Raw genomic sequence first — 288,358 nt, 5'->3', positions numbered from 1 at the left:
GTAATAAGTTTTCTCCTTTGCCTACTTGGTTTGCGTCCTAGAGTTTTTGTGCAAGACTGGGTAATATGTTGCTATTCAACTTTACTTGATGATGCCAGAAATCAAGTGTCATCAAAGAGATCTTTCTTATCAAGACTTTCCCAGTCCAGACTATGACTACAGAGTCAGACCTCAATTCCACTTGTAGGTTCCTCTTCCAGAATCATTGTCATTTTGTAATATTTTCTTCTAAACCCTAACAGTGACCTCTTGCCGGGTTTCTGTTTGTGACTAAAATGCTCAGGGGTCACTCCAGGTGAACTGGGCTAACTGGGCTGCGCAAGATAACCACACAAGAGACACAAATACCTTTTTCTTTGGGATCCATACGGCTCCTCCTCTGACCTTAAGGGTCCTCAGGAAGAGTGAGCACGCGCTAACCCCTGACCCCTTTTATTGAGGAGAAGCTATTCAAATGAGGCAAGGGGTCAGGTTTCAGGGGGCTGAGGCCAGCTTCATGATGTCTGCTATCAGCAGGCTGACTGACATCTAGGTAGGCAACACCCAAGGGCACAGTAAGAGAAGGGGACACACACAAGACACTTCCATGGAAGGAACATTCTACCCTAATCAGGGCAAGGGGTTATATTACAAAGGAACAGGTGAGCATAGCTCCACCCATGGGAATGTAGGAAGCCACGCCCAGGCAGGAAGACACAGTCACTCAAACCCTAGAAGAGCAGGGCAGTCTAGCAGCATGGGTGCCTGACACCACATCGCCCAGCAGGGGAGTCAACTCAGTCACGCCAGGTTGGTCTCCCACAACCTCTGTTCTCCAAAGTATTTTTAGCAGGGCATTTCTGACAGAACCGAAACACTCTTGTGGTTCTAGAAAGAGAGATGGATGTTGTAACATTGTAACAGAAACACTAAGATCCATTTTTTTCATCTATTATTTCAACATTTATTTTATTTTTTGTGGTACCAGGGATTGAACCATAGGTACTCTACCACTGAGCCATATCCCCAGCCCTTTTTATTTTTTTCTATTTTGAGACCAGGTTTCACTAAGTTGCTGAAGCTGGCCTTGAACTTGTAATATTCTAGATTCCGCCTCCTGAGTCACTGGGATTACTGGTGTGAGCTACTGTGCATGACTTTAACATTTATTGAATACCTAATGTATATTAGTCTGTCAAATGCTGGGGCCAGGCATGGTGGCACATGCCTGTAATCCCAGTGGATTGGGATGCTGAGGCAGGAGGATTGTGGATTCAAAGCCAGTCTCAGCAACACAAGGCACTAAGCAACTCAGTGAGACCCTGTCTCTAAATAAAATACAAAAATAGCTGGGGATGTGGCTCAGTGGTTGAGTGCCCCTGAGTTCAATCCCTGGTACCAAAAAAAAAAAAAAAACCATCCTGAGTACCTACTATATGTCAAGCACTGAGCTAGGGGTTGGAATTAAGCAGTTAGCAAAAACAGATACTATTCATATGAAAATCACAGACTACCTCATAACTTTGATTTGGCTGACATATTTTTTTCTCATTATTTCTTTTTATGTCTTCTTTAAAGTGGGGCCACCTCCATGCACTAGGATCCTATGTAAGATCTCCGTGTTGTTTAGTCTGGTTTTCAGTTCTCACCTCCTAACAATCCATCCCCCATTTTTTGGTCTTTCTTGGACTTTCAAAACCGAGGTGTTACTACCATATTTTCATTTCCAGTAGCACAGAAAAATCTGTCTTCTTTGGGATGCAGCTCTGAAATAGAGCACTCTATTTCAAAGCTGCATCTCCAGCCCCTTTGTAATTTTGAGACAAGGTCTGGCTAAATTGTTTAGGCTGGCCTCAGACTTGTGATCCTCCTGCTTCCAACTTCCAAGTAACTGGGATGACAGGTGTGCACCATTACCTATCTTTTTTGACTATTAGACACCAGCAAGGAAACACTGCTTTTCCCAAAGGAGTTAGATTTTTCCGTGCCACTGGAAATTAAAATATGATAATACTTCATAGATTCAAATACAGCATGCTTAGAGATGGGGCAGGCCTGTAATCTGAGCAACTCTGGAGGCTGAGGCAGGCGGATTGCAAGTTCAAAGCCAGCCTCAGCAATTTAGTGACACCCTAAGCAACTTAGTGAGAATGCATCCCAAAATAAAATAAGAAAAGGACTGGGGATGTGGTTCAGTGGTTAAGTGCCCCTGGGTTCAATCCCTAGTACCCCCCACAAAAAAGAGTATGCATTATTTTCAATCTGAAAGTTCAATGTTATTGTAAGCAGGCAAAGGGTTCTAGCAGGAGTAGAGGTCCATTGCTCCCCAAAGCTTTGAACTGCTGGCAGAACTGATTACAGTGTCTATCTTAGTCATTCAAAAGTTACAGTGAAGAATACCAAAGTATTATCTAAATCATCTGTGTAATACATCCAACATACCTATGGCCTAAACTTTCATTAAGAACATAACTGAAAAAAATTACTGAGCAGCTACTATGTACTGGACACTATTCCAGATTCCTATAACATTGAACAAAGTAGAAAAAGATCTCTAACCTTGTGGAGGAAGACAGAAAATAAATTGTTCAAATATTAAATCAACTAATGAAATAGTATTTTAGAATATGGTAAAAAGAAAAAAACAACTATGACTAAGTATTGTGCTACCTAGCAATAGTGTATTTATATCAAATCTGAATTTAAATCTCAACCCTGTAACTTAACGACTTAGCTTCCTTATATATAAAACCAGGAGAAAACTTGTGAGGATTGGAATAATGTAGGTAAAAACCTACCACTGTGACTGATTCATGGTAAATGCTCAATAATTGGTAACCATTTCTAAAATGAAGTCATACATGTTGCCTGTGCTCATAGGGACCTAAGGGGTGGGGCCAGAATTTGCAACCACATTTCCTTCTTATTTTATTCATTCATTCATTCATTTATCTATTTATATTATGGGTACCAGAGAGTAAACTCAGGGGCACTTAACCACTGAGCCACATTCCCAGCCCTTTTTATTTTATATCTTGAGACAGGGTCTTGCTAAGTTACTTAGGGCCTCACTAAATTGCTGAGGCTAGCCTTTGAACTTGTGATTCTCCTGCCTCAGCCTCCTGAGCAGCTGGGATTACAGACATGTGCCACCATGCCTGGCATTATTTCTTATTTTAAACTGCCGCAGTCTGGCTGGGCACAATTCAGGAGCCACTTGTCAAAAGAAACGAACTTTATTTTTAGAACCACACAGGCCAAACAAAACAGCTCCTCAGGAAAAACCTTCAGAGCCCAACTGCCACCACCAGGTTCCCACAAGCCTCTTCACCTCCCCTTTTCCTCCTGCTCTTGAGGCTGATAGGCTGGGTCGCGTGGGTGGAGCCAAAAAAAGTCCCCCAATGAGCAGCTCCTTAGTCTGAAAGGGCGGGGAAACAGCCCAATGAGCATCACCACAGAGGAGCCAATCAGCTAGAAGTTGCTGGGGCCCCTGTGAGCCAATCATCAGCTGGCAGTCTGAAAGTTTGCTGGGGCCCCTTTGGCTGTGGCTCTCAACATTAAACTTTTTTTTTAAACTTTATTTTATTTTTTTAGTTGTAGTTGGACACAATGCCTTTATTTTATTTACTTTTTATGTGGTGCTGAGGGTTGTCGAACCCAGTGCCTTGCACATGCTAGGTGAGGGTACTACCACTGAGCCGCAACCCCAGCCCCTCTTATTTTAAACTTTTAAATTTGGAGATAATTTCAAAATTACTGAAAAGTTGCAAGAATACAAATGATACAAAGAACATCATAAACTCTTTGCCCAGATTCACCTATAATTATCTTTATAGCTAATTTCTGCTTTTCTGTCTGTATACATATTCCTATTTTTCTGAACCATTGAGAGTTACATTATTTATGACCTCTAAATACTTTAGTGTACATTTTGTAAGAAGGGGGATATTCTTTTACATAACCACAATACAGTTGTCAACTTAGGAAATTTAATACTGAGACAGTAATTTTATTTAATCTACCTTCCAATTTTGTCTATTGACCCAATAATATCTTTTATAACATTATCCCCCTCCTCCCTTACAGAATCCAGTCCAGGATCCGGTAAGCATATAATTGTCATGTCACTTTAATCTTCTTTAATCTGATAACATTTCCACAGGCTTTGTCTTTTATGACATTGACAGTTTTGAAAACTACAGTTCCCACTTTACTTTCCTCTTGTTTTCCTTTCAATAAAATGTTCCTTTTGGGGGTTTCTTTTTATTATTATTATTAGAGCATTGTAGTTATACATAGTAGTTGGATTCTTATTTGGGGTTTCTTTGGTGTTTCCTGATGATTAGATCCAGGTGATGCATTCATTCTCAGTTGGAATACTACCTAGATGATGCTGAGTCTTTCTCAAGGTTTCAAACTGAAAATGAGTTATCTATTAGCCAGCCCCTCACTTGGTGATGTTAATTTTGATCATTTTCTCAAAATGATGTCCAGTTTCTTCTCTGTATTGTCATTCTTTTTGCTATGCAATTAACAAGCAGTCGTGGGTTAATACTTCAAGACCGTGCAAATATCCCACTCCTAATCAAAATCCAGTGATTCTTGTCTGAACCAATATTTACTATGCACGTGCAAAATGCTGGCTTTCCAAATCTGGTGCTTCCACATTTACCAATTGGGTTCTATTGTAAAGAAGATCACCCCTAATCCCATTTTGTTTATTTATTTATCTGCTTATTATTGGCAAGGACTCATGTTTTTTTTTGTTGTTGTTGTTTTGTTTTTTTTTTTTTTTTGGTGCTGGAGATTGAACCCAGGGGTACTTAACCACAGAGCCACATCCCCAGCCCTTTTTATTTGTATTTTATTTTTTAATTTGTTGGTACCAGGGATTGAACCCAGGGGTGCTTTACCACTGAGCCACATCCCCAGCCTTTTTTATTTTGAGACAGGGTCTTGCTAAATTGCTCAGAGCCTCACCAAGTTGCTGAGGCTGCCTTTGAACTTGCAATCATCCTGTCTCAGCCTCCTGAGCTGCTGGGATTACAGGTGTGCACCACTGCGCCTAACCCCTTTTTAATTTTTATTTAGAGACAGAGTTTTCCTAAATTACTGAGGCTGACTTTGAACTTGTCATTCTCCTGCCTCAGCTTCTGGTGACATCAGAGGCATGAGCCACTGTGCCTGGGCTTTTTTTTCCCCCTATATTCTCTAATTCATTGCTGTGTTTACATGTTTTGGTTTCGGTTTATTTCAAATTTGGCCTATCGTCCCTTCAAACTGATTCCTGTCCTTGTGACACACCCCATCAATTATTCTGTGGACTTCCTTAATTTCTGGCATAACAATACATTCTGGGTTTACTGTGTACCTACCTTGCCCATCCTTGGAATCAGTCATTTATTTCCTTCTTTTCTTTTTCTTTTTTTTTTTCTCTTTTTGGTTCTGGGGATTAAACTCAGGGGTGTTTTACTACTAAACTACATCCCTAGTCCTTTTAATTTTTTGTTTTGAGACAGGGTCTCACTAAATTGCTGATGCTGGTCTTGAACTTGCTGGGATTATGGGCTTTGTGCACCACTGTGCCCAGCTGCAATCAACCATTTCTCCAAGGAGCTCTGGTGAAGTAAGATTTTTTTTTTTAACATTTTTTTTAGTTGTAGATGAACACAATACCTTTAATTTATTTATTTGTATGTGGTGCTGAGGATCTAACCCAGGGCCTCACACATGCTAGGGAAGCGCTCTACTGCTGAGCTACAATACCAGCCCTGCAATAAAATCTTTTGAATCCAGCTCAAAGCTCTTCTTGTCACATCACAGCTGGGTCAGCCATGCAGAAACCAAAGCTATGTTTGCAGGATTTTAATGGAAAGCTGCATCTCTGGGAGTATAGGATATTTTCTGGGGAGTAATGGGAAACAAAGTTAGTTGGCAGGTAGAATTTTCTGTGGTAAGAAGATGGGAATCAATGTAGTTTTCCTGATCAGAATTATTGATAGGAAATTTTAGTAGAAAGAATGAGGAAGGGGTGGGCTTCAAGATGGACTTTGTAAAACTGGTTTTATTAGCTGGGACAGACAGACAAGGCAATTATATACTTGGTTTCTTGATATTGATTAAATAGAAAATTATGTAAAGCACCTCTGTCATAATTTCTTTGTATATTATAGGACCATCATAGCTAAGACAAATGATACCAACAGGAATCTCAAATTTCATTTTTGTCTTTGTAACATCAATTTCTTCTGCTGACTGTTTGCTTCTTGCCAGGGCTGACTGCAAAGAATTCAAGAAACTGATTTGGACCTCATCTCCTTTCCCTGGCTACCCTCTAGTGGAAGTGAACTGAAATTATACAAATAGTGAGGGGAAAAATAAACAAGTAGGTAACTTAGGAAGAGAGCTCTCCACAGTTAGAGCTGGAAGGACTTGAAATATCTTGGTGTCCAACCCCTTATTATGCAGATAGCGAAATTGAAGCGGGAGGTGGGGGGTGGGGAAGAGGGGGGTAGGGATTGAGCCATAACACTCTGTTTACCACTAATTCCTGAAAAATTTTCTATTGTTTTAAAAGGTCCATTTAAATGCAGAAGAGTTTATTTAAATTTACCCGCAGGGTGCTAACATTTGTCAGGCCCAACTGTTTTTCTTAGCTTAAGGTCTAATACAGGCCTCTGAATGAGGTTAAGGTGGCTGCTTAGTTGGTTTTATACGTGGCCTCTCAGGCCCCAGGGAACGAACACAGGAATATCTCTTCCTGCATGTTGGTTTCTAGCTAAATCCATCCCTAAACAATGCCTTCCCCCATATTTTTCCTTCCTCACTTGACAGATACCAGATTCTCTGTGATTGTGATACTGCCATGTTGTGACACCCACATGTTGAAGTTTGAACATTAGAGAAGCAAGCCGAGGCAAGCATATGAAGCAGGGTTTATTTAAAAAGGGGTAATATAGACTTCTCCTGCGAGGAAGAAGGGGGCCATAGCTGGTATCCTCAAAAGCGAGGTGTTCTGCCCTTTTTATATGTCCTAGGATTCCTTTGTTCTCCTGCCTTTCCCCCCTTATCTTTCTCCTTCCTTCCTATGTGAGTAGGCTCAGGAATGTTTGGTGGGATGGCCGAAAGGTGAGAAACAGGTGGGCTGAAGGGGGAAGGGCAGGATGGAGAAGCCCAGGACACATTAATTAACAACCTTATAGCCTCCAGTGGGGAAGGGCAAAGACAGGTTACTTTAGCCACAGGTTGGAGCAGGGGCAGGTTCTTGATAAGGGTGGAGGAAGGGCTCTGAAGAAATTAACATTTCAATCCCTCAGGGGACAGTCTCCAACTTGCTGGACTCACTCAAAATTGGCCTCCTTGATCTGACCTGACTCGACTTACCTATCTATATTGACTGCCTAATTCTGGCTTCATTTGTTCTTATGCTATGCTTGAGTCCACAGGCCAAAGGAGTGTTGTGTATCTTTCAAGAATGGTTTCAAGGCCAGGTTCAGTGGCCTGTAATTCCAGTGACTTGGAGCTTGAGGCAAGAGGATTGAAAGTTGGAGGATAACCTCATCAATTTAGCGAGGCCCTAAGCAACTGAAGGAAACCCTGTTACAAGTAAAAAATAAAAAGGGTTAGAAATGTGGCTCAGTGGTAAAGCGCCCTGGGTTCAATCCCAGGTACCCCCCCCACCAAAAAAATTATATATATATATATATTTGTAGGTAGTGGTTTGCTGGTGTTGGCTTGTGAGAGTTGATTATTAAAATTTGAAAGCCATTTGTTAAACACAAGTAATATTTAAATCTCCACAAAATAAATTATAATAAAGGTAATAAATACTCAAAACTCATCACTTTTAGGGGCTGGGGATATAGCTGAATTGGTAGAGTGCTTGCCTCACATGTATCAAGGCCCTGGGTTCAATCCCCAACACCACCAAAAAAAAAAAAAAAACACCTCATCACTTCCTAATTATTTTAACATGTTGTACAATGATATATAATCCTGAGATTACTTATGTGTATTGTATCTGTATGCTGGAAATACTATATTAACAGTGCGTTTTTGTGTAATCTGCTGATGTCATATTGTCAGCCTGAAATTGGCATGGTGACAGTATTTATACCACAGAAATTGGCAAAAGGTACAAACCAGAACTCTGGACTTTTTTTTTTTTGAGAGCCAACTATTAAACATTTTCCAGTACATTGCTGACTGGTTGTGGACCTGGGGCAATCCATGACTCTACTTGTCTGTCTCTTGGACTTTACCCAAATGAGTTATGAGTTAGTTACTTAAACTTGTAGTAGCTCAGGGATCCTTAAACTTGAGGGTGCTGAACAATTCCCAAGGAAGGTGTTGGAAACAGATTCCTGCCTCCGCCCGCCCCCCGCCGAGTTAGTGACTCATGGGAAGCAGGAATCTGCCATTTTAATAAGTTTCTAAGGAAGGTGAAGCAGACAGACCACAATTTGAGAAGTCCCTATCAGAGTGAAAGGAGAGGGCCTTATAAAATAAAATAAAATGTCCTGTTCTTGACACTAATGCATGTGAGTGAAATGCTTTCATTTAATTGTTTACATTTATAAGCTTAAAATAAAACCTTTTTCTATTGGAGACACATGAAAACTTGGCTGATTGAACCCAGCTTCTAATGGTTTAGTCCTTTGATTTAGCAAATGCCCATATCAAGGGAAAAAATTGAAGCAATCAAGATACACATCCTTTCTGATCTCTCTTCATTACTTGAGCCATTTTTATATTGTCCTATAGGCTGCAGCAGACTCAATTTATTTATATATTGTTTGCTACAGGGAATTGAACCCAGGGCTGCTCAACCACTGAGTTACATCCCTAGATCTTTTTTTTTTTTTTGAGTGATTCCAAAAAGAAAAGCTCCTAGGTATGGTGAAAATCTAAGGCATTTTTCTTTCTAGAGATTTTTTTTTTTTTTTTTGGTGGTGCTAGGGATTGAACCCAGGGCCTTGTACATGCGAGGCAAGCACCAAGTACTCTACTAACTGAACTATATCCCCAGCCCTTTCCTAGAGATTTTAAATTATGCTTTTAACCTTCCTACACAGCTAATGAATATGTACTGCAATATTTTAAATATTAAGTATCATTTAGCAGAGATAATATTTGTTGATCCAGTTGATAATTTGGAGAAAAAAATCAGGGAAAATAATTCTCAAGTTGGGGGGCTGCAGTTGTAGCTCAGTGGCAGAACACTTGCCTAGAATGTGCAAGGCACTGGGTTTGATCCTTGGCATCGCATAAAAATAAATAAATAAAATAAAGGTATTGTGTCCATCAAAAACTAATATATATATATATATATATATATATATATATATATATATATATATATATATATATATATATATATATATAAAGATGCTATTTTGGGGCATGGTCATTGTAATTGGAAAATTCTAGGGCTAGAACTTGGTCACTAATGTGCCATTCTGATTGTATGGAAGATCACAATTTGTACTGTCAGTTGGGATGTGAATAATGAACAAGAAAGTGAGCAAATCCTAGGCTACCCTGCCTCTGAAAGATTGCTGACATGTATATGGATGATTAGAGTCAAAAGAAATCTTAGTCCAAATGCCTTTTTTAATTAGGCTCTCAGAGAACTACTTGCCTTTCCTGAAGTTACCAGGTACTAGAATCAGGAATACAAAACAGGGCTTCTAATTTCTTCTTTTTGTGTGTGTGTGGGGGGGAGCTGGGGACTGTACCCAGGGCCTTAAGCATGCTAGGGAAGCTCTACCACTGAGCCACAACCCTAGGCCAGAGCTTCCAGTTTCTAAGCAGGTTTCATGTAATCCATGATACTGCTTTTTCTTTTTCTTTTTTTTTTTGTACCAGGGATTGAACTGAGGGGTGTTTAGCCACGGAGCCAAATCCCCAGGCCTTTTAGTTTTTCATTTTGAGACAAGGTCTTACTAAGTTGCTTAGGGACTTGCTAAGTCCTTGAGGCCATGTAACCAAAAGCTTGTCCCTGTCCCCAATGCCAATCAATGCCAATTTAATAATGAGGACTTGGTTTTGAGAAAAATGAAAAGAAAGGTTTATTGCTTTGCTAGCAAAGGAAAAACACAGGAGACTCCTATCCCAAAGGCTGACTCTCAGGAGGACAGGGGAGTTTTAAAGGAACTTCAAAGGTTACATTCCAGGAGTGCTCTGGTAGGGGGTTTCAGGGTGCTCTGGTGGTGTGTTAGGATTCTCTTGTTAATTTGGGAGATATTCACTTCCCTGACCCTCAGCAGGCATCTCCTGCCTGTAGTATTCACAGGCAGTTAACTAGGGGAATAAAAGATAACTCTGTCTCCCCAATCTTGTTAGGGGGGAGAGGGGAGAAGAGAAAAATAAATAAATAAACCTTAGAGCAATGGAAGCTATATTCAGAAGGTGAAGGGCCCACTGTTACTGACTGTTGGCCTTGAAGTTGTGATCTTCTTGCCTTAGCCTCCTGAGCTGCTGGTATTACAGGCATGCACCACCATTCTCAGCTGTTTATTCTTAATAGTTTGTGCTTTATACTTCCATTTTAAGGATGTATTCCTTAAGTCAATTACTAGAAATTCTGACAAGATATATACCTATATCTCCTATTGTTATTTATAGTAATTCTTAGAAACTTGAATGTTCAATAGATTGCTTAAATTATTTCCATATGATTGAACATTTATATACCATGAACACATATTAAAAATGCCCATGATATGTAGCATGACTGTTATTTCAATTATATTGCATAATTATGTAAGTTTTTAAAATATATATGCATAAAAATGAAGTTAAATGCTAAAATAACACTGGCTGTCTCTGAATTATGTATTATAGGTAATAATTTACTTTTCTGCTATAGAAATGTAATTGCTGGTACCTCATTGTTATACAGAATACATATATGATGTTGTGATGAGAAAAAGAAAAAAAAAGTGTGTCACATTAGATTGGATAGAGAGAAAGGATGAGAGAGGAGGGGAGGAATAGGGAGGATAGGAAGGGTAACAGAATAGACAATATGATTGATGTATGTACATTCCATGTATGTTTTATATGTCAAAATTCATTCTGCTGTAATATATGACTAAAAAAAATTAAAAATAAATCGTATGGTAAAAAAAAATAAAACTAAGAATTAATTATCTATGAAAAAAAAAGAGGGCTGGTGATGTGGCTCAAGTGGTAGTGCGCTCGCCTGGCAGGCGTGTGGCCCGGGTTTGATCCTCAGCACCACATACAAACAAAGACGTTGTGTCCGCCGAAAACTGAAAAATAAATATTAAAAATTAAAAAAAAAGAAATGCAATTGCTGGTGGAAATACAAAAAATGGCACAGTTGCCATGAAAAACAGTACTTCTTGAAAAGTTAAACATATGACTCAGCAATTCTACTCTTAGGTCTATACCCAAGAGAAATGTAAACAAAATGTCCACACCAAAATTGTGCACCACTGTTCCAAACATCATTATTCATAATAGCCAAAGACTGAAACAACTCAAATGTCCTTCAACTGATGAAGGTACAAACACAATGTACAGTGAATTATTATTTAGAAATAAAATAGAATGAAGTACTAACTCATGCTACAACCAGAATGTACCTTGAAAACATTATGCTAAGTCAAAGAAGCGAGGCACAAAGGGCCACATTTATGAAAGTGATTCCACTTCACATAAAAATGCCCATAATGGGCAAATCTCCATGGTGACAAAAAGTAGATTATTCTTGTAGGGGAAAAAAAGTAAAAAGCTACTACTAATGGATACAGGGTTTCTTGGAATGATGAAAATGTTGTCAACTTGGCAGTGATAGTTGCACGAATCTGAATATACCATTGAATCAGTACACTTTAAATGGGTGAATTTTGTGGTATTTTACACCTCAATAAAGATGTGTAAAAATATTCCAAAGTGGGCTGTGGCTGTGGCTCAGGGGTAGTGCACTTGCCTAGCATGTGTGAGGCACTGGGTTCGGTTCTCAGCACCACATATAAATAAATAAAACAAAGGTCTATCAACAACTGAAAAAAAATATTTAAAAGTGCATGTGAAGGAATGGACTTGGATTTTAGGCATTTATTTTAGTATCTGAATGTATCTAAACGTATATTATCAACTCGTCATAAACTCTTGACATTCTAAGCTGTCAATCTGCTCCATGTCTGACTTTTATCTGGTATAGATGTATTCCATGTACACTGTAAAAACTGGGCAGAAAAAAATCAGCCTCAGGCTAATTAATTTTAATTCCAATTTTCCTGTTGTTATTACACTTTTATCACTTTTTAAAATTTATTTTTGTATTGCGGATTGAACCCAGAGGCACTTCACTACCAAGCTACACCCCTAAGCTTATTTTTTTATTGAGACAGAGTTTTGCTAAATTGCTGAGGCTGACCTCAAACATGCAATCCTTCTGCCTCAGTCTCCTGAGTTGATGGAGTTACAGGTTTGCATCACTTAGCCAGGCAAGACCCCCATTTCTTAAAAAATATTTTGAATGAAATGGCTTATTGAGGTAGTGTAATGGATGGGACTGTGTTCTCCCCAAATTTACATGTTAAATCCTTAATCCCCAATACTTCTGAATGTGTCTGTGTCAGGAGATAGGACCTTTAAAGAGGTGATTAAACTAAAATGAAGTCATTAGGTAGACCTAATCCAATCTGATAGTGTCCTTATCAAAATGGGAGAATGGATTTACAGAGAGATACCAGGGACTCATGGCCACTAAAGGGTGGCGACATGCAAGCCAAGTAGCAAGTCTTCAGAAGAAACAGAATCTTGCCAACACTTTGTAGATTTCTAGCCAACAGAACTATTTACTAATTTCTCTTGTTTAAGCCATCCAGTCTCTGATATTTTAATGATAGCCTTGGTAAACTAATACAGCCTATTCACTGCAACCAAGTTAAGGATCTATCAGGATTGCTTTTACAAAGGTCCCCAGCATGAGTCACTGTGATCAATGTAATCAACATTTAGTATTCATTAAAATGGCTCTACCTTTTTATATATATTTTTTAATCAGAAGGGAGAGCAATCAGTTATTCATAACTAGATAATTGATTTCATAACTTCCAATAAATTACTAATTCCTCAAGATAGCATTACATTTTACATATTTTCAAAACAGTTTGCTTTTTGCTAACTCAGAATATAGCTTGTATATAAGGAGGAATGTTTGTAAGTTGAATTAGAGAACTTGGTTTCTACTTAACCTGACTTTCTATCTCTATCATCCATCTACCCACCCACATCCAATTTAGTGAATGGCATGGCACAGAAAGATAAGAAAGTGAGAGAAGACCCCTTTAATCACATAAATATATGTCTAGACAGTGTCTGTTTTCCCTGTTAGATTCTCAAGGACTTGACAGAGTAAGCAAGCACTTGATATTTGCTGAGGAACTAAAACTTCAGTGCAGCAACAGGGAGGAACTATAAAACTGCTTCAGGAAAATGTTAAGTCTCTGAAAGCAAGGCAGGAAGCTGTGTGCAAAAGGATTTAGGAAGTAATGTTTACTTACTAAATAGTATGGGCATGTACATGATCAAATCCCAATAAATTTTGTCAGAGGAATAGATCATTTAAATTCAACTAATATTAAAAAAGCAATGTAGGTGGGAAGGATGGTGGAATGAGACAGACATTATTACCCTATGTCCACGTATGATTGTACAACTGGTGTGACTCTGCACCATGTACAGACAGAGGAATGAGAAGTTGTGTTCCATTTGTGTACAATTCTGCTGTCATGTATAACTAATTAGAACAAATTTAAAAAAAGCAATGTGGTGGAGAAAAATGGTGCTGACCTATGGACCTGAAAGTTTTGAATGGAAATTATGACATCCAAGACCAAAAGAATGTACATGAATACTATACCTAGTTGGTAAAGTTGTTTCATACGGGGGTATTAAGTTAGTAACTCTGAAACCACTGAGTATGTTATGCTAGAATTGAACAAATAAATAAATGAGGGTAAATGAAGGAAGCCTGGTTTTTTCCTGTTGGAGAAAGAGGTTGCCAATAAGCAAGGGGAGAGTGCTAGAATGATCTCTCACCTAGTCCCATGCAGGCAGTGGAATTTGGGCTTCCTCTGCATGTAACAGACTGGCTGCAAAATAAAGCTAAGAAAGAGAAAACAGCGAAGAACTCACAGGACACAGGAAGTAATTTTAGAGAGTGGGGATGGGACAGCTCCTTGACCTTAGGGGTCAAGCTTCCACACTGGAAAGAGTGAGAGAGAGCCTGTGTTTGCTTTATTTATATGGGGGGGGGGACTTCAAAGGTTTTCCATGGAATGTTCTTTGCCAAATAAGGTAGGGGGTGGGCTGATTAGCTCCCAGTGGGTCATGCCCAACTCCAGAGCTGTCCCACTAGAAGAGTAAAGGCAGAGATCTCACGCCTTGGGCAGTCTATACATGGGAATGCCAGGATCATTCACAAGGGGTCGAGACCTAAGTCCCTCATGGCTCAGTACCAAGTAGAAGACCACTCAAGTACCTTCATGGGTGGCATCCCACAATGATCCATGTGTTAATGAATTAGAGTCAGAGAAATCAGGAAGAACTCAGAGAACATAAGAAAAACAATATTTCATTGATAATGTGCACATCTACCCCCCAGGCCTTGGTATCTAATCCTATTCTCTAGTAGAAGGAACCAGAGCTCCTTGGATAAATGGATGATTTTAGGGCTAAGGCAAGGGAAGATTCTAGGGCTGGGGCAAGATGAGCCTGGAACAGTGAGAAATGACAAAGTAGAGAAGTGCTAAAAAGGAAGAAAGAGGGCATGTTGAAAGGACATAGAAGCCAACATGAAGGATCTCCTAATGGCCAAGGCTGGAACAAAAGAATGCAGTTTTAGATTATACCTCAAAGCATCAAAACCCATACATCCATGCTGACACAAATACATGATTAAATGAATGAATGAAGGAGGAGAGACCTAGCTCCTGTATATAACAATTCCAAATAAGTTATATAGTTACTTGCTTCTTGAGGAGATGGGGCTTGGCTCCTTCCCACCCCTTCAGTTTGGGCTATGCTTATCACTTCTGCAGTAGTTTGATCTGGGATGTCTCCCAAAGGCCCATGTGTTAAAGGCTTGGTCCCCAGCCCATGGAGCTCTTACGAGGCAGTGGAACCTATAAGAGGTCAGGCCTAGTGAAAGGAAGTTAGGACACTGGAGGTGTGCCACTGAAGGAGATAGTGGGATACCAGCCCTTTTCTCTTTTTTTACCTGATGATGAGGTGAGTGGTTTCACTCCACCCAGATTCTATCATGATATGTTGCCTCATACAGGCCCCAAACAACAAAGCCAAACAATCATTGACTGAAACTTTCAAAGCTGTGAGTCAAAATAAACCTTTTTTCTTTATAAATTGGTTATCTCAATTATTTGTTATAGTAATGGAAAGCTGACCAACACAACTTCCAAAGAGTTGAGTATGGAATTGGAGAAAAAAAATAACTTTATTATAGAGAAACCTGAGTGCTGCCTCCACCAGGTGATAAGTTGTGTTGAGGTACCTCTGACACAATGAAAAGAACAATTCACCTCAGTGGTCTTCTTCCCAAAAGTCTATAATCCTAGATGAACCATGGGAAAGACCTCAGACAAACCCAAATTGAGGGATGTTCAACAAAATACTTGGCTAGTACTTCTCAAAAACTTTAAGGTCATCAAAAGTATGAAAAATTCTAAAAACTGTCAGGACTCAGAGGAACCTAAGGATACATTAAGACCAAATGTAATATATCCTGGATGGGATCTTGGAACAGAAAAAGGTCATTAGGTAAAAACTAATGAAATCCAAAGAAGCTGTGGAGTTTGGTTTATAGTAATGTATCAGAGTTGGTTGCTTAATTGTGAAAAATATATCGTAGTGACATAAAGATGTTAACAGCAGTGGAAAATCAATGTGGGGATATGGAAACTTTTTGCAACTTCTCTGAAAAAACCTAAATCTTTTTTTTTTTTTTTTTCTGTTGGTACCAGGGATTGAATCCAGGAGTGCTTAACCACGGAGTCACATCCCCAGCCCTTTTTAATTTTAATTTTTTTTTTAAATTTTGAGATAGGGTCTTGCTAAATTGCTTAGTGCTTCTCTAAATTGCCCAGGCTGGTCTCAAACTTGTAATCCTCCTGCTCAGCCTCCAGCATTGTTGGGATTACAGGCATGTACCACCATACCTGGTAAAGAATCATCAATTCTAATATGAAAAGTTTATTTAAATTAAAAAAGCAGGGGCTGGGGTTGTGGCTCAGTGGTAGAATCCATGCCTTGCACGTGTGAGGCCCTGGGTTCAATCCTCAGCACCATATAAAAATAAATAAAGGTATTGTGTCCATCTACAACTAAAAAAAAATTTAAAAAAAATTAAAGCATATCAGCAGCTGGGGTGTGGCTCAGCAGTAGAGTGCTTGCCTCCCATGTGTGAGGCACTGGGTTCAATCCTCAATACCATATAAAAGTAAATAAACAAAATAGAGATATTGTGTCCATGTATAACTTTAAAAAAGCATAATATGGCTAAATGCAGTGTGGTATCCTGGATTGGATCTCAGAACACAATAAGGATATAAGTGGGAAAACTGGTGCAATCTGAATAAAATCTAGTGTTTACTTAAAAATAATAATGTACCATAGATGAATATACTATGGTAAATAATATACTGACATTAGGGAAAACTGTGTAAGGAGTATATGAAAACTCTCTTCCTTCCTCTCTCCCTCCCTCTGTTTTTCCTTCCCATCCTGTGCTGGAGATTGAACCCAGGGCCTTATTCATTTTAGGCAAGTGCTTCTACTAGAATTTCATATTTTTGTTGCAAGTTTTCTATAAACTTAAAGTGATTCTAAATTAAAAAGAGAATAATGCAATGCAGGGTAGATAAATATACAAGCAAATTTGGTTTGCTTGGACCACCCTAGATAACCTGCAGAAGGGTACTGTGGGACTCTGTAGTGAATCTCCACCCTGATTTCCACACACATTCTAATGTTGGCCCTGTTGAATAAACCTGAATGCATTTCCGGTGCATGTATCTAGAGCAGAAAAGTGGCTGTGGCTGACAGGGGGAGCCTGGGTTCCCTAGGAAACTAGATGACCCAAATCTAGGGAACAAAACAAAACTAAAAAGGGCCAAGCTTTAGAACTGAAAGGAACATGAGAACAGTTGGGAGGATGGGATCTGTTAACCATGGATTTAACTGGACAGTTTTCTCAGGAAATGAGACAATGATTCTTAGTTGGGACAGGGGGAGGGGCAGAGACCAAGGAAAATACTGATATGATTGGCATTCCAACTTTTCTGCTTTACCTATGACTTACTACCTCTTTTATGCATATTATCCTTGCTGCTTGTAATAACAGACTAGTAAAGACTGGCCTAAGAATCAAATGGGTGCCATGAGTTACTAGGAAGGGTAGAATAGACAGGGAAAGGGAGAAAAAGGGACATATCTAGGGCCATATAGTTCCAAACCTCTTAACTTGTGTCTGTGGCCATCTTCTTTACCAGACTGTGAACTCTTCCGGCATGAGGATGTTGCCTTATTCTTCTGTAGGCACAGCAGTGTTCTGTACATTGTAGATGTTCAATACACATCAATTTAATGAATAAGTAAGGCAGGAAGCTAGAAACCAGTGCAATTAGGAATGTTTTTCTTTTGAAAACCTAAGAGGAAATGTTCAATCACAAACATATCTTCACCTTTAGTCCTCAGAGTACTTAAGACAATTAAAATATTTGGTATTGGGGACTGAACTCAGGGGTGCTCTACCACTGAGCTACAACCCCAGCCCATTTTTAAAAAATAATTTAGACAGGGTGTTGCTAAGTTGCCAAGACTGGCCTTGAATTTGTTATCCACCTGCCTCAGCCTCCCCAAGTTTCTGGGATAATTAAAAATATTTTGCTAATTCAATTTTTCACTCCAATTGGGAAATATGGTATGTGACTCTTAAAATTATACAACTCGAAATAGAATTTGAGGGATGGATATATTATGTTAAACACATTTCAAAGAATAAAAAGCCACTGCCCAGCTATATAATTTGGAAACCAGTAAAAAAATGGCATGCTAAATTATGTTGAGCCATTAATATTTTCATTCTAATTAAGGTATACAAGACAAGGGGTGGGGAGAAAGCTCAATATGAGTCTTCAAAGAGTTCTGAAAAAATATTAAACTTGTTCATCTAGTACAGTGGCTCTTGGCCTGCCACAGCAAGTCAATGATGAGGTTTTCCCTGAAGAGGCTATTAAGAAATAAGGGAATATAATCACTTTTTTTTCAAAAGCTAAGTAAGTTTATTTACTTTAGTAGATTATTGCCCTAAGGTTATAAAATTATGCTTGATCTACTTTAATATTTATTTTTTAGTTGTAGACACAATATCTTTATTTTATTTATTTTTATGTGGTGCTGAGGATCAAACCCAGGGCCTCACACATGCAAGGTGAGCACTCTACCGCTGAGCCACAATCCCAGCCCCGTACTTTTTTTTTTTTTTAACTATTAAAATGTTCTCCCTTTAAAAAAAAAAAAAAAAAAAACAAAAACATTTATTTTTAGTTGTAGGTGGACACAATATTTTTATTTCATTTTTACGTGGTGCTGAGGATTGAACCCAGTGTCTCACACCTACTAGGTGAGCATTCTACCAATGAGCCACAACCCCAGCTCCAAAATGTTCTCCCTTTTATGAAGAGGTGATAATAGACGTTGGCAGTTTTAAAAACATGTATCTTGCTGGGTGTGGTGGCACACACCTGTAATCTCAACTACTCAGGAGGTAGAGGCAGTAGGATCACAAGTTTGAGGCCAGTCTGAGCAACTTAGTGAGAGCCTGTCTAAAAAAAAATTATGAATGAATGACAGACTAGGGATGTAGCTCAGTGGTAGAGTGATTGCTTAGCATGTGTGAACCCCTGGGTTCAATCCCTAGCACCGCAAAAACAAAAGTGTACTGAAACAAAAAAAAGCCCTATATTAATGCCTACAGTGGGGTCTGTCCATGAAATCCCTGCATCTAGAAAGTGTTTACATATACTGTTTTTTTTTTTTTTTTTTTTTTTTTTTGTGGGATGAGGTCTGGGAGGGCACTCAGGGATTTTAAAGAGGCAATGAGAAATGCATGTTGAATATACCTACTGGCTAGTCACCAAACTTTACATAGACATGATTTATCAGCAAATCTTTAGGATTTAGGTATTCCTACATTATGTATAAGGAAACAAAGTAAACATAGGATAAATAACTTGCCCAAGGAATGTGTTAGTAGAGGGAAACTAATCCAAGTTTATCTCAGTCTGAAAACTGTGCTTTCCTATAATACCGCATTACTTATTATTATGGTTTGGATGTAAGGTATCCCCCAAAAGCTCGTATAGGAGACAGTGCAAAAAGGCTTAGAGGACAAATGATTGGGCTATAAGTCTTACCAATCAGTGAAATAATTCCCTGATGGGATTAACTGAGTGTTAGCTGAAGGTGAGTAGGATGTGGCTGGAGGAGGTGGGTCACTGGGAACATGGCTTTGGGGTACATTTTCTATCTGGTGAGTGAAGTCTCTGTTTCCTGATTATCATATGAGCTGCTTCCCCCCCCACCACCACATTCTTCCACCATGATGTTCTGCCTCATCCTGATCTTCAAGGAATGGAGCCAGCTGTCTGTCAACTGAGACCTTTGAAATCGTGAGCCCCAAACAAACTTTTCCTCCCCTAAAATGGTTCTTGTCAGGTCTTTTAGTCACGGTGGTGAAAAAGCTGACTGAAACATTTATTATAGTTTCTAACACTAATTTTAGGGACAGATAGTGTTCAATTGTTCTTTGTATACCTTTTAATGTTACCTTTTCAAACTCATTTTCTGACTTGTAACTTTGCAGTGTATATAGTGATAGCAAGTATCAGTATTATGCTTTAAGCTTGCATCCCAACTATTTTTGTTTTTTTGTTCAAGCAGTCACATAACACCTATTAGGTAATATTCATATGGCATCATCCGATTATTTGCAGTGGAAACAACCAGCACCATGGCAGGCTACAGTGTTCAGAGAGAAGTCAAGGAAAGTCAAGCTGCCTCAAAAAGTTGAAGACATTGAGTTCTGGATCAACCACACTGCCACCCAGACCTTGGGCATAAAGGAATTGTGATTAGTTAGAGAGTCAATGACAAAGCAATTCAATCTTACAGGTAAAGTATAGGAGAATCTGGGCACCAAAGTAGAGAGATGAATATAGGGGAGAAGGGAGAAGGAAAAGGGAAGAGGACGAAGGCAGCATAGGGGGAGAAAACAAGGCAAACAAAATACAGTTAGCCAGAAATCCCAGAACACTCCAAGACCATGCTAATTAACAAGGATGAGTGTGACTCCCCAGCTTCTCACTCACATACTGAAAACAAATGGAGTAAAGAACATATAAGCATAGAGATGAACTCTTACCAGTTCCTTTTAGAATCAGACTTAAACATTTTTTAAATTTGTTTTTTAGTATTGGGGATTGAACCCAGGGATACTTGACTATTGAGCCCCAGCCCTTTTTTATATTTTATTTCGAGACAGGGTCTCGCTGAGTTGTTTAGGGCCTTGCTAAATTGCTGAGGCTGGCTTTGAACTTGCGATCCTTCTGCTTCAGCCTCCTGAGCTGCTGGGATTACAAGTGTGTGCCACCACACCGGGCTAAACTTAAACATTTTTTAAAGGCATGAAGCTAATGCTTTATCATTTAGGGGTGTAAAATCTGGCCTTCTGTTTGCTAAAAATCAAAATGACTGAAACCAGAGTTTGTCTTGCATTCCTGTTTAGTGAAGTCATCTGAAAATAAGTCATGTTCAACAAGTGTTGGCGACCAACTTTTAATAATACATATTTAATTTTCAGAAACATATGCTAACCATCAACAACATGGTCAGGGTTCCACTGTCCCAGATGTTATTTCATTGGTACATTATATTGATATTTACAAAGGCTTTCAAATTCAACAACAACAAAAAAAAAAGCTTGAATTTTTAAAAACTACAATGCTTTAAAAAAAATGTAAACAGTTCAATTTTACATTATTGTAAAAAAGAAGACTCACTCCTTAATGCGGCTTATTTTTTTTTAAGTGAGCAAAGCCTGGTGCTCATGAATAAAGAATGAAAAGAATTCTTTACATAGAAACATTGTGCTCCAGTGTGGCAAAGAAAAAAATTATATATATATATATATATATATATATATATATATATATATACACACACACACATATATATATATATATATACATACATACATATGTGTGTGTGTATGTATATATATATATATATATATATATATATATATATATATACACACAAAGAAAATAATCTTAAGTCCACAATTTAGACCACAAAAAAAATCTTGTCCCCAAATTGAGAAATTTATAAAAACCATTTACCCATGGTTATTGACCTATTGAAGATCTATATAACATTTTCAAAACAATAACTCAGTCAAAAGAGACCACTTTTATTTTTTCTTTGGTACTGAGGATTGAACCAAAGGGTGCTTTACCACTGAGCCACATCCCCAGACCTTTTTATTTTTCATTTTGAGACAAGGTCTCACTAAGTTGCTAAGGCTGGCCTTGAACTTGGGATCCTCCTGCCTCAGCCTCCCGAGTTGCTGGGATTATAGACGTGCACCACTGCACCCAGGGAGACCACTTTTCTTTAAAATGAAATTTTGTGCAAAAGAAATTTAAGCTAGAAACAAGACTATACCCCAGTAAGAGGCTAAAAGAGCCACTGAAATAATTTAACTTTGTTAGATTTAGTGCATGTAACCAAAAGGCACACACATGTGATTAATATATTAATATCTTTCATGCAGAAACTTGTGCATGTTCATAATTATATAACAAAAACACAAACATAACAAAACATAAAGCCTAATGTCTGGCAATGTTAATCTAGCCACATTCTTTTCTAGTCTATCAGTCCAGGATTTCCTAGATCATTAACACTGCCTCTCAAAAAATATATTATATTTGAAAAACTTTCAATAAAAATTAAAAAAGGATGTTAGCCTGAAATACTATATATTTTTTCAGTTCTGATACATATAGAAACTTACTGATATGTTTATTTTAAATGTCAATTTAAATTAAGATACATTTTTCCTTTTGTTAATAAACACTTTGATTGCTCCAGTGAAGTCAGCAGAGAGAAGAACTTCTGTGTTGTCTGTCTTCGCAGTACCTTAAAAGCAGAGAAAAAAAAATTCAGTGAGTTTGAAAGGAAAATGCAGCCTGCTGTCACAATTACCATATGCCCATGACACTCCACTTTTTTGGGGGAAGATCTTTTCCCCACAGTCTTTTCTGGCTTGTTCCTGTAACCTGTTCATCCTGCTGTACCTTCCTCCTCTCTGAGGTTCACTTCCACTAACTTTGTGTTAGCTCTTCTTTCCCTGGCTTGAGGGTATTATTCTTCCTTGGGGCCTGGAGGCCCAGATTTACTCTCAGGAGCCTAAGCCTCTAAGTCGTTTAATGTTTCTGTTTCATGAGTATAGGTTAGAGTGTTATTCAGTAGCAGGACTGGAATGCTGGCTGAATGGTACTAGCTGGGCAAGTCTATTGTTAACAGCGTCTCTAATGACAGTGACAGTAAGGTTTACTGTACTGCAGACACATTAAAACTGCCATGAAATGAAGTAAACACCTTAGCTCTATGAATGCTGACATCACCGTTTGCCTTTACATTCCATATGAAGATCTAGATAGCTATGACGAATGGCAAAAATGCTTACCTCTAACAATTGCCAGTTGGGTCAAAACATTTAATAAATTCAGTGTTAACTAATTCTATTATAAATAGGTAAAGATTATAGATGTAAGAAGAACTGATTAATAAGGAAAAGAATAATCTAAACTTTAATTGGAAAGTAGTATACAGGATGAGTCAGACAAAATGGTTTCACTTAGATGTACTAAGAACATATTCTATGTCTTTGAGCATTCCTCATCACCCTTCTGGTATATCCAAACTCATGCTGTGTAGCAGTAGCAAAGGACTTAAGTATATGAGAAAGGCTACAGAAGAAAAAAATTCATCATACACAAATGCATTGAGACTATGTAATAATAAAGACGATACTGATAATATCTACTATATACCAGGCATTCTGCTAGACACTTTGCAATGTTATCTTTAATTCCTATCAAAAAACCCTGTAAAGCAGGTTATTGCCACCATTTTATATACTAGGATGACAGGCTCAAACTGTCAAATATGTCAGGAAGAAAGAGAGGACAATCAGATATTTTATGTTCTCCATACCCTGGGATTAAGAGTTTATTCCTGCCACGTGTGATGGTGTAAATTGGGAGGCTGAGGTAGAAGCTCACAATTTTGAGGCCAGCCTCAGCAACATAGTGAGAACCTGTCTCAAAACAAACAAACAAATATATATATATATATATATATATATATATATATATATATATATATATATATATGCATATGTGTGTGTGTGTGTGTATAATGGGTGGGAAACGTAGCTCAGTGGTTGATTGTTCCTGGCTTTATTTTCCAGTACTGGAATAGAAAAATCTTAGATTATACCAACATAGGTGCAAAGCAACAACAAGAAAAAAAAATCTGAGAATAATCCATAGCTAGGATTTCCTGTAGAATATGAAGGGGAAACATATATGAGTGTAGAAACGTATAATTGTGTGGGTACAAAAAGAAAAAGAAAAAATAAGACAGAGTCTCTTCTAGAGATTACAGTCTAGTAGAAAAGACACATAATAAAGAAGCTTTGTACTTACATATACTGTTTGCATTTCTTTGAGGAAAATGGTTGCCTATAAAAACTATGAACTTTCAAATTTTTCATTAACTCCTAGATGAATTAAAAAAGCAAAATTTGCAAAAAAATTTACTAAAATGTTCCAAAATGAATATCTGACAACCAGTGCCAGTTATCTCACACTGGAACAAACAATGACTATTATGTTGTAAACAAATATTCTTTATGCTCATTAAAATATCATCATAGTCAACACTAGGTTAGTGAGTCTCCTAAGTAGTGACAAGAAAAAAGTTTAGGGCAAATAAAATATAGGTACCTACCAGTTGATGTGGTATCTAAAACTTCAGCATCTTCACCTTTATCACTCCCTTCTGATTTTTCAGATTGCATATCCAAAGATAACATCAAACTTGGATTTGGAGCAAAGATGGCTGATGTAACAACTGCATTATGTGCTGGAAAATAATTCACTTTAGGATAACTGATAAATTTGATATTAAACATCAAGACAAAAAGGTAATATGAAAAATATCTTTTAAAACCAACATACAAGCTGGGTAAGATGATGCATGCCTGTAATCCCAGCTAGTTGGGAGGTTGAAGTAGGAGGATTGCCAGTTTGAGGCCAGTGTGGGCAACTGAGCAAGACTCTGACTCAAACTAAAAATTTTAAAAACGGCCAGAAACATAGCTCAGTGGTAAAGCACCCCTGGTTCAATCCCCAATGTGTGGGATAGGGCAAAGAAACTAACATACATATATGTTATATGCCAAACATCCTTAAAAGCTAATGAAAGAGCTGGGCCCAGTGGCACACACATCTACTCCTAGCTACTCAGGAAACTGAGGGAGGAGGATCACAAGTTAGAGGGCAGCCTGGCCAATTTAGCAAATCCCTATCTAGATGGGCTGGTGATGTTGCTCAGTGGTAGAGCACCCCTGGGTTTAATCCCAGTATTGTCAAAAGGTAATCAATCAAACAAACAAACAGAAGTAACTAAAAGCAATTTAAAACCTAGAAGTATTTTCTAAAACAAAACAAAACCAAAACCAAAAAATAGAACACATAAAAGTTCTAAGATTCTATGAATTCTTACATTTTAGACCAAGACAAATTCTTCCTTGGCATAGAAAAATCAAACAAACAAAGCCAAATAGGATGTAAAGCAGTTATAATTGATAAACTTCTTAAATAATGCTGATACAAATTTATTCTGATAAATCTCCACTTTATTCACTTATAAAGATACACATAAGTAGGCATTTGCTTACCTTTAATACCTTCCCAGAAGTCATTACGATCTCTCCTGACTGAAGTGAACTTGCTTAAGTCATGATAAGTACTCCAGATATAAACATATTTATCTTCTGAACCACTAACGAGGTAAGTAAAATCATGGCTAAATTTTGGGAATAAAGGTAAAAAAATAATAAAAAAGAAAAAATATTAAAGTTTCTTTCTACCAGTACTTCCTAATTTAAAATACCTAAGACACACTTGAAGGAGCTTATTGAAAACTAGACTCATTGTCTCATTCTGGAGGTTCTGAGTGGGTGGTCTAATGTGGGTGCTATATGGTGTGTGTGTGTAACGTGTGTACTTCCTGAAGATCGAATTAGGGCCTCACACACACTAGGCAAGTGCTTTATTACTGAGCTAACCCCTCTAGTCCTGGCATCTGTATTTTCATCAAAGCTCTGGTCACTTTGATGCCAGTTAACTCACACGGGAACAAACAATGACTTAAGGGATGAGAGAAGCAGAATACTTTACCAGTTAATTATTAGGGAATTCAAGAAGAAAAGTACAACTGATAGGAAAAGAGCTGAAAGAAAGATGGCTAGGAAGAAGAAAAGGCAAGCTGGCAATCCTATTTCAAAAGGAGAGCCTGCAGATCACAAATTAAGAGTTCAAATAATGAAGCCTGTGACCCACACCTGTAATCCCAGAGGCTCAGCAGGCTGAGGCAGGAGGATTTTGAGTTCAAAGCCAGCCTGAGCAACTTAGCAGGGCCCTAAGCAACTCAGTGAGACCCTGTCTCTAAATAAAATACAAAAAAGAGCTGGGATGTGGCTCAGTGGTTAAGTGGCCCTGGGATCAATCCCTTGTACAAAGAAAAAAAAAAGAGTTCAAATAATAATAAGTAAAGGTGTAAACATAGGGCACTTTGCTTTCTGAGCTCTTGTACCTAAAAGGAAAAAGACAACGGTGGGGGTGTTGGGGTAATCCTCCTATTAAAAGCTTACATAACAAATGAAAGCAAAAATTTTGAAGCTAAGAGTCTTCTAATCCTGGCTCTGCAACTGTGACTTTGACCAATCAACTTTTGGGGTTTTGGTTTCTTCATCTGTAGAATAGGGGCCATTCTAAGTCTTATCAACCATACATGTAGACAAAGTAAGTATTGCATGATGATATGAGATGCCAGGTACAAAGTTCAAAGAAACTAAAACCCTCACATAAAAATAAGGCATAGATCAATGAAAAAAATGGGAATAGGGAAAATGTTTTGATCTCTTTTGGGAATTTCTCAATGTCAATTTACCTGAAACTTGCTTTGATCTGGCTGCTGCTATTGACATAACCCTTATACTTCATGGATAGTGACAAATCTCTCAGATCATAGAGTCTGATTCTAGAGTCATTTGAGGTTACCAGTATCTAAAAATAAATAAAAGGAAAAGTTAAAAATATTAACTTTTAGTCTAAGTTAAGCTATTTTCATCAAAGCCAAAAAAGGGGCATTAAACACATATAAAACAAACAGACCTCAAAGCTAGAAACAGGAGTTTCCATCAGAAAGGGAATACATTTTTTGTCCAGATATTTAAAGTAACTTCAACTCTATGTGAAGTGTGAAGAAAGCTGGTTTTGAATAGTACAGTACCTTATTTTCTCCAGGTAAAGGCTCAATGCCAGTAATTTTCCTTCCAACCTTGTTGCGCCCTCTAGTAGATCGGACATGTATTTGTGTATGGTATTTCAGATGCTAAAAAGAAAGCATAAATTAAAAATATCAGAATTAGAACAAACTTCAAAGATCACTTGATCCAATTCTTAGACAGATATTTTTTTTATTTGTCCTACTTTACAAGTAAGGCAGGGGATTAATGACTTGCCCCAAACCACAAAAGCGTTTTATTAAGTATTCAATTACGTTACTCTCACAAAATAATCATTTACCTCTGTATCATAGAAAATACATCTCCCATCATATGTCCCGATTACTGCATATTTGCCATTCTGACAGAAATTTGCAGCTGTGATCAATTTTGTTTGACCATCTACTTCATTCCACAAAGCCACTTTTTTGTCGGGTATGTTCCAAAGACGAAGCTTTCCATCCAGTGACCCACTTAAAAAATACCTGTCATCCTAAAAAGGTGGCAAAAGAAAAGCTTTTTATTCTACCACATGAAGAAAAACTTGGCAAACCAAAACATTAAGTCTATTATAAATAACGTTTTAAAATGTAGATCTCATTGTAGAAGTATTCTTCTTCATCTTTTGTTTTGGATGTTAGGGATGGAACCCAGGGTCTCAAACATGCCAGGTAAGCTTTCTATCCTTGAGCCACACCTCCAGTCCCAAAGCACTATTCTTTAAGCTAGCATTAGTTTATGCATCAAAAATAATAAAAATTAGAAACCTCAGTATTCATTTTGGAGAAATAGCATTCTAATAATTTTATCCTATCCTTGAACTGCTTTTCTTAAAGTATGTATATTAATAGAAAATGTGTTTGAGTATGTATTGCATGGAAAAAATTCTGTGATTAAATAATTCAGAGAAATTCTGGATTGCAAAATGTTAAACAGTATTCTCAACTAATCCATGATTTGAATCTCTAAAAAGAGGGTAAAGCAGGTAGTGTTTTCCAATTTATCTCACCACACACTTTTTTGGGGGCAGATGGGGGAGTCCTGAAGGAACATCTAACAGGGCTAATACCTTCAAGGACCATGTTTTGGGAAACACTATCCTATACCATACTCTCCCTGAGATACACATAACACAGGGATAAAAGGGTAACATGGGTCAGTGGCTTACAGAACCAGTCTTTTTTGGGAACTCTAATACCTTGTCAGCAGAGAATCACTTCATGATTCAATCTCAGATCAGGAGTTCTTAGTCTGGGGAAATCTGACCCTACAGTAGATATCTATCACTGTCTGAAATCATTTTGGGTTGTCACAGCCGGCTGTGGGTTGGGATACTACCAACAACTAGTTGGCAGAGGCTAGGAATGCTGTTAAACATCTTACAACTCACAGGAGAGGCTTCTCTCCCCCTATAACAAAGAATGTCAGGCTGGGGTTGTGACTCAGCAGTAGAGTGCTTGCCTAGCACATGTGAGGCCCCGGGTTTGATCCTTAGCACCACATATAAATAAATAAAATAAAGGTATTGTGTCCACCTACAATTAAAAAATATTTACAAAAAGAATTTCAATAGTATCAAGGTCAAGAAATTCTGCAGTAAACTAAATCAGTCCTACCAACAAGCTGGTCTAATCTTGGGCAACATAAGAATTAAAGATTAAATAATTGGGGCACCAAAACAAGGAGGCAATTATCTTCTCTGCTTAAGATTATTGTTCTTACCTACTTATGATGCCTGTCAAGGACAATCAACAAATAATGGGCATTTTTATGACTATGGTTTAATCAGCCCTACTCATTGTATACTAGAAGAGATGAACAAGTAAAAATACTTCATCTTGGGGATTGGAGATGTAGCTCAGTGGTACAGCAATTGCCTAGCATGCATGAAGCCATGGGTTCAATCCCTAGTACTACAAAAACAAACCAAAAAACAAACAAAATAACTTCATCTTGGCATTCTTTTTTTTTTTGTGTGTGTGTGGTACTGGGGATTGAACTCAGGGCCTTATGCATGTGAGGCAGGCACTCTACCAACTGAGATATATCCCCAGCCCCAAAATTTTACTTATGTACGTGTGTGTGTGTGTGTCTCCAATTTGCTGTTTACAATTCTGCTACCTTCCTTCCAGTCATATTCCAAGTCATATTGTCTAAGAAAATGTCTACACCACTGCATTCTTCCCCATCCCCTCTCAAAACCCCTCCAGATCAGTAGACTTTTTTTGTTTCAAAAATAAAAATATACAGAAATTACTGACTGTCAGAGGCCTTAATAATAAAAAGCTACCCAGTACAATCACAATGTAAGGTATCTTTCTACCCTGATAGCTAAAAACAGAGACAAAGGTTAAATCTATCCTGCTGCATCTTTAGGGGACCAGGATAGCAATGTTATTCAGAAAGAAGCCTCTAACAACTTGATAGTCAAAACTGATAAGGTATTAACATAGATCAGACATTTTTAATTTTCATAAGTTTATGACCAAGTTCTTCTAAGGGTTCAAAATTATTACTACCTATGTCGTAAACCTGCCTAGAAAAGGCAGAAAGTATACTGAGGGGAAAAAAGAGTCTTTTCTCCTAATTTGGGTGAAAAGAGAAAGAAATGGGAATATGATTGAAATGTTACATTCAAAAGACAATGGTGGGGCTGGGGCTGTAGCTCAGTGGTAGAGCGCCTGCCTTGCATGTGTGAGGCACTGGGTTCGATCTTCAGCACCACATAAAAATAAAGATATTGTGTCCATGTACAACTAAAAAAAATTAAAAAAAAGAAAGATAATGCTTGCTGGGTATGACAGCACACACTTGTAATTCTAGTAATTGGAGAAACTAAGGCAGGAAGACCTCAAGTTCAAGGCCACCGTCAGGAACTTAGTGAGACCCTGTCTCAAAATAAAACATAAAAAGGGCTGGGGATGTGGCTTGGTGGTAAATTGCCCCTGGGTTCAATCCCCAGTACAAAAAAAAAAAAAGATTGTTAAACAAATTGGGATAGGGACATGACTGGTAATGTAACCATATGTCAACATAGGGGAGGGCAAGTTAACTCAGCATAGGGTGACTCCAATTATTATAGGTCTAGGCAGTAGAACTGATACCAGCATGTGATTTCCCTTGTGCTTACAGTTGCAAAAAACCTTAAAACCAATCTAGCTTTAAGCATTTGGTGTCTCTGTCCTTTAAGGGCATACAATAGACAATAATTCCATTAAAGCAGATTTTTCTCCTTTGGTTGAAATAATATGAAATACTTTCTTTAAAGGGGAAAGATATTTAAAAAATTTCTATATTGAAAATGAGTAAGAAGGGATATCAAGATTAACAACATATATCAGGTAAGGTGGCAAATGCCTGTGGTTCAAGCTACTTGGGAGGCTAAAGCAGGAGGATCATTGAGCCCAGGAGTTTGAGGTCAGCCTGGGCAACAAAGCAAGACACTGGGCTGGGGATGTGGCTCAAGCGGTAGCGCGCTCGCCTGGCATGCGTGCAGCCCGGGTTCGATCCTCAGCACCACATACAAACAAAGATGTCGTGTCCGCCAAAAACTAAAAAATAAATATTAAAATTCTCTCTTAAAAAAAAAGAAATCAATTAAAGATTAAAAAAAGAAATCAATTAAAAAAAAGAAATCAATTAAAGATTAAAATTATTTAAAAAACAAAGAACGACACTGTCAAAACAATAAATAACAACAACAATAAAGGATTAACAAAGTTTCCAGATATTAAATAGGAATTTTTTTTTGTGTGTGTGTCGTATGTGTGTATGTGTGCATTTTTTTTGGGGGGTACGAGGGATTGAATCAAGGGGTGCTCAACCACTGAGCCACATCCTCAGCCCTTTTTATGTTTTGAGACAGGGTCTTGCTAAATTGCTAAGGCTGGCTTTGAACTTGCAATCCTCCTGCCTCAGCCTCTTGAGCTTCTGGGATTATAGGTGTCTGTCAGCATGCCTGGCAGAATTTTGTATATCTTATAATGAATTTTGGTCTTTGCTTCTTTTAGTCTTTTCCACTTTCTCTTTTTCCTCTCTAATCCTCCTACAATTCCTCTGTATACACTTCCCTTTCTCATTTTATAAATTTGCTGATTTCTCCTTCCATCTGTAACAGCTCTCATCTTTAATGGGATACTTTATTTATACCCTACATATCTAATAACATATTTGTAATGCTTATTTACTATTACATTAAGAATAAAATATTCCCACTTCTGATACAGAGTAACAGAGTATTTATTTCCCTTCCCATTTTTAAAGCAAAATGGAAGACTAATTTAAACTGATTCAATCTATATAGCTATTAATATTTTTTTCTGTAGCCCAACTGCCCTCCAAAGAAACCAAATTCCCTCATCTTCCTTTTAGCATGACATAAAGTACACAAACAATTACTTACTCTTGGATGGAAAGCTATGGCAGTGACAAAATCAATATGTTGAAAACAGCAAAGGCATTCTCTTCTAGAAATGTGCCATAACCTGACTGTTTTATCCATTGAAGAAGACAGCAGAAAGTAGTTCTATGAAGAAAATGATATTGATTATGATCATATGAAAAAAAACCTACTTGTACAACAAAAGTGAACTTTCAGTTTTGTGTACCTCCATAGTGCTGCTATTGTATGCAGCACCAGAAAGAACAAAAGATTATCCAATTCACTGGAAAGATCTCATTTTTCTCAATCACTTAAATATCAGATTTCATGAATTCATATTGCCTTTTCTGAAATTTGTATGAATCTTACAATCTATGTCCAAAGAAATCTTCCAGGCACCAGCAGAAGACTAAGGTGTACCTTAGCTGGTATAGCCTGTACACACGGAAACTTACTTAACTATAAATACAAGGCATCTACTCACTTGGTTGTCATTTCAGTTCAGTTATTTTTCACATTGATAATATTGGTGAATTTTAACTCACATGGATCCTAATTGTCATTTAAAGTCTTCAAAAATTACTTTATAATGCAGCATGGAAATGAAAAGTTATTGTGCACCTGCCACACTCTAGGCAAGAAAAATAGAGAATACAAATTGTCAAATCTTTCATAATAGATCATAGAACTTTCAAAGCTTGAAGAGGTAGTATAAATGATGAGGCACTGTGATGGCTCCATCATGAAAGAACGAAACATCTATCTGTCAAAATGATCTAGCTGGTAGAAATTCATTAACTTCTAAACAATCTATTTAAGGGTAAGAAATTTAAGTGATACTGAATAAGGAAACTCAAATGAGACCCTATTATTCTCTGGTATGCTTAAAGGTTCTAAACAAATCAAAGCAATAATAATATTTTTGAATATGTATAATTCGTCTATATTATTCTTAGTACTATATAGCAAATCTGAGGTAGAAATCATCCTTTTAGACAAATGAGAACAGTAAGGCACAGAGAGGGTGAACAATTTGGCTAAGAGATATAGCTCATCAGTGGCATAGCTAGGATTTGTGCTCAGGTGATCTGGCTTAAGGTCCAGATTCTAACCACTACACTGTTTCACAGAGTGCTTAAGTAGAAGACATGTTATGGAAAGTACCATGATAACTTTGTCATTTGCTAATACTAATTACTAATCTTTACTCTTTTGACTATAAAACATTAATTGCAAAGATGGATTTGGATATGTAATTATACAGAGATATAAATAAATGTTATTTTTGACTATTTCAAAAAGTATACATTTATGTAGCAAAACCGTTTTTAGATAGATGGCATACTTTACAATTAAAAAACCAGAATTTGGGGGCAGGGCATGTAACTCAGGGATAAATCACTTGATTAGCATGCATGAGATTCTGGGTTCAATCCCTAGTACCACAAACAAACAGAATTTGGAAGACCTACAATATTCTTTGAAACATCTAATAACCATTATTTTTACTTTGCAGATCCACCCAGTTCCAGAAAAGTTTAAACAAGTATATGTAGTTTTCATTATTATTTTCTATTGACTAATAACAACTATATAAAACTAAACCGATGGCACACTGCTCATTAAAACTGGCTTTATTCAGGGCCAAGGGTATGTGGTTTAGTAGTAGAGCATGTGCTTTGCATGTGCTAGGCCCTGGGTTTAATCCCCAGCAAAAACCCAAAATAAAACATTCCAAATAAAAATTGTCTTCATTTAGTTCTTGCATTAAGCTGGAAGAGGTAATGTAACTAAAAGAGGTAGTATAAGCATATGAAATAGATATGAAGACATTTCTAAAATATTCTGTAAAGAAGACATGTTATGATTTGTTCTATATGTCAAGAAGTTTCTACTTAATAAATACTTATTGAATAAATAAAATTAAATAAATTTCTTAAACTAAGCATTGATCCTGGGAGTTAAAGAAATTAGAGGTAAATCAAGTTCTCCCCATAGAGTTTTGTGATCTTAGGTGCATCACAGAGCCCAGTCCCCTCACCTATAAAATGAAAGACTGTCCACCATGTGAGGGTTGTTATTCTAACAATTAATAAGGTAATTCTTATTACCTGGCATAAAATAAGTCTTCAACAAATAGAAAACCCATCATAAATACTGATTGTTAAAGACATTAAAGAGGAACAACAGTGAAAGAAGATCAGGCCTCTAACCTTGAGGGACTTAGAATCTTGTTGCAAACAAGACCCAGAAATGTACATAGGTAAGATTTAAGTAAAAAGAAAATTCATGGGGCTGGGGTTGTGGCTCAGAGGCAGAGCGCCAGCACTGCATATAAATAAATAAAATAAAGGCCTATTGGCAACTAAAAAAAATTTAAAAAAAGAAAGTTCATGAAAAAAAGCACAAGATAGGTGTTATAAAAATTCAGTGAAACAGATCAACATTTATCTTTGTTGTCAGGGAATGCTTTACAAAGGAGATGGGATTAAAGAAAGAATATATTTTGGGGCTGGGGCTGTAGCTCAGTGTCAGAGCATTTGCCTAGCACATGTGAGGCACTGTGTTTGATCCTTAATAAACAAAAATAAAGGCATGCTGTCCATCTACAACTACAAAAATTTTTTTTAAAAAGAATGAATACATTTTTGGTTAGTGGAGAAGAAAAAGAAAGGCACTACATGTGTGCAGTTAGAACAGAAGAAATTTTGTTTTTTTCCTCTGGGGTTGGGGAGTTAGGGATATGATAAACCCTTGGAGACCATTCATCCCCAACTTTTACAATTTATTATTTGATTTTAATTGACACATAAACATTGCACGATATGTATCCATTGTGAAATGGCTACATCAAGTTAATTAACATATACATTATCTGTATACTTATTTTTTTGTGGTGAGAACATGTAAAATCTATTCTCTTAGCATGTTTCAAGAATGTAACACATGAATATTCACTATAGTCACCATGTTGCACAATAGAGCTTTTGAACTTCTTCCTCCTAACTAAAATGGTTAAGTCCTCAAAGCCTGCATTTCTAAAGATGGAAAACTGCTTATGAGTTTTAAGAGTTATTAACTCTTAAAATATTTCAAAATATTAAAAGTAGATACAGCAGGGACATCAACAAACCCAAGCCAATTTTGGCCATAACAACAGACACAATAGAATTGACACATGTCCTTTTAATGATCAGCCCTGCTTTTTCCCTCTTCTCCTCACTGATGTTTAATCCTGGGATCCAGCTGCATCTTTGGTACCTGCTTACACACAGGAAACACCTGGAACATTTGATGATGATGATGATGATTGTGATGATAATGATTTTGCAGTACTAGGGACTGAGCCAGGGATATTGTACCACTGAGTCTCATCCCCAATCCTATTTATTTTTTATTTTGAGATAGTCTTTCTAAGTTGCCCATGCTGACCTCAAACTTATAATTCTCTTGCCTCAGCCTCCTCAGTCACTGGGACTGCAGGTATGCAACACTGCATCTGGTCTGAAATGATTATTAATTTTTCCACTATCCCAATAAGGTGATCAGAAACTGGTGTTTTCTCCCCATCTTTTCCTTGTCTTAGTGACCATTCTGATATGGGATGAAATCCCATTCAAATAACCTATCTGGACCAATGCTTCTCAAAATATTTGTGGTAAAGGACTGCTTTTGTTTTTAATTTCCAGTGAATCACAGGCCAGAACTACTAAAAATACAGAAAACAACTACTAGAAGAATAAAAAAAATAAAAGAAATATAAAACACAAACCAATTTTTATTATATAAGTGGGATTGAACTCAGGGGTGCCCAACCACTAAGCCACATCCCCAACCATTTTTAAAATTTTTTGAGACAGGGTCTTGCTAATTTGCTTAAGGCCTCATTAAATTGTTGAGACTGGCTTTGAACTTTTAATCCTCCTGAATCAGCCTTCTGAGCTGCTGGGATTACAGGTGTGCATCACTGCTCCTGGCTAAAAGCCCAATTTTTAAGATTAGATTCAACAATCATAAAATTACTCTTAAAAACTCCCATTAACATTTCTAAATGGCTTCATCTTGGTTTTTGTATTTATCTCTTCACAGAGTGGTATTCGTACTATCAAGGACCAGGAAGAGGGGCTGGGGTTGCGGCTCAGCAGTAGAGTGCTTGCCTCGCACATGCAAGACCCTGGTTTGGATCCTCAGCACCACATACAAAAATATACAAGTGAAATAAAGGTGTTGTGTCCATCTACAACTAAAAATAAATATTAAAAAAAAAGGACCAGAAAGAGTCGGGCGCATTATTACATGCCTATAATCCCAATGGCTTGGGAGGCTGAGGCAGAAGGATTTCAAGTTCAAAGCCAACCTCAGCAACTTAGCAAGATCCTTCCCTAAAATTATAAAAAGGGGGAGCTGGGGATATGGTTTAGTGGTTAAGTGGCACTGAATTAAATCCCTAGTAGCAAAAAAAAAAAAAAAAAAAAAAAAAAAGACTAGGAAGGGCCAGTTCATAAACTGGCACCAGTCCTTAAAAATGCATATTTTTCACTGGAAATAAGTAGATAGCGAGATAGATACTAAATCATATGTCTGCTGCCTCCAGGGGTTTGGAAAGAACAACAGGGAAGAAAGTGTATAAGAATTTTGATTTCTTACGTCTTGTGATGTACAGAACATTTTGTTATTTTTGTAATTTTGTTTCCATGTGGTGATTAGCTGTTATTACACAGGAATGGGTTAGAGTGGAATACTCCAAAGCCATGAGAGTTGAACCCTAACTCCTTTCTTTACTCCTTGGATATATGGCTTTAGGCATGCTAGTTAACAGGCACAAATTTCAGTTTTAAAAAAATTATTGATAAGGAAACATCAATGACATCATACAATTTGAGAGTACAAATAGAGAGCATATGTATTTACATTTTGCTTGTGTCCTCAATGCTTAAACTGCTACCTGACACCTTAATAAATAATATTAGTTGAGCCATTTGATTTGTATTTCCTAGGTCAATTAATTTTCCCCTATAACTCTTTGAGGAAACTACTTTTATTATGCTTATTTTGCAAATGAGGCATGCTGAGCCTCAAGTTCCTTAAGGAACTTGTCCAAGGTTATAAAACTATAAGGGTTAGACTAGGTAGGTTATAAACCCCAGGAGTCTAGCTCCAGAGTTCATATGCTTAATTAGATGGTAGATTGATAAACAGATATGTTTTGAGTGAGTGGAAAGTACTGACCTTTATATAGGCGTGTATGCATAGGTTTTAAGTAATGTTCTTTTTACTATTTCTTCTGTGAAGGAAAAAAGGGGAATGGTCAACAAGACATGGAGGATATCAAGAAAGTATAAGTTTCCATAACCAAGAAGAGTATTTAAAAAAAAGACTAATTGTATCAAATGATCAAGTTCCAGAGAAAGGCTAAGGAGAATGAATTTAAAGAAAAGGTACTAATTTTGATCAAAAGATAGCTATGATGGTTAATTCTTTAAAAATATTTTGTTGTAGATGGACACAATAGCTTCATTTTATTTATTTATTTTTAGGTGGTGGTGAGGAACGAACCCAGTGCCTCACAGTGATAGGCAAGTGCTCTGCCACTGAACTACACCCCCAGCCTCTATAATGGTTAATTTTAGGTGTCATTCTATGTAGGGTATAGTTCCCAGCTGTATAATCAAGCACCTCTCTAGTGGTTGTGAAGACATTCTGTAAACTTAGTTAACATGTACAATCAGTTCACTTTAAGGAAATAACCCTTGAGCATATGGGTGAGCCTCATCTAATCAGCTGAAGGCCCTGAGAAGAAAAACTGAGGTTTCCCAGAGGATAAAAAATTTTGCTTTAAGACTGCAGCATAAACTTCTGCTGTTTCCTTCACCCTACAGGGCTGTCCTATAAATTTCAAACTTGCCTTTCACCACATTGCATGAGCCAATTACACATATAGAGCACAATTCTTCATATCTCTGGTTGCATATAAAGGCATGAGACAATTTCTTTTCTTTTTTGGAGAGAGAGAGAGAGAGAGAGAGAGAGAGAGAGAGAGAGAGAGAGAGAGAGAGAGAGAGAGAGAGAATATTTTAATATTTAGTTTTCGGTGGACACAACATCTTTATTGTATGTGGTGCTGAGGATCGAACCCAGGCTGCATGCATGCCAGGCGAGCATGCTACTGTTTGAGCCACATCCCCAGCCCATGAGCCAATTTCTTAAAGAGTTATCATTAAAGGCTAGCAAGGTTGGGAGGGTAGGGGGATGAAGGAGGGTCAAGTAACAGGTACCAAAATACAAATACTGGTGTTCCATAGAACAGTACAGGGTGCCTATAATTTTCAACAATTTATTACATGCTTTATAAGGAACTACAGAAGAGTTCAGAAGCACCTGACATGAAAAAATGATAAATGTTTAAGGAGATTGAGGGGCTGGAGTTGTAGCTCAGTTGTAGAGCACTTGCCTAGCATGTGTGAGGCACTGGGTTTGATCCTCAGCACCACATTAAGTAAATAAATAAATAAATAAATAAATAAAATAAAGGTATTGTGTCCATCTACAAGTAAAAATATTAAAAATATTTAAGGAGATGGAAATGCTAAAATTACCCTCATTTGATCATTACATATTATTATACATATATTGAATTATCACATTGTATCCCACAAATACTTTTTAAAAAATTTAAAAGTTCTTTCCGTTAGTATCACATTTCAGAAAAAAAAATATGGTTTGCTTTAAAAAAAAAAGCAAGATGAAAGCAAAGATTCTAAATATTTGATTTGTACTTATTACAGATGAATATGATTACCAGATTAAAGATACCTCAGATTTCCGTCTTCTGACAACTCAGGGTAGGAAAGAAGTGCAAAGAGACAATTAGGACGTAGTTTAAAAATCAACTACCAGGTGTGACCTAAGCTTGTTTTGAGAGGTTAAGAGAGATGTGGGTTAAAGAACACATGATTAAAGAAGAGTACCCAGAACATCTAAACAGGTGTGGCAAGAACAAAGCTGGAGCTCAGAAAAAGCCTGACTTGCCAATATATACCACTGGAATCTTTGTGCCACATGAAGTTCTCCTGACATAGTTAAAATATATGGGCACCAATGGTATGCCTGATATTAGTTGGTTAACTCAGTTCATTTTCCTCAAGTCAAGGCTTTTAAATATTATTTTCTTCCCCAAATTTTTAACATATTGTAGATTCTGATTACTGACAAATTTTAATTTGAAGAAAGCATAAGAGATCATGTAAAAATTCTAAGTTTTCATACTTCAAATACCTTATATAAAATTTAAAACATCTCTTTTAAATTTTCACAAGACTTTTAAGATATTTTGTGGCAAAAGAGTCTCTTTATTTTGGAAATAATTTTCCTATAAGGAAAAATATCACAAACTGTCAAACAAAAATTAATAATTTCATGAATGTTAGCCAATTAACCCCAAAACAGTTTTGATTAGATATTATGAACTTCAACTTAGTAGTCAAAATCATATTCATTTTGCTGAGGAAACTTATTTTGCAAAGTTACTGCTTATAATAAAAGCAAAGGTAACTGTGCTATGGAACACCAGTATTTGTATTTTGGTACCTGTTATTTGACCCTCCCTCATCTCCCTACCCTCCCACCCTTCCTAGCCTTTAATGACAACTCTTTAAGAAATTGGCTCATGCCTTTATATACAACAAGAGATATGAAGAATTGTGCTCTATATGTATAATATGAATTGTAATGCATTCTGCTGTCATATATTAAAAAAGAAAGAAAGAAATTGGCTCAAAAGCTCTCTTCTTTTAAACTTAACTTGTAGATACAATTCCCACAAAGGATATATGAACATCCAAACACTTGACAGTGTGATAATGATACAAATAAAACTGTTTTTATCTTAAATTCAGTTATATAGAATTAATATACAATTCAAATAACAATTTCTTACTTTAGACCATGAAAGATCGAGGAGATCAGCAGTGTGTCCTTTGTATTTGCAGAATGGCCGTTGGCGAAAAGGTGCATTTTTGTCATCAGGGTCTTCTTCAGTTCCACTGCATACCTATTTAAATATAAAGAGAAACTTTAAAACAGAGGTGTAGAACTAGCAAAACCAAAGCTTCTTACTCTCCCCACCCCACCTATTTTGTCATCAGTTGGTAAGGTACCTAAAATAAAATCATAAGCCACCAAAATCAAACTCCATTTTATACTGATCTACTACTTATGGCCTCTTCTTTTCATCTCCTTGCCCTACCTAATAAACTAAGATTTTCCTTTAGATAGAAGATAGATCATTCTAGATATATCTATCTCTAGATATATCTATCTCTAGATCTATCTATCTATCTATCTATCTATCTAATCTCTATATATACCCTGCTATCACAATCTTCTCCCTCCCTAACAAAGTCCCTAATTTGTCCTTTTCTGAGAATCTGTTTCTTCAGGAAAGACAGGGGCCAGCACCAGGCAATGGGTCATGATTGGTTTAAGTTAATTAAGATGAGCTGTCCCAATGATGGCTGGTTTAGGCATGGGCACATGCTAGATGTTTTATCAATTCAACATAAGGAGAAGATTACAGTGATGGTAAGAATAAAGGGAGTCTTATCTAGAGGGATTTTCTCACTCTTAAAAAGGAGCATACTTAAGGGACCTTCCCCTTTCCTGTCTCTGAATATTGTTGTGTGCGTGCAACACCTAAGACTATAGTGGCCATCTTGGGACCATGTGGGAAAAAAGTCCAAAAGAACAAAACAACAGAGTAAAAAGCAGGAAGATGGTAGGATCCTGTGTCCCTGATGACACTAATGAGTTGCTGAATTAACCAACCCAGGAACAGCCTTACCTCTGGTCTTGCTTCCTCATTGTTTAAGCTCTTTTCTGTTGGTTTAAGTTATCTGAAGTCAAAAGCATCCTGACAGAGCCAGGTAGAAAATAATGCCATACATGTGTGCCATGCATTTAGTTATAACATGCTTTTTGTATTCATTATCTGAATGAGTCCTAGCAACTCCCTGAGGTAGATATTAATACAGTGAAGATGAAAAAATTAGGAAAGAAACTGAGATTCAAAGAGGTTAAAATAACATATTAAACATCACACAGCCAGCTGTGAACAGCAGAAGCAAAGCAGGAATATAAGTCATCTAATTTTAAGTCCAGATTTGTCCCTCAGCTGTTCTAGAGGATGTAACACGAGCAAAACCATGGAGTGCTAGTTAAGCCTTGCATATTTATAGAATTGTGGGCAGAATGAGGATAGAAAAAGTTCATTGAGATACAGTAAGGAATTAGGGTAGAAAGCTACTTTGAGACCACATCATAAAGGGTCTTGAATTTGTGGCTTCAAAGTTTGGACATTCTAAGACAACAGAGAGCCAACACAGGGTTTTGAAAAGGAATAAATAAAATGATTTGAGTGGTGCTTTAGAAAGAGAACTCTGGATAATGACAAAGACAGTTTGGAGAGAACCATTGGAGCAAGAAGAACAATCAAAAAGTTTAAGAATAATGAGGTTTGAACTAGGACAGGAGCCATGGGATAGACAAAAATTACGACTATTCTTTGTCTAGTTGTTTGCTTGTTTGTGATGCAGGGGTTCAAACCAGGGCTTCATGCATGCTAGGCAAGTGCTCTACCACTGAGCTATACACCCAGCCCCCTAGAGAACTTTACCATGTATCAAAAACATTTTCAGATCAACTATGGAAGTAGACCAGTAACACGGACTTTGGGACCTTTTACCAAGCTCTCCTAATCCTAGATAACTAAAACTTTACCTCTAATTTTGCTGCCAGATTAGTGACTGCTGTCAAGACATAAAACTAAATAGTCTTGCCCTATTACAAAGAGTCCACTTCTTGTTTAACTATCATTTACTTTTCATTAACTTCTTAGCATATTTTCCCTAGCAGTGATTCCAGGCCTTTCTTTCTTTCTCCTCAAATACCCATTTTCTTTTCCCTGCATTCTACCTTTTTTCAAGATATTTTAAAAAGATTTTTTATTATGAAATAGTACATGATCAGTATAGACAATTTACAAAATCTAGAAAGTAGAAAAGCTAAAACCAACATCACCCAAAATCTTCTTACATATTGACCATCTTCAATCTTTCATTTTTTAAAACTATAACTGAAATCATATTGTATACACAGTTTGATCTTTCTTTTTTTGTGCCACGAGAATTTTCTTCATTTCACACTTTGGAAACACTTACAGGCCATACAACATGAATGCACCATAATTTAATCATTCACCATTTTCTGGTCACCTAGACATTTCCAAGTCTTTTGCTAATACCAACAGCAATTCATGAATGTCCTGGAACATGAATGTTTATCCTAATTTGACTATTTCTTTATCCTTATACAAGAAGTAATACTGGGTCAAAAAGTTTAAAGTTGAGACTTTAAATAAAAGTTTGTCTGTCTTAATACAAGTAGATAAATTTATTAAGGAAATTTTAAGAAACAGACCAAATAAAAATGACCTAAAATCCTATTATCTAAAGATAATACTATTAAGAATTCAGTATATTTCCTTACATCTTATCGTTTTTAGTCAAAATCAGGGTAATACTGTATATAATTTTCCACTTTATTTTATTGTGAATATTTTTAATGTCATTACACAGACTTTGAAAACATTTAGGGGCTGCATAGTATTTTACTGTATGGATTATATTATAGTTTATTTTTCAATTGTGAGAAATTTAGCTTTTTCAAATGTTAGCTATTATGAGAACACCAAGATGAATATATTTTTACTTATATCTTCGGCCATATCAAATTATTTCCTCACGATAAATTACTAGAGGTAGAAATATAAAGTGAAATGTTGTAGGTTTTCTATATATGTGTAAACATATAATATTCAACAATGAAGGAGGGAGGGAGAGACTGAGATCATAAAAATTTTTGTAAAACTTTATTATAGACATATCCAATATATAAAAAATGTGAATGAATATAAAAAAGCTTATAATCATTATGCCAGTGAATGAATAAGCCCCAAATAATAATATAATCAATCACATACATCTGTCACCTGCTTTAACAATTATCAACATTTCAACAATCTTGTATCATCAATCCTTTTATTTTTATTCATTTTTGGTGGAATATTTAAATCAAGATCTAGACACTATTATTTTATCAGTAAATATATATATAAATCTCCAATTGATATGCCCTCTTTTAAATATAACTACCGTGTCATCATCACACCTAAAAAATACCATTTATATCATCTAGTACCTAATCCATATTTAAGCATAGGTTGAATATCCCTTATCAGAAATGCTTGGGACCAGAAGTGTTTTGAACATTTGCATATATATGAGATTATCTTGGGGATGGAAAACAAACCTGAACATAAAATCAATTTGTGTTTCACATATACCCTATTATTATATAGTCTGAAGGTAATTTTCACACCCTCCCCATATATAACATTTTTGGTGGTGCTGGTTATTGAACCCAGGACCTTGTGCATGCTTAACATGTACTCTACCACTAAGATACAACCCCCAGCCCTTCAATATTTTTAATAATTTTGTGCATGAAATACAGTTTAATGACATGGAATTTTCCATTTGTGGCATAATGTTCATGCTAAAAATGTTTTGGATTTTAGAATATTTCAGGTTTTAGATTTTTCAGATTAGGGATGCTCAACCTGTCTCTTGATTATCTAAATAAGTCATTTTAAAGTTGGACTATTCTGCCACATGGTAGTGTTGCTAAGTGGTCTAAAGTTGGACTGTTCAGAAAAATTATAAAGCTTTTGATATTTATTAGACTTACTACATACCACATACTGTTTTGATTATTTGGGGTACCAAAATGAATAAGACATTTCTTACTCTTATGGTCTACTCTCAGTATAAAAGCCAGATCTTTGTAAAACATGATCCTTGTAAAACATCAGATTATGTCATTCAATTTTAAAAAACCCTCCACTGGCTCTCACCTTTCTTAGAGGAAAAGCCAAGCCCTTTGAATGGCCTACATGTTCTAATCCCCACCACATTTTTAATCTCTGTGACTTAATGTGTTGCTTCTCTCCCTCTTGCTCACTGACTCCAGTTACCCAAATCATGCTACTGTTTATTGAATACACCAGAACTTCTGCTTTATAGCAGTCTTGCTTGTTGCCTCCTTTACCTGGAATGGTCTTGTTTTTCAGATAGCCACATGATCATTTCCTCACCTCTTTCAGGTTTTAGTCAAATGACAACCTCTGGGTGAAGCTTTGTTTGCCCACCTTATTTGCCCCTTGCCACCCTACTTTAGTGGCTTTATTTTTTCTCCATAAAACTTATTACCTTTTTATATCCATATGCAAAAAACTTAGACCCTTACTTTATGCCTTTCACAAAAATCAACTGAAAATGGATTAAACACTTAAATGTAAGGTCTAGAAAAAAAACAAGGAAAGAGCTTCTTGACATTGAGCTTGGCAATGATCTCTTGGATATGACACCAAAAGCACACAGAACAAAAGTAAAAATAGCAGAGCTACAGGAGTCTTCCCTTATTCTTAGTTTTGCTTTCAGCAGTTTCACTTAGCAGCAGTCCACTGTGGTTCAAAATATTTGTTTATTTTGACTCTTTCAAGAGAGAAATACCACATTTATATAAACTTTCTTACAACATATTATTGTAACTATTCTATTTAATTATTATTATTTTTGTTAATCTTACTGTGTCTTATTGATTGATTGTACTGGGGATTTAATCCAGGGATGCTTTACCACTGAGCATCCTTAAAATAAGGATGCTCTTTTTGTTTTTTTTATTTTAAGACAGGGTCTCACCAAGTTGCTGAGGCTGGCCTTGAACCTGCCATCCTCCTGTCTCTGCCTCCTGAGTTGCTGGGATTATAAGTATGCGTCAGTGTGCCTGGCCTGTGTATAATTTGTAAATTAAACTTTATCATAGGTTTGTACATACAAAAATGCTTGTAATATTCAGGATTTAAGGCACCGACTGGGGTCTTGGATGATATTCCCCATGGATAAGGGATGACTACTGCACATCAAACTAATGAGTTTTCTGCACAAAATGTTAACAACCATTCAAATGAAAAGACAACTATGGAGTGGGGGGATATTTATAAACCAAATATCTGATAAAGGTTAATATACAAAATATATAAGGAACTCCTACAAATGAAAGCAAAAAAAAAAAAAAGCCAAATCAAATAACCAAATTAAAACAGGGCATGTAGTGCATGCTGGTAATCCTAGCAACTCAGGAGGCTGAGGCAAGAGGCTCGCAAGTTGGAGGACAGCCTGTGCAATTCAGTGAGAACTGGTCTCAATATAAAAAAGAAACAAAAATATGTGCAAATTCAGTACTGTTATTTAGCAATAGAGCACCCATGGGTACAATCCCCAATACCACAAAATAAAAAGGAAAAAGAAAACAATTAAAAATGGGCAAAGGAACTGAACATTTTCCAAAGAAGGTACATAAATAGTCAATAGATAGATGAAAAGGCATTCAACATCACCAGTTATCAACTGTATAATGATATTTCTCCCAACATCTGTTAGAATTCTATTATAAAAAACATAGGTGTTGGCATGAATATGGAGACAAGGTAACTCTTATATACTATTATTGGGAATGTAAATTGGTGATACTATGGAGAGTAGTATGGAAGTTCATAAAAAAATTACAAACAGAACGAACAATTGAAGTAGTAATCCCACTTCCTGATATAAATACAAAGGAATTAAAGCCAGGATATCAAAGAGATATCTGAACTCTCATATTTACTGCAGTATTATTTACAATAGCCAGATCATACACATAACCAAAATGTCCATCAATGGATGAACAGATTAAAAACTGTTGCATATACATATGATAGATTATTATTCAGTCTTAAAAAAGAAAATGCTTCCATTTTCTTTATGCTAAGTAAAATAAGTTCAATACAGAAGGACAAATACTACATGACACAGAAGCAGAGAGTAGAATGGTGGTTGCCAAAGGCTGGGGGAGGAGGAAACAGGACCATATTAGTAAAAAAGTACAAAGTTTCAGTTATACAAACTGAATAAGTCCCAGAAATCTACTGTATAGCATAATGACTATGGTTAATACTGTATTGTATATTTAAAAATTTACTGAATGTTCATACATTGATGGTGGGACTACAAATTAGTAAAACTTATACTTTAGAAAGCAGTTCAGAGATTCCTCAAGAGACTAGGAAAGGAATCAACACATGACCCAGCTATCACATACTCAGTATATATCCAAAAGATCTTTATTTTATTTTTATGTGGTGCTGAGGATGGAACCCAGGGCCCAGCGGATGCCAGGCGAGCGCGCTACCGCTTGAGCCACATCCCCAGACCTATCCAAAAGATCTAAAATCAGCATAGTATAATGATATAACAACATCAATATTTATAACATCAATTCAGTATAACCAAGTTATGGAAACAGCCCAGGTGCCTAACAACTGATGAGTAGATAAAGAAAATGTGGCATTTATACACAATAGAGTTTTACTCATCCATAAGTAAGAATGAAATATGGCATTTGCTGCTAAAAGGATGGAAATGGAGAACAGGTACTAAATGAAGTAAGTCAGACACAGAAAGTCAAGGGTCAAATGTTTTCTCTGATATGTGGAAGCTAGAGTAAAATAAAGGAAAAAAAGGTGTGTGTGTGTGTGTGTGTGTGTGTGTGTGTGTGTGTGTTGGGGTGGGGGGAACAGAAATCCCATGAAAATAGAAGAGAGATCAGCACAATAAAGAAAGGAGGTAAACAGGGAGGGAGGAGGGACAGAAAAAGAAGAACTGTGGAATAAAATAGACCAAATTATGCTATGTACATATATGAATTTAAAAAATGACAAACAGAAGGAAGACCAGTAGAGGAAGAGGAACAGAGGGAAGGAGGAGGGGAGGGAAAGAGGAAGTACTGGGAACTGAAATGGAGCAAATTATACTCCATGCATATATGATGATTTCCAGATGAACCCTGCTATTATGTATAACTATAATGCACTAATAAAAACAAAAAATACTGAATGTAGACCTTTAGTAGTTTTAAGTGCTTTTATAATTTAAAAAAACAGTAAACGAGAGGGTAGGGGTAAACTTTTGGAGTCAATGTGTAAGTTTACGGCATACATTTCATGGTTGTTGTACACTTATCTCTGAACTCATCAAATTGTGTTATTAAATGTATATTGATTTTTTGAGTGTCAATCATACATGGATAAAGTGGTTTTAAAAATTGTCTTGTAATGTTACAAAATTTATTTTATCTTCTTTCAAAAGAATGTAGGCTTTATAACAACCGATAGATTTGCTTCCTTTGTTCAGTTAGATATCTCTGATTCCTAGAACAGTGGCTAATACATAGTAGGTACTCAATTAATATTTTTGGATTGATGAAATTAGTGAGTTACTCAGTATTTCCAAGCCTCCTCCTCTTTTTATTTTTTCCTGTATGTGGTAGTGGAGAATAAACCCAGACCTCTGCAAATGTTAGGCAAGAGCTTTACCACTGAGCTGCACCCCTAGCTTTTTTAAAACAAAATATTATTTTATATATACACGACATTAGAGTGTGTTTTGATGTATTATATATCCATGGAGTATAACTTTCCCATTCTTGTGGTTGTACATGATGTGGATGGAGTTACACTGGTCGTGTATTCATATATGAACCTAGGAAAATTATGTCCAATTCATTCTACTGTCTTTCCTATTACCCTTAGCTCTTTTAAGAGTTTTTTTTTTTTATCTGTAAAATAGAGTTCTTAATTAATGGTATTGGGGATATAGTCTTCTACTGAGTATTAGCCTTTTTATTTTATTTTTTTAATTTTGAGACAGGTCTTGCTAAGTTGTCAAGGCCTCTTGCCTCAGCCTCCTGAGTTACTGGGATTACAGGTGTGTGCCACGGTGCCTGGCTGTAAAATGAGAATTATAATAGTACCAAGGCATTGTTTTTTTTTTTTTTTTTTTGGTACCAGTGATTGAACCCAGGGGCACTTAACCACTGAGCCACATACCCAGCCCTTTTTTATATTTTATTTAGAGACAGGGACTCACTGAGTTGCTTAGGGCCTTGCTAAGTTGCTGAGGCTGGGTTTGAACTCATGATCCTCCTGCCTCTACCTCTCAAGACGCTGGGATTACAGGCATGTGCTACTGTGTGTGTCTCCAAGGCATTGTTTTATAAAATGTTGCAAACCTACATTTCACAGAAATTATCTCTCATTCTCTTACAGATAACTTCCTTCACTCAAGTTCCAGATTCCTACAATCTATTCCCTCAAATTTTAAATGGCAGTTAAATGCTATTAATAGTCATATAGATATTTTATTGTAAACACACTAAATATATATTTACCCAAGCAAATAATTAATTTCTAGGTAAAAATCATACTTAAAACTTGTAGTGTTAGGAATAAAATTTTATACAAAATATTCATATTTGTAATCTGGCTTAATTATGGATTCTTAGAAACCATGAGGTCAAAAGTCTAAGCTACACCCATAGCATAATACAGAGAACTAAGCATGCACCTCTTCCTTTCTTACATTTATTGAGCTACTTTACAAAATCAAGATAAATGGAATAATAGCCAGAATTCTAGGTTTGGTACTAAAGTAAATGGTTGAGTGATCTTGAATATATCACCGTCTGCTCAACTGTATAAAAGGTATATTTATATATATTCTATTTTATATGAATGATGAGAAAATGAAAGAGTGAGTTTATATTTCAAAAAAGATATCACATGGGAAAAAAAATCTCACATCAGGAAAATAAACTCCACTGCGCTCACTATGCTTCACTGCACCTGAAGCTAAGTCAAAAGATAATTACAAATACCAAACTCTAATGGCATATGAAATAGAGGCCTTTTTTAAACTCTCCCCAAACAGAATGCAAAAATGATCTTTTCCTTGAAACAGCAGATAAAGGTTACTCAACTATTCCAGAAAAAAAATCACAGTATTCCAGGAAGGACCACTAATTTTTATGTCAAAATACATGACAGTCCTCATTTTAAAAGGCCTTGTATTCAATAAAGATTTTAGTTACTCTGGTTTGTCGGGGGCAGGAGTAGAAGGAAGTAGTTAAGAATCTCTAGGTAGGATTGTTAAAATGAGCATAATACAAGGTGGTACACATAGCCCCTATTTTTAATAATTATCAGTGCTTGGAAACTTAAAGGTAAACTAAACTTTTAAGGGTAAACTACTTTCTCTGAAGCAAAGCAGTTAGAATTTCTACCACTGTATTAGTCAGTGAAGGCTTTATGGAGGAAATAGGCCACAAAAATTAGGCAAGGTTTGAATTGAAAGAATGGAGATTGAAGGCACCCAGATAGGGGCAACAATGGGAATAAAGGCATACAGGCAGAAATTCAACACTGATGGCAGTCCTATTACAGTGACCATGGAATCAGATTCCAAGGATATTAAAATCTGTGAAGTAAAGCTCTGTGGCTCAAATTAGCCACCAGCCTAGCCAGGGAGATAAGGAAGATGTATAAGCGATATCAATATAAAAGTATATTTGTACTATCAGAACACAGATAAGGAACAATTTTGCATGCTGGATTAGGTAAAATACTAAGAGAAAGTAACATATTTGAGCTGAATCTTGAAGGATGAATACAGGTTTGCACTGTTAAGAAAGGAGACAGAGAATAAAATCCAGGTGAAACAAACATGAAAAAGTGTTTAGGATACAGATTTATATCCAGCATGGTAAGTAGACTGCACAGGCACTGGGGGATTAGAAGTGAGTTCAAAGGTAAGATGAGGCACTATTAAGACAGACCTTATTCTGGAGGATAAATCATAAAATGGCATTCATTATTATTATTTTAAAAGTATCTAACATGAATCTGAGGGAGGGAGATTTTTTTTTTTAAATTTAAGTTTACATGGGCTGGTGTTGTGGCTCAGTGGTAGGCTCTTGCCTAGCACGTGTGAGTCCCTGGGTTCGATCCTCAGCACCACATAAAAACAAATAAAATAAAGGTTTGTGTCCAACTACAACTAAAAAATAAATATTTTTAAAAAATTTAAGTTTACATTAGTAGTTTGGTACCTTAAGTAATATTATTCACTATCTGGCAATCTTTAAATATCAAAATTTTTTATTTGTCAACTCTAATGGAAGAAACTGTTGTTTTCTTTTTTTTTGGATTCTACTCCTTTTATTTTCTATGTCTTCTCATGGATAGCAAGAAAGAGAAAGAGGAGGATTCGAGATGGTGGATTAGAAGAAGGCTGTATTCCTACTTGCTCTGTGGCTAGAGATTTAAGCAACTTCTCAGCAAGGTGGGTGAAAGAGGAAGTTCACTAAAATTCAATACTGGACAGTCAGAGTGTCTTAGAGACTCAGAAATTTGGACATATTAAACAAAGAAGAAAGAGTACATTAGAGCCAAGCCATTAAGAGAGCTGGTTCACCAGGGGAGAGGGATAATACAGAGAGAAACACAATGGACAGATTTGGTATGAAAAAAACCTAAGATCAGAAAAGCAGACTGAACTTAGATAATCCAGAGGTTGCACTGTGAACTAGTGTTTGAAAACTGCCCTATGTTTCCCAATTTCCCAACTGGCCATAGAGAGCTGAGGCTGAGCCATCTTGAGGCAGCCACAATGCAGCTACTGATGTGGAGCCAGGAGATCATAGCAAACACTGCCATGTTGTCTCAGCAAATGCATGCCGTGTGACTTAAGGTGTACATAGCAGAACGGGAAGGAAACATCACACAGAGAAAAAAGGCGGATTCAAGTCAGAAAAGCGAAGGGGAGCCCAATTTGCTTTTCCTTTGAGTCTGGTAGCTCACATGACCAGCTGAAGCAAGTCAGGAATCTGAACAAGCAAGTGTGAATGCTATGGGCAGCAGAGTGTGTGGAGGATTGACTCCACTGCATCATAAGTAGAATTCTTAGGAGGCTCCTGATATCCAGACTCCCAACAGAGACTGGCAACCACCAGGCCCTAGGGGTGTGTTGATCTAATTTCTACAAAGCAGGTACCACCCAACAAAGCCCATAAGCCCTGATTAGACCTAAGCCCCAGCCAAAGGAACTCGACTTGTAGAACTCTGCAGTAATCCCATCCTGAGATTGCATCCAACTGGTCTGTGCAGACAAAACTCCAACTGATAGTACTTCCTATTCCATACTACCTTATATTGGTGAGAAGGGAAGCTGAGACTTATTTCAACCAGCTTCAGTCTTAGGACACTCCAACTGGCAGCTTGAAGAACAACACAAAAAGAAGGGGTTCACTATCCCCAGCCCTTCCTTTCTCTCTCTTAGTACATAGCCTAAGAAGAAATGGAAAGAAAAGACAGTTGGGCTAGAGAGTGACCATCCATTTTTGTTGATTACCTTGACCACATCAGTAGAGATGATTCCTTCATTTTTCATTAAGAATATTTTTCTTTTCTTTATTTTTAAATTCTTGCTGTGTTAATTGGTTCATGAAGATATGTATATGTGTGTGTGTGTGTGTGTGTGTGTATATATATATATATATATATATATATATATATCCTTCCATACATATATACATATCTCTCTCTTTTCTTCAGAATAGCCAAATTCTCTCATTCTCTCTCTTCTTTGTTTTTCAGATTTTTTCTTCTCCTTTCTTATAATCATCATGTGATACATCTCTTTTCCATTCTTTGTTCACTTTTTAAAGTCATAAACATCTTTCTCCCTTCTTATAACCTTTTCCATTAATTAACTGTAATTTTGATGATATTATAGAACTAATTGGTTTATATAACTCCTTTACCCATTAATTACTTACTACTGCTATGGATGACATAGTTGACGCCTACTGTTTGTTTTACTGCAAGATCTAGTTTATGGTTACTTATTTTCTTTTTTGCTGTTGGTAACTGCTGACCCCATCATTTATGTGTTTTGTGGTAATTAACCTTATAGATGTCATAGTAGGAACCAGGTATTTATTTTATTTTTATTTTTGGGGGGTACTCGGGATTGAACTCAGGGGCACTTGACAATTGAGTCACATCCCCAGCCCTATTTTATTAGAGACTGGGTCTCACTGAGTTACTTAGTACCTCGCTAATTTGCTGAGGCTGGCTTTGAACTTGCGATCCTCCTGCCTCCACCTCCCAAGCCGCTGGGATTACAGGCGTGTGCCACTGTGACCGGCCTTTATTTTTTTAATTTATTTTTTAGTTGTCAATGGACCTTTATTTTTATTTATTTATATGCGGTGCTAAGAATTGAACCCAGTGCCTCACACATGCTAGGCAAAGGCTCTACCACTGAGTCACAACCCTAGCCCCAGGTATTTATTTTAATGCTGTGAATTGCTTGCATTGTTTTTTTTACTATTGTTTGTTTCTTCCTACTCTGTGAGGTTCTGGGGACCTATGGGGATACTACAAGTTCACGGAGTAGAGACTATTGCTGAACTAAATTCAACCACAAGAGAGTGCAACTTGTTCCACAAACAAATTAACAACACCCAAACTTCAGCTGTACTTTGATACAAAGAATAGAAGAGACAAAAACCCAGACTAACAACCAGGCCCCAAGTAGAAATGGCAAGAGGTGGGCCCTCAGGTCCCACTCATGGACATAAACTGTTATAGCAACAAAACAAACAAAACAAAACAAAAAACAGAATTAACACAAAGTATACCAGACCTATGAGGAGGTCTCAACCTAGATCACTCTAGGACACCCTTGGCAAGTGAAGACTGTACCCTAAAAAGAACCACATAAGAGTGGAAGAGAAATCCTTTCTAAGAGATGCATAAAATCCAACATAGGAATACAAGAAATATGGAAAAAAAAGGTAACACGACACGTAAATTTCATTATTCAACAGCAACTGACCCCAAAGATACTGAAGTGGATGAAATATCAGATAAAGAATTTGAAAGAATGATTATAAAGATGATCAAAGAATTCCCAGAGAACATAGTAAGACAACTGAATGAATTAAGGAAGTCAATACAGGATATGAATGAGAAATTCAATATGAAGATAGAGACATTAAAAAACAAAACAAATATTGTAAATGAAAGTCACAATAAATCAAATAAAATATTCAGTTGAAAGTATCTCTAATAGAGTAGGCCATGCTGAAGACAGGATCTCAGACATGGAAGACAAAATCACCAGCCTTGAACACTCAGCATTAAAGAAAATAAAATAAGTAACAATGATCAGAATATACAAGAACTCTGGGACAACATAAACAAACCAAATTTAAGAATCATTGGAACTGAGGAGAGTTGTGGGATACAGGCTAATGGAATGGATAACCTTTTTAGGGAAAACAACAGAAAATTTTCTAAACCTTGAGAATGAAATGGATATCCAGACAAGATAAAAAGAACCTCTCCACAAAAACATTATAATTAAAATGCCTCGAATACAGAACAAGGATAGAATTTTAAAGGCCTCAAGAGAAAAATGTCAGGTCACATTTAGAGGCAAGCCAATCAGAATAATTTCCAATTTCCCTGTGCAAACTCTAAAAGCCAGAAGAACTTATAATGATGTGTTCCATGTTCCGGAAAGAAGGAAAAAAAAAACAACAAACTGTCAGCCAAGATTGCTATATCCAGTAAAGCTATCCTTCAAAATTGAAAAGGAAATAAAAACCTTCCAAAATAAGTAGAAACTAAAAGAATTTACGACTACTAAACCATCATTACAGAACTTACTTAATGTAAAGACATAGGCTGGCAGAATGGATTAAAAAGCAAGACCCAACTACATGTTGTTTGCAAAAGATGCACCTTACAGGCAAATATAGCCACAGGCTGAAAATGAAAGGACAGAGATTGATATACTATGTGAATGGAGCCTGAAAATAAGCAGGAGTAAGTCTTGTATTTGAAACCAAAATTTGAACTTCTTTGTCAGAAGAGACAAAGAAGTTCACCTCATACTGGTAAAGAGAATAATCCAACAAGAAGATATAATAATAATAAATATTTATGCCTAACCATTAGTATAACCAATTCATATAAAGGAGACACCACTCAAATTGAAACCTCAGACACCAGTAAAACATTACTAGGTGATTTCAACACACCTCTCTCACCATTAGATAAGTCATCCAGACTCAGTAAAGACTATTTTGACCTGAAAATTATTATAAACCAAATGATCTTAACAAACGTCTATAGAATATTTCATTCAACAACAGCTGAATACATTTTCTTCCCAGTGGCTCATGGAATCTTCTCCAAAACAGACCATATTTTAGGCCACAGAGCAACTCTTAGCAAATAAAAAAAACATTTTTGATATAATCCCTTGCATCTTATGGAATGAAATTCAAAATCAACAAACAAAACACTAAAGAAACTATGTAAACACATGGAGATTAAAAGATACAATTCTGAAAGACGAATGGGTGATAGGAGAAATCAAGGGAGAAATTTAAAAATTCTTAGACTCAAATGAGAATAGTGATATAACATACCATAACCTTTCGGACATTAGGAAGGCAGTTCTAAGAAGGAAGTTTATAGGTATGAGTGCCTACATAAGTAGTCCAACCACTAAGGAAATCTGGATGGAGGTTCCTGAAAAGACTAGGCAACTACAATACAATTCACCTATACCATATCTTGGTATTTATCCTGAAGAATTAAAATCATCATACTATAGTGATATATGCATACTCGTTTATAGCAGCACAATTCACAATAGACAATCTATGGAATGAGTCTAGGTGTCCATGAACAGATGAATGGATAAAAAAATATGGCATATATACACAAATGAACTTTATAAAGAAAAATGAACTTATGTCACTTGGAGGAAAATGGATGGAACTAGACACCATTATGTTAAGCAAAATAAGCCAAATTCAGAACGTCAAGGGTCAAATGTTTTCTCTTATATGTGGAATATAGAGAGGAAGATGGAAAAAGAAAGGTGGGGGTAGATCTCATGAAAATCAAAGGGAGATCAGTAGAGGAAAGGAAACAGGGGGTGGGAGATAGGGAGGAAAAGGGGGAAGTGCTAGGGAGTGATATTTACCAAATTATATTGTTATATTATATGCATATATGAATATGTAACCACAAATTCTGTCATTATGTATAACTATAATGTACCAATTAAAAGTGTAGAAAAATAATAAAATAAAGCTGGTTTAAAATTGAAAAAAAAAGAGAGAGACAGAGGATATGAAAATATAAAATTTCTCAACTAAGAATTAAGGATACTTACTAATGGATAGGGTATGAATATATTTATATAAACAACAGATTTTTTAGAATATTCTCAAGAATGAGAAAATCTTGCTATAAATTCTATATAATACTTTAAGTGTCTTCAAACAACTGTAATTTCTGATTAACAAAAGGTACTTTATTGCAAACAAATCATAGATTTCATAATAGTAACCATAAAACAATGAACATACCCCTGTATCTGTATCAGATTTTGATGAATTTAGACTTTCCTGAGAAGGTGACGGGGACACACGTCCTAAAAACAGCATAATAATTGTAAAAAGGCATATATGTACACATATCCACCCAAACAAAAAATAATCATAAATAATAACACAGTAATGCCTAATAAATCATAGGAAAAATATACTTTTTATACAAGTATTACCCTACTATATATATAAGCACCAAAAGCAAATATATATATATATAAAATAAATAATATATATATATATATATATTTTTTTTTTTCTTTATGGTACAGGGAATTGAACCCGGGGGCACTTTACTACTGAGCTACATCTTCAGTCCTTTCTATTTTCAGAAAGTATAGGCTGCCTTGGAACTTGCAAGTTCCAAGTATTCATAGTGAATACATTCTTATTAATTATAACAAATAGCAGGAGGAACAAGAAAGGGGCAAGGAAGGGTCAAGACTGTAGCTATGTCTCTGTCTCAAGGGCCACTGAAATAGTCCTTTTGCTTTAGGAAGGGCAATTAAAGAAATGATAAACAACTAATACTAAAAAACCTCACTATATTGTAAAAACAGTTTAATTTCTTGCTAAACTCATCATTACCTTCAATTATATATATTACAATATAATGCAAATAAATTCACAAGAGTTTTCTAAAAAACATGAGTCCTAGCTTGCCAGTTTAAAAAATCTCTCTAGATTTCTATATTCCTTAAATTGATGCTTTGAATGTACTCTATATTCTCATCAATGGCTACCTCTATTCTCCTTTTCCTATTCTTAACTTCTTGTTTTCAGCCTTAGGTGACTGAGAGGGAGAGGTTTATGGAGAAAATGTATTATGCTGCTAAATAATAAGAAAAGAATCCCATAAATGAAAAGCCCCTATTTACATCAATTTTACATTTCCTGATAACTTACCGCAAGACAAACATTTTTACATAGGTGAGTAGCTATCTATCTATATATAAACATAGGTGTTTGTATACCTAATATTCTGAGGGTTTTCTTTTCCACTTCACATTTTTTCATATACTCCTTGATATATTGACAATTTGGGCCTAATTTTCATGGCTATTTCCTTAATCATTCTTTACATTCTTTAAGGTGTACATACTACTTTCATTCTTTTTACAGTTTAATGAGATCTTTTCTTCCTTAAACCTAGGATAAATTTGAAGGTTGCCATGGGGAATCAAATAGCTTTGTTCTCAATGGTTGATGCTTGACAAGGAATAAATCAAAAGCTTTGTGATAGTTCTTTTCATTTGGCTTTAGAGGCTTTTAGCTGCTGACTTCTGTCTTATTTTTAAGTAACCAAATGACAGACAGATAAGGAGGGCATTGTAGACTGCATATCCCTTATCAGATTCTGGAGTTCTTCAGATTGTGGAATATCTGCATATACTTTATCAGTTTAGCATCCCCAATCTAAAAATCTGAAACCTGAAATGCTCTAAAATTAAAAATTTGTTGAGCATGATGCCAGTGTTCAACAAGTGTAGAGAGCATTCTGGATTTTGGAGTTTGGGATTAGGGATGCTCAATATGCTTAATCTGTACTGTACCTAAAATGTAAAAATTCCAGATTTCTGTAGATTTTTAAATAAATGAAAGATACCTTCAGTATTGTATTTCATTCGCATATTGTTGAAATAATCAAAAGCATTTTTTAAAGCCCATATTCTCACTACATTGTCTTGTCCAGCTGAGGCAAGTAACCGGCCACAGTGAGAAAATTTCATGGTCCAAACAGCTCCCTGTGAAAACAAAAGAAGTTTCAGGTTGTTATTTTGAAAGTTTAGAGATGCAACTTTAAGTCAAAGTTTAAAATGATGCCAAATTATACATATCTTAGATAATGTTCATGGGCTGGGGCTGTGGTAGAGAGCTTGCCTAGCACGTGTGAAGCATTGGGTGCAATCCTCAACACCACATAAACAAACAAACAAATAAAAAGGTATTGTGTTCATCTACAACTAAAATTGGACACAATACCTTTATTTAATTAATTTACTTTTTATGTGATGCTGAGGATCGAACCCAGTGTCTCACATGTGCTAGGTGAGCACTCTACCGCTGAGCCACAACCCCAGCCCCAAGTAAAAATATTTTTTTATGAAAGATAATGCTCACATTAATAATGACCTTCACAGTCAAAAGTCCAATGGTGCTATAATACCACAAAGGGAGACCTTCAGAGAAAAGGTGGGATAAGATAGTTGTAGTTTCCCATAATTTACAAGTTCAGTACCCCAAACTCTATCCACATATTAATGAAAATAAGCATTCTGAGGTAGCCAGATATCTTAGAAAGTACAAGCCCTAGTTTGGGATCTTTGTCGCCTAGCTGAACATGAAGTGGGAAGAGAGAGCTCTCTCTTCCAAACAGCCTCCCTAACCAGGGCTGAGGAAAAATAAAGCTCACTTGGCCACGAATCTCATGGCATTGGGTACTTAAGAAGAAATATTGGAATAGTGTGGTCTCATCCTGATTTTTTTCCCTAGAAACAAGGTTCTGTAACATATGGGGGTGGGGTGGGCTAAAGAATATGAATCCTTAAATTGGAAGAGGCAAATACTATGACAACAATTCTATAATGCCCATCTAGATGTATCAAAAAGACTACCCAAGTTAGAAGCAAAAGCTCATTTACTGCAATAACATTCATTTCTATGAAGTTCAAGAGCAATAAACACTTGTCATTTGGAGTCTACTACAATGGGATTTTATTTAAAATGGCAAATAACAAGGAAGTCAAAATAGTACAAGAAAATTCATCAGGTTAGGTACTTTAATCAACTCCAACATTTTATGTGCAGATTATAAGCACCTAAATTTAAGTTCCAATCTGGCTGCCATCTGTTGTTTATGGTTGCTTCCTTCTAGTTAAGCCAACTTTTAGATTTAAATTCTAAATAGATTCCCTGATCAAGAACACAGCATCACTTATCCATCTCTGAGCTCTATCGCTGTGTTCTTTGTGTTCCTAGATTTTCAAAGATAACTGTAATGCTATTGGTGTACTTTGATCTTTGTTGATATACTTGAATTCTGATGGAATATAAACTTCTACTTTCTTCCTTGTTTTAACTGAGTGTCTCATTTTAAAATATATATTGGGCTTCTGAAATATTTATTAAAATTATTTAAAATATATTGGGAAATATCTTAAATTTTTCATAGAGACAGATCATACTCTAATTTAACTGCTTAAAAGTTTGATACCTTGGCATAGTTTTATTAAGGATAGAAGCTTAGAGTTTACATATTCAATACCTCTCAACCTGTAATTAAGAGATAGACTCTGTATCACTTATTCATTAAATTACACTAATATAAATGTACTTTTCTTGAGTCAGGCTAGCAAAAGTACATATGTGTGTGCATGCATATTAATAACTAGAGATCAATTTTATAAAGCCAAAGTATTTCTCTTAACAAAAACAGTATCAATCCTGAAAAATGAAAAGGTTGGTTACCATATGTTCTCCACTAAGATCTTGTACCACTTTGATCTGATCAAAATCATAAGGTCCTTTGAAACCATGTGCCGCTTTGAATTTAACTGGTCTTGTATATGGCATCCCTTCATCATCACTTGATGAAGGATCATCTTGATCAGTATGAAACACTGAAGAGAAAAGCAACAGAAGCCATTACTAGCTAATATACATATAGCTACTTTCATATCTACTGCTTATCAAGAAAATTCATTAAATAGAGAAAAAAATTTAGCTATTCCTACATAACATTGGTGAAGAACATGAAATCTTAGTTCCAGGTTATCTGGGTTCAAATCCAATTCTGTTTTATTGTCTATGTGAACTTTCTATGCCTCTCACTTCTTTCAACTATGAAATGGGAATAATGATGGTATTTATCTCATAGGGTTTTTTATGGTATTAAATGGATGAACACAAATGAAAGTGCTTAGAAACTGGCACAGAATAATTACAATATAAGTGTTTATTAAATTAAAAATGAAGTAATAATGGCAAAGGCACAGAAGTTAAGATCTGTGCAAATTTAGAAAATGTAATAAATTTTGAAAATATTTATAAAAACTAAATAACCTTACAAAATTAAGTTACAACTGATTACTGAATAATCAACCTTTCCAGGTTGTCATAATCACCAAATGTAGACATAATAATTATATAAATGCATTTACCTTTGCACTTATAAAAAATTAAGTGATATAGTAACTCATAATTTACTGAAACACAACTAAGATATTAGCAATAAAGGTTTAATACATTCAATAAAATAGTGTTCCTTATAAACTATAGGCTAAGATGAGATGATTACCAATTTAATGAACACTCAATTGAAATATCTTGTATTATTTACCTTCATCTCTTACACTTTTAACTTTATTTATAGCACGTTCACCATATTCCTCAGCAAGATGCTTTGCTCTCTTTACTGATTTTCCAAGGAACTTCTTTAGTTGAGTCCTTAACAAAAATATAAAATATATTTATTAACTCAACTAATTGTTAAAGGTTAACAATTCACAGATAAACACATTAACTGTGACTGATACATTACTTTGAAATGAATTTTTCACATAAATAGTAGGTGTTTGAGTTTTCATGTTCCTTGGAATAAACATATTCTAGTCAATATACTACCAAGGAAATATAGGCAGTTTTGCCTAATTTATAGTATCATATATTCAAGGGTATCAGCTTTCTATGGTGAATAATTGATTAGCAGGTGTTGGGTGGGGAAGGGAATATTTAAAATCCAGGTACTCATGCCCCACACACAGATAATGTGATCTGGAGTCTGGGGTGAAGCCATGAAGATGTAGAGAGAATCACTTTGAGAAGACTGCTTAGAAAGTAGTCCTTTTAAACATATTTTACCAATAAAAAGAAAGGGTAAAGAGGTATTTACTTATAAAATAGAATGCTTTAGTAGCCTAAGGTGGTCCTTTGCTCATTCTCTTTCAGTCTAGGTATGTGCATATAAAATTAGACTAAACTTTCCTGGTAGGTACTCTAAAACACAATGTTAACACAAGTATTTATTTTAAGCTTCTTCAAAGAGGATATAACTATTTCTTTTTCCATAGTCTAAGTTTCAAATTTCATGTATTAAGAAGCAAATCACACTACATAATATTTAAAGCAAAATAATTTACAAATCAAGGGTAATTTTTACTAATCCATGGAAATGTATGATATTAATGATACTATTTTTAAAAATAGCTAAATTTTTGAGGAAACTAAAGAGAAAAAAGGGGAAAAAAGGTGCCTTACAAAATCAGAAGGAAGGGCTGGGGATATATCTCAGTTGGTAGAGTGCTTGCCTTTCATGCACAAGGCCCTGGGTTTTAATAGCCAGCACCACAAACAAACAAAACAAAAAAACAAAATGAACAAAAAGTTGAGCATGGTGGTGCACGCCTGTAATCCCAGAGGCTCAGGAGGCTAAAACAGGAGGATTGGAAGTTCAGAGCCAGTCTTAGCAATGGTGAGGTGCTAAGCAACTCAGTGAGACTCTGTCTCTAAATAAAATACAAAATAGGGCTGGGGATGTGGCTCAGTGGTCGAGTGACCCTGAGTTCAATCCCTGGTACCCCAAACAAACAAACAAGCAAACAACAACAACAAACAGAAGGGAGATCAGTACATTAGAAAGGGCAGAACCAGGGGAAGGAAGGAGGGAAGGGAAAGGGGAAGAACTGGGAAATGAAATTGACCAACTTATGCTATATTCATATGCATATACCACAATGCATCCCAAGTTTATATATAACTATAATGTATCAATTAAAAATAAATGAGTAAGCCAGTTGTGGTGGTGCACACCTGTAATCCCAGGAGGTCAGGAGGAGGATCACAAATTCAAAGTTAGCCTCAGCAGTTTAGAGAGGCCCTAAGCAACTTAGTGAGAACCTGTCTCAAAATCAGTCAATCAATCAATAAATAAATAGGACTGGGTATGTGGCTCAGTGTTTGAGTGCCCTTGCATTCAATCCCTGGAACCAAAAAAAAGTAAATAGAAGGAAGTCCAAGAGAGTATAGGAAGGGGATAAGGGAGTGGGGGTGGGAGGAGTAGTACTAGAGATTAAAATAGAAAAAACTATGTAACATGCATTTACGAATATGTCAAAATGAACCCTATTATTATATACCACTATAATGTATTAAATTTAAAAAAAATAAAAAGAGTTGATAACTCATGCACAAATACACACACACACACACACACACACGATGTTCAATCTTATGAAAAACAAAGGAAGATGAGTAGAATAGAGGAAAGGGAGCAGGGGAGGCAGTAGGGAGGGGGGGAATACTGGGGAATGATATTGGTCAAACTATATTGTTATATTATGTACATGTACAATTATGCAACTACAAATTCAACCATTATATACAATTATAACTGCACCAATAAAAATGTGGGAAATGAAGTACAGAATATACAATTATGTATAGTACATAAGACTTAATAATGATAATAAATGCCTATATGTTACTGGTTTAAAAAAAAGATGTTTACTGTCACGGTTTTTAGAATAAGTAAGATACAGAAATACATTTTAATCAACAGGGGAATGAATATAAGTGCTGGTATGGAATATAATAAATGAATGAGGCAAACCTTAGTTCTTTCTTCTTTTTTTGGTACCAGGGATTGAACCCAGGGGTGCTTAATGACTCATTGAGCCACATCCCCAAACCATTTAATTTTTATTTTTTTAAATTTTGAGACATGGTCTCAGCAAGTTGCTGAGGCTGGCTTTGGACTTGTGATCCTCCTGCCTAAGCCTCCTGAGCTGCTGTGATTACAGGCATGTACCCCCTTGCCCAGTGCCCAAACCTCAGTTCATTAAATGTTCCAAGCTCCCAGTCACTTCAAAACCTCTGTACTTGTGGTTGTTTCAACCTAGAAGAGTCTTCTCCTGGATAATTCCTATTCACCTTTTAGGCCTCAGATCAAATAATTCTCTCTCAAAAAGACCTTCCTTGACTTTAGGACCAGTTTTCCTATTACATACTCCCATGGCATTCCCCCCAGCCTCAGTTTTCTAACCATTAGTACATACCTAGTTGGATTTATCTGTGTAATTTCATGTTTACATCTGTCTCTTCCATTTAACTTGAAATTTTATGAGAATGGAGACTGTCTTAACTGATGTATACCCAGCACTTAACTCCTAGGCCTGGCTCATAGAAAGACTGCATATGTTTATTACTGGTACCGATATAAAGAGATATTTATAATGTATTAGATTTAAAAAAAACAAGTTAACTATTAAGCACAATATAAATAGCAACATTGTGAGAAAAAAAATTCTGTGGAGAATACACTAATCTATTGCATTGATTATTTCTGGGGGTGAGATTATAAGAAACTTTCATTTTCTATTTTATGCATTTCTATTATTACTTTTGATAACCAGACAAAACAGAAGACAAACCACTTCTAAAACCAATATAAAGTCTCCACTACCTCTAACCCTAAAGTTATATTCTCTGGACGACAATAGGTTTACTACTTTAAAAGACAAGAAAACATTTTAACCATTTCAGATAAGAATATTTCTAAAACATAAAATTTCATGCATTCTTAAAATGGCATGTAATGTTCAATTAAGTTTTCTTTCTCTCTCTTTCTCTCTTTTTCTTGGTACCTGGAATTGAACCCAGGGGCACTTAAACACTGAGTTACATCCCCAAAATATTTTATTTTGAATCAGGGTCTCACTAAGTTGTTGAGACTGTCTTTGAACTCATGATCCTCCTGCTTCAGCCTCCAAGCCACTGGGATTACAGGTGTGTGCCACCTCTCCTGGCTCCTTCCTTGATGTGTAGTCCCACTGTTACCATTTTTACTGTTCTTTAATACACATAGAGCCTTTCCAACAGGTTGCAGTCTGGCCATACTATTGGTTTCCCTTTGGACTTCAAAGCCAATGAACATGGTCAAGGGAAGCCAGAACTCTGGGCCAATCTCTTCTGGCCATCAGCTGCCTCATCAGTTTTAACCAGTATTTAGTGCAAATATTAATAAATTTATGTGTGTCGTGGCATGAGGAAATGTTGAAAAGTACTGCTCTAAGGACAGTTGTGCTATGTATGAGTTCTTTTATAAATTTTCTTATCATGGCCTTACAATCAGATTACCTGATATTCTTATGTGTCAACTTACATGTTGTCACAGTTTTATTGCTTCTGTTTTGCTGTGAGCTCATTGAACACTAAATGAACAGATTTTAAAAAATGATTTATGAAACATAGTATAATTGCTTTGAATAAACCTGAGGAGCTTTTCTCTCAGAAAAACAAGCTTTAGTGCATGGACTACACAATATTTTCTTGGATGTTTATCTGTCTCCTGAAAATTCCTAATTCTTAGGTTCCTGATAGCTGCCATTGCTAGACAGCCAAGTATCAGATATCTGAGGTGACACTATATATCTACCTTTTAAGTACATCTTTTTAAAAAATTCTTAATGTTTTCTTTGTTATACACTAGAAAAAAATTAGACTTAGGTAGAGAATTAACTTTGGACTTTAAATCAAATTATTGCCAATTAAAGGACCTGTGTAGTCAAGCACAATCCATATGCCCACTACTGTGCGAGACATCTCAACACGATGGTATGAACACAATCTTTTTGCAATATATGGCTTAGTTGTTTAACATGTACTTGTTTTGCTTTTTAAATCAGAAAAGAGTTTAAGATAATATATGATAAAAGGGAAAAGTAAGTTATATGAATTCTAGGTATTACTGAAATTGAGAAAAAAGATATTTACTATGAACTGGAGCAGCAAGGAAAAATCTCACAAAGTTGGATTTAGAAAGATTAATAGGATTTAAAGAGATTAAGAGAATGGGGAAAGACAAATTCAAGGACAATCATGTTTTTCTTCTAATACTTCTGGTACTTACCACCAGAAAAATAATACAGGGATGATACAAAACTTATTGGTCATTTTATCTACGTCAGGTACTTTAAAACTGACCACTACAACCTTAAGGAACTCATCATAATCAATCAGCTGGGAGCAGGGAGTAGTGGTGGTAGGTGGACATACTAAGCTGGATAAAATGTAGATTTAAAAGAATATAGCAGTTCTCATATTTTTTTTCTAATAAATGCTTGAAATAAAGAAAAGGGTTATACTTTTAACTCACGTTTTCTGTTTTAACCTTCCACCATCAGTATCTGTTGGCTGAGATTGTAACTTTTCTTCATCATCTGACTGTGCTGCATCATTACTACAAGAAGGAGAAGTCATTGTAAAAGAAACCACTTCTCTTTCATTTCTCAAAAATCTCTTTATACTTACTATATAATCAGCTATCAGAATAAAAACTGAATGCCATTTAGTAACTTCTAAGAAACTTATTATAAATAAGTTTTTTTTAACTGGGCACTGCACAGAAGTGTTAAAAATAACTTGTGGATATATTCCTTCCAACTCTACAGGTACATCATATATTATATTTAATAAAAAGTTCTTGCTTTTCTAGAAATTGTTCCTAAGATCTACATATATTATATAGTAAAGTCAATCGCCTCACTCTAAAGATATTTCCCAGCCCTACCAAAACAATAAAATATTATAAAATTTATCATCCTTAAAGCAAGGTTTCAGAAGACCAAGTATTTATCCCATATAGCCTTTAAGCCTCAATGTTTTTGTATTGTCTCTAGTATAAGTTATCTTAAGAGAAACTAAAAACTATGCAATTTAAGATTTACACTATTTTCTCCAAGTAACTATATAGTCATAAAAAAAGAACAAAGTTAAGGAATATATATAATAATATATTTAAATAAAGAACACTGAATGAAACCAAATTAAGGCCTGTCATGGTTCAAGAATTCTTCACTACTCTGAATATTATAAATGATAAATAACAACATTAGGTCATACCTTACATATTCTTTTGTCCTTCTCATGATGTGTAGAGTGAGAGGATTAATACCTGTTGGCAGCTTCTCTTCAGCAAGACTTAAAGGTATTTCTTCTCCAGTATCTAGGTTCTTAATCATTACACTGGCTAAAATTTCCTGAGGTTAAAATAACACCAAGATGACCTACAATTTAATTATCTTTTTGAATCTATAAAGTCCTCAAAAATTTAAGAACTTTCTGGATACATTCAATACTATGCACAATAATTTTAAAACATTTTTATTAATATATAATTCACATACCACAAAATACACTCCTTTAAAGCATATAATTCAATGGCTTATAGAATATTCACAGAGTTAGTTGGATGTGGTGGCACATGCCTGTAATCCCAGCTACACAGGAGGCTAAGGCAGGAGGACTAAAAAGTTTGAGGCTGCCCAAGGCAACTTGGTGAGACCTTGTCTCAAAATAAAAAATGAAAAGGCTAAGGATGCAGTTCAGTGATAAGAGTGCTCCTGTGTTCAATCCCCAGCACAAAAAAGAAAAAAAAAACAATGTTCACAGAGTTGTGCTACCATTGCCACTAAGCTAGAATATTTTCATCACCCCAAAAGAAGTCATTAGCAGTCATACCTCATTTCCCTTTCTTTCCTGCCCTTGGAAATTACTGATCTAGATTTTGTCTCGTGGATTTACCCATTCCAGACATTTCATATAAATCCAATTATATGATATGTAGCCTTTTGTGGCTGGATTCTTTTATTTAGCAGGCTGTTTACAAGGTCCACCAATGTAGCATGTATCAGCATTTCATTCCTTTTAATTATTAAAAAACACACCATTGTATGGATATAATGTATTTCATTATCCACTCATTAGTGATGTACATTTGGGTTCTTTCTATTTTTTTTTTTCAATTATGAACAATGCTGCTATGTACATCTGTGTATATTTTTGTGTGGACATATTTTACTTTTGCTTAGGTATATGCATAGGAATGGAATTACTGGGTCATGGCAACATCATGTTTAACATTTTAAGGAACTGCTAAACTATTTTCCAAAGTATCATAATTTAAAAAAAATGTGTTGTTCTAAAAAATATTTTGCTTCAAGACTGTTGAATAAATTGGGCAATAGATGTATACAAAGTTTTAATGGTAAAAACCATTCAAATGATAAAAACCACTTTATGTTTGTATAAAAACATGTATCTATAAACTTGCTTTTTATAAAATATAGATCCTACTTTGAACATGTTTATTCTACTATTTAACTGCTTAAAAGATCAAGTTTCAGTCAGGGAATGCAAGATACAGCACACCAAAAAAAATTAAGATAATCTTCAATTTTCATTGTTTTTCAATATAACTTTATGGACTAACAGTCATTTATTCTTTTTTTAAAATGTATTTTAGTTGTAGTTGGACATATCCCTTCATTTTATTTATTTATTTTTTACTTGTACTGTGGATTGAACCCAGTGCCTCGCATATGCTAGGTGAACACTCTAACGTTGAGCCACAACCCCAGCCCCAGTCATTTATTCTATATTTTAAAATAACTAGAAGAGTCCAAAGGTTTTCAATGCAGAAATGATAAATGTCTGAAAGGATGAAAATGCTAACCACTCTGGTACATGTACACATTATAAACATGTATTAAATCATACTGTATCTCATAAATATGTACAAATGTTAAATGTCAATAAAAAAAGTCTAACTGTGGTGACCTATAATAACATGAAGTACATTCATACTGGTGGGCAACTATCAGGATCATCCATTTACAGAATGTTCTTATTTTCTTGTTATGATTTTTATATTTTATATTCTTAATGGGGAAAAAAAGACAACCGAATTCTACCTCATCAGTAAGCTCTCTCCCAGAGTTGGATCTAGGTCTCTGAGGGCCCATCACTTCACCTGCTATTGTCTGCCCATCAGGTGCTTTTCCATTTTCCTGAAATTATAATTTTATAAACAGAAAGTAGACTGAGTCAGTATCTATAAATTCAATTATTCATTATTATACATAGTTCTAAAGAATTCTATAATCCAGTCATTGGAGTCTACTGAAACTTTAAATGGTATACTCCATTTCAGTCCTTTATTGTTCCCTGAATGATGAAAAACATTAGATACCAAAACTATTGCTGCCCATGATATAAAAATATATTTATTTGTTAATTTACTTGTCTTAAAATGAGTAAATGTTCTATTTGAATCTGACCCAAAAGCAGCTCTCTACTAAAATTGCTACTAATCAGGCTATATGTGGATAACTTCAAGGCAGGAGTTAGAAAACTTTTTTCTGTCAAGATAAGATAGTAAATATTTTAAGACTTTTCGTTCACATACAGTTTCTCTAACAACTCTTTAAAAATGTAAAGACCATTTTTGGCTTAAAAGAAAAAAAAACTGTAATGATCATGTTTAGCCTACAAAACAATCTGCTGCTGACCTCTGCTTTAAGGTTTTAACAAGACTACAGTGTTAGACCTCTCAGTCTGCTACCCTGCCCCGCCTCCACTAAAACACAGGTAACCTTGAGTCTCAGAATTTGGCTGTGGCAAAATTCATGTTATTTAGTCTTTTGTATAGCCCATTGCCCAGTACAAAAGATTTTTATGATTAGGAAATTATAAAAGTCCACTGATTTTGATCAATATTATTTAGGTAAATGAAGAGTATAGTTTTAATCAATAATAAGCATCTGTCATGTTTTGAATACCTACTACCTGCCATACTTCATTTACTTTTTTTTTCTATTTTATCAATGGGGCATCTGAGACTCAGATGCCAAATAACTTACTAGGCTCACCCAGCTAGTTAGTAACAGAGCTACATAAGGGAAATAAGGGGGCTAGGTTTGGGGGACAAGAAATTATTTGGCTTGGAGGAGAAAGAGGGTTTAACAATTAACAAATTATCCAATTGCAGAAAGTCTGATAATGCCTATATCAAATATAACACTAATTCACCAACCTGGGCAGTAACTATTTTATCTCCACTGGTAGCACTTGCCAAATCAAGAGAAGGCTGAGAATCCCTGACTGTACTTTCTGAAGTCATTGTTGTAGTTAGGAGAGAATCAGACGTAATATTCTCTTTGGGTACTGCAACGATAAAAATAATAACAACTAACATTTATATAGGCCCTTAAACATATCTTAAAAGTGCTTTAACTTTTATTTGATTCTTTTTTTTTTTTTTTTTAGTACTGAGAAATGAACCCTGGGGTGCTTAACCACTGAGCCACATCCCCAGACCTTTTTAATTTTTATTTTGAGACGCAGTCTCACTAAGTTGCTTAGGGCCTCACTAAGTTGCTGAGGCTGGCTTTGAACTTTCGATCCTCCTGCCTCAACCTCCCAAGTCACTGGGATTACAGGCATGTGCCACTGCGCCCGGCACTTATTTGGTTCCTAAAACAAGCTTATGAGGAAAGTTGTTTTATTACTCTCATTTTTTATATGAAGAAACCATGGTTCAACCAAGTTATTTAACTTCCTCAAGATTATTCAGTTCATACAGTAAGGAGTGAAGTATTCAAATTTAGACCTTAAGTTTCTATATCCCATGTTCACTTCACCATGACACATTATTTCTCAGCTGGTAATAGATGTGAAAGTTTGAGGTTAGATGAAATGTTCAATAATAGTAACATCACCAATGAAAATTTTTTATCTAGTAATAAATAAATAATTTTTATAATGTGGTCATTAGTGTGGTTTTACTGGTTTTAAAAATCATGAACTGAAGCAAAAGCAGAAAGTTAAACAAAACAGTTTCAACTCCCAATTCTCCCCATTAAAACAGTTACTTTTCAATTAATACTTGCCATCTAGATCCGGTGTTTTTAGAGCCTCAAATTCCAATTCACTTTTCTTTTTTCTTGGTGGTGGAGCAGGTCGAGATGGAGGTGGGGGTCTAGGAGGTGGGAAATTAGTTGGAGGGGGTGGGCGTGCTGGAACAGGCTTCTTTGTACTAGCTACTATATCAGGTTCTGGAGTAAGGTGCCTTGGGGGTTTGGCGGGAGCCACTTCTTCCACAGCAGCAAAATCTTTAGTAGATGAAGAGTTTGAGGATGCAGGATCTACAACATCACTTTGTTTTACTTCCATTGCTTCCTTGTTCAATACTTCTATTTCCATTTCAGGCACATTCTGTTGCTCAGTTGAACTTATTTCATTTAATTTTATGGTTTCGTCTACTGACTTCTCACAGGTATCATCAGATGGAAAACATTGTTTTGATTCTAATTCAGTTTCCTCAAATGCACTCTGACTCTCTGCCTTTGTGGAATCTTCCTGTAGTACTTGATCTATGCCTAACAGTCCAGGTACATTACTAAGATCTGTTCCAGATACAACAGGACTGGCAGTAGCCTGATCAGAGAGTCCTTTTCCATTGGAATCCAAAGAGTCATCTTCAAGATGTACTTTCTGACTTTCCTCAATAATACTTTCAATTATCTAATGAAAGGTTAAAAAGCATTTTTTTAAATATGAAGCTATTTATAAAAACATATTAATAGCTAATAATTTATATAGTACTTAGTTCGTATCAGGCAATGTTCTTATCACTTTATAAATTTCAATCTTTACAACAACCTTATGAAATTATGTTCCTATTGTGATCAATGTACAAATGAGGGAACTAAGGCATATGGGGATCAAGTGATTTGCCCAAGGTCAGAGCTAATAAGTGATGAAGCTGGTGTAAACCCAGGTATTTGGGTTCTAGAATCTACACTCTTTAACGTTATAACAGAGAATCTGTGTTAGCATATAGTAACAAAAGTTCAATCAAACCTGTAAAATAAAATCAAGCCTAAACTTATATTAAGACTCATAAGGTCATAGTTTATTTATAGAGTTGTGTCAAATTAGTTGCAATAACTGCCTGCTGGGTTTGAGTTTTTTTTTTTTTTTTAACAAAACCATGAAAATAAAAACCCACCCAGGACAAGAATTCAACTTATTTAGGTCTAAACTTGAGCCTATGTTAGAAAAGCCAGCAGATGCAAGGAGATTAAAGTTCTTAAACAAACTATACCCAATATTCCACTATTCAAACTGATGGCAGGTCTATGAAAAGAATTCAAACACCCATCCCATCTTGCCTCACCCTGCCACATTCTTATCTGTAGCTGAAAAATATAGAAAGTTTGTCTTCTACCAACATTTAGTAGAAATATATTTTCTACCCAGTCTTATGATTACTAACACATTAAATCTCCCAACCCACTATTTTTCTACCACACCCAATCATGAATAACTTTTGATTTCTCAATTCTTTGAATCCAGCAAGTAAATGGAGTATGTCACAGAACCATCCTCATCTGGTTGAACATAACCAGTCATGCTAAATGAATTGGATATTACTACTACTTGATAATATTCATCTTTAATATCAACACATTCCTTATATCAGTTTTTTCCCTCAATCTTCAATTTTTTAATTCTAGAAATTCCCTCACTACTTTTGCCAGAGGAATATTAACTAGGGTCTACCTCATTTGTCAATTAGGCGGTAAGGACCTTAGTGATAACAAAACTCAGACTACAACAGGTCTCAGGTTGAACAAGAAGTAAAGACATAGACAGCTGGTACGGTTTCTTTTCTCAAAACGCTTGATGCATGAGGCCCTGGGTTTTGATCCCCAGCACTACATGTGTGCATGTGCGTGCACACACACAAAAAAAAAAAGGAGGAGAAGGAGAAGGAGAAGGAGAAGGAGGAGGAGGAGGAGGAGGAGGAGGAGGAGGAGGAGGAGGAGGAAGGGAGGGAGGGAGGGAAGGAAAAGAAAAAGGCTTGGCTATAATTGGAACAGACTGCCAGAAAGTGACCTAGCACTTTTATAAACTGAAGGGAAGGAGCCTTGAAATTAAGATAACTGAACAAAGTTCTGGAGAAGAAAGAAGCCCTACTGTGTACTATACCCGGTATGCACACCATCATTTAATTGTTAATTATTTTAACACAGGTCTTGTAAGGTGGCTGGATTATCTTCCCTCTACAAAGGAAGGCATCTGAGGTAAAGGCATGAAGAATTTTGTACAATGTCCCATAGCTAGCTAGCTACAAAGACAAAAATTGAAATCCAGGTCTTTCTTAAAAAGCAAGTGTTCTTTAAAATATACCACACTACTCTGGATGGGGAAAAAAAAATACTAAATGGGCTTAGAGCGGTGGTGCATGCCTGTAATCCCAGCGGCTTAGGAGTCTGAGGAAGGAGGATCACAAGTTCAAAATCAGGCTCAGCAAGACCCTGTCTTGAAATAAAAAAATAAAAAGGGCTGGGGATGTGGTTCAGTGGTTAAGTGCCCTGGGTTCAATCCCCTGTGTCAGAAAACAAAACAAATAAAAAATACCTAAATGATCAGTGATGAACGACATTAAGAAGAGGTAAGATGGCTGGGGATATAGCTCAGTTGGTAGAGTGTTAGCCTCGCATGCACAAAGCCCTGGGTTCAATCCCCAGCACTGCCCCCACTGCCCCGCAAACAAAGAAAAAAAAAAAAAAAGAAGAGGTAAGAGATTAAAACAAGTTTGCTGGGGAGGGAAGAGAGAGATGATAGAAGAAATGGATTCAGGCTTCTTAGCCTCTCATGTCTACATGTAACATGAAACAAGATTATTTGCTGAGGGGCATGCAAGTGGGCATAGTGAGTACAAGATGAGTATATGGGTTTATAAATAATCATTGTACATAACGTAAAGGCACTTGACATAAGAGAGGGGTCAAAAGGAGCTTGAAAATCATGTTTTCCCTAACCCCCTGAGAACAATCTCTCTCTCCCTCTCTTCTAAACTTTAATTGTTCTTGCTGGTCATTACAGTATGAACAATAATACAAATACAGGGAGCATATGGGCATTCTGCATATTCATTTTCTCCATACTACATAATTTGTTACTGGAGAGTAAGGCCCATGTTTTCAGGCTCTCTCTCTCTCTCTCTCTCTCTCTCTCTATATATATATATATATTGCCTCACCCTAGATTGTAGGAGGTAATGAAAAGGGAAAGGAGAGAACAGTGAAAAACCATGACCAACACAAAGCAACAAGAGCAACATAAAGCAGTGTTTTGCTATAAAAAGCTCACTGATTTCCTAGTGGTTATAAAATAAACCCCAGATACTTAGTATGATAAAAGGCATTACCATAATCTGGCCCTAACTAGACTAATAGTCAAACATTCTTCACATTCCCCATCTCCATGCCTTTGGTAATGTCTTTCCTCTCTCATCTCTGCCTTCCTAAATCTTATCCATTCATTAAGAACCAGTTTAGATACTACTTTCTCCATGAAGTCTTCTCCATTCCTATCAGCAAGTAGGAAGTAAAGTCTTCTTTGAGTTCTTATACTAGCTTGCAAATTTATTTGAATGCTTATTACATTTAGCTTTATGTTTATCAAATATCCCCTACAAAACTGGAAGCTATTCTCAGGGTCTTGGTCCACGGTATAGCCCATAATCTTTATCATAAATGTTCTACATATCATTAAAAAGTGTAGAACTTAAAAAGTGACACCTCAAGTCTTAAGCTTCATTCTACTGTCTCATGGTGTTTTCTCAATACTTTTTTTTTTTTTTTTGGTGGTGCTGGGGATTGAACCCTGGGCCTTGGGCATATGAGGCAAGCACTCTACCAACTGAGCTATATCCCCAGTCCCTCACTACTTTTTCAGCTCCTAAATTCTCAATAAAGTCACCTTTTTCTTGGCTACTAACTATAGATAGGATAAATTACAAATGGGTAACTAAGAAAATACTCTCAAAAAGGGAAAAAAGAAAAGCTATAGCAAAAAATATAAACATTTCAATTTCAACAATCATTTCAAAAGTGGCTGGATACATTGTAATAAATTTGTTTGATGGAAACTGATACATCAAGCAAAGACTCAGTATTGAAATGGGGTAGAAATATGAGAAAAATAAAAAAATGATAAGAGTAAAACAGAATATAAAATTCTATCTACACTACAATCAAGTATATAAAAATATGCAAGTCATGAGAACCAGAAGGGAATCCTGACAACTGATATGTTACAGTGTAGAACTATGAAAAATTCTTTAAAAAATCGTTACATCCCTGTTTTTTTTTTAATATTAGTTGTTGGACATTTATTTTATTTATTTATATACTGTGCTGAGAATTGAACACGGTACTTCACACATGCTAGGCAAGCATGCTACCACTGAGCTACAACCCAGCCCCTACATCCCTATTTTGTATGCTGGTACACAATACTACTACTTCTTCCAAAAGAAAGAAGCCCTGTATGCACACCATCGTTTAATTGTTAATTATTTTAACACAGGACTTGTAAGGTGGCTGGATTATCTTCTTCCAAAAGGGATTATTTTTTCTTTTAAAGGAAAAAGTATGACCAACATTAAACTATGTGTCCACTAAATCTGTAAATTCTGTAAGGGGAAAACAATCCACACTAGGGGTGATTTTACCATATGCATTTCCCCACATATTTGGTGATTCTTGGAGACATTTTGGGTTGTCATGACTAGGTGGTAGGGGTGTGGATGCTACTGGCATCCCAGTAGGTAGAATAATCCTACAATATATACAACAGTTTCCCCTTCCCTCTAACACAATGAATTATCCAGCCCCCAAAGTTAATACAGCTACAACTAAAGAAACAGTAAATGTGTCATTTTGTTGGCTTTCAAAAACTCACTTGCTATAACAGTGCCTAGGAGACGGGAAAAAACTCAGAACTTGTAGAAATGAGTAAACACACACATCCAGTCTTTCTGTGAGTTTTATCCTGATATTTAAAACTGTCCATTCTAAAAATATTTATCTTGTGCTCTGTCTCTTCTAAGAAACCAGCTTCTGGAGCCTCACAGCACTGATTCTTTAAACAGTATCAAAGATATTATCAGAATAAGAACTGATTCCTAAAGACATCAGAATTTGATGCACTGAGTTTTTCAATATCTGTAATGCCCAGTGGCAATTTCAAGAGGAGCTACAGATTATTCTAATAAAGTATAAGAAGAAAAAATAAAAATGTTCTATAAAATACTGTTTTAAGGATAATTATCAATTAGTTAGAATGTAAAAATGACCTACAAAAAGTCCTGTGTGCCTTCAATTACAAATTCAATGGATCCAAGATATAATTTCTGAATAGTGTACTACACTAAAAAAGTAGGAAATTTTCTGTTTTAAATATACCATGTAAATATAATGTCTGCTATATAATAATATTGACATATCTTTCCAACCTTTTTAGACACATCTTGTTTCAATTCTTGTACAGGGGACTCATTTCCAACTTTGTATGCAGTGTTCTCTGTTTCCTGTTTTAAAAAGAAAAGAAATAGAGACCAAATGATGACTTCTTTTTTAAAAAAAATCTGCTTAAAAAGGGTTCAAATGAGAAAATACAGCATTAATAAATCTAAGATCCACAAATGGTTTAGATGTCTATATACTGATAGATGCCTACAGATTTCATGCCTATGTGAATTGAATAAGAAGGCTGATAATAGGCAATTTTCTATTTATCTAACATAATAGAATATTTACATTTAAATGTGAAATCCTGCCCAACTCTTTAACATTAAAAAACTGTAACTGAAGATTAATAATAATAAAATAAGAATGTGTAAGTACCTTTGTACCTGAAAATGATTAAAGATTTAAGCAAAGGGTTGAATCAGAATTATTGTTCCCAAAATATGGCTCCATAAATAGACATTAATACAAAAGCATATAATACAGAAAAACACATTCAGAGAACATTTCTTTTAAAAAAAGTCTACATGCTTTATAAAAGGAATCAAGACTTGACCAGAAGTTAAATGAAGCCCCCAGAATAGTAACAGATGAAAAATATTAAACCCACCAAAAATACATATATATCTACGTATACATTTATATACACATACGTACATATATATATATATTTGGGAGGTTAGAGAAGGTACAAATGTATCTTCATTTCTGCTAGAAAAAAAATCAGGGCAAAATAAGACAATTATATAGTTGCAAATTTTAACATAATATTCTTTTCCATCTTGTTATTTTTATAACTACAGAAGTATAGCGGTTTTTTTTTTTTAGGGGGGGGGGTACTAGGGATTGAATCCAGGGCACGCAACCACTGAGCCACATACCCAGCCCTATTTTGTATTTTATTTAAAGACAAGGTCTCACTGAGTTGCTTAGTTCCTCACAAAGTTGCTGAGGCTGGCTTTGAACTCACAATCCTCTTGCTTCAGCCTCCTGAGCCACTGGGATTACAAGAGTATACCAATGCACCCAGCAGAAGTACAGCAATTTGAATGCTACTATTGAATACTGAGAAACATTGCATAATTCTTGGGTGTACATCCCATAGCATGTTAGAATGTCACTATAATCATTTTTGACAGATAAGTCACTCAAGGCTCATAAAGGTTGCCTATAAGGATTTACATAAGTATTAAGGTGGTACTTACATAAATACCAGGATATGATCATGATAGACTCCATGATAAAACTGCCTCAGAGATTATTATTATGGATTTAATGAGGAAGTGAAATTTCCAAAGGACTTCAATAACCTTAATCTGAGAAGTTGTTTCACTGAAATCCTACCCAGCATTTGGGGAATATTACTAATCTTATACAAACTCTTGTAGAGAAAAAAAAAATCATGGAATCTTAGGTACTAGGTAAAATCCAAACTCCACCACTGCTAATGAGAGCCTAAAATGACATGACCCTTTAGATATCTTCTATACTTTTTCTTTTTTGCATAAAGGATTAAACTCAGGGTTTCTTTACCACTGAGCCATATCCCCAGCCTATTTTATTTTTTACTTTGAAACATGGTCTTGCTAAGTTGCTTAGTGCATCATCAAGTTGCTGAGGCTAGCTATGAACTTGTGATCCTCCTGCATCAGCCTCCAGACATGCTGGGATTACAGGCATGTGCCATCATGCCCAGCAATCCCTATACTTCTGATATCCCTCTCCTATTTCCCCCCTCAATTACACTCTGGCCAACTGGGTCATTCCTTGCCACAAAGTTGGTGATTCAAGTGTAATTTTATCAGAAATGCCTTCAATGATCATCTTAAAATGACTTATCACCACCTGAAATGACATTTTTTTTACCTGCTTGTTTTTTGTCTCTGTCCCATAAAAACAGGGACCTGATTTGTTTTGTTCACTACTATTTCCCCAGTACCTATAATAGTGCCTGGCATTAAGCAGTCATTTGCCCTATGAATGTTGAATAATGCATGCTGTTTTTCAGTTAATACACGTTAAGGTTATATATTTTTGATTCCTGGTTTCAACTAAAGAAAATCTAATCAAAACAAATTAGTAAAATAACCTTGACAAGATGATAACTTGAAAGGAGATCATCATTATAAGAGCCGTTAAGGCACATTAGAGAAACACCATCAACCATTCTACCAATTAGGTATATCAATCCAATTATCCTCCAATAACTGTTCATTACTAGGAAAATGAGAGGCATTTATAACAAAATTCTGTAGATATTTTGTCTATGTCAAGCTAAGCAAAAATACATGTTAGTAATTCCTGGACCTCAATTTAATTTGCTTTAATAAAGTACTTACAAAGATCACAGATTAACATTCTTATACAGACCAAAATGGACAAGCAGTGATTAGACTTGTATTTTATTTGGCTTTAAAAAAAACCATCTTGGACTTTGAACTCTGAAAGAAAGGGACTCATTGTAAACTGCTGCTAACCTGCCACATGACCAGATCTTCAGAAATGTGAATTAGAAGATTTCTTAGTAAAGCCCAACTTAGTATATATAGTCAACTGCAATTTGCTTTCTGTGATATATAAAGTCCGGGTCCTTTTTCCAACACCTCAATCAGGCTTTAGGGAATAAGGCAATGGAAATAAAGCATGTGCTTATCTTCCTCATGGTATTTGGCTATAAGATTTGAGTCTTCTAATTTTAGTAAGCACACCCAACAATACTTTGTGAAATCTCATTTCACAAAGAATTTGTACAAAAGCAATCTATAATGGCTGCACATTGTGGTGCATGCCTGCAATCCTCAGGAGGCTAAGGCAAGAGAATGGCTAGCTTGAGGCCAGACTCAGCAACTTAATGAGACACTGTCTCAAAATTAAAAAATTGAAAGGACTGGGAATGTAGCTCAGCGGTAGATCACTTGCTTAGCATGTGCAAGTCCCTCAGTTCAATCTATAGTACTGTAAAAAAAAAAGTAATCTATACTCACAGAAATCTTCATTATTATCAACTAAAAACATTAAGCTAAAAGAATTTATAAAAAATTCAAGTCACTTCTCCTTTTTAGAAGTGAGGGAAGAGGAAACTATTAACAGTGACTGAAGTGACATTTAAAAAAAATAAAAATGTGGGGCTGAGGCTGTAGCTCAGTGGTAGAGCACTTGCTTTGCACATGGGAGGCACTGGGTTCGAGACTCGGCACCACATATAAATACTACACTAAAAAAACCACTACAACTAAAAAAATATTCTAAAAAATTAGAAATGTGACTTCTCTTTTTTGCTGAGAAAATAAAAATGGGAAACAACACTTCAATATTTGTCATATCCATCCATTCCTTTCAATATCATTCCCTGTCAACATTTCACATCTTAATGTTCTAACTACCTCTGAACGCCTTTCACTGACTTAAGTCTCTCTCCTTCAAACTGTCTTCCACCCTTCCACCAGTTTTCTTTTCTCAATTTCCCAGGAAAAACCTTGGGTCACCATGACTGTAAATCATGTACAAACTGACTTTTTAAGTGCCTTACTTCAAAAATTTAATGGTTGAGTTTGGTACCAGGAAATAAACCCAGGGGAACTTTACTACAGAACCACATCCCCAGCCCTTTTTTTATTCTTTGAGACAGGGTTTTGCTAAGTTGCTTAGGGCTTCCCTAAATTGCTGAGGCTGATCTCAAACTTGCAATCCTGTTTGCCTCAGCCTCCCAAATAGTTGGGATTACAGGCGTGTGCCACAGTGCCTGGATAAAGGTCAAATTTCTTAACCTGCTATCTAGGGCTCATCATGATCTGGCCTCAATATATATTTTCAACATCCTACCACTGAAACCTTCCCTCTGGTTACACTAGTATTTCAATACTCCCAGTAAATCTCACACCTTTGCATATTAATTTGTTCATACAATTTCCTACCATACAGTGCTTTCCCAATTGTTCTCTATGTCCCCAATTTTCAAAGCCCAAGTTTTACCTTCTCCCTGAAACCTTCTTTTAGCACTCAGCATCTAGTCTACAAACATCAAGATCTCATATACTGTCTCTTTGAATATGTCTCTTCTATAAGACTATACAATGACCCAAAATCAGGACTCTTATGAAACCTTTCTTTGTATTGCTTAAGATATCAACAGACACTGGTGCAGTGGTGTGTGTCTATAATCCTGGCAGCTTGGGAGGCCGAGGCAGGAGGACCCCAAGTTCAAAGTCAGCCTCAGTAACTTAATGAGGCCCTATCTAACTCAGCAAGACCGTGTCTCTAAATAAAATATAAAAAAGGGCTGGGGATGTGGCTCAGTGGTTAAATGCCCCTGGGTTCACTTCTGGGTACTAAAAAAAGAAAAAGATATCAACTGATAAATTATTATACATAATATATACTGAATATTCTCAGTATATCCATAGCATAGAATATTATTTAGCAATAAAAAGGAACTGTTGATATATGCAACAACTTCGATGAATCTCAATCCTTTCAGTTGACCTCAAAACAACAATCCTATATGATTTAATTTATAAAATACTCTCAAAATGACACAATTAAAGAGATGGAAAACAGATTTAGGGATGATATTGGGGAGGTGGTGGACGTGACTCTAAAGGACTAGCACAAGGACTACTCCAAATTCTGTATCTTGGTTGTGGTGGTGGTTTCCTAGACACACAGGTGATAAATTGATAGAGAACTATGCACTCACATTATTCTGATGTTATATTCTTGGTTTTGATATTCTACTATAATTAAGATATAATCACTGGGGAAACTGGATGAAGAATACACAGGACCTCTCTGTACTATCTGTGTAGCTTCCTGGGAATCTACAATTATTTCAACATAAAAAAAGTAAAAAAGGAACAATATTCAACTTTATTTACTAAATATGTACAACTGCTATCTAATTTTATTCAAGTAAAGGATAATAAGCAATTACTAGGATAAAATAAATTCCCCAAATTATTTGTTATAACCTAAATATAACTTAGAGCTAAGTGACTTTCAAAACCTAAAAGAATAAAGAGAAACTGCCTCTGGATATGGATACTGGGAGGTAGGGATGGAAGATGGAGGCAAAAAGTACATTTTCAATCATATACCTTTGCCTTGAGCAAATTTTAACCATGTACATATATTACTTTTAATATTACTTTTATTAAATATTGAGTAAATGTTATTTTTTTATAAAATACAAGGAATAAGTAATTATAACTTTAAGTGCTCAGTTTAAAAACAAATTCAATACTATTACCTTTCAAGTCTGTATTGTTCTTTATTTCTTTTATAGTTTCATCTCTTTAGAAATGAACAAAAGCTTAAAATTTGTGTTTATTATTCCCTTTGAATTATTTGTAATTTTAGCATGCTTGTATCCCTAAACCATCTATCCCTAAAAAAATCTCTTTGATTTGGCATGCTTTTTAAAGTTAATATAAAGGGAATCACAGAGTCCATATTTTTCTATGGATTGCTCCCACCCAATATTCTGGGGCTAAAATTCATTCGTGTTATTGTATATAAATAATTCATTCATTTCTACTGCTGTAGAATATTCCAAATAAGTATACCACAATTTATCAAAGAGACTGGCATCCAATATGTACAAAAGAAGTATACTAGAACTGAAAAAAGGGCATGCTTGAGATTATATGCACACAAACACACACATATATAATACATACTCTATTTGATATAAATAGTTCTGTTTGGTGACATTCTTGTTCTTGAAATGGGTCTCTCTTAGGGGACTGGGGTATAGTGGTAGAGCACTTGACTAGCATGTGTAAGGCCCTGAATCTGATCTCTATCAACACAAAAGAAAAAAATTAAGGTTCTCACTGGCATAATATCTCATTACCAAACTATTCTTCTTGGATAATATAAGGCTGGGATTTATTTTAATATATAATGATGGTACAAATTCATGAGCCCACAAGAAGTATACAAATGTTTTTTTTGTCATACAAGTCCTATTTTTTTAGTTAACATACCCACAAGGTATTACAAAGTGTTCTTTTTATTCTAAAAACCAAAGAAAAATAGTGAAAAATCTAAAAAATATTTATAACCCTTTCTTTACAGCATAATATTTGGTTAGGTATTTCTAGAATACCTAATTATACTCAATAGGATATAATGACAATATTGTTGAATAAAAAAAATTTTAAAAAGCAAAATAAGGAAAATGACAAATTATATATATAAGAAAATAAATGAAAAGTGTATATGATTTCTATAAACACATCTTTAAGAAAGCACACTGACCTTGAATGATGAAAGCCCAACTTTTCCTGGAGACCTGTTCAGAAATTAAAAAAAAAAAACAAAACAATGAGGTGCTGAATAGAAAAGATAAACTACTTTTATACACTGTTAAAGCCAAACTTGCATTTTAATAAACATGTATTTTGTGACTGAAAATTCTTGCCTGCATATAGAGAATATGAAAATGTCAAAAATCAGAATAAAATTAAGATGATTTATAATCTTATGACCTAGAGATTTGAACACTATAAATATAAAATATATATGTATGTAACACTATATATATATGTATAAACAAACATACACACAAACACATACATATGGTGTTCAAATATATATGTGTGTGTGTGTGTGTGTATATACATAGCAAGCATATACATATATTCAAATATATATATATATATATATATATATATATATATATATATATATATATATATGGCAAGCATCCCCGTAAATAAATTTCAACTCCATGATAAATTTCCTTAAAGTAAACTTGTCTAACAGTGGAACTATAGGCCAAAAATACACAAACTTTTCAGAATTTTGAGAAATTTTCAAATTGCCATCCAAAACAGCAGTATCAATTTATACTCCCACTGCTTTATAAATTATTGTTAACACCTCTGTCAAAAATGAATGTTTTAAAATTTTTTCACCTATTTGACAGGCAAAAGTATATCTCATCATTGTTTTAATTTACACTTCTTTGATTTCTAGTGTTGAAAATTTTCATGTGCAATTAGATAGTTACAGTTGCTTTTGAAGATAATCATTTTTCTTCTCAGCTCATTTTTTATACTGGAGTAAAATTTTATTCTTAAACATAGACTACTCTAGATATAGCAATTTTAAAAAGTAACTTTTCACCAATTATTTTCATCCCTCACATTCTTTTCCAAATAAGAACAGTCTGATATCTGCTTCAAAGCACAAGGGAGAAAGACACATATAATAATACAATTTTAAATAATTAACATGCCATTTCATTTCTAAGTTTTTTAAAAATAAGCTACAATGATACCAGATGGTACAACTTTGAGTTGAAAGGCACCTTCAAGACCTTGAGTAAATGGTTTTATCCCTTTTACTCTATCACACAGCTCATAAAGAGCACTTTCCAGCTATTTATTCACAGAATCTGTTATTGGCCAATTCTCAACACATATAGAGATATTTCAGATTATGCAAAGGAATTACTTCCTTTTCAGAGACAAGGGACACAGTGAAAACAGGCTTTAGAGAAGACGAACCTTGCTCGAATTATCATTTCTGCCATTTATCCTATGTGTGATCAAATAGTTTCAGCTTCTCTAAGTCCCTGTCTCATCCTGTGTAAAAAGGGATAAAACCATCTATTCAGGACTGATATGAGGATTCAGTGAGAATATCTGGGGCCCACACCCTAAGCAGTAATTTCTTCAGCAGCTTTGAAATGCTACATGTTTCTCAAAGGTACCTTGGCAGTCTGTCAGTACCGAGGAGCCTAAGATCAGTCAATGGAATACAGAAAAGGTACCCTACAGCCTTAACAACAGAGAACATAAGGAAAAAGCCAGATTGTTATCATTGGGGTGTCTAGTTGGGATCCAGGTCTTTGGTGTCCCAAACAAAGAACTGAGTAAGACACACACAAGTAACAGGTGAAGTACAGATTTATTGACAGTGAAGCTGAAAGTAGCATTCCGAAGATAGAATGGAGTGGGCTGAACAAGAAAGAGTGGTTCAAGGATCTATGTCTGGAAATTAGTGTCTTATATGCTGAGCTATATGGCATTCTCTTCCTTATATGGACCTGACTGAAGACCGTACTCCATTTGTTCCCATTAGTTATCTTAGAAAACCTAAATAGAATACTGTCCACTTTACCTCCATTGGTTATTTTAGAATACTGAACCTGTGGCGGGAGTTGTTATGGTAACTGGACTTATCATAAACAGGGACATGATGACTTATCTCCCTGTCCTAACCTCTAGTAGCATTTTTCTTGTACCTTGCCTCTGCCATCTTGGTGACACTGAACTTCTACCTAATAATATTATATTGAGCTAATGATTAAAATGGGATTTTGCTTGCAACTGGTGTTGTCATTAAACCAAGAACTGGTAACAAAGACATTCACGTTTGAAGCATATTTTAAGTATTATAAAGTTGTTAAGGTCTTGGATTGTTCCAATCTATTAAACCTAGAACTTTGTTACCAGGGTAGTCTGTAAGACTAGAATTCTTTTGTGATCAAATTTTTGACCCACATATATAACATCAACACCTAGTAAAAAAGCAAAATATTTATAATTTTTAAAGTTGGCTAAAATGATTTGTGTCGTGTGCAAAGATGAGAAAAGAATAATTTGTTTCACCACAAAAAGCACTAATTATGTAATATCCCGATTAGAAGTTTTCTTAAAAGGGGCCTTGTAAGTAATAATAAAACAATGACTATCCTTTAAAATATGTGCCCCAAACTATGTTAACATTTTAACTGGCTTTGGTCTTCATGACCCCTATTTGGTAGTTATATTACTTTCCCCTATGTCACATAACAAAAATCTGACTTAGGTCAGAAACAATCATTTAAACTGCATAGTTAGTAAATAGTAGGGCTGGAATGACCTTATGTATGTACTCCAGGGCCCACTGTTTCAATCACTTTATAATATTGCTTCCTTTCTTATCAAAAGTTTGGCACTCAAAGGAAAGTTCCATTTCTCTAGAAATTTTACATATGGAACAATTCATTAGTTCATTTCCTGGCCAAGTCAGGCATTAACTGTAGTTGTTAAAAACAGGTCAGGATTCAAAAGCCTTTGACTTAATCAGTTTAGTCCAACTCAAATAATAGCACATTAACAAAATTTTTATAACTAGGATCTTTGTGTTACTAGAGATTGAATCCAGGGGTACTTTACCACTGAGTTACATCCCTAATCTTTTATTTCTTTTTTTGAGATAGGGTGTCAGTAAATTGCCTAGGCTGGCTTCAAACTTGCAACCTTCCTCCCTCAGCTTCCCAAGTCACTGAGATTACATGTGTGCACCACCACACTCAGCTCATAATCATTTCCTTTTAACTATTTTTAAGTAAAAACTTTCAAAAGCAGATTATAAATAAGTACATGTAGGTTTGGGGCTGTAGCTCAGTGGCAGAGCACTTGCCTCGCATGTGTGAGACATTGGGTTGGTTCCTCAGCACCACATAAAAATAAACAAATAAAATACAGGCATGCTGTCCATCTACAAATACAATTTTTTAAAAAAAATAAGTACATGTATATGAATAGGCTTGGTCTTACAGTTTCAATAAACTATCCCTTCAAAATATCTTCCCAAACAAAGGATATACAAATTTCTCTTTCTTCTTTAATTATTACACTCATTCATAATATATTAATACAATAATGCCCTTCTGGGACTCTAAAACTCTAAAATGCAGGGAATTTATTTGTGTTCACACCAAAGTACCCCAGGCTACTATGTTTGGAATGTCTTAGAGTTTTGTGTTTCCTTCCTCAGTTTAAATAGTCACTTCTTATAATTGGCCAGGTGCCTACCTTTAAAAGCTTTCTTCCCCGTTTTAATTTTTGTTTCTAACCTGTATTGAACTGGGAGGCCAGATTGTTTTTAATATATATATATTTTTAGTTGTAGTTGGTCACAATATCTTAATTTAATTTTATGTGGTGCTGAGGATCGAACCCAGTGCCCCACATGTGTGAGGCACGCACTCTACCAATGAGCTACAGCCCCAGCCCAGGAAGCCAGATTTTTAAAAATATATGGTAAAGAAAGAATAGGGATTTGGGGAGTCTCTCCAGGAGACTTTATGTACATGACCTTATTATGGGCTTTGTGGCACTTCTTTTGATCATTGAGAGGTTTTCAATATGCTTTTTATTTTTTTAAGCATTTGGCTGTATTTGAGAATTGTCACTACCAAAGAAGTGGCTGCCAGCTAAATGAGTTGTTAACCATCTTCTGTATTTCTAGACAATTCAACTTCTCTGTGGCTTGGTAACTATTTTCAAGGCAAAGATAAAATCATACTAGTTCAGAGTATTTATGTGTCTGAAGAAAACAACCATTCAGGTCAAGTTTGGTGTGGGAAGGAGAAATGAGGCACTAGACGTCAAGAAAATTAAATTCTACTCTTGGCTCTCCCACCAATTAGCTGCAAGATCTTATGCAAGGGTTTGTAGAGTTTATGTAATTTTAGGAAATTTTATCTTAAGAACCTTTGTTAGTTACGGAGTAAAGATATAATTTACACCAAGATTAATGATCTAAATTTATACTGTCTGGTTCCCCTAAATTTGAGATGTAGTATATAAAACATAGACATAACCAAACAGACACACACATTCAGAAGTTTTACTTACTACCTCTAGTCAACTTGAAAAATATTTCTTCAAATATTCTGTAGATGCTGAATAAGGCAAATTAAAAATTTCCTTTTAATATGTTAGAGTCTATAATTTTTCCCAGAAAAAGCCCATTCAAATGCCTACATAAAATAACCTTTTTTTAAAATATTTTTTTAGTTGCAGTTGGACACAATACCTTTATTTTATTTATTTTTACATGGTGCTGAGGCTCAAACCCAGTGCCTTGCACGTGCTAGGTGAGTGCTCTACTGCTGAGCCACAATCCCAGCCCCTAAAATAACCTTTTTAACAGTACTTATAAGTGGAAAATCTTTCAGTAAACCCTAAAGTTACATGTAGACATATTAAATAAGGTTGGCGGTGGATCCCACTTCAAAGTAAATCTAACAAACCAAAATGAGAACTTTGAAAGTTCATTTTTCATTTCAGAAACTTTTATCATAGGGTTCAAATATGTTTGATGCATTTGTTATCTGATTAGCTGAGTTTTTAAGTTAATGCTAAACAATAATACAACATTAAGGAACTGAATTTCCTTGCATACCTAATAGCAAAAACAAAACTGAACTAAATTTCAACAGTAGATTGCAAACATGGTAAATGTTTTAAAACTAAAAATATTAAATGAGATGTTCTGAGATATATATATATATATATATATATATATATATATATATATACACATCATAGATTGACTAAATCACAAGCTAACTAATATATCCATCACTTTGGATACTTATTATTTCTTGGCTTTTTTTAAATTTTGTGGTGCTGGGGATAGAACCCAGGGCCTTATGCATTGCAAGGCAAGCACTCTACCAACTGAGCTATAACTCTAGCCCTTATTATTTCTTTATGGTAAGAACATTTGACATTTATGCTTTTAGCAATTTTGAAACACAATATTATAAACTTCAGTCACATTCTGTATAATAGATCTTAAAATCTGATTCCTCCTAACTGAAACTTTATACACTTTGATCAGCATCTTCCCATACCTCCCTTTCTCTCCAGCCCCTCATTTCTATGAATTTGTTAGATTTCAAATGTGAGATCATGAAGCATTTGTTTTTCTGTGCCTTGTTTATTTCACTTAACTTAATGTGTTCTAGGTTCATCTGTGTTGTTTTTTTAAAATTTTTGTTTTTTAATTGTAGATGGACATAATATCTTTATTTTGTTTTTATGTGGTGCTGACTGAACCCAGTGCCTCACACGTGCTAGGTAAGCACTCTACCACTGAGCAGAACCCCAGCCCTCATCCATGTTGTTTTAAATAAAAATTTTCTTCTTTTCATGGCTGAATATTCCATTGTATGTGTGTGTGTGTGTGTGTGTATATATATATATATATATATATATATATATATATATATATATATACACACCACATTTCCTTTATCTATTTATCCTCTGATGAACATTCAGCTTGAATCTCTATCTTGGTATTACACATAATGCTGCAAGAAACATAGAAATATAGATATCTCTTTGATATACTGACTTCCTTTCTTTTGGATATATATTCAATTGTGGGATTACTGAATCGTGTGGTAGTCCTATTTTTAGTTTCTTGAGGCATTTTCATAATGTTTTCCACAATGGCTATCCTAATTTACATTCCCACCAACAATGTACAAGGCTTCCCTTTTTTCCACATCCTCACCAACACTATCTTTTAGATAATAGCTATTCTAACAGGTATGGGGTAAGATCTCATTGTGATTTTAATTTGCATCACATTTATGATTAGTGATGCTGAATACTTTTTCATATACATATAGGCCATCTGTATTTTTCTTTTTTTTTAGATTGTCAAAGGACCTTTATTTTATTTATTTATATGCAGTGCTGAGAATTGAACCCAGTGCCTCACACATGCTAGGCAAGCGCTTCACCACTAGGCACAACCCTAGCCCATCTATGTTTCTTTTGATAAATGTTTCTTCAGGTATTCTTTTTTTTGGGAGGGATTATTGGGGATTGAAAACCAGAGGTGCTTTACCACTGAGTTATATCCCAAGCTTATTTTATTTATTTTTTGAGACCAGGGCCTTGCTAAGTTGCTGAGGCTGACTTAGAATTTGCAATCCTCCTGTCTCAGTCTCCCTAGCCACTGGGATTAAAAGCATGCCCAATTGTGCCTGGATTTTCAGGTCTTTTAACGTTTTTCTCCCTGCTATTAAATTGTCCAAGTTCCTGATATACCTTGGATATTCATTTTTTTCCTCTTTATGGAACTGGGGATTAAACCCAGGGATGCTTTACCACTGAGCTCCACCCCTGGTTCTTCTTATTTTTTTGTTTGAGACAGGGTCTTGCTAAATTGCTTGGGGCATAAGTTGCTAAAGCTGGCCTTGAACTAGTGCTCCTGCCTCAGCCTCCCAGGTAACTGAGATTACAGGTATGTGCCAGCTACTCCACCTAGTTATATTGTGGATATCAATAAGATAAGTGCTTTGCAAATATTTTCTCCCAACCCATAGGCTGTTTCTTTACTCTGTTAACCATTTCATTTGCTGTGCAGGAGCTTTGTCTACTGTTGCTTTTGCCGTCTATGCTTTTGGGGTTAAATACAAAAGATCATTGCTCACATCAATGTAGAAAACAAAGTAAAATTTTAATTTTGCAGTAGCTTCCCAAATTGAAGACAGTGTCTATCAACTGTGTTATTACATTTAAACATGAAAAACAATTTCCAAAACAGTTTCAAAATAAAACTCTGCTTTAAATAATATTGGTATTCTACTAAGAAGAAAACATGACTTACAAATACTAAAAGTAGTGTGGCTTCTACTTACATATTGCATGTAAAAGTGATTTTTAGATTATTACTTCAGCAACTTTCAAAGTAGACAGAATATTTTGATTCACTATATCCTGTTTTCTATGAGTTATTTTCATATACTAACATTCAGTTTATACTAACAAATTTCATGCCTGAATATAAAATAATGTGGTAGATACTTTCTCTTGTCCCAACTCATTTAGTTTTTGTTTTGCTTTACTCTTTTTTTTTTTTGGTACTGGGTATTGAACTCAGGGGCACTTTACTACTGAGATACATCTCCAGTCCTTTTTACTTTTTATCTGCAGATAGTCTCGCTAAATTGCTGAGGCTGGCCTTGAACTTGTGATCCTTCTGCTTCAATTTCCCAAGTTGCTGGGATTATAGGCATACACCACCATGCCAGGCTCTGGCATTGTTAATTATAGTAGTTTTCCTTTTGAAGCTAGGGTACTGGTGTCCAGTAGCAATATATTTTAATATCTTCAAAATAGTCACTATTTAAAAATTTTCATGTAGTTACAAAATGTTGCTCTTGTAATATTGTAGGATAGTAGTAGTATTTTTTGTGGATAGTATTTTTCTTTTATAAATTCTAACCTGATCCAGCCATAACCTTCAGACATATGAAGCAAAATTTCATTAGAATAATAAGGTTATTACTCCCAAGCATAGGTACCCAGTCACAAAGTATATGTATCTAATGAGCAACTTACCCAAGAGTTGCTGAGATTCATAGGAAGTAAACTGTCAAATCCTTTATAATCTCTCACATAATAGTACTGCATTCAATACAACTGCAGTGAAACATGCAAATATGCAAGCAAAGCAATGTTTTATCAATCCTCTTATATGGCTGGACTTTGAAACTTGCTAAACCTGACTCTCTAATCTAGTATGCTAAGAAGAGTATACATTTACTTTATAGAAACAAAAATCAATCCAACAGAAAATATATACCCATGCCTAGCAAGCATAAGGCCTTGAGTTTAGTCTCTAGTAAAATACACACACACACACACACACACACAGTATATAGCAATAGGTTATTTTTTTTTCAGATTTGGATGCAACATATAACTACTGTTTTTTTTTTTTAAATAACAAGTTATTAAAAGTGAACATGTTGCCTGCCTATTGATATTACCTAGTATTAAAGAGATTTACAGTAATTCATTAAAAATCCCCAAAGATTTTTAAAAATGAGTTAGAAGTCAAGAGTAATTTTTTAGTGTTTGAAGAAATATTAATAATTAAAGGAAAATGAGACCAAAAGAGGTTAAATTAAATTCATTTAACTTTTACTTATTTCTTATCATATACCAGGTATGTTGTTAGATGTTTGGGGTAAAGTAGTGAACAAAACAAACAATATCCCTGCCATCTTAGAAATTATGCTAAGAACAAAAGCCCTAGTTAGGCTGGGGTATATATAGCTTAGTAGTAGAACTTTACTTGGCATGTGGGTTCAATCTCCACTATCAAAAACAAAACAAAACATAAAACCAACCCAACAACAACAAAAAAAACTAGTTTAGACTAGGTCATCAAGGAGTTCCTTTGCAGTTTCCAAAAAACCATATAATACCCTATTAATTCTAATGTCCCTTCAAGTTTTCAATGGATTGGTAGCCAATTAATTAAAACTATAACAATATATTAAAGCCTTGATTTATTTAGAATTTATCCACCAATTTTCTAGGCAAAGCTTGGAGTTTCCAGACACTGAAAGAAAAATATAACATCAATATAGAAGTAGAATTGCTGGAATTTTAGCTAAACAATAAAAGAGCATGAGTTAGAATCAGGAGACCTGAGTTTCAGACTTAAATCAGACAGTAACAATTTATGCAATAATAAAAAATAATTGGGGGGAGTTTTTCCAGTTTTTAATTATGGCTATTTCAAACATACACAAAGCTGGGAGAATAATATCATGAACCCATACATACAACATGATGACCTTGTTAAACAATGATCAATAAATACCCTTTTGGGCTGGGGTTGTGGCTCAGTGGTAGAGTGCTTGCCTCATGTGGGAGGCACTGGGTTTGATTTTCAGCACCACATAAAAAGATAAAGGTGTTATGTCCATCTACAGCATACCCTTTCCTCCAGTCCTGTCAGATTTTAAAGCAAATGTCAGAAACAATTTCATTTCCCCATAAACTTTTTAGTATGTACCTAAAAAGAATATAAACTTCTCTTTAAAACATAACCATAAGACCATTATAAAATTTAACAATTTCTTATTTTATATAGTCAACATTCAGATTTCCCAGTTTGCCTCAATTTTTTGTTACAGTTGGTTCAGTTCAATCAAACGAGGTTCATATATTGCAATCAGATAACATGTCTATTTCAATCAGTAGGCTCCCCCTCAATCTTTTATTTTCTTGCAATTTGTATAGTGAAGAAATTAGGTTGCTCATCCTGTAAACTTTCACATGATCTAAATTTTGTTGATTGCATCTCTATGGTTACATGTCACAAGCCATATTTTAAAGGAAAAACTGCAGGAGATATTGGAGAGATAGAATGGGCACATATCCAAGGAAAATCTCTCTCTCTCTCTCTCTCTCTCTCTCTCTCTCTCTCTCTCTCACAAAAAAAAAAAAAAAACTGTAATAAAAGTATCAGAAAGCTGATGCTCATGATGTGCAAGATTTCAAAAAATGCCAGAGAAAAACATTTTCTTTAATTAGTATTCAACAAGAACAAAAAGTGCAGGCTGTTTATATGTGGATAAGTATACACTATTATAATGTAAAAAGTGTTTAATATTTGTTTCCAATTAAGATCTTTAATAGACAAACCATAAAGGGAAAAACCAATTGTAGAATGACTTCTAGAATCCTGAAACATTCAAAGAGATGAAAGTACCTGACTATTCCAAATAAGTTCAGCTCTATGGTCCCAGACAAACTATTTCTTAGTATATCTGAGAATTATGAGCTCAATTTCTATCAAAAACCTTTGAAAAAACTGGGAAAATGGAAGAGGAAAACACTCTAAGAGTCAACACTGAACGGGCATATGCCACAAACTATAGACAGATTCATTTTATGTCAATAAAACACAAATTTCTTTTCTGAGATTGAGTCTCACTGTATTGGCCAGGCTGGCCTCAAACTCCGGATCCCCCTGCTTCAGTCTCCTCATACCTGGGGTTATAGGCATGTGCCACTGCACCTGACTCCAAACAAATTTCTTAAACACATTAATAAAAAGGGACTACTGTACACAGAAATATACAGATTAAAGCAGTAAGTTCCCTATCCTACTTTGATATTCTTACTAATGTCTTAGATGAGGACACTGATGGTGTATCTTCCAAATTTGCAGATGACAAAAAGTTGGGATGGGTAGGTATTATAATGGGCAAAAGGATTCAAAATATTTCAACAGACTAAAGCAATAAATCAAATCTTAACAGAATGAAATGTAGTAGGGATAAATGTAAAATTCATGGGGAAGGAAGTTGTGGCTTAACAGAAACCAGGTGAAAACATTTTAGTATTTTTGTTGATGGCTTGGATAGAGTAAATGTCATAACATGGCTGCCAAAGAGCTAATGTGCTCTTAGACTGAACCATTAGAAGAATCATTATGTCCAGAGCAAGGGGGGTGTGAGTGTTCTGGAATTTCTCACTGAAAAGAGCACACTTAAGAATATTGTGTACTATTTGGATTATCACATCTTAAAAAAGGAACATTGATAAAATAGAATATATCCAAAAGAGAGAAATCAACTTCATAAATGCTATAAATACTAAAGTGGAATGATACAAAGAAACAAGAATGGCTAACCTGGAGAATAAGAAAGAAGAAAAGCAGCTGCTGTCTTCAAATGTTTCAGGCATCATACAGCAGAACAAGGACTAAGTGGGTATTTTGCTTAACCTAATGAGTTTAGTTATCCATTGGAGTTTAGAAACAGGAATGAGCTGCTTCCCTGATATTCAAACAGAAACTGAATAATAACCTTAACATGGGCACTGCAGAAGTCTGGAATGGATAACCACTCTGGTCTGCTTCTATTTCTTAATCTCTCTAAATTTTGGTTTCCACCTGTGAAATGAAGGAGTTAGATTTAAGTTGGTTGACCCCTTAAGTTCCTTCATTAGTCAACAAACCATTACTGGTTGTCTACTATGTGCCAGGCACTGCCAGGCACTGCCAGGCATTGTGGGGGGAGGATGAGAATGATTGAGCCTTTGCCCCCAGAGAGGTCACAATCTGGTGGGAAGGCAAATACATGAACAGATAATTTCAATACTTTCAATGAGAGACATAAGCACATAATCTCCTGGAAGCACAGAGGGGCACTCAAGTGTATATAAGAGGGAGAAAGGATTATATTTAGAAAGGCTTCCTGGAACAGCCCTCCAGCTATTTCTACCACAGAAAATTATACAAGGATACTGAGAACTAGAAGTGCTTTAAAACACTAAGTAAATGCACACAAAATACTTTAGCTTGCCCTAAACTGGTGCTTGCTAAAGATGAATTTTTCTATTTACTGATGGTTGCAAACTGTCCAAATACAGTCATACATGGATTAATAATGGGGACATACTCTGAGAAATGTGTCATTAGGCAATTTTGTCATTGCGTGACCACCAGAGAATGTTCTCTTTTTTGATACTGGAGATTGAACCCAGGAGTGCTTAGCCACTGAGCCCACACCTCCAGTCCTTTTTTGAAGTTTATTTAGAGACAGGGTCTCACTAAATTGCTGAGGCTGGGCTTGAACTTGTGATTCTACTGCTCAGCCTTTGAAGCCTCTGAGATTATAGGCATGCAACATTGCACCCAGCTGAGAGAATGTTCTTATACAAACTAAGTCACTAGGCAAGATAAATCTTATGGAACCACTGCCATTTATGTAAGTCTCTTGCTAACCAAAAAGGTCAATATGCAGCACATGACTACAGTTCTTAGGTGAGAGGAGTTAGAAATCTAATTTTTAAAAAATTAATCAAGGAGAGCAGAGTTCTTTGTGATTTTTGCTCTGCCCTACAAATCTTAAAATTTATACCTTGGCCATTTGATTTAATCAAATCTTTATGCATGCTGTTTTCTTCTTTTAACTCGACACATAACACATCGGAACCATCACTTTTTCTAAGTAAAAAACTGAAGCTTGTTACTGTAGAGGTCAAATGATACAAATGAAAATTTTATAAACTGAGAAGTTAATTTTAGATGTATTATATGATAAGTAATCATTCTAAATGCTATTAATTAGTTGATCTGATCTCTGAGAAACTAGTTAATGCCTCTTGACCTTATTTTTTGGATTTATTTTGCAAAGTATATACAGTGAAACTTAATACATGGAATAATTTTCTTATTTAAGTTTATGTTTTAACTTTTGAACTGCCATTCTATATTTGATATATACAAGAGTATATGTAGCACGTACAGATTGAGAACCTCAATCCAAACATCTAAAATCCAAAATGCTCCAACATCTGAAACATTCTGAAAGCCAATATGTCACAAGTGGAAAATTCCATAGTGGCCCTCAAGTGACAAGTGGTAATCAAAGTGCAGGCACACTAAAAATATTATGGAAGATTACCTTGAAGATATGTGTATAAAGCTGGGCATGGTGGTGCATGCCTGTAATCCCAGCAGCTTGGGAGGCTGAGACAGAAGGATTCAGAATTCAAAGTCAGCTTCAGCAACGGTGATGTGCTAAGCAATTCTGTGAGACCCTGTCTCTAAATAAAATACAGAATAGGGCTGGGATGTGGCTCAGTGGTCAAGTGCCCCTGAGTTCAATCCCCAGTACCCTCCCAAAAAATGTGTATAAGAAATAGATGAATTTCATGTTTAGACCTGAGTCCTGTCCCTAAGATATCTGAGTATGTACATGTAAATATTCTGAAATCCAAAATAATATGAAATAAAACAAATCTAAAATTCAAACCACTTTTATCCCAAGTATCTTAGAGAAGAAATATTCAATCTTTACATATAACTAATTATGACACATAATAAGTAATATGAACTCCTGTGACTCACCACTTTACATTTTACCAATTAGAACAGCTGCAATAGCAGTGCAGCTTACTGTGTACTCTACCCCATTTGCCTATCTCTCCCATAGAGGTATCCGCTATCCCAGATTTTACGTATGGTTCCCTTAACTTTTTCATTTTTAAAAAGTTTCATCAAAACATGCATGTATATATATTCATAAACAATACATTGGTAAGTTTTGTCATTTGTGAGCTCTGTTTTCACTGATGTATTTCAAAGAAAAAAATGTTGGACACTAAATATCATTGCACTGTGGAATGCGGTGGTACATGCCGGTAATCCCAATGGCTCAGGAGGCTGAGGCAGAAGGATGGCAAGTTCAAAGCCAGCTTTAGCAACTTAGTGAGGCCCTAAGCAACTTGGTGAGACCCTTTCTCAAAGTAAAAAATTAAAAAAAGGCTGGGGGAGCTGAAGTTGTAACTCTGTAGTGTGCTTGCCTAGTACATGTGAGGCATTGGGCTCAATCCTCAGCACCACATAAAAATACATAAAATAAAGGTATTGTTTCCATCTACAACTAAAAATATATTTTTTAAAAGGGCTGGGGATGTGCCTCAGTGGTTAAGTGCACCTGGGTTCAATACCTGGTACCAAAAAAAAATCATTGCACTGAAAAAATCATCTATTCCTGTCAAGTATAAAGGCCACTCTTGGCATTGCATACACTCCAGTTGCACTTAAATCTTAAAACTGTACCCATATCCACTACTTTCCCTCTATTTCTCCCCCACTGAGGGTTGCCAGATTTAGCAACTAAAAACAGAATGTTCAGTTAAATTCCAATTTCAGAAAAATATAATATAAATGTATTTGTTGTTTATCTGAAATTGGAATTTAACAGACTGTTCTGTACATTGTCAGCAACTCTAATTCATACCCAAGTTAATTAGATGAACCAAAAAATCCTGTGATATGCTGGTGTGTGTTTAAAAGAATTAAGAAGGAAGAATCACATGGCCAATGTCATTATATAAATATTCTTCTAAATATTTTACAACACTCACTGAATGGGGGAAAAGATCTATACATTTGCATATTCAGTCAAAGTTTTTCTGGACAAGGCATTCAGTGCATATCGGTAAATGCAAATACTATACCTCCCCCCACCCCCCCCCAAAAAAAAAAAAAAAACTCAAGAAGGCTATTGTAACAAACTGACAAAATTTCTAGATATTTAAGTTGACTTGTAGCCATTGTTTATATAGATATTTATGTAAAACTATTCTCATTCAACATGATCAAAATGAGGTTAACTGATATAGGTAAAATAAACATCAACAGCTAACTTTCTAGATTAATCAATTGAAAGTATGTTATCATTAAAAAAGAGAATCACATACTACGTATATAGTTATTTTAGGACACTTTCCTCCCTTTATAAAAAGGATACTAGAAATATTTCAGATATACTATTTCTATATCAATCAAAAAACTGATGAACCTTCTGCAACAAGAAGTAGAATTTGCTTCTCAATTCTGTCAACTTATACTCTAAACATCCTCCCACCGCCTGAGGCACTAATAGAACCTAGATATGAATAGCAATAGATACAAATGTGTATTAAGAACCCATGTAGCCAGGTGTAGTGGGGCAGGCCTATAATCCCAGTGGCTCAGGAGACTGAGGCAAGAGGATTGTGAATTCAAAGCCAGCCTCAGCAACCTAGCGAGGCCCTAAGCAACTTAGTGAGACCTGTCTCTAAATAAAATATGGGGACTGGGGATGTGGCTGAGGTGGTTAATCACCCCTGGTACCAAAAAAAAAAAAAAAAAACCCAACCCATAGATTAGATTCCCTAAATAGAAGCTACTTGAACTGCCTTACTAGGCCCACTACAAAACCCACATTTTGAAATCAGCTACTGACATGGTGACCACAGTAGGAATGTAAGTTGGTTTTTCAGAGCTTTGACCATTAGTTTCCCTGCAGGCAATTACTGGATCTTCATCACTCATGCCTTAGGGTAATTGGGACTTAAAATCATGGTATAAGTAATTAAATCTACTTTTAAAAAAGAACATTGAATTTCTATATTTTCAAAGAGCCAGACCTCATAAGCTATCCTACTTCTAGTTTCTCACCTGTTACCTATAGGCAGATTTTCTGCCTTTTGGGTTTGGTGTTTCTCCACCTATTAGATTTACCTGAAAACAAACAAACACAACTTATAAGGCTTTTGCAAATAGGGAGAAATCAGTGTGCAGGCGAAACCTACATTTGCCACCTATTTCACATTTAACTAAACAACTAGGAACGCAAAAAACCACCTCCTATGATATAAAAATAAAATATTAGTGCAATCTAATTCTTAACATCACCATTTCCAAACTTCTTATTATATTTCATGAAAGAAATATACCAAAACAATTGGGCACTGCACAGAGAAATGGACTAACTAGGTCTTTATTTTTGTTCCTAAGAAGACTTACTTCTTTTTCAGAGAATAAAAGGTGGCTGGCTATGAAGAAGCCAAGAAAAAAGCAGCAATGACATTGAAGTAGTAGTATAGAGCGAGTTTGGTGGAATAAAGCCTGTAGCTTGGGAAACATGTTTCTTAGAGAAAGGTGACTCACTCTACAATATAATTTTGTTTTTATCCCCCTTTTCTGCCTTTGCCATAAGAAAAACAAAACAAAACAAAAAGTAAGATGAGCTTAAGCAGTGTTTCAAGCAACTGAAACAAGCAGAACAAAGAACAGCTTGCTGATACAAAGAAAGTACTGGGATTCTAAGGTCCTTGAGGTGAACTGGATATGAGCAAAGATAAGTAAACATTAAAGTAAACAGCTAATTAAAGGGTTCTGATTTCTAAAGCCCAGCAAGCTTGAAATAGTAAGATCTGATAGCAAACCAAGACCAACACTAAAGTGCTAATTCTAAGCATGGAATCGGAAGGGTTCTGGTGCTCAGAAAACACTCACATGGAGTCCTATTATTGCCAACTGAGGCCAGGCAGGAAAAAAAATGCAGCAGCAAAAATCAGAAATCAAAACCAAACAATCGATCAACAAATATATGAAAAAATATTCAACATCTCTAGCAATTAGAGGAATGCAAATTAAAACTTCACTGAGATTTCAACTCACTCCAGTCAGAATGGCAATTATCAAGAATACAGGCAACAATAAATGTTGGCGAGGATGTGAGGAAAAAGGTACGCTCATATACTGCTGGTGGGACTGCAAATTGGTGCCACTATTGTGGAAAGCAGTATGGAGATTCCTCAAAAAAACTTGGAATGGAACCATCATTTGATCCAGCTATCCATTCCTTGGTTTATACCTGAAGGACTTAAAATCAGTCAGCTTACTATAGTGATGTATCCACGTCAATGTTTATAGCAGTTCAATTCATAGTACATTTTAAAATGTCATGTTTTAACTAGGCAGTAGAAAACAAATCACTCAAATTTCCCTGGACATAAGGCAATACTGGTTTACTAACAAGACTGACAAAAAGCTGACAAAACAGTTAAAATAATCACATAACAGGGAATACACTGAATCCTCCAAATGTGAACTATTTTTAGTTCACATATTATTATTTGAATGGTCATTTTAAGTTTTAAATATGATGAAAGCCCCAAAGTAGAAATGTATCAAAAGTACCTATTTTATCAATGATATTGACAGAAATGGTGAGAAAATTCGGCACAATGGCTCTATATTTTTTGAAAGTATGTTTTGTGGCAATATTTTTAAATAACCTTTAATGAAATCAAAGGAAATTTAGTGGTGAAATATAAATCTGTTCACACATAAGGTAAATTACAAACTTAAAGTAGACCCTTAAGCAACTCTCTTGTCTAAAATGACAAACTGATTTTTAAAATATTATGTATATATTATATTTCCATGTCATATTCCTATATTTTCCATATATTTCCATGTCATTTTTCAATAATGTGTTTATTGAAAAAAATAACCAAAAAAAATTGTGTTCTTTGCCCTACTCAAGAATGTTACACGAAAACCATTCTACTCTGCACATTTAAAACCATTCAATAAATACCTACATTAAAAAAAATAACTCTGGGGTAAGGCAGCAATATCATAATATTCCAATTAAGTAGGTTAAAATAAAAATCAGATCTATTAATGTTTTAAAGTAATTTCTAGTAAAAAATAGACAGAAGCATATAACTAAAATTATGCCTGTCTGGAGAAGTCAATAACCATTGCAAACATGTGAAATCACCTTGTAACGTAATTTTTAAAAAGTAAACAAACAAGATGTTGGGCTGCAGGCCACATTACAGAAACTTTATCAAACTAATATGTTTATAAGATTTTGTAAGTTATCTAACATTCAGTGTAACACTTAATTGTAAACAGTAAATACCAGTAACTTGTAAATAAAAATTAGGGGGCTGGGGTTGTGGCTCGGTGGTGGAGTGCTTGCCTAGCATGCATGAGGCACTGGGTTCGATCCTCAGCACCACATAAAAATAAAAAAATAAGATATTGTGTCCACCTAAAACAAACAAACAAACAAAAAATAGGGCTCTAAAGTACTTGTAAACCCCCCTTTAAAAAACGCAAATGGATCGCTTCTATGATCAGTGAACTTACATTTCAGTCTTCAAGATTCCTGGTTGAGTTCACTGATAATCACCCAAGACAGGCAGAGGAACAAAAGTCAAATCAAACCATTTTTTTTTTAAATTAAAGAACGTTTACAGGTGTTATCTCTGATAAAAAGGTCTTAAAGGAAAATAAGTGGTAAACTAATGACTTAACTAAGATTCTGGTATAAAGTGTAGGTTTTTTTTTTTTGAGGGTGGGACAGTACTAGAGATCCTATAAATAGGACTTCATGCATGCTAGCCAAGCAATCAATTTTTTAAGAAAAATTGAGAAAAAGCCTCACTAAATTGCCCATGCTATCCTTGAACTTGTGATCTTCTGCCTCCCCAGTAGCTGACATTATAGGAATGTACCACCACATCCAGTTAATGGGTAGGTTTTAATTATTCATGTTCTTCTTCACCATCATAAATGGAAAATCAAACATATTTTGATAACATTTAATATTAAGCACTACATAAATTCAATTTTTATGCTTTTTTGACTTGAATTTCTCCTTCTGCAATTTTTTATGAAAAATGTATGAAGGACTTAAATATTCTAGAAAAATCTTAAATTACCTAGAATACTTACATACATTAAACATTCTATAGGTCAAGTTTAAGTCCTTTATGATTTATTATAAAAAAGCTTATTCAATCTTATCGGCATCTTAAATAGTAATTACTATTCATGTAATTTTTCAATTACCTAGTTATCAGGAATGCATTTTTCCCATTAATTTAATAGTCAATAGAGATTTGGTTAGGTAGAAAATGTTAATAACTATCATGTATCTCATTGTGACTACTAGAAAACACATATGAAGGAGAAAGGGGAAAAAGAAATATTGGGTAAGTGAGTTGTGGCCAAAAGTATGAGTGAGAGTTATAAATAATTATCCCACCACAGTACCATGGCCTGACTAAACAACTGACAACAATTTATAAAACAATTACAGAAAAAAAAAATCTGGGGATAGAGACTTTTGAGTGGCTCACATCCTGGGTTACCCTTATGAACAAAGAACATGCTGGGCATGGTGGTGAAGGCCTGTAATCCCAGCAACTCGGTAGACTGAGGCAGAAGGATTGCAAATTCAAAGCCAGCCTAAGCAACTTAGACCCTGACTCAAAATAAAATGTAAAAAGCGCTGAGAATGTGGCTCAGTGGATACGCACCCCTGGGACCCTGGGATAGAGAGAGAGAGAGAGAGAGAGAGAGAGAAGAACGCACCCTTTGAAAGACAGTGAACAGTTGTCTGGGATTCCATCTTTTTCAGTAGCAAGGTTACTTCCTGATCTGGCTTACGTAACAATCAATTATGTCAAAGCTTAAAAAGAAGGGCATAAAAAACTCTCCCTTTTATTATTTCAAAGTTCTATATACCCAAATGTCAGGAGTTAGCCTTGTCATTTTAATAATTTATATGTAAACTAGAACATCACAAAATGTTTATAGTTTAGAAAATGAAAGTAGGGGTGACCTAGTGTTTTAAATCTTCATTCAAAACCATTTGTTTAATTACCACAAGTTAGTAAAATTTTACCTCTTGCTGACTTACAAGTCCCTAACCTATCCTAAGCTATCAATTTTTCCACCTATCTAAAAAATTGTCCTATCACACAGAACTACAAGACAGTCAGAAGTGACTGTGTATTAAGAAAAACTTTGAAAATCAATGTCCAACATTAGTAGGCATTATGGAGTTCTTATTCTTTGCATGTAACAACACATAGAATTATATAGTACTAATTTTTTTTTTTATTTTGAACACATTTACCCCTGGAAAAAAAGTTAATAACAAGAATTTGATATAATGGCAGGATAACTGTCAATATTTCCCAAGGTTTCACTGTTAACATTTAATATTTATTGAGTACAGGATGTCCCCAAGTTACAAAAAATACAAACCACTGTCCTTGCCTCAGCCCCTCCCCTACTTCTCTTATAGTAACTGGAATGTGTGGGAGGGGAGCTGGGATGATTAGGTAAGATCTGAGTGTACCAGGATGTTTGAAAGTAGAAGAAATTGTGAAGGGAAGTGGAACGCCACAGAACATGCATACTCATCAACTCAATCCCCATCTAAACCTTCTGCTGCTGTTACACTTCAACTGTGGATATCTCTCCATGCTGGGAAATAAGGAAAAGGCTAAAATAAAGAACAGCAGCCTAGAACTATGACCTGGGATATAACAGGGATAATAAAATTCATTTAAAGGAAAAAGTCATTTACCTTAAGCCCTTAATCCAATTCAATAAAAATAAAGTACACATTGCAAAATATCAACAGACCTACTTGCTCTCACTCATCAAGGTACTAATTTTATCAAGCTACTGAATTCACTCTGCTTACCCATCTCTGTGTAATCCAATAACCCATACCCACCAGACACACTACTAAAAAAATTTCACTTACGAAAGTATATATCCAATTTAACTGACTTTTCCCCTTATTCCTTCCCCAATCCTTCCACTCTTCATATTTCATCCACCACTGTTCCTTCTCAGTTATAAGGGACAAGAACTGTTACGCTAGGAAATCTCTGTAGTAATGTTACTAGGAAGGAGAAAGTTGGCAATAAAGAGTGGATTTGGGGCTGAGGAAAATGTTCAAACCACCTGTCATTTCAGTTTGACATGGGAAAATAAGCATATTTTAAGAGTGGTTTTTTTTTTAACTTTTTTTTTTGGTACTGGGGATTGAACTCATGGGAGCTTAACCACTGACCACATCCCCAGCCTGTTTTTATTTTTTATTTTATTTTGAGACGGGTCTCACTAAGTTACTTAGGGCCTCACCAAATTGCTGAGGCTTCCAAACTATGAGGATTACAGACGTGTGCCACCACATCCAGCTAAGAGGTTTTTTTCAAAAACACTTAAGTTGTTACTAGTACTGCTAATAACCAGAAAGATTACTTACCCAGTACCCTAATTTAAATAAAGGATTTCCGAGACATATTTAAAAGAGGACTATGGGTTTTAAGTTCATCCATAGCTATTCATATCAGTTCAAGAATAAGGCCAGAAAGAATACTCCTATCCCTACTCTCAAACCTACTTAGTGATCAAATGCTTGCTTTGAACAAACCAAGCTTGAATACAGCACAACATGCTGTTTACTGGTTCTCTAGAAAGTTTGATCTGCAGTCCATCAGAACATTCAGGGTTCAATTATGGTATGGAGTCAGAGTTGTGGTCCAGGGGTAGAGCACTTGCCTAGCATGTGTGAGGCACTGGGTTCCATTCTCAGCACCACATATAAATAAATAAAGGTCCATCAACAACTAAAAAAAATTATGGTATAGAAAAAAATGGTTAAAAGTTTTCCATCTTAAGTTTCTAATAATTTTATGTGCCACCCTTGGATTTTTAAAAATTTATCCTCCCTCTTTTAAAATTTTAAGGATCAGCGTCCCATGGAGAGAGTAAAACTTTCTGCTCTGAAGTCTACTTGTGCAATTAATATTCTCCTAGGGGGCATTATTAAAACTTAACTGCAGTGTTGAATAAGATGTACTAATCTTAAAATGAAACCATTCAACGTATGATTTAAATAAAAATTAAAGATAAGATTTTATCATTCAGTGCCAAAGGTATATACTAACAAGCTTACTATAATAATTTCTAATTCAGGAAAGTTACTTTTTGAAAAATATCACAATATCTTAAAAGTAAAATCTTAATGAAACATACAAAAATCAGTTTGTTTCCATACCAATAGCAAATTGTCTGAAAAGGAAACAAAAACGCAACCTCATTTGCAATAGTTAAAAAACCCTAAGAATAAACCAAAGATATGAAAGAGCTACAATGAAAATTATCAAACACTGATGAGATAAATCAAAACAGATACCAAAAAGACATCTGAAATTCATGAATTAGAAGAATCAATAGTTAAAATGTCTGTAATACTAAATCAATCTACAGATTCCATGCGTTCCCTATCAAAATATCAGTAACACTTCTCACAGATCAGAAAAAAAAATTACAAAATTCATATGGAACCACAAAAAATCCTCAAATAGAGAAAGCAATCCTGAACAAAAAGAATAAAGCAGGCAAAATTACACTACCTGACTTCAAAACATACTGCAAAGCTATAATAATTAAAATTAAGTGGTACTGGCATAAAAAGACACACAGACCAGGAATAGAGCAGGAGCCTAGAAATAAATACACATATCCATCCCCAACTGATCTTTGACAAAGGTGCTTAGTACATGCACTGGATAAAGGACAATAAATTGTGCTGGGGAAATTGGATATCCACATGAAATTAATCCCCTATCACCAATTGATATAAAAAAATTCAAAATGGATTAAAGATCTAAATGTAAGACCTGAACCATGAAACTACTAGAAGAAAACATAGATGAAATGCTTCAGGACAATTGAATGGGCAAGGATTTTTAGGATAAGACCCTAAAAGCATAGGAAATGAAAATAAAAATAGAAAAATTTGTTTATACCAAGTTAAAAAGCTCTGCACAGCAAAGTTAACAGTCAACACAGCAAAGAGATGACTTACAGAATAGGAGAAAATATTTGCAAGCTATATATTTGACAAAGGATTGATAACCAGAATATATAAAGAACTCAAACAACAGCAACGCCCCCCCCATAATCCCACTTAAAATGACATTTAGTTACAAAGTTACATTTCTCAAAAGAAGACATACAAATGGCCAACAGGTACATGAAAAAAGTACAACTTCCCTAATCATCAGGGAAACACAAATTGAAACAGAACCACTAGACATCACTCCACTTCAATTAGAATGGCTATTATCAAAAAGATAAAAGATAACAGGTGCTGTCAAGGCTATGGAGAGAAAGGAACCCTTGCACACTGATGATTGGAGTGTAAATTAATACATTGTGGAAAAACAGTATGGAGGTGCTTCAAAAAATTTAAAATAGAACTACCATATGACCCAGCAATACTACTACTGGGTTTATATCCAAAATAAATGAAATCAATCCAAAGAGATATCAACATGCCCAGGGTAATTACCAGGAGAGAGAAGCAACTGAAGTTATTTATCAACTGGTGAATAGATAAAAAAATGTAGAAAATATATGCAATGGAATACTATTCAGCCATAAAAAAGAATGAAAACTTGTTGTTTGTGACATCCTGTATAGAACTGGAGATCATTATGTTAACTGAAATAAGCCAAGCACAGAAAGACAATTGCCACATGATCTCACTCACATGGAATCTAAAACAGTTGATCTTATAGAAGTTGAGAGTAAAATGGTAGTTCCCAGAGGCTGAAGAAATAAGAAGTGAGGGAAGACAGATTACAGTTGATTAACAGGTACTAAGTTACAGTTAGGAGAAAGAAGTTCTGGTATTCTATGACATAACAGAGTGACTCCAGATAATGATAATGCACTGCATAATTTTTCTTTAAATCTAAAAGAAAGATTCTGAATGTTTTCACCATAAAACAATGATAAATAAAGAGACAGATTTACCTTGATTTAAACATTACACAAAGTATACATGCATCAAAACATCACATGGCACCTCATTAATATGTGTACTTCTTATGTATCAATTTAAAAAGTAGAATTCTACTTTGCTAAATAGAAATGACTTATATTATTGTAATGTATGGAAATGATACCAAAGCTTAAACCTTAACAGAATAACCACCTCCAATTTAGTAAATACAAAAGATCAATTGTGCACATTTAGAAGTTACTACTATACCTAGCAATCCTAATAAGCATGAGCTCCAAAACCAAACATTAATGGAAGTGACTTAAATATTTGATATAGTTCTTCAATATCCTTATTTTGAGCAAAATAAATAACATATGTATAACTTTAATTATTTGAATTCTGAGTTTTTATGAGATAAAAATGTTAAGTGAACACAAAAAAAACTTAAAGACCCATCCAATTATTCAGTCTTTATCTTTCCTTCTTTGTTTATTCAAAGGCTGTGAAATAAAGATAACATTTCCTATTAAATTTCTAAACAGTTTTCTCAAATTATAATGAACTCATCTAAAGGCCAAATATTCTTTCTACAACCCATAGAAATCATTTTTGTTAAAATATTATTTGGTAGTTGTTGATGAATCAAGATGCTTTTAAAGCACTTCAGCTAAGCTGTGATGATACTGAGTCTAAAATCCTATTTGCAAATATATTTCCTAAAGGTCACCCTTGATCTTGAAATTTATTCTACTTGGTATTATTACAAAGGATGGCCAATGGATGCATTCAATCTAAAAGACAATGGTTAACATTGGAACTGAGATAATTAGTATGAAGAAATTGCTGCATGAACATGTTTTTGTTAAATTCTGTATGTTTAAAATGTTTAAAAGTGTTTGGAGGAAAAAAAGGTTTCATGAGCTTGAAAGCAACTGACCCTGATGGAATGCCAAATTATAAACTGCCAGACAGCTGCAGCTGGTAATAAAATGCTAAGACCTGGAGCACTTTAGCAGAACCTGATTATATGGTAATCCTAGCATCTGAGAGAAGGCAAAAGAGCTAGAAGAATAACTGATAGACTGGTTGCTATAGTAACCAAGATAAATTTGTATACTGACTGGGAAAAACATTGGGGTTGTCATCAGTTATGAGGCTCACATTTTGTCTTAGGTGCTTTCCCCTCAATTTTGAATCATGAGAGGACAGAGCACCCAATTAAAGATTTATCTGGTTAACTGAATAATATCCAAAAGAAAAAGGGGAACAGGCTTTGTGAATGTTAGTAGAAATTACCTTAGCTCTGGATAGAAAATAGAAATGTAGGTTAATTATCAATTCAAGTCAATATCAGTAAGGCATCATACGGTACCTATAATTTTTGTGACTTTATTTATTTTTTGTCATAGATGGACAGAGTACTTTTATTTATTTTTAAAATTTTTATGGAGTGCTGCTGAGGATCAAACACAGTGCTTCATATGTGCTAGGCAAGTGCTCTGCCATTAAGCTACAGCCCTGGCTCCAATTTTGTGACTTTAAATATTATCAGAGATATTTCTTACAGGTTATTAATTTCTTGAATATAGGGTTATTTAAAACAAACCATTTATGTGTATGTAAAACAATACTAAATGGTGGAATTTGTCTTATCTCAGTTATGCAGGCCCTAGGAAGCAGCTTCATAACCTGGTCCCCTCACCCCCTCCACCTCCTTCACTACATCTTTCATGATCTACTTTTCATACTCTCTTCCTATACCTCATTACCCCAAGATGTACTCTCCCCAAATTGTAGCCAGAGTGTGAAGAGGAAATAGTTTAAAAAAAAAAAACTGTTGACTTTATTTAACAAACAGGTTCTTTAAGGGATTTACCTGAAAAATTCATCTGTCATAACAACGAACTGAAGAAGACACACACAAGAGTGTTGTACAAAGGTTGCATACTAAAAATTAAAAGTTTTTTTCCCTGTCCTATAAGATAGTCAATGAACTATTTTTATCCTAAAACTGTATAGGTTTTTTATATTTTTAAAAATTAAATTTTGTCTACTCTATTTTATGAAGTAGGTTATCAAAATCAGAATAAAGCTTTCAACTTACAGATTCAAATTGATCCCCCCAAATTGCCATCCTGCTACCAACTGTCCTACCTAAATGAGTCACCAATTGACAGTTGGAAGTCACTAAATTTAGAACTTAATTTTACTAATTAATATGTTGAAGGTTTTTCCACTTCAATATGATAAGACTGTGGTAAAACAGCATTATAAATGAATTTCTATCAATCCACAAAATCAACAGCAATCAAATATAATCTATGATTGAATGTCAAAAACTCAGGAACAAATGGCCATAAAGGAGGTTTTGCTTCCCTAAAGTAATTCACATCATGCAAATATTGTTTAAATAAAACTGCATAAATTTTCAATTCAGAGAGAAACATTTCTGAGGGCTAAGTAAGAAAGCTGAATTTTCAACAAAGACAGTTTTGTTTTTTAGATGTAGAAATTCTTCTAGACACTTTTATCACAGTTCCCATAAGTTAATCAATATTTTTGCCGTTACTCTATTCTAAACATGGTAGTTGCAAGTAACACTAACTAGACTCCTAAAAATAAACTAATATGAACTCTGTTCTACATAAGCCAGTCTGCCACCATTTTCATTCTGACTTGGAGAAAAGTAGTGAGCAATAGGATCCTAGAACAGTCAATGTCCTTTGACAAGTAAAGCATGAAGAAATAGTCATGTTAGATAGAAGTAGACCATCTTGGAAGTCTGGCAAACAGGGTATGTATCAGAAACCTATAACAGGGATAACCAGCATTATTCTCCTCAATTCCACATGGCAGCACCATACAAATGAGGAATCAAGAAACCTGGGTTCAGTGCTGGGTGCAGTGGCACAAGCCTGTAATCCTCAGGAGACTGAGGCAGGAGGGTGACAAGTTCAAAGCCAGCTTCAGCAACTTAGTGAGGACCTAAGCACTAAGCGAGACCCTGTCTCTAAATAAAACACAAAAAAAAGAGCTGCAGATGTTGCCCAGTGGTTAAGCACCCCTGGGTTTAATCCCCAGTACCCCCCCCCAAAAAAAAAAAGAAAAAGAAAAAACAAAATCAAAAAACAACTTAAGTTCTAGTTCTAGTCTACCATTAATCAGCAGTGTGTTACTTCCCCTCTCTGAGCCTAGGTTTCACTTTCAGTTAAATGGGAGGACTGGGTTAAATAATGGATCCCTTCCTACTACAAAATATATGATTCCCTTTTCTGAGGCCTCAAATATATTTTGGCTGAATACAGTGTTGAAAATGCTACATTAATTTTTATAACATGTTCTCAGTGTCAGCCTTTAGAATGTGTAGATACAAGCTACAGGATTTAGCAGAGGCAATCAATTAATATATAATTTATCCAAAAAATAATTTCAAATCTATTGGTCTTTCTTGAATCATGTACCAAAGACATCAAGTTTGTTAAACTCAAAGTTGTGTGTGTATGATTTCCAAGAACAAAAGCTTATCAATAAAAGCACACTATCAAATCTCCATATAATGACAGGCATTTAGAGTCAGAAGGGTTCTCAAAATGTAATCTCAATTTAAAGATGAGGAAATGACATGACTCAGTTCAGAGCTCCTTTCTACTATACCACAGTTCCTCTTTTCTTTCCTGCTGTATTAACCATGATACCAGAGAAAATGACAGACTGTGAAACTGGTCTGTGTTCTAGTCCTGGTTCTGCCATGAATTTGTCATAGCACCATGGACAATTCACTTTCCTTCTATGGGCTTCAAGTTTTCACATTTTATAAGAAATAGCTTAACTAGATGTTCCTCCTATTTAATAACAGAAAATAATCTTATAAGATTCCTTTCTAACAAAAATACATATTCCTAAAAGAAAAAGTGGGAATTTCTAGTGAAGAGAACTGAAAAGTTTGGGCTGCTGGTTTTAATTTTATTTTTGGTATTGGAGATTGTACCCAGGGCACTTTAACAATAAGCTACATCTCCAGCCCTTTTAATTTTTTGAGACACTAAGTTGCTGAGGCTGGCCTTGAACTTGTGATCCTCCCAGCCTCCCAAGTCACTGCGATTACAGCTGTGTGTCACTGTAACTGGCTTTTTCTGATTTTTAATTTTTGGGGATTGAACCCATAGCCAAGCGCTATATGGATGAGATGCATCCTGAGCTTCCCCTGCCAAACCCCGGGTTAAATTTTGAGACAAGGTCTTGCTAAATTGCATATCTTGGTCTCAAATTTGTGATCCTACTGCCTCAGACTCTCTAGCAGCTCGGATTACAGGTGTGCACCACCACACCTAGTTGGGATGCTGGTTTTCTTTTTTCACATTTTTTATTGGTTCATTACAGTTGTACCTAATGATAGGATTTTTGTTACATATTCCTACATGCACAGAATGTAATAATATAATTTAGCCAATATCAATCCCCAGAACTTCCCCCCTCCCTTCCCTCCTCCCACATGGTGGTCTCTTTCCTCTACTGATCTCCCTTTGATTTTCATGAGATTCCCACCTATTCCCCACCTTTCCCCCCCTTTTTCCTCTCTAGCTTCCACATATAAGAGAATACATATATCCTCTGACCTTCTAAGTTTGGCTTATTTTACTTAACATAAGGGTCTCTAGTTCTGGGTTGCTGGTTTTAAACTGATGCATCAGTTCAATTCAGCAAGTTGGCCCTAAAGTATTTGACCCAGAACCTGTTTGGGGAGAATCTCCCTGACCCCACTCTATACATAGTATGGAGGAAGCTATGATGTACTAGAAAAAAATTCTGGACTAATGAGTTTGAAGAGCTGGTTTCAAATCCCAGCTCTGACACTTACAAGTTGTCTCTCCTAAAATAATCCACTTAACTTCTCTGAGTCTAAGGTTCCTTATTTGTAAAACCAGAGACAGGAATAAAGAAACTAGACCTAAAGTATCAGTCAAAATAAAGCATTATAAATATAGTACATTTTGCAAACCTGGGCAAGAGGAGATGATCTGCCACTGTGAAAAGTATGTTGTACTGAACTCAAAACTCTTTCTGTAAAAAATTGCTAATTTTCAACTTTTTACATTTACTTTCAAAGAGCAGATTAACAAAACTGAAGACAATATTGGATGGGCAATGCAAGAAATACATTTTTAGGAAATGGACTGTATACTTGAATTTCACTGATCAATAAAAACACATGAGATAATGCTCAACTGTCTGCTCAGTTAACTACAATTTGAAGAAAAGGTCTGTGTGTACCCAAATAGACAAAGCAAGGAGTATTTCTTAAAAGTGTCCAGATTCAGTCTATTTATCTCTTAGGGTTTGTAAGATGTGTTACTCCAGTTCATATCAAGGGACAGAAGATAATTCTGATGACCACATATTGAGTGATGCCTTCTGTTTCTACAAATCAAGATTTCTTACTGAGTTTCCAGGTAGTTAGTTTTCGGTCAAGTGGGCTAACAGTAGCTTATGCAAACAAACCTGCCACAAAGGATAGAGGAAAATGTAAATGATCCTACCCCTTTCTCTCCTCTGAATACAGCTAGTTCTTTTCAGATGTAATTCTCCAGATGAGTTTATTTTCTTCCAAATTCTTTCACTAATGCAGCAGAGCCACGAAATCCAAACAGATCCTATATTCTGTTAACAGAATTTTTTTCAACATACTCAGATTTTAGGCAAGTCTAGAGTTAAAATTAGGAAGCTGAGTCCCAAGGACTTATTATTATTATTATTATTATTATTATTATTTTCACCTAGTATCAAAGTGTTTAAGAAGCTATATTATCCCAGAGGGAGGAAGTGACTATCAGTTCTATCAAAATGAGTCATCTAGTTTAGATAAGTGGGCTGGGATGTAGCTCAGTTGGTAGAGTGCTTGTCTCACAATACTTCCAAGTTCTGGATACAACCTCCCAAAGCAAACACTGTGTAAAGATAACAAATTTGCTAATGTCCAGAAAGAAAGACAGGAATGAATATTTGAATGCTTTTCTGTACCAAGTACTGGACTAAACAGTTTACATAGGTTCTGAAATAACTGTTCTTTGAGATTAAAGTTATTCAATGAACTTAATATCCACATAATTCTAGATTGATAATCAAGTAAACAGATCATTTCCTTCCCCCACTCAAACACACACACGTACTAAAGGATTCAGTCTCTCATTTAACCTGAAATGATAGTTCATTACTTCGAAGGGAAAATCATGCACAAAAATTTTAAAGTAATACAAAATATTTGAAAATTTAAATGCATTTTTATTCTCTACTATGTAGCTATGAACATGTCTCAGATATTGAACTTGAAGGAGATTCAGTGTCATCTCAAGATCTGGCATTACCATCCCCAAATCTCACAACAGTGAAGTAATATGAATGTTAGTGAGAACATACACATTTGCAATCTGCCAACATACATTTCTTTCTGATTTTGTGGCTGTAAGTTTTTTGGTATAAGTTGTGTATAATAAAGATTTTAGAATGATTTCTAAAATGTACAGATAACTTTATCAAACAGGGTATTTCTTCCACGGGGTAAGCATGAGAATTGAAGGCTGTTGAACTCCCAGAACCATATTGTGATTTATACTAACATACAAATTTTACCAATTCTAAATTCTTACAGCATGAAAATATATTTCACTGCCCCTAGTTCCACTCATGTTAGTAGAAGAGTTTGGCAAAAACGCTTTAAACACTATTTCGACTTTGAAAAGTAGAAGAGTGGAAAGTAAGTAGAAGTTCTGGTCAAGGGAAGTATTCCAACTATTGTACTTTCAACTCAGAATCACCCATATTAATCACCACTAAAACATCTTGCAAAATTAGATAAAGGGCACAATGCTGGGGCTCCCGGTCCAAGCACCAGATTACTCAGCACTTGTTTGTACCTCTATAATCTGTTGTATACATTTATGTCCGGCTCCCCTTTTAGATCACATCCTTCTCCCCAATGGTAAAGGTCTTGTCTTTGATTCCGTTTGCCTCACTGTAAGGTGCTATTTTAGTAAAACACTGTTGATTCAGAATGTCTCGGCTAAAGGACTTCCTTAAGTAAATAGCCAGTCTTTCCTCCACTCCTTTTCTGTGCAAGAAAAAGTGGACAGCAAGTAGGTAAGAGTTACAGCTATCTCTGACACCAATAGGTAAGGTAGCGGTAAAAGAAAAAAAAATTGGGAAGTGCAATTTCTCCTGTTACCGCTCCTTTAATCTATGGTCCCCGAGGCCAAAGCGGATGTTTGAAAAAGGTAAGTCTGAACCCCACAAATAGAAATCTCCGGTTCTCAAGCACGTAAACTGTCCCACTCAAAGAAGGTTGAATATGACGAGACAGGGGATCCGAGCGAGCACCCGGGCTGTTCTTTAAGGAAAGGGGCGAGAGGTGCCCGAGGCGGACGATTCTTCCTTCTCCAACTTACCCTACCCTAAGGAGCCCCAGATCTGGGCTCTGAAGTGCTGAAGTGAGACTGAGAGGAACAGCAGTGGCGGACACAGCGGGACCTGGGAGGGGTGTAGGGGAAAGCACAGGAGAAGCCAGGGCACTGGGATGCCCGGCTTTTGGGCCATATAGCTTCGTTACTTACCCTACAGGGTGCACATCTTCAGGGGCATCATAGAATTCCTCGGTGTCGCTTTCCGACGCCATTTATAGGACACACCCGCGGGTGAGGGGGCCGGCACGGAGGAAGGGTGGCTCTCCCGTCTCCTCCTCTTCGTCCTCCACCTCGACGAGACTATGGGGAGGTGGGTCCCAGGCGAGGTTAAGGAGGGAGCAAACGATCTGGAGTGAGAAGCCGGCTAGGGAAAGGGGGCCGCCCTCAGTTGCCGGGCTGCGGGAATGAACCGCAGAGCGGCTGTCTGAGGAGGCGGCAGTGAGTCCAAGGACTGTTGCTGCCGCCGCTCCCGGCGATAGGTGTATAAGGAGCGCAGGAGAAGAGGCGGTGGCTCTTCTCAGTGGGGGAGGGCGGGCGTGCCGGCGACAGCAGCTCCAATTTCTCCCGCAGCAGCAATTACAGCAGCTGGGAGAGCTAGTTGTCCGCAAAATACCGACGCGCTCCTACCCTCGCGAGACTTCGGGAGGGGCCGGTAAAAGCGTGGGCGGGGCGAAGAGGTGGCGGGGGCGGTCCCAGAGAGGCAGCTCTGTGATTACTTATGCCTGGGAAGCCTATCAAAACAGCGCAAGCGCGTTAAAGGCGTTGGGTGAGGGCAGGAAGTAGCGGAGAAGGGAGGGGTGAGCCTCCTAAAGGGAGGAGTCTAGGACCTGCGCAGGAGCAGCGTGGAGCCCCAACTTTGTGGGCGCGTGCCCGACGTAGGTGGGGTCTGGCATAGCGCTTTACCCACTAACTATACCAACTCTTACAGTTCCAAAGAGAGGCATTTGAAAGGGATAATTTTGAGTCTGCTTTTTTTTTTTCTTGTGAGGGAATGCTGTCGGGAACTATTGGTGTGGGCATTTTGATGTGTATTTACGTTGCCTTAGTAGCCAAGCCCGAAATATCCCACCCTAGGGCGTCAGCAGGTCCACCACATCTAGAGCGTTACAGGAATAACCCGACTTATTCACAGCAAGAGCTCTCATTGAGATCCCTAGATAGATCCGGACCACCAGAGGATAGGGTCCATGAGAGATACGCGGGGAGTGCCCCAATTCCATGGAGTAATGATGGATTTATTGCTGGAACTGAGCCAGTATAAGGCCTCTGGTTACTTTTTCCTCCACATACCTCTGTTGCTGCCCCTCTTAATGTGAGACAAATTCTTACTGCCCAAGATGTGCGTCAGCCAAATGGTAAATATATGTTGAGCAGATACCACTGCAAGGCTAAGATAGTAACTTGATACTGATCTTCGATTGCTCAACGTCCAGTGATGAAAATAGGCACTTTTTGAAAGACCAAGATAGTCTTTCTTAAACAACAGATCGTTGGCCATCAAAGTGATAACATTGACTTTCACTGCGATCACAAGACACATTTATTTTTCCCACTGACGTCATGATAAGCAGGCTCTTGGAGCTGTTTATGCAGCCTCAACTTATTACTCAAGATGGCAGCAGAAAAGAATGGATTGAGGCCAAAGACATTTCCTCGGAGAGGGTAGAATGAAGTTAAGGGATTCTTGTCATGCAACCATAGCAAAGTCCGGTATGGCATGGTAGATTTGAGTAAATTCTAACGCCATATACTGTATGTTCTTTAATATCCCATGGGGTTAAGAAAAACACTGCATAATCAAATATGTTAATATTTTGTACAAAACATTATTAGAGTAAATATATGCTAGTATGTAGCCTTGTTCAGATTAGATATTACTGTCAAATAAGGTTAGGATAGATCAATTTATCACATAAGTTTCTCATAAAACAAACAAGGATAAGTTTAATGCATTCCAATTAAATATTTTATTTCCTTAGTGCTAAACCCTGAAACAAGAGGTCCAACAACAACAACAACAAAACAAAAACAAAAAAGGGGTGGGGATGTGGTTCAGTGTTAGTGCTTGCCCAGCATGTGCAAGGTTCTGGATCCAATCCCTGGCACCACCAAAAACAAAAACAAAACAACACCCCAAAAACCAAAGTTTGGTTTCTAGAAATTTTTAGATTTCAAAAGCACACACAAGGGATTTGTGAATCCTTTTAGGTTTTTTTTTTTTTTTTTTTGTTAAAAGCTAATAACTACAATATACAAGTTGGTGACATGATAGATTTGGTAATTAGCTTGATTGACTGTTTTCTATAGTGTATGTATAGATCACATTGTACCCCCAAAGTGTGCACAGTTATGATTAATCTATTGAAAATAAATTAATTAAAACACATAAATTGTTTCTAGGTTAAAATGCATCTCAAAGTAGTAAAATGCATCTCAAAATAGTAACTTTTTTTGCTCAGTGGTACAGACTTTTTTCTTTATGGATTATGGAAAGATCTATCTTATATTTAGGATAAGATATAACTTTATATGAAAAGATAACTACCTGAATTTTCTTCCTAGTTGTCAAGTAATGAATTTTTATTTTCATTAGAAACAGTTTTCTGGGCTGGGTTTGTGGCTGAGTGGTAGAGTGCTTGCCTAGCATGTGTGAGGCACTGGGTTCCATTCTCAGCACTGCATATAAATAAAATAAAGGTCCATTGACAACTAAAAAAATAACTTAAAAAACCAGTTTCTATATATTGTACAGTTGTTAACCCCTTTCGCATATTCAACAAAAATATTTCTAAAAAATTCCACATGTGAAAACCAGTCTTTCAATTCAGTGAACATGTGTTATTTGGTGTCATGCACTATTCTAGGTGCTGAGGACAATTCAAAGATGAAGTAGACAACTTATTTCCTGTCTTCCTAGAACAAATATGAAGCAAATATGAAATCCTAGATTGGAACTTGATTTCAATATACAATACCACCTCTCTTGGGCTTTTTAAGATGGGTTAAACTTTATACTTAGGAAAAGTAAAAACTGGCACAGAAATGATAAGTTGATAGCATACTTAAAGTTATTAGAGTTATCTATTTAAATGCTTTTATCAATTTCAGGAAAATTGCTGGGAATGTCAAAACTCATATGCATACTGCTCATCATCATTTGTAAAGATATCAAAATGTGTGTTTATTTTTCTCAAAATATCTGTTCTTAAGTTTTAAAGCATCAGATTTTAGGTTTAGTTTTAAAGGACTGGTTTTGAAGCTTTCTTCGTATTAGAAATGGAACCCATTAATTGAACCTAATTGCATGCAAAAGTTCACATATCATAAAAAATAAAAATTGCTCTATTCGAAAGATATTTCAAGTTCCTGCCTGCTTGGCCATTCCTGAGTTTCTGAAGATGGAAGTTTCATAAATCAAAACAAAAACAAAAAACAAACAAACAAAAAGAAACAACTCGAAAACTATTGGTTAAAACAGAGGTCAGCAAACTATAGGCCTGCACTAACTTTTTTAAAATGACATTTTATTAGAACATAACTATGTGTATTTGTTTGTATTGTATGTAAGCTGTTTTCATGGTAGATTTGAGTAGTTGTGACAGAAACTATATGGCTTGCAAAGCCTAAAATATTTACTATCAAGACCTTTACAGAAAAATTTTGGCAACTCCTTTGTCCATAAGACACTACCCTCAAATTGAATGGTTATTTCAATTTGTTTTATCACTGAATTATATGCCACACAATCATACATATAGATAAAAATTGTACAAAATCATACATATATTTAAAAATAATGATAAAACCTTTTCCCATTTGGCTTATTTCTAATGACTATAATAACAGCTACACAGATCTACAGATATGATGCATTTAAGAAAAATTTTTATGCTTGGCTTTCTTATCTACATAGAAAAAACTACCCTTCAAAGTAGAGATCATGGCCACCATAGGAAACATCTTGTCTATGGAATACTTGCTTTCTCCTCTTGACAAGAATAATACAGACTATAAGTATCTTTGGTGCCAGTTTTGCCCCAACCCGAAGGGTAGCCATTCAAAGAATCAGTGATTCAAAGTGCATTATAATGTCTGAAACCTTTTGTTACAAACAAGAACTAGAGGAAACTCAGGAACTCAGGAAAATTTTTATAGACTCAGTAGGTGGTCTGAAACATAACATTGACCTGAAAATTAGTAGTGCAATTTCTATGAGTTTTCATGATTTTGAAGTGTCAGAATCCATGAAAAGAATAATTTTGAAAATGGTCAAAATTTATCAGGGCCAAGATAAAATTCTATAATTATCACTCCTCAATTATCTGTTTGAAAGGTCAGTTGAGTTATATATTATAATAAATATTCAAAGGTGGTTTCTCCTTTGGAATCTTTATATCTTTTTCAGTCAGCCAGTCTACCTTTCTGATGATTAGTTTATGTGAATATTAAAATGAATTTTCAATTCCTTAGCACACAAGAACTGCAAATAAAGTCTAGAAATATATTAAAAGACACAGAAAAACCAGTCTGTAATTTAAAATGTGTTATTATTATGTAATGGAATATTAGGTAGCCATGTACTACATTACTGGACTCTGAAAGAGGTAACTGGAAATATCTTAAACATAAAAATGGAATTTATTAGCTTTCATAATCAAATGCAGAATTCTATTAAATTTGTTCCATTGTGATTAATAGAGAATAATTTGAGCTTAAAGTGGATTTCACATTTGTTTATTCGTGATTTTATCAGCCAGAAATATTAGGTGAAAGCAGAAAATTACACCCAACTGAATCAAGTCGCTAGGAATACATAAAATGCAAGCCCATAAACCACAGGTATCTACCAGCTACCTCAGTACACAGTTTATTGTGTCTTTTAAGTCCCACCTATCCACATATAGTGTAACATCTTTTTGTCTGATTTGAGATAACACTGTTGGCAATACTTCAAAATAACTCACAAACTGCAACCCTTCTGATACCCAATTCTACAAGTAAACTTCAGATCTTTTTCAAAACAAAGTGTCACATTTACTATAGTACTTGTATATATTTCTAACCTTTAGCATGTGTAAAATTTTTATTGGATCATGTCTTAGTATATGGTATATATCACTGGTGAAATTTTTTAATGTAGTTCCCCTGAGCCTCATTTTCCTCATAAGCCCTGTGGTTTTATTAAACAATTTTGCACAGTAGAGTGATTTGAGTAATTAATGTATCACCTTATAGGGCAATTGACTGTAGTCCAGATGAAGTAGCTTCAGGAACGGCTGCATTCAGGGCCCAAGGCATGTCAATATCGTTTCTGTCCATCTCTCATTTGTTTTTGCTATCACTGCTTCTTTATGTGATTTGGCTTCAGTTTTCCTATTGCCAGCAGCTAGCTTCTTGTAGTTAGTGAAGATGGCTGCAAGCAACTTTAGCTTATGATGTCTTAACTCTCACTCTCAAAGGAAGCAAGACACTCTCTTTACCAGTGTTTTTCATACATTTAATCTCACAGGGGATGTGTATTGGTCTTAGGAAGCACATCTAACTAGGGGCATAGAGAAATCTCATTTGTCAGACCTGGGTCAGCTGATTCCATGCCACACACCAAGTGCGGAGAGACTACCATGGTTACCTTCCTCACTGAGACTGCAGGGAGTATGCAATGAGTGGTTTTTCCAAGAGAAGGATACTATCAGACAGAAACAACATGCTTACCATGGATTATTGATGGGTAAGTCTCTATATTTATTGACATGACAAGAACTTATGATGTGTATTAAATGAAAATATGTTGCAGAATATTGCATATATAATAATCCTGTTCATGTAAAATCATTTATTTATATATCTGTGTGTAAATATCTGCATGCATATAGAATTTTAGAAGAATTCTGGAAGAATCCGAGAAGGATTGATAGTGATTGTCTTTGGTTGCTTATTAAAATAATATTTGTCTCTTATTTATACCTTTGTGTAACGATAGAATTTTCAACAGTAATGATGTATTACCTTGTAAACAAGGGGAAAATGTTAAAAGAAAATATAAAACCTATCATATATGAGGTAGACATGTACAAAATTAAGACATGAGATTTGTTTCCAACATACTGCATGCCTATGAGTGCTGGGCCTATTGTAGGTTTTATACTTTAGTATTTAGAAAAGTTCAATAATTGTCACCAAGAGGCTAAACTTGAAAAATACCCATAAGCAAATCTTGGAATGTAACTAGTCTGAGGTCATATTTTTTGTATAACAGGCCTGACACATATATAGGATAAGGAATGGTAGTTTCTAAAGCATGGTACAATATTAAAGGTACACTTCTAATAATGTGAGCTAAGCATAATTTTGTTTTTCAAAACAATAAGCAGCTGGGCTGGGGTTGTGGCTCAGTAGTAGAGTGCTTGCCTAGCACGTGTGAGGCTCTGGGTTCCAACCTCAACACCATATAAAACATAAATAAACAAATAAAAATAAAGGTTAAAAAAACAATAAGCAGCATATATGGCTTGATATAGAGATAAGCAATAACATAAAAAAATTTATGTTTCAAAAAAGTACTCTGGGTCATAAACTGGGAGAGACTTCTTTTGTAGTTCCCCCTCCCCTGTGTGGCATCTATCTATATATTTTTAAATTGCTAATGGCAAGTATTTGTTTTTAGAAATGATCAACTGGCAGGCTAAAACTATATGCACATACACACATGCTCAACAGCAACAACTAAAATTGCATGGTTCTATTGACTAAATACTTGTGTCCTCTCAAAATTCATATATTGAAATCTAATCCCCAATGTAATGGTATTTGGAACTGGGAAGGAACTTTAAAGGTCACTAATCCAAGCCTCATATCTAATGCATGAATTCCTTCTACAAACTTGCCTGATAAATGGTCATTCAAGGACATGGAACTATTTACCCAATCAATCTTTTTTTGGAAAATATTTATTTTTTAGTTGCAGTTGGACACAATACCTTTATTTTATTTATTTATTTAATGTGGTGCTGAGGATTGAACCCAAGGCCTTGCATTTGCAAGGTGAGCACTCTATTGCTGAGCCGCAACCCCAGCCCCTACTCAATCTTTAGATAACCACAAATGTTGACAAATTTCTTCTGTTTATTTAGCCCAAATCTGCATTCCTGTGATTTCTACCTACTGGTTATAATTCTGATTACTAAGTTCATATAAAATCTTTCATCTATTTAAAGATGATTGTCTTAGTGTGTTTTTTGCTGCTATCATGGAATATCTAATTAGGTAATTTAAAAATAATAGAGATGTATTTCCTATAGGTATTCTACTCCATGATGATATTTTAAATCCATTCACGATGGCAGGGCCCTCATGACCTGATCACATCTTATTAGGCCCCACCCCCAACACTGTTGCATCTTATTAAGCCCCACCACCAACACTGTTGCATTGTTTCCAACACATGAACTTTGGGGGATTTTCAGCCACAGCAATGATTATTAATTCTCTTTATGTTTTATCTTGGAAATACATACCAATGTGTTTATATTGAATGTGTTTGGGACAGAGTTAAATAGGAATTGCAACTGCAAAATTAAGGCAATACATTAAATATGTAGTAATCTGTATATACAATAAACATATTCAACATATATAGAAAGAAATTGTTTCATGGTATGTTCTCTCTGTGTACCTAGTAACAATATGTTACATTAGAATACCTCTTCCTACTTTCCAAAACAGTTTTCTCTTTTATCTCATTTAATGATAAGATTAGTGATAAAATTAGTGCTTACTAGGTGTCAGGCAGTATATATATTTGCATATATATTTGGGCCTATTAAATGTGTTTTTATAACTTGTTGGTAAATAGAAAAATAGTTTTCAAGATTGCTTTGTTTCTGGATCTTCACTGAAAGCGAGGTTACTAAGAGTCAAAATTCTAACAGGTGTAATTCTATATGCAAAGAGTACAAAGGTTTCAACTGTTTTGAAATAACTACTATGAAATGAAGTATTTTATCTTATTAAAAGAGTAATTTTTTAAATTCAGAAATTTCATAAGGATTGCTTCAAAATGTAAATTTAAGAAAAGTCAACAACTGGAAAAGAGAGATTAAAAAAGTTATTGGGCTGGGATTGTGGCTCAGCGGTAGAGCGCTCACCTAGCACGGGCGGGACCTGGGTTTGATCCTCAGCAAAACATAAAAATAAAATAAAAATAAAAGATGCTGTGTCCATTGAAAACTAAAAATAAAATATTAAAAAATTCTCTCTCTCTCTCTCTCTAAAAAAAGTTATAAGTATGGAAATATATTTTAGTATGAAAAATTAGAAGGAAAAAGAAATTTTTCTGGATGAGAAAATATTTTTATGGTACTTCAAAAGGTTTATGTGACTAAGTTGGCTATAATTAGTACAATTAATTAAAGTTATTTAAGTTTTATTCCTAACACCAAATATTAACATACTGATATAAACCAGAATGTAATTCTCTGTGTATTGAAGTAAAAGGTTTTCTTAAAACATTGATTTGCTCTTACCTATCAAGATAATTTCTTATGTCTGTTAGGTTTTTTTATTCAGGGGTCTAGTCTTTTTTTTTATTTTTATTTTTTTAGTTTTTGGCGGACACAACATCTTTGTATGTGGTGCTGAGGATAGAACCTGGGCCGCACGCATGCCAGGTGAGCGTGCTACCGCTTGAGCCACATCCCCAGGCCAGGGGACTAGTCTTAAAGGAATTAGGGTTTGTAAAAGTCTAGTTAAACAAACAACTGTTATTTTAGGTTATTACCCTACACTATGTATTCTAAATTTTTCTTTAAAGTTTATACTCGGTTAATATAAGGACATTAGTGTAATTATAATGCTGTTACTGGTTTATTTGTATATTTGATGTGGTCATGTCCTCCAAGTATGCAAGTGTTTTAAAATGTAAAGTGTAGGACAGCACTTTACCAAGCTGATGTTCTTCAATCTAAAGTTGTCGGTATCAGTAATCTCTTTCAGACTTATATAGAATTAACACTTTTAGTTGGGACTTATTTTGGTCATTTAATATTTTGTAATTGGATAAAAATAACCTGTCATCAATAAGTAATATGTAAAGAATTTTGTGTTGCTCTCTACACTGGGATGGGAATTGAAATGTATTTTTGGAAGGTAATAAGGGGAGCTTGGATTAAAGGTTGACAATTGGAACATGAAAATATTTTGCCACTTTTTCACAAAAAGAAAGTAAGGAGCTCTCTTAGCTTTTGTTAGATTCAATGTTTTAGATGTAATGTTATATTGTGTTGATATTCATATAGACTCAGTAAATAATATATGAGAACTTTGTAAAATGATATTTAAGAAACAGGAAAAGATCAGCTTCAGAAATAAATCACTTTACCTTAGATTTGCCAAGAGCCCCACCTCACCTGAGTTACTTTGGGGCAATAAGCCATCATCTATAGAACAGATAGTATATAAGGCTGATTTTTTGTACTGTAAAATTATAGACATTAAAGTTAAAACCCAGGACTTCTACTTCAAAAGTAATGAAACTGGTCTGCTGAATATTTAAAACCAAAACCAGGAGGCCAAAGTCAAGGAAAGAAAAGAGCTAAGGAAAAAAGCAGCCAATATTTTGGCCCTTGCCCTCTAAGGTCAGCCAGGACTCAGGAAAGGGGTCTTCTCTATGGGCCCTGTAACTCTAAGTTACCTGATGTCCCAGTCAGGGGAATCAAGGGGACCCTAGAGAACAGGAAGTTGACAAGTACAAAATCTGCAAAGAGAAGAAGGGTCATTGGAAAGGGAAATGTCCCAGATGCTTCCAAAGGAAGCCACATAAGATCAGCAAGACCCTGACTCATCCTGGCAGATGGCATGACTGGTAGAGGAAAACTAAAGGACCCAGAGGCTTCTCACAAATTCCTAAGAGTGATCCTGACAAATCTCAGCTGACTTTTATTAGTAGATAGGAACAAGGTTAATTTTTGACTAACTTGGCCTTAAATAAATGGCAGGAGAATTAACAAATGCACAGTCCTACATGGATGTTTAGAAGGAGAGACAATTTTTTTTGTAATAAGAAAGCGTTTTACAAAAATCAGATGGCACTATAGCTCAAGAGGACACCTAAGCCATTATAAAAGCTAAATGTTAATGCATATGTTTCTAACAACTTTGCTAATGTTTCTAAAGTCTTTAATGGTTTGGGTATACTATGTTAGACAGCCTTGAAAATGTATTTAGCTTGAGGTTTTTGTTTGTTTGTTTGTTTGTTTTTGTAACAGGAATTAAATCCAGGGGCACTTAACCACTGAGCCACATCACCAGCCCCTTTTTGTATTTTATTAGAGACAGGGTCTCTCTGAGTTGCTTAGGGCCTTGCTAAATTGCTGAGGCTGGCTTTGAACTCTCCATCTTTCTGCCTTAGCCTCCCTAGCTGCTGGGACTACAGGCGTGTTCCACTGCACCTGGCTTAGCCTGAGTTTTAATCCTTCCTGTAACTCCCATCTGTGTTCACTTCCCCTTCAATTTCCTGACTCTCTGGAACAAAGGAGTTGGCTGGTGTAAACCCACAGGTGAACCTCATGGTCTTTTATATTTGAAATAAGCTTTGATGGTGCACATTAGTATTTCTATCAGTTAGCTTCTTGGTGTGGTCTCTACCTTTGACTAAGACCTTAATTGGAGCCCATTGCCTGATCATTATCTAATCCTATTCATAGGACCCAGGGATGGGGCTTCCATTAGTCATTTTCTAGTCCCTGAAAAGAAAAATTCCTTTTCATATATTCCTTTTACATACGTTTTAAATCTCTGAGGCTTACTCTTCTGGACATCAGCCTTTTCCAGCTTGCCTTGACCAGGCTTCCCATGTTCTCTGGCTGGTACTAAGTTTTAGACTCAAAACAGCTTGCCCTATTGGATCTCTTTACCTACTTCAGTTATCCTGTCCACCTTTACTACCCTGCCCACCTGATTACATTGACTGTTGTGGCTGGGAATATCTATTCCCCTAGACTTGGCTTGCATAGCTATTTCTACTAGCAGTAGGTCCTAAAGAGGCCAGTTGCTGGAGAGTTGCAGGAGGCATATCAAATACTTTTTGCATAGAAAGCGAGAGTCTGTTTGTTTCCAGGAGAATGTGAGCATATCTAGTCTAACCTAGGAAGTATGGAGCTTCTATCTATTTGGAGTTGAGCTGCTTTAGTATCAAGGAGCCATAACCTTTGTCTAAGAAGGGGTCATTGATTTCTTTGGTTAGAATCTAAGTCTTTTCCCTTTGGGTCTGCATTTGTTATTGGACACCTATTCAGCATACATCATTTTGGTTGGGGGATTGAAGTCAATGAGACTTCTAATAGAAATCAGTTTCCCCTTGTCATATATGTCATATTTAGGAAACTTGGAATCTAAATCATATCTCAAATCAGCCCTGGGAAAGATTCTGGATACTGTTGAACTCTGAAGATGCCCATTGTAAATCCAAAATCATTCAGTAGATCAAGGAATAGAAGGCAAGAAGTGATTAGTAATGTTCTGAGCTGATACTGTCACAAGAGTAAGGGTTGGGATGGTAGTGGAGGATGTTTATGATGTTATAGAGGATGTGTTGTGTTATGGACCTGTGTAATGAGGGAAAGGGGAGAATTTGATTCAGTTTAATCTCTAAACCAAGGATGACTTTTCTAAGCAAAAGTTATTCAAAAGCACCTCACTTTGACTCACCTTGAAGAATGACAACTTTAAAAGTGAAAGAATGCCAGGCACAGTGCACATGCTTCAAATCCCAGCAGCTCGGGGAGGCTGAGGCAGGGGAATCACAAGTGAGGCCAGTCTTGGCAACTTAATGAGACACAGTATAAAAAATAAAACAAAGGGACTGGGGTTATGGCTCAGTGGTAGAGCGCTCACCTCACACGTGCAAGGCCCTAGGTTCGATCCTCAGCACCACATAAAAATAAAATAAAACAAAATAAAGTTAAAAAATAAAATAAAAAGGGCTGGGGATGTAGCTCAGAGGTAGATTGTCCCTCAGTTTCATCCCAAAAACAAAAAAGGTGTTAAATATGAAAGAATCCAACCGCAGTAGAGAACATAGCTGTATATAGAATGCTGATTAGACAAGGGTTTCTCATCCCAAACCTCCTACCCCATCCACAATCTTGCCAGAATTTCAGGTATCCTGGGCCAAAGGCACGCGTCACCTGAAAAAAATCCTCAGGGAATTTTCATTTGTCCCCTTCCCTCCCACCCAGCCCCAGTTTGGCACCATGAATCAGAGAACTTACCGCAAACTGTTACAGATGAATTGCCTACTGATCACAGTCAAAATTCTGATTCCTAAAGTGAACAAGCTACATAAGTGGCATCTTATTACTGCAGAGGTTTTCAAGCTATATGCACATTTAGTGAGCCTGTAAAATACAGATTCCAGAACTTCACCCCAGATCTATTGAATTTTGATCTCTTGGGAGTGCACCCAAATCATCATTTTTAAAAACATCTGCAAAATGACTGTTACACAGGAGGTCCTTAGATAATACTTCAAATAAGGCTTATTCGAGGGGGCATTTCACACACACACACACACACACACACACAATTTTTCTTAAGAGATGGAGTCTAACTATGTTGCCTAGGCTGGCCCTGAATTCCTGGGCTCAAGTGATCATCCTGTCCCAGGCTTCTGAGTAAGTGGGATTATGAGCATGTGCTACCACTCCCACTTCCATATTACATTTTTATATCATAAGAGTTTGCCATTTTATCATCAGATTGAGAATTACAACATCCACACTTCAAGACATCTATAGTGAAATGCCTTCCTTCCTCCAAGTGAAGGAAATTGGGGAGGCAAAGTCTAAAATGGGAATAATCTGTAAATGCTTAATGGCAATTAGTGGTGATGAGAGTGTTTTCAAAGATTTGTATTGCTAAATCCTGCATGGGGAGAAAAGTTAAACTGGAAGGAGGTAAGGAAATGCAGCCCAACACTGCAGGTGGGAGATATCTTAGGGTAAAAAAATCCAAAATTCAAGAGTAGTTTTTGAAAAAAAATGAGAAGAGACAGAAAACCTATGGAATGAACAGTGTTTGGGCAGGAAGAAGCTCATAAGAGCTGGTTAAAAAATGTATTATGGGGGCTGGGGATGTGGCTCAAGCAGTAGTGCATTCGCCTGGCATGCATGGGGCGCTGGGTTCAATCCTCAGCACCATATAAAAAATAAAATAAAGATGTTGTGTCCACCAAAAACTAATATAACTAATATAATATTATATATATATATATATATATATATATATATATATATATATTAATATTATGGTGGCTGCAGAGTGCAGGGGTCAGGGAGAGATCTTAAGAGAGATAATAGGAAGAATCTGTAGCCTATTCTGGATATTATAATCCTGGTGGCAAGGACCAGTAACAGTGTGGGAATAGGCTCTTTCTCTGAAACAGGGAAGAGATAGGGAGAAACAGGACATGCTAGGAGCAGCCAGAGGGAAATTAGCCAAGTGGGTTATGGGAGGTAGTCAGGAAACTAGTGCTGTTTCAATCTGAGGCCAAAATATGTGTCCGTTGAAGGCCAGATAGCAAAAAACTTTTCCCCTTGAGAGACCAAAAAGGAAGCTAAAGCCAACCTTATAATCCGGGACTGGAAAGTAGAAGTAGGAAAGATTAATTTGAAAAGCTTGGACTTCAAGCTTGGGTTCTAGGGACAATTATGACCCCTCAGTATTAAAGGAATACTTTATTAACAAGGAATACTGGAAGAGTCTACTTAGTTTCACCTGTGAAGAATACTTGCCATCATTACAAATGTAAGTAATTTGTCCCAAAATTGACCTCAGTGCTTTCAGTTTGTTGTGTTCTGGCATAGACTGGGGGAGCTGGTTGGTAGAGGGAAAAATGCGGATTCAGCCAGAGGTTTTCCAGGTTCATTTTAGTGCTTCGGCAACTTCAGTAGAGTTCTCCATTAAAGAATAGGGGGCTCACCCCTTTAAGCCCTGAAAATTGAAAGAATATTTGCCATTTATATCCCAAAACAGCACTCCTTAGACTATGACTGAGGTGACATTTGGCTTCCTTGTGTTTGTAACTTTAGATCATGTTCCTGCATAAGAGTCTATTGGTAAGTATTCCAATTTTCTTTTGTATTCTGTCTTTATTGATATGACTACACATGCACCAAGACAATTTTATTGTTGCCAGCTCATGACCCAATTAAATATTTAGGTTCCCGTTCTTTTGGAAAGGGGGAATGGTCCTAGCCTATAAATATCCTATGTGTGTCTAGGCCAATAAAGTGAAAGGAATTCAGAGGGCCCTTTAACAAGACACCCCTGCTGAATTAGGATTCAAATTGGAAGATAGATATATGTTCCAGACCAAACTGAGGTTAGATTTTCTCATGTTCCTATGTCCAGAGACTTTCAAACTGTGATTAGACGTTTTCACCTAGGATAAAGGCCCAAGTTTTTTGGTGTCTTCTTTGTTGTGGAATGACAACAGGTGTCCTCTATTTCCAGGGTCTCATAACTGACTGTCTTGTAATTCCAGAAATATCTTCAAGTTTTTTGAGCTGTGCTAGCTGAGCTATCCTCAGGACCTTTTAGCTAAGCAGCTGTTGCTAATAATGTGATGGTGTAATGAAGCCATCTAGGGAAGCTGCTCTGGGGATAAATTGTTCTTGGTCCCTAGGATCAAGTTCTATCTAAAAAAGAAAATTTTAGGTGGCTTCACTTGTACTCTGAGTCTACTGTCAGGCCCTGGAATGTTGCTGCATGCCAATAGTAAAATCATCCCCAGGAAACACAACTAGCTAAAATTATAAATAGCTTCTGGAGAGATTTATTAATTCACCTATAATGATTTTATAATAAATTATTAAAGGAAGCTAGAATTATTATAGGTATGTCTCTGAGCAGGTTGAGACTGATGTTGGTGAGGACAACCTTGATCTTTTATGCTATCAATAAAAAAATATTTAGTCTAAATTGGCAAGACAATTCTTAAATTCTTTTTTTTCTGATTCTTTTTGTACAGGGGATTGAACCCAGGAGTTCTCTACCACTGAGCTACAGACCCAGCCCTTTTTATTTTGAGGCAAGTTCTTACTAAGTTGTCACAACTGGTCTTAAAATTGCCATCCTTCTATTTCAGCTTCCCAAGTTGCTGGGATTACAGGTATGTGCCATCGTGCCTGGTTCAATTCTTATATTCTTATAAGGTAATGCTACATTACATTTTTTTTGCAGTTCTGGGGATTGAACCCAGGGCCTTGTGCATGCAAGGCAAGCACTCTACCAACTGGGCTATGTCCCAAGCCCTACAATACATTTTTACAAAAGAGAACTATATATGGTTATGTTATGACAAAAGTATTAATGGAATTTGTAATTTTATATTACTGGCAGGGATTAGGCACTCATCTATTTGTTCTTAACAGGTACTAGGATTGCAAAATTGAATAGGAAATGTTTTGTTTTTTTTTTTGTCCCAAAGACCTTAGAGTCTAGAAGGGAGGGCAGATACTCAGAAAACTGGTTGAAATACAGTATAGTATTAAAGACATGTGACAGTAATGGTTCTTAAGTTTGGACACACATCAGAGGCACCTGGAGAGCTTTAAAAATCCTAATGCCAGATAGTACCAGAGTCTTACCTAGAAAGGGAAGGGAACTCCTTAGCTGAATCTTGAGTGCTGAGTAGCTTACCAGATTAAGAAGGAAGGACATCATACTCAGAGGAAATAGCATTGCAAAGGCACAGATGAGGGAACTGCAATTTTAGAAATGCTAGTTCTTACTATACAAGAGAAGGAAAGATATGCTTAGAGAAGTAATCAGGAGCCAGATCTTAGTGTTTAGAGAAGTAACCAGGAGCCAGATCTTAGAGGGCCCTTGAAGAGATATTTGTATTTTAAGTATTTGTTATGGAGTCACTGAAAGTTTTTTTAAAAAAATTTTTTTAGTTGTTGATAGACCTTTATTTTATTTATTGATATGTGTTGCTGAGAATTGAACCCAGTGCCTCAAACATGCTAGGCAAGTGCTCTACCACTGAGCCACAACCCAGCCTGCCACTGAAAAGTTTTAAGCGGGGGATTGCCAAGATCATGATGAGCTGTTTTGATTTAAAAAGCTCACTTTGGTGGCAGTGTTGAGGAAGGAGTGGACAACCCGAAACTGGATCAGAAAGACCTGTTGGGAGGTTATTCTTATTTGGGTGAGAAGTCTCATATGTCTGAATTAGGTTCATGGCAGTGGGGATAAAAGGAGATAAACAGATGTGAGCCAAGTGTGATGGTGATTGCCTATAATCCTAGTGACTCTGAAGGCAGAGGCAGGAGGACTGCAAGTTTGAGACCAGCTGCAGTAACTGAGTGAGACTCTAAGCAACTTAGTGAGACTGGCTCAAAATAAAAACATAAAAAGTGGCTGGGGATGTAGCTCAGTGGTAAATGGCCTCTTGGTTCAATCCCCAGAACCAAAACAAAAAACAGATGTGAGAAATACTTGAAAAGTAAACTAAATTTGGAACATGGAGGGAGGGGAGACATGGGAAAAGAGAGGCATAGGACTGTGAAGTTTCTCATTTGGGTGACTGGAAGAGTAAAAAAAAAATCACAGAAACAACTCACAAAGGCACATTAGTTTGGGAGGCATGTGTTTTAGTGTTTGGTTAAATGTGAGGTAATGGACAATCAGGAAGAAATTGCTAGGATACTCTTGAATATGTAGGGATAGAGCCTCGAAAAGTGGATAGAGCTGGAGATAAAAAGTTTAGATTTGTATTCATCAAAGTGATAGGAATGTGGAAGTAGATTGATTCCCTGAAAATTTGAAAATATCCTCCCTTTTTTCCTCTTTTGCTTACCTTACCTGACAGCCCTCTAGTGACAACAAGCACATACTACATTTCTTTTTCTTTCTTTCTTTCTTTTCTTTTTTTTTTTTTTGGTACTGGGGATTGAACTCAGGGGCACTTGACCATTGAGCCACATCCCCAGCCCTATTTTGTACTTTATTTAGAGACAGAGTCTCACTGAGTTGCTTAGAGCCTCGCTTTTGCTGAGGCTGGCTTTGAACTCACCTACCTCAGCCTCTGAGCTGCTGGGATTACAGGTATGTGCCACTGCTCCCATCCACTTGCCACATTTCTTAAAAGGGCCTCAACTCAGTTAATGTGACCATGAAATGAATATTCAGAACCCTGGATTTTGTCACAATATTATTAATATTCCAATATTAGTGAGTGGTGGCACATCTGTGCACCAAATGTCCTAGCTTGAACTTAAATTTCTTATTGATTATAATTCAGGGAGTGTCAAGACTATTTGAAATTGACCTGCTAGGAATCTATTGATATGAGGAATTAAGGAACCTCCTGTGAAAGAATTTATTCTAAAGAAGTGGTTGACAACCACTTTAAAGAATCTCAGTGCTGGGCTGGGATTGTAACGACTGAGCTGAGCACTTGTCTAGCATGTGTGAAGCACTGAATTCGATCCTCAGCAGCACATATAAATAAATAAATAAAATAATAAATAAATAAATAAAACCAAAGATATTGTGTTCATCTACAACTAAAAAAATGTTTAAAAAATAAAGAATCTCAATGCCTGGGATGCACTCCTGACCAATTAATCAGAACCTCTGAGGTGGGACCTGTCTAGGCATTAATATTTTTTCCACATATTCATTTATTTATATTTTATTGGTTTATTACAATTATACATAATGGGGTTCATTGTTACATATATTCATACATGCACATGATATAACAATATAATTTGATCAGTATCATTTCTCAGTATTTCCCCTTTCCCTCCCCTCCTTCCTCTCCTGTTCCTTTTCCCCTAATCTACTGGTTTCCTTCCATTTCATTAGATTCCCACCCCCTGGCATAAATATTTATTAAATTTCTGCAGGCAAATCTTTGTGCAGCCAAGGTAGAGAATTGCTGCTATAAAACATGAGAGCCTATAGATGTACAGATTTGAGTCAAGGACACTGGCCAGTGTGGCAGGAGAAGAGCGGTACTGGGGGCAGCATGAATCTAGCAATCATATTGTTCCTAGACTCAGCTGCGAGGAGTCAAACTGACATCTGAATTGCCATACATGAGACATAGGTCTAAGGTGCTAAAGTAAGAGTGTAAAAGCTAAAGTAACAGTGTCCTCTATAAACTCAGAGAATAGTAAGAGCACAAGGGCAAACAGCTTTGGCATTGGCAACAACACTGGCAATATTGGTGATGGTGACCCTTTCATTCACCAAAATTTTGAGAGCTTAAGCTTTGCACCAGACACTAGTTTAAGTGCTGAGGATATGGTGGCAAACAGGGAAAACTGGGTTCTTTCTCTCTTGAATCATGGATTCTAGTGGGTGGAGATGGACAAAAACAACATCATGCAGTGTTAAATGTTGTGCAGTTTCAAAGAGAGTGATGTAATGGAGAATGAGTAGGTACATATTTGGATTGGTAGGTCATAGACAGTTATGGAGAAGTAACACTTAAGGTAAGGTGTACTCATACTTTAAGACTCTCTTCCTAAGAAAGAGTCAACTTTATGAAGGACAGAGAAAAGAACTTTCTAGGTAAAGGAATAGTAAATACAATGACCCTAAGGCAGAAGCAAGGTTGGCATGTCTAAGAAACAAAAGGGAGGCCAGTGTGGCTACATCTGGCTAATTGGGACATAAGATGACATTCTAGAGGTAGTCAGGGGCCAGGTCATATATACCCTAGCAAATTATCGTAAAGAATCTGAACTTGAAGATGAAGAGTCACTGAATGGTTTTGAGAAGGGAAATAAGACCCAATTTCTACTTTAAATTATCATTAAATGGGTTAAAATGTTGTAAGAGTGGAAACAGGAAGATCAGTTAGTAGGGTATTTGTAATAGCACAAGTAAACTATGGTCATAGGCTACCAAGTCTTGGAAAGAAGTCTTTTTTTTTTTTTGTTTTGAACCAAGGATTGAATCCCGGGGTGCTTAACCACCAAGCCAAGCCACATCCCCAGTCCTTTTTATATTTTATTTAGAGACAGGGTCTTGCTAAGTTGCTTAGTGCCTTGCTTAGTTGAGGCTGGCTTTGAACTTGTGATCCTCCTTCCTCAGCTTCCTGAGCCACTGGGATTACAGTCACATGCCACCATGACCAGCTGAATTCATAGTCTTTTAGAGGTGAGGGAAAGTTAGGTATTGGGATGATGGTGATGGTGGCAGCAGTATTTGTCAGGGTATTGTGGAGGGCAGTAGCTTTATTGGCAGTTGTACTGTGTTCAATGTCTTTGACAAATAGCATCAGTGCCTTCAGCTCAGATGTTAGCGCATGCAATCTTTATGGAAACTGTTGACAAGCCACTCTTGGTGATGACAGGAGCAAGAGACATCATTACTGGAGGAAAATGGCAGGCACCACATGGCAGCAAAGCAGACTCATTTTCAGAACACATGTGAGATGGCCTCTGAGTACTTATTTTCAGAAATATTCAAGAAAAACTTAAGAAGGGTTATTTATAACTTCTGCAGAACAGATGGAATAGGAGTCAGAGATATATAATTTTGTAATTGTGATCCCATATTATCCATAGGCTGTTTTGATAAAAGTAATCTGGATTACTCATAAAATAGGTTCCAATTAAATCTATACTAAATTGGACATTATCAGATAAATTTCCACTAAAGAATTTCCCACAACTATACAAACATTAACATTTTTATGTTAAAATGATATAAGAAATCTTCAGATACATGCTGATAAAGATTCCAATAATATAGAAGTTAAATGTAATAATTGTTAGTCTTTTTCTGTAACATTCCCATTAGAGGTAACCAGAAAGAACATTTTAGCTTCCTTCAAAATGTTGTTATGCTTGTGTGTGTGTGTGTATACATACTTTTTTTTATAAGTAAAACCATACCATAAATATTAATCTGAATGTTACTTTTTAAAATGTAATAATAGGCTAGAGGCATCTTTCCATGCCAGTCCATCTTCTTTTTTAAAACAAGTTCCATTTGTGACTATCTTGCAACATATTTAATCAATCCTCTAATGAAGGGCTTTTAGTTTTACTTTGTGTGCCTGTACACATGATATGAAGGCTAGCATTCTAGATTTGAATGATTGAAAAATGCATTTACGATTTTGTCAAATATGCAACCAGATTGACCTTTAGGAAGAATGTACACTACTTTACTCCTACCAATAATATTTGAAAGAACCTGTTTCTCTATACTCTCACTGTCACTGGATTTCATTAATCATTTTTATCTTTGCAAAAAAATGGGTGAAAATGAATTTTGTTATTGTTTAACTTGTTTCTTAAAATAGTAGTGACATTGAATATTTTTGTTTTGCTATTTTCATTTTCTGTGAATGGCTATGTTGATATTCTTTAATGATTTTTTTCTGATTGGTTATCTTTTTCTCATTGATTTATAGGGAATTTTCATGTATTTAAAGTAATAATCCTTTTCTCATATAATAGAAAAATATTTCCCATTTTGTTATCGCTTATTTTTATTTGTTATCTTTTGTTTCACAGATATTTAACATTTTTAATGTTATCAAATCTGTTAAATTTTGGACTTGGGGTTAGGAGTCTTGCTAAGGAAGGCCTTTCTAATCAAAGATGATATAAAATATTCTATTGTATTTTATTTTAATGCATACTTTTCATTTCTTTTTTAATCTTATCATTACTTACACCTTTTAAGCTATTAATATCTCACATAAAAATAGCATAGGAATAATAAAATAAATACCCATGTATTCACCATCCAGCTTAAGAAATAGAATATTTTCAATCCTTCAATCCCTGAAAAGGCCCCTTTGTGCTCCTTCTCAATTACTTCCCCTTCCCTCACCACCAGAGACAATCAATATCTTACATTTGTGTTTAAATATTTCTTTGATTTTTTACAAATTAATCACATGTGTGCAATATATTGTTTAATTTTGAAAAACTGACTAGCAAGCCCTTATCTCAAGAAAGGGAAATACTGGCATTATTAGAGGCTCCAACTGGAATAGTCTTGGATCATAGCCTGTCTTTAGCTTCCCTGAGAATTTATAAGAATCTCTTCTAAGGAAGTTAGTGGGCAAAGTTGTGAGTGCTTCTGTGTCACACAGTGGCTTGCTAGAGCTGGCTTATGGTTTCAGGAAACTGATGTCATGTTAGCAGCTTGAAATTGCCCATACTGTGTGTGGGCAGGGAGAATTAGGGAGAAGTTGATCGAAAGATACCACATTTTAGTTAAGACAGGAGTAAGAAATTCAAAAGATCTATATTACTTTGTGGTGACTGTAGATAATAACAGTGTATTGTATACTTGAAAATTGCTAAGAGTAGATTTTTACTGTTCTCACTGAAAAAATGAATATGTGAGATAATGCATGTTAATTAGCTTAATTTAGTCATTTCACAATGTGTACATATTTTAAAAAATGTTGTATACCATAAATACATATAATTATGTTTGTCGATTAAAATAAGAAAGAAATTGCCCATAATGATATTTTTGTTTTATTTCTTTGGGGTAATGGGGATTAAACTCAGGGGCACCTGACCACTGGGTCATATCCCCAGCCCTATTTTGTATTTTATTTGGAGACAGGGTCTCACTGAGTTGCTTGGCATTCACTTTTGCTGAGGCTGGCTTTGAACTCATGATCCTCCTACCTCAGCTTCCTGAGCTGCTGGGACTACAGGCATGTGCCACCATGCCCAGTGATAATGAGAATATTTCTATCATGAACATTGGAGGACTGAGGTTGTGGCTTAGTGGTAAAGTGCTTGCCTAGTATGTGTGAGGCACTGGGTTCAATTCTCAGCATTGTGTATAAATAAATGAATTTTTAAAAAGGGTCCATCAACAACTAAAAACAATATTAAGAAAAAGAAAGTTGGAAAACTCCAAAATCAGAGCCTTTTTTTTAAATTAAAAATATCAGGACTAGGGATGTAGCTCAGTGGTGAGCATTTACCTAGCATATGTGAGGCCCTGGATTTGAACCAGTTCTGTTAAAAAAAATAAAGGAACGAAAAGGATATTTTCAGAGAGCCAGAAAACCAGAAAATCACTTGTCCTGAGAAATACATGTTTACAATGGTCAGGATAATTGGCAAGTGGCAATATAGACCAGGATTTGAGCAGCCTGCAGAAATATGAGCTGAAGGAATGGGCTGCTGTATATTTTCTAAACTCACCATGATCAAATTCCAGCTCTCAAGAATAGGTCAAAGTATGACACTTCTGTGGGTAAAATTGGAATCCTCAGCTGGTCCAGGCATCAAGGGTTTTATGAGAACTTGCTTGTTTGAAATGTCTTTAATCTGCCCAGTTACTTGATTAATGTCTGACTGGATATAGAAAATTTTAAAAAATATTTTTTAGTTATACATGGGCACAATATCTTTATTTTGTTTATTTATTTTTATGTGGTGCTAATGATCAAACCCAGTACCTCATATATGTGATGAGACAAGCACTCTGCCACTGAGCCACAACCTCATCCCTGGATATAGAAATTTAGTTAGGAAATATTTTTCCTTCAGAATTTTGAGAGCAGACTCATTGTCTCTGAATTTCCAGTGTTATATCGAGAGATGGTTCTGTGATGGTAATGACAAGGTTTGGGCTATGGCAGTGGAAGCAAGCAGATGAGATAGCCTGGGGAAAAACATCACTGGATGTGAGGAGGTCCAGGAACTAATTGATGAGGGGGTTGCATTGATTATGCATGAGAATACTAAAGTCACTAGGAATAAAGATAGCAGTAATTGTGGAGAACAAGCTAGAAACACTGGTAGCATAACCATAGATGACTGTGGGTTAGGTGATTTTTAGGGAGGAATAAATTAGAAATTGCTTTGAGGACAATAAGCAACAAGAAGGCATTTTACCTCTCAGGCTAATGGTGTGAATTATGTGGAGGAGCAACAGCCTCCACTGGGGAGCATCTCAGAGAAAGCAGCATATTCAGAGGCATGTGAGGTTTTGTTTAGAACAAGAAGGTGAAAGGAACATTTAGGAAGGAAGCTGAGGATATTGCAAAGTCCTAATTTGATACAAACTGAGTTCCAGAAGACATAAAAAATTGGTAGGCTACGGAGAGAGTCATTGGTTTACTTAGAAGACTAAGAGAGTGGTATAACAATTAGGGTTTAAGTTATGAGAGATCAGAGGTCTGATATGACTGAAGGAAATACAGAATGTGTCTTAGTCAACTCTGGCTGCTATAAAAAACATCGTAGATATTATTTCTCACAGTTTTGGAGGCTGGGGAATCCAAGATTAAAGTGCTGTCAAATTCTGTTCTTGAGGAGGACCCTATTCTTGGCTTTCAGATAGCTTATTTCTTGCTGTATCCTTATGTAGTGTGGTAGGGAGAGAAAGAGAACAAGCTTTCTGGCATTGCTTCTTATAAGGATACTAACCTTATAATAAGGCATCTAAATTTCTTAATTACCTTGCAAAAGCCTGACTTCCAAATACTATCACACTGGTGGTGAGGGCTTCAGTGTATGAATTGGGGTTTGGAAGAGGCATAAACATAGTCCATATAAATATGTAAATCACACAATGGAATTACTTACTAGGTGATTGGGTATATATATTTTAAATTATAATATATATATCTTTATATATAAACATTTTTATAGATTTTAATGCAAATATTTAAGTCAATTATAATTCATTTTCTGAAAAGTTTAAAATGATTTGCCCTCAATCTTACCAATACTTTGAGAGTCCATGTCTCTAATACCCTCATCATTAATCACTAGATATTAACAAGTGTTTAATCACTTAAAATTTTGTCAACCTGATAGTAAAAAGAAAAGATTTCATTGTTTATCCTTACACTTTTTATTACTAGTGATTCTGAACATTTAAAAATGTTTTATTAGAGTGTCCATCTACAAGTAAAAAAATTAAAATAAATAAAAAATGTTTTATTAGAAAATTTTATTGGATTTTTTTTTTATTTTTGAATTGCTTGTTTGCCTATTTTTTCCTTTAGATTTTCTTTCCTTATTGATTTAAGAGAACCCTTTTTTCCTTATGTATATTAAATTTTTTACTTTGCTAAAATAATTTCTCCCAGTTTTATTTTTTAGTTTTTTTTTTAAAATAAAAGTTATTTTAAAGGGAAATGGGAGGGGAGTGGAGAGGAAAGGGAAAGGAAGGTACTAGAGAATTAAATTGACCAAATTATGTCATGTTTATATAGGAATATGTTACAATAAATTCCACTATTATGTATAATTATAATGTCCCAATAAAATTAATTAATTAAAAAAGAAAGCTTTTACTATCTTAGTACTGTCACAATGACTCTTCTGTATTTTATTTTTCTGTTTTATTTTATACATTTAGATTTTCAACCATGTAGACTTTAAATAGTATACACTTTATACTTTATGTACTATAGAGATCCTAAGTATTTCCCAAATGAATTAAAAACTTTTCAAACTCCATTTATTAAATAATCATTTTAATTTTTAATTCTCCCCTTTATTGTGGGTTAGCTTCCACATATCAGAGAAAACATTGACCTGTGGTTTTGTGGGATTTGCTTATTTCACTTAGCATGATAGTTTCTAGATCCATCCATTTATTGGCAAATGTCATAAAGTCCTTCTTCTTAATGGCTGAGTAATACTCTAGAGTGTATATATACCACATTTTCTTTATCCATTCATCTGTTGAAGGGCACCTGAGTTGGCTCCATAGCTTAGCTATTGTGTATTATGCTGCTATAAACATTGATGTGGCTGTGTCACTATAGTATACTGATTTTAAGTCCTTTGGATATATATCAAGGATATATTCCATGATTTTATGATTATGTCAGAAAGTATTCTGCTGTCATGTGTAACTAAAAAGATCCAATAAATAAAAAAGAATATATGAATTAAAGTGTACATACTGAAAAAAATAATAATTTTCTTCCCCTCTGTCTTGAAACTCCAGTATTATCACATATTAACTATTCAGATACACAAAGTATATTCCTGAACTGTTTTTATGGTTACTACTTTATATAACTTTATTTTCTGATAGAACAAGTCTTTTCATTGTTCTTTTTCAAAAATTTCTAAGCTGTGCTCTTACAGTTGAATTTTAGAATTAACTTTCCATATTTCTAAAAAATTTCTTTAGGTTTTTGACAAAAATTGTATTTGATTTATTCATTAATTTTGGAAGAATTTTATTTAAGATATTGTATCGGCTTATTCAGCAAATCGCCCCGTGGCTAGAGTCTGCAACGCGCGCTGGGATAGAGACGCAGGGTTACAGTGCTACAGTTTCTGCCAGCCGCGCAAGCACCGCACTCAGGGCTGAATTCTGGGTTCGAGACGGGGGAAGGAAGCGGTCCATCTCGGTTCTCCACACCGGTCAGACCACAGAGGAGGCCAGCAGCCACCATGTTGGAAAGCTGACGTCACCATCCCTGTTTTCGACTGACCGCAGCTCATTCAGCCATAGAACAGGTAATTTCAGGCTGCCATTCGCCTGCGGCTTGCAGACAGATTGCTAGGGTTCAGTGCCTGGGTGCTTCTTAGAACCTGATCTTATCTGAGCGAACACCGAGCGCGGGGCGGCCAAGTTCCGGCTCCCGGAACCGCCCTGGCCCAGGGCTGCGGAGCCTGCGGAGGCTGCTTCTTGGACCCTGCTCCTATCAGAGCATACACCAAGCACTAAGCGGCCGAATTCCGGCTCCCAGAACTGAGCCCGCGGGGACTGCTTCTTGGAGCCTACCCTTATAGGAGCTTACACCGAGCACGGAGCAGCCGAGTTCCGGCTCCCGGAACTTCCCTGGCCCGGGGCTAGGAGCCCGCGGAAACTGCTTCTCGGTCATGGTCCTGCTGAGGGCCGGTCAGGACTCACCCGTTGCTTGGGTCGCCCGGCAAGGGGAACGAAATGCTGCCATTCGCATAGGATACCAACATGGCAGAGATCTGATGTCATCAGAAAGCAGCGGAGGAGAGAACTTCATCAATACCAGCGGTGACATAAGCAGTTGGTCTCCTGGTAGGGGGGGTGAGGCACAGACACCTGAGTCTCCTCAATTTGTCGTGGAGCCAGAGGGGAGGAGCTGGGCCGCCGCCAGAGCCCGGAGCAGGACCAGCGGCTCGCCAGCGTGGTGACCGCGTGACCCCAATTGGAGAGGGGGCGGAGCGGAGCCTCCACCCGCACCCGCAAGGTGGGCAGACCCGCGACCCAGTGGTACATGGGCGTGGTAGGAGGGGCAGGGCAGAGCCGCCATTCGCGCTTGCAAGGTAAACAGACCTGTGACAGCCTGGCGGGTCAGGCCCAGTGGCCTGCCAGTGTGATACACACGTCACCCCAACTGGAGTAGGGGCAGAGCAGATCCTTCTCCCACGCCCGGATCAGGCCCTGCCGGTGTGGTGGCCACGTGACCCCAATTGGAGTGGGGGCGGAGTGGAACTGCCACCCATGCCCGCAGGGTGAGCAGACCTGTGACCAACCTGCAGATCAGGCCCAGAGGTCCGCAGGCGTGGTAGGAGGGGCAGGGCAGATCCGCCGCCCGTGCCTCCAAGGTAGGCAGACCTGCAACAGACCGGCGGATCAGGCCCAGGAGCCTGCCGGCGTGGTACACACACCACCCTAATTGGAGTAGGGGCAGAGCAGAGTCGCCGCCCGTGCCAGGAACAGGTCCAGCGTCCTGCAGGCGGGGTAGTCACGACACCCCAATTGGAGTAGGGGCAGAGCAGAGCCTCCACCCATGCCCGAAAGGTGGGCACATCTGCGACCGACCAGCGGGACAGGCCCAGTGGCCTGCCGGTACGACAGACACGTCACCCCATTTGGAGTAGGGGCAGAGTAGAGCTGCCGCCCGCGCCTGCAGGGTAGGCAAACCTGCAACCGACCGGCGGATCAGGCCCGGTGGCCTGCCGGCGTGGTACACTCGTCACCCCAATTGGAGTAGGGGCAGAACAGAGCCACCGCCAGCGCCCAGAACAGGCCCAGTGACCTGCTGGCGTGGTAGCCACGACACCCCAATTGGAATAAGGAGAGAGCAGAGCCGCCGCCCGCGCCTGCAGGAAAGATAAACAAGCAGTATGAAAAGACAAGGAAAGAAAGGACCACAAGCAATGCAGGTCAACGCAACTTTAGAAGAGGTAACAGCTGCAGCAGATGGAATGTCAGATAAAGAATTCAGGATATACATGCTTCAGATGATCTGGAGTATCAAGGAAGACATTAAACAGCAAAATCAGACAATGAAAGATCACTTCGACAATGAATTACGCAAACAAATCCAGGAAGCAAAGGATCAACTATACAGGGAGATAGAGGTTATAAAAAACAAACAAACAGAAATCCTAGAAATGCAGGAAGCAATAAACCAACTTAAAAACTCAATGGAGAATACTACCAGCAGAGTAGAACACTTAGAAGATAGAACATCAGACAATGAAGACAAAGTATTTCAACTGGAAAAGAACATAGACAGCTCAGCAAGACTGTTAAGAAACCATGAGCACAACATCCAAGAAATATGGGATAACATCAAGAGACCAAATTTAAGAGTCATTGGGATACAGGAAGGTACAGAGCTCCAAACCAAAGGAATGAGCAGTCTATTCAATGAAATAATACGAGAAAACTTCCCAGACTTGAAAAATGAGACAGAATCCCAAATCCTAGAAGCCTACAGGACGCCGAATGTGCAAAATCATAAGCGATCCACACCTAGACACATTATAATGAAGATGCCCAACATACAGAATAAGGAGAGAATTTTAAAAGCTACAAGAGAAAGGAAGCAGATTACATTTAGGGGTAAGCCAATCAGGATAACAGCTGATGTTTCAACACAGACTCTGAAAGCTAGAAGATCCTGGAATAACATATTTCAAACACTGAAAGAAAATGGGTTCCAACCAAGAATTGTGTATCCAGCGAAATTATGCTTCAGGATGGAAGATGAAATTAAAACCTTCCACGATAAACAAAAGTTTAAAGAATTCGCAGCTAGAAAACCATCTCTTCAAAACATCCTCGCCAAAACATTACAGGAAGAGAAAATGGAAAATAACAATGAAAACCAACAGTGGGAGGTAGGACAGTAAAGGGGGGGGGAAATAATCAAAGAGGAAAACAAACAATGTTTAGTAACAGAAATAAACAAATATGGCTGGAAGAACAACCCATATCTCAATAATAACCCTAAATGTTAATGGCTTAAACTCACCAATTAAGAGACACAGGCTAGTAGAATGGATCACAAAACAAGACCCAACAATATGCTGCCTACAGGAGACGCATTTGATAGGAAAAGACATACATAGGCTGAAGGTGAAAGGTTGGGAAAAATCATATCACTCATATGGAATTCGGAAACAAGCAGGAGTGTCCATACTCATATCAAATAAAATAGATTTCAAGCCAAAGTTAATCAAAAGAGATAAAGAGGGACACTACATACTGCTTAAGGGAACCATACACCAACAAGACATAACAATCATAAATATTTATGCCCCAAACAATGGTGCAGCTATGTTCGTCAAACAAACTCTTCTCAAGTTCAAGAGTCTAATAGACCACCACACCATAATCATGGGAGACTTCAACACACCTCTCTCGCCACTGGACAGATCTTCCAAACAAAAGTTGAATAAGGAAACTATAGAACTCAATAACACTATTAATAACCTAGACCTAATTGACATATATAGAGTATACCACCCAACATCAAGCAGTTACACTTTTTTCTCAGCAGCACATGGATCCCTCTCAAAAATAGATCATATATTATGTCACAGGGCAACTCTTAGACAATATAAAGGAGTAGAGATAATACCATGCATCTTATCTGATAATGGAATGAAACTGAAAATCAACGATAAAAGAAGGAAGGAAAAAGCATACATCAATTGGAGAATGAACAATAGGTTACTGAATGATCAATGGGTTATAGAAGACATCAAGGAGGAAATTAAAAAATTCTTAGAGATAAATGAAAACACAGACACAACATATCGGAATCTATGGGACACATTGAAAGCAGTTCTAAGAGGAAAATTCATTGCTTGGAGTTCATTCCTTAAAAAAAGAAAAAACCAACAGATAAATGATCTCATACTTCATCTCAAAATCCTTGAAAAAGAAGAGCAAAACAACAGCAAAAGAAGTAGAAGGCAAGAAATAATTAAAATCAGACCTGAAATTAATGAAATCGAAACAAAAGAAACAATTGAAAAAATTGACAAAACTGAAAGTTGGTTCTTTGAAAAAATAAACAAAATCGACAGACCCTTAGCGATGCTAGCGAAGAGAAGAAGAGAGAGAACTCAAATTACTAGCATACGGGATGAAAAAGGCAATATCACAACAGACACTTCAGAAATACAGAAGATAATCAAAAACTATTTTGAATCCTTATACTCCAATAAATTAGAAGATAGTGAAGGCATAGATAAATTTCTTAAGTCATATGATCTGCCCAGATTGAGTCAGGAGGATATAGAAAACCTAAACAGACCAATATCAATTGAGGAAATAGAAGAAACCATAAAAAGACTACCAACTAAGAAAAGCCCAGGTCCGGATGGGTATACAGCAGAATTTTACAAAACCTTTAAAGAAGAACTAATACCAATACTTTTCAAGCTACTTCAGGAAATAGAAAAGGAGGGAGAACTTCCAAATTCATTCTATGAGGCCAACATCACCCTGATACCTAAACCAGACAAAGACACTTCAAAGAAAGAAAACTACAGACCAATATCTCTAATGAACCTAGATGCAAAAATCCTCAATAAAATTCTGGCGAATCGGATACAAAAACATATCAAAAAAATTGTACACCATGATCAAGTAGGATTCATCCCTGGGATGCAAGGCTGGTTCAATATACGGAAATCAATAAATGTTATTCACCACATCAATAGACTTAAAAATAAGAACCATATGATCATCTCGATAGATGCGGAAAAAGCATTCGACAAAGTACAGCATCCCTTTATGTTCAAAACTCTAGAAAAACTAGGGATAACAGGAACATACCTCAATATTGTAAAAACAATCTATGCTAAGCCTCAGGCTAGCATCATTCTGAATGGAGAAAAACTGAAGGCATTCCCTCTAAAATCTGGAACAAGACAGGGATGCCCTCTCTCTCCACTTCTCTTCAACATAGTTCTCGAAACACTGGCCAGAGCAATTAAACAGACGAAAGAAATTAAAGGCATAAAAATAGGAAAAGAAGAAATTAAATTATCACTATTTGCAGATGATATGATTCTATATCTAGCAGACCCAAAAGGCTCTACAAAGAAACTATTGGAGCTAATAAATGAATTCAGCAAAGTGGCAGGATTTAAAATCAACACGCATAAATCAAAGGCATTCCTGTATATCAGCGACAAATCCTCTGAAATGGAAATGAGGACAACCACTCCATTCAAAATATCTTCAAAAAAAATAAAATACTTGGGAATCAACCTAACAAAAGAGGTGAAAGACTTATACAATGAAAACTACAGAACCCTAAAGAGAGAAATAGAAGAAGATCTTAGAAGATGGAAAAATATACCCTGTTCATGGATAGGCAGAACTAACATCATCAAAATGGCGATATTACCAAAAGTTCTCTATAGGTTTAATGCAATGCCAATCAAAATCCCAACGGCATTTCTTGTAGAAATAGAGAAAGCAATCATGAAATTCATATGGAAAAATAAAAGACCCAGAATAGCAAAAACAATGCTAAGCAAGAAGTGTGAATCAGGCGGTATAGCGATACCAGACTTCAAACTATACTACAGAGCAATAGTAACAAAAACAGCATGGTACTGGTACCAAAACAGGCGGGTGTACCAATGTTACAGAATAGAGGACACAGAAACCAATCCACAAAACTACAACTATCTTATATTTGATAAAGGGGCTAAAAGCATGCAATGGAGGAAGGATAGCATCTTCAACAAATGGTGCTGGGAAAACTGGAAATCCATATGCAACAAAATGAAACTGAATCCCTTTCTCTCGCCATGCACAAAAGTGAATTCAAAATGGATCAAGAAGCTTGATATCAAATCAGAGACACGCCGTCTGATAGAAGAAAAAGTTGGCTACGATCTACATTCGGTGGGGTCGGGCTCCAAATTCCTCAATAGGACACCCATAGCACAAAAGTTAATAACTAGAATCAACAAATGGGACTTACTCAAACTAAAAAGTTTTTTCTCAGCAAAAGATACAATAAGAGAGGTAAATAGGGAGCCTACATCCTGGGAACAAATCTTTACTCCTCACACTTCAGATAGAGCCCTAATATCCAGAGTATACAAAGAACTCAAAAAATTAGACAATAAGAGAACAAACAACCCAATCAACAAATGGGCCAAGGACCTGAACAGACACTTCTCAGAGGAGGACATACAGTCAATCAACAAGTACATGAAAAAATGCTCAACATCTCTAGCTGTCAGAGAAATGCAAATCAAAACCACCCTAAGATACCATCTCACTCCAGTAAGATTGGCAGCCATTAGGAAGTCAAACAACAACAAGTGCTGGCGAGGATGTGGGGAAAAGGGTACACTTGTACATTGCTGGTGGGACTGCAGATTGGTGCAGCCAATTTGGAAAGCAGTATGGAGATTTCTTGGAAAGCTGGGAATGGAGCCACCATTTGACCCAGCTATTCCCCTTCTTGGTCTATTCCCTAAAGACCTAAAAAGAGCATGCTACAGGGACACTGCTACATCGATGTTCATAGCAGCACAGTGCACAATAGCAAGACTGTGGAACCAACCTAGATGCCCTTCAATAGACGAATGGATAAAAAAAATGTGGCATTTATACACAATGGAGTATTACTCTGCATTAAAAAATGACAAAATCATAGAATTTACAGGGAAATGGATGGCATTAGAGCAGATTATGCTAAGTGAAGCTAGCCAATCCCTAAAAAACAAATGCCAAATGTCTTCTTTGATATAAGGAGAGTAACTAAGATCAGAATAGGGATGAAGAGCAGGAGAAGAAGATTAACATTTAACAGGGATGAGAGGTGGGAGGGAAAGGGAGAGAGAAGGGAAATTGCATGGAAATGGAAGGAGACCCTCAGGGTTATACTGTGGAGGGGGTAGAGAGAGAGGAGGGGAGGGGAGGGGAGAGGTGGGGAGGGTGGAGGGTGGAGGATGGGAAAGACAGCGGAGCACAACAGACACTAGTATGGCAATATGTAAATCAATGGATGTGTAACTGATGTGATTCTGCAATCTGTGTATGGGGTGAAGGTGGGAGTTCATAACCCACTTGAATCAAAGTGTGGAATATGATATGTCAAGAAATTTGTAATGTTTTGAACAACCCACAATAAAAAATTAAAAAAAAAAAAGAGAGTCCTGAAAATCAGCTAGAATGCATAAGAGCCATGGGTTTATTTATAATGTTATTAGATTGGCTGGTATACCATAGCTATGAAATGGTTCCAATGTTATATTTTCATATTGATATAATTGACTCCTTATTAATAGCTTTATAAAATTTTATTTTAGGTTTCTTTATTAATTTATTTTATTTAATGAAACCCAAACTGTAATTTCCATATTTGCCCAATAAGGGAAACCCTATATTAAACATTTTTCTAACATCTTTAAAAAAAAAAAAGATATTGTATCATCCTATCAGGGAACTCAGTATGCTTTTCCATTTTAAAAGATGTTCTCTTAGGTGCTTCAGTAAACTTTTATGATTTTTTTCATATAGGTTTCATACATTTTCTAAGTATTTTTATAGTTTTATTATTGTGAAGAGATTTCATTGTATTTTCTAATTAGTTTTTATACTGAAAGCAATTTATTTGGTGTATTCATCTTTTATCTTGACTCTTATGATTTTTTTTTTTATTTACAAATGCTTCTACAATTTATTGCTTATATAGGAACTTATTTTTTTTCTTTAAGCAGAAATGTCATATTTTTTTTTTATTGTTGGTTGTTCAAAACATTACATAGTTCTTGATATATCATCTTTCACACTTTGCTTCAAGTGGGTTATGAACTCCCATTTTTAGCCCATATACAGCTTGCAGATTTTAATGGTTTTAATTTTATTCTTTTCATTTTTTAGTTAAGACTATCCTTCCATCAGCAAGTGCATTGTCTCTTCCTTGACAATGTTTAATACTCACTTCTTTAACTTCTTTTAATTATTTTTACTAAGACTGATGTGATTATAGTAGTTTTTTTCCACTTAGTCCTGGTAGCTTCAACCACACATGGTTGCTAAACCTGCATCTCTTATACTTTAATTTTAGATGACGATTTTAAATATTGGCTGGATGTTTCCTGGAACCTTAGACTCAAGATGTCCAAAATTAAATGTAAACTAATTACTACACCTGCCCGAACATGTGCTTAGCCCTCATTTCTTTATTTCTGTTCTTCAGGTTCAAATGACTCAATTATTCCAGTAATTCAGGTTCAAAACCTCAGCTCATCCTTGATTTCCTCTCTATATCTCTCCTCCCTCATACTACTTTTATTCAGAAAACTCCTGTTGGTTTAATCTTTGTCCCATTGTTACAACATATGTTTCCTCCATTCTGTTCTTACTGTTACTGCTTTCAGTCTAATTTGAAAAGCTTCTATTTAGGGCTTTCTTTGTGTTAGGTACAGTATATGGAGAAATAAATGTGAATAGTCAAAATTCCTGTTCTTGAGGAGTTCACAAGTAGTGGGTCATGGTTCTTAAATGTAACTACCCCGGAATGTAATAGGTGCTACAAGAACTATATGTATAGTCAAATATGGTAGTTCAAAGAAGTAATTCTGTTTCTGTTGAGTCAGAAAGACTTGACATTTAAGTTGAAACCTAAAGGGCAAGTATAAGTTTTTTTCAGCTGAAAAAGGAGGTGGTGGAAAAGTATTTCTGTTAAAAGTAGCACTTTGATTGTCTATCTTATCCATTCAACAAGCATTGAATGCCTTCTATACGTCAACCATTGTGCTGGGTATGGGGATTTAAGAAGATACTGAGACATAAACAAATAATCACACTAAGAAATTATGTAGAATAAATGTTATTCTTTATTAGAATGGTCAGTTCAATCAATAAAGATGTTCTTTTGGACAATTATAGTATCTGGGTATGGAATTGGTAGATATACAATATTAAAATCAGTCTTAGCCTGATTTGACAAGTTTCTTAAAATTTGTTCATGATTTAGTTTGTAGCAGATTTTTTTTTCTTTCCTCAGGGCACCTCTTTTATTGTTTGATTGGGGAAGGAGAATTGGTTTAGCTATCAAATGACATGATGCACATCATGTATTTGGTTTTCTTAGGGGTTAACAGGGATTGAACTCAGGGGCACTCAACCAATGAGTGACATCCCCAGCCCTATTTTGTATTTTATTTAGAGACAGGGTCTCACTGAGTTGCTTAGTGCCTCGCTTTTATTGAGGCTGGCTTTGAACTCATGATCCTCCTTCCTTAACCTCCCGAGCTGCTAAGATTACAGGCGTGTGCCATCACACCCAGCTACCAGGAGTGTTTTCCGGGAGATGATATTTGAACTGAGTGTTAAAGAATATATAGGAATTGGGGAGACTCTGAAGGTGTCAGATTAGATAAAGAGTATATTCCCTGGCTGTTCCTCAGCAGGAAGATTTAAACAGAGCAAGACTGCACTTCAGTGAGGTGGGTGACTAAGGGAATTCAATGATATTCAACATTGGACAGTAAAATAATCATAGAAACACAGAAAGTCAGAAATTTGACACAAAATAATAAATAACACATGAGAAACATATCATCTTAACTGACAGCAACAGCTCCAGTGCTACCAGTCCATTGCAGAGGGGAAGGAGAACATAGGCGGAGAAACAAGAAAGCCTGGCAAATAAAATTGACTTGGTGGAACTTGTGGAAGACAGGGAGGCCATCTTAGCCAACCTCGAGACAGTGGGGGAAGTTGTTGAATGAAAAGCAATCAAAATCATTGGAACCACAGCAGAGTCTGGCAGGAACCATTTTTAAGCAACTATGCAACAGTGAGCAGAGACAAGAGATTAGAAACATACTTTATATATAAACAGAGTTATGAAAAATTGTGGTATATATGTGTAATAAGAATTGTAATGCAGAAAAACAAACTACATGTATAAAGGCATGAATTGGCGTGAACATACTCTATATTCAAAGATATGAAAAATTGTGCTCTATATGTGTAATAAGAATTGTAATGCATTCTGCTGTCATGTATTTTAAAAAATCAATAAAAAAGAAACTCATAAAAGATGTTGCCAGCCTGAGTCAGCAGTCACTTTTTGTGGGTTTCAGAGTGTGCATGTACTAGTGTGATTGAAACAGGCACAGAGAGAATTGTGCCTAGGGTGATGCAGGCTGGGGACACTAAGGAGAGAAAGCTACCTTTGTTTGCCAGTAACTGGCCAGACAGGAGCGTCTACTCTCTAGATCTGGGGCAATTCTCATCCATCATGGTGAACATGTGAGACCTGTGGAGGTTCAGCCTCCTCACCCTAAGAGTGGAATTTTCTGGAAGCCCCTGAGACCCATACATCCAGAAACCTGCATCTCTCCAGCAACAGGGTGTTGGTTCACATCTCAAATATACACTGACAGAATTCTAAAGGTCAGCCAAGACTAAACCCCACCTGTCAGAACTTCCAATTTAGAATCTGCACAGCCCCACTATAGAAGTACACCACTTGTCAGCTCTCTCCAGTTTATCCCATCTTATACTGTGAGACTGGAAGTTGAGAGCTGTTATAAACAGCTTTGGCTCCTAGCCACAAGGACTGGTAGCATGGTGAGAATGGTGAAAAAGTGGAATTTAACAATCCCTAGCCCTTGACCTGAGGGTTACAGTGTCCCCACTCCCCCAAAAAGTATAAATACAAAGAAAGGCACTACAACATAAGCAATGAACATCCAACCTTGCCAAGTTTTGACTACCTCAGTGTAAACAAGTTCATTATTAAGAATTTGTTTTTACTTTTCCCCTTTTCTTATCTTTAATTTTAATTTAAGTTTTTAATTTTATTTTTACATTTTTTTTTCAATCAGCATGAGTGTGTCTGTTTTCTTGCTGTACTGATAGATTTGGAGATCTAATAAAAATTATATTATATTGCTATTACTATTACTTCCCAGTGATTTCCCCTCTCTCCCTGCCTTCCATCCCTTGATCCATTTCCTCTATTGATCTCTTTTTAATTTTCATGAGATGTGCCTCTTTCTTTTCCTTTTCCTCTCTAGCTTCTGCATATGAGAGAAAACATAAGATCCTTAACTTTCTGAGTTTGACTTATTTGCTTAACACAAGGGATTCTAGTTCCATTCATTTTCCTGCAAATGACATAGTTTTGTTTTTCTTTATTTTTGAATAAAACTCCATTGTGTAAATATACCACATTTTCTTTATCTATTCATCAGTTGATGGACACCAAAACTGGTTCCATAGTTAGCCAAAGCAATCTTAAGGAAGAAGAGTGATGCTGGGCCAAGTTCCCAAGGAGTCAGTTTGTGAAGGAACAGATAATCAGTAGAAAGGAGGAATGAAAAAGACAAATCAGGGCTGGGGATGTGGCTCAAGCGGTAGTGTGCTCGCCTGGCATGCGTGCGGCCCGGGTTCGATCCTCAGCACCACATACAAACAAAGATGTTGTGTCCGCCAAAAACTAAAAAATAAAATATTAAAATTCTCTCTCTCTCTAAAAAAAAGGACAAATCAAAAAACAGATGGGGTCTGTGACTGGATCTTCTATCATTCCAATTCTCAATCCAACTTGAACATGCCTGGACTTTCAAAATGCCAAGAGGTGACTGGAAGTTTGGATATCAGGGTATAAATTAGATCCGAGTTGGGGGTGGGGGAGGGAAGACCAGAATTCCCTTGAATTGTATTCCCATGCAATATTAAGCATAAAGATTACCTTGTATTCTGTTTGCCTTCTGAAAGCCATTATTATGATGTTAGAAGAAGAGGAAGAAATTCAGGTACAGAAAATGTGGGTTTTTTTTTTTAAAGAATTTTTTTAATATTTATTTTTCAATTCTCGGCGGACACAACATCTTTGTTGGTATGTGGTGCTGAGGATCGAACCCGGGCCGCACGCATGCCGGGCGAGCGCGCTACCGCTCGAGCCACATCCCCAGCCCACAGAAAATGTGTTTTTTAATAGCCTATGCGATGGTGCTTGGTGAGTGTTGGTTCTAAAGGTACCAAATGAGGAAGTCAAAGTTCTCAAACTGCTGCATACTTTGACAAGGAAAATCTATTTTTGTCTTCCGATCTACATGTATGACCTAAGTCAGGTAAATATGTCTGGTTTACTTCTTTTACTTTTTTTATGCAGACAGTCTGTTATGCACTGTGGTTTCAGATGTGCAATAATTTGTACAATGGTTTATTCCCAAGTATGCCTTAAGCAGAACAAATGTGTTTTTTTTCTATATAGTTCCTTGCCTTAATAAATATGTAATAGAAATTTAAGCAAACTTCTATTTTTTTATATTTGTAAACTACGAAGTAAGAAAAATGAACATATTGTGGAGTTTGTATTTTGCATACTCAAGGTGAGAATTAAGTTTTAAATAAACCTATAATATTTTATCTGAAAAAAAAGGATAACGATGCTGGAGGTATCACAATACTTGATCTCAAATTATAGTATAGAGCTATAGTAACAAAAACAGTGTGGTATTGGCATCAAAATAGACATAAAGACCAATGGAACAGAATATACACAGAAACAAACCCACATACTTATAGTCATCTGATACGTGATAAAGATGCCAAAAATATATGTTGGAGCAAAGATAGCAATTTTAACAAATGATGGGAGAATTGGTTATCAATATGCGTAAAATGAAACTAAATCTTTATATCTCAATCTGCACAAAAGTCAAATTGATATGAATCAAGGACTTAGGGCTTAGACCAGAAACTATGCAACTGCTAGAAGAAAACATAGGGTCAACATTTCAACATATTGGTGCAGGCACTGAGTTCCTTAACAAGATCCTAAAACTCACAAAATATAACCAAAAATCTATAAGTAGGATGACATCAAATTAAAAAGTTTCTGCACAGCAAAGAAAAAATTTAATAGTGTGAAGACAGAGTCTACATAATTGGAGAAAATCTTCATTGCTTATGTTTTTAAAAATTATTTTTTAGTTGTAGGTGAACACAATATCTTTATTTCATTTTTATGTGGTGCTGAGGTTTGAACCCAGTGCTTCCCATGTGCTAGGGGAGCCCTCTACAACTGAGCCACAATCCCAGCCCTTCATTGCTTATGTTTTAGTGCTTTTCTTTGTATTTATATTTTTTTGGGGATGGGGACACTATAACCCTCAGGTCAAGGCCTGGGGGTTGTTAAATCCCACTTTTTCACGTTTCTCACCATGTCCTTATGGCTAGGAGCCGAAGCTGTTTATAGTATCTTTCAACTTCCAGTCTCACAGTATAGGATGGGAAAAACTGGGGAGTGCTATTCCTCTGAAAGGGGATTAATATCCAGAATATATAAAGAACTCAAAAAGCTTAACACCAAAACAAGCAAACATATGGTCAAATCAATAAACAAGCAAACAAACTAAGCAGACACTTTTCAAAAGAAGAAACACAAATGTTCAACAAATATATATCTATATATCTATATTTTGGGGGGGTACTGGAGGTTGAACTCAGGGGCACTTGGACAGTGAGCCACATCTCCAGCCCTATTTGTATTTTGAGACAGAGTCTCACTGAGTTGCTTAGTGCCTCACTGTTGCTGAGGCTGGCTTTGAACTCATGATACTCCTCCTTCAGCCACCCTGGGATTATAGGCATGTGCCACTGCACCCAGTGGCCAACAAATATATGAAAAAATGTTCAACTTCCCTAGCAATTGGTGAAATGCAAATCAAATCTACATTGACAATTCATCTCATTCCAGCCAGAATGGAAATATTAAGAATAAAAATAATAGGGGCTGGGATTGTGGCTCAGAGAGAGAGTGCTTACCACGTAAAAATAAAATAAAGATATTATGTTCACCTATAACTAAAAAAATAAATATTTTAAAAAAGAATACAAATAATAATAAATTCTGGCAAGGATATGGGGAAAAAGGTACACTTATACATTGTTAGTGGGACTGCAAATTAGTACAACCACTCTGGAAAGCAGTATGGAGATTCCTCAAAAGACTAGGAATAGAAAAACCATATGAATCAGATATTCCACTGCTATGTATTCATCCAAAATAACTAAAAGCATTATAGTATAGTGATGCAGCTGCATTAATGTGCCTCAATGTGCATAGCAGTGCAATTCACAATAGCCAAGTTACAGAACTAGTAGTGCCTTTTAGTGGATGAGTGGATTAAAAAATATAATATAATATTATATATATATATATAAACAATGGAGTTTTACTTGGCCATAAGGAAGAAAGAAATTATGGTACTTCCTGGTAAATGGATGGAAATTGGGACCATCATGCTAGTGAAATAAACCTGATGCAGAAAATCAAAGTTCAAATGTTTTTCTTAAATGTGGAAGCTAGAGTAAAATAAGGGAAAACAGTGGGGGGTTCATATATCATAAGAATGGAGGAAGGACCAGTGGAGTAGAAGGTGACTGAAGAGAGAGAAGAGGCATGGGAAAGGGTAGGAAAAGTGGAAAGAATTTGACAAAATTGTGCTGTGTGGATGTATAAATACATGACCATGCATTTCTCCTTTATGTATATCTATAAAGCACCAATTAAAAATAAATAGAAGAACGACCAGTAGAGTAGAGGTAGGGGAATAGAAGGAGGGAGAGTAGAGGGAAAGAGGAGGCTCTGGGTACTGAATTGGAGCAAATTAAATTCCATGCATGTATGATTATGTCAAAATGAACACAACTATTATGAATGACTATAATGTACTAATAAAAGCATACAAAGATTATTTAGGAATTAGGCAAAAGAAAGAGGTGGGCAAGATTGAGGCATTCTTAGAGGGAGTAGTACCCATAAAAGCAGAGATAAGAGGTGACATGGTGCAAGTGGAGACCTATATGCTGTTTTAATGAAATTCAAGACTGAGAATAGTTAAGGAATTATATTAGAAAAGTAAGGGGAGGATGGATTATGCATGGCCTTCTGTTCCATTTTATAAAGTTTGAACTTTATCTTGTAAGTGATGGGATACCACTCAGAGGCTCTAAGGAGAATTTGTCAGTCAGTTTTCCATCGCTATGACAAATACACGAGATACAAGAAATACATGAGATAATCAATAAGGGAAAAAGTTCATTTTGGCTCATAGTTTTGGAGGTTCTAGTCTGTGATTAGGCAGATTAATTGCTTTTAGGCCTTTGGTTTGTGGGCAACACATCATGGTGGGAGTGTCTGGTAGAGCAAATTTGCTTGCCTTGTGATCAGGGAACAAAAAAGGAGAGAAAGAAGAGACTAGGGTCCTGCTATCCCCTTCAAGAGCATATCCTCAATGACTGGAAGACCTCCTACGAGGCCCCACCTCATAAATATTTTACTACCTCACAATAGTGCCTCCCTGGGGACCAAGACTCCAAACCCATAGGCTTTTGGGGGACATTTAAGATCCGAAGTCTAGCAGAGGGGAATTACCTATGTGTGCATTTTACAATCATTATGTTAGCTATTGTGCATGCGAGGCAACACTCTACTAAGTCCCCAACTCCTGCCTCTCTTTATGTAGATTTGCAGTATGTTTTCTTTTCAGAAGCCTTCACTGATCCATTTATCTAAAAGAGCACTCTACTACAAAGATTAAATATACAGAGACATAGAATAAAACAGTGGTTATTGATCAGGGGAAGTGAAGAAGAAATGGGGGAGAGGTATGTCAGAGGATCAAAGGAGATATGTAGGATGAACAAGTCTAGAGAGCTAGGGTACAACATGGGGATTATAGGTAATTAAATAATATAGTATATAGGATTTGTGCTAAAGGAGAGTTTAGCTGCTCTTGTTACAACAAACAAACAAAAAATGGGCAACTCTGTGGGATGAAGAATATGTTAATTTGCCGTAAACCTTTTTATTATCTATATGTGTCCTGTCATCATGTTGAATACCTTAATTATACACAATCAAATTTATTTAAAATGTTTTTTTTAAATAACATAAAAAAGATTGGCATGAAGTTTTAGTGTCTTTGGGAAGTAGTTTAGTATGGGCTAATGTGGGAGAGACTTGGAGGAAAATGGCAAGCTGAAAACAAAATAGGTTATGGCCACATTGTGAAGGACATTGATTGTCAAGCTAATCAAGAAGCTTGAGCTTTATTTGGTAGGAACCAAAGAATTTGAAATAAATGTGTCATGACCAGATTTGTGTTTTATTTATTTGTTTGAAGTGCTGGGGATGGAACCCAGGGCCTTGTGCATGGTAGGCAAGTATTCTACCACTGAGCCATACCTGCAGCCCCATATTTCTGTTTTAGGATGATGACTCTGCTACAAGCAAGATAAACATCATGTTTACATGATGTTAACAATGGGGAGAATTTCCTAGGGATTTTAGAAATGAAGAATAAGTAAGATAACACATTAGACCTTCTGGGTCTATCTGTACTTTTTGAATCATAGCAGTGATCAACTTAAGTATAATTATGTGTTTTATACATCTGCCCTCACTATACCCTAAACTTCGTGAGAACCAGAAACATGGTTGTTTGGTTTATCATTGCAACCTCACCCTTTTACATTGTTCATAGCATATAAAAAATGTTCAGTGTTTGTTGAATTAATGCATCCTTGATCTGGGAATGTGTTTCACAAGTGTTATCATGTGGGTGGGCATTGGGAGAATATATTTCCAGATGTCTATGAGATTTCTCTGTGGCAGAAACACATAATTTATGTGTGGGATTTTCTCACTAAAAAAATGGAAGTTCCTTTGAGAAAATTATCCACCTTACCATTTTCTTTTCTATTTCTATAAAGGATGCCTTAGGTAGCCCTGGGCCTCAGCCATGCATACTTAATGTTTTTCTGCTCTCTCTATTGGATTATTGTAATTCCATCTGATGCCAGCTGGATATAATTTTTAGGTCAGGGGATTTCTTGAGGAGGGACAGTGTCTGGGATTCCCTGGTATTTTGGCTTATATGATAAAGCATCTGCTCAGTGGCCCCGTGTATATTGGATGTCAAACTTAAATATATCTATAGTCACTGTTTCCTTTATTTGTCAAAAACCAAGTTTTGTGATTTGCCTAGTTACTTTAGCCAATGGTGTCTGACCTTACTATCACAGAAACTTGAGGACTTTGAAGTATTTGTCTCTACCTAGATGACAGTGTGTCCTGTTTTCATACTGTGTAATTAACTTCAACCAAAGCCAGGTTCCTTAAGAAATGGGTACAAAAATAACAGAATATATTTTGGAGAAAATGTGATAAAATGGCTCTTTCCATTTTTGGTTTTGTTTTAATAAACTTAGAAGCATGTTGGGGGAGGGTAAACAAAGATGAAGACAGAAGTAAACACAGCTTTTAGTTGCTGACATTCTGTGGCTACATTCAGAGACTAGGTAAAGGCCTTCCTACTTCCTTGTTGGAAAGCATTTGTTAAAATTTAATGAACCTCCATCTGTGTGGATTTAAGCTGCAGGGACATAGATACCCCCACAATACCCTGCATCTTCTCATCTCTTGTGCTGAAAATTTTGGCCTTCATTATTACAGGGTACTTTGGGAGATCTCCCTTCCCTAGGATTTGGTAGCAGCCTAATCTCACCATATCAATGGTGGGAGCAGCTACAGTCTTGATTTTCTGGTATTGACTCATGTCTACTTACTAACCAACCTCCACAATTTATCAAGTTTACAGATGAGCAGAAGCTCTGGTTCTGCCTAAAGTGGTAATGCTTCATACCAACTTTCCCAAAGTAACCTGTATAATATATGTCAAAGTTGATCCTGTGGTGATACTTGCCATAGCTTGCCAATGTGGCCATGGCTGTAGCTCATGTGGCCCTGAAGGTTATGGGTCTTCCTCGGTCTGGATGGCAGATTGGCAGCCTATATAAAAGAGAAAACCTTCTTTATTCTTGAAAAATAGGATTATTAGGGTGGAAAACTGGGGGAACTCCACTAACTCTTTGATATCCTTTATTAAGGGTTAGGGTTAGGGCTTGGGGGTTTCCACTCCAAGATAATTGATACTTTGTCCAACATCTTGAAGATGTCTCAGCCAAAGAGAACTTGTCATATTCACATCTGTGCTTTCTAAAATAAACATCTCTGGGTAAGCTCAGAAATGATACTGTGATAATTGAGGTGCAGGAAGTTCTTCTAGACAAGTGAAACTCTGGTCAGGAGATTGTAAGGAATCCCTTTGATTGGCCTTTGGGAAATGGTCAGAGTATGAGACATGGGGCAGAGGGCATTATCAGATATTCTATCTCTCCAAGATTAATCTTGAAGGGCTCTTTCTATTTACCACTCACTTAAATCCAGTTGAGTTTGGGCCTTGGAGACAGAATTTTGGTTAGACCTGGATTCCTTAGAGATAATATAATGTTAGAAATAAGAGAAGTTTATGATAGTCACTTACAGTTACTACATTGAGGCCATAGTATTTTGGAAAACTAAGAGCACTATATTTTTCTTCTTTACAAAGGGCACCAGAATATTAGGATAACTTATATTTTGGCAAAAAAAGAGCCTTTCTGCATATCTTACACCAAAATAAAAATTCAAAAATATTAAACACTTAAATAAAAACATTCAAATACAGAATAACATGTAGGCACATATTCATATAAAGAGCATATAGAAGACCCTTCCAAGCATGAATACAAAAACAGAAAACAGAAAAGAAAAAAAAAGATTCAACTTCATAAAAAATGTAATAATGTGAAAAGCAAAGAATATCATAAATAAAATGAAAAGACAAATGAACAACTTGGGTTAGTATTCTTCTTATATTAAGAGCTCTTATAAATCAATAAGAACACCATGAAAAAGACCTGTAATATAATGGGCAAATATGAACAGAAAATTCATAAAAGTACACATGAAACAGTTAAAAAAGTCACCTTTATGAGTACTTAATGAAATGGAAATTAAAAGATTTAGATAACAAGATTTTGACAATAAAAAGGTTGGTCATGTTTAATGCTTACTGTTGAAGGACTGTGGGAAAGGACATTTCATATACTGTTTCTGAGAAGTTAAATTGATACTATATTTTGTAAGGCAATTTGGTGTTATGTAATAGGACTTTGAAATGTATGTGATGTAAAATAATATTTTTGAAATATTATTAAGAACCCTTTTAATGGGTTCTTACTTTTATTAATCTGACAATGTCCCATTATTAGGTCCCCAGGTGTTTTAGTCAGTTTTTTCATTGCTGTGACCAAAAGACCTGACAAGAACAATTAGAGGTGGAAGAGTTTACTTTGGCCCACAGTTTCAGAGGTTTCAGTCAACAGATAGATGACTCCATAGCTCTGGGCCTGAGGTAAGGCAGAATGTTATGTCCAAAGAAAGCAGCTCAGGACATGACAACAGAAAGCAGAAAGAGAGAGCTCTGCTTACCAGGGACAAAAAGGCATGCCCTCAGTGACCTGTCTTCTCCAGCCACATACTACTTGCCCACAATTAGGACCCAATTAATCTGTATCAGTGCATTAAACCATTAATTCAGTTGCACATCTTACAGCCTAATAATTTTGCTTCTGAATGTTCTTTGCATTGTTTCACACATAAGCTTTTGGGAGATACTACATATCCAAAGCACAACACCAGGGAATAGAAAGATGAATGCCAACTTGAGAAGGAGGGAGCATTTCATCTGTCTATATAGCAGAGGAAGTAAAATATGTCCCTTTTTGGTTCCTAGAAGAAGCTGTCTACAAAGTAAAAGTAAGTGATCCCATGTTAGTTTGGGGTATTCTTAGAACACTAGAGTGAGTTTCTTTAATCCCAAGATATAGGGTGGGAAATACTAAGCTTAGAGAAGTACCATGTCCAACATTATGCCACTCAGATAAAAGGATAAAAACTGCATGATAGTATAGTGAGTTGGAGGAGGGCAAAAACTATCCCCTAGTTCCCCATAGCACTAAGATTGGCACAATGGGAGCTTGGAGAATGTTCTGGTCCGATATGGGACATGGACCCACTTACTTTCCAAGTGACAGTGGGATGAGCAGAAACCAAGGAGAGGCTTGTGGCTGACCAATCTCTAGAGATAAGTCACAGGGACAGTAGTCATGCCTGTGTAGGCACTCTAATACCAATAAGCAGTAGTGGGAGTGTCACATGATAGAACCAAGAAGGTAGAAATCACCAATCTCAAAGACCAGAGTAGGTGAAGATACCAGTCCACCCCATGGGCTTCTTTCAGAAGATGCCCAGAGAGAGCATGGAATGAAAGACCAGCAGAGACCTAGAGGACAGTCAGTGGTCAGAATGCCATGAGGACATCTAGGGAAGGATTAGGGAGAGAAAGCTTGAGAGTCTGAGTATTTATCTGAAGGAAATTATTTTAAATAGAAAATATTATTATTTAAACTTGAAGAGTTAAAGATATCTTTAAAGGGCAAATTTAAGTCTGCATGCTTCCTGTATCATATAGAAAGGTAGGAGTTTGTGAGAAACTTCAGATAGATAAAAATAAAAAAGCTACACATATTTGCAAAATATTAATTTTATAATATAAACTTCATGTTAGTATTCTTTAATCTAGCTATTACATATTTAGCAATTTATTCTAAAGTAATAATCACACAAGAGTCTAAAGATATATACTCATATAACAAAATGTTCATCATAGCATTTTTTACTTGTATTTATTTATTTTTAATTTTTTAAATTTAATTGATTCTATTTTTTAAATACATGACAGCAGAATGCATTACAATTCTTATTACATATAGAGCACAATTTTTCACGTCTTTGTATATAAAGTATGTTCACGCCAATTCATGTCTTTATACATGTACTTTGTTTTTTTGCATTACAATTCTTGTTCCACATATATACCACAATTTTTCATATCTCTCTATATAAAGTAGGTTAACACCCATTTCCTGTCTTCATACATATACTTTGGATAATGATGTCTATCACATTCCACCATCCTTGCTAATCCCCTGCCCCCTCCCTTTCCCTCCACCCCTCTTCCGTATCTAGAATTCATCTATTCCTCCCACACTCCCTCCTCCCTACCCTACTATGAATCAACCTCCTTATATCAGAGAAAATATTCAGCATTTGTTTTTTTGGGTTTGACTAACTTCACTTAGTATTATCTTCTCCAGTGCCATCCATTTACCTGCAAATGCCATGATTTTATTCTCTTTTATTGCTGAGTAAAATTCCATTGTGTGTATATGTCACATGTTTTTTATCTATTCATCCACTGAATGGCACCTAGGTTGGCTCCACAGTTGAGCTATTGTGCATCATAGCATTTTTAAAAACAAAAACTGAAAACAACCTAAATGTTTGAGAAATGTTTACATTATAATAAGTTCACACAATGAAATACTCTTCAATTGTTACAAAGAATAAGAGAAATCTATATTGGCAAGGGAAAGATCTATTTTTAAGAAATAAAATTATGATAGGGAATATAAAATGGAAGATGATCTTATTTGTGTATATCTTGATCTATATTTATATGGAAACATATTCATATTCTATAGGAAAGTAAAAAAGATTATATGACTATATTTAGAGTATGGTCCCATATTTATTTAAATATGTATATGTAATATATAGTTCATGTATGTGTGTTTTTGTATACACACACACACACAGAAGATAGTTTCAAAGTTTCTGTACCAAATTATTAGAAATTATTATAAGTGGGTGGTAGATAAGTAGAAGTTTCTCTTCTTTACTTCTACAGTTATGTTTTGCATAATGTATTTCCCTACCGAACTATAATTATTTTTATATTTAGAAAAATCAATGCATTTATTTTCTTTCTCTTTTCTTTTTTGGTACCAGGGGTTGAACCCAGGGACACTTAACTACTGAGCCACGTCTCCACCCCTTTTTTTATATTTTGTTTAGAGACAGGATCTTGCTGAGTTGCTGAGGGCCTTCCTAAATTGAGGAGTCTGGCTTTGAAACCGCAATTTTCTTGCCCCAGCCTCCCATGCCACTGGGATTGCAGGAGTGTGCCACCGTGCTTGGCTACATTTATTTTCTTATAAAAATAGTGTGTGTTGTTAGTAATAAGAAGAGAGATCTGTGATATGTTAATATATTGAAAGAGAAGATTATTAACAGTGTATGGTTTCAGACTAGGAATAGAACCAACATATGACCCAGCTCTCCCACTTCTTCGTTTTTATCCAAAAGATCTAATGTCAGCATACTATAGTGATACATGCATACCAATGTTTCTAGCAGCACAATTCATAATAGCCAAGTTATGGACCTAGCCTACATGTCTAAATGTCTGTAAATAAACAAATGCATAAAGGAAATGTGGTAGATATGCAGAATGGAGTTTTATGCAGACATAAAGAAGAGTGAAATTATGTCATTTGAAGGAAAACGGATGGAACTGGAGAACAGAAATAAAAAAGGGATCTCATGAAAATAGAAGAGAGAAATAGAGTAAAGAAAGGAAATTGAAAAGGAGGAAGGAAAGAAGGGAATGAGGAAGAACTAGGGAAGGGAATCTATCAAATTATGCTATGTCCACTTATGAATATACCAAATAAACCCCACTTTATATATAATTGTAATGTGCTAACTAAAATAATAACAACAGAAGGGATGGGGTTGTGGCTCAGCAGTAGAGTGTTTGCCTAGCATGCGTGAGGCACTGGGTTTGATCCTCAGTACCACATAAAAATAAATAAATAAAATAAAGGTATTATGTTCAACTACAACTAAAAGTATTTAAAAAATGATAATAGCAATAGAAGAGAAACTGGTAGAACAGAGCAAGTTTGTGAGAGGGAGAGAGGAGGAGAGGGAAAGGGAATGTAGTGGGGAATGAGAGTGTTGAGTAATCAAATAGTTCTGTGACATGTGAATATGGCATAATGAATTCCACTATTATATATATTTATAATGCACCAGTGAAATGTGTGGTTTAATATTATTTGTTTTTACATACATGAATATATGTGCATATGAACAGAACATATGCTAACATATTAGGGTTGATTATTTTTGGATCTTTGGATTAGTAATGATTTTTATGTATTTTTCTTTTGATTAATCTTATTATCTCTCTGTAATAAAAGTATTTTGTGAAATTAAGGAGAAAAACACAAAGTATGTCCCTCTACTCTATGCTGTAGAATATGATGCCTGATTTGAGGTAGTTTTTGAGGTATATTGGGAGCCAAGTGGAGATGTCTTGGGTAGTAGGAAAATGTGAGGGTTATACAGGACTGGGTACATAATTGACTGGGCCCAGTGATAAATGAAAATACTTTTTTTCAAAAGCAAGAAAAATTTCTGTTAAAGGTACTAAAATATAAAGTTTTTTCCTTTGTTGAATCTCTCTCCTGTTCATGTGCATAATCCATCATCCTATTGAACATCATTTACAAAATACAAGTTCAAAGATAAAATTAAGAATTTCAAGATGGTGACAAAGCATTAAATCCAACCTGGGTCCTTCTAGGCTAGGGTCCCTGTGTGACTTCACAGGTTTTACTTCCTTGAAGCTGGCTTCATGGTTACACAGTAGCAGGCTGGGGAGTTTGGTTCTAGATATCATTAGCCAGAGAAAACTCATGAAACTATCAACCTCATACAAAAATCTGTTCTAAAAAGCTTTCTACCTTCTAACATAGCACTGCTTATGCCAGTTCTAGGACATGCCATGCCAGTTCCTGACAAACAAGACTGAAAATTACCCAAAACCAAGTAGTTAGTGACAGTTTCCCTAAGCTGCAGCTGTAAGATAAATGCAGGTTTGGTGCAGCCAATATGGAAAGCAGTATGGAGATTCCTTGGAAATCTGGGAATGGAACCACCATTTAACCCACCTATCCTTCTCCTCCGTCTATACCCAAAGGACTTAAAACAGCATACTACAGGGACACAGCCACATCAATGTTTATAGCAGCACAATTCACAATAGTTAAACTGTGGAGTCAACCTAAAATCCCTTCAGTAGAGGAATGGATAAAAAATATTACTCAGCAATAAAAGAGAATAAAATCATGGCATTTGCAGGTAAATGAATGGAGTTGGAGAATATAATGCTAAGTGAAGTTAGCCAATCCCAAAAAACCAAATACTGAAAGTTTTCTCTGATATAAGGAGGCTGATTCATAGTGGGGTAGGGAGGGGGAGCATGGGAGGAATAGACGAACTGTAGATAGGTCAGAGGGGTGGGAGGGAAGGGAGGGGGCATGGGGTTAGCAATGATGGTGGAATGTGATGATCATTATTATCAAAAGTACATTTATGAAGACATGAATTGGCGTGAACATACTTTATATCCAAACAGAGATATGAAAAAGTATGCTCTGTATGTGTAATAAGAATTACAATACATTCTACTGTCATGTATTTAAAAAATAAAATCAATTAAAAAATATAAATGCAGGTTTGAATGGGGATGAGAGGCAGAAACAACAGGAGCTCCTAGTTGAGCACTCTCAGTGTAATAATTCTGCAGTAAGAAGTAGGATGGGAGCACTAAAGGGGTGGAAAATTAGAACAAAGTTTGGGGAAAGGGAAAGATGATTGAAAAGAAGTATATGAAGAGGGGCAAGGACTCTCAGTGGTCTAAAGAAACCTGACCGATTTTATTTTTATGGCTATATTAAAAAATAGCAAACATGGATTAAACGTTGTGGTATATTTTAAATGCATACATTTAACGAATTTAATGTTTTTTTTCTTAACATGGATAATATACAATATAATTGCTCAGAATAACTGCTGGGTTTGTACAACATAGAAATTTATAATACACTATAAATTTTGTTTTTAACTATGTTAAATATACATAACATAAATTTATCATCTTTACTATTTTCTTTGCAGTGCCAGGATCAAACCTAAAATCTCATGCATGCTAGGCAAATGCTCTATCACTGAGCTAATCCCTGGTCCATCTTAATCATTTTTGTTTTTTGAGACAGGGTCTCACTGTGGCTGGCCTTGAATGTGTGATCTCCCTGCCTTAGCCTCCCATGTAGCTGGGATTAAGGACAAGTGCCACCATCACCATGCCTAGTCAGTCTTAACCTTTTTTGGGGAGAAGGATTGAACCCAGGGGAACTCAACCACTGACCACACCCCCAGCCCTATTTTGTATTTTATTTAGAGACAGGAGCTCACTAAGTTGCTTAGAACCTCACTTTTGCTGGCTTTGAACTTGTGATCCTCCTGTCTCAGCCTCCTGAGCCGCTGGGATTAGAGGCACATATGGTAGTTATTTTGTAATTGAGAAACCGTCATCATGTTTTCCATAGGTTTTGCACCATTTTGCAATCTCAGAAACAGTGCATGAGAGTTTCAGTTTCTCGACACCATCATCAGTACTTGTTTTTTTTCTGTTCGTGTGTTGGAGATAGTGGCCATCCTCACAGGTGTGAGGTAATGTTCATTCCTTTTTGTTGTTAAGTAGTATTCCATAGTGTCAATGTACCATGATTTATTTAACCATTTACCTGAGTAATATCTCATTATGTTTTAATTTGCATTTCCCTAATGGGTAATGATGCTAAACATATTTTCATGTACCTGAATAACCTCTTTCTTGAAATATCACTCCATGTGTTTTGCCAATTATCTAATGGATTGTTTGGTTTTTACTGTTGAGTTTTGAGAGTTCTTTATAAATTCTACATGTTAGTCTTTTGTCAGATTTACAGTTTTCAAATATTTTCTCAGACTCTGTAGCTTGCCTTTTAATGTTCATAACTGAGTCTTTCATAGAGAAAAAGTTTTAAATTTTGATGAAGTTCAACTTGTCAATTTTTTAATTTTTCTGGATTGTGCTGTTGGTGTCAAATCTAAGAACTCTTTGTTACCCCTAGGACACAAAGTTTTTCCTCCTGTTTTTCTTTTTTCTCTAGATTTTGTGGCTTTACACTTTATATTTGAAATTGTGATCTGTATTGAGTTAATAGTTGTAAAGGATATGAGACAGGTCCAGTTTCGCTTTTGCTGATGATGAAAGCACTGTTTGTTGAAATATTATGTTTCTTTCTTTTAATTGATTTTGTACCTTTGTCAAAAATCAGTGGGGTATATTTGTGTGGGTCTAGTTCTGGGATCTCTGTTTTATTTCATTAATCTATATGTCTGTCCTTTCACATGGTCTTGGTTACTGTAGCTGTATAATTTCTTGAAATCAAGTAGACTGATTCCTCCTACTTCATTCTTTTTTATAGTGTTATTATATTTTATATATATATTTATTTATTTTTAACATGGTGCTGAGGATAAAACCCAGTGCCTCACACATGCTAGGTAAGTGCTCTACCACTGAACAACAAGTGCAGCCTCCAACTTTATTCTTTTTCAAAATTGTTTTAGCTATTCTAGTTCCTTTGACTTTCTATATATATTATGGAATAATATTGTTTATTTCTGTAAAAATATTGCTGGATTCTGATAGGAATTGCTTTAAACCTACATATCAATTTGGGGAGAATTATTTTTTTTTATTATGTTGAGTCTTCCAAATCCATTAACACAGTATGTCTTTCTGTTTATTCACATATATTCACATATTTTGTTTCTTTCATCCAAATTTTTAATTTTCCACATGCAAGTCCTGTATATTTTTGTTATTTTTATACATAAGCATTTTCATTTTTTGAGTTGTTGATGGACCTTTATTTTATTTATTGATTTATATGTGGTGCTGAGAATCAAAGTCAGTGCCTCACACATGCTAGGCAAGCGCTCTACCACTGAGCTACAACCCCAGCCCTAAGAATTTTATTTTTGAGCAATTATAAATGGTATTGTATTTTAAATTTTGTTGTTTATATGTTCATGACTGGTATATAGAAATTAACTTTTATGATTATCTTATATTGTGAAACTTTGCTGAACTCATTAGTTAGAAGAGATTTTATCTCATTCCTTGGAATTTTCTACTTGGATAATGTGTTGTCTGCCAGTAGGGACAGTTTTGTTTACTTCTTTCTGATCTTTTTGCCTTTATTTCCTTTTCTTACCTTCTTGCATATATTAGTCCATTTTTATTACTATAATGAAATACCTCAGGCAGGTTAATTTCTTTAAGAAAAGAGGTTTATGTGGATCATAGTTTTGTAGACTGAAAGTCGATGATCAGGCAGCTGCATTGGTTCAGCCTCTAGTGAGGGCCTAATGGTAGATGACATCATGGTGGGAATGTGTGCTAGAGGGCGAGATCACATCGCAAGATAGGAAGCCAGAGAGCTGGGTGGGTCTGGACTTGCTCTTTTTATAACAATTCTCTCAAGAGAACTACATTAATCCTTTCTGAAGGCAATCCCCAATCACACATTACAACCTACTGCTTAATGGTCTATACCTTCTCCCTACAACACCATACTAGGTATCAGGCTTCCAACACATAAACCCTTGGACAACAAATCACATACAAACTGTAGCAGTTCACTGGCTAGAATTTCTAGTACTATGATGAATGATGGTTGAGAGCAGATATTCTCGCCTTATTTATGATCTTTGGAGGGAAGCATCTAGTTTTCATTGTCAAGTGTGTTGTTAGTTGTAGGGTTTTGTAAATATTCTTTATCAAGTTGAAGAAGATCCCCCTATTTTTCTCTTTCTGAGTGTTTTTCCTCATGAATGGGTGTTAAATTCTGTCAAATGCTGTTTCTGCATTGATTTATATGATCATATGATTTTTCTTCTTTACCACATTAGTATGGTAAGTTACGTTGCTTGGTTACTGAATATTGAAACAAACTTGCATCACTGTAATAAATTCTGCTTGTTCAAGGTATATAATTATTTTTATGCATAACTGAATTCTATCAGCTAATATTTGTTAGGAATTTTTGTATCCATAGTCATAAGTGATATTCATCTATAGTTTTCTCTTTTTATACCATATTTAGTTTTTGAATCAGAGAAATAAAATGATTTGGGGATATCCTCTTTTATTCTCTGGAAAAAATGTATAAAATTGATGTTAATCTTTCTTTAAATGTTTGGAAGAATAGTCTAGTGAAATCTTCTAGACCTGGAGATTTCTTTTTGTGAAGCTTTAAATTGTTAATTGAATCTCCTTATGGTTATAGAGCTGTTCAAATGATGTATTTCATATAGGTTGAATTGGTGTTAGTTTGTGTTCTTCACGGAATTGGCACATTGACACTGTCAAGCATATATATACAATTGTAGCATTTCTTTATTATCTTTTTGATGTCTGTAGGGCATGTGATAACGTCTCCTGTTTCTTTTTTTTTTCTTGTTTCATTCCCAATATTGGTAATATGATTTATCCCTCTTTTTTTCTTTGTCACTTTTTCTAAAATTTTGTCACTTTTTTATCATTTAGAAGAATCAGTTCTTCATTTCATTGATTCTACTGTTTTTCTCTTTTCAATTTTATTGATTTATTTTTATTATTTTCTTCCTTCTGCTTGCCTTTCTTGTAGTTTTTCTTCTTTGGATAAATTTATGAGATGGGAGCTTGGATTATTGATTTCAGATTTATTCTTGTTGTATGCATTTAGTGCTATGATTTTCCACTCTCAGCAATGTTTAGCTGTGTCCTACAAATTTTGATATATTGTATTTTCATTTTCATTCATTTCATCATTATTTAGTTTTTCATCACTTTAGCATGAATATATTTTTTAAAATTCCCTTGAGCCTTCTTCTCTGCTCCATGGATTATTTAGTAGTGTGTTGCTTAGTTTCCAAGTATTTGGAGATTTTCTTGTTATCTTTCTATAGTTGATTTCTGGTTTGATTCCGCTGTAGTTGAAGAACACACCCTGTACAGTTTGAATTCTTTTCAGTTTGTTAAGTTTTGCTCCTTGTTCTGGGATAGGACCTCTCTTGATAGGTATTTTGTTGCTACTTGAAAAGAATGTGTATTCTGCTCTTGTTGGGTGGAGAATACCTATAAAAGTTGACATTGGATTCTATCTCCTTGCCAATTTTCTGTCTAATTGTGACATCAATTATTGAGAGAGGAATATTGAAGACTCTAGCTATAGTAGTAAATTCATCAATTTGTCCTTTTAGTTCCTTTAATTTTTGCTTTACATATTTTAGAGTTTTATTGTTTAGTGCATACACATTTATAATTGTTATGTTATGATGAATTAACTCTTTTATCATTATGTAATATCCTTGACTATCTCAGTTAAAACTTTGGGTCCAAAATGTATTTCATATTTTATTCAATGTGTTCATTAATATATACCTATATATTAATATGAATTATTTTAATATAAAATAGTACTATTATATATTATCTATAATACATCAAACATATTGTTACTATATATGAGCATATACAATCTATTTATACTTGGATACCAATATAGCCCTCTTGCTTTCTTTTGACTGATGTTTACATGATATTACTTTTTCTGTCCTCCTACTTTCAACTTCATTATACTGTTATATTTAAAGTGAGTTTTTTGTAGATAGCATATGTTTGGTCATTTTTTTTAATCCACCATATCAGTCTATTGCTCTTTTCAACTTAAATCTACCATTTTATTTTTCCCCTTTATTTATTTATTTATTTTTAGATTTTTTTTTTTTTTTTTTTACCGGGGATAGAACTCAGGGGTGCTTTACTACTGAGCCACATCCTCAACCTGTTTTTTATTTTTAATTTTGAGACAGGGCCTTGCTAAGTTGCTGAGGCTGGCTTTGAATTTGCAATCCTCCTGTTTCAGCCTCCTGAGCTGCTGGGATTACAGGCATACACCACTGTGCCTGTCCTTTCTTTGATTTTTTTTTTTTTTTTGGTGTTGGGTATTGAACGCAGGGCCTTGTGCATGTGAGGCAAGCACTCTACCAACTGAGCTATATCCCCAGCCTCTCATTTTGATTTTTACATGTATTTTTGTGTTGCTTAATGATGGGAATATGTTCTTTCTGTGAAAGACAGCATCAGGCATTTTTGACACTTCTATGAACATCATAGACTGATAAATCTAGATGTTATAGTGTACTACACACCTAGGTTGTATGGTATAGTCTATTTTTAAGGTTTTTTAAGTTGTACTTCAGATTATTATTTTTTTGTTAAAAACTAAGACACAAACACACACATTAGCCTAAGCCTACACAGGGTCAAGATTATCAATATCACTGTCTTCCATCTCCCCTTATGCCACTGAAAGATCTTCAGGGTTAATTACACACATGGACCTGTCATCTCTAACAGTAACAATGCGTTCCTCTGGACTATTTCCTGAAGACCTGCCTGAGGCTGTTTACCATTAACATTTATTGGGGGGGGGCAGCGGGGGAGTACCAGGGATTGAACTCAGGGGCACTCGACCACTGAGCCACATCCCCAGGCCTATTTTGTATTTTATTAGAGACAGGGTCTCTCGGAGTTGCTTAGCACCTTGCTAAATTGCTGAGGCTGGCTTTGAACTCATGATCCTCCTGAGCCACTGGGATTACAGGTGTGGGCTACTGTGCCCAGCATTTTTTTTAAAAGGAGGTGTATATTCTGAAATAGCAAAAGTATAGTATAGCAAACACATAAACTAGTAACATAGTCATTTATAATCATTATCAAGTATTAGGTTTGGTATATAATTGTATGTACTATACTTATATGCCTGGCAGTGCAGGAAGTTTATTTATACCAGCCTCACCACAAACAGGTGAGTAATGCATTGTGCTATAACATTATGATGGCTATCACCTCATTTATATAATAAGAATTTTTAAGCCCCATTTTAATCTTATGGAACCAAAATAATATATGCAGTCCATCCTTGACTGTAACATTGGTATGGAGTGCATGACTCTGTATGTGTGTGTGTAACTCATTATAGTCTACTGGTGTCTTCATTTTACCAGTTTAGGTGAAGTGTAGAAATTTTTCTTATCTTTATGTCTGTCCCTTACTCTTCTTGATTACAATATATTTGTTTTTTTTAACTACATCAGATGCCATTATAGTTTTTGCTTCCATCATTCAACATAATTTGGAAGACTCAAGAGCAGAAAGAAATTCTACTTACCAGTATTTTTGCTTACTACATTTTTTCTTCCTTTCTGATGTTCCAAGTTTCCTTTTAAAAGTAATTTCCTTTTTGTTTAGATAACATCTTTAAGCCATTCTTTTAGGATATGACAACTGGGGACAAACTTTATTACATTTTTCTCACTCATAAACATGATGTGCCTCTTTATTTTCATGTTTTCTTTTTCAACTCTTAGTAAAATTTTGTAGTTTTCTTATGGTTTCTGCATATTTCTTATTAAGCTAATTTCTAGGTTGGTTTATTTTTTATAATTGTAATTGTGTATATGTTTTTTTTCTCAGTTATTTTCTAATTGCTGGTATAGAAGAAAGGAATCAATTTGCAAATGTTGATTTTCTATCCATTTACTTTAACTAAACTCTTACTAATTCTAAGTGTTTTTCATTTGATTATCTTGGGCATAATAGCACACTGCCAACCATTAATCATTTTATCTCTTGTTTCCTTCCTCTAGTTGTACCTGTATTTCAGTTTCTTATTGAAATCTACAGAGTGAATTATTTTTTTAGGGAAGACATTTAGTATAAAACAGTATTTAAAGAACTAATTCATGAAAGTGTCACATTTCAATCTAGGATATACTGCCAATGCAATATTTGGAAGAGATTTGTTATTCAAAAGGAGAAACAATAAGTCAATACCTGGTGAACTTTGTTCCTTTTAAGTTATAACCAAAATTGTGGCAGTAAGTGTAAACAAAATGGAGGAAAAAGAAAGAGAATTGAAAAAAATAAAAACTGATCTATCACCATAAATTGTTTAATAAGCACTAGTTTACTTCAATGGGGTCACAGAATCATTAAGCAAAAGCCATTCATGAAGAGACATTTTCCTGTGGTCAACTTTATGAAATTCTTGAAGACTGTAGGCCTCGGAAATAAAACCAACTGGTGAAACTAATAGTAATTTTTGAATTTATGTGTCAAAACTATATTTGAAATATAAAAATGTGATTAGCAAATATCAACAACCAAAAAATAAAAGGTGGGTTTCTTAAGTTTAAGCAGCTCAGCTACAGAGTATCTGACTATTCTTGATAAAGGTCAGCACTAATAAAGAAAGACCCCAGTGAGCATTTCTTAAGCTGTCACTTAAGAGACCAACTCTGAGAACTATTCTTCCTCTTTTGACTAAATGAAGAAGTATTTACCCAGTCTTCTTAGAGATACAGAGGCTGTGGAAACCATTCTCTCACTCCTTTGCTGTTAACATGCAAGTAACCCTGTCTAAAGTATGAACAAATATATTTTAATTTCATTTAATTACTTAATTAATTACAGATATGTATATACATTGTACAATGTTTAAATCAGGTTAGTCATATCGAACTCCTTAAACAGTTATCATTTGTTTCTTTTTTTTTTTTTTTTTTTTGGTACTGGGGATTGAACCCAGGGACATTCAACCACTGAGCCACATCCCCAGCCCGTTTTTTTATTTTTCATTTTAAGACAGGGTCTCACTAAGTTGCTTAGGTCCTTGCTAAGTTGCTGAGGCTGGATTTGAATATGTAATTCTCCTGCCTCAGCCTCCTGAACCACTGTAATTAAAGATGTGCACCACCATGCCTGTAACATTTATCATTATTTATGGTGAAAATTTAAAAAATTCTTTCTTCTAGTTTTCTGAAACGCATGGTACATTCTTATTTAAAGTCAACCTTCTATGCAGTAGCACACAAGACTTCTTGCTCCTATCTAAGTGTAACTCATTAGCCACTGGTGAACTTTTCTTTTTGCCCATACTCTTCCCAGCTTCTGGTCTTTGGTTGTTTGTGAAGTCTTCAGCTGTTACCTATTTGAGTTTATCTTTAGCCCTGTCTTCTTTTTCCTCTCACTCTGGACCTCTGAATATAATAATCCTATATCTTTTGTTCATTTCTCTGCCATCCATTTTCTCTATTTTGTTCAGATTGGATAATTTTCATTGTTAAGGCTTTGAGTTTATTGATTTTTCCCCCTCTGTCCCCTCCATTCAACTATTAAGCCCGTGAACTGAATTTTATTTGTGATACATTTTTAAAAATTCCACATTATACAGTTTGGTTTTCCTTTATATTTTCTGTTTCTCTAGTAAGACTTCGGTCTTTCTTCCAAGTATGATCATAATTGCTTATGGAAGCATTTCCTACAATGGCTGCTTGATTTTTTTAGGGGAGTACTAGGGATTGAACTCAGGGGTACTTGACTACTAAGCCACATCCCCAGCCCTATTTTGTATTTTATTTAGAGACAGGGTCTCACTGAGTTGCTTAGTGCCTTGCTTTTGCCAAGGCTGGCTTTGAACTCATGATCCTCCTGTGTTAGCCTCTCAAGCTGCTGGAATTACAGGTGTGCTCCAACCTTGCCTGGCTGATTATTTTTTGTCAGATAATTCTAATATTTCTGTCATCTTGGTGTTGGCATATATTGCTTCTGTTTTTTTTTTTTTTTTCATTTTCTTTTTTTTCTCCTGTGGTACTGGGGATGGAACTCAGGGCCTCATGAATGCTAGTCAAGAACTTACCACTGAACTATACTCCTAGTCCTTTTAAAGTTTTATTTTGAGACAGGGTCTTGCTAAGTTGCCCAGGGTAGTCTCAAATTTGCAATCTTCCTATATTAGTCTCCCAAATAACTGGGATTACAGGAGTGTACCACTGAACTAGGCTTAGTTCTGTTTTTAATTGTCTGATATGTTTCTGGTTCTTGGTATAATGAGTGATATTTGATTGAAATACAGATATTTTAAGTATTAGGTTATGAGACTCTGGATATTATTTAAATTTTGTGTTTCAGGTGGCTTACTCTAACACCAGAGAAGAAAGGCCTTATTATTTTCAGGTAGGTTGTAGGAATCCATGTTTGTTCCTTGATTTTATTGATAATTATAGTATAGGAGTTCCTTCTGGCCATTGCTGTGTGGGTTCAGGAGTTCTAATTCCTATATAGGCCTCCATTAATGACTGTCTTACTGTAATACACCTGGTTTCCAGTGATACCATGGTGGAGAGAAGCCTTATTACCATTGGGCAGTGATGAAAGTCCTGACTTTCAACAAAGCCTTCTCTGACACCATTCTAGCAGGGAGAAGGAGGGGCACCATATTACTACCAGGCTCCCACTGTGGTCTCTACTTTCATCATTGGCATTGTCAAGGATCTCTCATTATTACCCACCAGAGATGAAAATCCTGACTCCCTACTCAGTCTTTTCTGATACTATTCTGGATAAGGTATTGGGGTACCTTGTTATAGCCTGGAAAGAGGACAGAAGTTTAGGCTCCTCACTTGCCCTTTACTGACTGGATTAGAAACAAAGCCTCAGCTTGTTCTTCGGTGTTTGGTAACAATAGAATAGTTATTATTTAAAAGGTTTTTATCTTGCTAGGCTGCTCCTTTCCTAGACCTTTTGGTAGGACTTATTACGTCTGCATCCATTGTTGTTTCTGGGCAGCTGCCAGCTGCATCAACTCCAAATATGGCATATATGAGGTAAAAAGAATAAGTAGGGAAATCACAGTCATGCCATTTTTTTGGATTCCAATGTCCCTAGCTCCTCTATCTTCTTTCTTCTTCTTGTGTTTGTTTTATATATAACATCCAGTGTTTTTAGTTATATTTGTTGGGAGTAATAGAAAAAGTTGTATCTACCTATCTCCTTGAAAAGGCTAGATTTTTAATTTTGCATACTGTAATTTCAGAACAAAATAAAACAACAACAAAACAACACAATATACAACATCCAACCCTGCTGTCAAATTAGGGAAGGGATTATGACTTGAGTCCCTTGTTTCCTGCCTTAGATGCAAGGACAGGAGAAAAGTACCAGAACATCAATCAACAGAGGAAGCCAGGTGGGAGAGGGCCATTCAAGGCTACTGTAGAAGCCCTGGGTACTCTACAAAGGGCAAGACTGGATTTATTTTTAATCTTTATTTTTGAAGTTACTTTACATTTATTACATTTACTGATATATTTGTATATATTTCACTGCCTCTTTGTATGTTATTTGTTCTGCCCCCACCATTTCTTTTTTCTGTCTTTTTTGGCTTTATCAGGGCTGTTTTGTTTGAATTTTAAAAGAATTTTTCTTTCACTATTACTTTTTCATTTTATTATTTTATTTTTTTTACAGAGAGAGATAATTTTTTAATATTTATTTTTTTAGTTTTCGCTGGACACAACATCTTTATTTCATTTTCATGTGGTGTTGAGGATCGAACCCAGCACCCTGCACATGCCTGGTGAGCATGCTACTGCTTGAGCCACATCCCCAGCCCTACTTTTACATTTTAAATTTACATTTTTAAAATTGTTTTTAGTTGTTGGTGAAACTTTATTTTATTTATTTCTATGTGGTGCTTAAAACTGAACCCAGTGCCTCACATATGCTAGGTAAGCACTCTACCAGTGAGTTACAACTCTAGCCCCAACTTTTACATTTTTAACATGCATAGTTGACCAAACAAATTCTGTGCTAATAAAATAAATATCTCTGTCTTCTACAACAAAACAAAAACTTTAGAATGCTTTAACTTCACTCAACTTCCTCATATGTAATTTGAGTAGACATAATCAACCATAACTACTTCTTGCTTCATCTGAAATAAGATGGTGATTCTTCTGTTTATTAGCAATGTAGCTGTCTTATACAATTTCAGTGTATTCATGATTCTTAGAAAATAGCTATCAAAGTAAAAAAGGAGAGAATGAGAGAGAAAAGAGTCTAGACCTAAATCACAACCAAGAGAAAATTGGATATAAAATCAACTGCTTAGAATAAATGGAGAGTAGACTTGATGACATAAAAATGTTTCCAGAATTATGTTAACTGGAAAAATATGTTTTCAGAGGAATAATTTGACATCTGAAAGTTATTGACTTTCATTTTAGATGAGAAGGCCCAAATTTTTGTTAATAGACCATATAAATAAAAACAAAGTATAAAACTATTTAGCATGGAATATGCTGTAGTATTAAGGTATAATACAAAGGATTGAAAATAGAATTTAAATCTCAATTCCTAATTTATGAGTTTCTATGTGATAGAGTTAGATTTTATAGTAATTTATATAGACTTGCTTCATGGTTTAATTTTAACCATATAATACAGATTATAATTCAAATGTCAGAGTCTAAGATTAAGAACCCAGAGAGAATTTAAATTATAGGCTTCTGCTGTTTTTCACTTGCCTGATTTACCAATTGCAGTAAAGCATGAATTATAGTCTTGCTATTTTCTAGAAGACCATGACTAATACTAGAAATAATAATAATTGTTGCCACCCCTAAATCAAGGGAAATAGCATAAAAGCAGTAACCGATTTGGGATGAGGAAACTATATTTATTTCTTTTGGAGTGAGAGTGAAATAAGTAATTTGCATATAGTTTAGGGGAAAATATAGGACTGGTTTTGTGATAATAGGTTTATTGTTATTCAAGAGAGAGTCTGAGAGACCATATAGAGAAGAGAGATAATTTTGAAAACTGGGAAAAATTTTTAAAAAAGGACCTATGTGTAATTCAGAGTAGGTAAGGACACAGCTTAATTTGTTAGTATACTTTTATTAGTACATCACTCAAGAAAGAATCAGGATTAGTGTTTTAGAATCCTTATGGCTTTTCAACTATAAAACAATAATCTGAAATATCAGTATTGGGTGTATTAACATTTTTAGTTGGAATTGTGTTTTATTCAAAATAATATAAAATGTGGATTATTATTGCTAGCTGTGTGAGAATTTTAATGATTTATGTGCAAAAGACAATTCAATCTTAAGAACTTTGACCTAATGTGTTCCTAGCATGTGTACCTCCAGGCCTTTCCTGACATACTCTTAGTTAAGTCTCGGGGAAACAGTTGTATATCTTTGCATTTTAAAATGTCCCAGAATGTCAGGAAAAAGTTTCTCATTTCTCTTCCCAGTTCTTCTTTATAGTAATGCACTTTATTTGCCATTGAGGCATCAAATTTACTATATTGAGGGGAGGGTTCAGGTGTAATCTAAGTCATTTACAGATATAGAAAATAAGGGGTCCAACCTAAATAATGACCTGTCTTTCATTTGACAGTGATTGATTTAAAGAAACTCTAAAATCAAGAAAGTAATTTACTAAGATGGCGGCGAGGGGAGTGCATTGCCCCCGTGTGCTGCTTCACTGTGTGGGAGTATGACAAGTCAGGACGGCTAAAGGCTATCTTGTTAGGAATTTCCAGCAATAGTGGGGTGCTCCGGAACCTGGAGGAAGGATTTCCATCGCACGAGGATCGGCTACGGGGACTCAAACGCGAGAGGTTTGTCGCACGGAGGGTAACACTGCTTATTCAGCAAATCGCCCCGCGGCTAGAGTCTGCAGCGCGCGCTCGGAAACGAGGAGATAGCGACGCAGGGATACAGCGCTGCAGTTTCTGCCAGCCGTGCAAGCACCGTACTCAGGGCTGAATTCTGGGTTCGAGACGGGGGAAGGAAGCGGTCCATCTCGGTTCTCCACACCGGTCAGACCACAGAGGAGGCCAGCAGCCACCATGTTGGAAAGCTGACGTCACCATCCCTGTTTTCGACTGACCGCAGCTCATTCAGCCATAGAACAGGTAATTTCAGGCTGCCATTCGCCTGCGGCTTGCAGACAGATTGCTAGGGTTCAGTGCCTGGGTGCTTCTTAGAACCTGATCTTATCGGAGCGAACACCGAGCGCGGGGCGGCCAAGTTCCGGCTCCCGGAACCGCCCTGGCCCAGGGCTGCGGAGCCTGCGGAGGCTGCTTCTTGGACCCTGCTCCTATCAGAGCATACACCAAGCACTAAGCGGCCGAATTCCGGCTCCCAGAACTGAGCCCGCGGGGACTGCTTCTTGGAGCCTACCCTTATAGGAGCTTACACCGAGCACGGAGCGGCCGAGTTCCGGCTCCCGGAACTTCCCTGGCCCGGGGCTAGGAGCCCGCGGAAACTGCTTCTCGGTCATGGTCCTGCTGAGGGCCGGTCAGGACTCACCCGTTGCTTGGGTCGCCCGGCAAGGGGAACGAAATGCTGCCATTCGCATAGGATACCAACATGGCAGAGATCTGATGTCATCAGAAAGCAGCGGAGGAGAGAACTTCATCAATACCAGCGGTGACATAAGCAGTTGGTCTCCTGGTAGGGGGGGTGAGGCACAGACACCTGAGTCTCCTCAATTTGTCGTGGAGCCAGAGGGGAGGAGCTGGGCCGCCGCCAGAGCCCGGAGCAGGACCAGCGGCTCGCCAGCGTGGTGACCGCGTGACCCCAATTGGAGAGGGGGCGGAGCGGAGCCTCCACCCGCACCCGCAAGGTGGGCAGACCCGCGACCCAGTGGTACATGGGCGTGGTAGGAGGGGCAGGGCAGAGCCGCCATTCGCGCTTGCAAGGTAAACAGACCTGTGACAGCCTGGCGGGTCAGGCCCAGTGGCCTGCCAGTGTGATACACACGTCACCCCAACTGGAGTAGGGGCAGAGCAGATCCTTCTCCCACGCCCGGATCAGGCCCTGCCGGTGTGGTGGCCACGTGACCCCAATTGGAGTGGGGGCGGAGTGGAACTGCCACCCATGCCCGCAGGGTGAGCAGACCTGTGACCAACCTGCAGATCAGGCCCAGAGGTCCGCAGGCGTGGTAGGAGGGGCAGGGCAGATCCGCCGCCCGTGCCTCCAAGGTAGGCAGACCTGCAACAGACCGGCGGATCAGGCCCAGGAGCCTGCCGGCGTGGTACACACACCACCCTAATTGGAGTAGGGGCAGAGCAGAGTCGCCGCCCGTGCCAGGAACAGGTCCAGCGTCCTGCAGGCGGGGTAGTCACGACACCCCAATTGGAGTAGGGGCAGAGCAGAGCCTCCACCCATGCCCGAAAGGTGGGCACATCTGCGACCGACCAGCGGGACAGGCCCAGTGGCCTGCCGGTACGACAGACACGTCACCCCATTTGGAGTAGGGGCAGAGTAGAGCTGCCGCCCGCGCCTGCAGGGTAGGCAAACCTGCAACCGACCGGCGGATCAGGCCCGGTGGCCTGCCGGCGTGGTACACTCGTCACCCCAATTGGAGTAGGGGCAGAACAGAGCCACCGCCAGCGCCCAGAACAGGCCCAGTGACCTGCTGGCGTGGTAGCCACGACACCCCAATTGGAATAAGGAGAGAGCAGAGCCGCCGCCCGCGCCTGCAGGAAAGATAAACAAGCAGTATGAAAAGACAAGGAAAGAAAGGACCACAAGCAATGCAGGTCAACGCAACTTTAGAAGAGGTAACAGCTGCAGCAGATGGAATGTCAGATAAAGAATTCAGGATATACATGCTTCAGATGATCTGGAGTATCAAGGAAGACATTAAACAGCAAAATCAGACAATGAAAGATCACTTCGACAATGAATTACGCAAACAAATCCAGGAAGCAAAGGATCAACTATACAGGGAGATAGAGGTTATAAAAAACAAACAAACAGAAATCCTAGAAATGCAGGAAGCAATAAACCAACTTAAAAACTCAATGGAGAATACTACCAGCAGAGTAGAACACTTAGAAGATAGAACATCAGACAATGAAGACAAAGTATTTCAACTGGAAAAGAACATAGACAGCTCAGCAAGACTGTTAAGAAACCATGAGCACAACATCCAAGAAATATGGGATAACATCAAGAGACCAAATTTAAGAGTCATTGGGATACAGGAAGGTACAGAGCTCCAAACCAAAGGAATGAGCAGTCTATTCAATGAAATAATACGAGAAAACTTCCCAGACTTGAAAAATGAGACAGAATCCCAAATCCTAGAAGCCTACAGGACGCCGAATGTGCAAAATCATAAGAGATCCACACCTAGACACATTATAATGAAGATGCCCAACATACAGAATAAGGAGAGAATTTTAAAAGCTACAAGAGAAAGGAAGCAGATTACATTTAGGGGTAAGCCAATCAGGATAACAGCTGATGTTTCAACACAGACTCTGAAAGCTAGAAGATCCTGGAATAACATATTTCAAACACTGAAAGAAAATGGGTTCCAACCAAGAATTGTGTATCCAGTGAAATTAAGCTTCAGGATGGAAGATGAAATTAAAACCTTCCACGATAAACAAAAGTTTAAAGAATTCGCAGCTAGAAAACCATCTCTTCAAAACATCCTCGCCAAAACATTACAGGAAGAGGAAATGGAAAATAACAATGAAAACCAACAGTGGGAGGTAGGACAGTAAAGGGGGGGGGAAATAATCAAAGAGGAAAACAAACCATGTTTAGTAACAGAAATAAATAAATATGGCTGGAAGAACAACCCATATCTCAATAATAACCCTAAATGTTAATGGCTTAAACTCACCAATTAAGAGACACAGGCTAGTAGAATGGATCACAAAACAAGACCCAACAATATGCTGCCTACAGGAGACGCATTTGATAGGAAAAGACATACATAGGCTGAAGGTGAAAGGTTGGGAAAAATCATATCACTCATATGGACTTCGGAAACAAGCAGGAGTGTCCATACTCATATCAAATAAAATAGATTTCAAGCCAAAGTTAATCAAAAGGGATAAAGAGGGACACTACATACTGCTTAAGGGAACCATACACCAACAAGACATAACAATCATAAATATTTATGCCCCAAACAATGGTGCAGCTATGTTCGTCAAACAAACTCTTCTCAAGTTCAAGAGTCTAATAGACCACCATACCATAATCATGGGAGACTTCAACACACCTCTCTCGCCACTGGACAGATCTTCCAAACAAAAGTTGAATAAGGAAACTATAGAACTCAATAACACAATTAATAACCTAGACCTAATTGACATATATAGAGTATACCACCCAACATCAAGCAGTTACACTTTTTTCTCAGCAGCACATGGATCCTTCTCAAAAATAGATCATATATTATGTCACAGGGCAACTCTTAGACAATATAAAGGAGTAGAGATAATACCATGCATCTTATCTGATCATAATGGAATGAAACTGAAAATCAACGATAAAAGAAGGAAGGAAAAAGCATACATCACTTGGAGAATGAACAATAGGTTACTGAATGATCAATGGGTTATAGAAGACATCAAGGAGGAAATTAAAAAATTCTTAGAGATAAATGAAAACACAGACACAACATATCGGAATCTATGGGACACATTGAAAGCAGTTCTAAGAGGAAAATTCTTTGCTTGGAGTTCATTCCTTAAAAAAAGAAAAAAAAACAACAAATAAATGATCTCATACTTCATCTCAAAATCCTAGAAAAAGAAGAGCAAAACAACAGCAAAAGAAGTAGAAGGCAAGAAATAATTAAAATCAGAGCTGAAATTAATGAAATCGAAACAAAAGAAACAATTGAAAAAATTGACAAAACTGAAAGTTGGTTCTTTGAAAAAATAAACAAAATCGACAGACCCTTAGCGATGCTAGCGAAGAGAAGAAGAGAGAGAACTCAAATTACTAGCATACGGGATGAAAAAGGCAATATCACAACAGACACTTCAGAAATACAGAAGATAATCAAAAACTATTTTGAATCCTTATACTCCAATAAATTAGAAGATAGTGAAGGCATAGATAAATTTCTTAAGTCATATGATCTGCTCAGATTGAGTCAGGAGGATATAGAAAACCTAAACAGACCAATATCAATTGAGGAAATAGAAGAAACCATAAAAAGACTACCAACTAAGAAAAGCCCAGGACCGGATGGGTATACAGCAGAATTTTACAAAACCTTTAAAGAAGAACTAATACCAATACTTTTCAAGCTACTTCAGGAAATAGAAAAAGAGGGAGAACTTCCAAATTCATTCTATGAGGTCAACATCACCCTGATACCTAAACCAGACAAAGACACTTCAAAGAAAGAAAACTACAGACCAATATCTCTAATGAACCTAGATGCAAAAATCCTCAACAAAATTCTGGCGAATCGGATACAAAAACATACCAAAAAAATTGTACACCATGATCAAGTAGGATTCATCCCTGGGATGCAAGGCTGGTTCAATATACGGAAATCAATAAATGTTATTCACCACATCAATAGACTTAAAAATAAGAACCATATGATCATCTCGATAGATGCGGAAAAAGCATTCGACAAAGTACAGCATCCCTTTATGTTCAAAACTCTAGAAAAACTAGGGATAACAGGAACATACCTCAATATTGTAAAAACAATCTATGCTAAGCCTCAGGCTAGCATCATTCTGAATGGAGAAAAACTGAAGGCATTCCCTCTAAAATCTGGAACAAGACAGGGATGCCCTCTCTCTCCACTTCTCTTCAACATAGTTCTCGAAAAACTGGCCAGAGCAATTAGACAGACGAAAGAAATTAACGGCATCAAAATAGGAAAAGAAGAACTTAAATTATCACTATTTGCAGATGATATGATTCTATACCTAGCAGACCCAAAAGGCTCTACAAAGAAACTATTAGAGCTAATAAATGAATTCAGCAAAGTGGTAGGATATAAAATCAACACGCATAAATCAAAGGCATTCCTGTATATCAGCGACAAATCCTCTGAAATGGAAATGAGGACAACCACTCCATTCAAAATATCTTCAAAAAAAATAAAATACTTGGGAATCAACCTAACAAAAGAGGTGAAAGACTTATACAATGAAAACTACAGAACCCTAAAGAGAGAAATAGAAGAAGATCTTAGAAGATGGAAAAATATACCCTGTTCATGGATAGGCAGAACTAACATCATCAAAATGGCGATATTACCAAAAGTTCTCTATAGGTTTAATGCAATGCCAATCAAAATCCCAACGGCATTTCTTGTAGAAATAGAGAAAGCAATCATGAAATTCATATGGAAAAATAAAAGACCCAGAATAGCAAAAACAATGCTAAGCAAGAAGTGTGAATCAGGCGGTATAGCGATACCAGACTTCAAACTATACTACAGAGCAATAGTAACAAAAACAGCATGGTACTGGTACCAAAACAGGCGGGTGGACCAATGTTACAGAATAGAGGACACAGAAACCAATCCACAAAACTACAACTATCTTATATTTGATAAAGGGGCTAAAAGCATGCAATGGAGGAAGGATAGCATCTTCAACAAATGGTGCTGGGAAAACTGGAAATCCATATGCAACAAAATGAAACTGAATCCCTTTCTCTCGCCATGCACAAAAGTGAATTCAAAATGGATCAAGAAGCTTGATATCAAATCAGAGACACGCCGTCTGATAGAAGAAAAAGTTGGCTACGATCTACATTCGGTGGGGTCGGGCTCCAAATTCCTCAATAGGACACCCATAGCACAAAAGTTAATAACTAGAATCAACAAATGGGACTTACTCAAACTAAAAAGTTTTTTCTCAGCAAAAGATACAATAAGAGAGGTAAATAGGGAGCCTACATCCTGGGAACAAATCTTTACTCCTCACACTTCAGATAGAGCCCTAATATCCAGAGTATACAAAGAACTCAAAAAATTAGACAATAAGAGAACAAACAACCCAATCAACAAATGGGCCAAGGACCTGAACAGACACTTCTCAGAGGAGGACATACAGTCAATCAACAAGTACATGAAAAAATGCTCAACATCTCTAGCTGTCAGAGAAATGCAAATCAAAACCACCCTAAGATACCATCTCACTCCAGTAAGATTGGCAGCCATTAGGAAGTCAAACAACAACAAGTGCTGGCGAGGATGTGGGGAAAAGGGTACACTTGTACATTGCTGGTGGGACTGCAGATTGGTGCAGCCAATTTGGAAAGCAGTATGGAGATTTCTTGTAAAGCTGGGAATGGAGCCACCATTTGACCCAGCTATTCCCCTTCTTGGTCTATTCCCTAAAGACCTAAAAAGAGCATGCTACAGGGACACTGCTACATCGATGTTCATAGCAGCACAGTTCACAATAGCAAGACTGTGGAACCAACCTAGATGCCCTTCAATAGACGAATGGATAAAAAAAATGTGGCATTTATACACAATGGAGTATTACTCTGCATTAAAAAATGACAAAATCATAGAATTTACAGGGAAATGGATGGCATTAGAGCAGATTATGCTAAGTGAAGCTAGCCAATCCCTAAAAAACAAATGCCAAATGTCTTCTTTGATATAAGGAGAGTAACTAAGATCAGAATAGGGACGAAGAGCATGAGAAGAAGATTAACATTTAACAGCGATGAGAGGTGGGAGGGAAAGGGAGAGAGAAGGGAAATTGTATGGTAATGGAAGGAGACCCTCAGGGTTATACAGTGGAGGGGGTAGAGAGAGAGGAGGGGAGGGGAGGGGAGCGGTGGGGAGGGGGGAGGGGGGAGGATGGGAAAGGCAGCGGAGCACAACAGACACTAGTATGGCAATATGTAAATCAATGGATGTGTAACTGATGTGATTCTGCAATCTGTGTATGGGGTGAAGGTGGGAGTTCATAACCCACTTGAATCAAAGTGTGGAATATGATATGTCAAGAAATTTGTAATGTTTTGAACAACCCACAATAAAAAATTAAAAAAAAATAAAAAAAAAAGAAAGTAATTTACTTAGTAAAATACAAACAACAACCTCATTTTTCAACAAAGATATTGCAATTATATGTATTCCCTGCCCCCTTTCCTGGTCTAGTGGTTGAGTTCAGACTCTGAAATTAGTGTGACTACATATGTGGTCAAGGTTAAATTACTTAGCATCTCTGTACCTGTTTCTTCCAAAAAATGTGGATAACAATGGTTCCATTTCATCGGGTTGTTTTCTGCTTAAATATGATAATACATGTAAAACACAGAGTGTCTGTTTTATAAAAGTGTACTGAAATGATAAATGATAGCAAACAATTAATAACTATGATCAGCATTTTATTAATCTCCAAAAGCACTGTTTTCTTGTTTTCCTTTTCGTGTGCGTGTGCACACGCATATGTGTGGTTCTGGAGATTAAACCCAGGGCCTCATGAATGCTAAGCAAATACTCTAACACTAAGCTATACCCCAGCTTAAAAATATTATTTTGATAAAATAATAAATCATAATGAGAGTAACACACAATTTTAACTATTAGGTTAGGACCAGTAGGATGTCAATTTAAATTTAATCATTTTTTGGACATTATCCAATTGCCAAATGACTTCATATCTAAACAGATCTTTATACATTATGTTCTCCTATTGAAACACATTCTTTAACAATGTGTATAGACTTTGTCTGTTAAAGAGGTTGAAAAAAGGAGATGGTAAATCTAAAACAGTGGGAAATATTAGAAATTGCATGCAACTGAGCATATATAGTGAAACAATGAGTGAGGTAATGTTAGCTAAGTACTCCCATTACCAGGATCTCTGACATTCTGATGTTTTTGCTTTAGTCATTCTTTTCTGTGACATTGTGAGTAAAACATGTTATTTATTTTAGTGTTAATTGTGATTTTTCCCCTAAAAATATGTCATTGAAAATTCTTCTGTATTTGTAAGTTTTTTTTAATAACCAGGGAACAAAATTCTTTTTAGGGCAACATGATTCCAATTTGGCAGGGCTAGTAAAAAAATGAATTCCTTGTTCAGTAGATTCTACTTCATAGGAAACTTTCAAAAAATGTAGCAATTGTGTTGTTAGGGTTATCTATGTAAATATTCAATGCCATAGTGTGTGATACCAAAGGAAACCAGAAAATATGTTCTTTCCCCTACACTTTGACTATATATAGCTTGTGTGTTGTAGTTAGAAATAGAGCAAGGTCTTGCTAACAGACAGCTTCTTTGGTAATTCCCTGCAGCAGTATGCATTTAGCTCCCTTCCCCCATGGTTAGGGGTCTCCATCGTTTTGCCAGCTGCTGTATTCAGTTGTCTGGGTTATTTTGGGTGGCAGTGGGTTGATTCCAGGGAGAAAACAGTTGTATATCTTTGCATTTAAAAATATCTCATACAAACGTGTTACGAAAGATTTTGGAGGAAAAATCATAGTCTTTCTGAAACAGTTTGTACTTGAGTTCTGGGGAACTGGCCAGGTTGTAAAATCCAGAAGCCTGCATCATATAGTAAAGAAACCAGTCTTTTATTAGTTTTATTTAAATGCCTGATGTGAAAGGGGTTTCAGAGAAGCATAGCAAAAAAAGGAAATGCTGTGTGGATTCTTTGCAGTAAAATATTTGGATCTCTAGATATCCTGTGGTCACTGGGCAAGAAGAGATGTTAAGTGGAATGGTAGATGGCATAATCAGTTGTATTGGTAGTTCATTACCCACAGAGATAGATTGATGTGATCCTGGGAGGATTTCTAGTCTCACGGGATTTTGCTTATGCTCTTTCATGTATTAAATATTTTCATTAATACCTTGGATGTAAACACGAGACACATGCTTGCTAGATTTAAGGAGGTCAGAAAGATGAATGCATTGGATTCAGAATCATGATCCAAAAAGAGCTTGGCCAACTGCTCTTATGGGCTACAATGATGCAATTTAACAGGGATGCATCATAAAATCTATCATTAGGAAAGAGGATGTATTATTGATTGGCCTAATAGTTGTTAGTTCTTGTGTGCTATTGGTCTTTTTTACTACCTATGTAACCTTGAACAAAATATTTAACTTTGTTTATGCCACAGTTTCCTCTTTTACAAATATATGCTCATGGTAAAAAAAATTCATCATTGGAGAGGGAGCAATGAAAGTAAGACTCCCATCCCTCCAGTTCCTCATCCCTTTCTTCATACATTTGCATGTGTGCATGCATTCGTGTTAGTACATGTGCGTGTGTGAGTTCTTCCAGAGATAGTTTAGGCATATGTTAAGCATATGTGTGCATATCAGCCTTATTTACAAAAAACACATAAGATGTACACTATTTTCCTTCTATGACTTGTTTTATTTGTCTAGTATTGAAGTTAAAATAACAGATTCTGGAGCCACATCAAATCCCAACTCTACCCTGCTGTTATACATATGACTTAGGGCAAGTTACTTAATATCTCTGTGCCTACAGGGCTGACTGACTTAACCATTTAGGCACAGTAGGAAAAGTACTTAAGGCATATTATATACTTTTAGGAACCCATGAAAATATATAATATTAGGAGCCCATGGAAATGCCTTAATTTTAATTTCTTTTAAAAGCAGAAGAAAAATATTATATTCCTTATTATTTGAATATTATTATGAATATATAATAATAAATCCAACCTGGATTATATTTGTATGTATGTATATGCAAAGGAGTTGTAGGATATAATTTTTTAATATTTATTTTTAAATTGTAGTTGGACACAATATCTTTATTTTATTTATTTATTTTTATGTGGTGCTGAGGATCGAACCCAGGGCTTCGCACTTGCTAGGTGAGTGCTCTACTGCTGAGCCACAACCACAAAATCTTCTTATGGAAGAAGAGTTTCATAAAGGCCAAAGTGCCCAGGATATGCATAAATCATTGTATATCCCAGTGTGCCTTGGTTTCATCATATGTGAAATGGAGAAAATAATAGTTTCTACTTCATGGGGTTATTCTGAACTATAGCCCAGTTAATATTTGAAAAGTTGTTGGTATTTGGCACACACTAGTTTCTGTGTGTTTATCAAATAAGTAATTTAAAAATAGTAAATTTATGTACATAGTAAAAAGCTCAAACAGTAACAAAGAAACTGCAATGAAAAGTAAATCTCTTTCTGGTCACAGATTCCCAGTCCCTCCATTTCCTTTCTCAGAAATAGTTGCTGTTACCATTTTTTAGGTATCCTCTAGAAGTTGCTTATATAAACATAAACATATACATCTTTTATTTATTTAAATTATCCTCCTACTCAATGGGCACTCTTTTTTTCCAACCCTTGCTATTTCATATAATGCTACAATAAATACCCCTGTACATATGTCATTTGCAAACATTGGAGTAAAACAAGGGGGTAAATTTCCTGAAGTATAATTGTTGGGTATGTTCTTTTAAATTTTGGTAGTTACAGATAAATTAATCTCCATGCTTGTTGCACCAATTTAAACTTCCATCAGAAATGTAAGAAAGTGCCTATTTACCCATACCCTCACATAAAGTAGTGTTATCAAACTTTTGGATCCTTGACAATTCGATAGGTGAAAATGGTTGCTTATTGTAAATGTGTTTTTCTTATATCACAAATTAGCGTCAACAATTTTCACATCTAAATGTAATTTCCATTTTTTCCCCAGTGAACTGTGGGTTTGTCTCCTTGGCCTATCTTTCTATTGGTCTGTGTTGGTGCTCTTTCTATATTAAAGACATTAGTGCTCTATCTGTGATATGAATTGCCAATATTGGCTTAGTTTGTCTTTTAACTTTGGTTATAGCATTTTTTTTCCTGTGCAAACCTAAGTTTCATTGCACTCAAATATAGATCAGTATTTTTTTTACTGATTTAAAAAAATGACAGTGGAATGCATTACAATTCTTATTACACATATACAGCATAATTTTTCATATCTCTGGTTGTATATAAAGTATGTAGAACAGTATTTTCTTTATGGCTTCTGGATTTTTTATCCTGTTGGGAAAGCCTTTAAAATCTGGGGTTAATACAAAATTATGTTATTGTTATGATTAAATTATTTTCAATCTTTGATCTATCTAAAACTGTTTAGAGATAGTTTTTCCCTGTAGAGAATTTTAATTTTTAATGTAGTCAAATATGTCAAAAGTTTTCTTAATGGTATTCACATTTTGTGTCCTGTTTAAATGGATCTTCCTTATCTGAAGGTCACAAATATCCAACTATTTTTTCTAATATGTCTTGGTTTCTTTAAAATTCTTTAATCCCATGTGGAATGTTTTTTTCGATGCAAGGTATGTTGTAGATGTCCATTTTACCTATAGCCAGTTGTTGCTATATCATTTGCTGAATATAACCTTTCCTTCTACTGGATTGAAATGTAGCTTTTATTTCAATACTAAAATCTCCATGCATATTTAGCTCTGTCTCTGAACTGTATTCTGTTCTGCTACTATGTCTGTCTGTTCATGCATCAGTATCAAATTTCTAAATGCCATAATGATAAGCAAATTTTTATCTCTCCTTATATTAAGAGTATTTAAAATCAGAAATGGTTGTAGAATTTTGTTAAAAACTGTCTCAGTATCAATAAAAATGATCATGTTGTTTTTCCTCCCTTGCTCTACTCATATAGTGAGTTATTTTAATGAATCCCTCAATATTAAAACAAACTTAGCCTTCCAGAAATAAACCCTCTTGGTCACTGTTGTGTTGTTCTTTATAGGGGATTTCTAATTCCATTGGATGACACTTCGTGTAGGATTTTTGCATTGAGGCTTATAAGTGAAATTGAGCTATTGCTTCCTTTGAACTCTAAAGAAGATATTTTGGATTTTTCTCTGTGTTGTGGAACAGGTGAAGTAACATCAGAGTTATTCTGTACCTGAATATTTGATAGAATTTATCTGAAACTTCTGGGCCTCATGCATTTTGGAGGGTAGTTACTGACAATATTTTTCAATGTCACTTATAGTAATTTTTAAACAATTTTCAATCTCTTCTTGAATTAATTTTGGTAATTTAAATATCCTAGGAAATAGTTAATTTCACCCAGGCATTCAAATATATCTGTATAGAGTTGAGAAAAATATTGTACAATAATGCTTCTGGTTTCATTTGTGATTACTTCCTGTTCTGAATATTGTGAGCTTCCTTTTTGTTTCTAGAAATTGAGTTGTAAAAATAGATTTCTTGATATAACTCACAGATCATACAGTTCACCCATTTAAAGTGTACAATTAAATCAAAATATACAATTCAACTGTCTTTAGTTCATCCTCAAGGAAGTGCAACCATCACCACAAATAAATTCAGGACATGTTCTAAATCCATCCTCCACAAGAGAAAATCTGTACTCATTCCTGGTCATTCCTAATTTACCTCCAAGGCCCTCAGGACTAGAAACCCATTAGTTTCTGTTTCTATAAATTCACCTATTCTGAACATTTCATATAAATGGAATCATATAATACATGGTCTGTTGTGGCTGGCCTCTTTCACTTATGTGAAATGTTTTCAAGGTCCATCCATGTTGTTATAAAGTAAGTTTCAATATAGATCTACAGCATTTTTTTTTTACAATGCTCTTTATCAATTTACCACCTGTATAAGTTTTCTAGGACTGACATAACAAAATACCACAGAATGGGTGTTCAGCCACAGAAAATTATTTATTTTTTGTAATTCTGAAGGCTAGAAGTCTTAAGTTGGTATCAGCAGGTCTGTTTTCTTCTGAGGCCTCTTTTCTTGATTTTTCTAGGTGGCTATTTTCTAGGTTATGTCCTCACTTGGTCATTTCTCTGTTCATCTGTGTCCTAATATCTTCCTCCTGTTGTACGAACACCAAATAGGATTAGGAACGATCCTAATGGCCCCATTTTAACTTAATTATCTCTTTACAGGCACTATCTTTAAATGGAGTTCCATTCTGAAATACTGAATGTTAGGACTTCAATATACGAAATTTGTGTTGCACAATTCAGACCATTATACTGCTGAAAGAAAAAGAAATCAAGTCTGAATAGCTTTGTCTGTTTTTATGAATTTTTGATGAATTTGACCGAAGTCAGTCAAAACATTCAAGTGTGTGTGTGTGTGTGTGTGTGTGTGTGTTTATGTGTACAAAATCTCAGCCTCATAAGTCCAGCAGGTCTAATTTTTTTTCTGATTACAAAAGTAATATGTTTAAACAGTTTATTGTTTATTTCTCTTATTTTCTTCCTTATACATAGATAGCAACAATGAAAATGGTATCATATTTAACACAGCATTATATAACATACTATTTCATTCAATATTTTACACATATTTGTCCATGTTTGTACCTATGAATCTCTGTGTGTGTACTGCATTTCATTATGTACATATACCATGACTTAATTAAATATTTCCCTAGTGATGAACATTTGAATTGCTACCAACTTTTAGCTATCGTGAAAAAATTGAACAATACTGTAATGAATATCCTTGTGTAAACTTTTTTCTTCTCTTATGGAATTCTGAGGAATCATTTTCTAGATGCTAAAAAGTTATGTCAAAGGTTATGAACATTTAATATTTTAACAAATACTGCCATGTTTCACAGTAGTTTTGAAGTTAATGATAGTTCCTGAAATAGGTGGAGCATGTTGGTAAAGACTACTTTTTCTCCAGATGAATCTAGAAGTTGTTTACAGGTCCATGTTCTGTATTTTTGAGCGGCCCATTTGTGCAAATTTTAATATTCATTTTTGAGAAATATTGATCTAAAATGATTTTATAGACTTTGGCCATTAGGCTTTTAAAAAAATTTTAATGAGAAATAAACTACCTATGTGGGTAAAAAACTATGTATTTAATATTGCATGGTTTTATGCACACCCCCTCCCACTTTGGTCTTCTCTACTAATAGCTAGTGAATGACTCATTTCCATCTCAGCAGTAAGACTATGAGTTATGTTTATGGCAATTCTATTTTTCCATTAAAAATAATGAATCCACCATGGGTACATTTTATAAAACATGTTCACAATTATATATTGTACATAACAATTATACATTATATATTGTACATAACAATTATATATTGTACATAACAGAGATATAAGATAATTACATTGGAAGAATGTAATTATCCTATATCTCTGTTATGTACAATATATTTCTATTCAAAATGTGTTCACTTAGCCCAAAGATTACATCTTGAAACTATGATTTCTGTTTTGAAATTAGTCCTCCACATACAATATGCATATTATTGTATACTCATTCATGATCTATACTACAATATTTATACTTGTAAACATACACTATTTCTATTGCAAGTATGTAAATATGCTTTCGACCCAATGTGCAATAAATGATACCTGGTACTGGCATGAGACACATACAAGAAGACTGTTGTAGTCTATTGGGTGTATCTTGTTTTTTTATTTTCCTGTTACCATGCCAGCAATCTAACAGTTTTCTTATCACTGTAAACTTCTTATATTGGCCTTCTACTTAAAATCAACAAAGCCAGCATTATCTAATTGCTCTTCAAGACCAGGTATCATAGGATAGCATGGGCATCCCTATATTCAAAATTATATCATTTAATTCTTTAATTTTGTCCATTGCAATAATGGAAATTCTTAGAAAGAATATAAGAAATATCTACATTTTGTACTGATTTGTCAATAGCTCTTACCAAATTTTTGACATAATGGAACATAACACTAATTTCAGAGAGGACTTGCTTGAAAATGATATTTGATTCTATATGATTTATATGATTTTTCTTTTATTTTAACTATTGTTGCTTTGAGATGTCTTCAGATTCCCTTGAATTTTTCATTGTTCAAACTTTAAAAAAACCTTATTATTTTTACTGCTCACCATATTCATGCATGGTCATGGCGAAACAACCAAATATGTAGCGGTATATAACAGATAGTGGAAGTAGATTGTAGTCCTATCCTCCAGAGAGAATCATTGTTAAGAATTAAGTGTACATTTTTAGCCACTTTTGCATGTTTTCCCCAGTATATATATATATATATATATATATAATTTTAATTATTCATATAAAATATATTCATATACAAGATTTTTATACCTTATGCTTCTTTCTTTTTTGACTTATTTTTTAAAGTAGGAATTGTTTAAAAAAAAAGACAAAAATTGAAAATAACAAATGCCCATTTTACAAAATCTTAACATTAGGTTTTATTATTACTATTATTTAAAAAATTATTTATTTGCCCTAATTTGTTATACACGACAGCAGAATGCATTTCAGTTCATGGTACATAAACGGAGCACAATTTTTCATTTCTCTGGTTGTATACAAAGTAAAGTCACACCTTCATGTCTTCATACATGTACCTGGGGTAATGATGTCCATATCATTCCACCATCTTTCCTACCTTCATATCTCCTCCTTTTTCCTCCCTCCCCTTTGCCCTATCCAAAGTTCCTCCATTCCTCCCATGCCCCCTCCTCCATTCCCATTATGGATCAACATCCACATATCAGAGAAAACATTTAGCCTTTGTTTTTGGAGGATTGGCTTACTTCACTTAGCATGATATTCTCCAACTCCATCCATTTTCCTGCAAATGACATGATTTTATTCTCTTTTAATGCTGAGTAATATTCCATTGTGTATATATATATACACACAGAGTTTCTTTATTCATTCATTTATTGAAGGACATCTAGATTGGTTCCACAGTTTGACTATTGTGAATTGTGCTGCTATAAACATTGATGTGGCTGTGTCCCTGTAGTATGCTGTTTTTAAGTCCTTTGGGTATAAACTGAGGAGTGGAATAGCTGAGTCAAATGGTGGTTCCATTCCAAGTTTTTTTAAGAAATCATCATACTGCTTTCCAGATTGGTGGCACCAATTTGCAGTCCCACCAGCAATGTATGAATGTGCCTTTCCCCCCACATCCTCGCCAACACTTATTGTTGTTTGTATTCTTAATAGCTGCCATTCTAACTGGAGTGAGATGAAATCTTAGAGTAGTTTTGATTTGCATTTTTCTAATTACTATAGATGTTGAACATTTTTTCATATGTTTATTGATTGATTGTATATCTTCTTCTGAGAAGTGTCTGTTCAGTTCCTTGGCCCATTTATTGATTGGGTTATTTGTTTCTTTGGTGTTAAGGTTTTTGAGTGCTTTATATATCCTGGAGATTAATGCTCTATCTGATGTGCATGTGGTAAAAATTTGCTCCCATTATGTAGGCTCTCTCTTCACCTCACTGGTTGTTTCTTTTGCTGAGAAGAAGCTTTTTAGTTTGAAACCGTCCCATTCATTGATTCTTGATTTTATTTCTTGTGCTATAGGAGTCTTGTTAAGGAAGTTGGGGCCTAATCTGACATGATGAAGATTTGGGCCTATTTTTTCTTCTATTAGGTGCAGGGTCTCTGGTCTAATTTCTAGGTCTAATTCCTAGGTTCTTGAACCACTTGAATTGAGTGTTGTACAGGGTGAGAGATAGAAGTTTAATATCATTTTGCTGCATTTGGATTTCTAGTTCTCTCAGCACCATTTGTTGAAGAAGACATCTTTTCTCCAATATAAGTTTTTGGTGCCTTTGTCTAATATAAGATAACGGTAAGTAGGTAGGTTAGTCTCTGTGTCCTCTATTCTGTACCATTGGTCTACAAGTCTATATTGGTGCCAATACCATGCTGGTTTTGTTACTATTGTTGTGTAGTATAGTTTAAGGTCTGGTATAGTAATGCCACCTGCTTCACTCTTCTTGCTAAGAATTGATTTAGCTATTCTGGGTCTCTTATTTTTCCAGATGAATTTCATGATTGCTTTTTCTATTTCTATAAGGAATGTCATTGGGATTCTGATTGGAATTGCATTAAATCTGTAAAGTGCTTTTGGTAGTATGGTCATTTTGACAATATTAGTTCTGCCTATCCAAGAACAAGGGAGATCTTTCCATCTTCTAAGGTCTTCTTTAATTTCTTTCTTTAGTTCTTCTGTAGTTTGCATTGCAGAGGTCTTTCACTTCTTTCATTGATTCCCAAGTATTTTATTTTTTAAGGTTATTATAAATGGGGTGGTTTTCCTAGTTTCTCTTCCAGAGGATTTGTCACTGATGTACAGAAATACCTTTGATTTATGCGTGCTGATTTTATATCCTGCTACTTTGTTGAATTCATTTATTAATTCTAGAAGTTTTCTGGTGGAATTTTTTGGATCCTCTAGGCATAGAATCATGTAATCAGTAAATAGTGATAGTTTGAGTTCTTCTTTTCCTATCCATATCCCTTTAATTTCTTTCATCTGCCTAATTCCTCTGACTTGAGTTTTAAGAACTATGTTAAATATAAGTGGTGAAAGAAGGCATCCCTGTCTTGTTCGAGTTTTTAGAGGGAATGCTTTCAATTTTTCTCCAGTTAGAATGATGTTGGTCTTGGGCTTAGCATAGATAGATTTTTAATATTTATTTTTTAGTTTTAAGTGGACACAATATTTTTATTTTATATTTATGTGGTGCTGAGGATTGAACCCAGTGACTCAGGAATGATAGATGAGCACTCTACCACTGAGCCACATCCTCAGCTTCAGCATAGATAGCTTTTATAATCTTGAGTTATGTTCCTGTTATCCCTAGTTTTTCTAGTGTTTTGAACATGAAGGGGTGCTGTATTTTGTCAAATGCTTTTTCTTCATCTATTGAGATGATCATATGATTCTTATCTTTAAGTCTGTTGATGTGATGAATTACATTTATTGATTTCCATATGTTGAACCAACCTTGCATCCCTGGGATGAACCCCACTCGATTGTGGTACACTATCTTTTTAATATGTTTTGTATTCAAATTGCCAGAATTTTATTGAGAATTTTGCATCTATGTTCGTTAGTATATTGGTCTGAATTTTTCTTTCTTTGATGTGAATTTGTCTTGTTTTGTGATCAGGGTGATATTGGCTTCATAGAATAAGTTTGGAAATGTTCCCTCTTTTTCTATTTATGGAATAAATATGAGGAGTATTGGTATTTAGTTCTTCTTTGAAAGTCTTGTGGATCTCAGCTGTGTATCCATCTGATCCTGGGCTTTTCTTGGTTGGTAGGTTTCTGATGGTGTCTTCTATTTCATTGCTTGAAATTGATACGTTTAACTTGTGTATGTCATCTTGATTCAGTTTGGTCAAATCATATGACTCTAGAAATTTGTCTATGCCTTTGACATGTTCTATTTTATTGGAGTACAAATTTTCAAAATAATTTCTAATTATCTTCTGTATTTCTGTAGTGTCTGTTGTGATATTTCCTTTTTAATCATGGATGTTATAATTTGAGTTTTCTCTGTCCTTCTCTTCGTTAGCATGGCTAAGGGTTTAACAATTTTATTTATTTTTTCAAAGAAACAACTTTTTGTTTTGTCAATTTTTCAATTGTTTCTTTTGTTTCAATTTCATTGATTTCAGCTCTGATTTTAATTATTTCCTGTCTTCTACTGCTTTTGGTGTTGATTTGTTGTTCTTTTTCTAGAGTTTTGAGATGTAATGTTAGGTCATTTATTTGTTGACTTTTTCCTCTTTAAAGAATGAACTCCATGCAATGAACTTTCCTCTTAGCACTACCTTCATAGTGTCCCAGAGATTTCGATATGTTGTATCAGTGTTCTCATTTACCTCTAAGAATTTTTAATCTGTTCTTTAATGTCTTCTGTAATCCATTGTTCCATTCAATAGCATATTGTTTAGTCTCCAGGTGTTGGAATAGCTTCTATTTTTTATTTTATGATTGATTTCTAATTTAATTCCATTATGATCTGATAGAATACAGAATAGTATCTCTACTTTTTTGTATTTGCTAAGAGTTGCTTTGTGCATAATATATGGTCTGTTTTATAGAAGGTTACATGTGCTGCTGAAAAGAAAGTATATTCACTCATTGATGGATGAAATATTCTATATAAGTCTGTCAAGTCTAAGTTATTGATTATATTATTGAGTTCTATAGTTTCTTTGTTTAGCTTTTGTTTGGAAGATCTATCCAGTGGTGAAAGAGGTGTGTTAAAGTCACCCAGAATTATTGTGTTATGGTCTATTTGACTCTTGAACTTGAGAAGAGTTTGTTTGATGAACATAGGTGCTCCATTGTTTGGGGCATATATATTTATAATTGTAAATCTTGTTGGTATAGGGTTCCCTTGAGCAGTATGTAGTGTCCTTCTTTATCCCTTTTGATTAACTTTAGCTTGAAGTCTACTTTATTTGATATGAGGATGGAAACCCCTGCTTGTTTCCATGGTCCATGTGAGTGGTATGTTTTTTCCCCAACCTTTCACCTTTAGTCTGTGTATGTTTTTTTCTATGAAATGAGTCTCTTGAAGGCAGCATATTGTTGAGTCTTTTTTTTTTAAGTCCAATCTGCCAGTCTAAGTTTTTTGATTGATGAGTTTAGGCCATTAACATTCAGGGCTATTATTGAGACATGATTTGTATTCCTGGTCATTTTTGTTTATTTTGGTTTTCAACTTGACTTGGTTTTTCCTTTGATTGGATTTTACTTTAGTGTAATACCTCCTTTTGCTATTTTCATTTCCTCCTCATGGAATATTTTGCTGATGATGTCTTGTAGTGTAGGCTTTTTAATTGTAAATTCTTTTAACTTTTATCATGGAAGATTTTTATTTTGTCATCAAATCTAAAGCTTAATTTTTCTGGGTATAAGATTCTTGGTTGGCATCCATTTTATTTCAGACTTTGGTGTATGTTGTTCCACAATCTTCTAGCTTTGAGGGTCAGGGTTGAGAAATCTGCAGATATCCTAATTGGTTTTCCCCTACATGTAATCTAATTCCTTTCTCTTGGGGCTTTTAAAATTCTCTCTTTATTCTGTATGCTAGGCATTAAGTTTTATTATTTAAAATAATATTTTAAAAATAGATATGCAGATTTTCATAGTGGCAGTCCCTTATATATATACCTCCTTTATCTCATTATTCTTTCTTTCCAAAGATAATTATTTTCACAAATTTTATGTTTATTATTTAGGTTTCCACAAATTATAAATAGCATTGTAGGCTTTAAGTGTTTTGGATTTGAAAACTACACATAAATTGTATCTTTATATACATCTCATTTTGAAAATTTCTTTATTTCACATAGGTTAGGTTCTGTTACCAACTGTTTTCCTTACTTTTTTCCCCTTCTTCTTCTTCTCCCTAACTTTAATAAAGTGTTCCATATCCCCTTCATTTTTCTTCTAATATTAAACTACCTATTGTATTTTTATTCTTTTAAGGTTTCTGGTAACATTTTATGATACTTAAATATATTTTTTCTTATAAAATCAACAAGTATTCAGTGATTTTGTCCTTCTGCTTACCACCATAAGGAATTTACCCCACCAACTTAATATAACCTCTCTATTGTCATTTTGTTTCAAGTTGTACCACACATGCACAGTCTCTCCCAGTATTGGCATCTCACACTAGAGTGATAAATTTGTTATAATTGATGGCCCTGTGTTGACACATCATTTTCACCCAAAGTCCATAGCTTACATGAAAGTTCACTCCCAGTATTGAACATTCTGTGGGTTTTGATAAACATTGTGACATCTACCCACCATTATAATATCACATTCAAATAGTGTCACTATCCTAAGAGCCTGTGATTTGCTTATTCATTCCTCCCTCCCCCTCTAACCCTGGTAAAACACTGATTTATGTATTTATGTATTTAGGTTTTTGTGTGGGTATAATTTTCAGTACCTTTGGTTTAATACAAAGGAGTATGATTGCTGGACCATATTGTAAGAGTGGGTATAGTTTTGTTCTTTGTTTTTTTATGATGCTGGGGATTGGACCCAAAGCTTCACACATTCTAGATAAGCACTCTACCAACTGAGTTATATCCCCAGCCCCAAGTGTGTTTAGTTTTGTAAGAAACAGCCAAACTGTCTTTCAACATGGCTGTTGCATTCTGCATTCCCACGGGCAATGAATGAGTTCTTTTTGTTCATGTTGTAACATTATTGATTTAATTTGCAATTCCTAATGACATATTGTTATGTATCTTTTCATATGCTTATTTGCTTTCTTATATTTTGTTTGGTGAGGTATCTGTTCATATTGTACTCATTTTAAAACTGGTACTTATTTTCTTATTGTTGAGTTTTAAGAGTTCTTTGTATATTTTGAATAATAATCCTTATCCGATATGTCTTTTGCAAGTATTTTCTCCTTGAAGTCTGTGACTCATGTTTGCATTTTCTTGACAGTTTATTTTTCAGAGTTGAAGTTTTTACATTGTAATTAAGTACAGCTTATCTATATTTCAGTTTTTATTGATATAATTAATTGCACAGAATGGTGGGTGTGTTAGTCAGATTTTCATTGCTATGACCAAAAGATCTGAAAGAACAACTTAGAGGAGGAAGTGTTTATTTTGGCTCACAGTTTTAGAGGTTTACTCCATGGTTGGCCAATTCCATAGCTCTGGACCTGAGGTGATGCAGAACATCATGGTGGAAGGGTGTGATGAAGCAAAGTTGCTCAGTTCATGATGTCCAGGAAGGAGAAGGGTTGTAGGAGGGAAAGCTCTAGAATGCAAGGAGCTAGGGATAATATATCCCCAAGGGCATACCCTCAGTGACATACTTCCTCCAGCCACATCTGACCTGCCTACAGTTACCATGCATTAATCCATTCAAATTATTAATGGGTTAAATCCAATTATGTTATAGCTCTAATAATCTAATAATTTACATTTGAACATTTCTTCACTGCCTCGCACATAAGCTTTCAGGAATACCTCATATACAAACTATAACAGGGCTTTTCATTGTAGTATATCCATACATGCAAAAACATAATTTAATCATTTTTACTCCCCAGTATTTCCCCTTGTCCTCCTCTCTGCCTTCCCCCTGATTCTTTTCCTCTACTCTAATAGTCTCCCTTTTATATTCATGACATCCTTTTAACCCCCCCACCCTAGTTTCCACATATGAAAAAAACCATTTAATATGTTCTAAGTCTAGCTTATTTTACTCTCCAGATCCATACATTTTCCTACAAATGACATAAATTTGTTCTTGTTTATGTCTGAATAAATCTCCATTGTGTATATGTACCACGTTTTCTTTATCAAGTCATCTATTTATGAATGCCTAGCTGATTCCATAACTTGGCCATTATGAACTGTACTGTGATAAACATGGATATGCATGTATCACTGAAGTATGCTGACTTTAATTCTTTTGAATAACTTCAGTTTTTATTTTTTTGAGGAAACTCCATGCTGATTTTTACAGTGGCTATGCCAATTTACATTCCTTCCAGTAGTGTATAAGAGTTTCTTTTTCCTTATAACCTTGCCAGCATTTTTATTATTTGTATTCTTAATGATTACCGTTCTGACTCAGACAAGATAGAATCTCAATATATATTCAATTTTAATTTCACTGGTGACAAATGTGTTGAAACTTTTTTTCATATAGTTGTTGGCCATTGGTACTATTTCTTTAGAGAAGTGTCAATTCAGTTCATTTGCCCATTAACTGAATGGGTTATTTGCTTTTCTTAGTGTTGACTTCTTTGAGTTCTTCGTATGTTATGGATACTGATCCTCTATTGGATGAGTAGTTGGCAAAAGTACTCTCCTGTTCTGTAGTCTGTCTCTTCAGTGTTTATTGTTTCTTTTGGTGTGCAGAAGCTTTTTATTTTGATATCATTCTATTTATTGATTCTTGATCTTATTTTCTAGCCTATAGGAATCCTATTGAGGAAGCCATTGCTTATACCTACATGTTGAAGTGTTTCCCTTATGTTTTATTCTAGCATTTGGCAAAGTTTTTGGTCTTATACCTAGGTCTTTGATTCATTTTGATTTGACTTTTGTATAAGGTGAGAAGTAGGGAATAGTTTCATTGTTTTATGCATGAATATCCAGTTTTCCCAGCACTGTTTATTGAGGAGGTTGTCTTTTTTGCAATGTATGTTTTGGGCACCTTTGTCAAAAATCAGATGACTGTAGTTGTGTAGGTTTGTCTCTGTGTCTTCAATTCTATTCCATGATCTACATGTCTGTTTTTATGCTAGTACCATGCTCTTCTTGTTACTATGTCTCTGTAGTACAATTAGAAATTAGGTATTGTGATGCTACCAGCATTATTCTTTTGGCTTAGTATTGTTTTGCCTATTTCTGGGTCTTTTGTCCTTTACATGATTCTTAGAAGTTTTTTCTTGTTCTGCAAATAATGTCATTTGTATTTTGATGAGGATTTTATTGTTATTGTTGATCACTTTTGGTAATATGGCCATTTTAATGATATTAATTCTACCTATTCATGAATATGGGAGGACTTTCCATCTTTTAATGTCTTTTTCAATTTATTTTTTCAATATTCTGTAATTTTCCTTCTATAAGTCTTTTGCCTCCTTGGCTAGATTTATTCCTAGATATTTTATTACTGTTTTGAAAGCTAATGTGAATGTAATGGTTTTCCTGGCTTTTTTTCCAGCAGGTTAATTATTGTGTATAGAAAAATTATTGATTTTTATTTTGTATGTTAATTTTGTATCCTGTTACTTTGCTGTATTTGTTTGTCAGAGCCTTAGAGTCTTCTAAGTATAGGATCATATCATCTGCAAATAGGGATAATTTGATTTCTTTTTTCCCCTATTTTGTATCCCATTTATTTCTCTCTATAGCCTAATTGCTCTGGCTAAAATCTTGAGTATTATATTGAATTGGAGTGATGAGAGAAGACATCCTTTTCTTGTTCCAGTCTTTAGAGGGAATTCTTATATTTTTTTCCCATTCAGTTTTTGGCTTTGGATTTTTCACATACAGCCTTCTATTCCTAGTTTCTGTAGGATTTTTATCATGAAAGGATGTTGAATTTTTGTCAAAGGCTTTTTTTTTTCTGCATCTATTGATATGATTATTTGATTTCCGTCCTTAATTCTATTTATGTGATTTATTATGTTTATTAGTGTATATTGAAACATCCTTGCGTCCCTGGAATGAAACAAACTTTATCATACTGTATGATCTTTTTAATATGTTGTTTAATGTGATTTGTAAGTATTTTATTAAGGATTTTTACATCTATGTTCATCATGGATATTGATCTTTAATTTTCTTTCTTCTAGTTTGGATATCAGAGTGATTTTGGATGCATAGAATAATATACAAGTGTTCCATCCCATTATACTTTATGGGATAATTTGAAGAGAACTGGTGTTAAGTCTTCTTTAAAGTTACAGTAGAACTCAGCCAAGAAATCATCTGATCCAGCTTTTTTTTTTTGGTTGGAAGGCTTTTATTTTTGCTTCAATCCTGCAGCTTGATATTGGTCTATTTAGGTTTTCTATATCCTCTTGGTTCAAATTTGGTAGGTCATATGTGTCCAGAAATTTATCCAATACTTCTAAATTTCCCAAGTTATTGGAATATAAGTTTTCAAAATATTCCTTAATGATTCTATTGATTTCAGTTGTATCTGTTTTAATATCTCCTTTTAATCTATAATTTTATTAATTTAGATCTTCTCTTTTGGTAAGTTTGGTTAAGGACTTTTCAATCTTGTTTAAGTTTTCAGAGAACCAATTCTTCATTTCATTGTTCTTTTATTCTGTATTTCATTAATTTCAGATCTGATCTTTATTATTTCTTCTATTTTTTTTTCCTTATTTTTTAAGAACTTGAGATACATCATTAGGTTGTTTGTTTGAGATTTTTCTGATTTTTTGGGGGGAACTGTGAATTGTATCCAGGGACATTTTACAATTGGGCTACATCTGTAGTCCCTTTATTTATTTTATTTTGAGACAGGATCTCAGTAAATTGCTGAGGGTTTTGCTAAATTGCGGAAGTTGGCTTTGAACTTGTGATATTCCTGTCTCAGACTCCCAAGTTGCTGGGATTAAACATGTTCACCACTATAGCAGGCTCTTGTTTTTTTTTTTTTTTTTTTTTAACGTAGACCCTCATACCTATTATATCCCATTTAGAACTGCGTTTATTCTATCCCAAAGATTCTGAATATTTCTACCTTGATTTCTTTGATGTCCCACTCATCATTCAAAAGTATATTTATTTATTTTCATGTGCTTGTATAGTTTTTGTACTTTTAATTGCTGTTGATTTCTTGTATCATTTCAACATTATCTGATAAGATATAAGGAAGTATCTAATTTTTTTAGTATTTACTGATATTTTCTTTGTGGTCTAATAAATGTTTTATTTTGGAGACAGTACCGTGAACAACTGAAAAGAAGGATATTCAGCTCTTGTCAGATGAAATATTCTGTAGATATCTATTAAGTTCATTTGATCTAAAGTATAGTTTACCTTTGCAGTATCTTTGTTAATTTTATGTTTGGGATGATCTATTTATTATTTAAAGTGGTATGCTGAAGTTATCTAATATTATTTTTGGGGGGATCTATCTGTCCCTTTATGTTGAGTAATATTTGTTTTGTGAAATTGGGTGCACAAACACTTGAGGCATAAATATGAACAGTTATTATATCTTGTTGGATTGTTGTCTTTAAGAATATGTAGTGATATGGAAAGCAGTATGGAGATTTCTTGAAAAATTGGGAATGGAACCACCATTTGACCCAGCTGTCCCTCTCCTTGGTCTATACCCAAAGGACTTCAAAACACATACTACAGGGACACATCCACATCAATGTTTATAGCAGCACAATTTACAATAGCTAAACTGTGGAACCAACCTAGATACCCTTCAGTAGCTGAATGGATAAAAAAATGTGGCATATATACACAATAGAATATTACTCAGCAATAAAAGAGAATAAAATCATGGCATTTGCTGGTAAATGGATGGAGTTAGAGAAGATAATGCTAAGTGAAGTTAGCCAGTCCCCCCCAAACAAATGCTGACTATTTTCTTTGTTATAAGGAGGCTTATTCATAATGGGATAGGGAGAGGAACTGTAGATAGGGCGGAGGGGTTGGAAGGAAAGGGAGAAGGCATGGGGTAATTAATGATGGTGGAATGTGATGATCATTATTATCCAAAATACAGGTATGAAGACACGAATGGTGTGACTCTACTTTGTATATAACCAGAGATATGAAAAAGTGTGCTCTATATATGTAATAAGAATTGTAATGCATTCTGCTGTCATATATAAATAAAAAATAATAAAAAAGCATATGTAGTGACTTTTGTCTCTTCTAATTTTGATGTGGTTATCTGCTTTGTCATATATAATAATTTAACTACTCCTGCTTGATTTTGGATTCCACTTGTCTGGAATATCATTTTCCATTCTTTCATTTTCAGTCGGTGAATGTCTTTGTTGGAGAAGTGTATTTTGTGCAGACAACATACAGTTGAACCTTGTTTTTAATCCAATTTTGCCAGTCCATTCCTTTTAACTAGAGAATTAAGACCATTTATACTCAGTTTTATTATACAGTGATATGTATTACTTCCTTTCATTTTGCTTTATTTCTAATGCTTGATTCATTCCTAATTCTTTTTTGCCTTTCTACTCTTCTAATGAGATTTATTCTTTCCCTTGCTCTTTTGGTTGTTCTTCTTCTGTTTGTAGGATTCCTTTAAGTATATTTGTTCAATGCTAGTTTAGTGGTCATGAATTTATTTAGTTTGTTTATCTTGAAAGTTCTTTATTTCTTCTTCTTTTCTATAGGATCGTTTTGCTGGGTATTGTAATCTAGGTTGGCAGTCATTTTTTTTTTTTCAGGGCTTGAAATACATCCTTCCATGTACTCCTGGTATTTAGAGTTTCTTCTAAGAAATCTACTGTGATTCTGATAGGTTTGTCTTTATAAGTGAATGGCACTTATCTAACAGCTTTTAAAACCCTTTCTTATTCTGGATTTTTGGCATTTTTAATTATAGTATTTCATGGAGAAATTCTTTTATGGTCATATCTATTAGGAGTTCTAAATGCCCCTAGTATTTGCAAATTCATCTTATTCTCCAGATTAGGGAAAATTTCTGCTATTATTTCACTGAATAAGTTTTCTATACGATTAGTATTTATCTCTACTCCTTCCTTAAAACCTATGAGTCTTAGATTTGGTATTTTAATATTGTCCCAGAGCTTTTGTATATTCCATTCATAATTTCTTATTTTTTCTTCATTACTGTATGAATGTTCTATTTCAAGCACTTTGTCTTTCAGTCCTGATATTATTTCTTCTCCTTGATCTAGTCTATTGTAGACACTATCCACTGAGTATTTTATTTGATTTATTTTGCCTTTCATTTCCAAATTTTTGTTTCTTTTTCAGAATTTTTCTTTTTCTAAAAAATATTTTTTTCCTTTAGTTGTTGATATATCTTTCTTTATACATGGTGCTGAGAATCAAACCCAGTGTCTCACACATACAAGGCAAGTGCGCTACCACTGAGCCACAGCTCCAGCACCCATAATTTTTCTTTTTTGAAAAGCCCTTTTTAAAATCCTGTATTGTCTTTCTTAGTTTATTCCTTAGTTCTTCTTTTAATTCATTGATTATATAAATTTTTAGTTATACATGTACACAATATTTTTATTTTGTTTATTTATTTTTATATGGTGTTGAGGATCAAACCCATTGCCTCACACATGGGAGACAAGTGCTCTGTCACTGAGCCACAACCCCACCCATAATTCATTGATTGTTTTAAACATCAATTTCAAAAACATTCTTTGTATGGCATTTACTCCACTTCAGTATTTAGGGATTTAGTTGTTGGGAACTATTATTATTATCCTGTTTTCTCTATTTCTGTGATGAAATTTGCTCTTTTACTGGGATGTATATTTCTACCATGGTTATGTGAAAGGTCCTTTTTGTGAACTGATTTCTCTTTATTAAGTCCCCCTGAGATAAGGTTTATCTCAGCCTCAGAGTACCCACTCAACATGTTCAATGAGCTATGTTCAATCAATACTCAGCTCCATGTTTGGAGGAAAGAATAACAAACAGAAATAGCTACAGCTTGAAAGCAAACATACAATTAAAAATATTGAAAATGGTCTATACAACTCCATTAACCAAAGAGAAGAATAGAGGAGTAATTATGTAGTAGTAGGAGGAGTTATTATGTATTATTGTCTAAAACATCAGGTAATAAAGTAAAATCAATATTAAAATATATAGAAATTGGAGAGAAAAGGAAGAGTAAAGAAAAAATAAATCACAAAATGTGGGGGAGGGAGGAGAGACAGAAGAAAAAAACAACTAGAGAAGAAAATAAAAAAGAAAAGGGGATGAAGTCAAAATGAGAGAGAAGAAAAAAGAAAAGTCTGGGTAAAATTTAAAAAATTAAAATTATATTTGAAATTGTGAAATAACGATTAATGGAAGCCAAACAAACCAACATAGAAAACAATACAGATGAAATTTAAAAAATATGAAAAATATTACAAGTTCTCTTTGAATCCAAGCCCTTCCTGGGGGAAGCAGTGGTGGAATGGGAGAGCATGGGTAGTGAGCACACCGAGCCCACCATCCTGAGGCATGGTGAGCCAGGGTATGCTGACCTGTCACCCTGCAGTGGGCTGGCCAGGGTCCCATTGGTGGAGAGAAAATTAAAGTGGCAATATTCCCAACTGGAGATTACAAGAAAGTTACTCAAAAGCTAACCAATAGTATTGATACTTTCAAAGACCTGATTAGCATAAATTTGGACCAATAGCACTGACCTAAGAGCTATATAAACTCCTAGACTAGATTCAAGCAGCAACCCCTATCAAGTCACCTCTTACCCTGGGGGAACTCTCTTTTCTTCCCACTTAAATAATTCCTACTCTTTCTACACACACTCTTCCTTGTCTATGCATTTCAGTTTTTGAATTCATGAGACAAGAGCCTGGAAAGAAAAAAAATTGGTTGTGAACTCTTAGGGTCTGCTGTAATATTGGAGAGCATGCCCCACCATTAAGAGCTGCAACATGCCACTTTCTGGTTTTGCAAGCTGTGACTCTCAGAGCTGACACAGATGGTCACTTCCAGCATTGGTTAGCTGCTAACACTAAAACAGGCTTTCTTGTCTGCAGAGCTTTGCAACTTTCACAGATCGCACCCACCAGCAGAAGTAAAGAATTGAGTTTCAGCTCAAACTCCAGTTTCATCTTGACAAGCAGGAAGGGACCCCTCCCTTTTGGGCGGTCTACTTCCTCTGTTTAAAAAATAAACTCTGTCACTGTACCCTACCTTTTATTGTCTGTGAGTCACATTAGGATCTGCATGACAAATAATCTACACCTTGCTGTGTCATTTAACACGATGAGATATCTTTTAGTTATTTCCAGGTTGGAAATCCACCAAGAATAGAAGGTGTGGCTAATGTCCAGGCTTGACTGTGTATACTCTGATTGGCTCTGGGCCAGAGACAGCAACCAAACCACTCAGTTTCACATTGGGCTAGGGGCAGCCAATTTTTTCTCCCACATCTAGATCAGACTGTTTTTTGTTTGTTTGTTTGTTTCAAAAAACTATGCAGACCTTAGGCACTGTAGCTTATCCACCAGGTTTTTGCCCTGCTCTTCTCCTCCAGTGCAAACTTAACATATTTCCAAGTGTTCTCCTGTGTTTGTATGATCCAATAGGCCCTCTGGGAAATATGACTGCCTGGTAGCCAGATTTCCTCTCTAGTGTAGACAGCAGTATTATGTTCTCATGGGGATTTATTTGTGTAGGGAGAATTAGTGTGGACCTGGGTTTGATTACAAAGACTTTATCCCAATCTCCTCCAATGTGGATCTAGGCATCTCTGGAAATTCTATGGCTGGCCTAGGAACTTGTAGACTTCTGGTATTGAAGGGCACTAGGGTGCCCTTGCCAGCAGGCTGAATCCTCCATAGGATGGGAAGGGCACTTTTTGTGTTCCTGGAAGTCTTTGGTGCTTGCTACATGGAGAGATATGTGGTAGTCCTTTGGTGGTAGAGTGGGAGAGTTCTGTTCCCTCTGTCAGGTGGCAGGTTTTGCTGGTTTTAGGCTTGCAGTGATCTCATTGGCACAGGTGACAGTTTTGTGTGCTTGCAGGAATTTCTTAGTGCATGGGAAGAATCACCACAGAGTCAAGGTTAATCACAAAGACTTCACCCACTTCTCCTCTGGTATGGACCTAAGTGGCTCTGGAAATCCCATAGTTGTTCTAGGAACCAGCAAGCCTCCTCCTATTGCAGAAGGACTGGAGCTAGGGCATTTCCCATCCAGCAGACCAAGACCTCTCTGGCATGGGCCTCTGTTATTTCTATCAGGGATTGTGACTTTGGTATTGTATATAAGAAGTCATTACAAAACCCAGCATCATAAAACTCCTAGAAGATTTTCCCCTATGTTATCTTCTAGGAGTCTAATAGTTTTTATAGTCAGGTCTGTGATCCATTTTGAGTTAATTTTTGTGAAGGGTATAAGGAATATATTTAGATTCTTTCTCTTTTTTAAGATGCCTGGTTTAGCATCATTTTATTTATTTATATTTTTACTTGTTATAAATACAATTTATTTTTTTTATTTTTAAAATTTATTCTGATTTGTTATACATGATGGCAGAATGCAATTCATTTCATATTACACATATAGAACACAATTTTTTTCAAGACACAGATTGTACACAAAGTATTTTCACACCATTCATGTCTTATACATGTACTTACGGTAATGATTTCTAACTCATTCCACCATCGTTCCTACCCCCTGGCCCCCTCCTTTTCCCTCCCTCCCCTTAGCATTATTTATTGAAAAGACTGTCTTTTCCCATGGGCTGGGGTTGTGGCTCAGTTGTAGAGTGCTTGCCTAGCATGTGTGAGGCCCTGGGTTCGATTCTCAGCACCACATATAAATAAATAAAAGTAAAGGTCTATTTAAAAAAAGAAAAGATTGTCTTTTCCCCTTTGCTCTTTTGTCAAAGATCACTTGATTATTTCATGTAGTTAATTTACGGGCTCTGTACCTGCTTCTTTGATGCATTTGTCTATTCCTCTGCCAATGCTACACTATCTTAATTACTCAAGACTCAATGTTGGGTAGTGTCATTCCTTTAATTTTGTTCTTCTCCTTCAATATTGTGTTGGCTGTTTGTTTTTTTTCTTTCCGTATAAAATTTAGAATCAGTTTGTCAATATCTACAAAATACCTTGCTAGAGGTTGATTGGTACTATTTTGAATCAATAGATCTCTATTAGTCAGAATTCACCAGAGGGCCAGAACCAACAGGATATGTATATGTATGATTATAAAAGAGGATTTATTAGATTGGTTTACACAATCAGAAGTGGGATAGTCCCACAATATCCCTCTGCAAGCTGGAGAACTGGTGAAACCAGTAGCTACTCATTCCAAGAACCTAGAGCCTCAGAACAAGAGGGACCAATGGTGAAGCCCCAGTCTGAGAGTGAATGCCTGCCAACTCCCTGGAGAATAATTGGTGAGAATTTGTTTTAGAAGAGTGAAGTAGCTAGGGTCTGATATCCTTGGACAATAGCAGCAGCAATAGATACACCCACTCAAGAAGTGAGCTTGCATTTGCCCAGCTTCTTCCTTTTTCTGCCTTTTGTTCCATCTGGCTATTATTAGAATAGATTATTAGACTGTGTTGCTCATATTCTGGGGGGGGGTGTCTCCCCCCTCAGTTTGCTGTTCTACATGCCAATCATCTCTGGAAACACCCTCATAGACACATCTAGAAGTGTTAATAATCCTAACTATCTCCCAGTCTAATTAGTTTGACAATCCAGATTATCCATATCAAGATCAAATTGGGAAGAACCGGTATATTGAAAATATTTTTTGTCTCTCTGTGTGTGAATAGGGAATATTTCTCCATTGTTTGCTCTTCTTTAATTTCTTTAACCAGTTTTCTTCATATAGATCTTATGCATATTTTGTTAAATTTATACCTAAGTATTTCACTTTTGGGGGTGATAAGGTAAATGGTATGGTGCCTTAAATTTCAAATTCCATTTGTTCATTGCTGGCTTATAGAAAAATGATTAACTTGCCTCATGTACTGAGCCTTGTATCCTGCAACCTTGCTGCAATTGCTTAATAGTTCCTGGAGAGTTTATTTCTTTTCTGTTGATTCTTGGATTTTCTATAGAGACAATCATGTTCTCTATGAACAAAGACAGCTTAATTTCATCCTTTCCCACATGTGTGTTTTATTTCTTTTTCATTTTTTATTATAGTAGCTAGGACTTCCAGAATGATGTTGAAAATGAGTGGTGAGAGTGAAGATCTTTTCTTTATTCTCTATCTTAGCAGAATAATTTTACATGGGGCTAACCTTGAAGAAATCTCACAATAACTGATAGGAAACAGGCACATGAGGGCTCAATACTCAGAGATATGTCTTCCTCTGTATTCAAGAAGAGTAAAAGGACTGAGGGTATTGCTCAGTGGGAATGCCCTTGCCTAGCATGAGGGAAGCCCTGGATTCAACCCTTAAACCCAAACCAAATCAAATCAAACCAAACCAAAACAAAACAAAAACAAAAAAAGAAAATAAAGGAAAACTAAGCTAAAATTGTTAATAGTATGCATTAGCATGGATAGAAAGATAATAAGTCATGCTTTGGATATTGATTTGATATTTAATTTTCCAATAATTTAAATGATTTTGTGACTACCCAAGATTGAGTATTAAACAATAGACTCAATCTTCATTCCAATGGTGTTTTATTATGGTCCTGTGTTGTTGGATTGAACAAATCTTTGTTCTGTTTTGAAATGTAGTGACCAAAGAAAATGTACTAGCTTCTTTTTAAAAAATTAGATTGAACTTATTTCTAAATCTAGATAGCATTATTAAACTGAATCTCATACAAATTTATTTTCAATTGTGTAAAATATCTCTGAGACTTTTAGATATGATGTATATAGTATATGCATTACTGCTCAGGTGAAAGAAAAATTCCAAAGCTCTTATTAAAGTTTCTTTTGTGAATATAAGTCACTTTCTTGTGGGTACTTTTTCCTAATTGTATTTGTCTTCTTGATCTTATTAGTTTACCAAGTCAATTTCCAAATTACTATTAAAATAAAAGTCTTTAATATTTGGCTATCAGATTGTCTACCATTCTTTATTTTCACTCTTATATTTTACAGCCTGATTACATAGCTATCATCAATGGTCCATTGACAGATTTTCTACCACTCTTTGTTTCCACCTTTAGGTTTTATATCTTGATTACAGTAAGCTATAATCCATGGGTCATTTACGGTAGGATTCAAATGAGGTCAGTTATATATAAGGACAAATGAGTACAAATTTCTTTAGATAAATGATTAAAGCTGGAGTTGTTTGGCCAGAGATCATTATGAACATTGTCACATTAGTTTTTTCAGGTCTAGACATATGATAACTTAATGTCCCCCTTTCAGAGCTAAACCTGTAAAATCTATGTGGGCCACTGAAGAGATTATTTTTTAAATTCTGTAATACAATTCTAAAATGAGAGCCTAATGATGAACAATTTTCAAAGTAAGGCATGGACAATCTAGGGGAGAGTCATCATTTATTATTGGAAGTGCCCTAGTAAATAGACCTAATTTTAGTGCTCAAAGCAAAGGAGACACTAAGATATTTCTGTTGAAGTGGCAACGGACCTCTCTTTAAAAATTTAAGCTATCCAACAGGTGATCTGCAGTGATATCAATTTCATTTACTGGTCATTTTGATGTTCTGAACTTGTTCCAAATATGGCTATCTGTCCTCTGTTACTGATTGAAGTTTCTCCATTTAGATTCCATCTGGTCTGTTTAATAAGGGATTATGCTTGAAGAGATGAGGCAGGTGTGGTTGATGAGGTCACGCTGATTACCTCATTCCTGAATTCCTGAAATAGGCGTCCTTACTTCCAATCTTCCTTCTTATTCTATCTTTACTACAAATACTCTTACTTCTCTAACAGATTCTGAAACATAAATTCTTTTATTATTGTCTTGTTTTCTTGCCTGGAAACTTCATAGACTTCCCATATGTCCATTGTTCTCAATTTGAAATTCAAGGCCCTTTATAATCTTATCTAACCAACCACTTCTCTCACTTGCTTTTGAGTCTCAACCCTTGGGCAAGTACAGCTAGGTCATAACATTGATGGGAGCACAAGCAGTTTTCTGTGGAAAGAATCAAAACCATAACCTTGGATTCAACTATCTGTATTCAGTCCCAGGGCACGATGTGCAAAAAGAGTATTTGAAGTCTGTGTATGGAAGGCTTTGGAAGATAGAATGGAGTGTAAGATGCATGCCAGGCTCTGGCATTCAGAACTTGTCTTTGAAATAAGGGTATGCTAAATGTTATTAGCCATGCATTTTGTGTAGGGCCTACCATCTGTTGGCAGGAATAGGCATAGCTTGTTAAAGTAGCCACAATGGGCAGATCACTACTCCTCTTCATTCTCATCTCTTCTCCAACTGTGTGTCCCCATCTTCTGTGCTGGGCAGTGCAGTGGGTGGGTGTGCCTCTTTCAACTGTAGTCCTATCCTGGCCCAGATACTTCAGCTGATCATACCACCAGGAAGAGTCTAAGATTTCTGTATGAAAAATTCTGGTTTCCAGGCCCCAAATCTTCTCATAGTGAAAGAGTTTAAAGGATAGCCAGAATGGAAGGAGCCAGAAATTATGAAGTAGAGGAATGTGGCAAGCCAGAGAGACCAAAGTAAACATCTAGAATATCGTATGGCATAGAATAGATACTTAACTATGAATTGTTGAATAAAATGTGAACTGCGATGGTGAGAACAGGTATTCTCTGCAGATTGGCTTTATTGGGCAAGATTTGGGTAGAAGTTGTTGGGAAGATAATGAGTTTAGATTTTAATGTGGTGAGTTTGAAGTGCCTATGAGAAATGCCCACTAAGCAGCTAGCTGAATATATGTGTTTGAAGATGAGTGCTTAGAAAAAGGTTTGGATGCAGATATAAGTTAGGAAATTGTTAGTACATAGTGATACTTGAAATTCAGGAAAGGCATATTAAATGAGAGGAGGAGGGGACTAAGGAAAGAACTGTGGGAAACTCCAATGCTTAAGGGCCAGGTAGTGTCTGAGAAGAAAGAGTCTAGCAAGAGAATCAGGAGAAGCAACAAATAATGGTTTCATGGTAACTGAGCTGAGAAAGAGTTTCAGTTAGGATGGAAGAATCAAAAGGACCAATGAGGCCAAGAAACTAAGATAGATATGGTCAGAAATGTGTCTATTGGATATGACCACATGGAAGTCAGTGGTAGCTTCGCAAGGGTGTTTCAGTAGAGTGATGAGGTGTGTTCATATTTGTTCTGAGGTGAACAAGTAGTAATGGTAAATCCATATCACTAATTTAAGATATTTTGCTAACAGGAAAAGGAAATAGAAAAGGAAATAGCTAAAGCCTGTGTAAAGTAAAGGATGAATGTTTTAAAGAAGAAAAGATTGAGTGGATATATAGGTAGAGGGGAAGAGATCAGGAGAGTATAAGTTGAAGGTAAAAGTCCTGGGGAAGTTGGGAGGGATACAAATGGAGAGTATAGTCAGGAGGGGAAGGGTAGGAGATTTGGAGGGGTGGATGTTAGCTCTAAACAAGAGGAGATATCCCTTCATTTGACCAAAAGAAAGAGTAGATTTACAGTTATAGAAGAGTTTGCAGAATGAAAAGGCTTTCAATACTATATTTCAACTACCTCTTACCAGTTCAGATTTTCTAGGCCTTGTTATCTCAGGGGTTGTCTTGGTCTATTTTATGTTGCTATGTTAGAATACCCAAGACTGTTTTTTTTTCTTTTCTAATTCATTCTTTTTAGTTATACATAACATTAGGATTCATTTTGATATAATTATAAAAGCAAGAAATAGAATTGGCTTTAATTTAATCCCCAGTATCTCCCCCTTTTCTTCCCCTCCTCCTTCCCATGTTCCTTTCCGTCTACTCTATTGATCTTTTTCTATGTACTTTTAGTTATTTTAAAAAATTTGTTCCAATTAGTTATACATGACAGTAGAATGCATTTTGACACATTGTACATAAATGGAACCCAACTTCTCATTCCTCTGGCTGTACATGGTGCAGAGTCACATGTGTAGTATAATCATACATGTTTGTAGGGCAAAAATATCTGTCTAATTCCACATTCCTTGCCACCCCATACCCCCTCCCCTGTTCTCACTCCCCTCTGCTCAATCCAAAGTTCCTTTATCAAGACTAGGAACTTTATAAGGAAAAGAGATGTATTTAGTTCACAGTTCTGAGAGAAGGAAGTTCAAAATTGGGCATCCACATCTGGCAAGAGCTTCATGCTGTGTTATAACATGGCAGATAGTGCAGTGCATGTGAGAACAGCAAGTGGAACATGCAGAAAAGAGGAGGAACAGGAGCTGACCCACTTTATAACGACCAACTCTGAAGAGAATTGATTCCTGGAAGATCCAACTCACTTCCTCAAGTGGAGCATTCATTCCTTCCAATTCGAAGGGATTCCCTGGGGGTGTTGTCCACGTGACCTAATTATTTCCTGTTAAGCCCCACCTTTTAAAGGTTCTACAACTTGTCAGTACCATTGTGCTGGGAACCAAATTTCTAGCTCATGAACCTTTGGAGGACAATCCATATTCAAAACCATAATAGAGGCTTTGGGCTTTTGGTTAAGCCCTAGATCCTGCTCTGACTGGGCTCTGATCAACTGATACTGGTACAACAAGTTATCTTCTCACTGCATGTCCATGCTGCTTCTTGCTCTTGTGTTTTTCTGTTTACACTGAGACTTGAGACACCTAGGATTGGCTGAGGCACTGATGTATGTTGTAGCCTGGAGATGCAGGGAAGTTAATTTCACTCAGTAGTGCAAACCTTTGATTAATAAAAGATAGGATGAGCCTGTTAAATTATCTTTCTTTCTTTGTTGACTGAGATCTTAAGTCATGTTTATATCATCTCTCTGAAAATGGTCCCGTGAGCTCAAGCTTGATATTAACACACCTTCATATTGACTCTCTGATTCCTTCATCTTCCCATTTTACCTCCCTCCTGCTTCCCTGGGATTGCATACTTTAATAATGTATTAGACCAAACCATATGTCTTCTATGTACAAAAAACAGATGAACTTCAGCACTTTCATATGGTTCAACCAAATTGTAACATGTAAACCTTTGTTCTGCTTTCTAGAGAACTCAGGTTAAGGAACACTTAATGGTCTTAGTGAAGTAAAAAGCATAGCCATCTGCTGAATCTGATCTATTATTAATAATTTTCCTTCATTGAACATCTGCATTAATATTATTTTTGTTAATGCATTATAATTATATGTAATAGTGCTATGTTGTTCTATATACATGTGTTAGTTGGATTTTTATTGCTGTGACAAATACCTGTGAAAAACAACACAGAAGAGGAAAGATTTGTTTTGATATGTGGTTTCAGAGGTATCAGTCCAGCTGGCTCCATTGCTTTGGGCCTGAGGTAAGTTCTGATATTTCATCAGAACATCATGGTGAAAGGGCATGGTAGAGGAAAGGCATGGTAGAGGAAAGTTGCTCACTTCATGGCAGATATATATATATATACACACACACACACATATACACACACATATACATATATACACACACATATGCATACACATACATATATATACACACACATACACATATATGCATATATACACATACATACATATATACACATATATTTGTGTTCATATGTGTGTGTGTGTATATATATATATACACACACACACACATATATTTGTGTTCATATGTGTGTGTGTGTGTGTGTGTATACACACACACACACACACAGGGAAAAGGAGATGAAAAAGGGGTTGGGAACAAAAAACATACCCTCCAGGGAATACTTCAGTGGCCAATTTCCTCCAAATAGTTCCCTCCACATAGAATTTTTATCACCTCTCAATAGTTCCTTCAAATTATTAATCCACCAGATGTATTAATCAACTGGTAAGGCCAGAACCATCACAATCTGATTACTTCCCAAAAGTCCCACTTCTGAACATTGCTGTGTTGGGGACCAAACCTTCAATATATGCGATGACTTTGGGGGCCATTCCAGATACAAAACATAATAATACATAATCCTATTTAACATATGAAGTAGGTATTATTTTATTCCTGAGGAAACTGAGGTAGAAAGAAGTTAAATAACTTGCTTAAGACTATAGAGCTAGGGCTGGCTTTGTGGCTCAGTGGTAGAGTGCTTGCCTAGCATGTTTGAAGCACTGGGTTTGATCTTCAGTACCACATAAAAATAAATAAATGAAAAAATATATTGTGTCCACCTATAACTAAAAAAAAAGACCATGGAGCTAATAAATGGTGGAACCAGACTTCAAACCCAGGCCTCTCTGGGTGCTGAGTCTGTGATGTTTTTATAGCACTATGTTTCTTTGCCTAAGATGAATAAAAAGGGAGTTTAAAAAATTACTAAAGAGGATTAGGTGACCTGAGGTAGTCAGGGCCCAAATAAGATTTAGAATTGTTCATTTATTGTGGCTCAGATTTATATAGTAGTACAGTTTTCTCCAGCTGTGTTCAGTCATTTGGCTATAAGGTCAGAGAAGTCTGGTAGTTGAATTGATGCAGGAGTGAGATATGATTTTGGCAGTCAAAGAGGTACAAGAGAAAGAAAAGGAGCAAGGGGGTTAAGGATGCTAGCAGAGTGATTGACCATGATGTGCAGACTAGGTAGGAGGAAAGAAACTACCTGGGAGAAAATGGAGGGGATTCAAGGTCAAAGAACAGACTTATTAGGAGGTAAAGAGTTAGAACGCCTTTAGGATAGGAGTTGTAGTCAGAGCAGAACATTGACTTGAAAGTATCAAAGGAGAGAGTATTTCCTAAAGAAGTGGATTGTTGAAATGGAGTAGAGAGGAAAGTCATTGGAATTGAGGAAGACAAGACACTGTGAAGCCATTGTAATATGTCAGTTATATTTATGTGTTTGGTAATCATCCCAAATAATGTTAAAATTAGAGATGAATTATGAGCCACATGCTAGAGTCCTCAGGAAAAAGGATGGACCAGGAGTTGGATATAGACAGTAGTAAGAGGAGGTAGAATACAGTATGTAGTTAGTGTGATTTTCAAATAAGGATTTTTTCGTGAGTATTAAAATTAATATTTAGAAATCTGAAATACTTAGAAAGCTGAAAACTACATGTAGGTAAAATATTATCGTCTTGCCTGTTTTTGTAAATAGAGTTTTATTGGTACAAAGCCATGACCATTGGTTTACATATTGTCTATAGCTACTTTTAAGTTTGTCTCACAAAGCCTAAAATATTTACTATCTGGTACTTTAAAAAACATTGCGTGCCTGTGGTTTAGAAAATGGAATGGGGGAGTAAGGAGTATGGTAACACAATCCTTCATAACCTTCTCCCCAGTCTAGTATGCAGATTGTGCAAGAAAGAATAGCCTTGAGATGGCTATAAGAGATGTGGGGTTGTAGGGTAGAGAGCAAACTTTCATTTAGCAACAGAAGATGGAGTGAGTATGGAGGAGAAAAGCAGTGGACTTAGGAGTGGACTGTGTTTACTATAGAATAAGTTCCAGATAATGTAGTGGGAATGTTGGGAAAGGAGGAATAGCAAGACATTGGATACAGAGGGGAAGTAGAGAGGAACGGTATTGAAAAAATTGTTGGACTGTTGATGTCCAGCCAGAGTTTGCAATTTGGGTGGTGCCCAAGGATCACAGGCATAAAATTTATCCAAGGTTTTCATTTGGACCAGGCTGAGCTGCTTCCTGATTGCCTCTAGTTTAACAAGTAATTCCAAATTTAAAAGGCAAAATAATATGGGGTGGCTTCCAGTCTTAGTCCTTTCTGAATTACTGGTTTTGGCAGTCTGAGAAAAATGTCATCTGGTAATTTTGGAATGTGGAATATAATCCTGTTTTCCCCTATTAGAATATTCATGGATTTTACTTACTGTTAATGGAGTTACAAAGATAGTAAATGATTTTTGTCACCTAGATGGATGGTCTGCATGCTGTTAACTCCAGTTTGAAGATAATATCTTTAAAATAGTTATCCAAAGGTCACCACTAGGTCAGAATAATATTTTTTCTCTTATGTATCTTGAATAATATTCAGAACTGTGAGTTCTATCAGTCAGGGATGATATTTGGCTTCTTCATGGTGTCTCTAGAACCTAGAAGTAGTAAAAGCTCAATACATTTTTGTTAAATCAATGAATGAGAAAAGGTTTTCCCCCAAATGGAATGTAGCTTTGGTGGCAATCTTGAAAGTTCTTGAAAATACTATTTAACATTTTATATAAGAACTAGTGTTTACTCAACCTGAGATACACACACACACACACACACACACACACAAATTAAGACAAATAGCCCAGAGATAAAATGGTTTAGAAATAAATATTTTAGGAAAAATTCTTATCTTGGTTTATTAACATGAATGGATTTTTAAGAATATTCCATTTTCAAAGTTGGCCATGGTGGCACATGCCTATAATTTCAAAGACCTGGAGGCTGAGACAGGAGGATCACAAGTTCAAGGCCAGCCTCATCAATTTAGCAAGACACTGTCTCAAAATTAAAAGCAAAATAAAAAAGGATTGGGGATGTAGCTTGGTGGTAAAGCATCCCTGAGTTCAATTCTCAGTACTGAAAAGAAAAGGATGTGCCATTTTCAAACATGATTTTTTAAAATTTTTTGTTTTTTATAGATTGTTGTTTTTAGATATACATGACTGTAGGATACATTTTGACATACTATACACACGTGAGGTACAACCCTTTATAATTTTGATCCCATTCTTATGGTTGAACATGCTATAGGGTTACACTGATTGTGTATTCATATATGAACATAGGAAAGTTATATCTAATTCTTTCTAGTGCCTTTCCTATTCCCATCCCCATTCCCTTCTCTTCCATTCCTTCTCCTTTGTCTAATCCAATGTACTTCTATACCTCCCCTCCCTACCTTCCCTTGTTCTGGGTTAGCATCCACATATCAGAGAGAACATTTGACCTTTGGTTTTTTTGGGACTGGCTTATTTCACTTAGCATGATATTCTCTAGTTCCATTCATTTAGAGGCAAATGCCATAATTTCATTCTTCATTACTTATAGCTGAGTAATATTCCATTGTGTATATATACCACATTTTCTTTATCCACTCATCCTTATCCATTCACCTAGGTTGGTTTCATAGCTTAGCTATTGTGATTTGAGCCCACATCACTACAGTATGCTGATTTTAAGTCTTTTGGGTATATGGTGAGGAGTAGGATAACTGGGTTAAATAGTGGTTCCATTCCAAGTTTTCTAAGGAATCTCCATCTGCTTTCCATAGCGGTTGCACCAATTTACAGTCCCACCAGCAGTGTATGAGTGTATCTTTCCCCTCCATCCTTGATAACCTTTACTATTTCTGTATTCTTGATAATTGCCATTCTAACTGGAGTGAGATGAAATCTCAGTGTTGTTTTAATTTGCATTTCTCTAATTGCTAGTGATGTTGAACATTTTTTTTTCATATTTCTGTTGATCAATTGTATTTCTTCTTCTGTGAAGTATCTATTCAGTTCCTTTGCCCATTTATTGATTTGGTTATTATTATTTTTTTGGTGTTAAGTTTTTTTGAATTCTTTATATATCCTGGAGATTAATGCTCTATCTGAGGTGCATATGGTAAATATTTTCTCCCATTCTGTAGGCTCTCTCTTCACATTCTTGATTGTTTCCTTTGCTGTTAAGAACCTTTCTAGTTTGATGTCATCTTATTTATTGATTCTTGAGTTTACTTTTTGCACCTTAGGAGTCTTGTTGAGGAAGTCAGTTCATAAGCCAACATGGTAGAGATTTGGGCCTACTTTTTCTTCTAGTAGATGCAGGGTCTCTGGTCTAATGCCTAGGACCTTGATTTACTTTGAGTTTTGTGCAGGGTGAGAGATAGGGGGTTGAATTTCATTTGCTACATATGGATTTTCAGTTATCTCAGCACCATTTGTTGAAGAGGCTATCTTTTCTCCAATGTATGTCTTTGCTTTTGTCTAGTATGAGATAACTGTATGTATGTGGGTTTGTCTCTGTGTCTTCTATTCTGTACCATTGGTCTTCATGTCTGTTTTGGTACCAGTACCATGCCATCAAACATGAATTTTTTTAAAAAAAATATTTTTTATTTGTAGATGGACATAACACCTTTATTTTATTTGTATGTAGTGCTGAGGATCAAACCCAGTGCCTCACACATGGTAGCTGAGTGTTCTACGGTTGAGCTACAACCCTAGCCCCAAACATGATTTTTAATGAATGATGTTTGAATGGGCAGAGATGGGAATTGGGTTGCAGGGGGAGAAGGCACAAGACAGAAGGTGAAAGGACACAAAACCTAGGCTCTCAGCGGCACTAATGTCTACTGAAACTCACAAATAGAATTGTTTTCAGAATAAGGAAGATCATGGGAGGTAATTCAAAGAGTTAGAAATCTGCAACTGCCTTAAGAGGAATAGAAATAGAACCAAGAGTCTTATATTGCCTTTGGCTATTGTGAGAAAAAATGTCAACAAGATTATGGTCTCAAGATTGTTTATTTTGAGAGAGACCATATCAGATTTGAGATATAGAGAGGCAGTATATCATGGTAGTTTGAAGCCTAGGCAAGTCCTCTCTGTTGCTTATTAGCTATGTGGCCTTAAGCAATTATTTTATTTTCTTTAGGCCTCAGTTTATTCATGTCTAAAATGGTGTTGATAATAGTACCTACCTTATAGAATTGTGTATTAATCTAGTATATATATATATATAGGTATACACACACACAGTACAAAAACATCTATACATCACATATAATGGTCTGTTGCATAAGTATTCAATAATTAACTGCTATCATTATTATTATTGTATTGGTATATATATATATATATATATATATATATATATATATATATATATATATAAAATTGGTTATTTAAAATATGTTCTTTTTAACTATACATGACAGTAGAATATAGTTTTTTTGGGGGTACCCAGGATTGAACTCAGGCGTACTTGACCACTGAGCCACATCCCAGCCTTATTTTGTATTTTATTTAGAGACAGGGTAGAGTATCTCTGAGTTGCTTAGCATCTTGCTTTTGCTGAGGCTGGCTTCGAACTTGCAATCTTCCTGCTTCAACCTCCTGAGCTGCTGGGATTACAGGCATGCGCCACTAAGCCCAGCTATATTTTGACATATTATCCGTACATGGAGTGTAACTCCCCAGTCTTGTGGTAGAGTATTCATATATGAACATAGGAATGTTACATCCCATTCGTTCTACTGTTTTTCCTATCCCCATCCTCCCTCCCTTCCTTTCCTTCCCCTTTGTCTAATCCAATGAAATTGGATTCTTCCCTTCCCTCCCCCCTTATTGTGTGTTGGCATCCACATATTAGAGAGAGCATTTGGCCTTTGTTTTTTTTTTTTTGGGGGGGGGAGAGATTATTGATATTCTCCAGTTCCATCCATTTGCTGGCAAATGCCATATTATTTGGTGTTACGTAGAGTAAGAAAAAATGCTCCACTTCTTTTACTGCATTTGATGTACTTTCTTATTCAATACCAAGTCAAATAACCAAGTGAAAGGTTTTGTTTAATCTTAACTCAGCTTTAACCATTTTGTCTTTTTGAGTATATTGTGAAAGAGGATTTACAGTTTGTGGGAGGATGTATTCTACATTAAAAAAATTACTTTCTTAGCCAGGTATGCTGGCACACACCTATAATCCTAGCAACTCTGGGGGCTGAGGCTGGAGGATTGCAAGTATGAGGCCAGTCTTATTGATTTAGCGAGGCTAGCAACTCTGTGAGACCATAATAAAATAGGCTGGGGATGTGGTTCAGTAATTAAGTGCTCCTGGGTTCAATCCCGGTACCAAAAATATTTTCTTGTGAGTTTCTAGGATGACAATTCTAAAAATCTTGTAGGTAGAGACACACAGAGAGAGGCGTGGGGAAGGAGGGAGGGAGGGAGAGAGGGAATACTGAGTTCTGAGTGTAGTTAATGGCATTTTCCTTGGTGCATTTCAAATCATGACCATCAGGGGGAGCTCTTTCCTTACTCTAGAATCACAAGAAGTTCAAAATTCAACTTGTTCAAAAGCATGAGCAGATGGAGGAAAAATAATGAAATAACTTAATATTGATTGTTGTGTTGTTACACTAAAAGTAGTCCTGTTTTTAAAAGAATAATGTTTAAAAAAGTTTCAACTTTAGATATCTTGCAATAGACAAGTATTTGTAGAAAAATTAAAATATTTGAAGATTTTAGATTCAAATCAGAAACATGAGAATTTTTTTTAAAAAATTACATAATCTAAAATAAGTTGAGTAGTAATATATGAATATCTAATGTACTTGTGTGTGTGTATGTACCCACACACACACACATACACATATATATCTCAATTTCCCCAAATCTCCTAAAGGCCTCAAATTGATGTCTGAGCATGTTTGCTTTCTGGGGAAGATTGGAGAGGTCCAGGTCAGATACTTGAAGTAATTTGCTTACATATTCCATATGTCTGCCCCATGTGTCTAATGTGGCTTATAGGCCTTAAATGCTGCTGGGCATGATGGACCTACTTATTCACCTTGTGGCCAGCATGCAATGAGAAAGAGAATTCCAAATATTTTTACTGCTTTCATGACCAAGTTTTGAACTCTCTCATTCTGTGCCTCTTGGACTAAATCTAACTGCAGGGATTATCAGAGGTTGGCACAACTTAGAATGGTGGGGTTTTTCAGGGATTATGAAATTCTTCAATTAGGGAAAACAGGGCATCATCTGGATGGTGAGATCATGGGTAACATTTTTCATTTTTTATACCATTCTCTATGGGCCAATCTGTGTTTTGTTTTTGTTTTCTTTTTTAATTTTTGCAGTGAGCATGTAATACTTTTGTAATTTAAATAAAACAACTCATACTTCTATTAAAAAAAACAAACAAAATAACAAAACCCCAAAACTGGATGAAATCCAGACTTCTAGTCTTGGAGGGGAACCCAAAGTGTCACTGAAGCTGAAAAAGGTCAAATATGGTTATTGACATGGGGTTATGGAGCCAAGAGTCCAGGTTCAAGGTGATAAAATCAAGTAAAAATGATTGATTTGAGAACATGAGAATGCTGAAGGTAGGTAATTTTGGACAACTGCTTAGAGAGAAAGGAACCCAACTCCCTTAGGGTAAGCAAGGCTGAGCCTTCCCAGTGTCACCTTGGTTAAAGTCTTGACAAATTTTGTGGTGTGCTTGAGGTGGACTCCACTTCTGCTCCATAACCCCTGACTTGTGGGTGGGAGGCCAGTACTCCAGTTCCTAGTCTGGAGTTGTTGGTGTGGGTCAAGGTGCTTGGGGGTGGCAGTCAGGGTCTTAAAGGGCCAGATGTAGGCCTTTCCCTTTTCCTGGATTACTGGACAGTTTCCAGCAGATAGCATCCCAGGGTTATAGGTTTATCACCAGCATTCCTGCATTCTTCATATCCTGGTATGTAGTGATGATATGTCCATGATTTATAACAGCTTATAATGCTGTATAGTATTCCAGAGGGGCTGTCTGGGTGGTAGTTAGTGAACAGGAATCACTTTGGTTAAGGAGAATCTGGGAATATTCATTTGCTCAGTCCTCCTTCACCCCTCCAAAATCAGTTGTGAGTCTTGGTGGCTATAACAGTCATACTTTTGGAGAAAATCTGGAAATATACTTGCACCCCCTAGATTTGGGATATGTTGGAAGTGGTAGGAGAGAAGCACAGATAAATGAGCACACTCACAACTGTTATGACAACTTTGCTTTAGCCAGTTTTGCCTTGAGTAAGATTACTTTGCCCCATCCCTGTATATTTCCTTGGAGTTCATTAGCCCCAACAATAAGATGTACATGGCATTTTCCATATTCCCAAGGTGCCTGATGGAAAGCATTGGAAACCCCAAGTTTAGAGAGAGAGGGAGAGAGAGAGAGAGAGAGAGAGAGAGAGAGAGAGAGAGAGAGAGAGAGAGAGAAACACAAAAGTCAAAGGAGCCTAGTAGATATCTCAGCCAGAAAACCAAGTTTCAAAAAACAATTAGGAGTGAGTTACCACAATTTGTGGGATTAGAGACAGTTATAAAAATTAGAGTATAAATTTAGAAATCGAAGGAGATTCCTAAAGGAAACAAGATAAGAAATTGTTGGAAAACAATTTGTATGATCAGGAATCTAAGGGGCAGATGATGACAACTAGTATTTTTTTTTTTTTTGGTGCCAGGAATTGAACTCAGGGTCTCATGAACACTGAGCCACATCCCCAGCCCTATTTTGTATTTCGTTTAGAGACAGGGTCTCACTGAGATGCTTAGGGCCTCACCTTTGCTGAGGCTGGTTTTGAATTCCTGATCCTCCTGCCTCAGCCTCCCAAGCTCCTGGGATTACAGGTGTGCACCACTGCACTTGGTTGACAACTAGTTTTGTTAATATCTGTCTTTGGTGTTAGGCCCAACATACACACCTTTTTTATTTAGTTGATATTGTTTATAGCTCTGCTGTATTACATTGCTTAACTTGTTTGATTCCCTAACTCTACTAAGATTTTTTTTAAAGTGGAGCTTCATCAGATAAAATAACTGATAATGATGGTAGATTTTGCCCTTCTCATCATTGAAAAGTTCCTTTGTATATCCATTGGACAAGAAAAATGTTAGGCTCTTGACTTACTTTTCTGTTTATAGATGAGAAATGTCATGTCTTTGTGTAATAGGCTTTATTTTGAAACATAGATTTTTTTAGGCCAACTTTGTTTCTCTGACCCAGATTTCCCCTCTCTTCTGTCACTTGGTGTATTTAAAATATGAAACTGGGAACCAGGCACTTTGAGGCCTCATGACAACTGTGTCACTGATTTGGTATGTGATCTTGGCCAAGATGCTTAACAGATGAGGCATAGAAAGGTTAAATGGGGTTTGAAGGACTGAAATACTGACCTGCCTCATTAAGATATTGTTTAGCTCAGTACTTTAGGAAAAAACCCCAAACCAAACCAAAGCAAACAAAAACAAAAAATAAGTCATTTTTTTTTGTACTCTGTGTCCCTTTCTATTCTCCTTCCTTCCCATATCTGCTAATCAAGTCCAGAATAGAAAAGGTCTCTTTTCAAAATATCTCTCATACCTTTTGGTGTGGGTTCTTGAAGGTCCAGTTGAATTTTAGTATATACTTTTATATATGCATTTGGGTGCTTGGTCTGTGCAAATGGAGAGTTCTATTTGGAAAGAAATCTGTTTTGAAAAATCATGTTTGCCTCATGTAGAACAAGACTGGGTATGTTGAAGGATTTGGCTTAATTTCATTTCTGTCCCTGGCTCATGGTGTGTACTCAGAACTCTTTCAATATATTACAGAAAGGAAGGCTAGGGTCATCAACTTGCTTGGTGTTGATTTGTTCTTTTTCTATTGCTTTGATGTACGTAGATGCTCCATTGTTTGGGGGCATAAATATTTATGCTTGTTATGTCTTGTTGATGTATAATTCCCTTAAACAGTATAAAATGTCCTTCTCTGTACCTCCTGATTAACTTTGGCTTGAAGTCTACTTTATCTGATATGAGGATAGAAACCCCTACTTGTTTAGGAGATCCATGTGAATGATATGTTATCAACTTGCTTGGACAAAACAAGCTTGCTTTCTAGAAAGCCCAGCGGAGGACTTGGTGCTGTAGAAACCTTAAGTATCTACTTATTCCTGACCATATATATCAATAAAATAAGTATTAAATTACTTGTTGCCTATGTAGCTTATATACCTGTCATGTATATAAGATTAAAGTTATAAGAAGCAGTATTGTATTTGAACTCCTTAGAAATATTATTGCTAGGTATAATCTTAATAAAACGGGATTGTTATAACATCTATTTGGGGGGTCTGATGATGTAGATAGTGATTCCTATTAAATTCAGGCTGTGATGGCCAGGACATCAAATGGCTGTTTTCTAGTGCTAATTTATATGCATAGCTATATCCAAATCTGCTAGTGGGACTGTGTTAGTATAGTGTCTTCTTTGTTGCTGTAAGTAGGGAAACTATTTTAAAACTCCCCTTTAAAATACATAAATCTATTCTGGACTATATTAGTATTAGGTGCAGTAGCAAATAAGGGAAAAATGCTTCTCCCAACCACCCAGGCTGGAAAACGTATCATTCCTGACACCTTCTTCTTGCCTTGTTCTCCCTGCTAGCCTTACATATTCCACCATCTATGGCAGATAGTTCCAGTTTACCTCCCAATATCCAATATTCATTCTTAATTTTGTTTTTAGCACAAGGAACTGGATTTTTACCTGAGCACATTGTCACTCAGCTAACAGACACTATTTCTCAGCTTTCCTTGCATGTGTCCATATGACTAAGTTCTGATTAATGAGATGAAAGTAAACATGTTACCTGACACTTTTAGGACTTTTACTTTAAAATGTAGAGATCACACATTTTTTTCTTTTCTTCTTCCTACAGTATATTACTTGGAATATGGATGTAATATTTGCAACACTAGCATACATCTTGAACCATGAAAATACATGCAGAGTATATACCTAGAAAGTGTCTGGGTCCCTGAAGATTTCATGGCAATGCCATTCTAGCCCTGGACAGCCTGTCTCTGGAATTTTTTTTTTTGTACTGGAGGTTGAATCCAAGAGAACTTTACTACTGAGCTATATCTTCAGCCCTTTTTATTTTATTTATTATATTTTGAGACAGGATCTCACTAAGTTGCCCAGGCTGGCCTCAAACTTGCTATTGTCCTGCCATAGCCTCTTGAGCCTCTGGAATTACAGATAAAATATCTTATTTTGTGACAATGCCCACAGAGGAAACAGTTTTGAGAGGGATAGTGATGAGTTTGATTCTGGACATGTGAATATGAAGCCCTAGAAGGTCATGCAGAGATGTAAAAGATTAAACCTATGGAGAGATGGTCTCTTGCTGTCCAGTGTTATTAAAATTCAGAAGAGGGCTGGGGATGTGGCTCAAGCAGTAGCGCATTCCCCTGGCATGCATGGGGTGCTGGGTTCGATCCTCAGCACCACATAAAAATATAAAATAAAGATATTGTGTCCATTGAAAACTAAAAAATAAATATTAAAACACACACTCTCTCTCTCTCTCTCTCTCTCTTAAAAAAAATCAGAAGAATTAGAGTTAGCCCCACAGAGTTCACTTTGGGAAATGTTGGCCTCTACTAAATAGCCCTTTAATATTGGTCTCTCTACTTCTAGTCCTTGCCTTTTGAAAATATTTTCTGCATTGTTCTCAAGGTGACTTCTTAAAATCGTGTGCCTAACTAGCTAGAACTTGAATTTCTTTTGTTGATGTTTCAGGCTATCCACAATCTGGTCTGAATCTACTTTCTCAATGTTTTTCCCCTGTGTCTTTTCATGTACCCTGTGCTTTTGTCAGGTTGATGTAGTTTTTCCATTGCATTTGTGCCCCATGATTTTCTCTTTTATGCTTTTTACACATGCTCGGGATTATCAGCCCATATGGATTCTTGCTGCAAAGTAGAAAAAGGTGTCTCTTCTTCAAAACATTTTATTTTCATCTTTTGGAATATTGTTGTAATGTACTGATTGTTCAAAAATGGCATTCTCTTGCCATCTACTAGAAAATTTTTGTAATGAATACTTAAATCACCAATCTTTGGAATAACAAAAAGTTATTAAAATACAAAAAAAATGAAATAAGGTATCAACAATGTGAACATTATCCTCTTACATATGCTCTTTTGTAGCACACAAATTGAAGAACCATGAGTAGGTCCCTGCTCATACTGTTCCTTCCACCCGAAACTCCCACCCATCACGAATGCCATTTTTATAAAGCTTTGCCTGATTCTTCAAGATGAACATAAGTCTCTTCTTACCCTGAACATCCAGTGTATTTTATCTGAACCTCTCTCAGGGTATTTATCACTTTCTAATAGTATTGTGTTTATGTGCATGTGTTATCACTCTACTAGTCTAAATGCTCTAAATGCTTGAGGGGAGAATGAATTTACAATTTGCTCTTGTGGTTTCAAAATTCTTGGAAAATATTATATTTAGGGTTACCATATGTCTCAGTTTGCCAAGGATAATCTGGGTTCATGCTTGTTGCTCTGACTTAACTATGAATAGTGCTATCTTTAATGCTCAAAATGTCTCAGAATGATAAATTGTATAGTCATTGTACTTCTATGTATGTGCTCATTAAATAATTGATGGATGAATACATGAATGAATGAGTGGGGTTAAGTAACCGCCTACATAGAGAAGGTAATTGACTTTGTGGAATTACCACATAAATTAGCTGCACAAAATATCTAATTCAACTCAGAGCAACACAAATTTAATTCCTTAAAAGAAAAGGTGACTATATTAATCAAAAGAGAGCATACAAAAGATGAGGGTCGAGGACAAGACCTGTGGGGAATTCCTACTTTTAAGACATGGAAGAAGAAGAGCCAGTAAAGGGTTAGGGTTAGGGTTAGGGTTAGGGTATATTGGAAGCAAAGAGGTAAGAGAAAAGTCAGAACAATTTGTGAAATCCAGAGAGAGAATTTTCAGAGCAATGAAGTGGTCAACAGTGCTTAAAGCTGCAGCAAGGTCAAGCAGGGTGAATTCTAAGAAAAAGCCATTGAATCTGCCAATTATGAGGTCATTGCGGACTTTCAAGACATCAGTCTGAAATGAGCATAATAGATTGAAGGGTGGAAGCTAGGTTGCAAATGGAAGTGAATTAATGCTAAGGAAGGAGTCAGTGAGAATTTTGGCTTATGGAAGTAAGGTAAGAAATTTGATGGTGATTTGTATCAAAGCCAGGGGAACCCTGAATATAGACTATGGGGAAGGAGCCACTAAAAATAACTGATTGAACAGTTTCTCTCTGGAGTGGAGGGGGGATGGGATCAAGTGTCCAAGTAGAGGACATAGCCTTGGCAAGGAAAAAGAAACACATGACTTTGTTGGAGACAGAAGGGTTGTGGTAGAGTACAGGCAAAAGTTCCATGCATTGTACATTTTGAAGAAAGAAGGGGAAATAAGGGAGTTTACATGGCCACAAGTCTTTGCAGTGAAGTATGTAGTGAGGTCATCTCTGAGAAAGGGGACAGCTGGGGTAGGACTGGGGGCTTGGGAGCAGTGGAAACAGTTTGGATTTAGAACAACTGTTCTAAGAAATCCCCGAGGGAGTCAACAAGAGGCCTGCCAAGCTGTAGTGCAAGCCCAGCTGAGGCTTAACTTCCCATACCGAATGAGATAGTTATTTCCACAGAATCCATAGAAAATGTATTTCTCAAGCTTATCATCAAAATATGTTTTTCTTCCACCAGGAAGAGAATAAAGGAAATCATGCTGGCAATTTACAATGTGGCAGAGAGTTATGAGCATAACCTCCCCCAAAAGACTGCTGTGGCTTAGTCATCCAGAAGCCTTATAGCACGCATAGTGAAAAGGAATGCTTCATACAGGTCGTTTGTGGGAGGTTAAGAACATAGACCTAATGCCAAGGATCTTCTATTTTCAGAACTTCTCAGGGACAAACCTTGAGCTGCTATGGCCAGTTCAGAGCAAAGGCAAATACTGACATTTCTGTAAGAGCATAAAGTTGCAAATAGCCTCTGTGATAAAACCTGATTTAACCAGGCAAAACCTTTAAGCTTACAAACGGACTGTTAAATCCATCAAAGACCAAATGTCAGGTGTTGCCCTTTAAAGCTCAAGTAAATGACCACAGTACTGGTGGCTTAAGATGAGAAAAAGTTAAACATCTCTCACACATACAGGTAATCTTTCCAAATGTTGTTTAATCATATATTCATAATTATTACGGTGTTCTTTAAAGATAGATAACATTTGGAGATGACTGTTTGGCCAAAGTGTTAGATATTATTTTTGTGAAAACAGTTTGCTTCCTTCATTTCAGAGGGGAGTCAGGGTGGCATTGATCCAACAGCACAGCTGCCCAAGTACATAAACAAGTGACTCCAATTCTTTTTTATCCACCTCTTTAAGCAAAGTGTAAGATCTACACATATGCACTTGATTAAGGAGGTTTTCATGTGTTTGTGTTGCCAGACTCTTCCAATGGCACGGATCTGAGAGGTGAGCAGTAAAACAGAACCAGAACGTAAGTCTCAAGACATACATGCATAAGGTGCCACAAGCAATTTCACTTACACGTCTCTAAATTATTCACAATTTCCCTCTTCTGTTTATTCTGTGAAAGAATTGTTTATTAAGCACCACCTGTATTAAATTATATGAGTATTCATTTCCTTTGGAAATAGCTTGTTTATATACTATTTTCTTTAACCTCATCAACTACCACTTCAGGGCATTATAGATGGAGGGTAAAAAGTATACTATTTGGGAATAGCCTTTCTCAGTCTGAAGGAGGAATATAGATTCTTCAACCTAGAAGAGTTATCTTCATTGACTCTGCAATGTAATCCTAATTAGCAATTGATGACATGTAATGAGAGACAATATAGAAAAAGGAATCATACTTATCTCTCAAATAGCCCAGAAAACCTATTTCCTCAATAATAGGAATTATTATTATTATTATTATTATTATTATTACAAAGCATTTATTAACTGTTGTTACTGTACCAAGAATAATGCTAAATGTTCTTGCTTTGTTGTTTCATTTGATTTTCACCATAGCTCTGTGATACAGTTAGGAAGTTGTTGTTTATGAGAAACGTCAGGATTAGGGAGGTTGAATGATTTCCCATAACATCATCATCATAGTTAGAAAGTCAGTGGAAGAGTTGGGATTTGAATATAAGTTTTTTTTTCTTTTTTTGGGAGGGAGGGTACTGGGGATTGAACTCAGGGGCACTCGACTACTGAGCCACATACCCAGTCCTATTTTGTATTTTATTTAGACACAGGGTCTCACTGAGTTGCTTAGCACTTGCTTTTGCTGAGGCTGGCTTTGAAGTCCTGATCCTCCAGAGCCACTGGGATTACAGGCACGTGCCACTGTGCCTGGCCCAAGTTTTTGGATAGCTATCCTTCACTTAATATTTTCAATGGTTAACTGGAGGAACACATTTTAAAGTTTTGGTATTTCCAAAGTGGAAGAACCCCTAGAGGAGTATCTTTCTACCCCATAAGAGGCTATTGAGCTAAATGGGATGGATTTAAACTAAAAAGCTTCTTCTCAGCAAGAGAAACAATCAGTGAGATGAAGAGAGAGCCTACAGTATGGGAGCAACTTTTTACCACATGCACATCAGATAGAGCACTAATCTCCAGGATATATAAAGAACTCAAAAAACTTAGCACCAAAAAACAACCCAATCAATAAATGGACTAAGGAACTGAACAGACACTTCTCAGAAGAAGATATACAATTAATCAACAAATATATGAAAAAAATGTTCAACATCTCCAGCAATTAGAGAAATACAAATCAAAACTACTCTAAGATTTCATCTAACTCTAGTCAGAATGGCAGTTATCAAGATATGAGAAGCAACAAGTGTTGGCAAGGATGTGGGGAAAAGGCACACTCATACATTGCTGGTAGGACTGCAAATTGGTGCAACCAATCTGGAAAGTAGTATGGAGATTCCTAAAAAAATCTTGGAGTGGAACCACCTTTTAAAAATACCTTTATTTTGTTTATTTATGTTTATGTGGTGCTTAGGGTTTAACCCAGTGCCTCAAATGTGCAAGGCAAACACTCTACCATTGAGCAACAACCCCAGCCCCATGAAACTACCTTTTGACCCAGCTATCCCACTCCTTGGTCTATATCCAAGGGACTTAAAAACAGCATACTACAGTGATGCAGCTACATCAATGTTTATAGCAGCACAATTCACAATAGCTAAACTGTGGAACCAACCTAGATGCCCTTCAGTAGATGAATGGATAAAGAAACTGTGGCATATATACACAAGAGAATATTACTCAACATTAAAATATAATAAAATCATGTCATTTACAGGTAAATGGATGGAGTTGGAGAACATCATGCTAAGTGAAGTAAGCCAATCCCCCCAAAACAAAGGCCGAATGCTTTCTCTGATAAGTGGATGCTAATGTATAATGTGAGGGGGGCATGGGATGAGTGGAAGAACTTTGGATTGGGCAAAGGGGAGAAGGCGAGGGGAGGGGGCATGAGGATATAAAAGATGGTGGAATGAGATGGACATTATTACCCTAGGTGCATGTATGATTTGAAGAATGGTGTAATTCTGCTTTGTGTATAATCAGAGACATGAAAAATTGTGCTCTATATGTATACTATGAATTAAAGTGCATTCTGCTGTAATGTGTAACTGATTAGAACAAATAAATAAAAAAAATTAAAAAGGCTATTGAGCAAGTATCTAACTTCCCTCTACAATAATTACTGTTCTCTTCATTTTGAATTCTTGCTAATTCACTAACAAATTTACTTTTCCTTAACTATTGTTTGTTCATTTCTGAGTTCCCAGAGAGGTATAGAAGGACAAGTTTACAGTCTAAAAATATTGAGGCAGTTTATACAAACGGCTGCTAAATTCCAAAAGAGTTCTGTTTTAACCAGCTAGTAATTATAGACTTAGCTATGCCCTGGGCCCAATCACAGCCACTGAAACATAACTTCCTACCACATAAGCCTGATCAAAGATAATTAGAGGTGAGCCCAGATGGCAAGTCTGTACCCTGGGAGAAGAATTATAGCTAGTTTCCACTATACAGTACCCAGAAAAATTATAGGCTGGCATGCTCCAGGCAGACTTCAAGGGTCTCAGTTTTCTTTTCCAACTTCTGACTGTTGTCTGCCCCTCTTACTTTTAAAATTTTAGTTCTGCATAGTGGAGAATAATAATCCTGAGTGGTTTGGATAAGCCAGTAGGCAAAGATTGAAAGGGTACGTGAACATTTCCACATCAGCTCTCTGTTCTCCCAGTGGCTTACTGAGTGCCTCCAGCACACTCTGTATTGTGTCTGGCTCCCTGGTCTTGTTATTGAGAGAGAAAGAGAGGATATACAGCTATGATTGTTCATTCTGTGCTCCTGCTGAATGGCATTTGCTCATACAGATTTCAGGTATCTATAGCCATTTTGTAGTACCACATCCTAAAATTTCCCACTGGAATGTGGACCAAATTGCAATTGTAAGAGGGGGAAAAAAACTTTGCTGAAGGCATGAATTTTAATACCAATTCCACGAGTTCTCTAGGCCTACATGTGATTGGCATACATAGACCTCCAAAGGATGTGAGACCAAGAATAACAAACCAGCACATTTCCTAGAAGCATATTATTACCTACAATTTGTAGAAAATTAACAAATGTGGAGCCAAGTCATATAAACAAAGGGCAGTCTTGGAAGACTCTCCATGGAAACAAATATTCACAATTTTGAAGCATACATCTGGTCATCAAGCTATTGAAACAAAGAGCACAGGTACTCTAAATCTCTTCCATCTGATTTCTCATTTGCCCACTAATGATTGTTTTAATTTCCACCGTTATAATGCATTAGATAAAAAGAACAACCATATTGCAGCCCTATCACTTACTACCTCTTTTATGCTAATTTATACTGACATAAAACCAGACAAAATACAAAGACAAAAAAGGCCACTTCAAGGATAGTAATCACAATTACTTTGAAATTGAGAAGTGTCTGAATTTGCATCCTTACAAATACTGAGGCAACACAAATATTGGAGCTAATTATATGCATCTTAATTAAAATTCAGTGTATTTACAATCAGAGGAAACTTTAAGAGGCCAAGTGTTTGTTCCTGTACACATAATAGAGAATACAAATATATGTGCTTAAAAATGAATAGGAGAAAAAATATATTTTTCCTTTCATCAGTTTTTGTGCTAGTGCAAAGAATTGCTATTTGATACGTGTATACCAATTATGTTTATTTTGCAAAATAGCAATGTTTGCCTAGAAAAATCTCATTTAGGGGGCTGGTATTGTGGTTCAGTGGTAGAGCACCTTGCCTAGCATGTGTGAGGCACTGGGTTTGATCCTCAGCACCAATAGAAAATAAATAAAGTTATAAAAAAAGAAAACCTCATTTAGTTCTAGTTTCTTTTATTTCTAGATAAGGTCAATATTTAATTGTTGAAAACATATATATAAACATGGAGTTTAAATAATATTTATAAAAATCTCATTTCTAACATAATTTGTTTATAATTTTACTTCCTGAATTATAGTCCTTTTTCTATTTCTTTTATCAAAATATCAAAATGTACAAAAGAAAAGAATTCAAAGAAGGATCTCAAAGACATATTAGCACTTCTATGTTCATAGTATTATTAGTCACAATAACCAATATTGAGAAATGTCATCAACAAAAGAATGGATTTAAAAAATGTGATATATATAGTTCAATGTAATGCTATTCAAACATTAGAAAGAGGAATATTCTTGTCACGTGGTAAAACATGGTTGACCCTTGAGGACATTACACTAAGTAGAATAAGCCAATCACAATGAAGATGAATACTATATGATTCCATTTATATGAGATATATAAAGTATTGAAACTCATAGAAACCAAATTTAGGATGGCAGTTGCCAGGGCCTGGGGAAAGGGGGAAATGGCCATAGATGAAAAAATTCTAGAGATCTGTTGCACAGCAGTGTAAATATATTTAACACTACTGAAACATGCACTTAAAATGATGAAGATGGTAAATTTGTTTTTATTGTATGTATTTAAGGTATATGATAGGATATTTGGGTATACATATATGCATGGTAAAATAGTGATTACAGTCAAGCAAATTAACATATCCATCTCCTCACATAGTTACTTTTTTGTGTTATCTTATTTTTATTACCCTTTCTAATTTCTTAACAAATTTCTTGTATACAATACAATATTATTAACTATAGTCATCAATGCTATACACAGATCTCTAGACTTGTTCATCTTATATAACTGCAACTTTATATTCTTTGACCTACATTATACAGATACCCCTCTTCTACATTGTGCTTTTTCTGCTGGTGGTAACCACAGCTCAAGTCTCTGTTTCTATATATTCTGATATTTTTGTTGTGGTGCAGTTTAACTTTGTGTTAATGCATGGGAATCTGCTTCGTGGAGATAATGGTTTATAGTTTTCTGTTTATTAGAATCATATTACACAACTGAATCTGTTTTTTTTTTTCCTCAGGATAATGCTTAGTAAGCAGAATACACTGACAGAAATAGGATAGACAATTTTTTTTTTTTTTTTGGTACCGGGGATTGAACTCGGGGACACTTGGCCACTGAGCCACACACCCAGCCCTATTTTGTATTTTATTTAGAGACAGGGTCTCACTGAGTTGCTTAGCACCCCACTTTTGCTGAGGCTGGCTTTGAACTTGTGATCCTCCTGCCTCAGCCTCCTGAGCTGCTGGGATTACAGGCATGTACCACTGTACCCGGCTGGACAGATAAAATTTGATGGTAGAGGGGCAGGAAAGTTTGGAGCACACATGGCACACAGCCTTGCCTTGGGAAATTTCAGCTTCTTTAAAATCTTGAGTAGAATCACCACTCTTGCTAAAAATGTAAGAAATATACACACAAAGAAGTTAGTCCTGTCAACTATCTATCTCATTGAAGAAATGCACAACAAACTCCTTAATTTTTAACTACCCTTGGCCACGACCTTTCTGTTATATAAGGCATATCTACCCTTACTCCAAATATTGTGCTTAAAGTATTCGCCAGTACTTCATTACTTCTGATTAACTTTGGCCAAAGAATAGTTGAAAATATTTGAGAGGCAGACACTAAGATGTTAACCACACACTCCCTTAGATTCTCTAGATGTAGTTGAGCATAATATCTGACTTTTTTTGAGAGGTAGTATAAGAAACGGTTACCCAAAACAATTCTGTATCATTCAGAGAATGATTTGCTGAAAATGATGGCAACACTCATTGTCTTTTAACCAAGAACCTTTATGAGAAATGCTATGTTAAATTTGGTACAAGGAAAATGTTTGTTTCTGTGGAAGAATCAGAATTATTGAGACAATAATGTATATGGATTTTTTTTTTTTAGTTTGACGTGGCTTGGCTGATCTTGACCCTTAGGGTGCTCAGAAGTAAACAGAATGCTAGCTTTCTAGCATTTCTAATAAACTTTCTTTTCCTATCTCTATTAGAGTTTTGATATATATCTTTATTTTTACCATCCTTGGTATATATATCATACTTTTTTAAAATTATAAGTTGTACCAAATCCTTTCAGAAGCAAGGGGAATATAAATAGTAAATAAGTAAATTAAAATGAATAAATAAGCAAGTAGGTAGAAGACCTTTTGTAGGGTGATGTGATGTTACTTAAGCATTTGTCTTATGTATTTGATGCTTGAGAAAACTACTCTTTTTAAGAATTAGAACTACTTTTATTTCAGATGACATATCATTATATATAAAATGTGTTAGGAATGTATTCAATTACCACTGAAGCTAATAAACAAGTTATCAGTATCATAAGATATAACATACAAATTAGATAGTACTTTTATGTATAAGAAATCAACAATGAAAACGACAGAACAAATAAAAAACTTAAAAAAAGAAAATAAAGGAAAAAAAACAATTTCATTAACAATGGAATAAAAAAGAGAGCAGGTGATATGGCTCAGTGCTAAATGATTTTCCTGGCATTTGTGGGGCCCTATGTTTAATCCCCAGCACTGTTAAAAGAATAAATTCAGAAATAAATTTAACAAAAGAAGTGTAAGGGTTTTACATTGCTATTTTTGGCATTTCATTTAAAATAATTTTAACTTTTGGTGAATTTATTCATTTTGTTTGTACATTATCATTATACATAATGGTGGGATTCATTGTATCATATGTTCCTATGTTCTCTTCAAGACCTCACATTGAGGTCTTCAATCCATTTTGAGTTGAGTTTTTGTGTAGGGTGAGAAGTGCCAAATTTTAATGTTCTGCACATGAACGTACAGTTCTCCCAGCACCATTTATTAAAGAGGCTCTTCTTTTTCCTGTGTATGTTTTTGAGACCTCTGTTGAAGATCAGTTGGCTGTAAATATGTGGTTTTATTTTTAGGCTCTCTCTTCTGTTCCATTGGTCTGTGTGTCTATTTTTATTTTTTCCTTTCATTTCCTTTCTTTTTTTGGGTGGTGGAGATTGAATCCAGAGGCACTTTATCACTGAGCTTTATCCCCAGAACTTTTCATTTTTTTCTTTTGAGACAGGGTCTCGCCAAATTGCTTAAGGCCTCAACTAAATTGCTGAGTGTAGCCTGGAATTTGTGATCTTCTTGCCTCTCAGCCTCCCATGTTGCTGGGATTATAGGCCTATACCACCATGCCTTGTTTTTGTGTCTATTTTTAAACTGTGTGTCCATGCTTAAGCTGTTACTCTTGACTTAGGCATCCCAAATAGTAAAGCAGTAATTTTGTCCTTACTCAGTTTCCCCAGTCTTCCATGTTTAGAATGGAGCAAGGATTTTGCCTCTCTTCTCTCTTTTTTCTTCTTTTTCTTGGGAGGGGATGTTTGTTATTGCTCTTTATATTTGAGCTCTTTCATTATCAACTTATTTCCAATCATAGAAAGTCTGTCTGTTTAGGCTGTCTCTACCTCTGGAGATAGCCCGTATTCTCCTTGAATGTGTATCTACTTTCCTAAATAAATTAGTCCCTGGGGGGGGGGGAAGAAAGTTAGTTTGTCTGATGCAAGATCAGTATCAGAGGGGAGTGCTGAGTGTTGACATAAACAGCTTGCATACCGAATAGTGCTAATGTACCAAAGAACTACTGTTGCAACAGGTGATCTTAAGTGTTAGGTTATAGATAGGAAAGGCACAAGGAGGGGGTGGTGGTGGTGAGAACCAGGGAAGCTGGCATTAACAGTCAGTAGCTGAGAACAGACTAAGGAGTGTTGACTTTGAATACTCTAGGCATATGTGTGTAGCACAGTGGTATAGGAAATGGGGCTAGGCTAGAACTATGTTCACTGAAGTAAGCAGATAAAGCAATAAAAGAGAATAAATCCTGTTCACACGGAGTACTCCCACCTTTCAAAGTTCTAGCTTCTTAAAAGCAGCTTCCTCCTGAGTTAAGCTTCCCCTCATCCTCCTCCCCTCCTTTCCAAGGCAGAAATAATTTCTGCTTTTTCTGACATTGTGTAGGACCTCATTCATACTGCTTTTATGGCACTTATCACTTATTATCGGATTTGTGGATATCTATCCTTCTCTCCTGAAATGTATGTCCCTTGTCAGCAATTTTTCACCTTTATCACCTAGAGGTCCAACTCCATTCCTACACTGAAGAGTTGTTGGTAGTTGTTTATTGAATAGTTAATGTTACAGTGTAGAGTTAATAGCGCAGACTGAATCCATACTGCTTACTCAGTGTTGATTGGTTTCTAATGGACTCAGCTGTTGGGCTGTGAAGAGTTGGATACTCTGAAACTACAATTTCTCCCATTTAAAATTATCTAAGAACTCAGGGTCCAATAGGGTTTCAAAACCTTTCAGAGAGTGTACAAAATGGAAGTCTCACTTCTCAGAAGAGGATATATAGCCAATCAACAAATATATGAAAAAATGCTCATCATCTCTAGCAATTAGAGAAATGCAAATCAAAACTACTCTAAGATATCATCTCCAGTCAGAATGGCAGCTATTATGAAGACAAACAACAATAAGTGTTGGCAAGGATGTGGGGAAAGATGTACACTCATACATTGCTGGTGGGACTGCAAATTGGTGCAGCCAATAAGGAAAGCAATATGGAAATTCCTTGGAAATCTGGGAATGGAACCACCATTTGACCCAGCTATCCTGGTCTTCAGACTATACCCAAAGAATACCACAGGGACACAGCCACCTCAACGTTTATAGCAGCACAATTTACAATAGCTAAACTGTGGAGCCAATCTAGATGCCCTTCAGTAGATGAATGGATAAAAAAATGTGGCATATATACACAATGGAATATTACTCAGCAATAAAAGAGAATAAAATCATGGCATTTGCAGGTAAATGACTGGCATTGGAGAAGATAATGCTAAGTGAAATTAGCCAATCCCCAAAAAACAAATGCCAAGTGTTTTCTCTGATATAAGGAGTCTGACTCATAGTGGGGTAGTGAGGGGGAGCACAGGAGGAATAGATGAATTCTAGATAGGGAAGAGGGGTGGGAGGGAAAGGGAGGGGGCAGAGGATTAGCAAGGATGGTGGAATGTGATGGACATCATTATCCATGAAGACACGAATTGGGTGTCAACGTACTTTATATACAAACAGAGATATGAAAAATTGTGGTATATATGTGGAATAAGAATTGTAATGCATCCCACTGTCATTTTTTTAAATCAGTAAAAAAAATGGAAATCTCTGTCTTGGGGTGGCTAAAGAACTCTTGATGCTTTGGAAGCTGTGGTCTTCATATCTTTGGTAGGCATTAGGTTCTGGGGGAAGAATGTTGCTTTTTTATTTAATATTTAATAAATGGCATGCGGAGGAGCAAACAAAAAGTTTTCCCTTACCCCAACTCCACATTTACCTTACTTCAGTAGAGATGGGAACGGTGGCATGGTCTTCTTGATTATCATTCTTCAGTTTTGCCAGACTCTGGCTCTGTGTGGCTATTCTGGTCCACAGTTCTTGTGTGTGTGTGTGTGTGTGTGTGTGCGTATTTTTTACTGGTTCTTTTTAGTTATACATGACAATAGGATTTATTTTATTTTAACACAATTATAAAAGGTCCATACTTCTTTCCCCTTTGATTGAAGGGTACCACATTCTTTTTTATTCCTAGTGCTGTGTCATTAGAAAGGTATATAATGGGGAGGGGTAAGTGGCTATAGTATTGTAAAAGGGATTTCCTTGAGAGGCAAGTAAATGTCACCTCACATGACATTTAGAATGAATGCAGTTCTGCTGATACCTTGATTTTTTAGGTCTTTTGACCTTCAGAAGTGGAAAATAATAAATGCATATTATTTTAAGCCACTGAGTTTGTGACAGTTTGTTATAGCAGCCACAGGAAATGAATAGAAAGCCCACGATTTTGAGTCCTAGATCTTGGTATCTTGGATAGCTCTCAAAAAACGCCTGTGGAATTACAGGACCATCCTAAGGAAAAAACAGAAAAGGATGGTTGTTTGGTGGGAATAAACTTGGGCAGTATATATGTGTAATTCAGCCTCATCATTAGAGGTTATTTAGTTTTGCTTTCTACCTTGAAACATGATGAAAAGATCTTCTGTCATCTTTAGAAAGCACGAGCAAGAAAGGGGGAAAGGGATTCGCTTTACCCAAAACAGATCCTTTGAAAATACTATAGTTACTGTGGTATTTGATATCTGTCCACTAGGTGTCAGGAGAGACAATGTCAAGGCTCCTAACTGCTTCAAATTTCTCATGAATAAAATCGGAAAAGCAAATAATTGCAGAAACAATGTAATAATTGACATGGAAAACAAAGACAGGATGCAATAAATACTCCAAATGATTTGGTTTTGGAATATGTGGGTCAACATATACACTTAATCCGTGTTCTCATGAGACCAAATGAAACCATGCCAACTCTTTAAAATAGTTTATAGTGATCTACAGAGGGTATTCTTGCATATTTTCCAGTGGCCTGTGGCTTAATCTGTCCTTTTTTTTGCACTTTCAAACAACAAATCACCTTAAAGCTTCTCAGCAGCCTACCACAAGAGAATTTTCTTTATTGGTTTTATGTAAGTTAGGTAATTCTGTGGTTCTTCTTAATACCTGTTTCTGGCAGACTTCTAATGTTTATGTGAGAGAAGCCATTGTGTCTTCCAACAATATTTAATTTCCTTATTTAGAAGATTTAAGTAAATTTTCCCAGATCCTGTCTGCTCTGTTCTCCAATTGACTAGCATGATTCAGATTGAGGAGAGTTTACATTTGGTTTGCTCCTGGGGCAGAATGGGTGGGTCTGGCAGGGAAGCAGAGATCATAAATAACGATGTTTAAAGTCAATGATGTAGTTAGATGACTCATCAGCATGGCATGGGGTCAAAAGAGCAGAAAAGCAATGAGAAACAAAAACAACAAAAAAAGGAAAACTCTTCTTGCTGAGCTGTGGTGTGTGTATGTGGTGTATGTATGTTGTGTGTGTGTGTGTGTGTTTGTACATGTGTGTGTGTGTGTGTGCATGCACGCACACATATGCTGGGTTGATTTTCAGGAAAGAAAAGAACTGAAAGATTCTTCCATGGTGTGTCTGACCACAGATTTCCAAAGATTGACTGTTGGCTGTAGACACAGACCTGGATCTACATCAGTAGTAAGCCTAGATCACAAAATTAGACCAGAGTATTTCAGTGAGATTATGTCTTTGTCCAATACAATAGAAATTTGAATTATTTTTTTTTAAATATTGTTTTTCAGTGCATTATAGTTATACATAATCAGGGGGTGGTTTTGACATATTCATAAATACATATAACATATTATTCTCCATTTTAGTCATCAGTACTGTCCCCTTTCTTATCCTCTTCCCTCCTCTGATTCCTTTCCTCTATTCTGTTGGTCTTACTTCAATTTATTTCTTTTTAAAAATTGGTTCAGTATAGCTATATATAAAATTGGTATGAATTGTGATATATTCATACATGCACATGTAATAATTGGATGAAAGAGCTCAAGACACATTTTTCAAAAGAAGAAATAAAAATGGCCAACAAATATATGAAAAAAATGTTCAGCATCCTTAGCAATTGGAGAGATGAAAATCAAGACTATGCTGTGATTTTATCTTACCCTATTCAGAATGACAGTCATCAAGAATGCAAATGATAATAATTGCTAGCAAGGATATGGGGGAAAGGATGTGCACTTATACATTTTGGTGGGACTGCAAAGTAGTACAACTTTGGAAAGCAGTATGGAGATTCCTCAAAGGCTAGGAATGGAACTACCATATAACCCATTGAAATTTATCCAAAAGAATTAAAATCAGCATGCTATAGTGATATAGGCAGATCAATGTTTATAGCAGTGCAATTAATAATAGCCAAATTATAGAAAGCCGAAATTCTCCCCACCCTCCTTTCCCTTTCTTCTTCACTGGAGATTGAACCCAGGGGTGCTTTACAACGGACCTACATCCTCAGTCCTTTTATTTTTTTATTTTAAGACAAGATCTTGCTAAGTTGCTGAGACTGGTCTCAAATTTGGGATTCTCCTGCTTTGACCCCCCAAGTCACTAGGATTACAGGCATGTACCAACTGCAAATGGCTTAAGAGATTTGATTTCTGATGAGGGAATAACGAAAATCTTCATGTAACAAGTGATATTTGATATGGGATTGGATGGAATTTCACATATAGAGATAGAGATGGGAAGGGCAAGATATTTCTGGTAGAGAGAACTAGATATGTAAACTCTAGAAGTGGGGCTATGCCAGGTATATTCAGTGAATTATCAGTAGTCCAGCTTTGTTGGTGCATGGGTTGCATGAGTAGGAATAGGGAAAGACTAACTTAAAAATTAACTTTGAAAATGCAAACCTTAATGAAGTCTTTGGAAGACCAACTAAGTAATTGATATATTAGGCATTTAGAGTGATTAAACTTTAACTTTTTATTATGGAAAATGTTAAACGTATACAAAAATAAACAGAACAATGTGACAGATCCTCATGTAGCCTTCACCCTGCTATAGCAATTGCCATCTTATGACCACTCTCACTTAATCTCATGCTCCATTTCCCCCTTATTATTTGGAAACAAATCTCAGACAGCCTATTGTTTCATACATGTGTCTATAAAATATAAGGATTCTTTACAAAAACATAATCACAATACCATGATAACAATTAAAAACAAACAATATTTTGTTAATATGATGTAAGGGTTTTGAAGAAGGCATGCCATTACTGGGATTGTACTCAACCCCCAAAAGAATATGTATATTCCCCCAAGAATAAGATATTGTATTATTTAATTAGCAAACTTGATGTTGCTTATAGAGCCACCTAAATGCAGATAACATAAGTGAACTATTCTTTAAATGAGTGGTGAAGACTTCAAACTATACTACAGAGCAATAGTAACAAAAACAGCATGGTACTGGTACCAAAACAGGTGGGTGGACCAATGGTACAGAATAGAGGACACAGAAACCAATCCACAAAACTACAACTACCTTATATTTGATAAAGGGGCTAAAAGCATGCAATGGAGGAAGGATAGCATCTTCAACAAATGGTGCTGGGAAAACTGGAAATCCATATGCAACAAAATGAAACTGAATCCCTTTCTCTCGCCATGCACAAAAGTGAATTCAAAATGGATCAAGGAGCTTGATATCAAATCAGAGATGTGCCGTCTGATAGAAGAAAAAGTTGGCTACGATCTACATACTGTGGGGTCGGGCTCCAAATTCCTCAATAGGACACCCATAGCACAAAAGTTAATAACTAGAATCAACAAATGGGACTTACTCAAACTAAAAAGTTTTTTCTCAGCAAAAGAAACAATAAGAGAGGTAAATAGAGAGCCTACATCCTGGGAACAAATATTTACTCCTCACACTTCAGATAGAGCCCTAATATCCAGAGTATACAAAGAATTCAAAAAATTAGACAATAAGAGAACAAACAACCCAATCAACAAATGGGCCAAGGACCTGAACAGACACTTCTCAGAGGAGGACATACAGTCAATCAACAAGTACATGAAAAAATGCTCAACATCTCTAGCTGTCAGAGAAATGCAAATCAAAACCACCCTAAGATACCATCTCACTCCAGTAAGATTGGCAGCCATTATGAAGTCAAACAACAACAAGTGCTGGCGAGGATGTGGGGAAAAGGGTACACTTGTACATTGCTGGTGGGACTGCAGATTGGTGCAGCCAATTTGGAAAGCAGCATGGAGATTTCTTGGAAAGCTGGGAATGGAGCCACCATTTGACCCAGCTATTCCCCTTCTTGGTCTATTCCCTAAAGACCTAAAAAGAGCATGCTACAGGGACACTGCTACATCGATGTTCATAGCAGCACAATTCACAATAGCTAGACTGTGGAACCAACGTAGATGCCCTTCAATGGATGAATGGATAAAAAAAATGTGGCATTTATACACAATGGAGTATTACTCTGCATTAAAAAATGACAAAATCATAGAATTTACAGGGAAATGGATGGCATTAGAGCAGATTATGCTAAGTGAAGCTAGCCAATCCCTAAAAAACAAATGCCAAATGTCTTCTTTGATATAAGGAGAGTAACTAAGAACAGAGTAGGGTCGAAGAGCATGAGAAGAAGATTAACATTAAACAGGGATGAGAGGTGGGAGGGAAAGGGAGAGAGAAGGGAAAATGCATGGAAATGGAAGGAGACCCTCAGAGTTATACAAAAGTACATACAAGAGGAAGTGAGGGGAAGGGGAAAAATAATATAAGGGGGACAAACGAATGTCAGTAGAGGGGGCAGAGAGAGAAGAGGGGAGGGGAGGGGAGGGGAGGGGAGGGGGGATAGTAGAGGATAGGAAAGGCAGCAGAACACAACAGACACTAGTATGGCAATATGTAAATCAATGGATGTGTAACTGATGTGATTCTGCAATCTGTATATGGGGTAAAAATGGGAGCTCATAACCCACTTGAATCAAATTGTGAAATATGATATATCAAGAACTATGTAATGTTTTGAACAGCCAACAATAAAAAATTAAAAAAAAATAAATATAAAAAAAAGATATGTACATAAAAAATAAAAAAAAAAATAAAAAAAATGAGTGGTGAATGCTAAAATCACTTTGCTGACACAAAATCATTTAGAAATTTTTTTTAAAAAAAAATCATGCAGATTACAACAGAAGCAGAGCTTGAAAATGATGTTTCTCAGAAGGGAAAATGGCATAGTAATTTTAATTAAAATAAAACTGTCAAAATAATTTTTCGACCTTTTAAAGAATTTTATAAAAACAACAAGGGTTCATTTCCTTCAATCTTTGGCAACTTTGGCTGAAACAGCCCAAGAAAGAGACTTTTTTTTTAAAGATACTAAGGTTAAAAAGAGATAATGAAAGAATCGGAAGGAAATAAATAGCTCAGCATTGCAATAAATTATGTCCTTCTAAAAAAACTGCATTATATTAGAACAGATTATTATCTGGGGGTTAGTTAGAAAAGTCCAGCTATCTCAGTGGAAATATAATTATATTGTGTTGGATGTGAATGAAGAGAAAGCCATTCAAACTCACAGCCTCCTTTTTCCCCTGGGTACCTTCAACCCTCTGACATTAGCCACCTGGAGCCCTGTTTGTTCAGTTGCCCATCTGATAGAATATCCAATCTCCTCATTTCCTGTGCTGTGGAAAATTATTTTATTCAGCAAGTGACTGAGCCATTCTTTGGAATGGAAATCATTGATATATTTGAGACAGTGCACTTGGCACAAAGCAAAGGTGAATCTTAGTATCCTTTTTCTAAAGTATCTTGCCCCAGACTTGCTGAACTAAATAAAAAATATTGAAAATGCAATTGGGTTTGGTAGAGTGGAAATTATTCCAGAAGGTAAATGGTTTCTTTAACTTTATTTTTTGAAGACTTACTTTTTCCTTGACAAGATGGGTGAGAAAAAAAGCACCTATTAGAACAGCTGTTTCTATTGTTAAATTGTAGTGGCAATTCAGGGAGGACAATTGCACATTGTGGTGAGAGACTGATGCTTGTGCTGAACAACTTTCCATTCAAATGGATAGAAGATGAGATGTAACACTTTAAAAAATTTGCACTTTCTTTGAAATACAGTTGTCCCAATGAGAAATAGAACTTTCTGAGTGTAGGAGGTAAAACTTGGCATATATTTTATCTTTACTCATTTTCCTATTCTTGCTTTTGCTCTTTAGGTTAATGGTTCCTTCTCTATTAATGGTTCTCTACTGTTCTGTTGCTAACTACTTTAAGTTTATGCAAACCTAGGTCATCTAGATTATAAGGCTTACTTGTCCTTTTGCACAGCATGGAGACAGAACAAATATTACAAAAGACTAGATTAGATAGCTATAAACTGTGGTAACATCCCCTTTATCTGTAGTTTGGATTTCCAGCATCTTAACTGGCCTCTCTGGAACATGGCCAGAACCTGAAAGGAAACAAAGAAGGCCTTTAAGAGGTCAAAATAACTATCACAAAGACCATGGACCTTACCCTGTAGGAGAAACATCAGGAGAGGCAGTCAGATCCTAACTTTAATCAGTAACCTTATTTTGTCCACAATTCTAATAGACTTCATTATCTGGCTTGCTGGCCCACAGCAAATTAGATGAGAGGCTATTAGCAGCAGGTCTGCTGAGAACTAGGAGAAATAACAGCCAAAAGCTTGAACACAAGGGTGGAATAGAATTTTAAGACATGTACAAAACCAGAAAGGCTCAGCAGTCTGAAAACATTGAGTGAAGGGACAAATAGCCATGTGGGCCACAATAGCTTTGAATTTATCGCTCTCTGTAAGATAGGAACTATCTTTTCTGTCTATATGTATTCCAAACATTTATCCCATAAAATAGTACAAAGTAGACCCAGCTTTTTTAGAAGGCAGATATGAAAGCAGGATCTTAGTGTAATCAAATAGTGCTCATAATGCTAAACCCAAGTCATCTAGCAATGATTAGATTATATTCATTTTACTCTGAACAAGAAGGCAAGAAAAATTCCATCCTGGAAAATTTCACTAAAAACATTCATGAAAAATACCTAAATGTGTGATTGCTGGATTGTAGGGTAGGTTTATGTTTAACTTTATAAAGAACTACTAAACTGTTTTCCAAAATTTCTGTACCATTTTGAATTCCCATCATCAATGTTTGAGAGTTCCTGTTGATCTGTACCAGGAACTAGTGTTGGTACTTGGTGTTGTTAGATTTAAAAAAATTGTAACTAGAGGTACATCATTTTTGATTTGCATTTCCCTAAAAAGTAATTATGTTGAATATCTTTTCATGTACTTTTTTGCCATCAGTGTATCTTTGGTAAAGTGTCTGTTCAAATATTTTGATCGTTTTTTAAACCTTGGGTTTTTCTCTATAATTAAGTTTTCTGAGTTCTTTATATATTTTGGGTACAAGCTTTTTATCAGATAACTATTTATCCAAGTAAAATGAAAATTTATGTTCATACAAAATCTGTATGCAAATATTGATAGATAGTAGCTAAAAACTGGAAACCAGTTAAAAAATTATAGTATATCTGTGAAATGAAATACTACTCAGCAATAAAAAAATGAACAAACAACTGATTCTCATAACAATATGTGTGAAACCAAATGTTTTATACTAAATAAAAGGATCCAGGTTTAAAATGCTATATTACTGTGTGATTCCATTTAGGTGAAAATAGATCAGTGGTTGTCAGGACCTTCAGAGTTGGGACAGGTATTGACTACAAAGGGGCAGCATGAGGGAAATTGATTGCAACTGTTCTATATCTTATTTTATTGGTGATTTGTCAACATTCATAAAAGTAACATAACAAAACATGAATTTTACTATATGAAAATATACCTCAATTTGTACAGAAGAAATAAAAAGAATAGATGGGGGTATTGAAAGGAAATAAGCTTTAAAGTTGTGGAAAATGTACTGCTCTGGATACATTTCAGGGGGCTTTCAATAAGCTAATGGCATTTGATTAGTCATTAGAATTCCATAAGAAATTTAATGCTTTTAAAATATTTTTGAGGTGTCAATGGACCTTTATTTTATCTGTATGTGGTGCTGAGAATCTAATCCAGTGCCTCACACATGCTAGACAAGTGCTCTACCACTGAGCTACAACCCCAGCCAACTGAGCCACAATCCCAGTACTAATCCTATTTTTAATGGAGCATAAAAATTATAATCAACTGAATTTTAAGTTGCAGAGAATTGTCAGTGTGGTGGTTTTAGGGTCTTTGCCTGGCAGTGAGTTATTCCTATGATGGACAGAGTCATGGTAGAAGAAGCAGGGAGAGAACACAAGTTGTGAGTGAATGACCACCAACTTCTCTGATTTTACCTTGTTTCACACACACACACACACACACACACACACACACACACATCCTACCCCTTTTTACTCCCCTAATCTCCCATAGGCAGAATTGAATCTATCCAAGGTCCAACTCAAAATCTGCCTCCTTGAGCCGGGGTTGTGGCTCAGTGGTAGAGCACTTGCCTAGCATGTGTGAAGCACTGGGTTCAATCCTCAGCACCACATAAAAATAAGTAAGTAAATAAATAAATAAATAAAGGTTAAAAAAATCTGCCTCCTCCATGAAGCCTTTACAATCACCCCATTCAGAAGTGAATTTTCCCTCCTTGTACTTAGTAGAGTCACAGAAAATTGACTTGTCTTTAAAGGCAGCGAGTAGAACAAAAGAACAAAAATATGCATATTTCAGATGCTAGATAAATGTTGGATGATCTAGCTTTGTTTGTGTCATGGAGGTGCCACATTGCTTTGCTGTGTACTAGCTATGTGGTATGGAGTTTCCTCATCTATAAAGTAGGGATAATAATAGCACCTAACTTGGGGCTGTTATTAAGAATAAATAAATTACTTTAAATAAAATGTCTGGCACATATAAGTCTTAGCTTTCATTATTTTGGAAGCAGCCTTAATAGTTCCAATTAATTCTAATTAGATGAGCTAAATATAACTAATTCAAAGGATATGTTGGTTTCAAGGAGATATTACCATTGGGAGAGACTGCAATATAATATAGCATTCATATTCATCCCATCCAGGCATGTCAGAAAGATTAGCAACACTGGTTCCATTATGGATTCTAACCAGACTGTGAAAATATATCATTTCAGCCTTCATAATAGGACTTTAAAGGGGGCTACATTGGCGGGGGAAGGGGGAGGGAGAGTCAGCTGCTCTATGGACTTCTCTGAAGAAAGCCCTTATAACTGGCCTGTTCCACTAGCAACCATTTGATATTCTAGGCAGCTGCCTGACATTGCACTTTGGTGCCCCACAGTGTAATTAACAGGCATGCTCACAGCTGCCTTGTCAAACAATTGGCCAGACTTGGCAGTTGATGCTTTAGAGGCGGGATTGTAGCAGGCAGCACCCAGGATATGTTCACCACCTTGGGCACCAAGCTTTCCCAGCAGCTCTGTAATAACGCTGCAGCTGCACTCTGATCGCTTCTCAAAAGTGGCGTGCTCACTTCCTAGAGGGAACTATCTAAATTCCTTGATTTGCAGAGTTTCCATTCTCTAGCTTGCACAACCATATCACTAGCTTGAACTCCTCCTTGTTGCTATTAGAATCAGCTATAACTGGCCCCTGAAATTTTAAAAAAATTCTCCTCTAAAGCGACACGAAGACTTTTCCATCTCTGTTACCACTGGCCAGCTCTAATCTTGTTCAGAAAAGGAAGTGTAAGAGGAAGGATGATGTCAGGGAAAAAGCACGGGACTGGGAATCAGGAGACCTCCTTTTTTTTGTTGTTGTTGTTCTGGCTCATTAGTTTTGTGACCTTGAGAAAGTCATTTGTTCTCTCTGAAACTTTGGGTCTTGTGTACAAATGAGATGGTTAAGTTAGAGAGGAATTTTCTGGGATTGTATATATTGAATCCTAGATGCAAAAGAGCTCTGTGTAAGGATGTTCAAGCTGTCTGTACCATGAAACTTTGCTTATTGCCAAATAATAGACTATTAGGCAGATGAGGATACCTGCCCTTGAAATTTCCATTCTACTCTGCTTTCCAGCCATTCTTGAAGGTACTGCATAATGTTAACATGGAGCTGTATTTGAAATGCTACAGTGGTTTTTGGTAAAAAACTCAAGAATGACGGGTGGGACCTGAGGATCAATTCTAATCTCAGCTTTGCCATTCCACATAGGGTGTACTCCCACACTTATGTGCTCATGTAGGTGATGTTTTTCATATTTTATCTGTGATAGCCATCATTCTCCTAGTTTGAGAAACACTATTTTCTCTAATTGGACTCATGTAGTTCATTTCCTTCATGGAGAAATGTCTCACACCTAGGGTCTTCTCCCAGAGAAGGAGGGACAGGCTCCTGGCAATGTTCTACCTGTTCAAAATCAGGTTGAGGAGAACACCAGGGACAGCTCAGATGAGGTTGGGAGTGCCCAATAGCTTCAGGATGTGTGTAGTCTCTTCCTACCCATACATTCAATGATATTCATTTGGCACCTTGACATTTTTCATGGTGAATATATTTTCACTCTGGAAATCAGCAAACACTAGAAATCATGGACTTTTTTCTTTCTCTTATTTAGGGTGAATAATATCTATTGATCTATCTTTAAGTTTATTGGTATTTACTCTACCATTACTAATTTGCTACTGATTCCTGAGGGCGAATTTTAATTTTGGGTACTAGTTTTCACTTATAAATTTTACAATTTAGTTCTTCTTTACACCTTCTTTTTCAATTTTGAGATTTTCTGTTTTACCAGTTGTTTCCAGAATGTTCATGATTGTTTGCAGGAATATTTTAAAAACTGCTTCAAAATTATTGTCAGATAATTAAATATCTGTGTTGCTTTGACACTGGTATCTGTTGATTGTCTATTATCATATAAATGAAAATTTCCTGGATCTTTGTAAGCTAAGTTTTTTTTTTTTATTATATCCTGGACATTTTTGAGTGCTATGAGACTCTGGGTCTTTTTTTAAATCCTATAAAAGATGTTGATATTTTAGCAGTCACCTTGGTTAGGTTTGGGTTACAATTTACAACCCACCTTTGTAGGTTTGTTTTAGTTTTGATTTCAGTTCACTTTTCAAAACCTTTGCATACTGTTTGGATTTGCCCCACATAAGTGCCTCTCCATGGTCAGTTTGGGACCTGTGGACTGATCTATTTTGGGATTTTGCATGCTCCCATGGTCATTAGGATCAGGGTGATTATGATCAAATTCATACAAACATAACTTGGGGGTAGACCAAGGAATTACTAAACTTTGTGGGGGTCACTTTCCTGAGCTCCTTCTTCTCTTACAATCTCCTCAGTACTCTTCTTTTTTTCTTGGTACTGGGAATCAAGATTTTTTTTTTTTTTTTTGAGAAACTAAATTGTTGAGACTGGCCTTGAACTTGTGATCCTCCTACCTCAGCTTCCCTGGTCTCTGGGATTACAGGCATGTACTATCACACCCAGCTCTCAATACTTTATTGTTCCATGGGCACCTTTTCTCGGTCCTTCAGCCAGCAATGAGTTTTCATTTCCTTACTCTGCAACCCCATCCCACATCTCAACCTATCAAAACAGGTTTGCACCCATGTAGACTTCTTTGCACTACTTCCACTGAATTGCTAGGGGCTAGGCCATAATAAAATGCAGAGAAACAAACAATAAAATTCCACAAAATAACCTCAAATCTCTTTGATCATTAGGAGTTTCTTCCTCTGGTCCTTATGCCAGAATGAAAATTTCTCTTGGAGCTTTTTCTGTTTGCACTGATATCTTCTTTTGGGTTTCAGCCTAATGATGTGTTTGGGTTGGAGGATATAATAGATAGGAGCCGAGGAAATGGTTTACTCGCCACTAATTTAGTGATGATTTGAATTCTGATTCTCTTCCCCTTTCTGCAAGCTACTGTTTACTTTTATGCATCTTCAAATAGTTGCTCCACCAATTTAGTCCTGGTTTTAAAGTTATGTTCAATGGGAAAAACAGAGTATGCTTATTCCATCTTGCCTGGAGGTGAGAGCCCTTTATTTTTTCTCCTGGAGATCCAGTTGTTAAACATTTGTCAACACACAAATGGCAGATTGCGCAAGTACAGCTATAAGTCAGGAGACTCCTTATGCAATCTTTCACATTACTTTCAGACAGACCAATTGTTTCCTAAATGTGTGTCTCATAACAATCAGATAATCTATCACTCTGGGTCTCAGTTTCCTCATTTGTAACTTGGGAATAATAATAGCACATACATCTGTGGGTTGTTATAAGGGTTAGATGAAATAATGCTGTACCTGGAACATGCTGTGCCAGGCACATAGTACATGTTCAATAAATGGAAGGTATATTATTTTTTTCTAAATAAACGGGAAAAAAACCCCCCTATGTCTCAGTCTCTTTTAAGAGGTAAGAGGTGTGTATCTATTCAAGAATAAAATTCAGAGATGGGCAGCACTTATGACAGTGATTTAGAGCTTCAGCTTTGAAGCCAGCTGGTAAATCTCCAGCCCAGATACTTACAAGCTATGTGATATTGGGCAAATCACTTCACCTTTCTGTGCCATCAGTAAAATGGATATAATGGTTGTGCATACACCACAGGGTTATTGGGAGGATTAAAGAAGATAATACATGGAAATTGCTTAATAAATATTGGCTGTTATTATTACCATGTCAACATGATTCATTGACTAGCACCAGTTAGGCCCTATAGAGGTATTTAATGGATATTTTGTAGATATAATGCTTATAGATGATTGTGTATACATACACACACACACACACACACAATATCTTGGGGTATTTTGCAACTCCCTTACACCAGCACCTTCTCTCCCTAGAACAGTGCCCAGCCAGCTGCTCTTGGCAGCATTTTAAGGCCAGGAGCCACTGCCTTGATCTCCTTTAAAACACCTGGTCATGCTTATTGGACTGTGGCAAAGAGAAATTAATGAGGACACAGTTAATCTATCCAGATTGACTAAGGGTTCTGTCACTTCCTGCTTGTAGCTGTAGTCCTCAGTTTCCATCTCATTAATAGCTTGTGACTTTTTGGCCTGCCCTTTCAGTGAGCTGTGCTGATTGGGCACCCGAGTTCTCCACAGGAGTGGCATGTGCATTGTAAATAGTGGCTAGAGCTAGAATTAAGAGAAGTGGTTTTGCTGATACATTTTTGTGGTTTGTCTAACAAACACCCTCTTTCCACAGTAGCATATTGTCTCTAGTTTTCCTCTTTGGGTGTCTTGTGGTAGTTTACATTTTCTTTTGTGCAGCCTTTTTTTTTCTTTTCTTTTTCACTTCTCTTTTTGCACAGTCTTTTATGTAAAAATTTCTCTATGCTCTAAGGACGTTGAGATTCCATTTTAGAGCTTTGACAAAGGGTGGTTTTAGTATTTGATATTCAAAGTAGTGAAGTTCTTAATATGTTATAATACTGGTCTACATATCTCCATCTTCTGCTCCTTTTGGAGAGACAACAAGATATAGTAAATAGAAGTCTGCTTTAGCAATCAGAAAAACTGATATGAAGTCAAAGATCTGCTCATCCCATTCTTGGAGTCTCAGGGCAGGTGACATCACTGCTCTGGGACTCACTTTCTGTCACTTGGATACATTGGAGGCTAGGGATTCATGACAACAGAGATGAGCCAAGGCCAGAAGAGGAGCAGATGGATACTAGCCACTGCAGAGCAAGACCTCAGCAACCAGCACATGATCCCCCTGGGTCCCAGATGGGGGAAACCCAGGGATTTACAAAGCTGCTGTCTATTCAATTCCCTGAGCTCTCCCTCCCTGGGGGCTGTTGGAAGCACTGGAAACAAGTTCACTGTGAAACACAGAGGCTTGAGCCAGATGATTACTGAGGCCTTTTAGATCCGAAATTTGGGGATTACCATGGGAGGGACTAGAGTAAAGCAGCTGCAAAAATGTTAGTGAAGCTGTTGCTGTTCTGTTTGGGAGCCCCAGGCAGAAGGAACCAAAATTGAGTCATTTAATCTTACAGTTTTTGTTTCCTCATTTCTGAACTGGGGATAATAACACCTCTTTGGCTTAGTGCTCAGGGCAGCTACGAGGATAAAATGGGATAGTGGCTGTGAATTTAGTAATACTACCAAGCAGAAGCCATGTTGAAGCTCCATTAGAGAAAATCTGCTCTTTCCTTGATCTTGACACTCTGGGCATGAGAATCTTAATTGCATTTTCCAGGTGGAATCCATGCTGTTTGGATAACAGTATAGAGAGTCCTTGGATTACAATGTTTTGACTTTATGTTGATGTGAAAGTTATAAACATTCAATAGAAATAGTTTTTGGAATTGTGAATTTTGATCTTTTCTATGGCTAGTGATATGGGGTACGATACTCTCTGGCAATGCTGGGTAGCTACTCAATTGCAAGGGGAAACAATCAATATTCTACAGTGTACTGTGGTAATAAGCTATGATGTTCTGTAGGTTAGGAATGTTAAATGCATTTTCAACTTACAATGGATTAATTGAGATGTAACCAGACATTTAGAATTTAAATCTAAAATCTGATATTTGGATTTTAAGTCAAGGACCAACTGTTCTTGAACATAGTAACAACAGCCACAGCAAAAATTCAGCTGAAAATAAGTCAATGTAAGCAAGGATTATATAGAATTGATATAATTTAAACCAAAAGCATCATTATCTATAACAAACTACACATCATATATTTTCAGCTTCTAATATTAATTTCTACTTTCCTCTTCACTATGGAATTGGGGAAGACCTTTAGCTTTGGTAGTTACGAAATTGCTGTTATTCTATTACCATTTGAGTCAGCTTTTTTCACTGCTGTGATTAAAAGACCTGAGCAGAACACTTTTAGAGGAGGAAAGGTTCATTTGGGGGCTCATGGTATCAGAGGTCTTAGTCTACAGACAGCTGGCACCATTCCTAGAGGCTTGAGGTAAGGTAGGACATCATGGCAAAAGAGTATGGTGGAGGGAAACAGCTCACAGTATGATCAGAAAGCAGAGAGAAATAGACTCCACCTGCCAGATACAAAATGTATTCTCTAAAGTCACTGCCCCAGGGACCCACCTCTTCCAGTCACACTCTACCTGGCTTTAGTCATCACTCAGTTAATTCCCATCAGGGGATTAATTCACTGATTGAGTTAAGGCTCTTGTAACCCAATCATTTCACCTCTGCATGTTCTTGCATTGTCTCACACATGAACTTTTTGGGAATACCTAATATTTAAACCATAATAATTACATTCTGGATCCCTGTCCTTTTTTCTTTGTCTAAATCCTAGAGATCCTCTTCTGTGTGTTGCATAATATTTTTGTCTCATGTCACACTATGCTGGGATGATAATTTTTTCAATTAAGACAATCATTAAGGGCTGGGCTGTGGCTCAGTGGTAGCACACTCACCTGGCATGTGTGAGGCACTGGGTTTGATTCTCAGCACCACATATAAATAAATAAAATAAGGGTCTATCAACAACTAAAAAATATTTAAAGCAAAAAACAATCATTAATATAGGAAATTCTCATTCACTGCAAACATTTATTGTCTTGGCTATGTGCTATGCACTCAGCTTGAGAGTGTGGATGCAGAATTTTTTTGTAGTACTGCTATATTACTGAGCCAGACCCCTAGTCCTTTCTATTATTATTATTTTTTTAACTTTGAGATGGGTTTTGCTAAGTTGCCCAGGCTGGACTCAAGCTTTTGATTCTCATGGCTCAGCTTCTCAAGTTGCTGGGATTAGAGATGTGTACTTCTGTGCCTGACTGATGCATAGATTTTTTCTGTCCCTGAGGACTGAGGGTATAGGTCAGTGGTAAAGCACTTGCCTAAAATAGGCAAGTCCCAGGGTTTGATCCCCAGCCCCACAAAAAGAAGCAAATTCCTATCCTTTAGGAACTTATAGTTTATCAGAGGAATCAGACAATTATAATAGTGACATAACTGCTCTGATCCTGTCATAGAAGGTGCTGGGAGAGCCTAGCATGGTTGGAGGTGTTGATGGGCTAGTTGCAGGGATGCTGCCATCTGAACTGAGGGTCTAAGGAGTAGTTGGGATTTTCCTGGAGAAGGGGGCTGGGGGAAGGATTTTCCAGACAGAGGAAGCAGTATGTGCCAAGGAAGGCATTAGGGCACTGGACAGCACAGCATCCCCAGGGAGTGGGAATAAGTTAACTGATTCAAAGCAGTGATGAGAGTTGAACAAGCAGGCTGGATCAAGAGCAACCTTGCTCATGATGCTGAAAGAGTGGGAAACTAATGGAGAGTTTTATGGAATCGATGTGATCAGGTCTTTGTTTTTGAGAGTCAGGTATTGAGAGAGGCTTCAAGATGTTTAAACACAGTATGTTAAGCCCAGTCAGGAAATGTGGCAGGAACCCCAATTCCATCCAGGACAGGACGAGATGGTTGGATATAAGTCAGTAGCAGTGGGGATAGAGATTCAAGCTTGGTCCTGCTGACTTGGTCCAAGTAGTAATTGGGGTCTCGAGTCAGTATTGGCTAAGTGTTGCAGAGGTCAAAGCATATAAAGACTGAGGAAAGGCCCTGAATTTGTCTATACTGACTTGTTGATGCCAGGACTAAGGGTCTGAATAGCAGGAAGTGATGATGGCAGTTCTTTCATATTCAGAGACCAGGTGAGCTATATATTAAAGTGCAGTATGTTGAGGTTAAGTCTATAATAATTAACTTTTTGGTGTTGTTTTGCTTGTATTAAAGAGCACAAAATAGTGTTTGTGTTTTGTTTTGGCCTAGACAACATTTCAATTATTTTCAGTAAAGAATGAAAAAAAAAGGGGGTTGGGTTGTGGCTCAGTGGTAGAGCACTTGCCTAGCATGTGGGAGGCCCTGGGTTCAATCCTCAGCACCACATAAAAATAAATAAATAAAATAAAGGTATTGTGTCTTAACTACAGCTAAAAAATAGATAAATATTAAAAAAAGAATGGAAAAAACACAAAACCAGGAGATTTTTACATTTTAAAAAATCTGAAATTTGGACTGGTAGAGCCCTTGCCTGGCATGTGTGAGGCACTGGTTTTGATTCTCAGCACTGCAAATAAAAAAATAAAATAGAGGTCCACTGACAACTAAAAAGATTTTTTAAAAAAAATCTGAAATTCTGATTTCTCTTGAAAATCCAGAATCACTGGCAAACCTGGGCCTGCATTAGTTAATGTAAGTCAGCTGGAGCTGAAGAGCTACTGTCCCCTTTAGAAACAGGTCTTGCTCTCCAGTTTACCACAGACCCACCCTTCACAGCATGGCTGCATGGGGACTTTCACTCAGCCTTTACTCTCTTAATTTGCCTGCTTGGTCAGTGTGAGCTTTGAGTTTGTAATCCCTCAATTATCTCAGACCTGGCTTAAATGGGGACATAAGGCAGCTAGATTGCTCAGACAAGATGGTCTTTATCATTATAGTGAGAAGACTAGGTCTTTAGCTTAGAATAAAGGAAGTGGAGGACAGATCAGCTTTCAGGAAGAGTGACAATACTTTTAAATATTGTCTTGATAACAAACATATATGACTTTAAAAAAATTCTGTAATTATGAAAAATTTTTTTCAAAGGCCTTTTCAAAAGTGTTTCTTATTGCTATGTATTGTTTTCATGTTTACATAGACCTTTTCCCACTTATATGTGGTTGGGGACTGTGCCTTTTGCTTGTCCATGGGGCTGAAAAATTAGAAGGTGCTGAATGTATTTATCTGTTCAAAGGAAAATATGGGTGGCAAATAAGATTGCCTCTCAGAGATTTTGGGGGAATCAGAGGAGACAATGTATGTCAAAATATACAGAACAGAGCCTTGCACATAGTAGGCACTCAAGTCAGATTTTTCTTCCTGCATATGAAAGGGCTTAAAGAGCAGACACAATAAAATATGATTGCTTCATACTGTCTTTCCTTTCTCTATACCTGGGAGATTCACCATGATAGCAGGGATTTTACAGGCAGTTTCTACCATTCAAAAAGCACTTAATTATGTATGTATTACATGCTTAGTATCTGTACAGCACTATACTAGGCATTGCAGGAACACTAAAGGTAAGATCCAGTTCCTGCCTCTGGCTCTTTGATGGGTGGGAGAATTAAATACATATTCAAGGAACTTTTATATATGAAAACATAAACTATTCTACATGTCACAAGAGAGAACAGGCAAAATGCTCCTTTCATTCAAAATAAAGAGCATCTCCTTGAGATTGGGGGAATCAGGAAAGACTTCCTAGAGGGGGTGACACCAAAGACTGGCATGAGAAGGGATAGGATTTCAGCATGTGGAGGTCGACAGGCTGCATAGGCTGTCCTGTGCCTGCACAGAATTTTCTTTGGAATTATGTCTAGTTGTAAAAGGCATTTTGAAGATCTAAATAATGCAGATGTGTCACTTCTTTGTTTGTCGACAGGTATTCTTGTCCTTTTAGAGAACTCTATAGATGAGTGACACAAAAATGAACTGAAATTCTGGAGTATGACTCTATAGGTCATGATACCAGGTTTACTTAAAATAGTGAACTTATATTACTTTTTTGCTTATAGCTAAACACTCATTTAGCAAATATTTATTGAATATATACTATATGCCAAGCACAGGCACTCTTTATAAGGTACTATTAAACCTGCATACAATATAGGCCATGCCTTCAAAAGCGTTGAATATACTGAGACAAATAGAAAAACCATCTAATGTGTTAAGTAGTCTAACAGGACAATAAGAGCACTATGGACAAGCAGAAAAGGGAATGATTATATCTGTTGTGAGATTTAGTGAAGGTATTACAAAATGTGACATTTTTAATGGGCCTTGAATAATCAAGTCGAATTTCTCAAGACAGAGAAGGAGCAATAGAAATAATTAACATTAATCAGATCCAGCAGTTTTGCCCTTAACTCAGTGAAACCTTGGGATCCAGGTATTACTGTTTCCATTTTGCAGATAAGGAAATTGAGGTTCAGAGAGACCAAATTGCTTATCTAAGATCACATAGCTAGTCAATGTTAGAGACAGGCTTTGAATGCAGGCCTTTCTGGCTCTACTCTGTCAGGCTGCCTTCGTGGAGAAGCAGGGGCCAGTGGGGAAGTGAAATTCTGGTGGAATGGCATTCTAAACAGAAAGAAAGGCTTTGCTTGAGATTGGTAGGACTTGGATCAACAGGATCTCACCTCAGATATGACCATGAATGCTTGACTTTAGAGCATTTTAAGGATGATTATCTCTTTTTTGACCTGCTTTTTAAATTGGCATCGTTCAGTGCCTGCTTACATTAACTATAACATTCAGTTCAGCAAGCATTTATCGACCAAATTGCTGCTGCACAAAGGATTTGGGCTATTTTACCATCTTTGAAATCATTTGTATGGTGATAGATTGGAATAATCTCAGAGGGCTCACTTCAGCTCCTCAGCCAAAGGCATCAGATTGATGATACCATTTCCTGGACTTTACAGACAGAGACGTGGCCTGAAAGTAAAGACTGGAAGAGCTTATTTTTCAAGAAGTAGCTCTCTTGAAAGTACAAAATGATATATATTTAATAATCATCTTAAGTCACTTCCTGAATAAGAGACAGTTTAAGTAAATAGATAGGTATACAGACAGATATGAGGATAGGAAAAACATACATCTCTAAACCCACATCTATTCATATATGCACACATGAGTAGTTCACTAATTACAAAATGTACAGTGGCCTAAGTAATAAAAAAGACCCCAAAGCAAGGCAACTACAGTAGCTTCCCAAAATTATTTTTCTCTTGGAGCAAAGGAAATATGTTTGAGGACTCTGTTGAAGTTATTAGTGAAAAGAAAAATAATGCGACTTATTTGCTGATGGGAACTCACTACTTATCAGAAAGTGGAAACCTCAGTGTCACAGCTGATAGTGCCTTAGATACATAACTGAAGACTTCCCTGTGTGCTTCCTATTTAATGCTTTGGAGGGGTGTAGGTACACACATGCATACACCCCCGAATTGCCAATGCTACTTGTTCCCTTATATAAAATAATTTAAAACTATATCCCTTTTTTTTCTTTTTGATTAGTAATCATTCTAGCCTAAACCATCACCATAGCACACCTACATTATTGAACTAATTTGAATTTTTTTTTTGAGTTCCATGGTAGCATGAATCTTGAGCTGCTTTCTGGATTCTCTCTTTCTTTCTTATTTGTTGTAATTAGTTATTCTGTTTCTAGTTGTCTTCAAGTCTATGTATAGCTATTCAAAATTCATGTATAGCTATTCAAAATTAAACACCATTTTTACCAAGTGTTTTTTTATTCAGTAAAGATAAATTTATTATTTTTTCTGCTTAAATAACTAACATATGTTTATTGTTAAAAGTGGAGAAAATATAAGGAATAAAATGAAAATCACCTGAAATTTCATTGTCCTGAGATAACCAACATTAATATGTTGGTCACCATCCCTTTATTCACCTCTTGTGTATTGTGCACATGAATTTTACAATTTTAGATTGTTTGCTTGTCAACCTCCATTGCATAACCAATGTTAACCATTGGGTATGTAAGTCCCTCATTTCCTTCTTCAGGTTCATATAATTATGTTAAAAATAAATAGAGGGCTGGGAGCCTGGGGTTGTTGCTCAGTGGTAGAGTGCTTGCCTACAACACGTGAGGCACTGTGTTCAATTTTTAGCACCACATAAAAAAATAAAGATATTGTGTCCATCTACAACTAAAAATATTTAAAAAAATCAATAAATAGATATATATATATATACAACATAGGAGTGCAAAAATATTTGTTAATCTAAAAATCTATCAGGTTTGCCTCTTGCTTTTCTTATCCAACAGTAAAATTCCTCCAGATTTACTGGTATAGATCTAATTATTCCTTTTAAATTTCAAATAATATTTCATGACACAGATATACAATTTATTTACTTATTTCTCTTTGGAAGCACATATTTTTTGTTACAATTTTCTGCCACTATAGAAATAACACTGCTGCTTTAAAGATCTTTGTGTATGTATTTGTGTCTATTTATACTGATTTTTTTTTTTTTTTTTGCTATTGGGGATTAAAACTAAGGGTAGTCTACCACTGAACTACACATCCTCAGGCCTTTTTACTTTTTATTTTGAAGACAGGGTCTTGGTAAGTTACCCAGGCTGTCCTTTAAGTTGCAATCCTCCTGCCTCTGCCTCATGAATTACTGGGATTATATGTGTGTACCACCATGCCTGGCTATACTGATGTTTTTATTTACTTTGCATAGATTTACGGGATTGAAATTACTGGGACAAATAGTATGTGCAGTTTATATTAGAATATTTCCAGATTATTTTCCCTGAAGGCTATAAATAGTTATGTTAATGTATGAAAATATAGTCCCTCTTCCTCATCCTACCAAATAGAAGGTGTTGGGCATGTAGATATTTATCAATGAAATGAATAAGAAATACCTCTTTATTATTTTTTTAAAAAATTAAATTTCTCAAACTGCTATTGTTCAATGGCCATTTGAATTTGTACTATATTTTCTTTGTTTATTTTCATACCATGTTGCCTTATGAGTTTGAAGGAGCCATTTGAATATTATAGAAAGCAATCTCATTTCTGACATATTTTATAAGGTTTATTTCCCAACATATCACTCATCTTTGAATTTATGATATTTTCCATAAAAATCTTATAAAAGAAGATTATATAGCCAATGTTTATGTTTTCCTTTGTAGTTTTGGAGTGTTCTTAGTTACTACATATATATTTAAATTTTTTAGTTGTAGATGAACACAATACCTTTATTTTATTTGTTTTATTTTTACATGGTCCCAGGGACCAACCCAGTGCCTCATGCATGCTAGGCAAGCGCTCTACCACTGAGCCACAACCCTGGCCCTCAAATTTACTTTTTAAAAGTAGGTTATAGAGAGTTGAACTTAATTTTATTCTTTTCTTTTCTTTTATTTTGAGTACCCGGGATTGAACTTGGGGCACTCAACCACTGATCCACATTCCCAGACCTATTTTGTATTTTATTTAGAGACAGGGTCTCACTGAGTTGCTTAGCACCTCACTTTTGCTGAGGTTGGGTTTGAACTTGCAATCCTCCTACCTCAGCCTCCTGAGCTGATGGGATTACAGGCATGAGCCACTGCACCAGGCTTTAGTTTTATTCTTGATAGAATTGTGCCAGATTATTTTTATTAAATAAACTGTCCTTTTCCTACTGAATTTAATTACTACCTTTGTCATATATCCAAGTCGCCCATAAACACTGGCCTCAATTTCTACACTTTGTTTTGTTCCACTAAACTATATGTCTGTTCCTATGATAATATCATATTATTTTGATTACACTGGCTTCATAATATATCCTAAATCTGGTATGGAAGATAGTATTATTTTTTCTAGACATTAGAGATTTTTAGACGTTTATTTTTACATCTTTTTTTTTTTTTTAAAGAGAGAGTGAGAGAGATAGAGGTAGAGAGAGAGAGAATTTTTTTAATATTTATTTTTTAGTATTTGGCGGACACAACATCTTTGTTTGTATGTGGTGCTGAGGATCGAACCCGGGCCGCACGCATGCCAGACGAGCGCGCTACCGCTTGAGCCACATCCCCAGCCCCTTATTTTTACATCTTAAGCACTAAAATAATTCACTGTTATAAAACAAAGGAATACAAAAATGATGGGATTCTAATTGGAATTGCATTAAATTTATGTATTCATTTTTGGGAGAATTGACATTTTTTTTATAGTTAAAGTTTCTATTATCAAGTATGGTATGGAACACCATGAAACTAACATGTATAAAACTACCTTTAACAGAGCTCACCTTATAGTCAATATTGTAAGGGAAGAGTCAGAATAAGAGGTCTAGATATTGAATAAAGTGAATGCAAGAATGTCATTATTACTGACACTTTGTTTTCCTTCTGTAGACTGTAAGAGAATGAGTTGAAAGTCAATTAGTACTAATGAGAGATGTTAGAAATGTGGTAAATACAAAAGAAATATAGGTAATTCTCACTCTCACTGTCCAAATAGTTCCTAGACTGACTTGAAAATTTTATACTCAAATTTCACTATTCAAATACAAAACTTCTCTAATGGAACAATATGCATACACCATTAAAAAATTCACCACTTGAGGCTGAGGTTGTGGCTCAGTGGTAGAGTGTTTGCCTGGCACGTGTGAGGCTCTGGGTTCAATTCTCAGCACCACATACAAATAAATAAATTAAATAAAGATCCATCAATGACTAAAAACATATTTTTAAAAATTCACCACTAAGGCTAGACACAGTGGCATGCACCTGTAATTCCAGTTACTTGGAGGCTGAGGTAGGAGGATCACAAGTTAAAGGCCAGCCTAGGCAATTTAGCAAGGCATGTCTCAAAATAAAAAAATTAAAAAAGGTCTAGGGGTGTATTTCAGTGATAGACTGCTTGCCTAGAGTGCAAAAGGCACTGGGTTCAATCCCTAGTGCTGCAAAAAATAAAAAAAATATAGAAAATACCACTAGGTATACTTTATTTTGCTAAATGTCATTTATGACAACTACATGTATTTAACATATTATTTCATTATTTATTTACATTAAAGTATGTGGATGACATAGCTTAGAAGAAAAATCATTGCATCTTATACTGTCTAGTACCTTTGCATATTACATTGAAATATACTAGTGGGGTCATTAAGAATTAAATAATTAGGTAATTAATGTTTAGATGCTTTATTTTATGTTGAAATACTTGGTAAATGGTTACATAGGTATCTAAGAGTGCTTTAGTGACATTTAAGGAAATTAGAGTTATTGGACATGTAGGAACACATTTATTTTTTCATTTAAAGTAATAGACTATAGCCTACTGCTTTTAGAAAATTTCTTACCCAACACATTTTGGGGCATTAAATATTAAGTGTTTCTTGTTCTCCATAAACAGTAGATTTCCTTTACTATGTCAGCACAATCAAGCTTGGAATATAATAGATACATTCACAATCACCAATGATTTGGTGGGGGGAGGGGGGACAGAGCCAGAGTAGCACTTAACCCAATTACTTGTGGCAAACAGCCTCTAAAATGGCTCCTGATGATCTCAGCCTCCTAGTATTCATGCCCTAGGTAATCTCCTACCATTGTGTGTAGGCTCAACCTAGTGACTTACTTCTAACAGTCTCACAAAAGTGATGGGATATAACTTTTGGGATTAGGTTATAAAAAGGCTGACTTCCTTCTTGCCTCTCTCCTGCTCTGGGCCCCTCATCTGGGGGAAGCTAGTTGCTACTTTTCCCCTGGCCCTGTGGAGAGGTTCATGTGGTAAGGAACTAATGTTTCCAGCCAATAGCCAGCAGGGATTTTGAGGTCTTGACAGCAACTTGTCTGAGTGAGCCTGGAAGCAGGTCTTTCTTCAATGAAATGTTGAGGTGATTACAGCCCTGGCTGACATCTTGATTACAGCCTTGTGAGAGAACTGAGACAGACATCTCCACGTGAGCCACAGCCAGATTCCTGATTCACAAAAGCTGTGAGAAAATTATTGTTTTAAGTCACTAAGTTTTGGGGTAATTTGTTATTCAGCAATAGATAACTAATATATCACCAGAATGTAAGCGATTTGAAGAGAGGCACCTGGAATATTTGGTTCCCCACTGACTCTGAAGCACTTGGCATACTGCATAGTGCAAAGTAGGCTTTTGTTAAGTATTCGTTCACTGACTGACTGAATGAAAACAGATGAAAAAGCCAAGGGAATGATTCTTTCCCTAACTTTGTCATCTTTTGTCAACTGTGCTCTGATGTAGCTCATCTTTATTTGAAGTTTATAAAACCTCTCCTGAAAATAGTTGCAATTTACCTTTAGCCCACTTCTCTAGCCACAAGGCTGAAAATGAGTCTAATGAACCAGGCATGGGACAAACATCATGCCACCTTTCTTCCACTTCAGACCCGTTTTTTTCCCACAAGGTATCCTAGTTTATGGAAATGCAGCTCTGTTTCCAAAGAGGGTACCTTTAAGATGATCATCCCTAAGGTAGGAAATTGAACTTCCTTCTCATTTCAAAATGGGTCTTTGTATAGTATCTGTGTAATGGGTCTATTGGAGTGTTATTTTCCCAGAACAAAGGAAAAGTCTCCTTTAAAGGAACATTGGCAGCTCTACTTTTCTAGATAGAAACTGTTTGACACTTGGGAGTACACATTTTTGTCGCTTATTTTCTTTTATCCTGAACTCTATCTCCCAAAGTTTTAAAAGATTTGTTAAGGATTTGGATTTTCACATGGACCTCCTTGGTACACTACAGTCTATGGACAGACTGCCATGCTACTGATCAAATACCCTTACTCAGTTTCCTCCTGATTTGTTCAATTATGTCATGAAAGTTTTGCTTTTACTTTTAAATTCCTGTGAGAGGAAAGATGCTCCAACATTACCAAATATAAAAAACAGGGATGTTAACAATGGAGACTAAATTCATGTTATCAGACCTGGCCATTATCACTTGAAAAAGACTTAAAATTTCAGGTGGTTACATTTTCTCCTGTGAAAATGAAACTTTGCTAAACTAACCTACTGAATTGTTTATTCAACACTTTTAATTGGGCCTCTTTCTGAATGGCAAAAATGACATGATAATTCCAACCTATTTTAAATTTAATTTTGGTGTATCCAAACAATGTACAGTCAGCACTCTTTATCTGTGGTCTTTGCATCTTCTGGTTCAACTAATTATGGATTGAAACTATTTAAAAATGTATATCTATAATGAACAGGTACAGATTTTTTTCTTTTCAATATTCCCTAAACAATATAGTAAAATAGTCATTAACATAGAATATACATTGTATTAGGTACTGTAGGTAATTTAGAGGTGATTTAAAGTATAGAGGAGGATGTACATAGGTTATATACAAATCCTACATGCAGCATTTTATATAAGGGACTTGAACATTCATGGATTTTGTTATTCAAGGGGATCAAGCACCAATCACCTGTGGATGCCAAGGAACAACTACTTCTCTCTTCTAATGTCATCCAGATGCAAACGTTTGTTCCCCAAGATAAATGTTGTAGATATAAAAGTGTTTCAGATTTGTTTTGATCAAAACTCAAAATTTGATTCAAAAAAGTTATATAGAATCTATTATGTGCTCATATTTCCTGTCCTCAAGAACTTTACAATTTTCTAAAAAAAATATAAGAAATGCCAGGCCCTGTGCTGTACAACTATAACCCCATTGACTCAGGAGACTGAAGTAGGAGTTTGCAAGTATGAGACCAACTTCAGCAATTTAGTGAGACCCTGTCTGAAAGTTAAGAAAATAAATAAATGAAAAGGGCCTGGTGGGAGGATACTGGAGCTATAGCTCAGTGGCAGAGCACTTGCATAGCATGTATGAGGCACTGGGTTGGATCCTTAGCACCATATGAAAAAATTAGATAAAAGAAAGGCATGCTGTTCATCTACAACCACAAAAAAAATTTAAAAAAGGGCTTGGAATGTAGCTCAGTGGTAAAGCATCCCTGGGTTCAATCACCAGTAATACCACCCCCCAAATTATATGAAATAAGACCTTTAATGATAATGATATCTTTATGTAGATGCTCAGTATCCTTTTCTCCAGATTGTATCATTTAGTCCTCATAGGAACCTGTTATAGAGTAAAAATTTTTGTCTTAATTTTGAAAATAAGAAAAGTAAGCCCTAGGGCTGGAGATGTGGCTCAAGTGGTAGCGCGCTTGCCTGGCATGCATGAGGCCCGGGTTCGATCCTCAGCACCACATACAAACAATGATGCTGTGTCTGCCTAAAACTAAAAAAGAAATATTAAAAAAATTCTCTCTCTCTCTCTAAAAACAAACAAACAACAACAACAACAACAACAAAAAAAAACAACTAAGCCCTAGAGAGGTCAAATAATTTGTTCAAGGTCAGTCACACAGTTTACAATGATGGCATTGGGAATACAACATAAGTCTGTCTGGTGATAAAGTTCTTAACAAAGGACTATAATACAAAATTTATTAAGGGTGATTATGGTATGCCTCAAATTAACCAAAGCTTCTGGTGCCCTTAGGATGGGAAAACAGAGAGTAGGTTTGCAGAGTTGGCACTCAGAGAAGCTGATGGAAGGGCATCACAAGATAGAAGCCTGAGGCTGAATTTGACCAAATGTGGAAACTTCACCTGGCCTGGATAAAGTGAGGACTGCCTACACCTGACAGGTTGATAGCTTTCTTTATTCAGCAGGAGATTGTGCATATCTGTCTTAAATCAGTAGTGATTGAACTAATTAATTCCATTAACAAATAAGACAAGACAGAATGTGATGTATTAGAGTGCTTTATATAAAATGTCATTGGGATTTAGATAATAAAAAGCAATAATAAAAGCTTGCATTTCCGGAATGATTTCTCTGTGCAAACATTGTGTTACATGCCTCACATGCATTATCTCACTCCATCACAATGCTTACCTTATGAAATGAGTGACTTTTGTTATGTCCATGCACGACTCTGAGAAGTTCAGCATCTTCTTCAATGTCACACAGCTAGTAATCTAGATTCAAGCCCAATTTTTTCTGGTTGACCTCGGAGAGTTAATATCTAAATGATTCAGAACAGTCTTTGAAGCAAATGACATTTGAGATGGACCTGAAAGGACAGATATATATAGCCAGAGGTATAGATCACTTCAACTGAGAGCACAGAGTCTGAGCAAAGCATGTGTAACTGAGTGCAGGAACAGCAAGAGGCACAGTTTGACTAGAGCTTCAGATGATTGAAAATATAAGGTAAGAGGGAGTTTGGAGACATGATTTGGAGGTCCCTGAATTCCAAACTGAATAAGCTGTGCTCTGTAACTGTATTAGTTTTGCTAAGGCTGTCATAACAAAGAACTCCAATCTGGGCAGCTTCTAGAACAAAATTTTCTTATAGTTCTGGAAACTGGAAGTTAGGAATCAAGGAGTTAACAGGGTTGGCTGCTTCTGAGGGCTATGAAAGAAGGATCTGTTCCAGGTTCTGTACTTGGCTCATAGATGGTCATCTTCTCCCTGAGTCTTCTCACCTTGTAGTCACTCTATCCATATCTGTGTTCAAATTTCATCTTCATATTTAATTGGGGCCTGCCCTAATGAACTCATTTTAACTGGATGACCTTCGTGAAGACCCTGTCTACAAATAGGGTCACATTCTGATGTCCTGGGGGGTAAGACTTCAACACAGGAGTTTTAAGGGAATATGTTGAACACAGATGGTTCAACAGTTTTGTGGAGTCTGCTTTATTTTGAGGAAACTGTTGTTTAATGTTACACTTTCCAACTTGATATATAATATCTAGTGATGCAAATCATATGAAATAAGGAGGAAAATAAATGTCATAGGCATTGGCATGGTGAGAAAAAAAGAAATTATTTCTATTTAAAATAAGAACTGAGTGTAGACATTTTTGCATCAAGAAAAGGGCCATCATAGAGGTCCAGGGAGATGCCCTTTTGTTTAGGAAAATGTCTTAGTGACATACTTTAGAATGATGAATCTTACTTCCCTCACCCTAATCCTAGGTATTATTTTAAAGTGGAGAATACAATTAAACATTTAAAATTCCTCAGTGTACTAATGGATGACTTTAAAAAATGGGGGTTGGATGGAGTTGAGGTATGGAGGAAAAGAATTGAGAAAGGGAGCAGGGGAAAGAGAAGAGATAGGAAGGGGAAGGAGAAATACTACATGAAGGACACATGAGGAATAAAGATGGACAAAGAGACATTCGGTGTTATGGGAGTGGACAAGGATGTATAATATTCCATTTTAAGTTGTTTACTCCATTGTAAATAATGTGACACCTTACTTTCAAAAGGCTTCTAGATGTGATATCCTTTTGATAGTGGTGTTTAGGAGAATTAATAGAAAAGAATTGCGTTCTATATTTAGGTCTTTATCACAAAGAAAAGAAAAACATAAGGCAAGATGTTACTAAGATCAAGAGCTTAGTGGAAACAAGAAATTGAAGTTTCAGTGTTCTGGAATTAGGCCTAGTTGGGGAGACACTACTTAGTAGCAGAGTGGCTTTAAAGAAGTCAATTAACCTCTTGAGCCTCAATTCCTCATCTTGAAAGTGGGGATAAAAATGGAACTTATCTCAGAAAGCCACTGTGAGGATTAAATGAGATAATGGTTGTAAAATATTTGGAACAATGCCAGACACATAATTCAGTGCACAGAAAATATTAGCTGTGGGAAAGAGCAAGAGACTTCCCACAGTACTTGGAATGGAGGATCAACATACTTTTTTTTTCTAACTATTAAAGGGAAGGATGCACACAGAAAGGGAAAGTTCTTAGGAACACCCAGGCTGGAAACATCTGGATTGTGCTGGGAATAAGGATAGATCTGTAGGAGTGCAGTACACACAGGAAAACTGAAGTTAACAAAGTTTCTGAAAGAAAATCAAGGAAAATGATTGTTTCCCCCCCTGTTTCTGTCACTTTGGCTTCATTTTTTGGAGTTGTGCTGCTGGGTGTGTGCCTCCCTAAACACTCATTTATTTTTTATTATAACATATTGAAGAATGCTGAAGAGCATCAAGAAATGCATCATCAACACGTAGGTGCCCAACACCCACTTGTATCGAATCTTAACATTTTCTTTCTTTTTTCACTTCTTTTTTAGAAATAAAATATTACAGATACAATTGACCCCTCTCTGCTATGAATACTTCTCTCCAGTCCCATCCTCCTCCTTCTGTTTTAGCCTGTGAATCTCTTCCAGTGAAAAACAATTCTATGGAATACAGCATGAGTTATGCTTCCTAAAGTTGTGCAATAGCACCTCACGATCCTGAGTTTGGTGTTTATCATTCTCAGGGATATTTTAGTATTTCATTATTTTTTGCTTATGATCACTACTATGTTATTGAATTAATCCATGCAGATACACGGAACTTTTATTAATTACTGTAAAATGAAATTCCATTGTATGATTGTGCCATCATTTATCTTCTTTGCTGTTGATGGACATCCTCCTTTCTTCCTTCCTTCCTTTCTTTTCTCTGTCTTCTCTCCCCTCCCTTCCTCTTTCCCTTCTTCTTTTTTCTTTCTTGTTATTGCTGCAAGGAACAATTTTATATGTTGTACATTGGCAAAAATTTCTCTAGGGAATATACTGAGTGGAATTGTGCATCTTCTATTCTATCAGATATCAATACATTTCTATCTAAAGTAATTGTACTAATTTAACGTAATTTCAACAGTGTACTAAACCCACCCATGATATATTGTTTCATATTCTCATCAAAATTGGTATTATCAGATTTTATAATGTTTGCCAATGTAATAGCTAGGAAATATATTTTCATTTTAGATTAGTTTTTCTGCTTTTAAAAACTTGTTTTAGGGGGCTGGAATTGTGGCTCAGTGGTGGAGCACTCACCTGGCATGCACAAGGCACTGAGTTCAATCCTCAGCACCACATATATGTAAAATAAAGATATTGTGTCCACCTAAAACTTAAGAATAAATATTAAAAAAAAACTTGTTTTAGTAGTCACTGGTGAGTTAGAGTATATTTTCCTCCTCTATCAATTGCCTATTTGTATTCCTTAAGAATTAAATGAGGTAGGGGCTGGGGATGTGGCTCAAGCGGTAGCGTGCTCGCGGCCCTGGTTCGATCCTCAGCACCACATACAAACAAAAGATGTTGTGTCCACCGAAAACTAAAAAAAAAATAAATAAATATTAAAATTCTCTCTCTCTCTTTAAAAAAATTTAAAAAAAGAATTAAATGAGGTAATATGTGTAAAGTAATTAGAACAGTACTGATAAGCAGTACACAACACGTTAGCTATCTGCCTATTTTCCTATTGGACTGCTAATGATTTATATAAGTTCTTATGTATTTTCATATACATTTTTTGTTATGTGTATGGTAAATACTTTCTTTTGATCTGTAGTTTATATTTTCTTTTCTATAAAGTGCATACATATTATTTTTCAATAATTCAAATATATCAGTTTTTTTCTTTACCCCTCCCCCTGCTCCTCTTCCTCTACTCTGCTGGTCTTCCTTTTTATTTATTTATTTATACTTGATGTTTTATAGACATACATAAAGGTGAAATTCTGTGGGGTATATTAATATGTATAGAAATATCTTATAACTTTGTTGCTATTTTTAGAAGGTCATCTTCTGTTTAATTCATCTATTCTCTTCGCTCTTGATGGGAATGTAGTGGATATATTCATATATTTATTTATTATCCAACACCATTGCTAATATGTCTTATTAGTTCCTATTAGGCAGATAATCCATTCATATAATTTGAATATACTTTGGAAGTGTTGTTTTTTTCTTCCTTACCCTTATGTTTTTTAATTTCAATTTTTGAATATTAGATGTGTGTATATATTTCAATTCTCTGGTGAAATTCTTCATCTTTTTATCTGTTTTCTCTATTTTATTGAATATCATAGATATTTTTGGATCCCCTTTCCTGGGAAGGTCCCAAACTCTAATCTTTATATAGTAAGCTTTACACTACTTTTCACAGACTTGACAGATGTCACAAAATAACCCAAGGGCAAAATCAGCTATGTGCTTGAGAAGCCCAAAGTTTCTGCTAAATCTCTACCCACATTTATTAGTGTATCTACAGAATAAGCTTTTGGTTTTGTTATACCTCTTTACTGTATGTTTTTACAATTTATGTTATTAACATTTGCAATCTTTGTTACCTCCTTGTTTTTCTACCTTCTTCAGTTCTATAATGCATTCACTAATTTCTAGATCTTTCTTAGATTAGTATCTGAGAAATAAATTTACTTGTAATTACTTGTCTAGCTGTAGTTCTCTGATTTTGTTGTTTTTGTTCTTGTAATTGTAGTGGTGGTGCTACTGTATATGGAGGCTCTGCAAGTGCTCTACCCATAGGCTATATCCCAACCCCTCCCTCAGGTTTTAATACATAATATTTTCACTCCAGTTTTGTGCATTAACTAATTTTCATTGTGATTTCTTCTTTTTTGGCTGAGAATCATTTAAAAATATTCTTCATTTCCATTATAGTATGTTTCGTTCTTTTTCTTTTTTCTAGTAAGATCAGTAAGGATATTGATTTGTTGCTTCATTGCCTATTACAGAGTCAATTTTTATAACTGTTCCATATGCACTTGAAATAAATGTGTATTTTTAAAAAATGTGTGTAAGATTATATAAATATTCATTACAAAAAGTATAATTTTTGTTCAAGTCTCCTATATAATTGCTAGGTTAAAAATCCTAGCTTTGTATCCTTTGTATTTTGATAATAAATATCATGTCACTGCTGTTGGTTATAAATTATATATTTTAAATGAATTATATATTTTAAATGAATATATAATTCAAGTTACAAACTTTTTCTTTTTGTGCACAGATGAGATTTTATATATTAGAAATTGTAAATTATTAAATGCATATACATAATGAATAGCCTTTTGCTATTCACATTTTTGTATTATTTGTTATAATAACACATTTAGATAGGGAAAGAATGACATATTTATATTGCCATCCTAGCACTTTCTTTTGGACTGTCTGGTATTCTCATAACAAATTTTCCATCTTGATAAGGTCTCTTTCTCCCTTCTCACATTATAAGAATATTAAACAAAGCTAGAACTTGAAGTGAATATTTAGTAAAATAGAAACCTCCAGAATATCTCTTGGGTCCTATTAAAGTAAGATAGCAGGTGCTGTTGTTATAGAACTCAAAGGCCATGCTGCTTTAAATTGCAGCTCTCTATGCTACAGGGACACTGCTACATCGATGTTCATAGCAGCACAATTCACAATAGCAAGACTGTGGAACCAACCTAGATGCCCTTCAATGGATGAATGGATAAAAAAAATGTGGCATTTATACACAATGGAGTATTACTCTGCATTAAAAAATGACAAAATCATAGAATTTACAGGGAAACGGATGGCATAAGAGCAGATTATGCTAAGTGAAGCTAGCCAATCCCTAAAAAACAAATGCCAAATGTCTTCTTTGATATAAGGAGAGTAACTAAGAACAGAGTAGGGTCGAAGAGCATGAGAAGAAGATTAACATTAAACAGGGATGAGAGGTGGGAGGGAAAGGGAGAGAGAAGGGAAATTGCATGGAAATGGAAGGAGACCCTCAGAGTTATACAAAAGTACATACAAGAGGAAGTGAGGGGAAAGGGAAAAATAATACAAGGGGGACAAATGAATGTCAGTAGAGGGGGCAGAGAGAGAAGAGAAGATGGGAGGGGAGGGGAGGGGGGATAGTAGAGGATAGGAAAGGCAGCAGAACACAACAGACACTAGTATGGCAATATGTAAATCAATGGATGTGTAACTGATGTGATTCTGCAGTCTGTATATGGGGTAAAAATGGGAGCTCATAACCCACTTGAATCAAAGTGTGAAATATGATATATCAAGAACTATGTAATGTTTTGAACAGCCAACAATAAAAATTAAAAAAAAATTAAATAAAATAATAATACAAAAAAAAGAAAGTATGTCACTTGCAAGAAGATGGATAAAACTTGAGAATATTCTGTTAAGTAAAATAAGCCAAGCTCAGAAGGTCAAGGGTCATATGTTTTTTTCTAAATGTGGAAGCTAGAGGGGAAAAAGAAAAAGAAAGGTGGGGAGGAGGGATCTCATGAAAATCAAAGGGAAATCAGGAGAATGGAGGTAAGGCAGAGGGAGGAGGAGGGCAAGGAGGGAGTGCTGGGGAGTGATACCAGCAACATATATACCTGCACTCACACCCAGGCCAGAATGATTATTCCATGTTAAAAAGCAGGAGTTATGGAATGCTCATTCCTAGGACCAACAGAGGTATGAGAGTCTTAAATTAAAGAATCAAGAAGATCCTATTGAAAGTTATATTGTTATACTATGTGCATGAACTAATATGTAACAATACATCCCACCATTCTGAACAACTATAATACACCAATAAAACGTGGGAAAAAAAGAATAAAGCTTTTCTGTGGCAAAAAAAAAATAAAAATAAAATAAATTGCAGCTCTCTTACGTGAGGCTCAGGCCTCAGTAGACCTCCTGATTTAACCATTACTGCAGACTTTGGAACACCTATTATCAAATCAGAATGTCCTGAAAAATCTGAATATAAATTAATCTTGGCTGAATGATTTTTTTGGATTATTTTAAAGGTCTTCAAAATGAGTTTAGTGTTTTTGGACCCAGTTTAATTTATAATAAATCTGAGAAAACTGAAGTATCATTACCATGGGGTTCCAGAATGAAACCAATGCGGGTTTTTTTTTTTTTTTGGTTATCATTACATTTTGCCTCTATGTTTGATGTGATGCTTTTAAAGTGGAACAGAAACTGTTAACAGGATGAAAGCAAATGGAGCCTATCACGTTTCAAAATCTAAAAATTTTCCAGCTGCCACTGATTCATGTTTAAGTCCTAAATAATTCCATATATTGCCTGGAATTTTAGAAGACTTGGAGGAAGGAGTTGCTTTCCCTGGAGAGATGCTCAGCTTGTCTAATAACTGTATTGGCTTCTAGTGCTATTATGAGGTTGTGAATATTTTGACTTTCTTTTTGGTAGTCATATTTTGGCTGTTTAGCTGCCAGAAGCAAAAACCATCTTGGTCTTCCTTTCAAATCACAGTAAGGGAATCATTCATTTGTGTTATTTGAGTATAGATAAAAAAATTATATTTTAAGTCATTTGAGGAGATGCTCAGGGGTAAGAACATATAAATCCTATTTATATCTCGAGAAAATAATTTCAGATTTCAGCTTATGTAAACTAGATCTAAAATGCAACAGTTGTCCACACGGACATCCCTCAAACTTATAAAAGGATCTATTCCACATTTTGTAATGTGCATGTTTGGAATGTGGTGTTTGATTTTCCATGGAAACAATGCTCTATTTGATTAGGGTTTGAAGTGGGCCAACAAATAACTAGTTTAACTCACAGTGTTACTGAAATATTGTTGCATTTATGATTTGAAACTTTTTTCTTTTGAGCTTTATAAAGTACATTTAATCATACAAAATATGTTTTAAATATATTAAGTCTTCAGGATCCTAACAGACCTGGTCCACATTTAGGAACTCAGGTTGCATTTTTGTACATTGCTTAATCCCCCAAATGCACCATTAGAAATTGGCCTGCAATAGGAAGGAAGGAGGTTCTCTGAATCCCAAGAGGCAATGATATTCTGTATGCTTCATTTTCTACTTTTCTTGTTCTCAGGAGTCAAAATGCTCCTCTCATTAAGAGGAAGGGAGAGAATGAAGTGGATCCTGGAGGCACATGGATGAGCTCTAGATATCAGCTAGCCACATCAGCAAGATGGAACCCTGCTGTTGGGAGCAAGGGAACTGACCTCTTTCAGTCAGTCATGCTGGATAGTGGAGTGAGATCTCCCACGGAGCTCTCCCGTAGTAGCAAGCCTGTCCTAGTAACATAGGTGGAAAGATGGGAAGGCAAAATCACGTTCAATAAAATATCAATTGATTGGTATAGTGATCAGCAAAATTCAGACTGGAGATCTCTATTAGTTAAATATCCTGGGTTCTTCAACAAATATGTCATAAGGTAAAGAGCAATGGGGGAAGAATATATAAATAAAGAGACTTGAAAGATAGATATATCTAATGTTAAAAATGGGAAAGACCAAAATAAAGTGTCTACAAATACACATTTATGTGATGAAACTATTTTTTAAAAGAGTAAAGAATTGATTACTATTAAAGTCCAGACAACGACTGCATGTGAATAAACAAGAGGAGACTGGTGATCTGGGCAGTGCTCATGGAATGGACTTCTGGGGTGACTGACAAAGATCTATAGTTTTTTTTTTTTGTATTAGGGATTGAACTCAGGTGCACTTAACCTGTGAGTTACATCCCCAGCCTTTCTTGTATTTTATTTTTAAACAGGGTCTTGATATGTTGCTTAGGGCCTCACTAAGATGCTGAGACTGGCTTTGAACATTCATTCCTCCTGTCTCAGCTATATCCAGCTAGTTTTCAGTGTTGCTTTAAGTCAGGCACAGGGGCACACACCTGTTATACCAGCAGCCTGGGAGGCTGAGGTAGGAGGATTGCAAATTCAAGGCTAGCCTGGGCAATTTAAGAAGAACCTGTCTCAAAATTTTTAAAAAATGATAAAGGATTGTGGGTATAACTCTGTGGTAGAGTGCTCTTGAGTTCAATTCCTAGTTTAAAAAAAAGAATGTTACTACATGAATTTATTAAGCCACACATCTGTGTGGTTTTCCTTAAAAATAAAAAGCATTACAACATAGAAGAGTGTAACCATGTAATCAAAGAAGCCTCTGGGAGACTGATATGGCTGCTGAAGCTGTTAAAGGAAGAGGAAAAAACATTCTCATCAGAGGACAGGCAGAGTGTAATGAAGAAAGAACAGATGTTTGGGAGGGCACAGAAGTGACAGAGAAGAGGAAGGGGAGGAACTCAAGGCTTGGAGAGAATGGGATCATTTTCCAACTAACTTGCAACAGAATTTATGCTGAGTCTACTCTTCCTCATTTAAGGAACATAGAATGAGAATTCTTATGTGATATAGGGCTAGAAATAAATGTTTCACAGGCTGTTTTCATTCTGTTTAAAAACAAGAATAATGTCACCAACCTGCCTTTAGATTTCATGAATTAACAAATATGGCATGACATTTAATCTAAGTCTTAATAATGGGGTCAAATTGACACAAGATTTTAGTTAAGAAATACTCAGAAGGGGCTGGGATGTATTTCAGTGGTAAAGTGCTCACCTAGTATGTGTAAGGCATTCGGTTCATGCCCTCCATAAAAAAATAAAAGAGAGGCTGGGGTTGTGGCTCAGAGGTAGAACACTCACCTAGCATGTGTGAGGCCCTGGGTTTGATCCTTAGCACCACATAAAAATAAATAAATAAAATAAAGGTATTGTGTCCAACTACAACTAAAAAATAAATATTAATAAAATAAAATAAAATAAAATAAAAGATCCAGGTGGTTCATGCCTATAATCCCAGCAGCTTGGGAGGCTGAGGATGGAGGATAGTGAGTTCAAAGCTAGGCTCAGCAACTGCCAGGCGCTCAGTGAGACCCTGTCTCTAAATAAAAAATACAAAATAGGGCTGGGAATGTGGCTCAGTGGTTGAGTGTCTCTGAGTTCAATCCTCAGTACCAAAAACAAACACACAAACAAACAAACAAATAAATAAAAATGGAAGAAAGAAAGAAATCCTCAGTAAGATGGCAAGAAATTAAAAACAGGCAGCCAAGGTGTGAGAAAGACCCAAGGATGCAAGTAGGGTTGTTAGAGACAGGGACTCAGCCACAGAGCTGGGAACAAGGTCAGAGTCCTAGTCTGGTAAAAGCAAGGCAAACCCCCTGTCTCTGAGAAACTGACACAGTGGGCAAATTAACCAAATAGGAACTCAGATATGGGGACCAAACTGACAACTACTAATTGAATCTGGGGTAAACACATGATGTTAATAGCAGGGCAACCAGCAGGTTGACCACATGCTGTCACCTGAGTTATAAAAACTAGGCTCTTAATTTCTCAAAAGAATTTGTTCCAGAATTTGGGGCACACTGAGCTGCAGGAGTGGGTTTGGGGGCTGTCAAATGGGCTCAACTTTGAGAATTGTTTTGTTCTTATATTCCTTCATCAAATACAAATAAAACTCTGCTTTCATGATTATCATCCTTTTTTCTAGAGATTTTGATTAGATTCAGGTTAATTTTTATGGCAAGAATCCCTCCTGGGTAGTGGTATTTATTCCTTATTGCCTCACATCAGGAAGCTTATAATGTCTGGGTGTCTCACTTTTTATAATGTTAAGATTGATCGGTGGGGTCCAGGTGATATCAACCTGATTCTTGTATCAGAAAATGTCCCATTGACCTTTAATCTAATGACTTAAGTATCCAGTGATGATCATTGCCTAAATTTGTTATTTCCTTAGGGGTTGGAGATTGGTGATTTTCCAATCCTGTCATTTCTTCTGCTTTTATAACCTGTAATTCTTTGGTAAAGAATAAATATCCCTCATTAGCTATACGGCTATTCTGAAATACAGTTCTTACGAGAAAAGCAAGACAAGTAGTTGATTGCTGCCTTTTACTTAACAATTTTCTAGATGATTTGTGTCCTAATAAACTTGAATAGTGTCTTATGTGTTCATATTAGCATTATAAATTTGTAGATTTTTATGTATTTTATGAATTTCAATGAGTGTCAGTGATTTTTAACTTTGATACCCAAATTATCCTTTTCAAATTGTTTCTTGAGGCCTGTTGACATGACCACAGTAGTTGCTGGTAACTTATTTGCTTTCTAGAACAAGAAGACATTTCTGGCTCATCTAGTACATTCCTTGCCCCAGACTGGAGTCAGCTATTTTTCTAAGGAATATCTGGTTTTGTTTAGTTGGGAATGGTATTCAGAGATTACAATATTTATGCCAGAGGTGGTCATTACTATTAGGTATTCATTGAGCCTACATATTAGAAGTACTAATTGCTTTTTGTTAAAAGAATGGGAAAAAAAAAGTTTGTAGTGATATTTCCAATTCAAATTTAAGATTATAGGGCTTTTTTTCTTAACTTTTTTGAATGTATACTTATACCTCTGTTCTCTTAGTTTCAACATTCTTATTCTTGATAACATTAACATAGTTACTTAAAATATTTCCAAAATACAAATGATAATATGACCATTAGCAATAAAACTGCTACATACAGTTTAAAATTTCTTTGTGGTTCTCTGTGTTTTGAGTATATGTCTAATAAAGTATATAAAATCAAAATTCTGTGTTTTAAATTCGAGTTGAAATAATTCTTTGTTCTAGGTGGATTTGTCACCAATTTAGTATAAAATCAGTTTTATTTTTATCAGTTTACTATTGTTAGGAATTTTTTTCTTTTTGCTTCATTTTGTTTCAACATCATACTATATAACAAAATGTGTATAAAAAAGCCTCAAGGCCATCCCTTTTCTCTGCACTTTATCTCCTCCCGATATGGACAACTACCCTGATAGTTATTATCTTGATAATCCTTAGTTTGTTTTGAAAGTATAAGCAAATGTGTATAAGTAGGTGTATGCATGTGTTTCCCCTTATAGCAGGCTGTTCAAAAGATGGCATATTATAAAGAGTGTTTTACCTTTTTTCCCTCTCATAAGAGATCTTGGAGACATGCCATATGAGTACATAGAAACCTTTCTCATTCTTTCATTTTTAACAGCTATATAGTGCCCGTTGTGTGGATGTGCCATAATACAACTAGTCCTGTATTGATGGACATCTGGGTTGTTTCCAGTCCTTTGCTAATACAAATAACACTGTTTCAAATGTTCTTTTGCATACACTATTTTGTATTTTGTTAGTGTATCTTTGTGATATCATGGAAATAATTTTTTTTCAGTACTGGGGATTAAACCCCCACTGAGCTACCTCAACCCTTTTTATTTTTGTTTTGAGACAGGGTCTTAATAAGTTTCCCAGGCCTCGAACTTGCAATCCTCCTGCCTCAGCCTCCTGAGTAGCTGAGATTATAGGCATGTGCCACCACACCCAGCATGGATATTATTTTTAATGTGATTTTTCAGTTGAGCAAGTCTATTTCCATTTCTTAGTGGCAGGACAATAGTAAGAGCTCTGCTAATGTGGGGTTGATGAATGCTATGAAAGGAAAAACCTTAAAGCAGGAGATGTATCCACTGTTCCCCAACATGGCTGTTATAGATAGGAGGTATCCTCCAAAAGCTCATGTGTTAGACAATGCAAGAATTTTCAAAGGTGACATTATTAGGTTATGAGAGCCCTAACCTAACCAGTGGATTAATCCACTGATATGGATTAATTGTGTGGTAACTATAGGCAGGTAGGGTGTGGTTGGAGGAGGCAGGTCACTGGGCACATGCCTTTGGGGTTTATATTTCATTTATGATGAGCAGAACTCTCTGTGCTTCCAGATTGTCATGTCCTGAGCTGCTTTCTTTCTCCACCCCTTTCCATCATTATGTTCTCCTCATCTTAGGCCCAGAACAATGGAGTTGGTCATCTATGGACTGAGACCTCAGAAACCATGAACCCCAAATAAATTTTCCCTCCTTTATGTAATTTTTGTCAGATCTTTTGGTCACAATGATGAAAAAGCTAACTAAAAAATGCCCCCAATATAGTTGTCCCTGTATATCTGTTGGGGATTGATTCTAGTATGGATACTGAAATCTAAGGGTGCTGAAGTTCCTTGTATAAAATGATGTAGTATTTGTACATAATCTATACACAACCTCCTATGTATTTTGAATAATCTCTAGATTCCTTGGAATGTCAAATACAATGTAAATGTTCTCTTGTACTGTATTATTGTTTAGGGGATAAAGAAAAGGAAAAGAAAGACTATGTTCAGAACAAGTCCACTTTAAAAAAATATTTTCACAGTCAACTTAATTCAACCTGTGGTTTTGGTGGGTTCACTGTACTTCGTATTCAAGTCTCTGGACCCTTGCTCGTCTGCAACCTACTACTCTCAGAATAACACTTCTTCCTCAATAAATTCTCCTTTGAATGTTTCCTCTCTCTATGTCTCTGTTTCCTCTGTACTTTGAAAGTATATGTAAACTTTAGAATTTATAGCTTGAATATTCAAGAGATCTTTCAAACAATGCCTAATATTTCCTCCCCTCACCTGCAATTAGTGTATGCTGTTGCTAGATGACAGCAGCATCTGGGGTTTTGTTCTCATGTTCCAAACTCCAAAGCATGTGTAACTTGGGCAAGTTTCTCTGAGCCTATATTCTTATCTAGATTGAAGGGAATAGGTTGAATGATTTCTTGTCTCTGTCCTTTGATGAGTCTAAATAATTTCCAAAGTGTTTTCAGTCTTCTTTGTCCTCTTCATTTCCTTTGGCAAGAGGGAAAAATGAATTACCGGCCTTTCTTAGGCTGAAGGTGTACTATTCAGGAGTTATCTTTAATTGAAAAGAAGCCATTTTCTGTGTTATTTTGTCAAAGAGTAGAAATTCCCTTTTGCTCATCAGGATATTTTTAAAAAGCAGCTACTGACTAAGTGTTACTTAACTGTATTTGTTTCATCTGATAATTTATTTACTTATTCAACAAATATTTATTGAGGGTCTTCTATGTGCCAGGCACCATTTGGTTGTTATTGGCTTTGTTCCTTTTGTTTTTAGCAGTAGCTTGTACTTAAAATCTGTTTTCTTTTTTTGGAACTTCTAATTATAAATACAAACAATTCCCAGAACAGAAACTTCTAAATAATAAATGTAAGCATTTTTCTTGACTAAGCCATAAACTGGATTAATCATTTTACTTAAGTAGGTGGTAAGTGATTTAGTAGTTCCCATACATTTTGAGTTAACAGACCAACAAAATTAACAGAAATATGTGGACTGACCTGGAGTTGCCTTTTTTTTTTAACTAAGTGAGGATGTTAAAAAGAGGCAGCTGCCATAATAAAATAAATAACATTTCAGTGTCACAGAAAGTGGAGAGGAAAACCTCATAATAAACTTTTAATAAAGGAAGGTCTTTTAAATTGAATATAAATTTAGAATCATGAAATATTTTCTTCATTATCCTTTTTGTTTTTCTTTAAATTTTGCCATGGACTTGTGAAAACATTGTCATGGACTGGTCTAAATCAGTGGACTAGTGTGTGGGAATCAACATTTTAGAATAGACACTTTATTTTATTCCTATTTATATTCCCACTGTACTAAGCTCCAAAAAAATAATTATCAATTCAGTTGAAGTTCATCCTTAGAGTTAATGTGTTTTTAACAAAAAAATATGGCTTCAACTGATGAAGTAAAAATGGTTTTGTACACAGTTAATTACATGTAGCCCAAATTTTATAGATGAAGAAAAAGAGATGGAAACATTAAGCAGATTAGTGCCCTCCATTAATGATTAGTAAAAGAGACAAAAAAAGAACAAGACTCTTTACTTTTAGGGTCACACAACCACTGAACTACAATCAGAAATCAGAACAGATTAAATGTTAATGTGATTTTTAACAGCTTTGGATGACTAATTATCCCAATGTCACACTATGACTTTTCTAAAAATTTTGCATGAATTGATACCCTAGTCTCAGGCTGAAATTAGCTTTATCCCTGTTACAATTGTCTGTGGGCTAAATTCACATTTTTCTCTAGCTATGAAGAAGACAATGAATTCTAGTAATGGTCTTCCAAAGTACCACTTAAAAAAATCTAAGATGTGTGAATACTTGGAATCTTGACAATAAAATATTTTCCCCTACCATCCTCTAAGCAAACTGAACTTGCCTTCAAGGACCTTATGCTAAGCTCAAAAATCCTAGAATTCTATGATTTTATGTCATCTGACCTACAGCCCAATTACTAAGCCAACTAGTCATGGAATTTTCAATTTTCCAAAGGCTTTCCAAAATATCTTGGACTTTGCATAGATTTTGTGTGTATTGTGTGTTTGAAGCCATTTTTTCCCATCTGTGGAATCAATGGGAAGATTTTGTTTTAATTTTTATTTTCTCTTATTTTTGACATACAATTACTAAAAGTTTTCAAGGATTCTCATTAGACTCTGATACATAATATTACAATTTATCTCATATTATTCTCTAATCCTAATCTAGTAATTCTATGACGTTATATTTTGTCTCCATTTTTGAGAGGAGAAAGCTGAGGCTCAGAAAACTGAAATTTCATGTGGTCCTAGAGGACTATAGAACTATAAACATTATGATGTTAGGCAATGACTGACACCCCATAATCTGAGCCCTTATCTCCAGAGAATGTGGTTCCTTTAAGACTACAGGGACTACTGGAGAAGACTCAAGATAAAAACATGGCCAAGATCCACAGTCCTTGACACGAGATGGCTTTCTGTGGATAACTCCTCTGGGATATTTCATGTTGGTGGTTTTCCTGCCTTGCTATGGTTTCCACTCCTTTGGCTCCTTTTGTGTCTGCTGCAGTTATGATTCCATGTTTCTTTGATTAACCTGATTTATCTAGTTAAGGGATGATCATTTGGTTTATGTTCATGATCCTTTCTCTCCCCAAGCACATCCATTCTTTTCTTTCTTACTGTAATGTCTCTGGCATGATTCTCAGGCAGTTAGGCCTAGCAGGTGTCAGCCACAGCTTGTATTTACTCATGTCAGTTTGAGAATCTTCTGTCTCCATTTTATCTTAAACCTGAAACCAAGAAAAAAAAAAAAACGAGTAAACCCTCTAGTTTCACTTGCTTTTAATTACTTGCTTTTAGTTGACTTTAAAACTCACTGATTTTGGAGGTCATGTGGCTGAGAAATATATGATTAATCTTCCACGTGCTTTGCTATAGATTACCTCTCTGGGAGGTGGGTTATGATGCTAATGGTTACCTAGGTTATTTTTCAGACACTTGAAAGCCACTTTTGTCAAAAGCACTGACTCTTCACTTTGGTCTGTGCAGGTGTCTGCTGGATGACAAAAATAGGGTGAATAGCTTGACATTTCTGCCTTCATATTATGTCTGCCTCCTTTGCTACCTTAGCTTTTAGGTCAGATTGTTTCTTCTCAACTCTGCACATAGACATGTGAGTCATTTAGGGAATGTTTGTCCAGAACTGGCAGTAGAAGATAGATGTACCCAAAAGTTTCCTAATCTCTCTCCTCCCACTTTAAGACACCAAGATAAGGATAACTAAGATGTTTTCAAAATTTACACAGGCATCATGACCTTATGATTACATCTGTACCAGCCACCAGGTTTCACAATGTCCCATTCCAGACCTTAGGAGCAGCACCTAGAAGCCTCCAGTCATCAGTCCTGCTCCAGCCTAAGCCCTACTCTTCTTTCTCATTTGCCTAAGGATAAAAGGAGCTTAAAACTTATGCTGAGTTAAACTGTTTTGTCTTTAGAATTCTAGTCCACCATCTTGGTTTTGTTAGCTTACTGAATAAATATTTTTCATTGCCTCAATAACTGGTCCTCAATTCATTGGGCCCCTTTTCAAGCAGTGAAAGAAAAGACTTAGATTTGGTAATAAACCTACATATTTGCTCCTATCTCTTAAAGCTATATCTCCCTTATCCTAGTCATGGGCCTTATATAGTTTCCAGTAAGTTGGGGAATATAACTGATTATTTAACTTAGATTTTTTTCATTGATATTTATTAATTCACATCCATTTATTCAACATATTATATTCATTGAGAGCCGTATTATATTATTATATTCATTAGTCGCTGTGATAGGAACTGAGGATAAAGCAGTAAAATAAAACAGTCATAGTATCTGCTCTCATGGGGTTTAAAATTTAGCAAGATACATAGTTATTAATCTAATAATCATAGCAATGAAGATGTAAATACAAATTGAGATAAGTTTTCTGAAAGAAAGGATCATGGTTTTATGAGAACATGTAAAAAATAAATTTGCTTCAATTGGGGATGGAGGATTGGGATCAAGAAAGGCTTCCTTGAGATAGTAATGCTTGAGCTGAGATTTGTAGAAGTAGAAATGATAGAGGAGGCAGTGGTTATGTGTGGGCCACTAAAGTATGCTGGGAGCCCCCCTAAAGTAGGGAGTGTAATTTACTGAGGGCCTTAGTGGCTGTATTATGGCACTTCCCATGTACTGTCCCTTCCTGTGACTGACTACTGTGGAGAAACTAAGAAAGATTAATTCCTGGGATACACATGGACTCATTTATTGGCCAGCATTGGCTCAAGGATTGCAGGAGGCTTCCACTCAGCTTGTCTTCCTCCTCTCCTCTCCATCCCAGGATTAGACTCTCATCATGGTTCCGTCCCTATTTTCTATCACAAGGGCATTTCCCCTAATAATATCTTTCCATGTTTAATCCAGTCTTGACATGTTTCTTGGAAGACCTAGAAAAATACAAGTGAAATGGGTATTTGAGATAGAAGGAACAGTTTGCTTTTCTAGGTTTATATTTGACTTGAATGACTTACTACAATTCTGACAGGAAGACTGGAAGAGATACACAGAAGAAAGACCATGTGAAGACATAGGAAGAAGACAGCTATCTATAAGCTAAGGAGAGAGGCCTGAGGAGAAACCAATCCTCCCACACCTTGATCTTTGACTTTAGCCTCCAGAACTGTGAGAAAGTAAACATCTGTTTTGTTAAAAAAGAAAACTGAAAGCTGAAAGGCTCCAAAAAACTAATTGTATATTCAAGCTGTATATTCAAGACCAGAATATCAGGAATAAAGTCAAGAGGGATCAGAGTGTAAATATTGTGAGCTGGAAGCAAGCCTGCCGTTCCCTTCTGCCATTCAATGCCTGGGGAAAGGTCTCTGAGAAGTGTAGCCTTGGGGAAATGTCCTTCCCTCCACCCCCACCCCACCATCCTGCATGGCTTGCTCTGGTTTGTCTTCCTGGCTACAGCGGTCACTCTTTTGCTCCAGGTTGAGTTGCTACAATTACCAAGTGAGGAAATACCAGTAACAGAGAATTAGAGTCTAGTCTTTGCTGTCATAAAGATTATCTCAGTCCTTCAAACCCTGTATTTCTGCATCCTGGAGTCACATTTTTCTTGGTTTGGGCTTTTCCTCAGCTTGTGCAACTCAGTGAGACCCTGTCTCAAAATATGAAATCAAAAAGAGTTGTGGATGTAGCTCAGTGGCAGAGTGCTTGCTTAGTATATGCAAGGTCCTGGGTCCAACCCACAGTACCAAAAATTATTTTTTAAATAAAAAAATAATGAAAAAAACTTTTTTCCATATATGTTTCTTTCAAAGTCAGAAATCTTTTCTTTTCCTCACTCAATTAAAATGCTTTTCTGTTTTCAACTCTCTATTTGAAGAGTCAGTGCGTGTTCTAGAAAGTGTTCAGAAGAAATGGAACCCTAACTCCATGACTTCCTATGTGTGAATCTGGGCAAGTAATTTCTGAGTCTCAGTTTTCTTATTTATAAAATAGAGATGATAATGCTGCCTCTTGAGTAATGCAATATAATGCCTCCTCAGATAACACAAGAATGACCTGGGTTAGAGTATATAAAAGCTTATATTGGCACTTAGTAAATACTGGTTCCCTTTTAGCTCTCTCTTCCATCATTCCTCTTGGCATTCTTAAAATTTTTTCCCTCCTTAGATGTTTGGTCCTAACAATGTACTCCTACTTTCTGACACAATGAGAGCCCGGGGAAAGCCATTTCCATTTAGATATTTTTGCACATCCTATTTTTGGATGCACAAATAAATCATTTCTTTATTTGTTACCTTTATTAAAAATGTTAGTGCATTCAAAACTCATGAAAGAATTCAATTCATCAGAGAAATGAAGCCACAGAAGAGAAAAATTGAAAACTACTGATTAGATAGATGTCATTCATTCATTCATTCACCAAACACTTCTTGACTATTAACATATCCACCAAGTAAGGCATACATGCCCTAAGACTTACTTTTCCAGGACAGGCTATAGTGTAGAATTGGGAGCAATGTAAAAAATACTTTTTGGTACTGTGGGTTGAACCCAGGACCTTGAATATACTAAGCAAGCACTCTGCCACTGAGCTACATCCACAACTCTTTTTTGATTTCATATTTTGAGACAGGGTCTCACTGAGTTGTGCATGCTGTTTTTTTCAATCCTCCTACCTCAGTCTCTGGAGTAGCTGGAGTAACAGGAATGTGGCACTGTGCTTGGCTTGGAGCAATGTGAATATTCATATCGAATATCAGTGTTTCAAAAGATTCTGGGCCACATCCCATTATACGGCATGGCCTGGTAGCTTGCTGTCTTCTTAGGCCCCAGTATCCCACCACGTTGTCAGGACAGTTACTCTTACTCCACAGCTTTTCCATTTTTTGGCTGTGTAACTTGGGATAGTGGCTTTATCTCTAAAACTCCATCTTTTTATAACATAGAGTGAATAAAAATATCTTCACCAAAATGTTATGAGAAGCAAATGAACTAACTTGTATAAAATGCTTAATTCAATGCCTGGCACTTAATGAGTGTCCAATATCTGTCAGTCTGTTATAAGTATCATCACCATCACTAATTCAGATGAAATGAGCCTAAGAACTTGTATACCCAGATTTTTTTTTCTAGTTTTTTTTCTTTTTAAATTTTTTATTGTGGGTTGTTCAAAACATTACAAATTTCTTGACGTATCATATTCCACACTTTGATTCAAGTGGGTTATGAACTCCCACCTTCACCCCATACACAGATTGCAGAATCACATCAGTTACACATCCATTGATTTACAAATTGCCATACTAGTGTCTGTTGTGCTTCGCTGCCTTTCACATCCTCCCCCCTCCCCCCTCCCCACCTCTCCCCTCCCCTCCCCTCCTCTCTCTCTACCTCCTCCACTGTATAACCCTGAGGGTCTCCTTCCATTACCATGCAATTTCCCTTCTCTCTCCCTTTCCCTCCCACCTCTCATCCCTGTTAAATGTTAATCTTCTTCTCCTGCTCTTCGTCCCTACTCTGTTCTTAGTTACTCTCTTTATATCAAAGAAGACATTTGGCATTTGTTTTTTAGGGATTGGCTAGCTTCACTTAGCATAATCTGCTCTAATGCCATCCATTTCCCTGTAAATTCTATGATTTTGTCATTTTTTAATGCAGAGTAATACTCCATTGTGTATAAATGCCACATTTTTTTTATCCATTCGTCTATTGAAGGGCATCTAGGTTGGTTCCACAGTCTTGCTATTGTGAACTGTGCTGCTATGAACATCGATGTAGCAGTGTCCCTGTAGCATGCTCTTTTGAGGTCTTTAGGGAATAGACCAAGAAGGGGAATAGCTGGGTCAAATGGTGGCTCCATTCCCAGCTTTCCAAGAAATCTCCATACTGCTTTCCAAATTGGCTGCACCAATCTGCAGTCCCACCAGCAATGTACAAGTGTACCCTTTTCCCCACATCCTCGCCAGCACTTGTTGTTGTTTGACTTCCTAATGGCTGCCAATCTTACTGGAGTGAGATGGTATCTTAGGGTGGTTTTGATTTGCATTTCTCTGACAGCTAGAGATGGTGAGCATTTTTTCATGTACTTGTTGATTGACTGTATGTCCTCCTCTGAGAAGTGTCTGTTCAGGTCCTTGGCCTAGTTTTTTTTAAGAGAGAGTGAGAGAGGAGAGAGAGACAATTTTTTAATATTTATTTTTTAGTTTTCGGCAGACACAACATCTTTGTTTGTTTGTGGTGCTGAGGATCGAACCCGGGCCGCACGCATGCCAGGCGAGCGTGCTACTGCTTGAGCCACATCCCCAGCCCATATACCCAGATTTTAAATGTTTATATTCTTTTCCCTTTTCAGTGGCAGGTATATGGGGCCTGCCAAGTATGAATGTCAGCTCTGCCACTTAGTAGCTATGAGAACTTAAATAGTCAAGAATATCACTAAACTACATTTTTTTTTACCTCTGCCATGATATACTTCTTATATCATGAGACTGTTGAAAAGATTACATGAAATCACAGAGAAAGGTACTTATCTTAGTTTGTTTTCTGCTGTTATCATATAATACAGACTGGATAAATTATAAACAATTATAAACAATTTTTTGGCTTATGGTTCTGGAGACATATGAGACCAAGGAGCCCAATCTGGTGAGGGCCTCTTTGCTGCATCATAACATGGCAGAAGACATCACATAGTGAGAAAGCATGCGCGCGCACACACACACACACACACACACACACAGAAGGCCAGCCAGCCAAACTTCTTTTCTCAGGAGCTTATTCCTGAGATAAATAACCCACTCCCAAGAAATAGTATTAATCTATTCATGAAGGCAGACCCTCTGTGACTTAATCACCTCTGAAAGGTCCTACCTCTTTTTTTTTCTTTTTAGGAGACAGGATCTCACTATGTTGTCCAGGCTGGCCTCAATTGATCCTCAATTGATCCTCTTGTCTCAGCCTCCTGAGTAGCTGGAATCCAGGCTTGCACCACCACTCCTGGTAAATTTCCCACCTCTTAATACAATCACAATGGCAATTAAACTTTAACATGCCTTTTGAACATTCAAACAGGCACTTAGTCTAGTGCCTGGATGAACATGGCATGCATTAGAAGTTAACTATTATCATTACAGAGTTAGTTTTCAATCACTTCTATCATCTCTTCTTGTACTTTCTTTCCATCTTCTATTTTTGGGTCTCTGTTCAGAGGAAGCAAGAATCATTTTGCACTAGAACAGTGTCTTTATCTCTAGAAAGATGCATTTTGTGCTTCATTTTGTTGGCAGTTAGAGCCCTTTAATTAAATCACGCTTTGGCCTATGTTTTGGGTTTTGGCTTTTATTACTGAATGTCCATAATGTTTTTTAACTAGACAGAAGAACAGCATCTCCCCTTTTACCCCCTAGGTAAATTCTTCTGTCCCATCCTCTATGTGAATTCTATATACACTCTTAAAAGTAATATTCTCTTCCTGAAATACAATCAATCAGCAAAAATGAAATTTTAGGTATCATTCTAAGACCATAGGACCTTATTGACTAAACTGTGGTAGTCCCCACTTTCACCAATTTTGATTTAGAAGTGCCCATGACCTATTAATGTCAAATACAATGTATTCAGCCTCTAACAATCTCCACCAGTCTATGTGAAGAGGCTTTGACCTTCAGATGCATTTATGCCATTCTGATCCACAGAAATCTTCAGGCCAGCCTGTGTGTGTGTGTAGGGTGGGGGAAGAGGATAAAACTGTGTGGGGGTAGGGGTGGGAAAGAGCAGAAATCAACTGAATTATAAAGCACATACTTTCCGGGTTATGAGAAACATTAAACTAAACAGCCTGAACAGTCCATTTGCTGAAAAGACATTTAATTATTTCAGCAAGAACTAGTCAGAGATGAGAGCCCATAAAATAAACAAAGAGACACTAGCATTTGATTTTAATGTCTTTCTATTTTGCCACAGGCCACAATTTAATTAAAATTCTGAATAGAAATTTTAAGGCAACACTTCCTCCTTCCTAGCAGCCAGACAATGTAGATAAAACTGCCAATATTTGGGGAATTTTGGACACTTGAACTAAATGCTTGAAACTAGATGATCTTTGCCAACTACCTCCACCCTTACCTCCCAATAATTGAGGAATTGATGAGAGATGTTTGCTAAGCTCTGTTTTAAATCTAGGCCAAAAGACTATGAATTGTAGATACTTTGCTATTCATTTTAGAGGAAAATATAGACATGATGACTGAAAAAGAGTCAAAAGAATTAGAGACAAATGTGGGTGTTGGGGAACGGAGTGGTTTTATTAGTGTGGTTTTACTTGGTAGAGCAGCAAATACTGATTCAATTCAGGAATTCTAGGTTTCAATTCTGGCTCTAATAGTTAAAAATTGCATTTTAAAATTCTTATCATTCAAATATGCCATCTGTGAAATGGGATAGGTAGGCTGTGATCTTTAAGGGCCCTCCAGCTCTAATATGCCATATTTTAATATACTAATATAAATATAATTTTGAAATAGAAATGATCATAAATCCAAATATTTTGGAAATGAAGGCAATTTTCTAATGGTGTTGATCAGATTCCAAAAGGAATTATACAGATACGTCTATTTTTGTTGTTGTTGTTAACATCAAATGACTAGAGCAATGCCTGGCTCATAGTAGATGCTCAATAAATATTTGCTAGCTGAATATATGAATCATCCATGAGTAGTTGAGCTCCCAGTTTTACTTTTAAATGATTTTATTTTTATTTATTTGTACATATTAGTGGGGTTATGTGTGATATTTCCATGCATGCACACAGCATGGATTGATCATATCCAACCACACTTTCCCACACCTATCTTCCCAATTCCTATTAATAATGATTCTACTTTCAGGACAACTCTTTTTAGTTTCCACATATGAGGGAAAATAGGCGATACCTGTCTTTCTGTGTTTGTCTCATTTTACTTAACTTAATGTCTTCCAGTTCCATCCATTGAGGATTTCATTTTTTTTTCTATGACTGAATAATACTCCATTGTGTATATATACACCACATTTCTTTGTCAATTCACCTGCTCATGGGCACCTAGGCTAATTCCATATCTTAGCTATTGTGAATGGTAATGCAATAAACATGGTCATGAAAGTCTTTGAATTCTCAGTTTTAATTACCTACCTTGTAAACATTTGAGGATGTTTAAGATGTTTTGGTGTACTTAGGAGAAAATCTGTTTAACAGGAGGTATGCTAAATTGTAGGCCATAATATTTTGATTTGCTTTAACTCTGTCAACAAATTGCTACCATGAAGGATTTATTTATATATTTATTTATCTATTGGTGCTAAGGATTGAACCCAGGGTCTCATCCATACTAGGTAAGCACTCTACCACTGAGTTATACCCTCAGGCACACCTTGAGGAATTTTAAAAGTGTAATCTATATACCAATTAGGAAAAATTCAAAGGAGAGCAGTACTTTGTATCCTACCTTACCATAGGTTTAGTGGTTTGGTTTAAGCTTATGTATATAAAAATCAAAGGCCAAAAATGAATTCTATTACATTCTTACTTTCTAATTATGTCTTTTTTTATTTGTTCTTTTTAGATATACATGACACTGGAGTGTATTTTGACATATTGTACATACATAGAGTATAACTTATTCTAATTAGAATCCCATTCTTGTGGTTGTACATGATGTGGAGTTTCCCTGGTCCGTGTGTCCATATATGAACATAGGAAAGTTATGTCTGATACATTCTTCTGTCTTTCCTAGTCCTATCCTCCTCCCTTCCCTTCATTTCCCTTTGTCTAATTCAATGAATTTCTATTCTTTCCACTATTATGTGTTAGCGTCCACATATCAGAACATTTGGCCTTTGGTTTTTTGGGATTGGCTTATTTCATTTAGCATGATAGTCTGCAGATCCTTCCATTTACCAGCAAATGTCATAATTTCATTCTTCTTTACAGCTGAGTAATATTCCATTGTGATATTATATATATATATATATATATATATATATATATATATATATATATATATCACATTTTCTTTATTATTTCATTTGTTGAAGGGCACCTAGGTTGGTTCCATAGCTTAGCTATTGTTAATTGAGCAGCTATAGATATTGGTGTGGCTGTGTCACTGTAGTATGCTGTCCAGTCATTTCTTTATAGCAAATGAAAGTGCATTAAATTTAATTTTTTTTTTGTTTCAACTTCACAGTTTAGGAATCTCCTATGAACCTGATAAATCCTTTATTTGGAAGCCCCAATCTTATCATTAGGAATCATAAAATCTTTGATTTTAAGCCTTAGAAGTTATTTTGGTTGCAGCTGGAAATGTTGGAACATACCTGGCATGTAATCTCAGCTACTCAGGAGGCTGAGGCAGGAGAATTGCAAATTTGAGGCCAGCCCCAGTAGCTTAAATAGATCCTGTCTCAAAATAAAAAAAAAGAGCTGGGGGTGTAGGTCAGTTATACAGTGCCCTGGGTTCAATTTCCTGGTATGTCCCACATCCCCCAACAAAGTTATTTTGGTCAATCTCTCTCTCATTGGATGCCTGAATCCCTTTAACAACAGTTCCAATGGAATACTACTTCCTGGCAATGATTCTGGTCTCCCTCATATACAACTCACAATTATGGTTTTCCTTCTAGTTATTCTATTTTCTGTTTTCCTGCTGTAACTATGCTTTTAAATGCTTGCCTCTATGTTTTCACTCCCTGTTCATTCCTCAATGTGGTGTGATCTAGCACTGATACCCTTCTAAGGACAACACTGAGTTTATTGCCAAACCAATGGATACTTTTCTTATCTTGCAATGCATTACAGCATATGAAATATTAACCACGCCCTTCTTGAAAATTTTCCCTCCTTTGGCTACTGCTTGTTCATTTCTTTCCCTTCTTACCTCATTATCTGGCTCCACTTTCTCAGCTGGAACTTTCGATGTTGTTTCCCAAGGCTCTAATCACAACCTTGGATTCTGTCCTATACTCTCTTTGTGAGCAGTCCAAAGCATTATCATTTATATACATATGACTCTTAAACTTATCTTGATCCCAAATCTTTCTTCTAAGCTCCCTAACTATATATTCAATTGCCTATAGAAAATTTCCATGTGGGTGTCCTTTAGGCATCTTACCATGTCCTACCTTGTTCATTGCAGTCATCTTCAGACTTATCTCATTCTCTTAAGTTCTCCACACTGCTAACAGAAATTTTAAAAATACAGACCTTATTGAGTTGTTCTCTATCTCAGAAATATTTAGTAATTCTCCTTTGCCAAGCATAAATCTTCTCTATAGGGCATGGAAGGCCCTTCATGACCCAACATTTACTTTTTCTCTAGGTTCATCTCCCCTCACATCCATTCTTTCCTGCTATGGCAATGCTGAGCTCCCTGAGTCCCTTGATAATACCATGTCCTTTCACAATACAAACTTCCTCCATGCTGTTCCCTCTTTGAAGTCAATTCAAGCAGTGTCC

At 36.0% G+C, this 288,358-nt stretch overlaps 1 protein-coding gene and 1 pseudogene across 1 annotated transcript; both read right to left on the bottom strand.

Annotated features, from left to right (window-relative positions):
• Positions 1-22,098: 22,098 nt before the first annotated feature.
• On the bottom strand, positions 22,099-111,266 carry Wdr44 (WD repeat domain 44). Its single transcript, XM_046420942.2, has 20 exons — positions 110,792-111,266; positions 79,940-79,973; positions 73,669-73,743; positions 68,249-68,882; positions 67,393-67,523; positions 66,272-66,367; positions 64,422-64,558; positions 63,676-63,759; positions 58,864-58,970; positions 57,993-58,144; positions 56,131-56,269; positions 54,504-54,568; positions 38,995-39,108; positions 31,080-31,202; positions 26,979-27,170; positions 26,683-26,784; positions 26,341-26,456; positions 25,067-25,194; positions 24,115-24,249; positions 22,099-22,236 (listed from the first exon to the last, which is right to left on the bottom strand). Exons 1-20 carry the CDS (start codon positions 110,851-110,853, stop codon positions 22,142-22,144), a joined length of 2,721 nt encoding a protein of 906 aa, XP_046276898.1. The 5' UTR covers positions 110,854-111,266; the 3' UTR covers positions 22,099-22,141.
• A 41,980-nt stretch (positions 111,267-153,246) lies between these two features.
• Positions 153,247-281,750, bottom strand: LOC124076870 (large ribosomal subunit protein uL15-like; annotated as a pseudogene).
• Between the last annotated feature and the right edge of the window lie 6,608 nt (positions 281,751-288,358).

This window comes from Marmota monax, unplaced genomic scaffold (assembly GCF_021218885.2).
Source record: "Marmota monax isolate L192 unplaced genomic scaffold, Marmota_monax_Labrador192_F-V1.1 WCK01_AAM20220418_F8-fsc00155, whole genome shotgun sequence".
Classification (NCBI taxonomy): Eukaryota; Metazoa; Chordata; class Mammalia; order Rodentia; family Sciuridae; genus Marmota; species Marmota monax.
The sequence above is the reverse complement of the archived record's forward strand: the minus strand, read 5'-3'. Positions and strand labels throughout refer to the sequence as shown.

Excerpts from the sequence above, each read along its gene's own strand:
- Wdr44 (XM_046420942.2), bottom strand. The coding sequence starts at position 110,853 with ATGGCGTCGGAAAGCGACACCGAGGAATTCTATGATGCCCCTGAAGAT. Across the intron at positions 73,744-79,939 it reads TTGGGCTTTCATCATTCAAG|GAAACAGAGAACACTGCATA; the intron begins GTCAGTGTGCTT and ends TTTTTAAAACAG. Across the intron at positions 27,171-31,079 it reads CCATAGCTTTCCATCCAAGA|GATGACAGGTATTTTTTAAG; the intron begins GTAAGTAATTGT and ends CCACCTTTTTAG.